Source organism: Vicugna pacos, chromosome 11 (genome assembly GCF_048564905.1).
Source record: "Vicugna pacos chromosome 11, VicPac4, whole genome shotgun sequence".
Lineage (NCBI taxonomy): Eukaryota > Metazoa > Chordata > Mammalia > Artiodactyla > Camelidae > Vicugna > Vicugna pacos.
Genome location: NC_132997.1, coordinates 74,411,930 through 74,659,752, shown reverse-complemented (window position 1 = coordinate 74,659,752; position 247,823 = coordinate 74,411,930). Strand labels below are relative to the sequence as shown.

General features: G+C 47.1%; 12 protein-coding genes and 2 long non-coding RNA genes across 36 annotated transcripts; 5 read left to right on the top strand and 9 right to left on the bottom strand.

Moving 5' to 3' along the window:
• Window positions 1-10,835: 10,835 nt before the first annotated feature.
• On the top strand, window positions 10,836-18,518 carry AVPI1 (arginine vasopressin induced 1). The gene is made up of 3 exons (XM_006210552.4): window positions 10,836-11,134; window positions 16,697-16,993; window positions 17,921-18,518. The coding sequence occupies exons 2-3, from the start codon at window positions 16,707-16,709 to the stop codon at window positions 18,078-18,080; spliced, it is 447 nt and encodes a 148-aa protein (XP_006210614.1). The 5' UTR covers window positions 10,836-11,134; window positions 16,697-16,706; the 3' UTR covers window positions 18,081-18,518.
• Window positions 18,519-19,483: 965 nt separating this feature from the next.
• Window positions 19,484-45,179, bottom strand: PI4K2A (phosphatidylinositol 4-kinase type 2 alpha). The gene is made up of 9 exons (XM_072971714.1): window positions 44,662-45,179; window positions 37,824-38,024; window positions 33,337-33,468; window positions 32,831-32,984; window positions 29,170-29,231; window positions 27,602-27,701; window positions 26,748-26,881; window positions 26,177-26,236; window positions 19,484-21,889 (listed from the first exon to the last, which is right to left on the bottom strand). Exons 1-9 carry the CDS (start codon window positions 45,094-45,096, stop codon window positions 21,728-21,730), a joined length of 1,440 nt encoding a protein of 479 aa, XP_072827815.1. The 5' UTR covers window positions 45,097-45,179; the 3' UTR covers window positions 19,484-21,727.
• A 3,866-nt stretch (window positions 45,180-49,045) lies between these two features.
• Window positions 49,046-51,609, bottom strand: LOC140699379 (uncharacterized). Its single transcript, XR_012077530.1, has 2 exons — window positions 51,357-51,609; window positions 49,046-49,331 (listed from the first exon to the last, which is right to left on the bottom strand). It is a non-coding gene; the product is annotated as an uncharacterized lncRNA (long non-coding RNA).
• Window positions 51,610-51,653: 44 nt separating this feature from the next.
• On the top strand, window positions 51,654-62,810 carry MORN4 (MORN repeat containing 4). 6 transcript variants are annotated; one of them, XM_072971720.1, is made up of 6 exons: window positions 51,694-51,844; window positions 58,910-59,002; window positions 60,597-60,711; window positions 61,153-61,262; window positions 61,517-61,697; window positions 61,997-62,810. In XM_072971720.1, exons 2-5 carry the CDS (start codon window positions 58,936-58,938, stop codon window positions 61,663-61,665), a joined length of 441 nt encoding a protein of 146 aa, XP_072827821.1. In that variant the 5' UTR covers window positions 51,694-51,844; window positions 58,910-58,935; the 3' UTR covers window positions 61,666-61,697; window positions 61,997-62,810. The 6 variants fall into 6 exon arrangements, with proteins under 6 accessions (XP_031538632.2, XP_072827820.1, XP_072827819.1 ...); XM_072971721.1 differs by lacking the exon at window positions 51,694-51,844 and adding an exon at window positions 51,880-52,064; XM_072971722.1 differs by lacking the exon at window positions 51,694-51,844 and adding an exon at window positions 52,071-52,165.
• A 1,233-nt stretch (window positions 62,811-64,043) lies between these two features.
• Window positions 64,044-85,337, bottom strand: HOGA1 (4-hydroxy-2-oxoglutarate aldolase 1). Of its 7 annotated transcripts, XR_012077529.1 has the most exons (8): window positions 84,746-85,337; window positions 74,371-74,499; window positions 74,048-74,175; window positions 73,445-73,579; window positions 72,956-73,052; window positions 71,147-71,280; window positions 65,531-65,729; window positions 64,846-64,973 (listed from the first exon to the last, which is right to left on the bottom strand). XR_012077529.1 is itself a non-coding variant. In XM_072971715.1 (7 exons), the coding sequence occupies exons 1-7, from the start codon at window positions 84,954-84,956 to the stop codon at window positions 64,824-64,826; spliced, it is 1,011 nt and encodes a 336-aa protein (XP_072827816.1). In that variant the 5' UTR covers window positions 84,957-85,337; the 3' UTR covers window positions 64,044-64,823. The 7 variants fall into 7 exon arrangements, 6 of the variants coding, with proteins under 6 accessions (XP_072827816.1, XP_006210615.1, XP_072827817.1 ...); XM_072971715.1 differs by lacking the exon at window positions 65,531-65,729 and having other exon boundaries at window positions 64,044-65,000; XM_006210553.3 differs by lacking the exon at window positions 65,531-65,729 and having other exon boundaries at window positions 64,044-64,973.
• Window positions 80,170-81,463, bottom strand: C11H10orf62 (chromosome 11 C10orf62 homolog). The gene has a single exon (XM_072971713.1). The coding sequence runs from the start codon at window positions 81,264-81,266 to the stop codon at window positions 80,499-80,501; it is 768 nt and encodes a 255-aa protein (XP_072827814.1). The 5' UTR covers window positions 81,267-81,463; the 3' UTR covers window positions 80,170-80,498.
• A 384-nt stretch (window positions 85,338-85,721) lies between the features above and the next one.
• ANKRD2 (ankyrin repeat domain 2) lies at window positions 85,722-95,825 on the bottom strand. The gene is made up of 9 exons (XM_006210556.4): window positions 95,466-95,825; window positions 91,836-91,937; window positions 90,321-90,479; window positions 90,103-90,210; window positions 88,508-88,606; window positions 88,032-88,130; window positions 87,078-87,176; window positions 86,881-86,979; window positions 85,722-86,024 (listed from the first exon to the last, which is right to left on the bottom strand). Exons 1-9 carry the CDS (start codon window positions 95,538-95,540, stop codon window positions 85,875-85,877), a joined length of 990 nt encoding a protein of 329 aa, XP_006210618.3. The 5' UTR covers window positions 95,541-95,825; the 3' UTR covers window positions 85,722-85,874.
• A 1,296-nt stretch (window positions 95,826-97,121) lies between these two features.
• Window positions 97,122-145,463, bottom strand: UBTD1 (ubiquitin domain containing 1). Of its 2 annotated transcripts, none has more exons than XM_006210558.4 (3): window positions 144,918-145,463; window positions 99,627-99,854; window positions 97,122-98,227 (listed from the first exon to the last, which is right to left on the bottom strand). In XM_006210558.4, the coding sequence occupies exons 1-3, from the start codon at window positions 144,985-144,987 to the stop codon at window positions 97,842-97,844; spliced, it is 684 nt and encodes a 227-aa protein (XP_006210620.1). In that variant the 5' UTR covers window positions 144,988-145,463; the 3' UTR covers window positions 97,122-97,841. The 2 variants fall into 2 exon arrangements, with proteins under 2 accessions (XP_006210620.1, XP_072827852.1); XM_072971751.1 differs by lacking the exon at window positions 144,918-145,463 and adding an exon at window positions 123,464-123,487.
• Window positions 145,464-145,814: 351 nt separating this feature from the next.
• On the top strand, window positions 145,815-176,178 carry MMS19 (MMS19 homolog, cytosolic iron-sulfur assembly component). 5 transcript variants are annotated; one of them, XM_072971748.1, is made up of 32 exons: window positions 145,902-145,966; window positions 158,012-158,060; window positions 159,619-159,774; window positions 159,964-160,064; window positions 160,924-161,009; window positions 161,400-161,474; window positions 161,869-161,938; window positions 162,323-162,451; window positions 162,531-162,592; window positions 166,232-166,318; window positions 166,767-166,841; window positions 167,247-167,324; window positions 167,827-167,965; window positions 168,218-168,372; window positions 168,630-168,708; window positions 168,987-169,112; window positions 169,309-169,390; window positions 169,698-169,798; window positions 169,903-170,052; window positions 171,165-171,320; window positions 172,167-172,266; window positions 172,753-172,855; window positions 172,997-173,065; window positions 173,293-173,419; window positions 173,849-173,949; window positions 174,097-174,153; window positions 174,298-174,484; window positions 174,791-174,873; window positions 174,995-175,159; window positions 175,244-175,303; window positions 175,597-175,697; window positions 175,777-176,178. In XM_072971748.1, the coding sequence occupies exons 3-32, from the start codon at window positions 159,704-159,706 to the stop codon at window positions 175,802-175,804; spliced, it is 3,003 nt and encodes a 1,000-aa protein (XP_072827849.1). In that variant the 5' UTR covers window positions 145,902-145,966; window positions 158,012-158,060; window positions 159,619-159,703; the 3' UTR covers window positions 175,805-176,178. The 5 variants fall into 5 exon arrangements, with proteins under 5 accessions (XP_072827848.1, XP_072827847.1, XP_072827849.1 ...); XM_072971747.1 differs by lacking the exon at window positions 159,619-159,774 and having other exon boundaries at window positions 145,815-145,966; window positions 169,701-169,798; XM_072971746.1 differs by lacking the exon at window positions 159,619-159,774 and having other exon boundaries at window positions 145,815-145,966.
• Window positions 176,179-176,397: 219 nt separating this feature from the next.
• Window positions 176,398-185,417, bottom strand: ZDHHC16 (zDHHC palmitoyltransferase 16). 7 transcript variants are annotated; one of them, XM_072971711.1, is made up of 13 exons: window positions 185,200-185,417; window positions 184,805-184,842; window positions 183,317-183,401; window positions 181,718-181,965; window positions 181,344-181,538; window positions 181,130-181,218; window positions 180,701-180,729; window positions 179,940-180,073; window positions 179,755-179,802; window positions 178,833-178,918; window positions 178,053-178,197; window positions 177,801-177,871; window positions 176,398-176,985 (listed from the first exon to the last, which is right to left on the bottom strand). In XM_072971711.1, the coding sequence occupies exons 4-13, from the start codon at window positions 181,958-181,960 to the stop codon at window positions 176,871-176,873; spliced, it is 1,155 nt and encodes a 384-aa protein (XP_072827812.1). In that variant the 5' UTR covers window positions 181,961-181,965; window positions 183,317-183,401; window positions 184,805-184,842; window positions 185,200-185,417; the 3' UTR covers window positions 176,398-176,870. The 7 variants fall into 7 exon arrangements, with proteins under 7 accessions (XP_072827812.1, XP_072827813.1, XP_015100161.1 ...); XM_072971712.1 differs by lacking the exon at window positions 183,317-183,401; XM_015244675.3 differs by lacking the exon at window positions 184,805-184,842.
• Window positions 185,418-185,488: 71 nt separating this feature from the next.
• EXOSC1 (exosome component 1) lies at window positions 185,489-193,514 on the top strand. Its single transcript, XM_006210563.4, has 8 exons — window positions 185,489-185,605; window positions 185,712-185,827; window positions 187,682-187,756; window positions 188,863-188,951; window positions 189,734-189,767; window positions 190,267-190,317; window positions 190,450-190,534; window positions 190,882-193,514. Exons 1-8 carry the CDS (start codon window positions 185,518-185,520, stop codon window positions 190,986-190,988), a joined length of 645 nt encoding a protein of 214 aa, XP_006210625.2. The 5' UTR covers window positions 185,489-185,517; the 3' UTR covers window positions 190,989-193,514.
• A 1,690-nt stretch (window positions 193,515-195,204) lies between these two features.
• Window positions 195,205-201,827, bottom strand: PGAM1 (phosphoglycerate mutase 1). Its single transcript, XM_006210564.4, has 4 exons — window positions 201,548-201,827; window positions 197,822-198,096; window positions 197,065-197,245; window positions 195,205-196,292 (listed from the first exon to the last, which is right to left on the bottom strand). The coding sequence occupies exons 1-4, from the start codon at window positions 201,684-201,686 to the stop codon at window positions 196,123-196,125; spliced, it is 765 nt and encodes a 254-aa protein (XP_006210626.1). The 5' UTR covers window positions 201,687-201,827; the 3' UTR covers window positions 195,205-196,122.
• Window positions 201,828-215,084: 13,257 nt separating this feature from the next.
• LOC140699826 (uncharacterized) lies at window positions 215,085-216,041 on the bottom strand. Its single transcript, XR_012078072.1, has 2 exons — window positions 215,898-216,041; window positions 215,085-215,255 (listed from the first exon to the last, which is right to left on the bottom strand). It is a non-coding gene; the product is annotated as an uncharacterized lncRNA (long non-coding RNA).
• A 66-nt stretch (window positions 216,042-216,107) lies between these two features.
• On the top strand, window positions 216,108-239,974 carry RRP12 (ribosomal RNA processing 12 homolog). The gene is made up of 34 exons (XM_072971710.1): window positions 216,108-216,348; window positions 216,920-217,152; window positions 218,925-219,008; window positions 220,129-220,205; window positions 220,700-220,805; window positions 220,983-221,099; window positions 221,326-221,464; window positions 221,569-221,696; window positions 222,766-222,864; window positions 223,501-223,592; window positions 224,238-224,349; window positions 224,563-224,660; window positions 225,889-226,003; window positions 227,044-227,186; window positions 227,367-227,488; window positions 227,800-227,864; window positions 227,954-228,116; window positions 228,550-228,704; window positions 228,962-229,029; window positions 229,589-229,682; window positions 229,960-230,118; window positions 230,253-230,333; window positions 230,541-230,646; window positions 230,872-230,979; window positions 231,357-231,514; window positions 232,468-232,559; window positions 232,715-232,879; window positions 232,998-233,167; window positions 233,378-233,506; window positions 236,078-236,127; window positions 237,277-237,349; window positions 238,721-238,788; window positions 239,067-239,149; window positions 239,462-239,974. The coding sequence occupies exons 1-34, from the start codon at window positions 216,210-216,212 to the stop codon at window positions 239,562-239,564; spliced, it is 3,894 nt and encodes a 1,297-aa protein (XP_072827811.1). The 5' UTR covers window positions 216,108-216,209; the 3' UTR covers window positions 239,565-239,974.
• The last annotated feature ends 7,849 nt before the right edge of the window (window positions 239,975-247,823 follow it).

Below are 247,823 nucleotides of genomic sequence, written 5' to 3'. Positions count from 1 at the left end.
ACACCAGGCACTATCATGTACACTGTACGTTTATTGTTCTATCTAATCCTTATACCAACTCTTTAAAACAACTGGAATTAACTCTGATTCACTTATGGGGAAAGCCAGGCTTAGAGAGTTGAGGAAGTGGACCATGTTCACAGAGCTGACGGGTGATAGTTTAAACAGGAGCCTGGGTATGGCTGACTCCAGGTCCACATTCAAAGTGCTTTTATGTAACTTCTCATAGTTTATTCTCAGCCACACTCACAGGGACCCAGAGAGGTTACATGACTTGTCCAAAGAAACACAGCCACTAAGTGTCAGTGTGGGGACACAAACTTAGGTCTTCTGATACTGATTTTAGGGGGCTTTTCCCTCAGCATCACTTAGCAACCTCTGGAGGGACACCCTCGATTTCTTCAGGGTGCCAGTCCTGAGTGGGGAATGGGTAGCTGGGCACTGAATCTGGGTGCTGGACTGATAACAGGGAACTATGCTACACAAACTGTCTCTGTAAGTGGGGGATCTAAGCCAACAAACAGAGACAAAAAAGGGAAACCTTTCCTCTTCTAAAAAAGGCAACCGGAGAGTTGAGGGTGAGGCGCCACCTGGTGGACACAGCCTTCAGCCTCACAAGGCAAATAAATCCTACTCCTTACAAGGAAGTGCCCTGCCCTGGCTTTGGGGAGATATTTTTAGCCTCTGGAATCTTGGAGACATTCCAAGGGGCAGTCAGTCCATCAGACTCTGCAAAAGCATAACCATGCACAAATATCTTGATACCTCCAAATCAACGGATGTGGTCTAAGCACCTGCTGGATGCAGTCTGAGTGAAATGCAGGAATGAAGAGGACCAACTCCTGCCCTCAAAGGGTTTGCACTCTGCTGGCAGGGAAGGGACAGCTGTGGACACAAAAGAGAGGCATAGATGAGAATTACAAGGGAAATACAAAAGGGAAGGGAGAGTATGTGTGATGGGAGGGCAGGGGAAAGCTTCAAAAACAAAGTGTCTTTTGAAGATGGATAGAATTTTGACAAGCAGAGGTGGGGCATAGGTGTCTTGGACAAGGCAGAGGGAACAATGTGAGCAAAAGCAGGGCTAAGTCATTTAGGGAACAGTAGTGGCACTTTGACACTGAGCCCCAGTGCAATGACTTGCAGTATGCCCCGAGGGAGAGGCAACCTGTAACAAGGAGGAATGTGTAGCCCACCCTGAGATCCCATGATCAGCTCCTATTGTTCAACTCAGATTCTGTTCTGCTGTCTGTCTCCGAGTTACTGTAAACAGACTACATATACGGATTCAACTCACATGGTTTAACACTATTATGTTTCAAGCCCTGAGCTGGCACTTGACACAAATCAGCTAGCAGCAGAAGCAAAATTCAGAGTGAGAAAGCAGATGGGTGCAGGGACCTGGAGAATCCTGCCTTGAATCTTGTAGTTAAATTACTAGATAAACGTTTCCTGAACACCTACTGTCTACCTGGCATTGTGCTACAAGGAAGAACGTGCCTGAGCTGGAGGAGGCCTTAAAGATCATTTGCTCCAGGCTTCTCGTTTTATGGAAGGGGGTAAACAGGCCCAGAGAGAGTAAGTGACTTGCCTTAGGTCACACAGCTGGTGGAGCTAAGTTTAGAGCTTATGTCTCCTGACTCACAATCCAGTCCATGTTCACTCTGTGACACCATTGGGATGGCACCCAGACAGGAAGTTCCCTGCAGCTACAGGACAGGGGGCTCTGCAGGAGCTCTGTGAGCCAGGCCAGGACACACACTCTCATCTGTGGACCAAGTGCCTTATGCCTCCAGGCCTGTTCCCAATGTGGCTCCCACCAGACTGTGGGAACACAGGCTACTGGGGTGGTGGGTGGGGCCCTCTCTGGATGGAGCTAGGTAGGACTCTGGGGGGCTCTTGAATTTGTTAATCCAGCTCCCAAGGAATTCTTGGGCCTCTGCTGGAGACATGAGGCAACCAGGACTCTGGGTACCTTTGGGCAGAGGCAGAGGCGAGGGGCCACGGGCAGGGCCTGGGTAAGTAGTGAAGGTGTTTGACTCTGGCAAAGCTCAGCCCTCCTCTCCAGGGGAAGCTGGCCAGGACCACACCTGAGCCACAGATACCCCGTGAGGCCAATCTTTATGTGAAGCCACCCAGGACACTGCCTGGCAAGGCTCAGTAACTGTGGGTGGCCAAGGTAGGTGGCCCTGAAACCACATTGTCAAGGGGCTGCCTCCTGCTGGGACCTGGGATGGGGAGGTGCAGATCTCAGTGGTCCATGGTCCTGGGGGAAGGAGGGACCTCACCCGTGAGGATGGACACCCGAGCCAGGGTGGATTGAGTCAGTCCCACCAGCCTGCCCATCAGCCTTGGATAAAAGTGGAAGTGGCCCAAGAGTAAAAGTGACGTCTGCAGAGCACTGCCTGTGAGCCAGGCACCTCCCTGGTGCTTTCTACACTTGTCTTGTTTACTTCCCATGACAGCCCTGTGAGGTTGGGGCTGTCAGACCACCTCGGCTTGAAAATGAAGAAACTGAGGTACAGGGACGTTATGTGACTTCTCCAATATCACATAGCTAGTGGACAATGGAATTCAGATATTTGATTTCCAAATCCAGGCTTTTAATTACTGCGTATCTCTGGAACTTGGGAGGAGGTGGCAAGACATCAGAAGGCTGCCCCTGGGTGGCAGCAAAGAGAATGGTCTCAATTTGGTGGAGATGGTCAGAGGGTAGGGGGCCAGGCAAGGGGCCTCGAGAGTGAGTGTGGTTGTCACAGGTCCCCAGTTCTGCTTGGGGAGCCTGACTGTGTATGTGATTCCCATTTCTCACCCTGCTATGCAAGGAGGCCCCAGGAAAGGGCCCCAGTGTCTCCACTTCACCCACAGCTGGAGCTTTAAAACAAGAGGAGTGGCCGCCAAGGGCTGGGCTGGAGTCGGCCCTGGGTACCGTCAGATGATTCTCTGTGCTGAGTGTTTAACCTGCATCACCTCCTCAGCCCCGGCCACCTTGTGGGACAGGTTGTTCATTATCACCACTTGACAGTTGAGGAAAATGAGGTTCAGACTCATTAAGCTAGGAACTAAATTTAGATTTCCAGACCATTAGAAATTCTATAGCTGCCTTAAATTCCCTGAATCTACTTTAGCCATGAACTTTTCCCCAGTCTTACAAATGACTCTTTACAAGACGTGACCCACTGAAACCACACAGCAAAAAAAAAAATGTGATACATTCACCCCAATGCCCATAGCAGGACTATTTACAATAGCCAAGACATGGAAACAACCTAAATGTCCATCAACAAATGACTGGATAAAGAAGCTGTGGTATATATATGTGTGTGTGTGTGAATGTATACACAATAGGATACTACTCAGCCATAAAAATAAATGAAACTATGCCATTTGCAGCAACACTGATGGACCTAGAGATTATACTGAGGTAAATCAGAGAAAGACAAATATCATATGATATCATTTATATGTGGTATCTTAAAAAAATGACACAAATGAACTCATTTACAAAACAGAAACAGACTCACAAACATAGAAAATAAACTTATGGTTACCAAAGGGGAATGGGTGGGGAAGATAAACTAGGAGTTTGGGATTAGCAGATACAAACTACTAAATATAAAATAGATAAACAACAAGGTCCTACTGTATAGCACAGGGAACTATATTCAATAGCTTATAATAACCTATAATGAAAAAGAATATATATATATGTATAACTGAATCACTAGGCTGTACACCAGAAATTAACACAACATTGCAAATCAACTATACTTCAGTTTGAAAAAGGCAAATGTAGTCTCCCTTCCTCTACCATTTGGGTCTCCAACCTCCCATTATCACTGGACCTCTTAAGGTTGTGGTGAATCATGGAGATTTTTCCCAATTCTGGTTCTTTCTTTGCTGTTCAAAAATGTCCCCTAACCTAGACAGGAAGGGTAGGACACTGCTGCCATGGCCCAAAGAGAGCAAAGTTCACAAGTCACTAGAAATCTAAGAAGACCTGGCCCCGACCCATCAGGAAAGATGCCAAATTAGCCAACATTCGGGACCAAGAGAAGCAACAAGTCTTTAGCGGAGTTGAAATGCTTTGGGAGGCCTGCCTCTCCCAAGGCTGTCTTCTCTTACAACAGCGCTGTAACTAAGCAAGTAGGGTTTGAGACTAACTGCTGGGGTCTGAGCCTATCTGTTGGGGTCTGAATTCTAGTTCTGCTCTATGGTGGTTTTTTAAAAAATGGCTGCAGCAGGGATGGTATAGCTCAGCAGTAGAGTGACTGCTTGGCATTCATGAGGTCCTAGGTTCAATCCCCAGTACCTCCATTAAATTAATTAATTAATTTAAATAAATAAATAAGCAAGCCTAATTACTTCCCCCCACCAAAACAAACAAACAAAAATGGCTGCAAATTCTGTGAATTCTCCCTCAAGAAGAGAATCCCCTTCCCTTGAATCTGGGCAGGCTTGTGAGTTGACTGTAACTAATGGAAAGGCAGAAATGACACTGGGTCTTCTAAGTTACGTCAACAGAGACAGTGCAGCTTCTGCCTTGTTCACCAGAACGCACACTGAGTTCTGAGCTACCTGAGCTATCAGGAGAGAAGTCTGACTGCTCTGAGGCCACCACACTCCAGGTCACACTGAGAAACCACTGAGGAACTCCAATCAGCAGTCTTAGCCTTCAGGTCTTCCCAGTCTGGGCACCAGACATATGAGAAATGAGCTTCCAAATAATTCCAACCCAAGCCTCCGCATTCAGTACTTCCAGTCAAAGTCCTGACACTATGGAACAGAGATGAGCCACTCCCACTAGGCTCTGAATTTCTGTGTCTTAATCATGCTTTTTATTTTCTGTATTGTTTTGTGTCTATGCTGTTTTGATATTCTGGGACCTTGCAGATCCAGGGAGTGGCTGCCTCTTCCAGGTTAGCCAATTTCTAGAGATAGCAAGCATCTTGCCTATGAGTACTTTTTTGACATGCAAGCCAACCAATCCTGGGCCTGTCCTCAAACCACCTCCTCTATTTTGGTTCTTACACTTGGGGAGGCAATATTTCTCGACCCTAAACATCCCACGGTCAGGTATCAAACCACTAGAGACACTCCCCATGCCTCAGAGCCTGCTGGAATTATTCAAACTAGCCAATTCTAAACCTGTCTAACCTGTTTGCTTTGCCCCTCCCATTCCTTCTCACAAAAGCTACAAAAAAAAAAAAAAAAAAAAGAACACATGCCCATGCTTTTCTCTTGCTTCTTCTGACTCCTGACCCTGGTGCTTCCCCGTGCTGCCGTGCACATGGCCTGCCCTCTCCTCTCAGAAACTGTAACAAATGATCTTTTCAGTGGCAGGCATTTTCTGATCTGCTGGCCTTGCTATTCTTGAATAAAACCAGGATCCTGAATGCATTATAAAACATCCTACCCACAGAATCCGGAAGCATATTCAAATGGTTGTTTTATGCCACTAAATTTTAGGGTGGTTTATTATGCAGCAATTGTAACTGGAACATGCATGACGTCCTGCAAGTTTCTTAACCTCGGCCTCCTCATTGGTATAATGCGATTAATAGCAATGGCACAATCTCAGAGGGCTGTTGTAGGATTCAAGGAGATATAAAGTGCTTAGAGCTCAACAGGTATTAGCTTTATTACCAAAGTTATTTTCTAAAAGAGCTTGGGACTGCTCTCTAATGGTCAATGTATCACTGGATTGCAAGTCAAAAACCTCTCTCACTTGTGGCTCTCCATCTTTTCACCATCCTAGCAGTCTTGCCATTCTCCACAGTACCAGTCAGACTTCAACCAGAAGGCAGAAACCACTCGGCCAGTCGGACAGGGAAACTTCAACATAAGGAATTGTTTAGTATAATGGGGCTGGAGTGCTGAGGGATAAAGAGAACTCTAAAGAACACAGGAAAAGAAGACACCAATACCCCTGGGGCTGAGATAGACACCCAGGGAAGCAGTCTCTCCCTCTTCCTCCCACCAGGGCCGAGGTTCAGATGTCATTAAAGAGGACATGGCTGTGGTTCACTGATGGTGAGGAATTCACTGAGGTGCTGTGCTGATAGAACTTGCTGGAAATTTGCCATCTAGGGTATTGGGGCACATCGTTCACAGGGATCTATTGCACTTCAAAACTCATTGCAAAGCCACTTAACGGGGGGAGGGACAAAGGAAGCAGCTAGCCACTGTGGTATGGGTTGCAGGCGCTGAAGAAGCCACTCAGGCTGCAGGAGCTCATGTGGCAGGACCTGCTGGAGAAGCCACATGTGCTGCACGAGGGCGTTCTGGAGGAGCTTGGCAAGCTGAAGGGGCCGCGTGTGAGGAGCACGCCAGAACTCTTGGTCGTGCGGTGCCTTGCCAGCTCCCTCTACTGGCAAAGCTGAGCACAGTGCCAGCTGGAAAAGAAATACTTAAGGGCCTCGGCCACGTTCTCACAGATAACTGGCACAATCCACCCCTTTAGAGGCTCCACTTCCATACGCTACCTTCTATATATATCTGGACTTCCATACAGCGAAATAACTGCATATTTCCACCAAATGAGATACGGCTATCTTTCTTACAAATGAAGTTCTCACCTCTCTTCAAAATGAGAAGATACACAGTCCCAACAGTCTCTATTAAATGCTTCTCAGATTTTGTTGTCCAAAAAAATACTGTTACTGAATGACTAAACTGTAACATTAACTTCCAACAACTTCCATATAAATTTACATATAAAATGAAAATGGGAAAAGGAGGGGGGAGTTGGTATGCACAAAAACACCATATATACATTACAAAGTGAAAACATGCAGAACTACTGCCGTCTTTGTTTTTGAAACTAGCCACCAGGCTGTTTCAGCAGCCATCAGTGACTTTCTAACTGTGTTGTTCCTTCTACATCTATTAGCCGGCACTCTACTATAAGGAAGAGCTTTCTCTTTTCCTTATTACTTACTAATTCATTTACTGATATTACTATGACCTTACATATTCTCATTTTACTCATTGGGGTACAATCTGTTACTGTCCGACTTTATTTTGATGCTCTACATTTGGCTAATTGGAGCCCTTATCAACTGACTCCTGATCCTTTTGACATATCTCCATCATTCTTTAAGTAATTCCTTACTTTTCAGCACAAGAGGTTCTAGGATCATCTTGAACTTCTTCAACCCCAGTGGTGGAATTAATCATTTCTCCAAGGAGCCATGGTTCTTTTTGTGAAGAATGGTATGGAGAAATCAATAACTGGTGCTAAATGTGCTTATTCCTCTTGGAGTGTCATTACTTCTAGGCCCTCACAACAGACAAACCTGGGGAATGTATATGCTTGTGTGTGTTTGAGTGTATACGTGCACACGTACACATACAAATATAATCATGCACATATAGCTATATTTAGTTCTATATCTACTTATCTATATATTAAAAGCCATGAGTTCATAGTTGCTAGGGACTGAATTGTGTCCCCCCAAATTCATATGTTGAAGCTCTAACCTCCCATGTGACTGTATTTGGAGTAAAGAAGCAATTAAGGTTAAATAAGTGTCCAGAAGAGTGGAGCCCTGATCTGATAAGATTAGTGTCCTTATATGAAGAGATACCAGAGCCCTGTCTCTCCCTCCCTGTCAGGTGAGGACATAGTGAGCAGGTGGCCGTCTCCAAGCCAGGAAGTGAGCCCTCACCAGAAACCAAATTGGCTGGCACCTTGATCTTGAACTCCCAGCCTCAAGAACTGTGAGAAAATAAATTTCTATTGTTAAGCCACCCAGTCTGTGGAATTTTGTTATGGCAGTCCAAGCAGACAAATGCAGTACTGACCTTGAATTCTAATCTACATGAATGGCATATTTCTTTTTAAATATTGCTCTAATGTATCATTTGCCAGTAGGACTTTGATGTTTGGGGCCTGTTCAGGTTGTAAGTTCAGCAAAGAGGGCTATAGTAAGTTACCTTGTGTAACATCCTAGGCAGAAGGGCAGTTTTTAAAAAGTTTAGAATGACCAGGTCATTTATCAAGAACAATGGAGTTGACTCCTGCCTGAGCCACACTTTTGCTTGTCAGCTGAGAGTGGAAGTTCTCTCTGCTCTTCCCAGAACAGAATATTCAGCAACAACAAACCCATAGGAATAAGTCTCAACCCCACTGGGGGGCCATTTGTGGCTGTCCAGCTACTTGAACAACTCCTGCAGGACAGAGAGGGGCGGAACCGAATGCTGGCTTAGCGTCTGTAGCAAGCTTTACATTATGTGCTGTGCTTACAGTACCTACTTCATCCTCAAGGCAACACTCAGAGGTGGGTTTGGTTATTCCCATTTTATAGGTGAGAAAACAGAGAAGCAGAGAGTTTAAGTCATTTGCCTAAGGTGGAATAGCTAGAACCCCTTTCCTAGATTCTACTCCCCTAAAAACTAGCACCTTGCTGAGCAGTATGGGAGCCTAAGGCAAAAGGAAAAATGTACCCCCCCACCATATGCACTTATCAAAACATCCTTCCATATTTTGAACCAAATGAAAAAAGTGGATAAAACTCTACAATTGGAAAACATGACCGTATGTAAAGTCCTGTGTTGCCCAATCTGTTTGCATGCTATTGCCAACAATCATAAACCAACTGGTAGCAGACACAATGGTGACCTGCTTGGGAACCCAGGGCTGATTGGAAATGACTAATTTCCATTCCAATTGCAAAATGATGCAGGGTCATAAAGCAAACAACAGTCTGTCTTTATGTTAAACATTGATATTTTGTTCATGATTCTTTTACATTAATTTTGATTTTTTTAAAGTATTGCATTAAAATATTTATCTCAGTGAGTGAGTTTCTTAGTGCCCCCCCTTAAATATTGCACCAGAGGAGTGTTCCACTTGCCTCACCTCAATCTGATCCCTGGTTAAACCAAGCCTTGACCTGAATTACACCAGGCGTCCATTCTCCAGAGGGGGTCTTCTCTAAACAGGGCCCTGATCCTCCCAGACGCATTCTGTGGATCCTGGGCCCTCACTCCTGCATGGCCCACGCAACTATGGAAGTGCCCCATTTTCTCATCAGAAATACTGAATCGTAAAGCTGTAACAACAGAAATGGTTCCACTGCGTGGTAAGCACATGGTCACATGCCTGCAAAGATGTGTGGAGACACCAGATATTCTCCACCCAGCCTTAGTCACATCTGACCTAAAAGCCACAAGTTCCCACCCTGGTATGCTCATCTGAGCTCATGGCGTCAGAATTCCTAGGCTCTCCAAGCACTAATCTGCCAAGAGTTTGGCCTCCGTATTGCTGAGAATAGGGCAGAGAAAGTTCCTGGTTCAGAAGCTCAGCCTCCTGGTTTAGAAGTCTACACAGTGCCCTCCTTAGCCAAGCAGTTGGCTGAAAGGCTTTGCAGCAATACTTTCTATTGGAGATGAACATTGTTGACTAATTTGTTCTTTTCAATACTTCCACAGGGCTTCAGGAAAAGCAAAGAGAAACCACTGTTAAAACCCTTTAAACTACAGCAAAGCACTTGCCGATGTTTTTGTGTAGCACAGAGAGAGGAACCATGGGATAAAGAACAGCTCCCAAACATAGCCTCCACCTTGCAAAAAGGGAGCCACAAATCCCACTGTGCTGGCTCTTACTCTTTCTCCCTCGGAATTTTTACAGAAAGAGAACTTAACTAAAATGACTGCAAAGGTCAGCTTTGAAGTGAAAAAGAAGTCAGGGAGACCTAGCTGCCTTTGTGACCATTTTTGAACCAGTGCACAAACAACTCCTCATTTTCCAATGAAGTAAACAAGCAGTTATCAAGGACCTACTGGCACCCTGCATCCACTCCTGCCCCTCCAATCCAAGTTTCAAGCTGTAGCCAAAGTGAATTTCTAAAAACACAAATTTGTCATGAGGATGAGATGAGCTAATACTTGTAAAGCGCTGACTGGCATTACTGGCACATAGTAAGTGCTATTAAGTATCTATTAAATAAACACATATAATGCTACTCCCCTCAGAGGACCAAATAGAAACTTCTTCACTGCCTGCCTCTGCCTCCTTCTTCTCCACCTCTCTCTCCTTTGCTGGCCTTACTCCGGGCCTCCTTTCAAGTCCTCCTGAGTCAGGCTACCTCTGGGCGTAACATGTGCCGGTCTCTCTTCCTTAAGCAATCTTCCCAGACCCACTCCTCTTCATTTGACCAATTACAACTCCTCCTTCACATCTCAGCTGAAATGTTACTTCTACCTTCTAGGACTTCCCTCAGTGAGGTTCCTTCATTTTAACTCTTACTGCCAAAATGTTTATCACAATTGTTATCACAACTAAATGTTTAAAGTCTTTAAATGTCTGCCTCCTTTACTAAGCTGTAAATTTCCCCAGGGCGAGGCTTATTAAGGGTTCACTGCTGGTTAAGGAAATCAGACAGGTTGGGTCCCTAAAGGATCACTGCGAATAAATTAATGAAATCTTTTTAATAGTGTCTCATTTAGATGATTGGCTCACGGTTGCACAGCTGATTTAAGATTCGAACCCAGGACATTATGGCTTTGAAGCCTAAGGTCTGACCACAGCAGTGAATGTCCCTCCCTCTCCCTCAAAGCTAGAGCCATAAGACAAGTGGTCTGGGAGTTGAGTTTGACGAGCTGCAAGCCCATTTACAGAGGGCCACACGCTGCAAGGAACTCCGCACCGCGCGCAATGGCCTAAGGCCCAGGGGAGGGGGGCACCCGTCACGTGTACCCGGCAGGGCCAGCCGTCGCCGCACCCCGGGGCAGGAATGCGGCCCCGCCCGGCTCCGGAGCCAGCAAAACCGCGCTCTCCGTGGGGACTGACGTCAATGAAGGGGGCACCTCCGGGCGCGGCGCGAGGCCGGGCGAGAGCGGAGGGAAAAGGCCTGGGAGGACACGCCCCTCGCTGCTGCTCCGCCGCTGATTGGACCTGGGGTATCTTCGCACTCGGGTTTCGAGGCCAGCGGAGGGAAGGGGGTGGAGCCTGGACACGCCCCTCGCTCCTCTGCCACCGCTGATTGGTTCACGGAGTCTCCGCGTTCGATTTTGGAAGGCTCGCTCGGAGCTCCCACCAAGGCTCGGCTGAGGATTGGCTGTTCTGAGGCTGAGGAGCGCTTTCTCCAGGGAGCCGCTGCTGTGACCGAGGTGGCCCGCCTCGGACTGCCAGGTATGTAGGTCGGCAGCCGGGCTTGCACTGAGATGGGAGTGGGCGTGCGGATCGTCCGAACAGGGATGCGGCCGGGACCCCAACTCCCAGGTCTGCTTAGGGCCTGTGGTTGTGCGAAGCGGCCACGTCTGAGCCCCGGGGGCCGACTGGTGCTGGGCATGACGCTGTGTGACCTCAGCCAGGATACCCCCTCCCAGGCTCTCGTCCTGTTGATGAACGCCGCCCGGTCCTTGTGAGCATTGCCGCGGCAGGAAGCCCAGAGCGGCGCCCACCCTTTCGAAAGTCGTGGAAGAGGGTGGGGTGGGCACATCTTAGCTTACCCCATCCCGATTTGACGTCTATTGGCGCTGCCCTTCAGCGTGGTGAATAATCGCTCTAACTCCCCACGGGACCGTGGAGTGCCGAGGGCACAGAGGCTGGCTCGGGGGACGTGATTTTCGATCCCTGTGCCTTCCAAAACCCGCAGAAGCAGATAGCGGGCTCCAAGAGGTTTCAGAGCCTCCTGGGTTCTTCCTCCCCGTGAAGACCTCGTCAGCCATCTGGCAGAAACAAAAATAGCAGTGGTTGAGAGCGCGGGCACCGAGCTCAGACTAGGTTCATACCCGAGCCTCATCACCGATGACCTGTGTGACTTTGGGAACTTAACCTTTCTGAGCTCAGCTTTCTCATCTGTAGAATGGGTGTGATAATAACAGTGCCTCCTCATAGGGGGTTGTGAGGGTTACTGATATAACCCCTGAGAAACTGCTGTTCAGCCCTTGACAGGGAGCAAGCTGCCTCAATGGCAGCTATGATCTAAAAGTCCACAGATGAATTCATCTCCCTTACCCTCTTCTCCCAAGAGTGAAGGCCCCTTTAGAAGGAGTTTCATGAGGTGGTGAGGGTGCAAATGGCAGTGGTTCTATAGTCCGCGGTGGTTAAACAACCTCTCCTTTGTGTCATTCATTCGTGATGTAATGTACCCAGATAGATGCTTTTCATACTTATCTCCCTGTCCTGGTAGGGATTATTTGTTCTCACCCTTTTGATGATGAGCAAACTGAGGCAGGGGAAAACCGAGGCTTGCCAGGGTCACCCAGTTATCAGTGGCACAGCCAGAATTCATGGTTCTGGAACTCTTGAAGGAGTGGTTCCCAGATCTAGTAGGAGTTTACTTCCAGATCATATCTGACAATTGATTTGGGAGAAAGGCCCATTTCCTTTCTGTACTTCCTGGGACACAGATTTGGAGGTCAACGTGTGTGTACCATTCTCTCTGGGGTGCCTGGCTGAGCTAGGCCCTGCGGGTGGGGCGGCACACACGGCCATTTGGACTGGGCCTCTCACTGGAAGGAGCCACTGATTTTGGCTACTGTCCAGTGGTATGTCTGTGCAGGGAAGCAGGCCAAGGCCACAAGTGTTGACTTGGGCCTTGGGCCAGAGCCTCCAGCTTTTTTTTTCTAAGAGGCCCTTGGCCTCCGATTCTTACTATCACCAGAGTTATCTGAAGGGGGTGAGTTGAGTGAGGGCGCAGTTGCTACCAAGGTCACATGAGTGTGTTGTGCCTGTCATAGTTTCCTGCACCTCCCTGAGACCACAGTGAGAGCAGCTGTCTGAACTGAGCTTCATACATTAAAAAGAATGCTCAGTTGAGCACCATATTTATATACTGTAAATTCAGTGAATGGTGAGTCACATCTTAAATATATTTCTTTGTTAGAGCTCTACGTTTATTGCCTGTTTCAAAACAAGTTAAACAGAATTATTTTCAACATTTGATATTTACTTTGGGAGTTCATTTTTATGCTAGTTAGGGTTAAACTGAAGTGTTTTGCAATTAGTCTTTACTCATTTGCTCACAGACCCATGCTTATCTTTTATGTCAGCTCTGAAATGAAAGATCCATTTATAATCTTTTAATAGTCCCGTGGTTTCATTTTCCAGTTTCAGAAAGTGCCATTGTTCAAGTATACGCTGACTTCCCTGGCCTCAGGGCTTGTCCAGGAAATTAGTAGGAAAGTAACCCATTGAACAAAACAGGAAAATTTTCTGATAATAAAATTGTTCTGATGCAGTTTCCTCAAAGTTTACCATCTAATCCTGCATGAAATGCACTGATTTTTATTCCCAGACTCACTTCGCTGTCTGAATTCCAGGCTAGGAGGCAGAACCAAGAGTGAGAGGCCTCGAAATCTGGAGGTGCCAAGCTACCCCCACCCTTGAGGTTCATGGAGGGTATGGTTGAGGCTGGAGGCTCAGACTCCCCCAGGTGGTTCCTTAATGATACATTTGTAACTCACTGTAACTCTGTAACTTGGCCAATGGAGGCTGGAGGCAGGAGGCAGGGCCTTGCAACCCTGGCAGAGGTGGCTGGGACCATCTGGGAAGTCAGGCTCTGAGCCATTTCCTCCCTCAGACAGCTGCTGCTACTTGATCCCATTTGCATTCTCTCTGAAGGGAAGGTGAGATTGCCTGAGTCTAAGAGAAGGAATATCACCTCTTCTCCCACCACCCAGATCCGCCTAGAAGTCTGCTCCAGGCTGGGCCGTGGTCAGCCCAGGTCACTAGAGTGTTTTAGAGAAGTGAGTTCTCTGTCTTCTATTAGACCTTAACCCCACAGCCCACGGCAGCAAAACAACGTCTGGCCTTCAGGAAAGGCTGAGGAGGGCAGAAAAGGGTCGCTACTGGTTGAGGAGTTCCCTGGCGTCTAATTAGCCAGACCTGTCCACACTTGCTCCTAGGCTCTGGCAGACAACCAAAACCCTCTCTGCTTCAGTATGGACCTATTCTCATCACGGAATCATTGACTCTCAACACCGGCACACGCCCTCCGAGACCAAAAGCATCAGCCTGTTCTTTCACATGTAAGAGGGAAACAGGCCCACAGAGGCCATACGAAGCGCCCGGGGCCTCTCAGACAGTGAGTGGCAGAACTAGGGCTCGAACCTAGTCCTCTGACTCATAAGCCGGTGCTCCATGCGCTGGGCTGGGTTGCAGTTCCAGGTTTCTTTTGTGGAAGCTGGGCATCTTCCTCTTCAGAGTGCTGCGGGTTCACAGCTTCGAGACTGGGGAGTTTGTAAACAGCTCTGATGCTAGCAAAGAGATTAAAATAAACTCCACAACCCCATTCCTGCCTGGCTGGTGGGACATCCATTGTTCTTCCTCTTCTACTGGCGAGTTTCCTCCTTTGTGAATTAGGTAAGAATAGTGAAACAGTCCTCACAGAAATGATGGAAAGAGACGTGTTTTGAGCTGCGTGGCTGTGAGAGCAACTCGGTGGTTTAAAAGCTCGGGTTGCAGTCACTTAGACCAGGTTCTGGCCTGGCTGAGCCATGGGTACCCATAATCTTAGTTTCTCTTTGCTCCTCTGTGAACTGGGATGAGGATAACAGTTCTTGATTCCTAAGAACTGCTTTGAGGATGAAATAATACCTTGTATATCACTGATACAGAATAAATACCCCACAGTTAGCTTTTATCTCTCTTTATCCACCTGGGGTTTTTGGTGGCTGTTGTGTTCTGGTCACAGTATATTTATATCATCTGGTTCTGGGGGTTTATTTACCACACATATTAGGTTTTAACTGGAGTCACATAATTGTGCCTAAAGAGAGGCAGATTTTAAAATTCTGATTTTCTAGATAAAAAGCACAATTTTTACGAAGTAAATTTATCTGAAAGTCTTCTGCAGATTTATTTTAGGTGTTAAATGTTTTGAAAAGAGCGGGGAGTTCTTATGATAGAAGGCCTAGAAACTGGGACAGGGTGAATGTGGAAGTTGCTGGAAGAAGGAGGGTGACTATTGAGGTGAGGTGGGAAGGCAGGGTGAAGACTGAGAGTCAAATCTGAGAAGTCTGAATGGGAGGGAGAGATGGCTCAAACTCTCAAGACCACAAAAGGCAGGTGAGAGTAAAAGTTACTTCTGCAGGCGGGCTGAAGATAGTAGACTGGTAATGCTTTTATTTATGTTATTCTGTTCTTTTGCATATTTTACAATGAGCATGCAGAGTTTTTATTTAAATATATTTTCACTTTAATTTCCCCCTTTGTTAAGTCAGTTGCTAGTTGACAGATACCTCTGTAGCTAGCTGTGGGATGAGGTCTGACTTAGCAACCAGGCCTTCCCAGGTGAGGCCCAGAGCTGCAAAGGGTGGGGGAAGCCCCGGCAGGTCCTCAGCTGGCTCAGGCCAGACTGCTTGGAGGAAAAGGAGGGTCCACATCACACCCCTGACCCAAGTACAAAAGTCAAGCAGGCCAAGAAGAGAGTTATTTGCATTTATTTAGCTCTCATTGGGTACCTGATACAACCCATTTAATCCTTACAACAATCCTGAGAAGTGGTTATTAGCCCCATTTTATAGTTAAGTAAACAGACTCAGAGAAGTTGAGTAGATTGCCTAAGGTCACAGCTAGGAAGGTGACAGAGCTGGGATTCAAAGCCAGTTCTTTGTAATGCCAAAGTCCTTGGTCTTCCTGGTCTCCAGTCTGTTTTCTACTCCCATAGCTTTTACAGAGCCTCTCATTCCTTTATCATTCAAAGTAAACTCCCTGGAACTCAGGGAAATTATTCAATTTTCATCTCTTGGATTGGGGGGGGCAGGGGAAGCATTGACGTGAGCCTAACTTTTATGGAAGTTTACCATAGATTTCAGCCTCCACCCTTATAGGATATTCTAATCCTATAGTCTCTTCTTGTACCCCTGTCGTCCTCTCTGTGGTCCTTTGGACTGTAGTTAGATCTGATCGGTCTATTTCACACTGTGTTTGCTAAATTATATGGACTTGGTTCATCCCCCAGGTCTTGAAAATAAGAAATGGGATGACTCCTTAATGTTACAGATGGAAAAGCAGAATAGTAGAGTAGCTTGCATGTTCTTAATGCTTTATATGCCTTCACTCACAGGAAGTCTGTCTACAAAGTAGGTAATAGTATGGCTGATAAGTTTATGCAGGAAGCAGCTGAAAGTGGTAGAGGCGGCCAGAAGCCAGGAGCCCAAGTCCCCAGCCCCTCCCTTAAATCTGTCCCAGAGCTTGGGCCTCAGCATCAGAGTATTCTGGATTCTGTTCCTCAGTTTCCTCATCTGAGAAATGGGGAGATTAAAGGTACCTACTCACAGGGTTGCTGTGCTCACATTTCAACGCTGTCATGTGGATACAGCTCTGACAGCGGAACCAGAGACACAAGTGCTGCTGCGTTATCATTAGGACCTGGGGTCTGCATGGACTTGAGACCAGGACAGACCTGGGTTCTACTTCTGGCTCTGCACCGACACACAGCTTTGTGCCTGCGAGAAAGTCATTTCACATCTGAGTCTCACTTCATCTGTAGAGTGGGGATGAGCACTTCTCACCTTCTGTGATTCTTAAGTAAGTCTGTACGTGTGTCAGACACATAAAGCACTTTATAGTAAAGTTTGACTATCATTATTAATGGTATTTCCCCAAGGTGCCCAGGGAAATTAGAGCGATTTTAAGTCAAAGCTTACTCCACTTTAGCTCCTGGAGAATAGAAACACCAGGAGCCCTTGACTAGTCAGGGAGAGGCCTGCAGAGCTGCTGACGTGCCCCATGCTTCTTCCTCAGAGCACCCAGAATGGGCACCCCTGCCTCTGTGGTGAGCGAGCCGCCCCCTTGGCAGGCCCCGACTGAGACCCGGGGCCGCAAGCAGGCCTCGGCCAACATCTTCCAGGACGCTGAGCTGCTGCAGATCCAGGGCCTATTTCAGCGCAGTGGGGACCAGCTGGCTGAGGAGCGCGCGCAGATCGTCTGGGAGTGTGCTGGGGACCACCACGTGGCCGAGGCCTTGAAGAGGCTGCGCAGGAAGCGGCCCCCACGGCCGAAGCCCCTGAGCCACTCGCTACACCACTGCAGCCGGCTCAGGTAGGCTCCCGGGGCTGGAGGGCTGAGGGGAGGGGAGCACTAACGGGCCGCTCCACTACTTCCCTGCGGCGGACTTGGAGCCACTAACCTGGCCTCACTGTGAAGTACCTACCATTTGTGTTGTTGTAAGGTCTGCACGGCACCTACCCCATGGCTGCTGTTACTCCTGGAGTCATCTGTGACCCTGTGAACTCCCATGGGAAAGGGGTGCCTGGGTCCTATCAGTGCCACCTCATTTCACAGTGATTCTCCACCAGGTGGGAGGAACTACTGTTTGGAAGGAAAAAAAATCCTGTTTACCTGTTGAACAGGTAACATTCAGAAGTAAGCCTGGTGAAAATCTTGGCTGTGGGATTACTGAGAATACAGCATAGGAGGATATTGTGGAGTCCACAGCTCAGGAACAGCAAGCCCCAAGAGATGGAGTTGAACCACGTGGCCTAACCAACCATTGCAGGTTACACTCTGCGCTTCATTCCAATGGCTGCCTTCTCTGGGGCCCACAGTCAGCATGTTAGGTCTTAACAGGCCTTCTGAGATCATTAGGTCTGGGGCAGCAAATCAGTTTCATTGCTCATATTGGTTCTAACTGATGAGTAATCCCTATTGAAATCCTCTTAAGAAAGGATACTTGCCTTCTGGTCTCGTATTATGACTGACTAATGACGTCTGCCATGATTATAGGATGAGGAAGCTGGGGAAATGTTGAGTGTCATACCCCTGATCTAGTTCAACTTTCTTTACAGAAGAGCAGTCTGAAAGCTTTGCTTCATCATGCGGCTCTCGGGGGGCAGAGATGAGACTGGAGCCCTGGTCTCACTTGGCCCTGAACAGTGTGCTTTAATAGTTCATCATGACCAAAATCTCTTCAGTCCCCATTCTGTCCTTCCTATTGATGTTGGCTTAACACACACTTGTTCCCTGCAGAATCCCAGAGTCCCACGCTCCACCAGCCGACCCACAGAGCAGTGCCACGGAGATGGCTTCCGGCGATCAGTATCTGAACTCTAGGAGGGCAAGTGCCAGGATCCGCCGGAACTGGAGGAAGCCGAGTCCCACAAGCTACCTCCATCAGATCAGACACTGATCTAGGGAAGGGGCTGGGAATGGCTGTGTCTTCCCCAGGATTCATAGGGACTTTGGCCAAAGGGCCTGGGGAGAAGAAGGAAGAGAGAGGTGAAGCCTCACATAAGTAAATGAAATCCTGATGCCATTGGCCTGCTCGAGTCAGAACAGGACCGGAGGCTTCCACTGAGCTGTTATATGGGACCCACTCCTCACCAGGTCGAGAAAGTGACTGTCCCTGCCTCAGCCCTTCCCAACTTAACACTATACTGGGCTGCATGACATACCCCTGGGAGTCAAGTGACAGGTACGCAGACTCAGCATCTCACCACTCCTGCTACTATCCTCCTGCTACTACTGTAACCCGTGGTCCAGCAGCCTGTCCCACAGTCCTGCCCCTTCAGACCAGCACAAGGAAAACGTGGTTTAAGTGGCAAAATAAAAACATCTGCATCAAGAACTATGTGAGTCTGTCACAGAAGGGGAAGATGCCAAAGTGGACCTCAGGAGCCAGGGCTGAGGCGCTGGGCTCATTGTTCCCAGGAAGGGGAAAATCAGGCTGGCCTCCTTTCCCACAGGCTTCCAATTGGGAGGCGAGATGGAAGCCCCTCTGTAGACAGTCCTGATCCCAGGAAAGGAGGGGGTCCTTGGCCCTTAGGCAGCTCTAGAAGGGGGAGGCATTACAGTGGGTCCCTGGGCTGGATGAGTCTGCAGTCAGTGTAGTGGCACTGGCTCCTCGGCCGGCTTCTTCCCTGCGGACCAGCCGTCCTGCGGTGGCTCAACTGCTGCACCAATCACTCTTGAGCCTCTTTGTATTACTGGTTTCCTGTAGCCTGAAAACCCTAGGTGAGGATTTTAAACCATTCAGGCCTTGGTTCAAAAGGAGCCTACTATGTACGTGCCTGTTAGCATTCAGCTCCCCTCCCCACCCATTCTGCTTGTTTATCCATCACTTAAAGGAGCCAGGGTTCAAAGCACTCAAAGTGGGCAGAGATGAACACACAGAGCAGCACTGCCCTCTTGTGGCCAAGAAGAGAAGTCCGCTCATTCCTCATCCCGAACCCTTGGGGCTAGACGATTTTGGAATTCAGAATTTTTTCAGCATTTAGAAAGTCAGTGCAAGTACTGTATAATCCCCATTGGGGGAACATCTCATAACAAGACACCAGTATTTCTGCAGTAAATATTCACAGTAAGAGGCATACATGATGATTACAAATAGCTTTGCATCAGTGTAGGTTCAGGTCAGGGTATTGGTGTCAGATGATTTATGACTATTTTGGGAAATGAGGACATGTACCTTCCTCTACTAGAGGAAAAGAGACTCAGGAGCCATATCTCAGCAATACCATGGCAACACAGGGTTCTTTGTCCTTAAAACTGCATTCTACCTTGTCTTCCTTCCACCAAAGAAAACTAGACAAGAAAGGTCGGAGTTGGATTTGTTATTCGTAATCTGCATGATTTAAATACATTACATACAGTTTCTACAGTGCATTAGAACAATACAGAGGCAGCAGCACTGTCGCAGCCCAACCTCTACTCCCTGACAAGGGGACAGGACCTGTGGCTGGCAGAGGGCTGGGCCGTTTCACGAGTGCCACCCAGAAGCCTGCCTTGGCACTCTGGGCCCTGGCTCTCCTAAAGTCCACATTCAAGGCAACCTGAGTACAGGCTTCAAGGAGAATGGAAGTGGGCCAGGAAAGGATGCCCTGCACTCTTTCGCCTGCCAGGACTGGGACCCGCTCCGTCTTATGTTGGACCCAATGTCCTTCTCATCCTAGAGCTGGTCTGGATGAGGGCAACGTGCAGATCTGCTTGGTGGGGGAAGGAACCAGCTCTCTTGACACCAAGGCGGGGCACTTTACCACCATGTTTGTGTAAAGATGTCTGAGGAGAGCCAGACACACCTGTGTCCCCTCCAGCCTCTGGGAGCCCTGCTGTTCCCATGTTCCCACAAATGTGCCCCCAAGGCCAGAGTCCGGGCCAGCTCAGTGGGATTGTCAGGGCTGGGGCTGGTTGGGGTGTTGTGCCTTCGTCCACAGGGCATGCATGTCCAGCTCCCAGACTCTTCCTGTCAGCTGGGTGGAAGCCCAGGATCAGCTGGCTCCTGGGGGCTGGACTGGAAGGGGACCAGCCTGGCCCCACTGACGAGGGCTGCACATCTCTGCCTCCTGAACGGCGGGAGCGGGGCAAGCAGAGGGCACACAGCCACAGTCCTCGCTCCCTTTCTTTGGTTGTTTATCAAACCTTCAAGATAGTTTCTTTCCAAGACTGATTGGCCTATCGCAGGGTGCCAGAAACGCAACGTCCAGTAGCACAGGGCTGCCCCTGAGCCACAGGTGGCACCCTCTTCACTACCCCCAAGGCCATTCTTTGCTTTGGTGTGGAAAGGGCTGGAACAGCTGGCAAGGGGGACAGCTGAGGCAAAGGAGACATGGAAGCAAGGAGACGCACATTGGGCTGGGCAGGCACTAGGGGACAGTGTGAAGACCTCTCCTTTGGGCCCCACCTTTCTCAAGAAGCCATGGAAAAACTGGCCTGGAACAAGAAGTCAGAAAGCAAATGGAAGCTGCCAGTTAGGAGGCAGAATACAAGTCCTGTTACCTCTACCAGGCAGCAGTGGTGGCATAAAAAGAAGGTCCAAGGACCTAAAATCCTGTCCTCTTATGAGCTGAGACCCATCCCAGAATCTTCACCAAGAGCCACTCCAGAACCCAGAACCAAACCTCTAAGTCGAAAGAGTTGAGAAAAAAATACCTGAAACAAAAGGAACAAATAAGAGGACTGGGATAGGTTATCACCTTTGGCTCGGGCTAAGGACTCAGGAAGCAAGGCTGGGATAAGTTCACCCATAGACCATCACAGCTTCCAGCACACACTTAGGCATGGATCACTTTTGCATGCTGGGAGTCAGCTTCCTCCCTCCTGCCTTTGCCTGAGTGATAAGCAAGCTACAGGCCTGGACTACAGAGGATGGGTCCCTAGCGGGGCAGGGGGCAGAGATGATCTACATGATCATTGTAAAACTACTGGGAGTCCCAGAGCAAAAGCATCCCCACCATGAGAATCGTGTTCAGAGTCAGCCTATTGCACTGATGGGAGGGGAAGGGGAAGAAGACTTGGCAAGAACCCAAAGGAAAGCATGGCTTCTATCTGTCCCAGCACTTTTGAGGCACCAGCTGCCTTGGTCCACAGGAGTAAGGAACTGTGAGGCACCAGGATGTCTGGGTCCGTGTGAATTTAGGCCTGGATCAGAGGTTTCAAACATAAGAGAATCTGGGATTCTGCCTGGGTTTTGCTACTAGTATTTAAATTTGTATTTTTTTTTCTGATGCAGAATATAATGAGGAATTGTAACAAAGTGGAGTGTCAGGGAGGGAAGGGAGTTTCCCAGCCTGCCCCAAGGGGGATGTTCCTTCCCAGGCATCTGGATCCCTTGCATGGAGCGCCAGTCCTCCCCAGCACTCAGAAGAGCCCAACAACACACGCTGTCCCTCTGATTGTGCTTCTCCCTGTGCTTGGGAAAGCTCTGAGGGGGATGGCGAGCAGAAAGGAGGGCTCTTGAGGGCACTGCTCTCCACCGGCTTCTGTGGCTTTTCCTGCAACGCTCCCCAGGCTTCCTCCCAGCCCAAGTCTCAGACAATATGCCTTTGTCCACCTCTGGGTCTACCACCACGAAAAGAAGGGCTTCCGACTCTGAAAGCTCTGTGTGTAGGACTCGCTAGAAGACCGCTGGTGAGAACGGGCCGTCTCGACGATCACGGGTGGCATCTGAACGAGATGCAGGGGACTCTTGTTGTCCTTCAGGGCCTGTGTCAGATTTAGGATCTGCAGTGGGAAAAATGAGATCAGTGAGAGAAAGGCCTGGGCATTCTGGTCTGCCTCTGAAGAGAGACCTACAGATAGAGTGCTCCTATAAATCAATACAAAAATAAACAATGGGCTAACGGAAAAGTGTACAAATAAGCTATTTACAAAGGTAGGAAAGTAAGTGGGCAATATACAGAAAATGGAAACCTCTCTCTTCATTTAAAACATACAAATGAAAACAAATACCTCCTCTTTTTTTGCCCTCCTAGTTAGTAAAGATACAGAGAAAATGATGACTCAGAGCCGGGGAGAGCTCTGAGGCATGGCTGTGGGCTGGATGTTGGGACAGGTTTTCCGGCAGGCAAGTGGACCATAAAGGTTTAAAAGTGAACAGGCCCTCTGACTCAGCAACTCCATTTTTAAGAACTAAGGAAACAATCATTGATGTGCACAAAATACTTAGTTTCAATGAATAACAGTGCAGTATCATGAAAACGATATAAATGTCCAGGAGAGTATGAAATCAGTTAATAATTTAAGGGATTAGAAACAAACAATTAAAAATATATTCTGTTGGCACGGAAAGCTGATCACAGTGTCTTAGATCAAAAAGAAAGAAGATAAGGAACCACAATTATAATGTGACCCTATATTTTCTAAATTCTATTTTCTTATCTACTTACCTACAGAGAAAAAAAGCCTGCAAGTTGGCAGTGATCATCTCTGAGTCAAGGAATTATAGATGATTTTTATTTGTTTATTATTGTTTATCCTTATTTTTTGATTTTCCCACAAAAACCATGTGTTAAAAAAAAAAGCCATTTCAACAAGATCTTGTGGTAGCTCATGGTGAAAAAGAATGTGAAAATGAATATATGTATATTTATGTATGACTGAAAAATTGTGCTCTACACTGGAAACTGACACACATTGTAAACTGACTATAACTCAATAAAATAAATTTTTTTTAAAAAGTCAAAAGTCAGCTTTCTGGATCATGTGCAAGAAAATGAAACCATTAAATTCTGGCAATGTTGAATTTTTTAATTAAAAAAGCATTAAATTCTCTTATATTGTAAAAAAAAAAAAAAGCCATTTCAGTTGAATTCTACCTCTGATGCTGTGTTTCATCATCTTTTTTAAATAAAATTTTTACTTTGGAATAATTTTATATTTACAGAAAAATTGCAAAGATAGTACAGACCGTTCCTATATACTATTTACCCAATTTCTTCTAATTTTATCATCTTATATACATGGTATATTTACCAAAAATAGGAAATCAACATTGGAACATTAGGATTAACCAAACTCTAGACTTAATGTGGATTTCATGAGCTTTTCCAGTACTGTTCTTTTTCTGTTCCAGGATACCACAGTGCATTCAGATCCTTACAAACTTTTGTCTGTATTTTACAGATACTTCAGATACGTGTCCAGAGGGACACATTTTCTTCCCCTTATCAAAATGAGAATCACCACCATTTATTTTCTCTGTAGGACAGTACAAAAGCTGAAGTTTTCCTACGACAGCCCCCTTCAAACCGTGGGATGTTGAAGATTTTCATGCCAGGCCAGAGACACATGGGAGGGTAAGCTGGGTGGCACCCCACAAATCACACAGACACACAGCCCTCAAGCCACAAATACCTTTGGCTACAAATGCTGCCCCCAGAGAGGCACAGATTCACCTGGAACAGAGGTCAGAAGGCAGAAGTGGATCCTACCAAAAATTAATTTCTTTTTTACTTACTTGTTTTGGTATTTGGCAGCATCCTACACAGCTTCAAAGAGCCTTGAGTGCAAGATCAGGGCAGAGGACTAAAAGGAAGTTCAAATGGATTTAGGGTGGACTGTGCAGGAGACCACCCAACTTAAGAGACGGGATCTTACACCTGCTCTGGCTGGGTGCCCCTGTGCTTCCTTTGGCTCTTCAGGTTAGAAGCCACCTCTCAAGCATGCTTAAGTCTTTGGGGTAAGATGTCAAACTGTCTCCAACTCACTTTCAAAAGATTTGGCCAAAAACAAAGAAAGAAAAATCTATCTAGGGAGAGAGAGAAATTATATAGATACATTAAAGAGATAAATTATATAGATATATAGAGATAGATACTATTCAGACTGATACTATATAGAGATATGAGATAAAGCAAATGTGGCCAACTAAATGTAATAATTGGTGAGTCTAGGAGAAGACCCCATTCTTTCAACTTTGCTAAGGTTTGAAAATTTTCAAATTAAGAAGTTGAAAATTTTATAGCTAAATGTTAATATACATACATAATGCTAAAAAATAAATACTGTCTTCAAAAGTGTTATCTAAACAGACTCAGACATAGATAATAAACTTATGGTTACCGGGGTAAAGGGAGTAAAAAGGGATAAATTGGGAGTTTGAAATTTGCACCTCTTGGGTAGTGATGGAAATGTCAGCTATCTTGAGTGTGGTGGTGGTTCCATAGGTGTATACATTTATCAAAGTTCATCAAAGTGTACATCTGAAATACGTGCAGTTTACTGTACAGTAATTATACCACAATAGAGGTATAAAAAATGTTATCTAAAGCAGCTTTCCCTCAGACCCTGCAATCTTTATCTAACTCCTGGTTAGAAGCCCTTATGGTGAATAATAACTTCTATCACACAACTGCATCTCTCTGGAGGTTCTTCATTCTTCCCTTTGGCTCCAGGCCATCGTACAGCCCCCTGTGTACTTACGGCTCAGGTAGGTAGAAGGCTGTGACTTCCTTCCACTTACATGCTAGCAGGAGGAGCTGATGCTCATGGAACCTTATGGTTTCAGAGGCAGGCACTCTAGGTTGTAAGATGTCACAGGCCCTCAAAGGACATTAAGCACACAAGATGGAAAGAAAGCTAAAACTGCACTCACTCAACCACACACCCCACCCCACCCTGCTTTCTGCCACTCTTAAATGATAACCCTAACTAAATATAATGAGAGGAGGGTTGCTATGATGTTGGCAAGTGACTGGAGCTGGGAAGGAATTAGAGAAGACAGTACAGTGGGGACAGAGGCACAGACTACAGAGACTTGAGAAGAAGTTTGTTCCTTTATGCTGAGTTCCAGAATACCAGAGTACATCAGGAGGCTTTTAAAAGGTTTCTAAAAATTCAGCCAGTTAACTGGGTCTTTACATTATTTGGAAAATGTAAGAAGACCACATAACTGGTATTCAGGCAGCTATAATAAGCACAGCTCTTAAAACCTCTCTCTGTCCCACTTCCAGGGAAAATGAGTGCAGTAAACTCAAGAGCTGCTGTCACCAGAAGCCTTTCACGAAGTGCTATAAAGGTAAACGCATAATTATGACTAAGAAAACCTCCTTGTCCTTTAAAGATGTGAGAAGCTGTATAAAAATCATAATCAGAACAGCTAACCCATATTGAGTACTTCAGTACATCAGCACCACTCCAACTGCTTTCAATCATTTATCTCCTAATAACTCTGTAAGGTAGGTGCTCCTATTAATCCCACGTTACAGATGGAGAAACCAAAAGAAAGAGATTAACTCGTTTAACACCTCATAGCTAGTAAATGGCAGAACCAGGATTCAAACCAGGCACTCTGGCCAGTTTGTGCCCTAACTGCTAGGCCACCCAGTTCTCTTTAAGAAGACTTCAAAGTGATAAGCAGAATGTAAGTGTCCTAGTTTCTGGACAATTTTTCAAGCTATTCTTTACTATTCTTTGGAAGATCAACAATGCTACGGGGGTTTCCTTAGCTCTCTTTGAAGGTGAAGTGGAGAAAGAAGAAATAATATGGCTTATAACTGTAACAACAAAAATTATAATCATGGCCAACATCTGAGTGCTTACCATGTGCCAGGCATTGTTTTTACTAAACACTTGATATGAATTATCTCCTATAATCCTCTGGCCAAACCATGCAAAGTATGACTCCTGTCCCAGTTTATAAACAAGGAAGCGGAGGCTCTTGCCCAAGCCATGATGCTTGGAAGTAGTGATGCAGCAGTGTGATTCCAGAGCCTTAATCACCAAGACACACGGCCAGCCTTGGGCAACTTGAGGACAGGGACCACCGGGTAAACTTACCAATGAATTATCCAGCAAGTGGCACAGCACTAAGCACATAGTAAGTGCTTCACCAAGTACTGGATACCATGGAAGAGGTGGGAGATTTGGGTATTAAGGCAGAGTTACAAATATGTATGACATAGACTAAATTGGGTGTAAAATTCAAGCTTTGCACATTTACTCAACATGAGCATATAACCCTCTCAGAGAAATCCTAGGAATGATGCCAGCAGGATGTCCCAGGCTTACCTGTCCCCGCATGACAGCAATCTGCTTATGGAACTGGCCCCTATCGAAACCAGGATCTTTCTGCAAAAGAAGGGCAGAAGGAGATGGAACCTGCATGAATCCCTCAGAAGAACCCATTTTCTTCCCCCACTAAGAGACTTTCTCAAAAAGAAGACCTACATGAGGCTTAGGAGCCTTAGTGAAGTTAACTACCACTCCAGAAACTCCCTGTTTCACAGTTGGGGAACCAGAGGACAAGTAAGTATCTTGTCCTTAGTCTCACTGTTAACTCTAAAGAACTCCAGGCTCTCGTGCTGCACTGGAAAACGAGAGCTCTGCTGATGCGCTGCAGCCACATGACACAAGTGACACACAGGATGCATGCCAGTGTGATTCATCATAGTTGCAATTTTTTTCAAACCAATCCAAACTAGGTCTTGCTGTCCACAGTGGGGAATCTTGTTCTTCACGGGCTAACACAAGCCAGAGGGGATGTTTCCACTCTCTCTTGGCTTGTATCAGGTCCAATTAGAAAAACCATTGGAATTCTTTCTTCTATATGGTTATAGGGCCTGAGGTTCCCAGGGCTAACCTTGAAGAGTTCATACAGGTCCTCCTCCAAATCCTTCACGAAGTTAGGGTCCGATATCTTTGGAAGAATCAGATCTTTGATCTCTTGAGAGAATGGGACTTTTGCCTGGGGCAACCAAGCCCAGTAAAAAGGATCTGAAAAGAGAAAAAGTCAAAAGCAAAGCTGCTGTTGAAAAAGTCCCTACCGTCTATGTCCTCCACCTATCAGATCACTGGCAAAGGCAGGACACCCCTCTTAGCTGAGACACGAAGAGAAGAAAAGTTATAAGGACTGTTAACCCTGGGATTCAAACCCAGGTCTGCCTAATCCCACAGCCTGTGCCCTTTCTCAGACATTATATGACTTTCCAAGACACAAGCCTGTCTAGAAGCAATTAGTTGCCACTGAAACATTGAGATGTTCCTTCTGACAAGACACACTAGTACTGCAAAGGGGCTAGTGACCCCCTTCTTGTATCTCTCCCTTTCCAAGTTTCTCATTTACAGCGGGGCAGGGGTTGGTTTCCAGGCTGCTGACAAGGAAGACAGAACACTGACAGCAGCTTATATTTAGAAACACAAATAGAATAAATTATGATAAGATAGTCCTCAGAAAAAAATAAGAAAAATGCAAAGCAGAGATGTGAAAACTCAACTCTATGCTTCTAGTGGGAATAATGCAAGGTAAAAGTTATACGAAAAGCACAGCAGGAGTAGCTGCCACGTGCCAGCCACTGTGCTCAAGTGCAGAAGCTGCATTATTTCATAAAGTCTTGGAACAATCCTGTGATAGAGGCATTATTATCTTCACTGCACAGATAAGAAAACTGAGACTGAGCAAGAAAAGAGCCAGACCACAGTGGTCTTGAGACTTACATGCCCTCCAGGAGTCAGGATGCTTCAGGGGGAAAGCCAGCCCATTGTCTATGGCAGCCACCTTGATAACAGGCTCCTTCACCACTACCCAGTCTGTGTCCTGAAGAGGAAGGAAAGATTAAATACTTACAGAGTCCCTTTAAAGTAGTAAGAAAGCATCCCACCTCAGCCTCCTCAGGCACCAATCCCTACTCAACTTCTGACCTAATTTCCATATTGTTACTTAGACTTGATACATTTATGGCACCTCTGATTTGGCTTATTTTAGGTTCTCAGAGTCCCTTTCTCATCTGAGAAAAGGTATACTTCCCCAAGAGTTGCCACAGTCCTTGGTAAGATGGGACGTTGACAATAACAAAAGATAACTAGAAGCCATTCCTCCTAGGGAAAGGCAGTGAGAATACTGAGTATAGAAAGAAGAAAAATCAACTTTCAGTCAATCAAGGTCCTTTTGTGTGGACCTTGACTCAGATGCCACTTCACTGGTGGTTACCACATTTTCCAGTAAGATAACAGAATCATGGAAGATAAGAGTTGGCTGCTCTTGCTCAAGACAGTCTGTTCCACTGCTTCAGTGACACATTAAAAAGAAAAGGACAAGAGCTAGATGCACAGAGAGTGGAGACATTCCCATGACTGTCTACTTGGCTACCTGCTTCAGGTTAACCAGTGTCATCACAGGAACAGGGAATGTGGGTCCAGGATACCTGCATCAGAATCCTCTGTGATACCTTATTAAAAGTGGGAAGTCAGTTTTACCACAGACCTAATGGAAGAATGGCTTGTAGAATCTGTACTACTTTTAATAAGCTCTTTGGGTGACGCTGATGGACAGAATTTGAAGCCCACTCTTAGGAAAGGAAGTAAGGACACTATCAGGATGTGTTAACGAACCTTATTGTGGTAAATATTTTGCAATACACACATGTATCAAATCATCACATTGTACATCTTGCACAATGTTATATATCAATTATATCACAATAAAGCTGCAAGGAAAAAAAAACTGCAAGGAATAAAAGCCAACCTCACTCTCCTGCTCCAGGTAGCCTTCCTGCTAATTTTTTAAAATAATGCAGACTGAACAGGGATAGGGAAGTGCGGTGGAGTATAAAAGCAATGAGAGAGTAAAGTTGCACAATGTAGCTTTTTCTAAACTGATGTTCTGTGGAATTGCAGTCTCTTATGAGAAAAGCATTCCACAGTCAAAGGTTTAGAAATCACAGGACCAAACAAAATCACACTGGTTTATTTATTGCACTATTTCTCAGACCTTTATTATGCTACTGTGTAATGTGACTCTCCAAAAAAGGCACAAAGTATGTAATATGATCCAAACTTACTTGAAATTTTCTTCATTCTATCCCTATTAACATCATTCAGTAGGATATTCCTTAAAAAACAGATTGAGGAAATCTCTACCAAATATTAACCTATCAATTTTAAAGACATGTGCTATCCTGATTCTTCTGAACTTATGTGACACAGACATCAGACCATTATGCACTTCCATATTCTGCATATATTCCATCTCATCCTCTTCTTCAAGATATAGATCAGCCTCTTACCCGAGAGCTAGAACTATCCATTGGACAATCATATTTAATCAGCCAGTTGTCATTGCCTCGATCTGTGAACAGAAATATGAAGTTAGCAGAAAACACTGGGGTGACTTTCACTTTCAGTAATGATAAACTAGATATTTTGGACAGTTGGACCAATCATTCTACTAAAAACAGCTATAAAAAGTGAATAAAATATTTTTAAATCTTGAAGGCAGTAGAGATTGTATAAGACCCTTAAGAGATAACATGACAGCATCTGGGAGAGAAAGGAAATCCAGAGGGAGAGTCCAGCATTTGTGGCTTCTTTTCTCTTATAGCACTTGCTGATTTGGCAAGAGGTGGCTACAGGGCTGAGAGACAGAACTGTGGAGCTAGGGAAACAAAATTATAGTCTGGTGACTGATAAGGGGGAGGAAACTCTGGTAAATCATCGATGCTTTGAGTTGAAACCTGAAGGGCTACATGCTGGAAGTAAGCAGTTTCCTCTCAATGCCTGAAATTAAAGTGATCCTGGATTGCCAGTGACCCTAGGCTGCTTGCCAAAAGCAAACATCTTCTTCCAGACAGGATTTATACCAGCATCTTAGGCCTCCAAATATTTCTACAATCTCTGATATACAGTATCTGATAATCAAAAATAACAAGGTATACAAAGAGACAAGATGACACAAATAAAAACAAAGAAGACAGAAAATTAAAACAAATCTACAGGGACACCAAACAATGAAGATACAGGCTCCAAAATGTTCGAGATAAAATCCTTAATATGTTTAAGAAGATAAAAGGCAAGATTAAGAGTATCAGCAGAAAATAGCAATCTATAAAAGAGAACCAAATAGAAATTCAGGAACTGAAAAAGACAGTTACCAAAATTAAGAACTCACAGATAAGCTTAATAGATTGTGCTAAAGAAAGAAGCAGTGATATGAAAGACAGACCACAGGAAATTAGCCAGAATGAAGTACCTAAGAAAAAAAGATATATACATGAATGTATATCTAACATGTAACTGGAGTCCCAGAAGGAACAGAGAAAATAATGGGCAGAAGTAATATTGAAAGAGATAATAGTTGAGAATTTTCCAAAAGTGAAAAGATATCAAACTATAGATTCAAGGAATCCTGCAAACACAAAGAAAAATACACCTAGGTATATCACAGTAAAAGTATTTAAAACTTCTCCACAGAAACCATGGGAGCAAGAAGACAATGAAATGTTTTTAAGAAAATAATAGCCAATCCCAAATTCTATACCCAGTAAAAATATCCTTCAAGAATGAAGGTGAAATAAAGACATTTCAGACAAACAAAATCAGAAATTCATCACCAGCAGACTAGTACCTCAAAATAATAAACGTATATATAAAAAACCCACAGCAAACATCATACTCAATGGTAAAGTTCTTTCTCTAGGATCTAGAACAAAGCAAGAATGCCCACGTTCACCATTTCTATTCAACACAGTACCGGAAGACCAGAGCAATTATGCAAGGAAAATAAATAAAAGGCATCCAAATTAGAAAGGAAAAGGTAAAATTATCTCTGTTCACAGATGATATGATCCTGTATGTAGAAAACCCTAAAGATTACACACACACACACACACAAACTATTGGAACTAATAAACTCAGCAAAAGTACCAGGATAACAAGTCAACCACAAAAATCAGTTACACTTCTATAATAACAATGAACAATCCAAAAAGGAAATTAAGAAACAATTCCACTTACATAGCATCAAAAAGAATAAAATACTCAGGAATTAATTTACTAAGGAGGTAAAAGACTTGTATAATGAACACTACAAAACATCGCTGAAAGAAATTAAAGAAGACATAAATAAATGGAAAGACACCCCATGTTCATAGAATGGAAGACTTAATATTGTTAAGCTGTCAATACCGCTCAAAGCAAAGCAATCTAGAGATTTAATGCAATTCTATCAAAATTCCAATGATGTTTTTTGCAGAAATAGAAAAACCCATCCTAAAATTCAGATGGAATCTCAAGGGATCCCAAATAACCAAAACAATCCAGGAAAAGAACAAACCTGGAGGACTCACATTTCCTCCAAAACTTTCAAACTTACTGCAAAACTATACTTACTCAAAAACCTACTACAAAACTATAATAATCAAAACAGTGTGGTACTGGCATAAAGACAGACCAATGGAATACAATAGAGAGTCTAGAAATAAATCTTCATATATGTGATCAAACAATTTTCAACAAGGGTGGGAAGCCCATTCAATAGGGAAGAGGCAGCCTTTTCAACAAATTGTGCTGGGAACTGGATATCTACATACCAAAGAATGAAGTTGGACTCTTACCTAACACCACATACAAAATTTTTAATTCAAAATAGATCCATGACCTAAATCTAAAACCTAAAACTACAAAATTCATAGAAGAAAACAGGGCAAAAGCTTCATGACATTAGATCTGGCAATCATTTCTTAGCTATCACATGAAAGGTATAGATAACAAAAGAATAAAAAAGACTTCATGAAAAATCTTAAATTGCATCAAAAGACACCATAAAAAATAACTATCAACAGAATAAAAAGGAAACCCACAGAATGGGAGGAAATATTTACAAGTCATATATCTGATATGGGATTAATTTTCAGAATATATAAATAACTCCTACAACTCAACAAAAATAAAACAAACAATCTGATTCAAAGATGGACAAAGGACATAAGCAGACATTTCTCCAAAGATATACAAATAGCAAAAAAGCACATGAAAAGATGTTCAACATTACTAATCATTAGGGAAATGCAAATCAAAGGTACAATGAGATACTACTTCACACCTATCAGGATTGCGACTATCAAAAAAAAAAAAAAAAAAAAAAAAAAAAAACCCAGAAAATAGCAAGTGATGGTGAAGATGTGGAAAAACTGAAACTCTTATGCACTGTTGATGGGAATGTAAAAATTGTGCAGCTGCTGTGGAAAACAGTATGGTGGTTCATCAAAAAATTCTAAACATAGAATTATCATATGATACAGAAATTCCACTTCTGAGTGTATACTCAGAAGAATTGAGAGAGGATCTCAAAGATATCTGTACACCCATGTTCGTAAGAAAATTATTCACAATAGCTAAAATGTGGAAACAACCCAAGTGTCTGTTGAGAGATGAATGAATGAGTGAAATGTGGTATATAACACAATGGACTATTTATTCAGTGTTAAAAAGGAAAGAAATTCTGACATATGCTACAATATGAATGAACTTTGAGGACATGAGGCCAAGTGAATAAGCCAGTCACAGATGGCAAATACTATGTAAGTCCACTTGTATGAGGTACCAAAAGAAAACTCTCCCGTGACAGGCTGGGCTACCATGAATGACTAGGAATCAAGGATAAGAGCACTCTTCACGTTGCTTTGGAAAAGCCAAAGCATCTTCTGTCTGGGACGAGGAAAGAGGCAAAGATAAAACTTAAATACTAGCCACAGGCCTCACCACCTCTGACAACTACACATAATATGCCTGGACAAAGCTTGTCTTGGGTAAGTATTTCAAGACACTCCCCAAATGTGTATTATCCTTCTGTCTTAGAAAAAACTCATCCTGATAGGGCACTCTGATACTAAGCTCTGCAAGCCTCACCACAGTCGGGCATAGGGCACAGGACCACCTACAGCTGCTCACCAGTGTTGCGGATGATGTAATCCAGCACCACCAACCGCTCAAACTGTAGCAGCAGTTGCCGGTTAGTGTTCTCAGGGAGAGGTTCGGCTTCAAAACGCCGTAACCAATAGTCTGCATCTTTGTAGCCTTCAACAAAGAGCTGGAATGAACCAACCTGCAACCAAAAAAGAGGAATAAAGGTACTTCCCTATAGCCTAAGTCCAAAGATCCCTCCTGGTAAGCCAGGTGCCCACTAAGGCCCTGTGAAGTTTGTATCAGAAAAGAGTAGATTACCCATCCAAACTCAAGAAGCCCAGCTAAATGGTCCAGAGGAGTAAAGTGAGAAAGTTAAGTCTCTATTCTCTGCAGAACTATTCCCCAAACCTTGACAGAAATGAGTAAGACAGGAGCCTCGGGGCAGAGCTACTCAAGTGTCCACAAGTCTGTAGACACCTTGCTTCACCACCTGGATGGACATGCCACTATAAATCATCACCTTTGATAAGCCACAGAGGGGCAATCTATACCTTTGGCGGAAGCCCAATGCGGTTAAACCGCTGCCCAACTTTTGGCACTTTCTCCAGCGCAAGCCGCTTGCCCCTGGACTTGACTCGGTCAATGGCACTATAGTTGAAGGTCTCACTGGCCAGGTATACTACCTATAGTGGAAGGAGAAAAGATACCTAGGTTAGAGTCAAGTTTAAGGACCTATATACCACTATAGTGGAGAATAGCTAGATGCTCACCAGTGCTGTTCCTCTTCCAGGGGACACAGAAAGAATGCATTTCTCAGCCTTCCTAGCAGCTAGGTCAGAGTGTATGACTAGTTCGGGCCAATGGAATGTTGACAAAGTGACATATATACATTACTTTCAGGCCCCTAAAATCTCCCATGATCTTTGGTTCACATTCCTCAATCTATACAGCTGGAAATGAAGGGCTCTAGAATGGCCAAACCACCAGATCATGAAAAGATCCTAGATTGCTTCTCACTACATGGAGTGGCTTGGGATCTAGAAGAGCTGCCTAACTGGCATGGATCTTTTTTTTTTTTTAATTTAAGTATAATTACTTGAATGTGTTAATTTCTGGTGTATAGCATAATGTTTCAGTCATACATACACATACTCATATTTGTTTTCATATTCTTTTTCATTATATGTTACTATAAGATATTGAATATAGTTCTCTGTGTTATACCGAAGAAATCTGTTTTTTCTCTATTTTATACACAGCAGTTAGTATTTGCAAATCTCAAACTCCCAATTTATCCCTTCCCACCTCCTTTCCCCTCGGTAACCATAAGTTTGTTTACTATGTCTGTGAGTCTGTTTCTGTTTTGTAGATAAATTTATTAGTGTCTTCTTTTTTCTTTTCTGGCATGGGTCTTGATATGAGCAAGAAATAAACTCCTACTGTGTAAAACCACTGCAACTCAGGGGTTGTTATAGCAGCTAACATGAATTACCCCGACTCCTACAGCCACCTCCTGGGTTAGCAGAAGATGGCCCAATGCCTATTTTCTCTATAGATAAAAGCAAATTGCAATTTACTCTATGCCCTTTTATTACCTGCTGAATTTTGTACTATGTGCAATTATTTACCTTTAAAAATTAAACAAACATTAAAATTGGTTTTAATTTCTAGTGAATTGCTATATATATGCATATTTAGACTATATCTGGGATATTACACAAGAAACTAGTAATAGCAGCTACCTCTGAGGAGGGGAACCAAGTGGCTGGAAGACAGTGGTGGGAGAGAGGCTGAATTACTCTTCTCTGTTTACTCTATTGTGCCTTCTAATTTTTGTACCAGATGCATGTATTACCTATTCAAAAATAATTTTTTAATGGGCCACCAATATTACACTTGATTGTCAAACTACAGTGGTATCACTGTAGTCCATAATCCATACATACGTCCATTATCACACATCACATTGTCTCATGATTACCCATTTGTATATCTAACTTGTCTCTCAAAGCTAATGAAATGTAGGGTGGATGAGAACATCTTATTCACATTAGCATCCCTAGTACCTACCACAATGCCTGGCACATGCTCATTTATTAAATGAATGAATGAATGAATTACAAGCTTCTTTCAGAGAGGGCAACAAGTGAGTGTTAGCATATAAAGACCTAAAATCAAATTTATAAGAAAATTCTTTCTTTTCCTAAGCCTTGTAAAATTCATTACAAATAACTAATTACTTTTCCCATAAACCTTAGAGGTAGTGCAAAATAATTCCCTTCCTCCCATCCATCCATTCATCCACTTTTAACAGAGTACCTAAAATAGATAAGCAAAGTACTATAGGTTAGTACCCTGTGTCTTACAAATCAGGAAACACAGGCACAGGAATAAAGGGGGGGAAAAAGGCTTTCCTAAGAGTACCTTGACAGCTTCCATGATGAAAACCCTGGCTCTTAGGCCAAAAAACACCCTTTCCCCCCATCAGATATATTTTTTATCAATTTTTGTAACAAACCACTTTTCCTCTATGACTAATGAAACTACCACAATCTGAAACCTCACAGGAACACAGAGATAGTGATCAAGTGAGAATTAGAGCCTTACTATTTGATTCTCCACTGTAACGTAAGCCTCGTTTCCATAGTGACAGATGTTCTGATCAACTGGATAGAATCCTGTCACAGGGTGGGAAGGCAGGGAGAGGAAAGGCTTCCTCTTACTATTCTCCAGCATCTGTGTGTTAGGCTTGCAAAGTTCTGTCTCATCTCAGTCTCATGGAAGACAACTATTTTTATTGTTACTGGCTTTTTGATGCAAAACATCCTTAGGCCTCATTAAGGCTCTCTAAAAGGGAAAGAGGAAGACCAGAGATGGGGAAGAAAGGGATTGTGGGGAGTGACCTTAATGATTAGAATAGTCATAAAAACACCACAGGCTAAGATGCATGGAGTGTTTACCCTGTGCCAGGCGCTGGGCTACAAGTTCAACAGGTATTATCTTGTGTAATCTTAATAGCCACCCTATAAAGTAGGAACTCTTTATATCCCTACTTTTATAGTGAGGAAACTGAATGGATAGGGGGTGTGGAGGTATCTTAAGTGACGTGTTCAAGGGTCACCCAATAAAGAGCTGCAGGGCTAGAATTCGGACTCAAGCCCTCTGATTCTTAGGCACTGTACTCAAGAAGCAGAGGCAGAGCAGACAGACACTGGGCCAGGGGGTCTGCTTTTTACCTAGTAAAGAAAGGAAAGTACAGAGTGATGAGAAAGTAGTACTTAAAAGCACTTCTAGAGTCTAGGAGGGGCCTAGCAGGAGGATTTTAGGTTAAGCAGGAGATCTAAGGAGCATTAATTATCATATAAGATGTTCAGTGTGCTGTTCAACTATATGTACACAGAGAGGACTAAAGCATAAAGGGAAGGAAAGAGCTGCACAAGGTCAGGCAATGAATTAGATGTCAGATAGGAGCTACAAGCCCGGAACTACAATCAAACATTCTCTCCATAGACCTGAATGAAGCTGGGGGATCTCTGTTACTGTACTTTCATGGTTTGGTATTTATTCACTGATTCAGCTGATACTTAAGGAAAGCTTAACTATAAAATTTTGCTAGGTGCTGAGAATGCTGGAAGGAAATTTCAAGAAGTGGTCCCTGACTTCTATAACCTTACAAACTAGTTGGCTTATTGTTTGGAGTCTGGTGGCAAAGGAGCAGACACAGTTAAACATCCCCAACAATCACATTTTCTTCTAAAGGATGCTGGGAAAACAGAAAAAAACAGATCTGAAGGGAAGCTCCTGTCTACTGATCAGGCTCTTTCCCAAAGTCTGCTATCTAACCTGCAAAGAAAACCTCAAGCAGGGGTTCTTAACTTTTTTTTTTAATAGAGGTACTGGGAATTGAACCCAAGACCTCATGTGTGCCAAACACGTACTCTACCGCTGAGCTGTACCCTCTTTCCCCTTAATCTAGTTCCTGTAGGTCAATGGATGTACTTCAACTGGTCTATGAACCATCCCCCTGGAACTATATGCAAAACAATAAATGCAAATATGTGTATTTTTTGTGGGAACAAGATTCACAGCTTTCATCAGATTCTCAAAGAGGATTAAGACTCAGATACAAAGATGCCCCTGCAGCTTTAGGGCATCCGATCAGAGTTCCACGTTAAGTTGTTACCAAATCTCAGGGAGACACATATTAAATGGGTGGTGATATCCTTAAATTAATGTTAAAGAAATCTGACCAGCAGATTTCTTTCCCTCAGAACCCTTGGAAAATTTCATGGAACACCCTGTAATACAAGGGTTCTTAATCTGGTGTCAGTAAACTTTCTGAAATTGTATGCAGTCAATTCTGTGTTTAAGCATATTTTTGCAAGGGGCGGGCAGGGGTGGGATGGGGTATGGTTCAGAACCTTCATTAGAACCTCAGTTAAGTCCAAATACGTACAAATCCATTCTAAGTGTGGATTTGCTTGGATCCAAGAACCCGATTTTGTTATATCCAGACAAGTACCAGAATTCCATAGCATAAAGATGGGTGAGGAGAATTCCATGTCAGTTCTCTATAGGGGTTCAGGCCAGACCTTTACTCTAACGCTCAGCCCACTCCAGAGTCCTCCTTGCCAGACCTTGCATAAGTATTTGGCTAACATCGCCTAGTCCATTCTAGACTGTATCTAAACCCTGGAATAGCTCAGCAATCTAAGAGAGTGAGCTACAAAAGTAACTAGGTTTCTAACTAGCTTGGGATTACCTTGGATCCAAAGAGCCAGGGAGCCCATACATGTGCACCAGAAGGTCAGTGAACGTCCTGAAATTGTATGCAAAAATTTTATGTGTATCCTTCTCAGGATCAAAGCATGAACGTAAATCTACAACCCGCACACCAAAAAATAAAAAGGCTGAGAACCACAGACTCAGGACACAAATAGCCCTCACTGGACCTAACAGTCCCAATAATGTGAAGCAGGGCTTTAGGCCCAGGAAAACTCTGGCCAGGCAGTAAGGTTCCTGGAGATAGGTCACTGACCTTTGTACGGGGTACAATGTTGAGTTCCAGTTTTTGGTCCACCAGGCTGGCCCCTGCCTCTGAGAGATAGCCTTGGTTGAGGACAAGACAGTCACGGCCAAAGCAGCAGGGACAGCACAGCTTCTGTAGCCACTTGGTCCACTTAGGATTAAGGTGCCCATATGGCTCTTCATTCTTGGGTTTGAAAACAGCAATGATCTTCTACAGAGACAAAAGAAAAAGAGGATATTAAAGGCAAGTTGATTAAAGTAGCCCACAGACCAGGTCAGCTAGGAATCTAGAAAGAAGTAAGAGGGCATAGGCAAACAGTCTACATACAGTTAGACACTGGCTTCTCTCCAGCTTGTAAGGGGAAGACACAGCTTGTGTGTGCAGCTGAGAGACCCACTCCCAGAAGGGCTGTGGCCAAAGAAGGTGCCAAGTCTGGTATATATGGTACAACAGATTTTAACACCACCAAACCCCAACTTCCAAGGTACACGCATACACACTGTTGCTCTGCATCAATTAAGTAAAGACTCAACTGAAAGGAAATCAGTAAGGTATTATGGAATGAGGTTAAGAAAATTCTTTCATCAATGGTTGATTTTATCTATCAGCCTAACTATCTCAACCCCTGGGTGTTAACAAAACTTTAAAATAAAAACTTTAGGAATGACCAACTATAAAAGCAACAGAAGAGAAAAATCACAGGAGGAAAAAGGATCTGCTACCTGGTTAGAAACAGGTTCTTTTAAATAATTCTGATAGGCAAGAAATCAGGACAAGAGAGGCCACAAAGATTAAGATCCATCTTCTCTAGCAGACAGGAACTTAATCCTCAAAAGTCCATGGACATATGGGATGCTGCTGCAACCTAGAAACTATGGCTTTCCCTCCCGAAGTTTTCTTCCCCAGGCCAGTCAGCCCTCTGAGGTTGTTTTACATTTATCTCATTCCCTCCAGCCCCCAAACGGGTGCTTTCAAAGGAAGAAAAGTAGATATGCTATCCAAGTGATTCATCTTTCTATCATATGACTCTCCCTCCCCTCACCCCACAGCCAACTCAAGCTAGTCTGGGTCATAAGACACTTTCCTGTGAGTGCCACTTCCTGAATGGCTGGTCACAGCAGAAAACATACATCCATCTGTCTGCATTAAGTAAATACTCATATTAGGAATTGGCTAGGCACATATCTCCAACAAACACTGGTTAACCTTGAAGCCAGTTCCTTCAAGAAGTCTTGCAAGGATTTGAGAGGGCAAGAGAAATACAGAACTCTCCTCCTCCAAAATTATCAATTTATTCTTAAAGACAAACTTACTTATTCACCAGAAAAAGTCAAATGCATATATTCATATTATAAGTGTTCATAACTACATTTTTATCCAAAGTGGCCAGCCACAGGCCTATTTTAGCCACCTTCCTCTCTGTCTCTGTACCCCTGGAACCCTGCTCTCAGTCACACAGCAGCATAGCAAGTGGCTCACCACACAGAGAATGACTGATGACTACTCTCTGGAACCTGGGCAGTGAAACCACAGGACAACTTGAAGCCTGTCCCAAAACCCACCAGTCAGTTCAACTGAGGCATAATGTGGAGTTCAGCAAGCTGGTCCCCAGTGAAAGGGAAACCAAGACATTGCTACTATTAGCAGGGCTGAAAAATACCAGGGCTGAAGCTTAAATACTTCTGCTTAAAGAAAGCAGAACTTACAGGCCAAAGATTGCAGGTAAGCAATCATTTACAGACTGACTGACCTCTCCAACTTCTCAATTTCCTTCCATCATAAGGAGAATTAGAAAGCATTTCATCAACTCCAAAAGCATACATGGTTCTCTCAGTATTACAAGGGTTTAATGAAATAATAACACCTGGAATGGACAAATGGGGGAATGGTAGAGTGGGAAGGATGGAGGAACAGAAGGACACTCAGACAGAGGTGGGGAGACAAGTGACTTTCAGGACTAAGTGTCACCTCAGCTCAATTCAATTCTGCTAACATTTGCTCCGTACCTAGTTTGTGCAAGACAGTGCGTCAGCACTCTGTGGGTTTCCTAGATAGACACATAAAACAGACTCTGGCCTAATTTCCAAAGCTAATGTTAACTTCATATACTGAATACTCAGGAATACTGTCCTAATTCATAGAAAACAAACTCTAAAACCACTCAAATTAGAAAGACACCTACCATTATTTGGTTGAGAAAGAAAATGGCTACTGTCAATTTTTCTCACCATCCTCTCTCTTCTTAAATTTACTTTTCAATCTCTTTATTACATTTAGGAGAAAGCTTCAGTTTGATATCAATATTTTAAAAACACCTTCCCTGAACACTCACTTACTAAATCCAAAGGGGTTGAGGTGAGTAGCAGCAATCCATGAAGGCAGGGATAAAAACAGCTCTGCACAAGGAAGTAAGAGGCCACTCACTGGCTGGTGCCAGACCCACAACCAATTACTGGAACCCAAAGGGTTTCCTATACCCACTCAGCAGCCTCAAGTAGGAGGGTACTATGTTATATTAAAAATTAAGACAGTTCAAGCACATCACTGTGAAATATCCAAAAACAATGCTTCATAAAACATTTCTCTGAAAGTTTGGTAAACACGAAGTGTATGGGTCTCAAACTTTTTGGTTTCAGGATCCCTTTAAACTCTTAAAAATCATTAAAGATCCTAAAACATTTGTTTACGTGGGTAAAATCTATGTTTGCTGTATTAGAAATTAAAGCTAAGATGTTAAAACTATTTATTAACTCACCTAATAATAAAAATAAACCTATTACATGTTAACATAAGTGACATGCTTTTTATAAAAAATAACTATATTTTCAAAAACAACATTTAGTGGGAAGACTGGCATTGTTTTACATTTTTACAAATCTCTAATGTCTGTCAATAAAAAACAACTATATTCTCACATCTTCTTAATATCCAATCTGTTTCGATATCATACATTATGCACCCTCTGGAAATCTCCACTGTACACTCATAAGGAAATGAGAGTGAAAAAGGCAAGTCTGTATTCCGTATTAGAATTTGGATAGCATTCTTTGACTTAGCTATTTAGGTAGAAAGTCCTTGTTTACAAAAGGGAAGGATGGACTATTCCAAATATATGAGACTCTGAAAGATGATGGGATCCAAATAGAATGTAGTAGAAAATATTTAGATTGTATTTATTTTCCTGTCCACTGCCATCAACCCAATCTGCCTCATCCATCACAACTTGTGGCCTGGGACAGCTCCCTATACCAGATGGTAGACGATGCTGAAAAATCTCAAGAACTACATCTATGTATGGTATACAAACTTGACTGTCTCTTAATACTCTAGTAAAAACAAGAATTCTGTTTGAGATCTTTATTCTTTATTTGGCTATCAGTGTGTTTCTCAACCAAGGATAAGGATACCAAAATTTTTTGGAGGGCACAGGTAGTTGGAAGAAGCACAACCAATATTATAACATAATTTTATATTTGAAAAATGGAAAATAATACTCTGCCGTTTTCATGACACACTCTTTGTGAATAAAGTATTTTTTTTAAAGCCTGAAAATTACTGATGCAAGGCAAGTTCCTAGAACACGTGAGCAGTATCTGTAGAATTATGAAGCAAATACCAACTGGCATTATCTAATGAATTACTATTCTCAGTATGAAAGCATCTTCTCAAAATCATACCTTTGCCTTATTCAATACCATGTATCCAAGAAAGCCTAACTAGAGGTCAGTGGGCATGTAACTTAAAAAAGAAACAAACTAAGCACTCTGAACTCCCACTAAGCACCAGAAACTATGCCAGGGGCTTTCAAGTGTGATGTCTCATTTAATGCTCGTAATAAATTAGCAAATCACGTGCTGTTCTATGATTTGGCAATGTAAACATCCAGTATTACTGGCCTCACCAAACAGAAAATGCTCAAAAAATATGTTAGTAGGTAATTGGGCATAAGACCTGAAGGACAAGGGTATAGGTGAGGAGGGTAATATGAACACTCTCTACCAAGACTCCTGATCTAGCATTTTCCATCTTACTGTTCCAGGTCCCAACTTGTTTGTCCTGAGGAAGAAACCATCCTAAATTGAGAAATGGAATCAGGGCTGTTACCTTCAAGAACCTTTCAGACCGTCCAGCTCCAAAAGTAGCTGTGACAGAAAGTGCTGGTCCCCCCAATTCCTGTTCCATCTTCCTGCCTGGACACAGGTCTCTGATTTTTAGCCAGGCAAAGTGAAGACTATAGTTCACAGCCTCTACTGTAGCTAAGTAATGGACAGTAGGATGTAAGGAGAAGAGTCTGGTGCAACTTCTAGGAAATGTCTTACAGGACGAGGGCATCCTCTCCCTCTCCTTCTTCCAGCTGGCTGAAAGGCAGATAAGGTGTCTGCAATTGGAGTAGCCATCTTGGATCATGAAGTGGAAGTCACAGGTTAGGGATGGCAGACCAGCTGGATGGAAGGATGCATATTGTGCATAATGCAAGCCTGATAAGGTTAAATGGCATGCCAGATCTGAGTAGCCTGCGGACTTCTTTTATGAGAGTTAAATGTACTTTTATTCAAGTCATTATTATTTTAAATTTTTTGTCACACATAGCCAAATTTAGTCCTAACCAATATGGTAGGTGAAAAGAAAAACAAGAGATGCAGATGACTAAGTCTGAGGCAGCAGTACATAATGGTTAGGAGCATGAACTCTGGATCCAGTCTGCTTGGCTCTGAATCCTGCCTCCCACTTACTAGCTGTGAGATCCTGGGCAAATTAGTTATACTGTGTGTCTGAGTGTCATCATCTGTGGGGATACTAATAATAGGACCTACCTCCAAAGGTGTTATGAGGATTGAGTGAATTATTTTTTGTAAAGCACTTTAAATAGTACCTGGCATACAATAAATGCTATCTAAGTATTTATTAAATAAAATAAATAAACATATTTGGAGCAGGGCTAAAGATGACAAAACCAACCACAGTGAGTCTGTGGTCCAGTATAACCCACCACGGCATTTAGGAAGTGATCCTCTGCTCTGAATCATATTTTCCTCAGTGGGAACAGGATGGTTACATTAATAAGTTTTGTCAGGTCATATGTGTTTTGATTTCCCCTCTAAGAAAGAATAGTGGCCAGAAAATTTAAGAGACTGAGATCCTGGAAACCACCAAGAAGCATATCCATAGCCTGTCATTCCCTGTGGCCTATGTACTAGATGGTAGTACTTTACCTGCCAGGTAGAACTGAGAGATCATATTACTCCCACCTGTGAGAGCATCAGATCACTTCTCAGCTGACCTGACACACTTTCAATGCAGCTGCAACAGTGTCATGAAAGAAAAATATAAACCTTCCTTCTGCTTCTATCAAAGATAATCTTAGCCCCTTCTTACATCAGCCAACAAGCTAAAAAAAAAAAAAAGGAAAAAAACAACACTCGTATCTTAGATGTCATTCCAGTTCCCAAATTAAAAAGATGAAAACATCTCAGTAACATTTAAATTTCACCCCCTCCCCATTTTCTTTTCTTCTAGAAGTGATGGTTCCCCTTTGAGCTTTCAATTTAACTCACCGCTCCCTTATTTGACAGACTTGGAAAGACTTACTATCCGCAAAGTTTTTCCCCATCTCAGTTTATGTTAACTGAGCTAATGGCAGAATTGACCTCTGGCTCTTGATGATAATTCAGGGACAACATCTGATAAAATAACTGAATCCTTCAATGAATCTAACCAAAAGCTACAAGTCACAGTTCATCCTAGCCACTCAGCACGCACACCTATCAAAAGAGCACACCACCCATCTGAAGAGTACACACAGGAGAGATGTAGGGAAAATCTGAGGGACCTTTGACATCTATCATTTTAGTAAGTACAGCAGTAATACATTTCCCCAATAAACCATTGTGGTCCATCTGAGAACTTTAACGAAATTTTCCACTCATTTATAGTCCAAAGATTAGTATCCAAATTTCTTAAATTCTTCTGTGATTATCGAAAGAATAAAGGTCAGTTTTCAGCTGCCCCGGTCACTCCAAGCCCCATCCCATCCCATCCCCATCCCCCCTTATACACATGCAGGAGACAAAATAAAGGTTAGCCAAACACTCTGCCTTAGCTAAAAAAACAAACTGCTGATAGTCCTGGGTGAGAAACGAAAGTAAAAAGTAGCTGACAGTCCTATGTTTCTCAGGCTCTACATTCTAAACTGAGGAACCATTTTTAAAAAACTGAACGATTTCCCAGAAGTGAGCAATAACCAGGACAGGTGAAACTGTTGAGTCCACCCACTCTATCACCAACATCTGCCAATAAGAGGTCTGGGACGGTGGCAAGAAACATCCCACAACACAGAAGGCTGGAAATGAACTCTCAGAGACCCTGATGGGTCACTCGTCCTTCTCAATGAACAATGACAACACTGGTTCGGTCCAAAAAGAGAGAACAGGCTCAAAGATGTAAGTCAGTGGCGTAATAGCAGTCTCTGTAGTTTAAAGCTAAGGAACCGACTAGAAAGCAGCATCTCCCCGTGCATCTCTGTCCAGGGGCCGATTGCCCCATCGCACCGCTGGGCCCCTCGCCTGTATCTGGTCAATTTCCTCTTTTCATTTTCCGCTCACTTCTCCCCTACCAAATAAGTTCTGATTTATTTCTTCAATCCGCAGAGCTTCTCCATCTCCAGTCCTCAGAGGCATTCCAAAATCCTGCCGGGGGGGCCGCACTGTGAAGTTTCTCCCTTTTGCAGCCTTTCAACCCCCCTCTTCCCCCTACAGCCTTCTCCCTCTGGCAGTGCGAAGCCTTAAACTCCCTGGGACAAGCCCACCCTCCCTGAAGCCGGCGGCCGCAGTCCCCACCCCGCTCTCACCCCCTGAGGGTCCTTGACGAAGTAGCTTCCGCTGGAGCCCTGATAGATGCGCTCGGGGAAGATGCAGCGCTCGATGGCCAGCTCGGCCTGCCGCACCACCGCCTCGAACTCGGGGTCCTCCGGGAACTCGTTCCGCTCGCGGTGGGCCTGCGCGGCGTGAGCTGCCGCCGCGGCCTGGGCGGCCAGGGCTTGGGCCTGCGCCGCCACGGTTTGGGTTTGACACTGGGCCGCCGCGCCCCGGGCCCGATCCAGCAGTGGCTGCCGCTCCCGGTCGTGGCCTGGCGAGCCCGGCGGAGAGAGGGCCGGGCCGGCCGCCGCCGCCACTCGGACCGCGCCCCCTGGCACCTGCGGAAAGTGAGCGCCCGAGCCAGACGGGAAGGTGTAGTCCGGAGGTTGGGCCCGCTCGGGCGACACGAGTGGGCTCGTCTCGTCCATCCCTCAGGCCGCCGGCTCCGGGACCCCGTGAGCTCCACACTGCTGAGCTCCCGGCTGGGACCAATCCGCGACACCCCCAACCCACGTCTGGCCAACCAGGTCGTGGCGCCTCTTTGGCCCCGCCCCCACCTTCCCTGTTTACTTGGCGACGAGTAGGCACGACCCCTCGCGCGCAAACGGTAGCCAATGAGAACCAGCGCCTACGCAATTGCGCCCTTCGCATTTTTCGCTCGTCACCTTTTGTGAAGACTGCGCATGCTCCAGGGGCAAGCCCTGGGTCAGACACGCCTTCTAGTCTTACCAGCCCAGCCCCGCCCTTAGCTTCCGATTGCTGACCGGTGTTTTGGAGCTTTCAGTAAAGCAGCCGACCTCATCTGTCACTCATTTTTTGGAACTAGCTGTGAGACTGGGGAAATCTAATCTTTGTATCTGCGTTCATTCCATCATACACTCATTCATTAATATTTACTGAGCACCTACTATATGCTGGAGAGACAGAAGTGAAGCAAAGACACAAAAAATTCCTGCTCTACCAAATGAAAAGTTTTTTAAAAAAAGTTCCAGCCCTCATGCAGCTTACAGAGTGCCTGGCCTAATGTTCAATGCTTATTTCTTAATTGAAGAAAGATATGGTCCCATTAGACTAAAAAATTCCAAGAGGTAGGGGGGAGGGTATAGCTCAGTGGTAGAGCATGTGCTTAGCATGCACAGGATCCTGGGTTCAATCCCCAGTACCTCCATTAAACTAAATAAATAAACCTAATTACCCCCCACCTCCGAAAAAATTCCTGGAGGTAATAGTCCATGATTACTTTATTAATCACTGTAAAACCTCAGTGTCTAGACACAGGTGATCAGTACATAAGAGAAGGAAGATATAGTCCCTGCCCACAAGTTGAAGACACACAGCTATCTGAGGCAGTAGTGTTGCAGCAAAGTGTGTTACAGCTCAGTGTTATAGCTCAGTTGTGACAGCAACCTGGATCTGGGTGAGACCAAGCAGCACCCTGAGGGTTGGAGAACTCAGGTTTATTATGCCAGCAGGCCCAGAGGAGTTAACATTCCAAGCTCTGGACCCCATCAGTAGGTTTACACAGACTTTTATAGGGTACCAGTCTAGACTTTGCAACATTTTGTAACAACATTGCAAATAAGGTGTAACAAAGGTGACTAATCAGGAACAAGCTTTGTAGAAATGGACCAATCAAGAATGAGAGAAATGGACCAATCAGGAGTGAGGGAAATGGACCAATCAGGAGTGAGTGCAGGGAACCAATAGATTCTTAAGGATAAGTTCCGCTTTCTTAGAAGTAAGCCATTTCAGAGTCGAAAAAGCGAGCTAATGGTGCAAGGCCAGGAAACTGAATGGTGCTGGCAGGAGGGTAGTGGCTCTGCCATCTTTTTCATGGGGCTTCCCACCTCAGTAGGAGGAAAAAGAGCCAATAATGACAGCTGGAAACTCCGTAATAGGAGTTCAGTGATTTGGAGGTAGGCTGGAGAGTCAGCAAAGGCCTTAAACAGCGTGTACTATGAGCTAAGTCTTAAAGGAAGAATGTAGTTTGAATTCTGGGGGAAAAAAGAGTTGTCCACAAAAAATTAATCAATAGTCAATCTGAGAAAGACATGGAAAGTTTTATTCAAGCCAACCTGAGGATTATAACCCAGGAGACAGTCTCTCAGAGTGCTGAGAACTGTTCTGAAGAGGTGCAGGGAGGCCAGTATATATGTGATTTTGACAAATGGGTATTATAATCGGCACACATCTTGGTAGAAGGTTACTGCTATTTGAGAGGATCAGATGTCTTAGTTAATGGTTTTAGTGCTTTTCTAAGTATGGGAAGATGTGAGAAACTGGGTTCATAAAATTTTCTCCTGAAAATATCTATCTGAAAGTCAGTTATATCAGTTTTCCCAGAAAACAAAGTACCTCATCTTGATCTCTACCCTGAATTCCTTTCAGGGTGTACTGTAGGTCAAGGACTACAGTGGCTAATGACTTCATTCTTATAGAATGGGATGGTGGGCAACACTCTTTGGTTTAAAATCCCCTCCCTTTTGGGCTTAACTTCAACCAAGGTTTGGGAGGCATTTTGTGACCAATTTGTCCCATGGTGCTAGGAATGCTCGCTCTCAGGTCAGGTGAGGAATTCATTGATAGGCCACTCAATGTGCTATGACTGGACTAGGCCCTGTTAACAGCAGCCAAATGCCTCTGGACCACCTGTCTTATTAGTCTGTTATGGTCCAGGAAATGGTTCCCTCTCATTGCTTCTTCCCATATCTAGAGTTACACTATTACAATCATTGATCATATAGGATTATATATTTGGTCGTTTCAAGTTGCCTAATCATAATTTTATTGGAGGCTCAGTCACACATTTGAAAATGCAAGAAACAGTAATCTTGTAAAATAGGCAGCATACAAGCAATACAGCTAGCAACATTAATAAAGTCGTAAGTATTTAAGCTAAGATCTTGTATTAGTTGTGGCCCAGTATCTCCCCAAGTCATCTGATCAGTCTGTTCTGCACTAATTGAAATCTTTGAGAGAAATGATATATTGGAATTGAGATGGGATAGAAGGGGGCAGGGCACAGCCATTCAAGGAATGACACAGCGATTAGCACCAAGGGGGCAAAAAATTCAACACCCTGTAGGCACTGAGGCCTAAGATGGTGGGAGATCTGACTTCCAGTAGACTTTGAGCTTCATTATACCCTCTTTGTAATATATTAATGTGGTAAACGGCACTCCCACAGGTGCCATGACGGTCCTGAGGCTAACCATAAAAGGTCAAAAAGTGAGCAGTGGCCCAATTCCTGAGAATCCCAGCCCCTTCCCCAAAGTAGTTGGAATAACCCTCCCACTTGGTAGCATATGAAGCTATCAAGCCCATAAAAAGTAGCAACACTGAGCTTTGTGGCCTCTCGCTCCCTTGCCTTCCGAGAGACAGTCTATGGAGTGTATCTACTTTAACCTGAGCACCAATTCCCATACCTCATGGCCTTTTTCTTGTCTTCTGAAACAGCCCAAACTTTGTCTATGGAGTATGTATCTCTCTGAATAAATGTACTTTTACTCAACTGTGGCTTGCTCTTAAATTCTTCCCTACGCCAAGCCAAGGACCCACACTTGGAGGGGCACATCCAAGGGACTCAACTGAGACCTCGAACACGGCCAACCTCTGATCCTACATTTTTTCCCCCTGTATCAGAATTGTACATAAAGCTCACCAAAGATATCTGCACATACAAGGTGAGTGGTGGGTCATCATGATTCCTTACAGGATTGAGAAAGGAATGTTACCTTCTAAGGAGTTTTATGGCAAGTGCCATAAGAAGAAAAATTGATCTTTGTGGCTGAGCAGGTATTTCTGCCATTGGGGAGGTCTGGTTAACACATAATGCAGGTACACAGTGCATACTAGACAGGAAGAAGAGGCCCAAACGGACAGAGAAAAATTTTAAGTTTAAATTTTTCTTATCTTACCTTAAAATGTGAATTTTTATTTCATCAGAGGGAAAAGAAGGAGTCAGAGACATCTGAATTTAAACACTGGCTCCACATTTATGATTCTGTATGTTACTGAATTCTCTAAACCTTAGTTTCCTTCTCCATAAAATGGGAATAATCATCCTTTCCTCAATTGGTTACATAAGAATCAAGAAAATGTATATAAAGCACTTAACATAGTGCTTAGTACATAAAAACACTCAACAAATAGTAGCTTTTTATCACTGCTAGGGTGATTATTGATGTTTTTGATTTTATGTCTAAAGTAACAAAGTTGAGGCATGGTTTTTCACAAAAGATGACCAGACACATAGTAACCAGTATTTCGAAATCATTCTTTCTTGAATCAAATTATTGCCTCAGCTAACCATAAGTACTGAATTAAAAGAATTATTGTTAATTGTATGCATGGTGCTAAAAATAAAATTCAACTGGATAAATTTTAAAGATCTTACTGGTTTTATTCAATGATTCTTGAATTGGGCAGTAGCCCATCCAGCAGATAGAAAGGAGCTTTGAGAAGCTGTATGAAATGAAAGATTTTTATAGGCAGAAGGGAGCAGGCCAAAGAAGTTATAGCAAAACGCGGACTGGTTGTGGCAAGGTTCACCTTCCTTTAGGGGCCAGGATGCAGGAGTCTCTCAGGAAGATTACTTCACTAGTGCTGACCAGGTAATTCCTGATTGCCTGGTTTACGATTCCATGCCGAGGAGAGGCTGAAACTGTAATTAAGGCATTAAGTTTGCGTTTGCTGACATGGGGCCTAGAATAAATGATTCCATTTGGAGAGCCCATTGTCTTGTTTTTAACAATGGGAATGTCTTAAACTTATTTTTTTTTTGCCAAATAAACCATTCTAGGCAAAAATCCATACAGATGGTTCAATTTACTCTTTTAGTTACAAGACATGTATTTCCCTAACCAGATACCAAATAATTTAGTAATACTTGCCTCTCACATCCCAGGGGCCATAGCCACAGAGATGATCTCTTAGTATTATTCACCTTATTTAGCCCCTAAGCTTCAAATTAATAGTCAAGGAAAGCTCCAAGATTCAGAGTTCTCCCTTGAATTCTGAGTTTTCTCTATGGAAAATCCTCAGAAGTTATTTCTGTATCTACCTCTTAGAATTTGATTTTCCTTTTACTGAAAAGAGTGTCAATACATTCCTTATTACCTTTGAAGAGCTAGCATTTACCAAATGCTAAACATGAAGCGGGCATTGTTTTTTAAGTGCATTACATGGATTAAGCCATATAACTGGCATTACAGCCCCTGTGATGTTGGAAACTGACTAAGTAACTTGCCTGTGGTCATGCAGCTGGTAAGTGGCAGAGCTGGATCCTAATCCTGGCAGACTAGCTCCATTCTTTAAATATTATATTGCTTCTTATTAAATATTTCTATGAAATGTATCTCATATTTACCCCCTTTTCTTTCCAACCTCACTGATGCCTCATTAGTTTTGAGACTCAGAATGTCTTAGCTACATTATTACTATAGCTTCTAGGTTTTTTTCTCTGCTTCCAGTCTCTCTCTGATCATCTCTGGGTATCACTGCCAGATTAATTTTCTTAAAACACTGGTTTTATTGTGTTACCATTCTGATCAAGAAACTACATTTTTGTTGTGGTAAAATATACATAATATTATCATTTTAACCATTCTTAAATGTACAATTCGGTGACATTAAAGACATTCACAATGTTGAGTAACATCATCACTATCTATAACCAAACTTTTCCTCATGCCAACAAAGACTCTGTACTCGTTAAATAGTAAGTCCCTCTTCCCCTGGCTCTTGGTAACCTCTCTTCTACTTTCTGTGTTCACAAATTGCAGATTCAAGAAACCACATTTTGCAAACCATATCTTCTTATTTTTCAGGTCTTTCCATAATTTAACCACAATCTATTTAATCTTATTTCTTCACGTTTTCTAATACACATTCTCCGATCTAAAATATGTTTTCTTGACATTTCATTCTCTCAATTACTGTGATTGTATCTATAGTTAACACCACACAGTTCAGTGTGTTTAACCAGTGAGTTGGAGCTGTACTGAATTTTATAGGTTGGCTAGTCCAATCTCATTTTACAGGCTTAACAACTTGCTTGAAGCCACACACAATTGGCGGCAGAGATGGGATTTGAACACAGAATCTAGGTCTTCTAAAACTGCAGTTTACTGAGCACTTACAATGTTAGACACAGTATTGAGCATTTTACATTGTATTTGCATACAAGCCCTGAGGAGCCTTTATCATTATTATTATTATCATCCTATTCTACAGATTAGGAAATCCCAATTCAATTTGCTTACTCTCTTCATGCGCTTGCCTTCCCTTAACAGTTAAATATAGCCTTGGATTTTTCCATTTGCATGAATCTTTTCTTCTCTACATCCAGGCAAGTAAATCCTGTGAGAGTAGTGATCGTATCTTTTCTAGCCTGGCAGGACCCAGCATCATGATGTATTCATATTGTTTGATAAATAAACATATGGATAAACCGGTTGGTGCGCATAGTATTTGGGAGGATTTACTCCAATCTTGGCACTGTATTTTTAAATACAAAGGATACGAGTAATGAGAACGACAGCACAAATACCTATAACGCGTACAGAAGTGCCCTGACATTACAGTGCTGCCACAGGGCTGATACTCATCAAACTGCAGTTGCCCCGTTCTACGCTTTACAATTTAGAAAGCTGCACCTCAAAAATCGGTTTGGGGTTCTGTCCTTTACCTCCGCGATGGTGCCACTGACAACTGTGGAGCTCCGAGCGGGATTGGAGCCAGTTGAGTTGGCGGTCACTGTCGCGTCTGACGCAGGTCTGATTTTGTTTGGTTTGGGGTTGACAATTCGGCTCGGCTGCCTCTAGGTAGGCGAGACTTCAGTTCTAAGGGTGGTCAAAGTAGGACGGTGGGTCAGCCCCACCCCTCTTTGGGGTATGTGGCCAGGGGTTCCCGAGACCCTCCGCCCCGCACAAAGATGGCGCAGAGCCCGGGCAGGGCCAATGGGGAGTGGCGTTGCTCCCGGTTGCCTAGGTAACAGCCAATGGGCTGCGGGAATTGTGCCCCGTGTGGCTGCCAGGGATGGCGGCGTCAAGTGGGGCTGGCGCTGGAGGTGGTGGCGGAGAGGCCAGTGGTAGGGGCGAGCCCAGCGGAGCGGAGGTCCGGGACGCTGGAGCCCGGCGCGTGGGCGAGACGGTCATCCCGGAAGGCCAAGCCCAGGTTGGCTGGCAGCGCGGTTGAGAGGGGACAGGGAGAGTGTGGTCGGGGAGGAAGGGACTGAGGAGTCCAGCCGGAGATGATAGAGGCTGGGGAGTACGGCTCCCTCCCAGACGCGCTGACCTGAAAACAGATGCCCCGGGGGTCCCAAACTCGGGCCTCCCATCTCCACCGCGGGGGCCGAGGCCCGAGAAAGCCCACGGCGTTCGGGATAACGAGTCAGGTGGGTGGGGGCTGTTCGCGAGGGGATGACAGACCTGTGTGTGCAGAAGTCCCCGCCCGCCCGGGAGAGCAGACCTGGGATGGAGGGGAGGAGCGGTGCTGGTAAGGCAAGAACGGGGTGGGGAGAAGGATTGGGAAGGTCGACCACGAAGTGTTGCCTTGTTGCGGTGTAGGGCTTTGTTTGTTCTGGGCCCGCCTCTGTCACACTCTGGTGGAGAGACGTCCCACACACACATCGAGGCTTGGGGAATAGGATGTTTTCAATCAGTTGATGGTGGCATCCCTGCAGTCTAGCATTTCTAAACTTACTAGGTACCAGCGGGGATCACTCTGCCGTATTAGAACCCGGCCCAGGGATTTTACTTTCCCGTGAAATACAGTATTATCCTGGCAGTCCCCATCCCCCAAGGCGTCTGGATTTTTTTGTTTGTTTTGTTTTGACCTTTTTTCTGGTCTCAAGCTTTTCTTCCCACTTTCTTCAATCTACGTGTCCACAGTCTTCCTAAATAAGACCTTTATCTAGTAGCAATATATTTGTTCACTTTTGAGTGGAAGGAAGAATTATAGTAAAAGAGACTTACAGACTTACAACAAAGAGTTATTTTCAACTCATTTAAGATACTTAAAAAAGAACATTTGCCTTTTTGTTCTAGGTTCCTTATAAGCCTAATCTTTGTTCATCAAAGCCTTCATTCTCTGCTCATTAGGATTCTAAAAGCCCAAGAACTGCTTTCTTTGTAATGGAAAGAATTTTAACAAGCCTGTCATATGGGAGGGTGGCTTTAGGGGGACAATGCGAAGGTATATGTGGTCAGTTAAGGTGGATGCCTGCAAACAATATTCTTAAACTGAAAACCTATTCTCCTTTATGTTAGGTTGTTTTTAAACCTCTGAATTTGGATACAGGTGAATGCATAAGTATTTTTTAACCAGTTTGATTTCTGAAAGTACAAAAGATAGACAAATGGAACTGAAACAGAAGTTCTCACTCCTGTCTTTGAGTTCTATTTGGACATGTCTGGGGCAAGAGAAAACAAAGATAGGAGGGGTATAGTCTGTTGTTTAGACTAATAGTGTGTTGGTTTACAGGGACAAAATAGTCGTTTTCTCTTAGATAAATGTTTGGCTTGATCCTTTGTAAGCCATCTATCAGGAGAGCAGAAAGGTTATCTGTTTAGAAGCATGAATCTTCTTGGCTTTGTAACTAGGTTCCATATGTATATCTGAGACCTAAACTCCTAGGCTACTTATTCTCTTAAAAATATTTTTTTTGAATAGCTGACACAAATACTGATTTGCATCCCTTATTAAAGTATTGAGTTTTTTGGTCTTCATGAGCGCTGGCTATACTTTATTAAACTGGATTTGTCTCAGTGATTACTGGTGAAGTTCCTTTTTGAGTTAGTTGCTATGAGCTATTAGCGTGGTTTATTACAGAAGTCGTAAGGGAAAACCCTGACACTGTCCAAAGTAGTGATAATATCAATTATTTGGACACATGTAGGAGTGTCTAGTCAAATGTGCTCAACCATGGCCTGAGATCCCTGGCGTCTACATATGTTCTCTTTAATGAGCACTTCTAGTTGTGTTCTTGGGAATGGACATCATTTTGACAAGCAGCTGTTGAATTTTACTGTATCTCCCTAGATCAGAAAGGAATGGGAATTTGTAGTATATACTTCTGAAAACAAATGAGAGAGGATGGTGACACAGTTAGGCTGCGAGATGATGTTCCAGTTACAATTGCTATGTAACCAAACTTAGCTGCTTAAAACAGCCATATGATGCTCACAGATTCTGTGAGTCAGAAATTTGGGGGAGGCATCATGGGGATGATCTCTCTCTGCTCCATGATACTTCATCTTGGATGTGGGCTCAGTGAGTAGGGGCTGGAGTCATTCTGAAGGCTTCTTCACTCACTCCTGGTGCCTGGGCTAGGATGATTCAGAGATGAGGACTGCCAGCTAGGGGTACCAACAAATGTGACTTTTTATGTGGCTTTGCCTCTTCTGAGCATGGTAGACTCAGAATAGTCAGACTTCTTATGTTGTGGTTCAGGTCTCCAAGCTCAAGTTTACCAGTGAGCAAGATGGTATAACCTCAGAACACACCATGGCTTCCACTCACATTCTGTTGGTTGCAGCAATCACAAGCCTGCCCAGATTCAAAAGAAAGGAGTTAGACTCCACTTTTTAATGGGGCTGTGGCAAGGTCAAATTGTAGAAGAATGTGTAAGACAGGAAATATGATTGCAAACATCTTTGGAAAATACAGTCCACCACACTTGGTAATAAGATGACCTTTCAAGTTTCATTGGCTTCTTTGAAATATTTAGGATATGTTGCCCAAGAGTTAACAGCATACCAAAAGAATGGCTTGGTTTACAATTGGAGGGGTTGGCTAGTACTTGGTCCACAGATAATCCTCAAATTGGAGAAACACTCTTCCCTTTCTTTCAAGTTTCTTCTACTGGTGGGATGCCACTATTTGGAAGTTTCAGGAAGCCTTGAGAAAAAGTCAGTATACAAGAGGCTGCCCCCCTGAGCCCCTGAGTAGTCAGTCTGACTCCTCAAATTGCACTGCAGTAACTCCTTCCAGAGCGTTGAGTGAAGACAAGTTAGCTGCTGCTGAACATTTAAAGGAAATGTCCTTATCTTCCTGGAGAAATAATGATTTTGTGTTTATGTACCAGAACAATTGCTGTAAGATTTAGTAGGAGATGCGATAGTTCAGATTCTGCCTTGTTTTGAAGTAATGAAATAGTTCAGATTTGTACCACGAGCCGACTGTTAGTACTCTGATGTAATTGGGAAGAGCTGATGGTGGCCTCTAGCCTCAAAATGCCTATCTGGACCGGAAAGAGTTTTCCTCTGCAGTTTCGATGGAAAACTGCTTCTCTTCCTCTCATTAATGTTGTATTTGCAATGGAATCATATTAACCTGTACCCCAGGCATACTCTGATGCTGGGCTGATGATAAGAGGCTTGTGAGGCTGAAATTGGATGCTGACATTGTGGAACATTGATGGGACAGAGATGGCACGCCAGGTACTACCATCACTTCTTTGAGAAAATAGCCCCCCAGGGTTTTGAGGGGTTTGAGGGGCTTTAAGACGAGAAAATGATCCATGTCTTGGGATGTCTTCTACAATGTGGAGGATCCTGGACATCAAGTTCCTAAGTAACTGGAAAAGTGAGAAAATCCCTGGCAAACCATGGGAGTGACTCCAAACATCACCAAAATAGCTTCCACAAAGCTGGCCTTCATTATGGAGGTAGGAACAAACGTTCCTCCATATTTGGGTGAGAGCACAGGGATTCTCAGAACTCATGTGTCCTCATGGCTTCATAATTCACTTGACCTCATAGCTGGGAAGAAACTAGAGCTTTGAGACAGGACCAAGGCCTAGGAGATGTTACTGAGCCCTGCTCTGTTCAGGGCAGGTTGTCTTCACATTAGATCATTTCTGAGCTTGTAGCAACTGTGTCAAAATCATTATGACATAGGCCAAAATCAAAATACCCCATAAGGTGCTGATAAAGAACAGGTGAGTGGCTGTAATTTACTTTTCCTCTACTTAATATTTACTTCATTAGTCAAAATTGTTGAATTTTTTTCCAAAATGTTGTCTGAATTTGTAAGGAAATACAAAAGACCCTGAATAGCCAAAGCATTCTTGAGAAAGAACAACAAACCTGGAGGTATCATTCTCTGATTTTAAACTGTACTACAAAGCTACAGTAATCAAAACAGTGTGGTATTCGCACAAAAACAGACACGTAGATCAATGGAATAGAATAGAGAACCCAGAAATGAACCCACAGTTATGCGGGCAATTAATCTACCACAAAAGTGGTATTTAATGGTGGAAAAGACAGCCTCTTCAATAAATAGTTTTGGGAAAACTGGACTACTTTCTCACACCATATAAAAAAAGAAAAAAAACCCTCAAATTGGATTAAATATTTAAATATAAGTCATGACACCATAAAACTCCAAGAAGAAAACGTAGTCAGTATGCTCTTTGAGAGTGGTCTTAGCAATAGTTTTTTGGATATGTTTCCTCAGGCAAAGGAAACAAAAGCAAAAATAAACAAATGGGACTTCATCAAACTGAAAAGCTTTTGCACAGTGAAGGAAGCTCTCAACAAATTGAAAAGGCCACCTACTAAATGGGAGATGATATTTCCAAACAATATATTTGATAAGGGGTTAATATCCAGTATATACAAAGAACTTGCAAAACTCAACGTCAAAAAAGCAAAGAACTTGATTAAAAAATGGGCAGAGGACCTGAATAGACATTTTTCCAAACAAGACATATGGATGGCCAACAGACACATGAAAAGATGCTGAACATCACTAATCACCAGGGAAATGCAGATCAATGCCACGAAAGAGATATCACTTCACACCTATCAGATAGCTATTACCAAAAAGACAACAAATAATACATACTGGTGAGGATGTAGAGTAAAGGAAACCCTTGTGCCCTGCTGGTGGGAATGTACATTGGTGCAGCCACTGTGGAAAACAGTATGGAGGTTCCCTAAAAAAAATTAAAAATAGAACTGTGATATGATCCAGCAATTTCACTCCTGGGTATTTATCTGAAGAAAATGAAAACACTAATTAGAAAAGATACACGCACCGCTATGTTCATTGCAGTATTGCTTACAGTAGCCAAAATATGGAAGCAATCTAAGTGCCCAACAATAGATAATTGATAAAGGAGGTGTGTGTGTGTGTGTGTGTGTGTGTGTGTGTGTGTGTGTGTGTGTGATTGGAATATTATTCAGCCATAAAAAATGAATTATTGACATTTGTGACAACATGGACAACAACCCTAGAGGTGTTGTGCTAAATGAAATGTCAAACAGAGAAAGACAAATGCCGTATGATTTCACTTATATGTAGAACCTAAAAAACAACAAATGAATAAACATAACAAAACAGAAATAGTCACTGATACAGAGAACAAACAAGTGGTTGCCAAAGGGAAGGGAGGGTGGAGGGATGAGAGAAATAAGTGAGGGCGATTAAGAGGTACAAACTTCCAGTTATCAAAAAATAAAAAAGAAAAGAAGAAGAAAGAAAGAGGAAGGAAGGAAGAAAGGAAGAGAAAGAAACATGGATTGCATTTAAAAAAATATGTCAGATGATTCTATTTGTCTCTGTTTATATTTAATGATGTTTTGGGTATCTTAACTCCCTTCTTAGAGGCTATCCTTGAATATGAACATTTTCTATCACTCATGAAGCCATACCTAGCCAGTCTCCAAATGTTACTGGCTTGTTTTTGTTTATCCTATGATATGTCTGTAATAGTCATTCCTGCTCCCATTACCCTGTCTCCCTAGTTCAGGCCTTATGATCTCATACCTGGATCTATCAGTTTGCTTTTGCTACGTAATAACACACCATCCCCCAAACATAGTGGCTAAAACAACCATTTCTTTAGTCCATGATTATGTGGGTCAGTAATCTGGGGCTGGGCTCAGAAAGGCAGCTCTTCTAGTCTTCTCTTCTAGTCTCACCCACACATCTGTGGTCAGCTGGGACAGCTGCTCCATGTGGCGTCCCACCATCCAGCAGACTAGCCTGGGCTCATTCACATGGAGGCAGAACAGTTCCAAGTGCAGCGAAAGGGCAAGCCCAACACACAAGTGCTTTCCAAACTTCTGCTGCAAAACCTTTGCTAATGTTCCATTAGCCAAAGCAAGTCAGGTAACCCATCCAGATCCAAGGGTGGGAGGGATAAATAAACTGCCTTCATGATGGAGGACCCGCCGTGTTGTGTTGCAAGGGCATGGATGGAGGGAGAATAATTTGTGCTCACTTTCATAACTGACTGAATTATATCATCTCCTGCCTTGCAGGCTTTTCTGGTTGAAGACTTTTGCTGTAACCCACCCTGCTTCCCGTTGCCACACTCATTTTCCTTAGACTCTGCTTTCATATTACATCCCTGTTCACAAACCCCCAGAGGTTTCCTCTTTTCTCCGCTTTCTCAGCTATCTGTCTAGCTTTCAAAGGTCTCCTTAAGCTAGCCTGACCCTGAAGCAGAGCACGTCATAAAGGGGAGAAAGAACTAGCCATAGTCAGTGGAGGCCTGGGCGTGAGTTCCACCATCATCCTCGCTCACCGACTAGCTTTTAACTTTGGGCTTCTGTTTCTCCATCCCTAAAATGATGGAGTTTGGATTACATCTGAGAGTTTCTTTTCAGGTTTAATATTTACGCCAAGTGTATGTATATGATTTTGTTTCCTCTTACTCCTTAAATAAACCTTCAGCTCTAGTAAGACCTGGTTCCTTATTTCTCACTGCACACCCCATGTCTCTGTTGCTCTTTGTGCGTTCATTCCCCATGTCTGAAACTGCCCTTTGCATCCGTCACTGCTGGTTTTAAATTCTGCCCATCCGTTGTCTTTGTTCGTCTCTGCCATCCAGTTTGCCACTTAATTATATTGTCTCGTATTGGCCAGTGTTTCAGTTGTCATTCTTACCAACTAGATTATAAACTCATCGAGGGGTAAGACTATATTTTCTACACTGACTCAGCACACAGTAAGTATTAAGCAAATATTTGTAGATTAAACCTAAATTTCCATCCCAGGTCACAGAAAATTGGAACTGGCTGAAAAGTTTTAAGACAAGTAGGAAGATAAGACTGCCTGGGCGGGGGTGGTGATGATGGTGGTTGGAGGAGAGGATATTTTTGTTCAATGTATTCAGGTAGTATATACTTCCCAGGCTGGTAGCCTTTAGAAGGTATCTACAAAGTTGTTTTACAAACCTTTCCTCCAGCCATCCTATGACACTGGTTCTCTGCTTATTTCCTGCAGTTTTCATCCTTCTGTAAGCTGTCACCATGACCCTGACAAAAGGTTCCTTCACCTACTCCAGCGGGGAGGAATATCGTGGCGAGTGGAAGGAGGGTGAGAGGACCCCGGGGGAGAGGGTTATCCACTGATAAATAATCCATTTAGCCGAAGGACAAATACATCAGGATATGTAAGTCAACCTGATGAATCTTTTTTTCTGACTCCAAGATTTAATTTAAATAGCGCCTTTCCTTCAATTTTAGGATTATAAAGAAAGGAACTAGAAAATGCTATTGTTACCCCAAGCTCCAGAAGTAAATTAAATCTTTCCACTTCTAAATTGAAAGTGTTTTAACACTCTTCTAACTTTTAGTGGTATTATTTGGGAACTGTTTTTATAAATGCTTAAGTACTCAGCAGAGCAAAATGAATTATTTTTAGTGCCCATAAATTAGAAAGTACAGATTCATTACAATGACTTGATTCCAATGAATCTTAAGAAGTTAAGGAAGAAATTAGGGCAGACACTCAAGAGCAGATGATATTCATTTCCTTGAATTTCCTGTGACAGCTCTTTACATTTGCAAGTATCTATTCATAGGAATGGCAGAATTCTTCAAAGCCCGAGACCAGGAAGCAGTTTAATGATGTTCAGTTTGGAAATAGTCTAGCCACTTAAAAGTCTCGTGGGTCCATTCCTAGCAAGCCAGGAACTGCCCCGAGGAGACTTGACTCTTTACAGTTGTGCCAACGACGAGCAGTTCATAATAGTTTCCGGACACACACCTTTCTTTTCATGGTAAATCTCTGCAAATGATAAATGCTTGAGCCTTGAGAGGAGGCATTGTGCACATGGCATATTACCTTGCCTTTGTACATCCCCAGCCTTTTCTCCTGCCTTCCAAATACTGGCTGCCCCTTTAATAAGACCTTTTAGAGGGGAGTCTTCTTGAGGCTCTGCTGGGCAGTCTATCCACCAGAAGTACTCCTTCGTACTCTGAAGAGCATCGCTGTTTCTCCAGCGTCTTGCTCTATTCTCTAATCAGTTCAGTGGGTGAGCAGAGTCCTGCTGATGGAGTGAAGCTCAAACCAGTGCTGCCAGTCAGGCTGTTAGGTTTGCCCAGCAGCTTCATGGTGTCGGAGGCTACTTTAATTTTTTTCCCAGAGTGGCAAGGTAGTTAAGTGTTGAGGGCTCCAAGTCAGGCTTCCTGCTGTGTTTGCTGTCTTGTTTTACCACTTAGTTGCTCTGTAATCTCGAGTAAGTTTTTAGCTTCTTGCCTTGGTTTGTGTACCTGTTAACGGGAATAATAATAGTGTTGTGCCTACCTTCTAAAGTGGTTGTGAGGATTCACCAAGACGATAAATACAAAGTGCCTGGAAGAGTGCCTGGCACATAGTGAAGGCACTGTAAATGTTAGCTGTTGGTTTTATTTAAAATTTTTTTTAGCTATTGTGATTTTTAAGTGCACTTTCAGAAATCTTTCATACTGGGACAGACTTGCTCCAAATCTGATGATTGTGACTTAAGAACAGAAGATCCTAGGAGCCAGGTTATTACCCTGGGTCATGGTCCTCTGCCCTGCCAATGTCACTGCTTCTCTTCTTCCCTTTGTGGGTGGGGTGATGTGGGGCAAGGGACGTTAAATGGTGAGAAGGGACCCTGAAGCTGCCCCAGCCCAACCTGACACCTGTCCTTCTCTTTGCTCAGGCCGCAGACATGGTTTTGGTCAACTAATGTTTGCAGATGGTGGCACCTACCTGGGCCATTTTGAGAACGGGCTCTTTAATGGCTTCGGGGTACTGACCTTCTCAGATGGCTCAAGGTGGGTACTGGGCCATTCTTTTCACAGCCTTACACTAGGGAAGAGAAGCTCTGATCTAAAAATGATAGTGATAAATAGCTGGTCAAACCTGAGCTTGTCCCAGGCCCTCTGAAAACAGGCAAGGAGGAAGCAAGTGTTTGTTCTTTTATTGGTTACTTTACAAATAGATCTAAATTTTGAAATGGCAAGGAGGTGAATGACCTCCCACCCCACCACTGTCCTCTGATGCTATTTCCTTGAGATTAGGGCCTCATATCATACACACTCTCTGACCCTTCTCTGCTGGTTGGGAGTAGGGTAGGAGGGGTTGGGCGAAACTCTGGAAGAGTGGAATCAGCTTTGCTTCTTGGTGTTAAGAAACCACATATTTGGCACTGGTGGCCTGAGTCATCCTGGACAGCTCACTACCCAGCTCAAGGCTGACATCTCATGTGTCTGCAGGTATGAGGGGGAGTTTGCCCAGGGCAAGTTCAACGGCGTGGGAGTCTTCATTCGACATGACAACATGACCTTTGAGGGGGAATTTAAAAATGGCAGAGTGGATGGTTTGGGTGAGTTGCAGCCAAGCAGGACGGGTGACTTAGGCAAGCATAAGTGGGTGGGAGGACACCTATGAAGCTTTAATCCCTCTGTGGACACCCAGAGAGCCCTAGTGACCAGGCACCGACACCGGGTCATTGGCCCCTCGGATAGAGCTCCCCCAAGGAAAGCTGCACGTTTTCTGTCCCTTGGCCTTGACGTAGCAGCTGATCTCAGAGCCACCCATGCCACTGTCACTCCCAGATTTTCTCTGTCCCCCTCAAAGGCCTGCTGACTTTCCCTGATGGTTCTCACGGAATACCCCGAAATGAAGGTCTGTTTGAGAACAACAAGCTTTTACGGCGCGAGAAGTGCTCCGTGGTGGTCCAGCGGGCCCAGAGCGCCTCCAAGTCCGCCAGGAGCCTCACCGCCTGACGGGGCACCACACACCAGCTGACAAGTACCAGGTAAAGCAAATGCCAGTTACCTGCTCAAGGTGAACGAGTGAACCCGATGTGAGAGGAGATGAGAGTGACCGTGGAGGAGAGCCCTGTGAGGGGCCCCAGCACCTACCAGGCAGGGCTTTGATCACAGGGAAGTTCTGAGGCTCCGGCCCCAGGCCCTGCAGCAGTGGGTACCCATCTGGCTTTCCCTCTTCCTGGCTGATACTCTCCGTCCCTAACGCTTTGGGTGCAGACCGGCTGCTGTCCTCAACTTCACTTCCTGCCAAGTGATGCAGAATCTTTCCTTCTGCCTCTTTTTGAAGCAGATGATCGCCGCCCCCAGTTTGGACCAGTGCTTTGTGCTGTCCTGGAGAAATAAGGAAAACAATAGGGGTGGCTTAAACAGAACAGCGGTCCTGTGGAAGTCAAGGCCAGAGTTTTTCTGTATGTTACCCCCTCCTTCACTGCTGGTTGGCATCGTGGCTCCAGGCCTTCCACTTTGTGTGAGACTGGTATTCTGCCTGCTTATTCCCCTGTGAAGGGTCCAGTGAGAGTGTTATTCCCCCCACCCCTTACCTGAGTTTCAACAGATGAATTAATTTGTGTCCCTCTCTCCTTCCTTAGACATGGGACAGGATACCTTTAGTCAAGAAAGAAACCGACGTAAACAGTCATCTTACAATTTGTACTTATTACTTACTCCAGAGCAAAGGGCAGATGCCTCTGGGCCACATCAGGGCCTGTCATGAACTGAATCCTTAGGGATGGCTTTGGCTGACACAGCTCCTTCCCAGTGTACCAGTGGGTCAGACCCACCTCAATCCCTTGGGGTTCGGGTAGCATCGGGCCCATCTTGGGATGGCAGTGAACTAAAAGGGCATTTGGTTCACTGTAACTCTTCCACTGTGAGCCTTGGTCATCAGGCTGGGGGATCAGATCTTAATTGATGGGATCCCTGCACAGTTCATCACAGAGGCCTCCAGTTACCCTGTAACCCAAACATGCCCCGCCCCACCCCTGGCGCTGCATCCTCACACTGCTTATGGTGGAACTTAGAGCCATGTGCCTCTATTTATTCTCTGAATTGTACTGTAGAGACAAGTGTTTATGAGGAATAAACAAGTCACCAGAACTGCCTATACTTAGTTTTCTTGACTTTCTTGCTTTGCATCCTTATGACTATTAACCCATTTGCCATTTCTAAAAGTTAATCACAACGGGGGAGGGTATAGCTCAGTGGTAGAGCGTGTGCTTAGCATGCACGAGGCTCTGGGTTCAATTCCCAGTACGTCTATCAAAAAAATTAAATAAACCTGATTACCTCCCCCACCTAAAGGTATAAATAAATAAAAGTTAATCACAGATGGGGGCATGAAACTGACACTGCGTGCTTTACTATGTAATATCATCTAATTCTCAAACCTCGGCAGGGTAGGAACACCTAAAAAAAAAAAAATCAGACAGGCTCATGTTGCCCAAACTAGTCAGTGGCAGAGCTGGGTGGGATTTGTAGCCCAGGCTTTCTGATCCCAAAGCCTTTTCCAGTGTACTTCTCTCACCTTGAGCATCAGGGTGCCCAAGTCTTGAGACCAGTTATTGTCACACCTGCTGGGTTACCTCACAAGTCTTTCTCTGCACATTTACCTGCCACACTAACCCTTTGCACACATGATCTTATAAGCCCTGAGAGGAAGGTACCATTATTATCTCTATATTACAGATGAGGCTCAGGGCAGTTAAATAGTTTTCCAGGATCCCATAGGCACTAAAGCACAGATCCAAGTACTTAAGCCTGGCCAGCTTAAGCTCTTCACCAGTACACTAGCCTCTCTAGCCCTAACTTTTTGCCCCACCCCTAAACCTGATTAGGTAGATCCTCCGGAAGCTACTCGGGAGAAGAGCCCAGGTATCAAGCCCCAAGCTTCAGTGCCATCGAGATGTCCAGGTTCTGCTGAAGACTGATACCTTTTATAGTCTCCTTGCCCCAAACAAGGATCTGTTTACCTTTCTTTTTAACCAGAGTAGTTTTTGAAGAATTCATGTCAGGTTTTCTTCCACTAGTCAGATATCACTGAATAAGATTAAACATTTTAGAGAAAGCAGCCTTTTAAATTAACATGCTAAGTGTTTCTAAATATCTCACTTGAAGCTTTTTGCCTCTTACCTCTCCTGTTTAAAACTTCAGTGAGCCTTCCCTCAGGGCGCCAATAATCTAATGCCTGTTGGCTTAGTATCATTATGGCCTCTCTCAGAGCCAGGGAAAAAGCAGACCTTGGGAGCTAAATTGCCTCTAGGAGGTTCTTGACATTTGGGCCGGAAACCTAAGATCTGCATAGTAGTGGAGTGTCAATCTGTACATAGTCACACTAGTTTAACTTATTAAACTTTATTGCAATAATAAATTGTTCTTAACAATAAAAGCAGAGTGTGTATAGGCAAGAGGATGGTCCTGTCTCAGGCCAAGTCCCCTTTCCTAATGTTTCAGACTAGGGTTGGCTAGACTAGTCTTCTAGAATGTAACATTTATCCACCAGGTGTCATTATTTACCTTTCTGGCAAGCCAGTGGGCTGTCTCCATGTACTAGACGGTTGGGATCAAGGCTAGAGACAAGAATATGAGATGAATCAAAATAGATTCAGGAAAGGGCACCATGGCTGGCCTTTCAAAGACCAGTGACACTTTTCTGATCAGGTTTCCTAACCTACCACTTCCCTAGAAGTCAGAACTTGGGTTCTTAAGAGAAGCCCTAGCTTCAGGCTGTCTCATGCGAGACGCAAGTTTGTACCCCCAAGTCTAAGTAGTCTTCCTTTTTGGTGAAACATGGCCTTTCTGTGCCTGATTGGCCCCCTGCCCTTCCCCTCCGGCTTCTGGTTCACATGTCTCAGGATAGGAAAGCACAGTAGGGAGATAAGACATTGCTCCTTCCCCGACGGAAGGTCTCCAGAGACCCAGAGTGCAGGATACAAATGCAAGAGTTCATGGGCTGTGAGAAAAGGAGCTGAGCATGCCTGGCAGTGTCTGCTGAGGGGCTCCCTGGAGGACTGCAGTAAGAAAAGGAGCCTTGAACCCTCGTCCCTCCATGTGCCTCTTCAGGCTGCCGGCTTAAGACAGGAGGCTGAGATGAGCACAGGCTGGACCGGTCCCGGCCCTCAGAGCCAGCCATTGCTGGTGAAATCCAAGCGCAGCGCCTCCTCCTGGCTGGGGCTCAGCTCCTCCAAGGGGGCGCGGCAGGGGCCTCCGTAGTACCCAAACCAGTCCATGGTTTTCTTCAGCCCCGGGATCCCAAAGCGCCGGGTCACCTGAGAAGCAGGGCCTGTTAGAACAGACTGGGGCATCCCCAGCACACACACATCTGAGACCTAGACGTGTGTCACTTTAGAAAGTTAGGGTTCCCACCCTTCTGCCCCGTTAAGTAACTCTACCAAATCTATGACACTTGGGGTACACTGGGAATCCAGACTGAGACCAGAAAGCAGGTCAGTGGTAGAGAACACAATACTAAAACCTAGGATGAAGGAAGAAAGGCACCTCCTTTGGTTTTGGGAGAGAAATCCACCCCACTGGGGAGGAGAGCGGCATTCAGTCCTCGAGCTGGGATTAGGAGAAGGCAGCGACACTATGGGCCTGGGCGCTGGAGCATCACTGGTCTGCAGCCTAGTTCCCTAGAACCTGGCCCAGGGCACACCGGGACTGAGAGGCCAGGCACAGCCCCTGCAGCAGGGCCCTCCCATCCCCCCACAGTCCTCCCTGACCCGAACTCCAAATACTCTCATGGGAGGAAAACAATGCATCATTGTCCAAAGAAGTTTCACTATGTAACCTTGTATCATCAACTGATCTGAGCAAGTTCACTTGCCTGAAAAATGAGGGGGCCAGACAGCATGATCTCAAAAGCCTTTTCTGTTGTAATGGGCGGCCCAAAACTACTGTCACAATTTCAAATCATGCATGGAGTTTTAAAGAAAATGAAGTCTCAAGTTCCTTTGCTTTTAGCATAGCAACTGGTTGTTTCATGCTGATCAGAAGTGTTAAATTCATCTTTGAGTACCTAAAAACTAGGAAAGTAATTATTACTTAATAAAATTTTATTCTGAGGGAAGGTAAAACCTTAGAAATACGGCCTTCATGAAGGGTAAAAATAATAAAAGAGGTTGTTTGGGTTAAAAAGGTTGGGAACCACTGATGAATGAATGACTAACTATTCACCACTAGAGGCCAGTAAGCTTCAGCCAGCCTCCTCCCAAGCCTGGCCCCAGCCTTGATATTCTGATAACCTGGGCATTTTACCCAAAACCTGAGTAGGGTGGGAAAGATGATGGAAACAAGAAGTACACAGAGAAAAAAACTTTCTCCCACCATGGGTGTCTGAAGGTCTCTGATTTGCCTCTCTTCAGACCCTGAGAAAGGGCTGAATGCTTTAGAGATAAAAACCATGGAAAGTCCTAAATATAGCCGGGGCAGGAGGCCGGCTGGGTGGGAGGGCAGGGGAAGCACATTGTGTTCGAGCAGGGCAGGGCAATAAGGTGACATCAAGCTGCTCTTGGGGTGGCTGAGCCTCCAGTCCAGGCAGCAGAAAGGTGTTCCAGGCATTCCTGAGCGTGCGCCCAGAGCTGGCACAGGATGGGGCGCAGAGTGAAGGGTCAAGCGGGATGGCATTCCGAGGGCTAGGATGGCCGCAAGCATCCTCTCTTCCCAAGGGGCAGCCCAAGCTGCTTCGTCTGTAAAATTAGGAGGAGGAGGTAACAACAGCACCCCGTGTCACAAGAATTGGGTGAGAAAATTACCACTATTAGACCAGACCCCAAGAGGCCTGGAAGCTCCTCCTCTTCCTGTCTTGGTGGTCTGCAGGTTCTGGGACCTTCTCCATCACAGGCAGATGGGAGTGGGAGAGGGACGTCTAGTACAACCTGGGCCCTGCTGTGCTCAGGCTCAGCTGAAAGGCCCTCATTTCTGCAGTTCTTAGACCCTATATGTAAAGCATCCTATCCCAGGAGAATCTTCACGTCCAGGGAGACTCCTGCTTGCCTCCTCAGCTGTCCTTTCTCTAAACCTGAGTTCATCTGTCCCTTTGAGTTAAAGATATAAGCTGTGAGGGAGATGCAGAGTCCCCCCACCTCTTTACCCGAACAAAACACTGCCTAGCTCTGGGACCGCCACCTCAGAGGCAAAACTTGAGGGGACGCCGAAAAACTCAGTCATTGAGGCAAATACTGAATGCAATATTAAAAAAAAAAATAAAAACCAGTGCAAAAAAATCCACGAAGAACAAAGTGTCAAAGTTTTAAATAAAGACAGGATCCCCAGAGCTGTGCCCTGCCCTACTGTAGCCTTAGGTAAACTAAACATGTGTGCCGCTATTTATGGGTTTTGCCTGTTTTGTAATGGTTAATTTTTTTCCTAGAAATAGATTTAGGAAAAAAATTATTTTAATGAGTTTGCTTCCATTCAAGCTAGGGAAATAAAAGTCTTATAAATTATGTTTTTGGTATAGATAAAATATTTTCAACCAAAAAACATGCTGTGAGTTTCAATATATCTAGTTTAAAATTTAAAAAAAATTTTCTTTCAACTACCTTAATGTTCTTCAAGGTGAGGAACTCACCATTTAGAAAACTGCTTAGAGCTTGTACTTCCAGAAGATGAAACAGGTGTACTTTTCCCTATCTTCCCAATAAGTAGAACTAAAAGACCCGGGACATTATATAAAAACAGATACAAGAGTCTGAAAGGCAAAGAGAATGTAGACCAGCTAGGACCTCTGGACCCAACGAGCACACACAATAAAATCCCCATAAAAGTCTGTTCTCTCCGGCCCAGGACCAGGAAGGGGACAGCTGAGCAAGATGGAGAACTTCTAGATTATAATTGCTCTACTTTAGCTAAACCCCACGGGAAAAAACTGTGGCCCGACCCCGACCCAGGCCAGCAAAGGCTGAATTTGGAGCCAGAACTTCTACCCCACACTCAGAGGTAAAGAGTGTCCCTCCGCATCCATGAGGGATGGTCTCAGAAAAAGCCTGGGAGAGTCAGGACTTTGACCACTGCCCACACTTAAGGAGGCCATCCCTGCCAGACACACTCCAGATGTCAGTGGAGGTCAGTAAGGAGGTACTCCTACCCCTTCCAACCAGGAGGTATCAGAGGAGGCCTAGTGCAGAGCTATTATTTTTTTTTAAACTCCCAAAAAAGAAATCTCCAGCCCCAGATGGTTTCACTGGAGAATTTTTTAAACGTTTGAAGAAGACTTAACACCAATTCTCACAGTCTCTTCAAGACTACGGAAGAGGAGGGAACATTTCCCAATCAATTAATGAAGCTATTTTTACCCTGATAACCAAAATCAAAGACAGGAAAAACAGGAAGGAAGGAAGGAAGGAACGCAGGAAGGAAAGAAGAGAGACTACATACCAACATCTCTCATGAATATAGATAGAAAAACCCATAACAAAATATTGGCAAATGAAATTCAGCATGTATAAGTAGGGTTTATTCCAGGGATACAAGTCTGGTTCAATATTCAAAAATTATTCATGTAACCCACCATATTAACAGGCTGAAGAGAAAAAAGAAATCACATGTTTGTATCAGTCAATGTAGAAAAAATATGACAAAAATTCAATATTCATTCATGATTTTAAAAAACTCTCTGAAAACTAGAATAGAGGGGGAACGTTCTCAATTTGATAAAGAGCATCTATAGAAAACTACAGCTAGCACTGTACTTAGTGGTGAAGAGGGGGATGCTTTTCCTTAAGATCAGAAACAAGGCAAGGATGTCCTCTCTCACCAACTCTTATTCAACATAGTGCAGAAAATTGTAGCCAGTGCAATAGGCAAGAAAGGAAATACAAGGCATACAGAGCAGAAAAGAAGAAATAAAATTCTCCCTATTTATAGATGATATGATTGTGTAGAAAATCCCAAGGAATCTAGAAAAAGAAACTCCCAGAACTAATAAGTGAGTTCAATGAAGTCATATAAGATAAACAAGAAAAACTTAGTTGTGCCTCTATACCTACTAGCAATGAACACACGAATAGCAAAATTAGAAATAAAATACCATTTATAATCACTCAAAAAATATGAGCCACTTAGGTGTAAATCTCTCAAAATTCATACAGAACTCGTTTGCCAAAAACTACAAAATGCTGATGAAAAATATCAAAGAAGATCTGTATAAATGGAGATATGCCATATTCAAGGATTTAAAGACAACATAGTAAAAATGTCAAATGTGCCCAGATTGGCATACAGGTTTCATTCCTGTCAAAATCCCAGAAAGAGTATTTGTAGATATAGGCAGTATTATTCTAAAAGTTACATGGAAAGACAAAGGAATTGGCCTAGTTAAAAGAGTTTTGGGGAAAAAAAAAAAGAACAAAGTGGGAGGAATCAGTCTACTTGATTTTAAGATTTATTACACATCTACCGTGATCAAGTCTGTGTGGTTTGCAGAGAGATAGATCAATGGGGAGAACAGAGAATCCAGAAATAGACCCACACAAATACATCCAACTGACTTTTGACAAAGGTGCAAAAGTAATTCAATAAAGGAAAGATCATCTTTTCAACAAATGGTGCTGGAGCAAGTGGATATCTATAAGCCAAAAGAAAAAAAAAAAAGAACCTCGATCTAAGTCTCACACATTTTACAAAAATTAACTCAAAATGGGTCACAGACTTGTAAAATATAAAACTTCTAGCAAAAAACTAGAAAAACTTCACAATCTAGCATTAGACCAAGAGCCCTCAGACTTGTATCAAAAGCAGAAACATAAAAGAAAATATTGATAAACTGAACCTCATCAAAATTTAAAACTTTTGCTCTGCAAAAGATCTATTAATAGAATGACAAGACAAGCTATGGACTGGGAGAAAATATTTGCAAAGCATGTATCTGATAAAGGACAAGTATCTAGAAGATACAATGAACTTCCAAAACTCAACAGTAAAAACCAATCCAATTAGGAAATGGGTAAGAGACATAAAGAGACACTTCATCTAAAAGGATGTACAGAGGGCAAATAAATACATGATAAGATGTTCAATAGCATTAGCCATCAGAAAAATGTAAATTAAAACCACAAGGAGATATCACAACATGCCTATCAGAATGGCCAAAATAAAAAATAGTCACAACACCAAGTGCTGGTGAGGATGCAGAGAAACTGGGTCACTGGTACATTTACACTGATGTAAATGTAAAAGCCCACTCTGGAAAACAGTTTGTTAGTTTCTTAAAACACTGAACATGCAATAATCCTACAACCCACCAACTGTGTATTCATCCAAAAAACATGAAAACTTGTGGTCATACAAAAACCTATTCATGAATGTTCATAGCAGCTAATAGCCAAAAACTGGAAACAACCAACTATCCCTCAACAGGTGACTGGGTAAACGAGCTGTTTATGGCCACACTGTGAACTACTACTCAGCAACAAAAAGGAGCAGACTATTGCTACATGTGCTTGCATGAATCTCCAGAAAATTATGCAGAGTGAAAGCCAATCTCAAAAGATTATAGACTATATGATTCCATTTATATAACGGTCTTGAACTGATAAAATTGTACAAATGGCAAACATATTTGTGGTTGCCAGGGGTTAAGGAGGCAATGGGCAGGAGGTGTCTCTCTGAAAGGGTAACATGAGGGATCCCTATGGTGATGGAAATATTCTCGATCTTGACTGTACCAATGTCAAAATCCTGGTTGTGACTTTGTGCTCTTAATTTCATAAAGTGCTGTCGTTGGGGGAATCAGGGTACATGGGATCTCCCTGTATTGTTTCTTCCAATTTCATGTAAATCTACACTTATCTCAAAATAAAAAGTTTAATTTGAAATATACATAAAAACATGTCTATAGGGACACACATTTTTCTCTTTGCCTCAGACTGCAGGATGGCTCTGCCCAGCACCGCCTGGCACTTGACAAGCATTCCATCTTGCCTCTTCTCCTTGACTTGCCCAACACAGAGTTGGGGTACGTGGTCTGACTGCAGGATAGATTATTTGAAGGGAAAATTGGGCTCTGAATACCTCCGGCTTTCCAATTCCTTTCTTACTCTCAACCATTCTGTTTTTCAGGATCTGGCCCTTTATAAAGCTGATGTAAAAGCCCATGGTTCCCTCTCTCTACACAGTGCATCTCTAAGTAAGATTCTAGGATACCTTATGTCACAATCACCCAGGATACCTGTCTCAATGCATATTCCTGGGCCTAAAGGGGTAGAATTTTAACCAGCTCCCTAAATGAATTCTAATGCACACTTAAGTTTGAAAACCAATGGGGCTCAACTTTGTCTGAAGTCAAGATTTTTCTGGGGAGGCACAAAGAGTTCCCACGCTGAGATGTTCTCTAAAAGGACTTTCTGAAAGGGAAGAGTGGGGACCCCTGTGCCAGCCTTGGCTCCTGCTCCAATGAGGACACAGGCCACTCCCACTTTGGGGCCATTGGCTGGGAGCTCACCGCAGTGTTTGGCTCAATGAGGCGATGCTGCAGCTTCTGGGCATCTTCCCATTGCCCTGTGAGGCAGAGCCGCTCCAGCTGGCACACCTGAGCCCCCAGGACGTTGGCCAGGGCGCACACGCCGCCCACAGCTCCTGCCCCAGAAGTGAGATGCAGAACATCAGCCAGAGCCTCTTCTCGCAGAGAATTCCAAACCCTGGTCCCCAGCACCTCTTTGTTCTGGGCAGACAAGCTCTGGATTCCTACGCCCCTGGTCAGCCATGTTAAAGACATGCTCTGTGAGTTCACAGAGTATAGGTTTCCAGAGAGAAGACTTCCAGCCTATTCAAGGTACAGTCTCACAGGCTGAGGGGCAGAGAGCAGAGCCTGAAGGCTAACTCAAGGACAGTTCCTTCCTTGCAACCCCTGTGCCCGGGGGTAGAGTCCTACCAGCCAGTTGACACCTCCACGCTCCTGCAATAACCCCCTGACTCATCAGTCCTGGAAGCGGGTGGAGTGGATGGGAAGATTTGCTCAACTGAAATTTTATTCCCCCCAGTGAATTCAGCCTGGGACAGCGGTGGCGGTGGGGGTGGGGGAGGGAAAGAGCTCCAGACCCGGTCAGGAGACTGGGCATTTCCTCCCATTGGCTGCATGAACTTGGACAAGCCATCGACCCTCTCTGGTCCTCTTTGTTCTCGTCTGGGCAATGAAGATGGGCTGGCTGTGATCTCGGAAGGTCCTGCCACTTCTGCCAGCCTGTGAGTGTGATTCCAAGGCTAGTTAGGAGTGATTCTAAGCAGAGTGGCCTCAAGACTGGAGAAAGAGTAGGCAATTTGGAACAAGCTTATTAATATAGCTGCCATTTATTGGAAACCTACTATCTGCCAAGCACTATGGCAGACGCAGGGCCAGTGCTCTCTAATCCTCACAACGCCTACCGCGGCCCGGAGAGGGCAGCCACCTTGCCAGTGGTGCGCAGTGAATCCGGCAGAGCTCAGATTCCAGCTCCGATCCCTGGCCTCCAGAGCCCGTGCTCTTTCCACCTACCGCAGTCTCAGGAATGAAGCATAAATGGGTCCTCTCTAATTCCCCTGTACTTTACAGACTGTGACATGGCAGAAGGGAGATATGCAGGACCTACACTACAAGCCAAAGTCTGCAGAGACCAGAGAAAATAGGAATCAGCATTGCCCCCTACGTCACTGGAAAAGTAACTCAAATCTACATTCACTGGGGCTTCAGCTGAAAGGAGCAGATGCTTCCCTCCCTCCCCCTCCGTGGCTCAAATCCAACCTGAATCCAAGGACTTTGACCCCAAGCAGACAAGACCAGTTGATCTAATGGTGACATTCCTAGGATCCTGGACCAGAACAGAATCGGATCAGGCAACTGAAGATCCCCGGGCCAACCCTGCAGGCCTGATGATTCATTCTGGCGTGGGCCCAGGGAGAGAGGAGAATGCATTCCCGGTCTAGTGGGAAGGACCCCAAGGCCTCTGCCTCAAAGAATGATCTACAAGGTGAGATTAGAGGAGCTAAATTTGTCAGCTAAGCAGGGAGCTTAGGACTTAGAGCAAGCTGCAGGCATCCCCTCTACAGGGCAGGGATTGCACTCAGCCAGCCTCCTGCACCTAACAAGGCCACTCAAAAGCACTGGCTATTCAGAAAAGCAAGTAGTGTGCCGGACCTCTCGAGGGTTCCCAGCAGGCAGGCTGGCGAAGGCCCTCTGTAGACCCAGCCCTGGTCCTCACAGTCTATCCCAGCAGATTCCAGCTGCCTAGGTATATCTTGATCACTCATCACAGTTTGAGAGCTGCGAGATGCCTACCCACGGCATAGCCGGCCAGCAGGAAGCCAGCTGATCCAGCCAACACCTGGAAGTCCTGCCTCCTGGTCTTGTGAACAATCAGCCCGATCCTGGTCACCTGTAACAGCAAAGCTGGTGTGAGAGTTAGGCCCACAGGCTCCACTGCCAGCCTGGATGGGGGCTGGGCTCGTGTGGGAGAACAAAAGCCCAGGTCCCAGAGAGATGCCCCAAAGTTCAGACTAACCCCAGAGAGCCCACACGACAGAGGGAACCCACACAAAGGCCCAGGACTGAAGTGGGTCCCAGAGCTGCCCTGAAGTTGGTGGCAAAAGAGAAAAGGAGGGGATGGGGGGATGGCTCAAGCAGTAGAGTGCACGTTAGCATGCACGAGGTCCTGGGTCCCCAGTACCTCCATTTAAATAAATAAATAGAAAGCCTAATTACCCACCCCCCAAAAAATTTTTTTAAAACAAGAGAAGGGTGCCTTGGCCGAGAGTCGCTGCCACTCACATCACCACCGCTGTCCTTGATGCCCACGATATTCGGGTGCTGGGAAAGCGTGACCACCGCGTCCACAGGCAGGTCCAGCCCTGTGTTGGCTGGGACACTGTACAGCACCACAGGAATTGGAGACAGGTCAGCAACCTGACGGGTGCAGAGAAGACAGGAGAAGGCAGCTGCCTCAGACCTGAGGCAATTCGGGCCTGGGTCTCTGCAGGGCTACCTGGACAGGCCCCCCTCCTGGACTAAAAGCCACCGTGCCATGCATCCTGATTGCAAGCACTAATCCTGGGTAGTACTGAGGATTATTCAGTATTTTGTGTTTTGTTCTTTATGTTAGTCCTCACAACCACCCCAGGAGGAAGATTCCAGCATTCCTCTCATTTGAGAAGGGAGGAGACAGTGACACAGCATGGTTAGGTCAGTCACCCACTGTCACACAGCTGGTACATGGTAGCATCTCTCCCCTTTCCCAAAGCTGCCATTCACGGGAAGTAGGCTCACCACTCCACTCCCAGCTCCTCTCACCTCCCCTCCCTGGGCAGAGTCTCTGCCTCACTCAGCCTTCCTTTGGCCCCAGGCCCCCAACTCATGCCCACCCCTCATGCCCACCTTGGTGTAGTGATGAATGAGGGCAGCACTGCTCATGCGGCCACTATAGTAGCAAGGGGTCACCACCATGGCAGCGTCAGCCCCGACCTGGGCCATGCTCACCGTCATCTCCACCGTGGCTTGAGTGGCTGCAGGAGGAAAGAGGGAGTCTTCCCTGAGGGGCTTGGAGGCTGAGGGCGGGAGGAAGAAGGGCTAGCCTATGACCCTGGGGCAAGAAAGGGGTGAAGAAGAGGCAGAATAAGTACTAGACTGGACCCCAGGGCCAAGGATCCTGCCATCCCCAAACCCAGCCACCGCCAGAGCCCTGGGCATTATGGCCTCACACTCGCAGCCGGAGCCAGCTAGCAGGAGCTTGTCCTTGGGCATGGCTTGGCGCACACGGCTCACTACCTCCAGGCGCTCACTGCTGGTTAGGAAGGGGAACTCGCCGTTGGAGCCCTGGACCACGAAGCCTGCAAGAGAGACCCCATCACAGCCAATGGCACCTTCCCATCCTCTGATGAAAAACCGGACCTTGGACTTCCACTCACCCAGGTTCCGACCTCCCCAGCACTACAGTCTTCCACACATGTCCTTCCCATCTTTGTCCTGAAGCAGGCAGAATGTTTTACCCAGTTGCAGGGACAGTGTTCACTATTTTTCTTTGTTTTAATGAGATGTTTTAGCCATACCAAAAAGAATAGATAATAATACAATCCACACCAGTGTACCCAGCACCCATGACAACCCTCCCCAGCTCACCTCCCTCTTCTTCGTCTCTGGCCTCTCTCCAGTGTTTAGTGTTCCCATTCATGTCTTTATACCCTTAAAACATAATCTGGACCTATAAACAAGATATAATATGGCTTTTGCCATTTAAAACTTTATAGAAGTGGAAACACACTTGCATAACCTTCTGCAGTTTATTGTTTTTGCTTAACATTGTGTTTTGAGCTTTGTCCATAGCAGTACAGGTAGCTCTGATTCATTCTTTTTCACTGCTGTGTAATATTCTCTTGTGAAGTTAGACCACAATTGACTTTTCATTCTCCCTTTTAGGACATTTAGAATATTTCCTATTTTTGCTATTACAAACAATGCTGAAACAAGAGTTTCTCTGAAGTTTAGATATATAGGTGTGTAATTGCTGAGCCAAATGCACAGGCATCTTCATGTGCCAAACTTTTAATTAGCCCATTCATACCCCCCTTAGCATATAAAAGAGACTGTTACTGCTTATCCACGCCAATACTGGGTATTGTCCAAACTAATTTTTTGCCAATTTTCTGGTCAAAAACTGACATTTCATTATTTTATTTTGTATTTTTATGTTTTATCCATCTTTTGAGAGGTTTCTAACATTATCAGTCAAAAGTGTCAGCCCTTTTATATTAATGAGCGACCAGCAGAATCGATTCTTTTCAGTGGAATCTGAAGGGAATGTTAAACCATTTTCCTCTCAGCTTTTTTCATTTAACTTTCTCTTTCCTCTTCTTCCTCCTCTCCATTCCATTCCAATTTTTTTCTTAAATACAGCATACAATACACGAAGATTATTAATAAATAAAAGACAGATTGGGAGAAAGAAAAGGCAAGAAAGCTGGGGGCAATATTAGTATTCAAAATCCCTACCATACAGTTGTGACAGATGGGCCAGAAATTTGACTTGGAGCTTCCTGATAGTCAAAGCTAAAAGGGAAATGTGATCATCTGACAGATATGTAGAAATCAAGACAAAGCAAGGCAGCTGCCTGGAGAAACACAGAGTTTCCTGGCACTAGGACCAAGAGAGATTGTTCCCGTGAGTCATCCTCAAGGGGACACAGTGTGATGGAGAATCAACTTTATACCACAACCCTCTCTCCATGCTGGTCACTACATCGTTAGAGGCCACTGAGTGGGTTGTCAGAAGAGCTCAACGGATATTTGGCATCGCCTCTCCCCCAGTTTTTTTGCCTTGGTAACATTGCTGGAAACATCTTGAGGCAAATAGCTTTTGGCTTCTGTTGGATTGCCTCCTCAGGGTCATTTCCTCCTCGTCAGGCTAGGAGCCCGTGGTAGCAGCCTCCTTCTGTCTCGCTACATAAGGCACCAGTGTTTTCCCAGTGGGTCACCCCATTCGCAGAGTTGCCAGCCCCAGACGGGGTTCCAGTCCAGCCACGACCGGACCAGCACCCTCTGGCTAAGGATTTAGAGATCAAACTTTTGCTACTGCCCTCTGCCCCACTGCCTGCCAGCCTCCTCGAAGCAGGGCAGGGCGGGTTCTTGCTTCAGACCTGTCTCCAGCCACAGCCACTCACTCCCAAGTCCCCTTTCATTCTGGTGGTCAGTTCCAGAAGCCTCCAGTCCCCAAGGGTGGACTTGGCCTAAACGGCGGGACAGCTGGGTCTTGGGCTCTGCGGGTGAATCAGGGACCTGTGCTCAAGACACCTAGTGGCCTTTTCTCATTTCATTTAAGGGATCATCTACCCAGGCCTGACTCCCAAGAAGGAAGAAGTGCCAGGCTGGGGAAGAGGAATGTGACAGAGTCAGGCAAGTGCTGGACTCAAGTCCCCTCTGGCTATTGGGCAAGTCACATTGCATCTCTAAGATCCCATTTCCTTTTCTGTGGGATGACAATAAAATCACTTCAATCCCACCTTATAGAGCTGCCTTTAAGGCTGAAATGAGAAAAGGCAGGAGAAAGAAAGCACTTTGAAGTCTGTGAACTGATACTGCCAAGAGCCCCCTCCTTCTCCTTGACTAGATGTCCCATTTCAGGCCCAATGTGCCGCCCCTGGTGTAGAGATGGGGCTGGAGGAGAGGAAAAGGCCAAACACGGGATGGGTCTGGAGTGAGGAAAGTGACTGGTGGGGCAGCAGGGAGGTGGGAGGCATGGACTCTGAAGTCAGAGGAGCTTGGGTTTAACTCCCAGGGTGGCCCCTCACCAGCTATGAGTTCTTGGGCAAGTGGTTTAACCAAACCTCAGCTTCCTCAACTGAAAAATGGGGGTGATATTAGTGCCCTTCTTAAAGACTTGTTGTGAAGTTTAAATGAGATACTATTTGTAAAGTGCTTAGACTAGAGCCTGGAACTCAGTAAGTGTTCTCTGCAGTCGTTATGGAGTCTGGAGGAAGTGCTCAAGCCTTAGATCAGGAGGGTGGCAGCTTTTGATTTGAGGAGGGGGAGGATGGCTGGTGTGGGAGGGCAGGCTGCACGCAAGAACCTCTCAGGCCCCCTCCAACTGTAAGAAGAAAGAGGTTCATTTTGGAAGTTTCTCTCCTTTCCCCCCATGGTGATTCTGGCTGCTCTGGGGAGCGAGTGGCCTGGTAGTGGGGGCAGGTGTTTGGGCAGGGGATGCACAAGCAACAGGATGACTTACTGTGGCCAAAAGGAATCACAGTCTCGTTTACGTAAGGAGCATCTCCAGTCACTGTTATGCCCCTTGGCCCGTCATCATTGCCACCTCCTCTGAAAAGTCTTCCTGGGATTAAGCCTTCATTGGACACCTCTCTTCTGAAATTCCATTACCTGTTCCTTGTCCTTCCCTGCTGCCTACTCAAAAATGCAGAGTTCCTCAGAACCCTTCAGTGTCCCCAGTCGCCACCTATGGGACTAGGCATAACTTCTCAAAATGACTTCTGTTATGAAATGAGGAAATTAGGCTGGACGGTCTCCTAAATCCTCCTTGGCTCAAGGCTTTGGAGTCAGTTTTGGGGCTTTTCCTCTTCCCTTTTGCCTATCTCTAAGTGTTCCCCTTCAGCCAGACTGTCAAGGTCCCCTAGACACACTGCCACCATCCTGCCTCTACCCCTTTCCTCCTGCTGTTCCCTCTGCCCAAAACACCTCCCTAGTTGCAGCCCCTCAAATGCTGCAGAGCCTCTCCTCAGGCCCCTCCCCCTGCGCTCCACCGTGTTTTGTTCCACCACTTGTCATACATTGTCTAGAAGCTTCAAGGTTGGGGATGGTGTCCCCCTCATTTTGGCCTCCGTGACACCTAGCACACTGCCTGTTGAGGTGTGTGTTGACAATTTGTTGTCAAAATTTTGGGAACTTTCTTGTATGATGTAATTCATAAACTCCCACTAGGAAGAAGTGAGCATTCTTGATGAAATGATTCAACTATTTCCTAATGAGCTTTAATGAAATTAAGCCTGGGAAACCAGCCACCCTCCCAGTGGACTCTCAGACAAAAGTCTACTGGCTGTTAACTCTTGTATCTAGTCTAACAACGATTTAGCCTTTCTCTTATCTTATAAAGATGTCCTTACGAAGTGTGTATACCTGAGTTGGCTGTTTAGAAGCTCTTTTCATACACATAGTTGTAATAAAACTTTGACACGCACTGATAACTAAATCGTCTGAAAACATTTTGACTTTAAATTTTGAAATACTTTTAAATTTACAGGAAAGTTGCAAAAATGCTACAGGGGATTTCCATATATCCATTTCTCAGCCACCCTAAATAATAGCATCTTACCTAACTGTAGCACAATGATCAGAACCAGAAAATTAACATTGGCACAATACTAACTACAGACTTTATTTGAATCTTGCCAGTTTGAAACTTTTTAAAAGATTCCAAAGTCATAATCTGAAATTTTATGTAATAAGTTTTTAATAAGGGATTCAAGGCTTTCCAGATAAATGCATGCATCTTACGCGTTTTAAATCGTAATTTCAGAAGCCAAACCTCACTGCTCTTGCTTTTTGTCTAATATGACAGCTTCCAACATTTTCCAGTATGATTGATCCCATTTTTTTCCAAATAAGATTTTTATTATGAAGCACTTTAAATATACACACATATATGGATCAGCATTTAGATAAAGTCACTTACTAGTAATGTCATAAATATTCAAATACTCCCAACTATGCTCCATAAAATCAATTGACAACATTTAGGATATTTATAGATTTATCCATCATTTACAATGATTCTTTATTTTTAATTCTTTAGGGGGGAGAGGTAATTAGGTTTATTTATTTAATTAATGTTATTATTTTTAAATGGAGTATTGGGGATTGAACCCAGGACATCATACATACTAAGCATGTGATCTACCACTTGAGCTATACCCTCCCCCCTATCCTTTACAGTGATTCTGGGCACCTTCTTCCTGGAGTTTGAGGCCCATAGTTTGGAAACCACTGGTAAATCCATAATAGGTAGGAAATTTCTATGTAAAGGAGACACTGGGGTTTAGACAGCGCCATATAACTGACTTCTCTCAAGTTTCGGGGGGATCCAGCTGCCCCCCTTTGACTGCCTAACTGGGGGCCACCTCTTGCTCCAGAAGTGGCTTCTTGGGACCCCGGAAAGGAGGCAGGGAGAGTCCCAGGCTTGCAGGAGGGCGCAGAGAGTGTCAGGACACGTGGGAAGAGGACAGGGATAAGTATTAGAGAGGTAGACCCATCTGGGGATGCTGGGCGTTGGCCTGGGGGGCAGCACAGGGCAAGGCTTAGGGGAATGGGGCTCTGATCCCAGCAACATCACTTACTATTTCATCTCAGGCAAAGTTCATCTCTGAGTTTCATCTGCAAAATTGAGATAACGTAATGCCTTCCACACGGGGCTGTGCCGTAACACAACACTGAGCATGGCATATACTAAAAACTCAAAAAAAAAAAAAAAGCAGGGGCAGTACTAATGCTACTATTTAGTAGTACTGCAGCCCCAGCCCCAGCCCCAGCCCCAGCAACAGCAACGGTAACATAAACCAGAAGAGAAGGTATCGCACACATTAGCTCTGAAGGTAGGTGGTGGGGAGGCACTAGCACAGATCCCAGTGGGCCTAAGGAAGCAGGCGGGGCAGTGAGAGAGAGCGCGATATGGGTCCACACGATCTGAGAAGCAGTACACAGGATGGGGGTGGCACCAAGAGGACAGTGGGCCTACATCCCACCCCTGCTCACTTCCTTGCTTCTGAAAGCCGATCTCTCCCTGCTCCTCCCAACCCCTGGCTGCTTCTTCCCTCCCTGGCAATAGCAAGTCTGTAGGGGCTGAGCCCGCTGGAGACAGCCCATGCCCAGGGCTGGAGACCTGGGCAGCCGATTTACCGAGTCTCGAATCAGCCCTCACGGAGAGGACTGTGGGAGGAGGAACCCTCTCCCCACAGGCCTGCCCAGACCTGGGGCTGGCCACAGAGCCCCCAGACTCAGAGTGAGGGAATGCAAGGCTTTATTGGCTCATTTCCAGGCATTTGGCATCAACATGGTGCTCTCAGCGGCTCCTGGGATCTGCCTTGTCTGTCTTCTCTCAGTGGGTCTTCAGGGGCCTGTGAGTCTGTCTCAGCTGTTTCAGTTCCTCCCAGCTCTTTCTCCATCAGCGGCCATCAGTGGTAGACTCCACTCAAAGTCGGAGGGGCCTGATAAAGAAGGGATTTGGGTGGCAGCATCTTACTCTGGGCCACATAGGTTGCCCCACCAGAGAGAAAACAAGCCGGAGATTGTGTGCCAGCCCTGCTGGGGTAAGGGGCATCTCCATCCACGGTTAGGTGGCTTTAAAGGGGTGATAGGTCTGATGGCTGCGGATGGGCAGGCTGTGGCACTGATGGCTCGGGTGGCTTGGATAGCCCTGGTGGCCATGGTGACAATGGCCATGGAAGGTGTGTGTGTGGTTGGAGCCAGCTACGGTGGTTTCCCGCTGGTTGAGGAAATTCCCTTTCAACTTTATCTCCACCTCCTCGAGAGCCTTCAGCTCCTCCTGGTTGATGTCCTTGGACTCCAGGTGGCCTGAGTTCTGGCAAGCCGTGGCCCGCTGCAACATGGAGTTAGCCAGCTGCTGCCCCTTGGTGTCAATCTCCTTGGTACAGGCAGCCACAGCGGCCCACGTGGCCTCATCGGTGGACGAGGATTTTCCAGACTCCTTGTGGGTCTCTTTGATCACTGAGGTTCCAGACATCCTCTGCTTGCTGGTGAAGGACTCCCGGTGAAGAGCCGTGCTCTCTTCTCCTTGCCTGGTGGTGAAGGTCTCCACGCGAATCGTGGTGCTGGCCTCTCCATTGCCACTGACAGGCTGGGGAGCGGCGGCACTGCTGCTTGCCGTGGCCGTGTTGCTGGACGTGGCTGTGTTGCTGCCTGTGAGGCTGCCGGCTGTTGTGGTGTTGCTGCCAGCGGCCAGCTTCTCTTCGGAGAGACGGCTAAAGTGCGATTTGATCCAGTTCTCGTTTTTCACCTTGTGGCATTCTGGTGACTCCTGCTCGTCTTCTGCAGACTCAGGAGCTGTCTTCCTTCTCTTCTTCCTCTGCATCCACAACATGAGGCCTCCACCTCCGAGTACGAGGGCAGTCCCCAGCACCACCCTGCATGATGGTTGCTGGATGAGTTCCAAGAAAGTCTCCAGGACCCCACACCAGGCAGGCAGAGCTAAGAGCACACTGGGAGTAGGGGAGCCCAGACGGTATGGTTCATGCTTGAAAGGACAGGCTCCCCAAGGGTGTCTGGCAGGCAGGCCCCCTGCTGCACCCTCCCTAGGATGCCCCTCCCACCTCAGCAATGAACCCCATTGTGAGGAAGGTGGTTGGGGGGTGGGGTGGGGAGAGGCCACAGCATCCCTTATGTCTAGCCTGACAAGCCTGGCCTGAGGCCTGGGACCTGTCTCCCACTGTAACAGCTGTCCCCAAGGTCAGTAGAAGGGCAGCTTCCCCAATTCTGCATTCTGCTTGTGACCTATTCTGAAACTCAGGCCGTCTTAGCTTCCAGTCTTTGGTGTCTCTCCCTCCCTCCTGGTGGCCCACAGTGGGCAGAGGCTGAAGGACCCCATTGGCTGGGTTGGCATCCATTCCTAGCCACCTGAGGCTAGTGTCTCCCTCCATGCAGGGCCTCCACTTGCTGCCAGCCCAGCACATTCCATCCCCACTTGCAGCTCTCAGGCCCATTATAGAGCAGGGTCCAGAAGTAAAAGGGGTCCAGGAAGGAGCTCATTCTGGAATAACATGAAGTCGCAACTGGGGGATGCAAGCAGTGGACTGAGAAGGCAAAATACACAGAAGAGGAGACTTCACCCAGTCCCAGATCCCTGGGGCCATTCCAGGATCGGGGCTGTTACCCTTGCCTTAGTGATGCACCTGTGAACCCAGAATTTGTGTCCTCTGCCCTGTCTCCCCTGTAAATGGGCATAGTTCAGGTTGTGAGCTGGTGGGCCAGCTGGCCAGGTGCTCCGTAGGTACAGACAACTGAGAGTCTGACCCTCAATCCAAGTTACAGCCAGAGCCTCTTCAGGTAGAAACAGGCCTGGGCCACTCCCAGAGGCATATAACACATCTTTTATCCCAATATAGGGTTATAAAAATTGTGATATTTTAAACAAAATATTTTATTTAACAAAGTAATGGCTTTAAAATACACAAAAATATTATAGCTTATCAGAAGAAACCATGATCTCTTCTATGTAATAAGGAAGTAAGACAGGAGCTTAAAGCTTTATGGGAAATATCATCTCCCTGGTCCTGCTGGAGTAGCTCTGGGGTCATCCACTAACCTCATTTGGAAATAACAGTTCAAAGTTCATCTTTGAGGTTGTTTGTGGGTGTGAGTTCAGGGCCAAATGGCCCTTCTACAAAAACCCCTCCCTCTGGTCTCTGGTTACAAGTTTTAGTTTAAAAGAATACTCTTTATTCAAATAATGAGTATAAATTAACTATGCTAAAAAACAAATAAAAAAGAAAAAGAGCTACCTGGTTTCAAGCAATACCTTCCAGAAGAATCTCTTAACTATTCACTGATTCATCAAGGGCAGGTTTCAGCCTCCTCTTTGAAGGACCTTTAAATAATTGCAGGAGGGCCTGGCGACATATGTTTCCTCCCCTGCCCCTGAGTGTTGGGCTGCAAAGAGGGGTGAGGATCAGGCGGGAGAGACTCAGATTCTAAAGCTAAAGTGGCTCACTGCTCCCTTCCCGGGCACTCTGGCTGCATCCTGGGAGCCGTGACGGGGCCCTATGGCTCGATATTCTCAGTGTCAGGGCCTCAGGTTTGAGCTCCTTGGGAGGACTGTGATGAATGCTTTGGCCCAGTTCCCATTCTGAAATGAGGAAACTGGATTAGAGAGGTTCAGTGATTTTTTTTCCAAGTTCACTGTAACTGGCAGAACCAGGACTCTTACCCAGGTCTTCTAACTCTGGACTCTGGGCTCTTCCCCATGGCACCCCTGCCCACTGTGTATGTGTGGGTAAGATATGAGGTGGGGGCCGGCGCCTTCACAGGTCGTATAGGAGACGGACCAGTGGCTGACCTACTGAAGCCACCGCAGCCTGTGCTCCCAGGTACCCCTGTCCCCACTGCAGGAGTGGGTGGTGGGAGGGAAGGAAGGATCCAGAGAGGAGCCTGGGGTACGGGCAGACACCAGATGTAAAGCCCAGTCTCCTCACCCCCTGCACTAGGGTGTCCTTGAACCAGGGAGGTGAAGAGTCTTCTCTCCTTTTGGAGATTCAAGGAGCTTCTCACTTTGCTTCAAGAGAACCAGGCATCAGCCCAAACCTTCAGGCTCCAGTGAGCTGAGCCCCAGCAGAAATGTGCTTAGGGTTTGTGTCACTGCTCAGTGTGGACATCCACAGGACATACACTGTCCCCTAGGGAAGGGTCACATCATCTCAGCACTGAGAATCGAATGGGGTCTCAGGCCAGCGGGTGCTGTCGCAGAGCAGCTCTGCCCACGATGACAATCGTACTGTCATACAATAATCATTGTCATTGGAATCCATACCTTCTGATTTATCTCACTCTTCAAAATTTATAGCACACTTGCACTTCCATCTCTCAGATTTTCCTCCCAATCATCCTATGATGTGGCTATTATTACTCCCACGATGGGGTAACTGAGGTTTAGAGATTATCTCATAGCTAAGTCAGTGACAGAGCTGTGATTTGAATCAGGAGTCCATGTTCTTCACTGCTCCACTGCACCGCCTCAGTTGGAACCACTCCATTCCCACGGTGGTGCCCACCAGACCCTATTTGTAGGAATGATCTTGTCTAGTGACCTAGCAGCCAGTGTGGTGGAGTGAAACTGAGCAGGGCTGCACACTCAGACTTGAGTTCAAATCCTGTCTCAGCCATTTATTAGCTGAGTGACCTTGGCAAGTGACAGCATCACTTGGAGCCCCAGTTCTTTTGAGAGCACTCGGGGAACTGTCAGTGCAGGGGATGGATGCAGGTGGACAGGACAGGATGAGTGGAATCTGCCCCTTCTCTCATCTTCATTTATTGTGCCTGTGGCTGTGTTGTAGGTTGGTCTCACAAATATGATCTAGTCCCTGACCTCAGAGAGGGGAGGCCCATGTGTAAAGGGGAAATGGGTCAGAGGGTCCAGAACAGAAATCAATTTGACCAAGGAAGGCTTTGCCCAGAAGAGAGTGTGTGAACAAGACTTTGAGGGAGATGAGCCCACTGACTGGGCTGCCACATGACACCACATCTACCCTCACATCTGTGCAGAATACCTGGTTGACAAAGGCTTTCATCCATTATCTAGTTTGACCCCCACAGTAATGCTGGGTTAAGACAAATTTTAGCAGTTTGCAGCTGGGAAAACGGAAGCAGGAGAGATTCAGTCCAAGATCCCAGCCCAGCAGTTAACTTCCCACCTGTCTCCTGTTCATCTCCCATAATAAGACCACTCCACAGTACCTGGCTATCCCAGAGCAGCTCAGTGGGGCCTTTGTACCCTCCTCTGGTATCTGGCTGAGGAGACCAGAGTCATTCACATCTCCCGGACTCCCACAGAGGATAGAACCCACTTACCTCGAAAGGGAAAGGTGCCCAGTTTGTGCAGATTCTCCTCCAGTTTCTCATAGTCTACCTCTGCGGTGGCAGTGAAGGGGGTGGTCACAGGGGGATAGATGCCTGCGATGTCCACTTTCTTCCCCTCCCCCGAGGCCCAGGCCCCTACAGTCCTAAACAAGCCCCTGCTCAGCCCCTGCCTCACAGAGGACCAGACTCTGGGGCCCAGCATCTCCACAGGAGGCTTGAGGCCCAGCTGGTCTCTGCCCCCACGGGATGCTGAGTTTGGACTCCTTCCTAACCCTGTTAATAATCAATGTGCCTAGTTAAAAATTTGCTGCCCCCTGACTTGTTGGCCCTGGGGCCGGCCTGGGCTGGGTGTTCCCAGGGTCAGAGGCTGGACCTAGAGTCCCCAAGGAGGTCTCCCCTCCCCCAGGGAGCAGCTGGAGAAATGCCACAACCCATGTCCCTCCGGCCAGATAGAGAGCTGGTTCTTAGGGTCCTGCCACTAAAGAATGTCTCCAGTGGGGCCTGGGCCGTCTTCCCACGATTCCCAGCCCCAAAGCCAGGAGCCCAGCTGGCTTCCGCTCGGCAGTTAGGAAGTTGGCAGAGCCGGAGCCGATTGGCTGCGCCGGCCCTGCCCTGTGGGAGGGGCTGCAGGCTGGGTGAGACGCTGCCTGTGATCAGCCGGCCCAACTGCGCCACTCCCCTGCCAAGTTCCTCCTGCCAAGGTTGCCACGTGACAGGCCTGTGCTGGCCATGCACAGCCCCACTGGATGGCTGTCGCTAGGAGGGGGCTCCAGAACGAGAGCCCTGCGAAGCTGATCCACGCTGGGTCTCGTGAAGAGGGGCGGCAGGGAAGAGGCGAGGAGAGCCCTGGGTGGGAGAAGCAGCAGGGCTGGTTCAGGGGTCAAAGGGCTCCACGTTCCCCACTTGCCTGAGCCCATACTGCTCCCATTTAACTATTTCAGATACAAATACAAACGGATATCACACATAGCAAAAAAGACTTTTTTATTGTGGTAGCTCATGGGTGCTCCCAGGGCGTATGCAGAGGAATGGTGTAGTCCTCAGCTCTGGGGGCCATTCTTATGACCCCCTGGCTGTACGCAGGGGACAGGTCAGGTGCCGGCTGGGCTGGGACAGGTGTTTACTGGGCTGGTTCAGGCTGGGGGGTCTCCCGTCCACTCTCAGCAGACCCCTCCAGCCCATTCTGCTCCGACCCCGGCTCAGGGTGCTCCAGAGCATGCCGGGTGTCAGCTTGCCACAGCTGCACCAGGTCCGTGGGGGTCTTTCCTGCCTGGGGAGCCAGAGGAGATCTGGTCACTGTTCAGAAGTCTGTACTGGAAGTTGCCCTTCTCTGGTGGTTCCTGACCAGGAGCAACTGGCAATGTCTGGAGACATTTTTGGTTATTACAATCTCCAGGGTAGGGGTAGGGGAGATGTACACTGGCATCTTGAATAGAGGCCAAGTATGCTGCTCAGACATCCTATAATGCGCAGGACAGTCCCCCCACAACAAAGAATTATCCAGTCCAAAACGTGCATAACACTGAGGCTGAGAAGCCCTCATTTACACCTTCCCCATATCTTCTTGACTTTCCCATTATCCCCTCAGCCTTTCCTGAGTCAGGGTCCCCCCCCCCTTACCCAATTCTCCTCCCTTTTGTGATTGCTCTGGGCCCCAAAGAAGAGCTTGGCCTGGATCCTAGGAGACAGGATCCTAAGAGAATGGAGGGCCATAGGAACCAACATGGGGTGCTAGGAACGATCGTGCTGGCCAAGTGCTTAGCTTCCTTCCAGCTCTGTCCCTCCACGATTTTGGCCTCCCTGAACCTGGACATAAGGACCCCCTGTGCCTGGACATAAGGACCCCCTGTGGACTATTTTGGGGCCTTTGAGAAGTCCTCTTACTGCCCCTCTTACTGGCTATTTTTTGGCACTTAGATTCTCTGGATGTCGGTAAGCATAGAGAATGTTGGGAAGATGGATGTATCCCAAATCCCCAGCGGCCCAGAGAAAACCTCTACTGTGAGAGTGCTCCAAGGGCAGGCTGGCTGAGTCTCGCTTATTTCTGTGTTTCCTTCGAGTGCCCAGCACAGGGCCTAGGAAAGTAGTGCACACTGTTTACTGAATCAGGGGAGGAATGAACTTACCAGGTTCTTGGACATCATGTCAGCCCCATGCAGGAGCAGTAGTTTGATGATTTTGTAGCGGTTGAGCCTCACGGCATCATGCAGGGCACTGTCCCCTTCCTAGAGACAGGGTGACACTCAGCATGGCCCATGTGGGAGCCTTCAGGCTGCCCACACCCCTATGGTGGGGCTGGGCAGGAGGGAACCCAGACACTCACTCTGTCTTTGGCATTGATGTCCAGACCCAGGGATAGAAAATGTTCCACGATCTCCACGTGTCCCGTCCGGACTGCCACGTGCAGGGGGGTGCTCAGCAGCTGGGTGGGGAGGAAGCAGGTACTGATGGCTGAAGGAAACTGGACTGTGGTGCCTCTGGGAAGGGGCTGTCTTAAATCCCCTAATCCTTCCCCCAAATCCTAGTGTCATGGTCTGCATTCTGGAGGGGCAGGAAATGCTATAACTTCCCCTTATACCTGATGATCTAACTCAGACATTGTATGCCACCTCCTCTGGGAAGCCTTCTATGTATGGTTCCCCTCTCACCCAGATGTGAGCAACTGCTCACTCCTCTGCCCTTTTTAAATATTTATAATAGATGCCATTTATTGAGAGATGACTATCTGATAGGCATGGCAAAAGTTTACAAAACATCAACCTTATGTTCAATAAGTAATTAATTTACATACTTTCCCCATCTAATCTATACAAGAACTCTGCAAGACATTTTATAGATGAGCAACAGAGGCTTGGAAGCTGTCACTTGTTCAAGGTTATATACAAAAGATTGAGTTAATAAAAAATGGTGGATGAATAAATAAGTGAGTAGATAAATAAATAAATGGATGAACAGATGGTTGAGTGGGTGGATAGGCAGATGGACAGAAGGATGATGAAGGACTGCGTGGCTGAACAAACCTCTCATCTTTTGAGTGGTCCCAAAGCCATCAAGATACTGGATCTCTTCTCCTCCCTCCTCCTCCTCTGATCTTCCTGCTCCCATTCCTGGATGGTGGTCTCCAAGGGTCTGCAGTTGATGGCAGGGAGCCATCCCTGGGCTCTGCAGCCACTCCAGAAGCCAGACTAGCTCACTACCCTCCTGCCTTCTTGGCTTTTCTGCCCTCTGCTTCTCCCACACCTTGCTACCCCACCATCTGTGAGCATGATTGCCTCACCTTATCCCTCACGTTGGTGTCTGCTCCTCGGCTTTGCAGGAGTTTCACCACTTCCAAGTGGCCCCCACGGCAGGCCCAATGCATGGCTGTGCAGTCCAGCTAGAAGGGAAGGCTAGGGCCTGATTTCAGAGCTTCAGGGAAGAAAGTGCCCTGGGGGAAAAGACCCCAGCCAAGAAGGCAGGAAGATATCCAGGGGAGGGGTCCAGGGAAGGGACAGGGCCACACCAGTGACTGGGCAATGGATGGGGTGGATCAGAAGAACCCTCAGGGCCCATCTAGTCTGAGCCACATTTACAGAGGAGGCTCCAGGAGGAGACAGGAGCTGCCCAAGCTCATACAACCCACTAGAGGTGGGGCCTGGCCCTCAAGGCAGCCTGTTTCTGTCCCAGGTTGGAGGTCTGCAGGGATAAGGAGTCTATTAGTGCTGGACCCAACCCACCTCCTGCCTCCCACCCAATACCTGCCCTCTTACTCACCCGATCCTGGAAGTCCACAGTGGCCCCATTCTCCAGAAGCTTCTCCAGGATCTCCATGTGGCCCTCCAGGGAAGCTCGGTGCAGTGCTGTCCGGCGAAACTATCCCCAGAGAGACTGTCAGGGCCTAACCTCTGGCTCCAGGCCTGAGCCCATCACCCACCCAAGCTGATTCCAGGCCTTATACCAGCTTGATGCTGACCCCTGGGCTGAGTCCCCATATTTTCCATGTTCTGCCAGCTCCTTCATGCTCTATCCAGACAAGCCTTGGAGCCTCCTCTGTGCTGGGGACTCAGACCTTCTCACTGCTCCCAAGCACATCAAGCCAGGCCTTTGCACAAGCTGTTGCCTGTGCCCAAATGTCCATTTTGGCTGTACTTCCTGTGAGTGCTTGATGAATTCCAGCAACTCCATCAAGATGCAGCTCAAGTGTCATTGTCTTCTTGAAACCTCTGGCCCAGAGCGGTCTCTAGAGCCCAGACAACCCTCCCTGTGACAGAGTGTTCAAGGGCAGGCCGAGTCTTACCTGACTATTTCCCCTGAGTGCCTAGCCCAGGACCAGGATGGCTAGATGCACCCTGATCACTGATTCGAGAAGGGAATGAACTTCCTTTTTTCCCAATGCAGTTGGCTTTCTGCTTTGGTCCCTTGAAACACTCAGGCCAGAGGGCATATCTTTCCATATTCTAATGATCTGATTATGCATGTCTCCCAGCTACTGTCAACCCTTTTTGTTTTCGTGCTCCCAGCACCTAGCACAGTGCTCAGAGGTGGGCGGTGCTTAGATAGACCAAGAACCTGGTATCTGAAGAGTGGAAAGAAAGAACATGTAGTCTAAAGCTACAATAATGCAGGCAGAAGACGGTGACCATTAATTTTGCTCAATCTCAGGATATGATCTCCAGAGAGCACCCAACAAAGTGTGAAAGTGGCAGTTTCAGGAAAAAAAGAAAGAAGCATGATGGGTGATGGAAATGTTGAAAATCATGGGGATGGTTGCACAACATTGTAAATGTAATGAATGCCACTGAATTGTACACTTAAAGTGGTTAAAATGTCACATTTCACGTTATATACATTTTTTCTTTTCATAATAAAATAAAAATAGTTTTTAAAGTGTGATGGTATACGATGTGACGCAAGAATATCATATCCTAGCATGTGCTTCATGGTTTTTTCATTCATTCAATCCATATTTATTGATTAGTGTTCTATTTGATCCCCATAACCTGCTCTGAGGGAAGGAGGCAGCTTTACAAACTGAGGCCTAGAGAGATGACAGTCCTAGCCGCAGGTCACATAACTAGGGAGTGGTAGACGTGGGATTCGAGCCCAAATCTCCTGGTTTTGGACTCTTCATATTTGATTCCATCCTCTTTCTTCCCTAAAAGTCCAGGTAATATTTACTCTGGAGGTGGTTCAAGTTGGAAAGGATTTAGAAAAATTCCTGTGGGGCTAAGGGGGCATCCCAGTTCTGAGGGGTTCCCTCCCAAAGGCCACCCATGCCTGTTCTCAGACAGACCCAAAAGTGGGCGTGGCTGGGGTGGGAGCTCTGAAAGGGAAGCCGGCACAGATGCAGGGCCCAGTGGGAACATCACCTGATCGCAGGTGTCAGGGGAGCCCCCGTCGGCCAGGAACTTCACAATGACCTTCATTTTCCCCTCCACGGCCGCTTTCAGGAATGTCTCCGCATCCACAGGGCCAGTCTGGAGGGCATGAATCCAGTCACGGAGTCGGGGGGCGCCCTGCCATGATCTGAGCCATCCCCCAATCCGAGGCTCCCTGCCCACACAGGTGTCCTCCCCAGGACCCTTACGATCTCCTCTGGCTCGGGAGGCGGCTCCTGGGAGGCGGCCAGGGCTTCCCGTTTCTTCTGCTTGCGTTTTTTCCGCAGCTGGATGAGGTTCTGGATCCCGCCCACATCGATGATCTCCCTCCGCAGGTCTAGGGAGGTCTTCCGCACACGCTCTTGGCCCTGTGTGGGGATAGCCCATCAGCCCCCACACTTGGGGCACAGTGTGTCGGGCTCGGGGACCTCTGAGCTAAGCTGGAGGTGGAGGTTAAGAGGGAGACCCTCTCAAGGGAGAAAGAATCCAGGTCTAGCTCAGCCACCTAGGACTAGGTGAAGTAGAAGAGATGGAGACACAGATGCCTCTGATCAGGGGGCAAGGGAGGCTTGCTGGAGCTGCCTGGAAGCCACCCAGCTTCAAGGCTCCACCTAGGGCGAGGAGTTGATGAGGAAATTAACCCAAACCTCCAGAACAGGGTCTGAATCCTCAGCTCTCCATGCAGTTCCGTGTGTGTGTGTGTGTGTGTGTGTGTTGGGGTGTGTATGTGTGGGCTGGTGGCTGAGTGGGTGGGGTCATAAAAGTAATACATGATTAATATTAAAAATAAAAAATAAAAGTAATATATAAGCATAAAAGCTCAGAAAAGAAAGCCCTTATCTCCCAGAGGTAATTTCTACCATAGCTCCAGACATGATCAGACATGTGTCCTATGCGGTCATCATCCACATAGTGGTCTGCGAACTCTGCTTTCCTCTTAGCACAGAGATCTCTTCTGTCAGCACACATAGCCTCCTCCAGCCCATTAACACCTGCATCATGCCCCACCGTGTAACTGCCCCATCACTGGAGCTTCCAAAATGAGTCCCCTGGGATCCTGTACAGGTGCAGATTTTGACTCAGCACATATACAGGAGGAAAACTTTCCCCCTTCCCTTCTAGGTTCGTTGGCTGGTCTAATAATTAAATTGATGTAAGGCAGATTAACAAGAGAAAAACAAATTTAATTTCATATGTATGGGAGTCCATAAAAATATGAGACTCAAAGAAGTAACCAAAGCAGGCAGCTTTTATATCTTCTAGATACGGAAACAATACATTTGTGAGGAATTGACAAGACAAAAGGGTTTGGGCTTGAGGTAGCTAATTAATGAAGAAGTAACAAGACTGTTTACACAGCCTTCTTGGCCCTACAATTCCCTGTATCTGGCGATAAGGAAGGCTTTCACCCTCCTAAAGGGCATCTTTACATGAGAGATTTATTTCCGGCTTTCAGGGGAACAAAGGAGGGTCAGGGTATCCCTCTTGCACTGGCTGTTTCTCAAGTAACTTTAGTTTTAGATAATCAACATGCCAAAGCAGTATATTTGGGCATGGCACATTCTGCTCCCCATCACAGGTCTGGGGTGGGGCCAAGATCTTGCATTGCTAACATCTTCCAGGGGGTGCTGAGCTGCTGGTTCGGGGGTCACACTTGGAGGAGCAAGGCCATAACTGCCTGGCCTGTCCCTTGAGCACAGATACTGGGTTCTCTCAGCACTTACCTTAACCTTTTGTAAGGCCGGACTCTGGGCTCCGTGGTTCTTCTCATCCTCCAACACCAGCATGTCCATGGGCAACTTCTGATGGGTGGCTCCTCGGAGTTTCTGGCGAGCCAAGGAGAGGACGTTTTCTGGGACCTGCCTGCAGCGCGTGGGGAGGCAGAGATCCTCCCCACCCCCCGGCCTCGCCACCAACTAATTCAAGGACATCCCCCAAGGACGTCCTCCTGTGGGACCTCACAGCCCTTATCAGCCCCACTCCTGACTGGTCCAGGAGGGCCCCAGGCCAGAGCCAGGCTTTCCACCTCAGCCTCAGCCCCAACCCCAGTTCAAACACCTGCTTGCTGACTGCCTCGGGTCCACAGCAAAACAGAATTAAACGCTACTGGAGTGAGTTTTCCTGAAATTAAATAGATTCACTTTTATCAAGCACTGAAGGGTGGTTTTGGGGTTTTTTTTTTTGGCATTTAAAATTCACTTTGATGAAATACTTGTTATAAGAGATGATAATTTTTTTTAATGGGCTTACTTGACAACACAAAACTTTGGCAACTCAGTTACCAACTTCTTTCCCTCAGATTTTACCGGTCCATGACGTCCTACAGCACGGACACTGCTGCTCTTGGGGAACCCAAGGGATGGAACTGTATCTCCCCAGCTCTCAGCTTGAGGGGAACTCTAAGTGCTAACCTTATTCTCGTTGTGATAATGCAGGGGAACTCCATCCAAGTCTCCCCATTTGCAGCTCCGACTTGCCTGGACTACTTGCTCATGGCCACCTCCTCTCTTCTAAAAGAAACCACTCATTGTGACATGCTTGCGCCCCTACCTCTGAAGTCCTGGTTGCCAGGAACGTTCGCGCAGACTGGAGGGTGCTGAATCCAGAGAGCAGCTGGGGAGGAACGGCCTCCCTTACAGAGCTCTCAGCTGCCTTTCATACTCCCCACTGGGCTCCAGTGTTATACTCCTCAAGGGTGATTTGAGGGCTAATTTCCCAGGTCTTTATGTCAAATGTTCTGTTGTCCACTGGCATCTCCCTTCTATGTCAGGCTTACACGGTTTGAGGTCTCCCCAGGGCTGGCCTTGCCTGAAACACTGCATCTTCCTTCAGGGACAAGGGATGACCTAGGGCTTCAGTTCCTACTGCATGTGGGACCCTGGCTGGGTTCCTGGAGCATCTAGAGGGTAAATTTGGTCTTAATCATCTTGGAATCCCCAGCACCTGCAACAGGATCTAGCACAAAGTAGGTGTTCAGCAAATGTTTGGAGAATAAATGAGTGAATAAATCCATGGATCATGGCAGGTGAGCTCAGCATCTCTGCCCATCTCCGAGTCCTCAGTGATGACCTAACCCAGTAAGACCCCTATAACAGAACCCCAGCCCCTGGGCTGGTCTCCAAGGCCCTCCTTCTCCACTCACCCAAAGAAGGTGGTGCAGGCTGGATAGAAGCTCTCTTCTGAGAACTCTGCTGGGCCAGGGGTTGGTGGGAATAACTGAGGACGCTAACGCCTGCTCATGCCTCACCCAGACTCCATAGCCCCTTGCTTCAGATTTGTCTTTGTGGGCTGGCATACAGGAGGCGCTCAATAAATGCTTACTGAATTGGGCATTTGTCGGTGAAACACAACACAACAAAACCTTACTCCAAAGGGACAGACTGGGAGTTTGAAATTTGTAGATACTGACAGGTATATGTAGAATAAATAAGTTTATACTGTATAGCACAGGGAAATATATACAAGATCTTGTGGTGGCTCACTGTGAAAAAGAGTGTGAAAATGAATATATGTATATTCATGTATGACTGAAAAATTATGCTGTACATCAGAAATTGACACAACATTGTAAACTGACCATAACCCAATAAAATTAAAAAAAAGAAAGAAAAACAACCTTACTCCATAGATGGTCACATAGATGAGATGAGAGAATGCCTGTATGGTGTGTAGCACAGTGCCCGGCACGTAGGAGGCACTGGTGGCAATCCTGGCTCTCTGGGGACCCAGGGTCCTGACAGGCCTGCTGCTATATTTGTTGGACGAATGAATGGATGAGGACTGTTTCGTGTCCCCTTGCTGAAGGTCTCTGTGTCCAGTGGCAGCACTCCAGACATGGCAAGGCAGCATGACTCACCTGCCTGGCACTGGTGCCCATGCCCTTGGGGGAGTGAGAAGTGGCATTCCTGGAGAGCCAGGGATGCCCCAGCCAGGACTCAGCAGGCTCAGTGCAAGATCTTCCCCGGCAAACCTGCCCCTCCCTAGTCCTCATCTCTTCTTCCACTGGACTCCTGATCCTTCCCCCTTCCTCCCCCCCATTCAGTCACTCTTTTTTGAATGCAGTCTACCTCTTCACTGCTTTATTGCCTCCCTCCCATTCCTGTTAGGGCCAGTCTTTCCCCCCGCAAGACCTTAGGACTGTCAGAGCTGCCTTCCTAAAACGGGTCAAATAGCACCACTGTGCCTCACTCAACAACAGGCAGTGGCTCCCCACTGCCCAGAGAATAAATACCTTTCACATGGCCCTCTCTCTCACTGCCAGACTTTCTCCTAACAGTCATGCCTCCACTCACCCCAACTCTGGTGCCTGTCATTTCCTTAGTATGGAATACCCTCCCCTTCCTGATCTCCACTTGCCATCCTCGAAGGCCCGGCTCAAATGCCCTCCTGTCCACAGAGAAGTCCTCGAGGGCCCACGGTCGGCATGGCTCACCCACCCTTTGTGCTCCTTCACTTTTGAGTTTCCCCTCTATTTCACACTTTCTCCACTCTGCCTTGTTTCTTTTCTTTTCTTTTTTTTTTTTTGAGGGCAAAGGTAATTAGGTTTATTCATATACCTATTTTTAGAGGAGGTACCGGAGATTGAACACAGAACCTCATGCATGCTAAACATGTGCTCTACCACTTGAGCTATACATTTTTTTTCTTCACTCTGCCTTGTTTCTTAGTTGACCGTGCACCTGACAAATGTTGGCTAAGATGAATGCAAGGTTGGTAAACAGGAGGCAAGGGCTGACCTTACTGAGCCTTTCATTCCTCCCAGCATCAGGCATTCGGCAGAGTAGACTCTAGGTCAGGTATTCATTTCAATAAAATGAAGAGTAGGACCTGCTCCCACTCTCCTCCCTCCACAGAGAAAGAATGACAGCCTGGAGCCCCATGATCCCAGGCCTCCCCAGGGGTGGCCGGTAGTTCTGGAAAACCCATGCTTCCTTTCCCAGCATTCCTTCCTTGCTCTGTTCCCAGTCTTTATCCTTCTTCAGGGACAAAACTCTGGAATTTCTCCTGTCCCAGCTTCCTGCTCAGCAGCTGGGGGAATCTCAGAGCCCCACACTCCAAGGCAGCATCCCAACCGTCCTCCTCTGTGCAACTCAGCCCATCTTCTCAAGGCCCAGGGGGGTGGACAGGGTCTCAGGGAACCCAGCTTGGCTCACTCACTCCATTGTCTCTTAGATCTTGAGGCTGAAGCCTCTGCCTCCCACTGCCAGTACCTGGGGCTGGAATAAAGCCAGCTGGGCCCTTGTGGGCACCTGTTCTCCTTCTCGCCACAGGTACTGCAGCCAGGTTCTTTCTTTCCTTGATCACAGAGCTGGAGCTCCTCAGAACTCCCTTGAACCCCCACGCCCTGGCCCTACCTCATTTTCCTCCTCCTGCGCCAGCCGCTCCTCGATGAGCGCCGTGGCCCTCTGCACCGCCTCGGAGCCCGCCATGGTGCTGTCCGCAGCCCGCCTCCGTGGGCCCCGGGGCCCTGGGGGCTTTATATGCCAGGGCACCCACCCCCGCCCTGCTGGGCGCCTTTGCCATGAGCTCACCGGCCTAATTCTCCACCTGCCTCCCCCACCTGTCACCTTCACCCCAGGCAGCCCCAGGGAGCAGGGGAAGGCAGGGACAGTTGCCCCCCAACCCCTGGTCTATTGGAGACGGTGGGCCCAGGGCCCCGAGAGCAGGGACTACAGGAAGCAGCCTGCCCAGCCTGTGTGTCCTGAGTGCTTAGGCCCTGCTGGGCCTCGGCCAGGGCAGCTGGGCTGCACAAAGGACCCACTGGCTGCTGTTAGTCCTGCGGCAGTGCCACCTGCTGGACGCTGGGAAACCATGCCCAGCCAGTACCAGTGAGAGGATCTAAAGGCCAAATGCGGGCACCCAAGATAGGCCTGCACCCACAAGCTGTCCTGTGAACAGGCCCCGCTTGCTCTGGGGAGGGGCAGACTGCCTCATCCGGACCAGAGTGCCAGGCAGTATACCGGGGTGAGGCAGCTGTCTCCCTCTGCCTGCGGCTGGCGCAGGCCTTTGCCTCTCTGGGATCCCACGGCTCCCCCCTAGTGAAGCATCACTGCACTTGGCTGCAAGTCCATTGATCCCTGACAAACCTCACCCATCTGTCTGTCTCAGGGGCCTCTCTGGGATTTACAGGGTGTGGCTTCAAGAGGAACCTCAGGAAGCCACTGGTAGGGCCAGAATGCAGTGCCAAGCCCAGCTGATGGGGACACCAGCTCTGACTGATCACCCTTTCCTCCTTGGTTTCCCCGTCAGGCCACCCTGACCAGTGGTCATGCTCACTGAGAAAGAAAAACACTCCCAGCTGGAGAAAAAGCAGACTTGTATGGCTCAGTTCCACACCTGGAACTGTGGGAGCGAGTCCTGGGTCACCATGACCTGGGTTTAATCTGCCACTGAACCAGACGCCACAGCTCTGTGGTTCCCTGACACTCACATAGTCCGCCCTTAGCTAAACGACCTTATCTAAGATCCCCCTTTTCCGCTTACATGTGCATTTTCCCCAGGGAAGCACGGGACCTGGCTCCTTCCCTCTGGGTCCCTTGCTGGCAAGCCGACACAGACTCATAATCTAACTTCATCAGACACCAAGGCTGCAGCATCTCTGCACGCACTTCAGTCCTTCGCGCCTGGCTCAGTGAGCCAGAAGCCAGCAACCCGGTGCTGCAGGGGCAGACCAGCAGGTAACTAAGGCCGCCTTCCTGAGACACGGCCTTTGCTTTCAAAGCGTGGTCACATCTGTTATCCCATTTAACCCTGCCAGCAACTGAGGGGGGAGGCAGGGCACGCAGCATCATCACTTTAAAGACAAGCCAAGTGGGTTCAGAGGTTAAGTGGCTTTTCCTGTGGACCCACAAGAACACAGGCCCCAACACTAGCAGTTCCAGGCTCATTCTATCATATTCTCTGTGGTGCCTGGAGCAGCTGGGGAGGCTGTGCAGCCGCCTGCTCCCACACTAGAACTGGGGCTCCACAGAACTGCAGAACCCAAAAGTCAAAGCCAGACAAGAGAGGAGGAAGGAGCAAAAGGCTTTATTGATAAATATGCAGATATGTCTGTACACAGGGACCTGCTGTGGGGCCATGACCAGGCTGCAGACCCCCCACCGCAAGGGTTACAGCCAGGAGATGGCCCTACGCAGACCCCTGCCACAACAGCCCAGCCATCCGGCCACCGGCTCATTTCTGCCAATTGTTCTGGGGGCTGGGAGAGGCAGAGGCCGGCCTCAGGCTCCCCGCCCCTGGGGCTCCCATGTGGTCCCCTCCCCTCCAGGGGACTGGCACTGTGCCCAGGACAGAGTCACGGTAGGGGCAGGGGAGGGAGACAGCAGCTGCTTCAGACCCTGAGCAGAAAACCGGAGTGAGTACAGCCGCCAGCACCAGATGACAGATCTGGGCTCCAGGAGCCTCCAGGTTGGCCCTCATGGCTCGAACCTGCCACGGGAGAGAGGCAGGGTGGAGGGCCGTGATTTGCCTTTTCTCTGATAAGGCTGGCAAGGCCTGCGTGTGGCAGCACACTGCTTCCTGGGTGCTGGGCACTGGTGGCCCATAGTGTCCCTGGGAAGCAAGGTCCCCTCAGGGCTCGCCCAGCAGCCGTACACGGGGAGGCACTCCCAAAGAAAAGAACAGCTCTTGAAGGCAGCGGCAGGGTTGGGGGGCCTAGTGCTCCAGCTGGGAGGCCTCTCAGCCCTGCAGACACCCTCCTTGGCCTCTCTGCCCAGGGATCCATGGGCTTCTCAGTCCTGGGGTGGCGGGGGCTGGTTGATGATGACCTGGATGACAAAATCTTTCTGGATCTTGGTTTCCTGGAGCCGCGTGCGGTCTGTGAGCAGCTTTCCGGAGAAGAACCATCGCTGCCAGGATGGCTCGATGCCCTCCTGGGTGTGCAGCTGCCTCTTGAGCTGCCCCACCGTATCGGGCAGGCTGGCGCTGAGCCTCACGTCCTTGCCCGTGGAGAGGCGCACCTTTAGCGGGAACTCTCGGCGTACACTGGGGGTGGGCTCAGGGGGCTCCAGGCTCTCCTCCTCCGTGTGCTCCAGCAGCAGGTTCACGGGTGGTGACAGACAGTAGATGGGCAGCTGGTAGCGATTGCCCAGCTCATCATAGCATTCACAGAGGGTGCCTGTGGGAAAGGCAGGGCAGTCAAGTCTGCTTCAGGACCCACTGGTACAGATTAAATTGTGTGTACGTACCCCTCTAATTCATGTATTGAAGCCCTAACTCCCCAGTGTCACTGTATTTGGAGATAGGGGCCTATAATGGGAATAATTAAGGTTAAATAAGGTCATATGGGTGGGGCCCTGATCTGGTAGGATTAGTGTTCTTATAAGAAGAGACATCAACTAACTACTATATATAAAATAGATGTTTCTACTGTACCGCACAGGGGACTATATTCAATATCTTATAGTAACCTATAATGAAAATGAATATGAAGAGGAATAAATGTATGTATACGTATGACTGAAATATTATGCTGTATACCAGAAACTGACACAACATTGTAAACTGACCGTACTTCAATTTAAAAAGAATACTAAGAGACACCAGAGAACTCTCTCTCTTCCTCCACGATGTGAGGACACAGTGAGCAGGTGGAAGCCAGGAAGAGAGCTCTCACCAAAAACCAAATCAGCTGCCATCTTGATCTTGGGACAGCTGGAGGGAGCTCAAGGTGGAGTCAGGAAGACTTGGGCTGGCATTCTGGCTCCACCAGGTATTGGCTCCTTCAACCCTAGCAAATTACTTAACTTTTCATTTGTTCATTCACTAACTCCTTCTTCAGCATATGTGCTGGGTGCTGGGGTTGTAAGGATGAATGAAATAGCACAAGCTCTGCTCTCCATGGCTTGTACCCAGTGGGCCTCAATCTTCTTGTACAATGCATTGCATTAATAACATATTTACTGTATCTCGAGCACCTGCCAAGTGCTGGGACTGGACTAAACAATGTTACATGTACCCTGCTGAATCCTACCAGCCATCCTATGAGGTAGGTATCCCTCCTTAAGTTGCTGAGGCTTCAAATTTGCACAGCTCAGGGTCACACAGTTAGGAAAGGGACAGTTAAAACCCAAGTCTCTGACTATAGAGTTTACATTGTTACCCTCTGCTTTATATGGCCCCAGAGGCTGTTATGAACTTAAATGAGATAATGCAGTAGAAGCTTCTAGCTCAGTGCCCAGCACATAATACTCAACAGAAGGCTGGTACCCGAGATGTGCTGGGATTCCAAAGGGCCCCGAGCAACCTTTAGCTTGCTCCTGTCAGGTCTGATGATATCTTCTCATGCCCTCATCATTAGTCAAGCAGGGACTGTGGCTTGTTTTTCTTGGGGTCCCACTCCTGATCCATGCTCATAAGGGTTGCTTGAATGGACAAGTTACTAGCCACACCTGCCATCTACCAGCCTGGCTTGCTATTCCTGACATGGGGCTGGCCACTGGCTCTCCTCTACCCTGAATGGTGCTGATAGCCCCCTCATTCCAGAGGGCCAAGCCCCCTGCTCTCTGCCTGCTCACCATGAGGCAGGGTGATGCTGGCTCCATCTAGGATGGCCTGAGCCAGCTCGTGGTCGTTGGCCTCGGCCGCGTAGGCGGCAGCCTTGAGGGCGTCCCAGATCTCCTTGCGGCCCTCGAAGGCGGGTGCCGTGTCCCAGAACTCATCCCGCTTGCTCCGCAGCTGCCCGTCCGTCATCGGGTAGTCGCTCTTCCACTTCAGCCGCTCCTTCTTCAGGGGCTCATTGCGTCCTGAGCAGGGCAGAAGGGAGAGGCTTGGCATCTGGAAGCCAGGGCTGCTGTTGGCCCTCTCCCAGCCCCACCTCCCTGGCCCCCCACTGTAGGGGCTCCTGAGCATTCAGGTCTCCGGGCTCTTTCCTGGAGTCAGGAGGAGTCTGGAAACCCACACACCCAACCTGGGGCCATAAACCGCTTTTGTCAGCAAAGCATATACTGCCTTTGTTGTAGCTGCTGCTGCTGTTTAAATCTTAATTTTACTCTTTCTTTGGTTATAAAGTAAGACGTGCTCAGTATGTTAAAAATCTGGAATGCAGTTGTGTCAGAATAATAATAACTGCCACTATTTAGGGAGCCAGCTTGTGCCAGATCACAGGTGAGGCACTTCAGATTCCCAAAACAACCCAACAGATGGGGAAACTAAGACCCAACCAGCTTGTCATTTGTCTAACGCCACACAGGTACCAATTTAATGCCAGGCTTTCTGACTTGGAAGGCCACGCTCTGACCACTGTCTGTACTGTGCTGCCACTGGGTAATGCTTACTCAAGAATTCCACCATTCAGAAGTAACCAACCACTGCTGACACAGACATACTTCCTTTCAGCCTTCTTTCCCCCATTTTTCTCAATAAAGTTGGAAAATACTATTAAATTTATTTTAAAAATATTCCTTGTTATAAAAGGGATTTGAAATGTTTTCATGCCAATATACAATTTTCGCATTTACATTACTATCAATTTATATTCCCATCACTAAAAATTATAAACATTTTTAATGTCTTGTTATTAAGGTTCTGCCATACAATTACAAATAATTTTTTAAAACCAACAAATCCCTGCATCATTTTAAAACAATTCTGTTAAATGTCATGATTCTTGTTACCCAGCCCCAAGTGACCTCCAAGACAACTCCAGACCACAGTCAAGACTGAGGGCAAAAGTATCCTCTCAAAGGCTTTAGGGAGCTCCGTCATCTGAAAGCTGAAGGCAGAATGAGCCATAGGCGTGAGGTCTAAAGCATCTGGCTTCCACTGTAACTCAGATTCTAGGTGAGATGTGGAACTGAAGCTGGGGGCTGTCCCCACAGGCTGGGGGAGGAGAGGGGGGCTCCTCAGGGGAAGAGGACAGTCACTGCCAACCAACCATGCGGAAGAAGCCCATGTAAGCACGTTATTTTATTTATATACATCATCCCATTTCATCCTTCCAATGGCCTTAGGTGGTAAGTGTTACTGTTATTTCACCGATGATGGGACAGGCAGAGAGATTAAATGACTTGTCAAGGTCACACAGTAAGTGACAGAGTGAGTGTTCCACCTCAGGTCAGAATGAATCCACAAACAGCCCTCCTGTGGGTTTGCTGCTACCTGTGCAGGCAGAAAACTCTCAAGCCAGACATTTCATCTGAAGTGTTCCTGGGTTAGCAGAGGGAAATGCAAATCCTCTTTGTGGGAAAACAACTTCAAACCAGGCCTTAAAGAATCCCCGAGATAAGGTTCCAAGAAAAATAAATAATAAGGTCATAGTCTTTTTCTTTTTTTTAATCACAACATACAAAGAAGGCAATATGAGCCCAAGCCAGCAAAAACAACAGGCAGAAGAATCAGACTCATAAAGACTTCAGACATGGGATTTATCAGACACAGATTATGAAATACCTAGTTTAAGAAATAAAAGAGCCTTAAAAATATGAACAGGGTATTGGGAAAACCCCCCACATAACTGTCGTCAGAAGTATTCCGTGTGAGCAACAGAGGAGAAATGCTTGAGGTTTTTCTTTATAAGGACCACTGATACATGGTGTTGGGACTACAGGTTCTCCATATAGAAAAACATGACACAGGATCCCCACCTCATGCCAGCCACAAAAATCAAAGCCAGATGGATCAAAGACTTAGCTGTGAAAGATAGAAAGGATGCACTGGAGAAACAGAAGATGACAGTTTTGTCCATGTGATTTTGTTGGAGGTCTGGCCTGGAGGAGTTTCCGCCTGGATCAAGGAAGTAGCTCTGCTTCATGATTTCCGACCCCTTTTCTCTCTGGTCCTTTAGCACTTAGGACTCCCTACCAAGAGCTCTGATCTATCAGGATTCACAGACCTTATGCAGTGACACCCTTGGGACCTCTGGGGTGTGGCACATCTGTCCCTCCACTCAATGACCCAGACGTCAGGGCTCTTTAACTTCTTGAGCTGATTTCTATAGTCTTCCCATCTCCTTCCTCTTTGCCAGATGTCACCTCTCACTGGTCTCCATCTAACTGCTGCTCCAATGGGGAGAGGTCAGGTCCAGCTAATGGGCCACTCCTAATCTGCTGAGGGTTGAGAAAGCTTGTCACACTGTCAAAAATGAGAGCCTCTGGTTCTTAGAAAGAGGTTTCCTAAAGAAGAAAGAGACTAGGCTTTGGGACATCTTTTGTTCCTGCTCAGATGTGCCATCCCCCTTAAATGGTCAGGTTTTGGTTTTGTCCCTGACAATTGAGGTTGCTGGACTAGTGAGCTCAGGATACCTGCAGTGTAATGATGTATGCATGCATCTCATTCACTTTAATATAAACACAGTCCCATGGTGCCACTTTTCAAAGTTGTTACCTCAGGAGGCCCTGCGTACCAGAGGGATGCTTTGCTTGAATATCTTGCCCTCAGAGTCCTCTCCTGACCACACAGAGAACAGCATGCTTTCCTGTCTATGTGGTTGGAGATGTACTTCTCACCCCAGGATGGACACAATGCCAGTGAACCTCTACAATATTAACTGCATCTGCAGTCACCCAAGACACAAGGGGCTTAAGGGTTCCTCACCCTTGTGTCAGGCTCAAAATACTAGATACTATTAGAATGGGGGGGGGTGGGAAGAGGAAGGGTTGATGTAAGAAAAGAACAGCCAGAGCCCAGCCTTCTCAGCTGTCACTGCACCTCTTCGCCAGCAGGGGGCAGCCGCAGCACCTCTGGGCCAGAGGCTGGCTCCCTTCACAGCGAGTCAAATGGCACAAATGTACCGAGCAAAGTTCCTCAGGCCCAAGGCGAGCAGGTATAAAAGACATGACAAAATGTCTGGATCCCTACACACTGATGCTTACAATTTTAGGCACAGATAACAGACAAGACAGAAAAGGAAGCTTTTACTTCAAACATAAAAGCAAACTGATGATGGGTATTTTAAATTTCACTTACTTAAAAAATGATGTGTATAGTTAGCTGAGTCAAAAAACACTGGGCAGTGGATAGGGTGTGAATGCCCTCATATGCTACACAAATTGGTACATATTTGCTGGAGGGCATTTGCTATGACATCAAAAATCTTTAAAGTGTGCATTCCTTTTGGCTCAGCTATTTGGTTTCTAAGAAAGTGTTCTAAGAAAACAATTGTAAGTACATGGCGAAGGTTCACCTACAAAGCTGTTTAATTTAGCTTGGTTTTCTAGAAACAAACTAAACACAGACCACCAGGAGAAAGGCTGAATAACCTCTGCACATCTGTGGCGGCCATCCTGAGATGGGGCAGAAGGTGGGTGAGCAACATGGGGAAATGACCACGACACAGTGACAAAGAGGTTAGAGAACAGCAAGTGCCCTGTGCTCCAGCTTTTATTTCTAAAAACGTATCTAAAATTATATACTTTAAAAAGACTGGAAGGATTTACACCAAAATGTTAACAGTGGTCATACCTGATTGGCAGTTACCAATAATTTTTTTTTTGCTTATATTTTCCAAGTTTTCTACAATAAGCATTTATTGCTTTAGTAATAAGAATAATACAATGAAAGTTGTTAACAAGGAGAAAGGGTACGTAAAGCTCTGGGGAGTAGCCATGGAAAAGGAGGGAGAGTTTGGGGGGCCCAGGGGGCGAGGTTTGGGGGCAGCAGTGAACTGCCAAGCCCAAGGCCCACAGCCTCTAGGATTTCAGCTGCTGGCAGCTCTGGGTGACTCTGCCCAGGGCAGGGCAGGCGCTGCTGGTTCCAGCAGCAGGAGCACCTGGAGGCCTCTACCTATGTCTCCACCTGTCCTAGTTAAGCTCCAGGTCAAAGACAGAGTAACAGGAATGGTCCTTATCCCTGATGAAGTTGACAAAAGAGAGATTTTAAAAACAATAAAAGATCAAGGTACACACCTGTATGGGGAGGTACAAAACACCCATGAAAATCATGGGTTTTTGTGATTGTGGTGGACAGAGAACAGCAAAACAGCAAAAGGTACTTGCAACTGAGCAGAGAATGTGTGTTTCTGAGTACAGAGACAAAAGCTGGGGTCTTTCTTTAACAAAATTTTGGGGGTGGGTAATTAGGTTTATTTGTTTGTTTATTCATTTATTTTAGTGGCATTACCAGGGATTGAACCCAGGGCCTTGTGCACGCTAAGCATGCACTCTACCACTGAGCTCTACCCTCCCCTCAAAGCTAGGGTCTTGAAGGGTTGCCTGAAACACCACTCGCATCAGGACCTTCTGAGGTGCTGGTTAAAAAGGCAGCTTCCCAGGGCCCACCTCAGACCCAGCGAGCCAGAGCTGTAAGGGATGGGCTGGGGTACGTACTCCATTCTAACTGAAGAGCCCTACTTGTGAACACAGCAAAACAGAAGTGGAAATGGCAGCTCATCCACACCTTGACATCAGCTAGTTCAACAGATCGCCTCCAAAGTTGCTGCTGAGAGCAGATTCGGAGGGTAAAGAGGGAAGAGAGTGAGAGGGCATGTTGTCTGGGTTGGGGGAGGATAATGATGGTGGACGCTGTGGTTTGGCCTTGATAATGAATGGTATCTGGCGATACCACCCCCAAGGGAGGGTACTGAAAGAAGAGTGGGAGAGAGAACACTAAAGGTCCTTTCCAATTTGCATAGAGCTGGTGTGCTTCTATGAGCATGTGTGTGCTTGTGCGTGTATGTACTCCCACTACCCGCTTCACACTGCTTAATTCAGAATAACTACACAAGAGGGGCTTCTCAAGAACCCATGGAAGGACAACAGGCCTGGCCGCTTCCCTCTGACTATCCCTGGCCCAGTGAAGGTTCTCAGCAAGAGTCTGCTGAGTTGAAAACAGAACTGACAAATGCAGTGAACGGGGTGGGAGTGTGGCAGAGCAACCACAGCCGACAGCAGCAGCAGGCAGGGAGGGGGAAGCAGAAGTGTCTGTCCTGAGCGAAAAGTCTGGCGGTCCCCTCACTTCTTGATCTCAGACCTCCAGAGATCCTTATTGTAGGTTCAGGGACTGGTACATCTGAGCCACTGGGATGTGACACCAAATCGGAGACCAGCCAAGGGAATCAGAGATTTCCCAGGACAGTCAGTCCACCCAAGCCAGGAGACGGCCCTATTTACACCTGCCACAATCCCCACGCTCTATTTCCACACTCGGTTACCAAGATCCATCCCCAGGCCCCTGCTCCAGGGATGGGGCCAGCAGTGCTTTCCCCAGAAGTACTGATTATGTGACAGGTCTGGGCTTGCTCTGGCTGGTGTGAGAGATGAGGCTCCAGGCAGAAGAAAGGACAAGGGCCTCCCCAACCCAACAGCCAGGTTGCAATGGCCCTCTGGCCAGAAGGCCAACTCCAATTTCTCCTCCCTTCCCCTTCCACCCTAGCAGTCACGGCTGGGCTGCAGGGGGGCTGGAGAGATGTGGTCAGAGTATGGCACCTGGCAGAGGGGATAAGAGGTCCGAAAGAACAGCAGGCCCAGAAAAGGATCAGCCCAGCCCAGGAGGGTGCAGACAGGGGAAGCGGAGCCCAGGTAATCCCTTCAGGAAGCGTGGTATTTATAGTTAGATTTAGCCCAGGATGACCCTCCAAGCCTGGGTAACCTTCGAAAGGAAAGTGCTGGCCCAGCTCTGCTCAGCTGGGGCCTCCCCATGTGGCCTCTTTATAGCCTGGGCCCATCTTTCCCATTCATTCCCGTGGGCCCAGCTCCAGGGTTCAGGGAGGGAAACGGGTGGAGCCAGTTGCTAAGTGATAGCCCATGCTTCCTAAACTGTATCCCTTCCTTGGGAAGGTTGGGTTCCAAGGGAGGGTTGAAGGACTGGAGGCTCCTCTGAGAGCCCTGAATGAGGCTCTGTGATGGCGCCCAGCCTGAGGCAACTGCAGGTCCCTGCAATGGTCCAGTTCGTCCCCCTGAGGCTGGGACCACCTCCAGTTCGTCACTAGGATCCCAGGAACAGGCCTGGGTCTGGCATGCAGCAGGTCTCAATAACTATTTGCCCAAAAGGCAGTGAATGAAAGTGAACAGGCAGTGTAGGAATAGTGGGAGGAGCTGGAGAGGGCAGAGGCCAGGTCAGAGATGGGGAAGCAGTGGGGGGCAGACAGAGCTGCCTGGAAGACTTCCCCGTAAGGAAGAGATGAGGAAGAAAGAGGGTGGCAGAGGTGGCAGTCCAGAAGGGGCAAAACCAGTCCCGGAGGTGGACAGCGAGGAAACCTGCTTTGGGATGAGGGGCTGGATGTCAGAAACCATGCCCAGGGAGGGCCTGGAACCTTTGTGGCAACAGGGGAGATGAAAGTGCAGCCAAGAAAAATAAACCTACCCAGAGGGCCCCAGCTTGGGGGGCTGCGGGTGTGGACAAGGGGGCACACAGCACCGCAGAGACAGTGCGAGCTTTCACTGCACTTGCGCACACAAGTGTGTGGTGTGCTCAGGGGAGCAGGGCCTTTATCTACTCTCTGCTCTGTGCCCCCAGCCCAGGGCCCCCCGGGTCAAGCGCTCAGGCAGGGTGAAAGGTGGCGTCCCAGGCTGGGCTCTGACCAACTCTTCTCCTGACCTGTCCTGAGCTGACCTCCCCTAGCCGTCCTCCTGTCCCATTTCCTGATGCAAAACTAGCCGGTATGATCTCTACAAACAGAACCCCCAAAGCCCCAGGGTCTACTCTGAGATCTTGCCTGCCATACAACTAATAGCTCCTTTTCTGGGGCTGGCTGGGAAAGCATGATGTGCTTCACAAGCAGAGTTAAAATCTCAGGTGTATGGGAAATGACAGCAATCCCCCTTGTTTTTAAGTTCATATGAAATTTAAAAAAACAAAGAACAAAAAGCCCAGCCTGTTCCTATCTATTCCCAAGTTCATCACGTGCTCATGTTTATTCTCAGGTGCATCAAAGTCCTGCCCTGAATGTGAACAGTTTCAGGGCTACAAGCTCTAGTGGGAACCAAGGTTACAGATAATTAATGAATTAAGAGACACATTAGCATAGCATCCCTCTCCAATCGGGGGACTCAGTTGCACATGGGCCTCAGAGATGGATGGGGTGTGGGGTGGGGGTGCTTTGGCTACTGACCACCTGTGTGAGCGCAGAGGCCCTCGCCGTTCTAAGCCTTAGTGTTTCCATCTGTAAAGAGGGTTGTAACTCCCACCTCATGGGATTGCTGTAAGGATTACAGAGACCACTCTGCCCAGTGCTTAAAAAGCAGTAGCTACTGTCATCAGTCATCAAGCCAAGTCAATAATGTTCATTATCGTTACGCAATTAACAGAATGGAAGGTTACTACTTCTTTTTCTCTATAAAGTTGCCGTGATTTTGAAAACTTTGAAAATTCCTGCTGTAGTGAACTCTTGGTCTCTACCTCACAGGCAGGAGGATGCAGGGGTTAAATGAGGTCAAGCTTGACAGGGATAAAGAACAGGCTTGATGGATGCCCACTTCCCTGAGCGGCTGCACAGCGTAAGGTCAGCACTTTTCCTGGGGCAGAAGAGGGAGGATGGTGGCTAATAAATAAAACAGGAACCCCCCCCCAGAGGTTGCTGGAAAGGTCTCTAGTATCTGGCCAGCTCCCTTTGCTACCTCAGGACTCCAGGGAAGAGAGACATGTCATTTCTGCCACTGCTTTCCACAGCCCTACAGTCAAGGAGGGTCCCCGCAGGAGGATCCAGACCAGCTCCAGCTTGGCAGCCAGGTGCGTGGAAACCAAACGGAACAGCCTGACTTCTGACACCCGAGATTCTGTCCCCCTGGGTGTCAAGTGCCACCCGCGCTTCACTCAAGACACGCGCCACTCCATCAGGGCAGGTCCCCCAGAGCATGGCAGAATCCTGAAGCCAGGAGAGACCTTAGTGTCATTTAGTCTAGCCCCTTCATTTTACAGGTGGGGAAACCGAGGCTCTGAGAGGTGAGGTGACCTGTCCCAAACCCCACAGCTCTTGGCTGTGCGTGTGTGTGTCAGGGATGGGGGGAATAAACTCCATCAAACCACTCAGTATGCCAGTGAAAGCAGAAGTACGGCTAGAATATTAAAATGCCGGGAGTCTGACAGAGATGATGAACACTACAACAGGACAAGCAGCAAGTAGGACGCGCTTCAGGAGCAAGAGTGGAGGAGTAAGAGTCGGCCTGACCTCTCCTGTCCCTACTAGGAAAGAATGGAATCTAACAGCTGGGCGCTCCCAGGACGCCAGGGCCTGACGGTGTATTCAGGTCTCCTGTGGGCTTGACAGAAACACAGACTCAGGCCCCGGCCCGAGACTCTTCATTCCGCAGGGCTAGTTTGGGGCTCAGGGATGAACACCAACCTCCCACCTGTACGACTCTCCTGCCCGGGGCAATTCAGTCTCTGTGGGCACTTCTGGAGATACTCCCTACACCACAAGGAATCCTCTTCCATTGCTGGATGGATCAAGGGGTTAGAAAGTTAACAGTCTCACAGTCACCCTTCACTGAGCACTAACTATGTAGCAGGCAGGACAGACAAACACAGAGGCTGAAGGTCCAGATTTTGGAGTCAGACAGACCTGGGTTTGAACATCGGATCCATCATAAATTAGCTAAGTGACCTTGGGTGAACATCTTAGGTCTTCTAGTCTCCTCTTCTGGGAAGCAGAGAATCAGTAACAGCTCACTTCTTTGGGAGGTTGGGAGAAATGAAAGTACATACACATATACTACATTAACCAATAGGATCAAGAAGAGTATATATAAAAAATCAACTCACCTAATACCCCACACTGGAGACCTCTGTTCCCTCCTACTGTTTCTCCAGGTTCTTTACCATCCTGTCCACCCTCCTCTCAACTAACCACCTCACCTAACAGCCCACGTGAGGTCTGCCCAGAACCAAGCCCCCTGGGCTCTGGCTTCCTCTGTCTGAGCAGTGGCCCCTCGACCTGCATAGCAAACACCACAAAATATTTGCCCAGCACTGCTAGGGCTGCAGCTAGAAAAGACCCCATGACCCTTCTCCTGGCTCGTGGCTGTATGCCCTCTTGGGCCTGGAGTTCATTTACAGCCCACACCCTATCTTTCTTTCAGGTCTGTCTTAAGCGGGTAAACTTGAAGTTGGAGGGCTTGGGTGCATTTGCATCGTGGCCCATGCTGGGTGACCAGGAGCACAGCCCTTCACTCTCCAAGCATACCTGCCCAATTTGATGCCAGTCTTCTCTGAGCCTCAGAGATGCTGAAACGCTCCAGTGAGTTTCTGTGTGAAGTGCCTTGGTCAAGTGCAAGGTGCACAAAGATGCCTGACATCCCTGAGATCTGGAACCCCATTTTTAAGGCTCACCCACTTCCTCACGTGGCACAGCTCAGGACCCACAACATTCAGAGAGTGGATCGACAGAGAACTCCTCACTGGAGCACGTTAGTTCTCCAGAGCCATGCTCCGGCCCTGCAGGCAGCTAGCTGCGCCTGACTCATTCTTTCCCCTTCCTCCTCTACAGCCCGTGAATCACTGGCCCTGTCAGGCCAGCATCCTCCCTGGTTTCCTTCCCAAGCCTTGTCTGGTCTTGACCTCCATCCATCAGGATGCAGGAAGCCCTCTTCCCACTGAGGCCCACACGCACCTCTCTCCTGATCCTGTGGGATATGAATGTCCCACACCAGCCCTGAGGCACATGCTGCCTTGCCTGTGTGCTCCCTGAACATTGTGCTGTCCCTGCAACTTGACTGTCAACTCCTGGAGGGCAGGCTCTCGAGAGGCAATATGGTGTGTCATACCAAAAACACTGTTGCCTGGGACCCAGCCCTAGGGATTCTGATTTAATGGCCCAAACACCAGAGGGCTTTAAAGGCTCTCCAGGTGATACTAATGTGTGGCCAGGCTGAGAAGCACTGATCTGGAACTAGACTGGCCAGCCTGGCTAGCCGCTACAACTGTTTAATTAGGCCTCTGAGAGGGCCTGGCAGTGGGGCGCACAGGGAGAATCCCAGGCCTGCCCGTGGCTGACCATCTGGACAGTCCTCTCAAGGCTCTCAGCCAGACCGGTCACGAGGCAAAGAGTGGATAGCTCAGGGGACCCTGGGCCTTGGGAAACCTGGCTGCACTGTCCAGAGGATAAGGGGCTAAGCCCCCTCTTTGCAGAAAGGAGTAGGTAAGTCAAGATGAAGGGCCAAGAGCAGAGCCTTTGGAGGCAGACAGCCTGGGACTAACTTCCTTACTCTCCTTACTGACAAGGAGGGCCTTTCCTTCCCCGCTCAACTCTACTCAGCCCGAGACCTGATCGCTCATGCCTGTGTGGCTGGCACCCACACCATCTTCTGTAGGGACACAGGCCGAGCCAGAGACTTTTGGGTAGAAAATGTGCAGATCCAAGGCATCAGGGGACAGTGGGAGAGCAGAGGGAGGGAGGTCCTATTTCCTAAGCAAGCCCCCCACCCCCTCCCCAGCTGCTCTGGGCAAGAAGAAGGGAAAAACCTGACTCATCAGTGCCGTGTGACTCATAGGCCGACAAAACTTACTTGCCAGACTGGCAGGGAGGAGAGGCTGCTGCTCCCACCACAACCGGGGGCCGTGGGCAGGTAAAGCCCATCCCTCCATTCCTGCCCACCACCAGCTGCCAGGCCTGAGTGGCTGGCCTGGCAGGAGTGCCTTGCTCAGCTTGGCTCCCTGACAGCCACACCCTCCCGCGGCTGGTTCAGTAACTTACTAGCCAGGGGCGGGGCTGGGAAGGGGAGAAAACGCAGAAGGTCTGGAATACTGGTGGCTTAGGGATCAGGGAGAACCTAGGTCTGACTCCCATCTCCAACCTCTCACAGGTGTGACCCAAGGCAGCTGAGCCATTGGACCTCAGTTTCCACATCCATAAAATGGGAGCAATGATATCCACCTGAAAGGACTAGTGTAAGGATTAAACAAGATACTGTAAATATCATGTGAGGCACAAAGTAGGGACTCAAAAATGGTAGTGATTATTATTAGTCATATAAGCACTAGACTTAGGATTATAAAGAGATTTTCTAAAACATCATTTCACTTAACCCTTACAACAACTCTGTATGGCAAGTATTATTACTCCCATTCTACAGATGAGGACACTGAGGTTCAGGGACTCTGGGGCAGTGGCAGGAGTCCAGTGATCTTCTCACTCCCAGCCCAGTGCTTGTCCCAGACCCTGTCTTACATGCCGTCTTCCCAGGGCAGCGAGAAGAACCCCCTGGGTGGGACTGGGAGGGGGACGGGAGAAGAGGTGACCTCCTCTCCTCTCTGACGAACACAGCTGACAGGCCCAGAACCAGCACTGCATCCAGCCCAGGAGGGAAGGCCTAGCTGGTGGCACCACTGACCAGTCCTGAGTGCATATGGCATTGCTGCCAGTCCTGCCCTGCCTCCCACTCAGCCTGGCTTGACTCTGACCCACGTGGTGCCTCCGGAAATTCACTCACTGATGCCCATGTGCATGTTGGCCTCCATGCTGGGCTGTGAGCTCTTTAAGGCAGCACCTGGTCTTGTTAGTGCTGGCATCCGAATGCCCAGCCCCTAGCCCGGAGCCGGCTAAGCAGCTCAGTTGAGCTGCTAAAAGCCTCAGATTCCAGGCCTGAGATGGAACCCTGGCTCTGCCACTTACTTGCATGACTTGGGCATATTCTTTAACCTTTGAGAATCTCAGTTTCCTCATCTTGGAATAACAACAGTCGCTATGTAACAGGGTTACAATGAGACCCACAGTAAACACCAGGACGTTAACTATCGTGGTGAACATGGTTAAGTTCTTACACGTCAGATACTGTTCTAAGCCTTTGATATGTATTAAATCTCCTAATCCAAAGGTCACACAGCTAGGTGGTGGGCTGGCTCTGAAACCCCCATAACATAACACTCCTCTGAGTGTCAGGTTCTTGGTAGGTTGTGAGCGCTCCTTTCGTGGGAGATAGTCTCAGAGATGGTCAGACAGCAGTTCCAAGATGAATCAATGAATGAAGCTCTCTGGGTCTAATTTCATTTCCATCCGCAAGCATTCATTACTGAGTACTGGTCTGCGCACAGCCCAGCTGAGTTATTTGATGTTTCTGTGACATATAAAGTAAAAAAAGAAAAACACATTTTCTCAAAAGCAAGACCTCCTCACCTCTCTACGGGAGGGTAACAGGATCCAGACTGCTGGAGTGAAAGGCAGTGAACCCAACCCAGGAAGTTCCCCACGCCCCTCATCCTCCTTCAGAGAAGGTTCCAGATGGAAGGAGCCAGCCCCTCAGGAGGAGAGTGAACGGAAATGGCCAAAGGTGTGGGCTGTGCCTGGCCCTCCAGGGTGCCGCGGGAGGTGGCTGTGTGGAAGGGCCCCTGGGCACCCAGGCACCTCGTGCAGAACTGTTTGTTTTGGCAACGCCTGAGGAGGGGGTGGATGGGGAGGGCGGGGAGCTCACAGGGGCTGAGCAGCCTCCAGGAGTCCTGGCATCTGTCAGTATGGAGGGCAGTGGGAGGCAGGGCCCTCAGTCCTCCCACACTGCACCCCCGCCCTCCAGCCAGGCCGCAAGGGCAGGCCCCCAAACTAAACAAGGAGAGGTCTCCTCAGCCAGCTCCAGGGGAGCTCTTTTCTAAGCAGCAAAACCCTTGTTTCAGAGAAAAGAGTGAATGGTTTTCAGAGAAGCCCACTGACCATGTGAGGCAAGTAAAGTGGATCTGATGCGGGGGTTGGAGGTGGGGGAAGACAGACACAACATACTGCCTGGCCACCCCTCCTCACACCCCCTGACACCTCCCTGACAGCCCCCAGAAGCCCCAGGCTCCCGAGGCACAAATGAACTTCAGCTCCCACCCACACTGCCCACTGGCCTTTCAGGGACAGGCCCTTCGCCCCCAGGGCATCTCCCAACTCAGCTACGGAAGGACCTCCTGGTTCATTCAGAACCTGTGACTTGGGGCAGGGCATCTCCCTGCAGGCCCTCGGCTGAGCCCCCATCTGTAAAACGAGGAGGTTGGACTAACAGATCCAGAGCCCCCTCTGGCTCTAAGACTCAACTCAAATCCACCCATGGAAAGACCTGTGTGGGGCCTGTGAGGGGCACAAAGACAGTTAAAGCAAGATCTTTGCCCTTCAAAAACTCACAGCCCCTGCTCCAAACCGCCAGGCAAAGCACATGTGCGGTCATGCACGCACGCACGCACACAAGAGCTACGAGTCTGTGCACAAAAATGCTGCAAGACTGGCAGGAGAGAGACTCTCACACACCCAGGGGACCCGCACTGAAGTGGAAATGGCTTGGTCTCTCACACAGCCATCTACCAGCACAAGGCACTGAGCAACCCAGAAGAGCATGACACGTCCCCATCCAGCTGAGCTAGCGTCGTCTGGGCCGGGGTTGAATCACACAAATGATGCACCGTGATCCTTTTTGGTTTTGTGACACATTATATTCATGCTCACTATTTTGAAAATACTTGAATGTGTAATTCAGGAAACATTTGTAATGCGTTACTCTGTGGCACACTTTAAAAAAATAAACAAATGCATAATAAATAAATGATTATATGTGCAAACTTTGTTCAAAGAAACCCTCCCACATACACACACACGAGTAGGCAAACTGCCTCGTGCCAGGGCAAAGGTATGTGGAAAGTATATTGGGAGCCCACGCCCTGATCAAGCTGGCCTTGTTTATGCATCTGCCAAGGGGGAGGGCAGGAGCTGGGCTAGATCATCTCCACTGCGGCCACTTCCAGCTCTGACCCTGTGTGACAAGGACTCCGGAAATCAGCAGGCTCCAGCTGGCTGGCAGGGCAGGCTGGGGGCAGGCCTCGCCCTCATCCTCACATTTCAGACTCCCCATCTCTCTTCCCCAAATACAGTGACCCACTTTGGCCTCTGCTGCTGCTAAAAGAAGAGGCAGCTTCCAAGCTCTGTGCCTCAGTTTCCCTCTGGGGTAACAGTGGCGACGGAGGGGGTGAAGCATAGCTGATGGAGGATGCAGGTGCAAGAAGACTAGTCACACGCAGAGCCTCCAGGCTGTCTGGAGGTCCTCAGCCCGGGCCCCTGTTCTCTCTCTCTCTCTCTCTCTGTCTCTTACCCTGATGCTGATGGCCTTGGCCTGGGAGCAGCCCTGCTGGCCCACACCCAGGTTCACAGGCCCCTGCCACCCTATGCCCAAAGTAACCCAATTCTTCTTGGTCAAATGACACTTGGAGGTGGGGCTAGGGAGCCCCAAGGCGGGAGAGGGTGATGATTACTGGCTCCCAGGGTGCTGAGGCCCAGACAAAAGGGTCATGGCCCAGATTCATCTCAGCATAATTCCTGAACACCCACTGTGTTCAAGATCCTACCAGGCAATTAAGGGGCCTGAGAATGTGAGGATGACATTTTAATTACCTTAAGGTTTAAACAGTACCTCCTCAGAGAGGCCTCCCCTGCCGACCTAACTAAGGTGGGCTCCCCCATTCCTCACCCAGCTCCTTTCCTCTTAAGTAGTGTCCATCTCAATTCTGTTCTGGTTAGTCCACTCATTTTTCTGTCTGTCTCCCCATCAGAATGCCAGCTGCTCATAGGCAGGGCCATGGGCTCTCCTGCACAGGGGCACCTGGCACCTTATACAGAGTAGGTCCTCAGTAGTAGTTGAATGAATGAATGAATGAATGAATGAATGAATGAATGACTATAACACCAGACAAGCCAGAAGTGGCATAATGGCATAAAAGAGATGCAGAAGGCAGTGAGGAAGCAGAGAAAGGAGTGAGCACATCCATGAGGCTCCATGGAGGAGGTATAACATTATGAACCTGGCCTTGAAGTGGGTGAGGGAGGAGGCATTCCTGCTGGAAAGTACAGCAGCAGCACAAACCTGGAGTCAGGCTGGGACAGTGCGCGCAGGGCAGCAAGACAGCCTGAGGGCTGATGAGACCCCCTGGGCCCTGATGGGCGCCCTCTCCCCTGGCCCACTGGCCCACTGCTCAACATTGGTGTCACTCTGCGCTGACAAGGTCAGGACCATAGAAATACCTGAACACAAGTCTGCAGTGTGGTGAGCAGGGGTTACTTCCAATCAGGCCATGGCTGTGGCACTCATGGGACTGCCCCGCTTTCATCTTTTCTAGTGTCCACCCCGGCTGGCTGGCTCTGGTTCTACAGCTGTGCCACCACTGGGCCACTGAGAGGCAACTGCCAACCTTGTCATGACAAAGACCTTTTATTCCTGTCCGGCTCCCATCATTTAGACCATGATTTTTTTAATGGAAATGCTAAGACATATCCGTCCATTAAAGCTTCTGCTCAGTATACGGAAACTAGTAGTTCACAGAGCCGACAGAACACCAGCCCAGAAAAGATGTTTTGGTCAATTTTGGAAGGTTATGATGTCTCCGTGACTCAGTTTCTGCAGGCCAGGAAATGGGGCAGGAACAGAGGAAGTAAGTGACATGGCCAGAGAGAGGAAGATGGGTGGGAAACCCCACAGATCCTGAATCTCCAGATCCAAGTAGGATTTCCCTGCTGCCCACACAGTCCTCCTCTAGGGAAGACGAGGTTGGGGCTCAAGGTGGGAGGGGAGGTTGGCAGCTGAAATTCAGGCTTTCACCATAGAGCTTTAGATCCTGACTTGGTGCAAATTGGTGAGGGGAGGGGTTGGGGACAGCAAGGAGGACTGTGAGCTTGACACCGTTTCTGTTCTGGGCAGAGGTCTAGGGCTGGAGTAACTGCCGGGGGTCAGATGATGGCCCCTGGAGCCTGTGTGCTTCCCAAGAAAACAGGCAGCTCCAAATGAGCCCAAGTTTATAAAGACAGTGTTAGCATCTTCGAGCAAAAAAATCGGGGATACACACCAGTCTTTCCACTGGAGAGTTGTGGTGATGAGCCTTTAACATTCCAGGATATATATTTGTATGTGCACTGACTTTTAAAAAAAAATAAAGTCTCGTGTGTGTTTTAAGCTTTTGTTTAAGTGTGGTTTGGTAGAAAACTTTATGAACCTTACGGGGAAAGGCAATAAAAGGTCCTCGTAACAAGGCGGAAACAGCTCAGCTAGGACTTCGGGTGTCTTCTGCCCACAAGGCACCTCTAAGGAAAGACTCTTTCTAGCTGTCCCGGATCTGACAAAGTTCCCGTTTAAGTCACTCTGTGGGAGCCGCACAGCAAATACAGGCAGGGCTGGGCCTTACCCATCTCAGGAGCTCCAGGGCTCAGCCCAGTGCCCGACACACAATAGGTGCTAAATAAAGGCTTAGAGAAGGAACCAGGGACAGGATCACATGGTGGGGTGGTGAGAGCGCAGGTCTCCTAGGAAGAGGTGAGGGTGAGAGAGGGAAAGGGGACAACAGAAAGAACCTGCAGAAAACAGCTGACTGGGTGGAGTCACCCTTAGGCCTTTGTCTTGGGGGAAGGCAGCCAGCTGGGTGGCCAGGAAAGGTCACAGCTGGCCCTGCCTGCAGGATTTCCCGGAGTAGAAGGCCACAGGGCCTAGCCTGTCTCAGGCAGCTGGGCCATGGCCCACATCGCCTGCTCTCCCTGAGACCAGTCTGATGAGGAGGACTTCAGATCTGTGTCAAGCAAAAGCTGAGTCAGACTTTGGGGGAGGGGGCTGCCAGGGGGCAGGGCAGACAGGTCAGGCCTCATTCTCTCAGGGGTGCTCCACCAGCTCCAGGCCAGACAGGGGCAGCCTCCTCATCCTCCCGCCCCCGCACCCCAACCCTCACCCAGGGCAGAGGAGAAAGGCGGGCTCCCAGGGTGCTGAAACGGAGAAAGCAAGGCCCTGGGAAGGCTCCCTGGCAGACAGGATGCAGCTGGTAGCTGTGTGCTAGGAGACCACCTGTTTTGCCCCGAGTCTCCTCCCTGCCAGGGATCCATGCAGAGAGGCTCTGGCAGTAGGGAGGAGGCGGAGGACGAGGCAGCAGCAGCAAACCTAGGGCAGCAGGAGGTATCTGTTTTCAGCACAGCCACCAAAGGGACAGGGAAGGAGCCCTGTGGGCTCAGCTCCCAGCTGCTGGAAAAGGCATCCTCTCAGTTTCAACTCACTTGGGGTCAAGAACTGCTGAGGCTGGCAGCCCTGTGTGGGGGACTGGACGCTATTCACTTGCTGGTGAGCATCCTGTCGCCGTGGTGACCCAGGGAAGCACCAGGAAGGAGCCAGCCACAAGGCCAGGAGCAGAGCCCTCCCTGCTATAGCCCTGGCCTTGACCCTCCCAGCTAGGAAAGCAAGAAAGGTGGAATCACTCCTCCACCTTCCCTGGACCCATGTGGACCGCAAAGATGCATGAGACTTCATCCTGCCCTCAGGAGGGCACAAGACATGCCCAGAAACAAGAATACAAAATCAGAAAGTGATGAAGGCCGTAAGAGGCATGAACAAGGAGCTTTAAAGGGCTTTAAAGGAAAGAAGGAGCTTGCCCTGATGGGGAACACAGGGGAAAAGACTCTAAAGGGCTTCTGGGAGGAAGATGGCATTAAACAACAAGCAAGCACACATCCCCCCACCCCCACCCCGTGGAAACGCCAGCTGCATGGTTAGCTCCAGAACCAAGAGGTCAGAAACCGAGAGCTACTTGGTTCAGGCTGCTCCCTCCAGCTGTCTGCTTTCTCCGACCCAGTCCGTCCCTTCTTACCTGCTCTCCAACTGCCCACCTTTCTAACCCTCAGTGTCCCACTTGGCTGCCCAGGCCTGCCTCATATCTGTCAGGCGGCTCTCTGCCCAGCCCCCAGTATCACAATGTCCCTACTAGCCTTGGCCCCCAGGTCTGTGGCTTCACCCTCATCCCATCTCAGCTCAGCTTTTCTGTTCTGGACCCATTTGGATACTACCTTGTGGTGGGAAATTCTTACCAAATCCCAGCACATACCTCACCTGGAGACCTGGAGTGACAAGGTAGCCTGCTTCAGGCCTAGGAATTATCTATGGCAGTTTCCAAGGTCCCTGGTCCCTGAGCAGTTTCTCGGAGCACCAGGATGCTGGTGCTCAGAAAGGGCCAACAGGTCAGGTTCTAGACCCAGTGCCAGAATCAGTCTTGGGAGCCAGCAGAAGGCTGCAGCCCAGGACTTACCCCAGGGCCCCTGGTGCTGAGCACAATCAGGACTGCCTTGTCCAACTGCTCTTCTTTCATGTGTTATGTTCTTTAAAAGGTAACACATGCTAAATAGAGAAAAAGTACACAATAAAAAGAAGAAAAAAATTAAAGTCACCCAAATCCTATCACCCAACAATAACACGTTGAGGGATTTGTCTTTCTGTTCTTTTCAATGCGCACATGTACTGCTGGGATCACACAGTACACAGAATCCAAATTCCCAACATTAGTATGTCCTCGATCCTGTTTTTATTTTAAGCTGCTGGACCAGTGGTTTGCAGCCCTTGCTGCTCATCCGATTCACCTGTGGAAGCTCTGTACAAATGCTGATGCCCCGGTTTCACCCCAGAGACCAACTCAGGAAACAAAGGAAATCCAGGATAAATATAACACTTCCAAAAAATCCTGTAGTTTTTGGTTCACATAGAATCATTCAATAAATATTTATTGGGCACTTACTACATGCTTAGCATCGCACAGGATGTATTTATTTCTTCATAACAAAAAACTTACATCATTCTTCATTCATTCACTCATTCAAGAAAATTGAGCTTCTCCTAAGTGCCAGACCCCATACTGGGGAACAGAGACACAAAGTCAGTAAGATAGGCTCTCGAGGTCAGAGCTGGTAAGGGTGACAGAGCATGTAAGGAGATAACAGAAACCAAAGTACAACTGTAAGGATCGCGATCATGTAGGATCTTGGGAACACAAATGGGGGGTGGGTCTCACTTGGTCTGCAGAAAGTCCTGAAGTCTGCTCTGAGTCTAGGGATGAGCAGGGGTTAGCCAGGCAAAGGAAAACAGGGGAGCAAGGTCCCGGAGGTGAGCAGGCTGGGAGAAACACAGGCAGTGCTGCTGGAGTGCAGCATGCAAGGCAGGAGGCATCCAGAAACCAAGCCAAAGCAGAGGTGGGGGCAGGGTGTGGAGGGCAAGGCCAGTGAAACAGGGGGGACATTACCCCCAAGAGATGCAAGCAAGAAACCTGAAGAGGTGCCACGGAAGGACATGCATATTTTTGATCGCTCCCTCTGGAATCTGTGCATAGGGTGGTTTGAGGGGCCTGCACTGGCAGCAGGAAGACCAGTTAGAGGCTGCTGCATTAACTTCAGCAGAGAAAATAAGGGCCTGGAGTCCAATTGTATCGAGTGTCTATTGTTTGGCAGGCAGAGTTTTAGTGGGATGGAGTTGAGGGATGGATTTGAGAGGTTGTTGAGTCACACATTTAGATAATTTCTAATCTTTCACACTGGGATGAAAATCTTCATACATAAAGCTTTGCACACACTTTGGTTTATTTTCCCATGATGGTGTCCTCATTGTAAAACTTCTAGATCAAACGTAGGGACATCTTTAAGGTTCTTGACTTCTTTTGCCAAATTGCTTTTCAGAAAGACTGTACCCAGTTTCACTTTCACCAGTGAAATACACAAGAGGGCTTGTGAGACCCTCTTCAGCTCCCAAAACAAAGGCAGAGGTCAGCTCACATCTTTCCCACTGCTAGGAATGAAGGCTCACCAGAGACTGAATCTCTGCTCGGCCCCAAACAAAATGACTGTGCCCAGGGAAAGGTTTCCAGGCTGCACAAACAGGGCACCGGGCTGAAGGGCATGTGGCTATGGAGCTGGGGCAGGACAGGAAGGGGGCACTCTCTCCCTGCTCCAACCCATCTTCCTGCTGCCAGGAACCTTCTTCTCTACAGTGATTGTGTCACTTTCCTGCTCAAAGACTTTCTGTAGCTCCCCACTGCCTACAAAATAAAAGCCAAACTCTTCAGCATGGAAAATAAGGTTTTTCAAGAATATGATCTTCAACACACATTTCTATTTGCTCATTTATTCATTTAACAAGTTTCTGAGTACCTGCCATTTGCCAGGTACTGTACAAAACAAAATCCTTGCTCTCATGGGGCTTATACTCTAGAGGGAGAGACAAACGATGTACAGGTCAATATAGATGTGCCAAGTATTTATGTCTTCTGCTCAAAATGAAGCAGAAATATAAAGGCATGAGAGGGGGCACCACTGCAGGGAGGGAAGCCAGGGAAGGCAGGTGCAGAGGCCAGAATGGAACGAGGAGTGAGCCACGCAGACATCTGGACTCCCTCCCACTACACTCAGGCCACACCCGAGCCAGCAGCCCTGCACGGGCTTCTACTAGTCTGCATGCCTTCACTATTGGTCTCTGCTGAAGATCCCCTCCTCCACCTGTTGAAACCGAACCCTTCTGTGCCCAGCTCGAATGTCTCCTCTTCTGTGAAGCCCTCCTCATTGCCCAAGCCAGCCCTGCTCCCAGCACTTCACTTCCACCTCCTGGTCCACATGACTGCAAGTACACGGAGGCCACACACGGTCTTTCAGCTCTGTATCTGTAGTGCCTCATGCACAAGAACAAAAGAATGTCTGTGTTGGCACTTATGGACTGTCTGGCCTCCAAACATGCCCTCTCCAGACTACACTGAGTTGCTAAAAGGCGGAACTGCCTTACTCAGTTCTGGTTCACCCAGTTTGTGCAGCTTTGAGTCTGACACACAGAGATTTGCCAAGGAAGGAGGCATGTGTGCAAGTTATCAAAGAGAGCAGGCACATTACAGGCTGGGAAAAATTCTTACTAGCGCATGCAAATGAAAATACTCTCCATCTTTTGTGGTGAGACTGGCAGTTGTCTACCCAAATCCATTCTCCCCTCCTTCATGGCAAGTGGCAGCCCCAGTGGACTACATTTCCCAGCCTCCCTTGCAGACAGGGTGGCCATGTGATTACATTCTTGCCAATGGAATGTGAGCTGTAGGGACCTGAGCCATAAAGGACCAGGGCCTAAGGACAGCAGGCTTGCCTCCTACACCTCCTCTTGTCCCTTCCCTTGGTTGGAATCCAACCTGCAACCATGGGGACAATGATGTCCTGTGATGGAGCAGCACCTCCAAAGGAAATGGATCCCAGAATGACCACAAGCAGCAGAGGCGCCCCTCTAACCTGGTCTGTTCACGTCAGGGACATAAAGGCCACTACATGAGACAGAAAAATCAATTTCTCATTCTTTGAGCCATTGTATCATTAGGCCCCTTCCATACAGCAGGATAGCTCTAGGTGAATAAATGCACCGGCCTTCACAGGGTGAGCTGAGCACCAGTGGGATGTACATCTTCATCATCGTCAAATACCTTTCTCAGAGCCTGTGGGGGAAGGGTGAGTCCTGACCCCTAGCTAACCCACTAAGTTCTAGGAGTCAGGAGAGGAGAAGAAGTGAAGGGGGTGTACAAGTCAGGGCAAATGCTCCATGAGGAACTCATAATGAGGCACAAGCAGGGGTGAGAGTGGGAAAAGGCAGCATGCGAGCCAATGTAGGGGACCAGAAAGACGAATCTGGTCCCGAAAGGTATGAAAGTCTGACTCCCACTGGTGAGAAAGGGTTAAGGGATGCAAAGCCAAATGCACATCAACATTTATTCTAGCCCCTCGATGGGTCCCCTCACATTCAGCCTGCTGGCTGTCATGGGGCAGAGGTTGGGAAGAACAAGAGAAATGGGGAAGGGGTTGGCCCAGGGGATGGTGGGCATCATCTCGCTGACACCACCTCCCACAGAGGCACCAGGAAGCTGGTCTTTGTCAGCCTCAGGAGCCCGCTGAGATCAGCAGTCCTGCTGTAACTCTGGGTCTGCTACACCCAGCACCACCGCCCCTTCGTTCCACTTCTGGACACTCTCACTGTGAGCTTGGGAGCCCCCTCCGAGGACAGAAGACAGCCGCTGCTTTCTCCACCCTACAGGGGCCTCAGTCATCTGCAGAACCATCCCAGGTGCACCCTGCCTGACAGCTTTGTCTCTATAACAATCATCACATGTTCACGTTCATGCCAGGCACTGGGCTCAGGGCTAGTAGGAAACAGTGAAGGCAGAGGCCCTGCAGAAAGGAAGCACAGACCAGCGGAAGGTGCCTGGGCTCCGAAGTCAAGCAGACGAGGATTTATACTCTGACCCCACCCATTAACTGGACTGGTGACCCTAAGCAAGCTTGAGTTCATGAATCTGTAAAACAGAGATAATGGTGCCACCTCACAGGCCCGCTGGAAGGAGCAACTCACTACGGCACGGGGAAGATACTCCACAAATGACTGATTTCCTTCTATTGCCCCTAAACGTCTTCCTTGTTGCCTTGCCACAATCTATCAAATTCTGACCACTGGACCTGTCCTTCAGGATTAAGGCTCTGTCATGAAATGTCCTTGTGGAATAAGATGTCACCTGCAAGAGGCAATTAAGCGTTCTGGGCAGGCCAGCAGCCAGCCATCCAGACTGTCTTGAGGTTCGATGTTAAAGCTCCCAGGTAGACAGAAGTTGCTCTGAAGTGGCAGGTATGGCTGCAGAGCCCTGAAGGAGAAGATGTTATAGAAATATGATGTGTCAAGGACATTAAATCTCAAGATCAGGGAACTCCAGGTGGACAGAAGAGAAGATGCTGAAGAGCTGAAGACAGAACAGCTCAGATGTGCCTCATAAGAAGAGAAAACAAAGAAAAGCAGAAAAAGAAAGAAGCAGAGAGGTGCAAGACCTCTAAAGGAGAAACAGGAGAGAGTTACCTGGGTGGCCCCAGCCTCCCATGGCAGTGGCCCTTCTCAGAGGCACTCAGCCATCATACCCTGGCCACACTCCAGGTCCCTCCTCCCAGCTGCTATATCCTGTTCTTGGTACCATGTGGTTCCTACGTGTCCATTACCACCCTCACCCCACCAGCCAGGTACATTCTAAAGAAAGAGGAAGCCAAAAGCTTTGACCTTGCTGTCTGGAAAGGGCTTTTGGAATCTTGCCCATAAAATATGCTGGAGGTCAGGAAGGAGGCAGAATGCACCTGAGCAGCAGAGGACAACACTGAGCACCTCGGGGGCTGTGTTTCGGGGCCTGGCCACACATGTGAGATGACTGGGGTAAGGCCCACGTCCTCTGACCCTCACCAAACTGTAAGACAGGTCATTGATGCTCACCCCAGACTCGAATCCCAGAAGCAGTAACAGGAAAACTTTACCAAATAAAAGCAGATCTACTTGTGCAGAGCCAGTAGTTGGGAAACACAAAGGAGACCTGCCTAGGCTCACCCAAGCTCCTTGAGCACAGACCCCCTTACAAGGCCACGGTGAGGGGCAACAAGGCAGCATACAGGAACATGCTCTGCAGAGGACCAGGTCAACAAGAGGAAAGAGTTCCTTAATTAGAACCATCCAAGGTTTGCCTTGTTGAAGGAAAGCCCAGCTGACTGCCTGGCAGGGGTGCTGAGTGGAGCAACTCCACGCTTGACAGGTAGCTGGAAAAGCTGAGGGCTTTTCCAACTCTAATTCCTGGTCATAATGTGGCAGAGTTGAGAACATAATCTCCTCCAGGTCTTGCAACATTCCAATCAGTTGTCCCCTGCTCCCACAACCTCCTGCAGTTTACAAAAGGGCTCCCACCGATACCAACTCACTTGATGTGTGGCAGGAGCTCTAGAGCCACACCACACCGCTCGGCATCATGGAGTCAGCAGCACTGTCACCTGAAGTCCGTAAGGCAAAGCGAAAGTCAAAGGACAATCAATGCATCTGTGCAAACATCTGTAGCCCTAAGGAGCCCAGAATAGGTGTGCCCACTCTAATCAACCCTCCCCTGAAGCCCAGGGTGGAAGTGCCAGCTTCCATGCCAGGGTCCAGAGACCTGGCCAGGTGGCTGTGGGGCTCATTCCAGAGGGGGCTGGGCTCACACTGCTGCCCAGCTCCTATTGGAGGAAACCTGGACCCTGCCCTGTAGCTGGGGCTTCAGGGAGAACAGGGAACAGAACACAGAGCCCAGTCTGGGATGACCCAGGAAGTCTGGGTACTGCTGCTTGTGTTGGCTGAGGGTAGCCCTCACAGCTCAGTTCAGAAAAAGCTCCTACCAGGCTAGGGCAGGAGAGCTTCAACTTTTGCTGAACCAGATCCCATCGAAACCAGAGATCCTGGGAGGTCTTCCTGCAGTGGAAGCTGGGCTCTCAGAATGCAGCACATTCTAATTTCAGACTGTCCTCCTTTAGGAAGAGAAATCACCCTATGGGGAGCAGAAAACTACCTTCCTGGAACTTTTACCCACAAGTGCCAGCTCTAGCTTCTGAAACTACATGACAAAATGTCTAGGCAGCTCTGTGTGGTGGTTAACATCTCTCAGCAATTATGAGTCTGGGAGTCAGAGAGACCCAGTCCAAATCCCAGGCAGACGATCTTGGGTGGGCCATTTAATCTAAGCCCCAGTTCCCTTCTTCATCAAATGTAGATAATAATATCCTCCTCTTTGGATTATTGCGAGGATTAGCTGGTATACGTGAAGCCACTAGCATAGTGCCTGGCACATAGGAAGGCCTCAGCAAATGGTAGTAATATCATGATAACAGTTCTGTGAGGATTTAATGACCACCTTCCTGATCTCCCTGTGCATTTGTGCTTTCTTGCTAAGCAGTCCCAGTTCCTCAAGACATGATTTCAAGTTCCTCAAACAACCCTTAGTTGTTCTACCACTAGGCAGCTGTGGCACAGTGGCAGACCTTGGGCAAAGGGACAGAAGACCTGGACTCAAATTTGGACAGCCTTCCTGGAGTGATGGTGAATCTCCAAGTGAATCTGTAAATCATCCTGAGTCCCTACAGTGAGCCAGGAGTCATGCTAAGCACTTGCAGATTAATCGTCAACAAGATAGGATCCCTCCCTTCTGAGAGCTTAGGGTTTAGTCTACTCTATAAATTAATGGTCCACGTGCATTCACATCCCTAGGACTGAACTCAAATGCCACTTCCTTAAGCATGCCCTGCTACTTTCCCCAAGGTGAGCAGAGCTCTCCACCCAGCAGTCTCTCCCTTTACTAGCTATCATTCGCCTGAGTCCATCATCCCTACCTGTGGAATAAAAGATTGTGTGTCCCAGGTAAACAAAAAAAAAAAGTTAAAGGTTCACGGTATTCCAAATTCAAAGATTAGCACAGAACTTGGCATAAAGCAGGCACCTGTCTTGGGGCAGCCAAATGGAAGCTGGCAGGCCCTGGGCCTTATTCTCTGTCCTGGCTTCCCCAGAACCCCCTCTTAAGGGCCTTTCTCTCTTCCTAGGACACTGTGGAAGGGTCATCTTCTGTGGGAAGAAGGTCAGAGCAGACACCCACCAACAACTACAGCCCCATGGAAGCCAGACTCCAAGTGCTTGGTGGACAGGCTAGAAGCTCTAGCCAGTGCCCCTGACATGGCCTCTCTCTCCTTTCTCCTTCAAAGGGAAAGTATCTCCTTACCAGAGGAGAAAAGCTGAGGTGCGACTTGCTTCTTCCTACTGCTTCCTTTCCTTCTTGGAAGGTGTCAAGTTCTTTGCTGCCCAAGGGCTTTCACTGATGCAGTTCCTTCTACCCAGCCCAGGTAACTACCCCCTCCACCTGGTCTTGGGTTGTGCCCTGCACATGAGCACCAGGACCAGGGGCCAGCAGAGGCTGAAACCCACCCAGCTCATGTTCACTTATCAGCAGTGGGCCCCAGCAGGGCTGCCTCTGCCCAGAGCAGGCATCTTTTTCTAATTCACCTAAAGGTGTCTCATGGGCCAGCAAGTAGCCCTGGCCAGGGGTGGGGCCACAGGAGACAAACATGACTACCTCAGTCTCAGCCTTCAGGTGTCAGCTTAGGTATCTTTCTCAGGGAAGTATTTTTGATCCTCTACCCCAAAATAATTCATTCCCCCTATGCTATAATTCTCTCCCTTTTGTAGTATACATTTTGATTATTTGGGCATAATATGTCTCCCTACTACTCTGTGGGTTCCATAAGGGCAGGACAATACCTGTTTTGTTCAGCTGCACACCCAGGACCAGGCATGGGGCCAGGCATCTGCACACTCAATGTCCGCCTGAGCTTTATGGGGGTCTGTGCTTCAGATTAGCCTTGAACGCTCCAGGACCAAGTCTCTACACTAGATAACACTTTCATCTGGCATACAGCGAAGCCACCAGGTAGGCCACCCGGAGCTCCAAGAAGGTTTGGTCCAACAGAGACAAGGCAGGCAGGATGGCCCCATAGAGTGTGTGCCATCCTCGGGCACCTCCAGTAAACACCTGTAGGGCTGCTGGACACAGAACAGCAGGATGCTACAGTCTCCTGTTGGGAGACCGCATTTCCCAGCCTTCTAAAGCACATACCCCTTTTGATAAAAGACAGACTTCACAAGCACACCCCTGCCCAAAACTGTGCCATGTCCCACTTGAGAATTACTATAACATCAGGCAAGATTTTTGCCAAACTCTACCTTCGATAGTTTACATTTTAAAGACAACATATTTTTCCAAACCTAAGATGTGATTATGATACTGAATATGCTTTTCAAACTTCCTATATGCCCCAATCCCCAGAGATTTTGATTCAATCTCTTTTCCATTGACAATCACCACTCATAGACAAGAATAGAACACACAGGGCCTACCGCAAAGAGTAGAAATGTTCTAAGTCAATACAGAATGCGCAGAAGAGGCACCCTTTGGGGCATATTTCTAGCACGCTCAGAATAGAATGGCAACATGATCTCGGTGGAAAGAGTATCGGATGGAAGTCAAGAGATTAGGCTATTATTTCTAGCTCTGAAGCTCCCTTGTCAGGATAATATCAAATTAAGTTCTTAAGACTAGGAGGAATTTTCCCATCTGTAAAATGGGATACTGGCACAGGGAAGTCCACAGCAAAGAGAAATACTATGACCCCTACCATCCAAGGCTCTTTTCATTGTCTGGGGTATTTTACAGAGAAAAGAGAAACAAAGCATAGCTCTGAATATGACACCACAAGGGTTCCTTATCTAGGCTAGTTACTAGTTGCAACAGGCAACTGGGGGAAAGGTGACTTGAAGTTTAAGTTGGCTGAGGGGATGCCAGGCCCCGCGGCAACACTTCTTGTCCTGCAGGAGGCAGATGCATCGCCACAGTTAGGAGATGGGCATGGGAGTCATACCCACACGAGTTCTTGTCTCATTCTGCCACTTACTTGCAGGTAATATCACACAAATTACATAACCTCTCTGAGCCTTGGTTTCCCTCAACTGTGAGAGGCTGACAATACAACTTAATGTCTTCGGCTTATTATGGAGATTAAATGCAATAATGCATGTAAAACATTCAGCACAGCATCTGGAAAGTGATAAGTGAAAATGGAAAGTATAAGCATTAGCCTTATTATTTGTATTACTATTACTGCCTCCCAGCAGGAATGCAGGCAGCTGGAAGGGCAGCCCAGAGGCACCTGGCAACGCTCTCATTCTCATTTCCTATTTATTGTCACAAATGACATGACCTCTGTGGTCAAGGACAAGAACAGCTGGGTAGGCCAGCGAAATGCACAGCTGCTGTGTTTTAGGAAAAGTAATACTCCAAGGAGCCCGAGTTTGGAAACAAGCTGGCAGGAGAATACAAAGTCTTGGGTGGGGGGAGCAGAGGCTCTGCGGGAGGGAAACTGACCGGAAGCAGCCAAAGGGGCTGGAGCGGGGAGACAAAGCACCGGGGAGAGACCCAAATCAAAGACAGGTAGGCACAGGAAGCCGGCCTTCCCAGAGACAGGAAGCTGCAGGTGAGCCAGAAGGACTTCAGGAAGAGCAGGACGTGGGCAGCAGGGAAAGCCAAGCCACATCCTGAGGGAGGGGCGCTGCAGGGAACGAACCAGGCTGCTGGACGTGACTGGATGGAGCAAGGTAGGGACAGGATGGGAAGAAGGGCCACAGGCTCTCCCCTGGTGCCTATGAGTCCCCTCCTCAACTCCTCTGTTCCCCCGACTCTGCAGGTCCTAGGATCTTGTCAGTACTCCTGCCACCATCTACTGTCCCCATCTGGGTCCTCTTCCCTAGGCCAGAGGCAAAACAGGATGCAGGTTTCATCATTTCCCCTTTTCCTGGGAACTTTGAAACAAGTGCTCCATGGTTTTCTCTGTGGGGACCAGGCCAAGGAGGCCCACACAGGGGAGAAATTACCTTTCAGCTCCACTGTGAAATGTACACGGGTTAAGCCTGCTCACATCCTGCCCTTCCCCGGCTGCCTTTTCTCTTTCTCCTGGAGGAAGAGCTCAGCTGGAGTCCTACGCACTGGGCTCCACGCACACACACCACCCGTGGGGGAATGCTGGGAGTCGGTGGTGGGTGTGTGCCTGTGTGTGTGACTAATCTTAGACCTCATCGGTCATCCAGGTACCCCCAGGCTCAAGTTCCAGACAGGCGCCGTTCTCAACTTCACCCCAGGGAACACGGAGTCAGTAGCAATGTCATCGGGGAGTGGGGGCTGGCTGTGGGAAGGAAGGCTCCCTGACCCTGCAGAGGGTCACCGTGCAGGCCACCACACAAGCAGCCACAGTAACAAGGCTGCCTGCATCTGTACCAGCCTTTCCTGTGTACAAAGCATTGTCCTGTACATGACCTCTGACCTTCCCCACATCTCTAGGAGGGGACTGGGCAGATATTGTTCCCATTTTGAAGATGAGGAAGCTGAGCAAATTGGGCAGGATCACAGTTCCCGAGAAGCAGAGCCTGTGGGCCCCAGAACCATTCCCCAGAAGTCTCCTTTCGTTAGCCTGGGACTTAATGTGTTAACTATACTCAGTTCTCCAAACCTAAAACAAGCACTCCAGCAGCCCTGCTGCCCCGTAAGGCTAACAGTTTCTCTCTTTCAACAAGCTTCCCTTCCCCAAGTCCCCAGTGTTGCCAGGCCCTCTCCAATGTTCCCAACCTCTGCCTGCCACACCTCTGGCCCTCCTTCTGCTTTGGTCAACCTGTCACCCAATCCTGTGGATTCTTTCTTCAAAGGGGCTTCCACTCCCAACATGTCAGTGCAGAACTTTCGCCTCCTGCCTGAGCACTGTGGCCCCCTAGTTGGCCTCGCTGTCTTCCACCATGCCCCCATCCCTTCCCAAGCCATCCTTCTCATCCTTTGAGTCCAGAATACCCTCTCAAGTCCCCAGTGTCTCCCAGTGGCTCCCCATCACCTCCACACCCCTGGTCCACAGCTCAGCTTTCAAGGCACCTTTCAAGCCTTACCTCTTACTGCCCCGGCCCCTCCCTAAAACCTTGCTTCAGCTCAGGCTGGTCCCCCTTCCTGAACCCCTCCTCCTATATTCCATCACCAAGGCTCCTCTCCCCTGTGTTTTCAAGCATCCCCTGACTTCAGGAGATATGAGGAGATCGTTTCTTCACACCTGCTCTGCCCAGAGTTCTGAAAGGGGCAGCTCCGCATCCTATGTGGTCAGGCCTCCAACCTGCTGCCTGTACCTGGGTGGTCCCGTGACCCAGAGAAGCCAATCCACTGACTGCCAGAACTTGGCATTGGTGTGCTCAATGGAGCACACAGAATAAGCCAATGAGTAAGAGAAGGCCAGGTCTACAGAGAGAGAAGCCAGGAGCAGATGCTCAGATGCAAGCAGATAGGCCACCGGCCCCCAGAAGTCTCCATTCCTGACTGCTCTCCAGGCCCAGCTCCCATGAGGCCGGCTGCCTCGCTGTAACCAACAAGCCTTTTCTTCCTGAGCTAATGTGGAGGGGCCCCTGTTCTGTGTAGAACACTGCCGCCACCAACCTGGGGACACCGTTCCCTCCATCTGACAGCCCCAACTGGAGGAAATGTCCACTCGGCAACAAGTCGGCTCTGCCAAGTGTCACTTCTTTTCTTGTCTCCCTGTATGGCTCATAAGTGTTCCACATACACCTGTTGTCACCCTGGGACTGGAGCTCCTCATCAGGGGCTGGAGGAGCAGCCAGCTTTGGAGCTGTCAGTGTAGCTCACAGGTTCCCCTCTTCTGGAGCTGCACGCAGTCAGGAGTGGCCCCACAAGACATATGTTGTTGAATGTGACCCCATCTCCTGGCTGGAGCTCAGTGGACCCACCTGGGCCACCTGGACCTGCTCCCCTAGGAATGTGGACTCTGGACTGGGAGAGCTGAGTCCCTCTGAGTGTGGCTGGACCTGGAGCAGACTGTGTGTGCTGAGGAAGGAGGAAGCCCAAGGAGAAGCAGAGTTGAGGGAAAGAGGGAGAATCTAACAAGGAAGGTTCTTGCAATCCCTGCTGAAGGCCAGGCAGCAATCCTGCAGTGGGGTCCGGCGCACCACCTCAAACCCTGTAATTAATCACCTTTTGTGCTAAAGCTAGACTCAGCTGGTTTCTGCGACTCGAAATCAAGGGGTCCTAACAGAGCTGGAATCTCCCTTACACTTCTCCAGGAATATAAAGCAGGTGCTTGACAAACAAACTTGCTGAATGAAGGGAAACTGGCCCCAGATTCCAGCTTTCTAATTTCTGCCAAAGGCACCACCACACTCTACAAATACTCCACATATCAACTGTGTAACTCAGCCTCAGGCAACTTGAGTTAAATGCACTTTCCTTGCCTGAAGTGCATTATATCCTCATTTTCATCTCTTCTTTGGGACAAATCAGCACTTAGAGGAAAGGCAAGCGGGAGCAGGCGGGAGAAAAACAGCCTGTGGCAGTGCAGGCCAGCACGTCAAACTAGACCTGCAAACTATGCTCCCCTTGGCTGCCCCCTACCTCCAGCAACCTCTGCCCTGAGATTTCTGTCCCTGTTCTCCTCCACCCGCCACCCTGACAAGATCTACCCAAGATGACCATCAAAGTCTCTAAGATATCACAAAGTTTCCACCCCTACTGTTGCATCTTTACGCCAGAGGCCATCACCAGACTAGACCCACGAGTCCTAAGGTTAGAAGAAACCTCAGAGGGTCATCTTGCCTAGTGATTTTCAAACTGTGTGCTTGGTAGGACCCTGAGACTTCAATGGGACCTCTTGGGGCCCCAGTCTCCCCAGTGGCAATCCATACAGCACCCATTTGCTTGTACATATCAAGCTACCTTGTGAGCTTATACCTGAAAGGGTTCCAGTGCTTTAAACAATTGTACAAAACTCCTGTTCCTGACCTTTATCATTCAGATGAGGAGCCAGAGATTCATGGGCGGCAGGCCACTCAGATGCCAAGTGGCAGAGCTGGAAGAGAACTCTGGGCCTTGGACTCTCCCCGCTGCCCCTCTCCCTAGGTAATTCTTTAAAAGGCTCACTTGGGCCTGGGTGGGGCCAGAACCCGGGTCCTATGTGGGTGAGCACGGGCTGGGGAACTCAGAGACAGTGCTGAAGACACAACACAGTGTCCACCGGACGGGCACTGAGTCCCAGGTGACCCTGCCCGCATCAGCGGAAGGGCAATGCTAACCGGCCTGAACAATATGGAGCTGTCCTGATGCTAGTCCTCCGCTATATATAGTTTCTCCCCTGAAATGACCTCACGCAGCAGCAAAGCTTTGTGGTGTGGCAAAATCGGCTGCATGTCCCCAACTCCACGGGAGGAGAACTGTGCGGGAGAAACTGGATGGTAAATAGGAAAGAGAGGAATCTGTGAGGTGGGGGTGGTGTAGGGGGAGCAAGTTTTTGAGACAACTCAGGAGGAATTTTTTTCCCTTGACCCCCCGGGCAGCAGCAGTGAGGTGTAAACCTGAGACTCTTGTGCAGTGGGTAATGAAATCTGAGTCCCAAGTCTGGGCTGGAGGAGCCCCTGCTTCACCACAGGCTCCAGTTCTGCCTGCTCACAGAGGCTGGATGCCTCTTCCTGAACCACTGTGTTCACTGTACCCCAAGTGTAGGAAGCAGTAGAGGTTCCCTCCGAACTAAACTCCTCACTTACTGTTTGAGACCTTCCCTAACCTTGGTGTACACAGCCAATTTGATTCTACTGCCTAAAAAATAAAAAAGAAATTCATCAAATTGTACATCTGAAATATATGTAGTTTACTGTACAGAAATTATATCACAATAAAGTTGTTTAAAAATTTTTTAAAGAATTGGGGAAAAGTTTTTAAAAATAAATAAAAAATTAAAAAAATAAAGACTAGAAGAATAAACACCAAAGAATGGGGACTTTCTCTGGGTGGTGGGAGTATGAAGGAGATGCTCTTCTTTGGGCTTTCTGGTATTGTTCACATTTTTCACGTAAATACATACTACTTGGGCAATAAAGAAAATCGTTATTACTTGCCTCTCTCCAAACTGCGCCCCTTACTCAAATCACTAACCCTTCTATAAACTTTCCTCACTTACCAATACCTGCCCTATCCAGCCTCAACTCTTTTTAAAGTATCTACACATTGCCTTTGTCTCTACTTGTCCACACTGCATGGTTTACATTTGTCTACACACTATCTTGCTTGAAATTGTATCATACCTCTATTTGTCTTTGCTCCCTCCCCCAGATAGACTGTAAGCCAGCAGGGATGATGAGACATACATGTATAATGTGCATACACAGGAATGAGGCAGGATATACAGTCTGGGTTAGGTACCAGGCTCCACTTCTGACTGTGCAGGGCAGACCACAGACCAGTGGCCTGACTGCTCTGAACCAGTTCCTCCAGCTGAATTCCTTACTTATGCCAATTCTCTTCTAAAAGGTAAGAATGGATTCTGAGCAAGTCTGCCAACCCCAGAGATTTTAGGTCATTTCACCTCTAAAACTGAGACCCCAGGCCCTGCCTACAAAAGGGGTCCCCTATCAATCCATACCTGAACCAGCACTGGGTGGTGGGCCAGACACATGGAGAACAGGGCCCGTAAGCTGCAGTCTCACCTTGGACACTTCTCCTGGGCCAAGGCCCCTGGCATAGACACATGCCCAAGGAATGTTGCTGCCACAAGTAGCAGAGTGAGCATCTCTGCCCGGGGCTACAGGAAGAGTGCTTGATGGCCAATAATGAACCAGACAGCCAGGCCCTGGGTCTTCCATGGGACACACGTTAAAGCAGGATAAAGCTAGGCTCAGCTTCAGATAGGAGGGGTCAACAGCAGATAAAAGGGTTTAATGTAGCTTTCCTTCTGCCTGTGGACTCCAAAGGCTAGTCCATTCTGTTCCCCAGGGAGTGGGCCCAAATAACAGTGCACTCAGCACATGGATGCTTCAAAAAAAATAACTGGGGTCTTATAAAAAAGCCATAATAGCAGCAAGTTCCTAGTCAAATAAGACCTCCCTTCTCCTCGGCCATCAGCCTGGCACTGGGCCCTAACAGGAATATCACCCTGGGCCAGACACGGCTGAGTTCTGGGTTCTGTGAACCCTAATGTGACAGCCCAGAAGGAAGAAGGGGAAAGAGCAAACAGAGAAGTCAACCTGAGGTGTCAGCACTGCCGTACAGAGCACTGCCAGCTACCTAGGGACTGTCCCCTCAGTTCATGGCACTGTATGTCATGAGCCTGCCCACTGGGGTGTGCCTATGTGAAAATGGGTTTGGAAGAAAATAAAAAGAAGTCACAGAAGCTCAGTATTCAGCCCATCACACCATGAGCTCCTTAAGGAAAGGAACTGTTCATGCTACGTCCCGTGCTTAACACTGTGGCCAGGACAAGACACAGTGAATATTTAGAGGCAGTTTTCCACAGTGGTTAAGATACAAGCCCCCAGGATACAACTACTAGGATTCAAATAGCAGTTCCCCAACTTTCGTGGGTGAAGGTCTTAACCTCCCGGAGCCTAGGCTTCCTCATTTGTAAAATGAGGCAATTACGCCTACCTGACAGGCTGATGTGAAAACTGAAGGCAGTGATGTCAAACACGTAGTAGGGTGCCTAACACACGTGGTCATCACCACATAAACAGGACTAATCCAGGGACGATGATTCCTGGAGCTGCTGTGAGGGTTTGTGAAATGAAACGCCTGGGCCATGTGACAGTCTATTTTGGGGGAACAGAGCACATTGGCTAAGTGTGTGAGAAAAAAAATCAATGCCATGTGCAATATCCCATATTACAGAGGACAATGTGGTCTGTTTAGCAGACACTGCATGGGGGGGTGGGGAGAGGTGGAAGGAGGGAAAGCCCATGAAGGCTGTCACAAAGTGCACTTTCTGGCACATTCAGGATATGTAGTGCGAGAACCGGCAGAAGACTATTTGATAGTCACGGGTGGCAATGACGTCAGTAAACCAGCCATACCTGTTTAGAGCCCAGTGAGCCCTCAGCTGAAATTGACAGTGAGGCAGGTATTGCACGGAAGGAATGCAGGGCTGAGAATCAAGAACAGTGGTCTGGGATCCAGAAATCTTCCATTTCTCACTGTGTGACCTGCACACAATAGTTTCCATCATGGAGCCTCTCCCCTAAAACGAGGACAACCTCACTCTCAGTGCATCACCAGGAAGATCAGACGACATGTGTATGAAGTCTCTACTGCAGTGCCTGCCGCACTCAGTTGCTGCTCAATAAACTGCAGTATGTAATAACTATAAAACAACTGTTTTTCAATCTAGTTGTAGGGGGCTGTGTATCACGTGTGGAAAAGTGGCTCTGATGTGGATGTTTATCACCAGTTTCTTGGAAGTTCATGGAGGAGAGCCAGCGGACCCAAGTTGAAGATGGGCCCCAGCAAACGGAGGGCACTCCCAAGTCTTGCGCTACCAGGCAAGAGATGTTTGCATCGGCTGCAAGATAGCCCAGAAAAGTAGCCACTGGTCGTTGCCGGGAATCAGTAAGAGTGTAACGGGTGTCGCAAGAGAGCTGTAACAAGAGGTGAAGTTCACAAGTTTCTATGATTTCACATTTTAAAAATGAAACTAGATTCAAGGTTATCTCTGCAATAATATCACTCCTGTGCAACTTGCTTCCTAGTTGCTTTCCTGAATGAGTGAGTCACAATAAATAAACAGCCAGGGTACACAGCGGAAGCTAGGTCTTGTATATGAACTTCACTGGCCATGCATCTCAACTTGGGGGAAGAGGAAGGCTGGGGTCAGCTGCCTTAAATAGGATGCCAAGCATGGTGACAACAGTAAAAAAAAATAACAACTACCATTTACTGAATATTTTAAAATGTCTCAGGCATCATTCTAAGGACTTTATGTGCATTAACTCATTTAACCCTCATGATAACCCTATGGAGTAGGTACTGTTATCTTCATTTTACAGATGAGGAAAGTGAGGCCCCCAAATTCAAAACAAATTGCCCAAAGTTAAATAGCAAATGAGCTGGAGGAGCTAGGATAATAAAATGCAAATGAATACTACATTAATAAAATATTTGTCATAACTGTCAATTACCTGTTACCAAAAGAAAAACTCAATCTTATAAACATCCTCTTTGAAAGACCTCAGACTTTGCAAATCAAAAGAAATTCATGGTCAGCCCTTGCTATACATTCTGATTACACAGAAAGGGCCAGAGGGTAGCCAGAATCAGACTTCCCAGGTGGGTCTACGGGAGGCTATATGCTCCTCTCCACAACACTCTGGGCTGAACAAGAGTCAGTAGAATACAAGTCCCCAAAGTAAGACTCAACTTGGCTTTGATTACTGTCCTTAATGACCCACTACCATCATTCCCTAGGCATCTGCTATATGTGAGCGCTGCACTGATCACTTCACTCACTTTACCACATATAATCCCTGACTACCCTAAATGGTCAATTCCTGTCCCCATTTTACAGATGCAGAAACCAAGGCTCTGACCAGAGGCTTTCTCACCACGAGAAAGCAATGGGGACACTGCCTCCCATGGCTTCTGCCTCTCTGCCACTTATTTGTAAACAACCTTGGGCAGCTTAACATCCTGAGTCTCAGTATCCTCATCCATAAAATGGGAAAAATGATTCCTGCCCTGCCAACCTAACAGGATGATTGTGGGGATCAAATGATACATACTATTTGAGAAAGCACTTTGAAAACTGCATAATGCTGAGCATAGCAAGGGATCGTTAGTCTTATTAATTACAAAGAATGACACCTGATCCTGCAAGCACTTTGCTAATGTGACTCTGGTGCCTCTTTTCCCTTGGGAATTTGGGGATAATTCAAAGTCTGCAGAGCCAGGGCACTCTTCTCTAAGTCCCTGGCATCTGGGAATTAGGAAGTGAAGGTTCCTTCTGGGAGAAAAGGGAGAAAACAACGATATTTGCATCCTGCTCATGTTTCTCTTCAGGAACACTATCCTGACTGAGATTCTACTGCTTCCACCACACTCAGCCCTCAAAAAACAGTTAACACGAGCACCTGCTGTGTGCAGAGTACTAGGTCCAGGAAGACGGACTCCCATAACGCCTAGATGTAGAGGCTGTAGTCTAGGGGCTAGGGAGTGACAGGAGGAGGGGATAGTGGAGAGGCTACAGCCCTTGGAGCCTTGCAGGCTTCACAGGCACCGACCTCCCAGATTCTTTGCATAGAGGTAGGGGGCGGCAGCACAATGGAATGAGCACTGGAATTCGAGTCAGAGTACTTAATCTGAGTTCCAGCTCTGCCACATCACAGCCTCATGACCACCAGAAATCAATTTACATTCCTAACCATCAACTTTCCCCCTTGTAAACTGGGTAGAAATGTTCCCACAGGCAAAACGAGGGAAATCAAAGATGACTGAATGGTGAGGGTGAGCACAGTGCCTGAAGGTACTCAATAATAAACTCTTATTTACAAAACAAAAACCAGTGCTCTCTTCCTCCCATTCCTGCCAAGGTAAACTATACAGTGCTGGAAGTTCAGTCTTCAGATCCAGCCAAGCTGTTTACAAGCTGCATGGCCTTAGGGAGGAGACATTACCTTTCTTAAGGCTCAATTTCTTAGTAAAAAGGTGATAACAGTATCCACCCATAGGATAGTTGTGAGGATTAACCAAGATAACTGCAATGTGAGGCTCCTGGCTCCTGGTAGACACCCAGCAAAGGTGAGCTGTTGCTAACTGCATCTCTATGTGCCCTTAAACACAACAAAATTCCAAGTCCACCGTCTCGACTCTAAGATCCAGGCTGCCTGGTAAGTGTCTGGCTGCCTAGGTTTGGGCTCTGGTGCCAGCCTCCCAGAGGAGACAGGTACAAATGAGGAGCCATCCCCATCCCCCTACAACCCCAACCCCATACCCTGCAGAAAGGTGCTCCAGCCCTTTTCCTGACAGGTTCCCCTTTCCTAAGGCAATAACGGACACAAGTTGAGGGGCTGGTCAGAAATGTGGGGGCACACTGAGCTCGGTCCCCGTTCCTTGTGCACTCAGGAAGCAGGGAGATCTTGTCCCCGACAGCTTAGGAAGTAGCACATGGCCTGGAGCGGCAGACAAGCTCACCATGTTGTCATGTCACTCTAACACTCCCTGCCTTTTACCCATCCCTTGTGCTCCCATCTGAACCATAATCCTGCATCTCTTGCATGCAAAAGCGGGTGCTCAATATGAGTAAGAGAGCATTAACACTCTCTGGGAACCACGTGGATTATAATAACAGAGAACTGCTTTGCTAAACTGTAAGACACCCATCCGTCAAAACCAGCCATGGACCACATTGTTAGAAACCCAGAAGCAAGCCAGATTCTGACTGACCAGAAAAGATGTCACAGAATCTACCCTCCTGGACTTTCCTCTCTGGAGGGTCCCCTAGGCTTCACTCTGAGCCCATCTACTCTCTCTATTCTAACAATTTTAACCATCTCAGCCATGTGTTTCCCCAGGGAATTGGAGGGCCTGCTATTTGAACCCAACAGACAGGATCTCAAGGAGCGACCACTATGGTCAGATGATTCTGCACACCCATTGGGATGGCTATTACCAAAAAGACAGAAAATAACAAGTATTGGCGAGGATGTGGAGAAATTGGAACCCTTGTGCCCCGTTGATAGGAATGTAAAATGGTGCAGTTGCTGAGGAAAACAGTACAGCAGTTCCTCAAAAAATTAAACAGAATTAACATATGATCTAGCAAGTCCACTTCTGGACACATACACAAAAGAACTGAAAGCAGGGACTCAAACAGATATTTGTACACCCATGTTCATAGAAGCATTATTCACAATAGCCAAAGGTGGAAGCAACCCAAGTGTCCATCAACAGACTGAATAAGCAAAATGTGGTATAGACAAACAATGGAATTCTTCTTTAAAAAGGAAACTGACACATGTACAATATGGATGAACCTTGAAGCTATTATGCTAAATGAAATAAACCAATACAAAAGGACTAATATTGCATGATTCCACTTCTACATGGTACCCAGAGCAGTCAAATTCATAGAGACAGAAAGTAGAATGGTGGTTGCCAGGGGCTGAGGGAGGGAAGAATGCATGTTTCATGGGTACAGATTTTCAGTTGGGGACGATGAAAAAGTTGTGAAGATGGATGATGGTGATGGCTGCAAACAATGTGAATATACTTAATGCCATAGAACTGCACACTTAAAAGTTGTGAAAATGGCATATTTTATGTTATGTATATTTAACCACAATTTTTTTTAATGGTGGGGTGGGGAGAGAAGTGACGCTGACTACCAGGGAGAAGACAGAACAACAATTATAGGTGGAAACTTGAAGCCCAATAGCACAGCAGCCGGGAACCATACAGTCTGGGGCCCACTGCCCTACAGTCTCAGAAGCCCAGGGTTCTCACACTGTCATGAGCACAATAATTGATCAGGCAGGACGTGCTGCTCTCATTCGGAGCCCAGAACAGGGTTCAAGCGTGCCCCACCACCAATACCACTTGGGACCTCGAGGCAGGCCACTGTGTAACGGGCTCTCCCTCAGCGATTTACCTTCTGCTCACCACCAATTCATCCCCACCTTCCTTCAGAGATAAAGGCCTTTGAGAGAAAGAGGCTTTCGTGGTCCCCACCTCAACCAAGCAGGTGTTTTATACAGACAGGTACAAACTCAACACCCCCAAGTTGCAAAGAGGAGGTTATTCATGATCAGTGTACTTTGCTTGGAAGCATATCATCCATTTCAGAAAGATTCCCATCCAAAAATAGTTTTTAAACATTTCCTTTATAGTTTTGCTCTTTAGAAAAGAGTAAGCTTCAGTGATCTGGGGAAAATCACTGGCTATGGTTTTTGTGTGTAAAAATCCTAGAGCTTTGAATAATAGAAACTACATAAGTTCACAAAGTCTCTTTTCATCCAGGATCTCGCTTGATTCTTACAGTCCCTCTGGGAGGTGAGCAGGGTAGCAGTCATCCCATTGTACAAATAGGGAAACTGAGGCTCAAAGAGATTGAGAGGCTTGTCCAAAGTCTCTCAGAAGCACAAATCAGAAGGAGCAGAGAACTAAGGCCTCATTTCCCAACAATGCCAGATGATGCCCTAGGTTGGGACCTCACATTTAAGCAGAGCATACAGCCATGCAAGTAATTTTTAAAACAGTGTTGGTTTATTTTATGCCCATAACATCTCTCTGAAATAAACTGGAAATATCATATCCTCTCTTTTTTTTTGAGATGATCAACTGAGCAAAAAACAAATGACTTGACCAAGATCACCATTCAAAAAAGTGGCCAAGAGAGGGGAGGGTATAGCTTAGTGGTAGAGTGTGTGCTTAACATGCATGAGGTCCTGGGTTCAATCCCCAGTACTTCCATTAAAATAAATAAACAAACCTAATTTAACCTCTTCCCCGCAAAAAAAGAAAGTGGCAAAGAGACTAGACCCCGTATACACTTGCACATGATCACTTCCCTGTAACTTCTTGACCTTAGCACACTCGAAACTTAAAGGAGCCCAGGCAGTTTTTATATAGGTTGCACCATATTTCTGTGAACTTGGCAGGGAGTAGATATACCTTTTATTCTCTTTTTAATAGCTAGAAAAGAAAAAGAGGTTAAAGAAATCTTTAAGTTCCTTTTCAGCTCTAAAATTCTATGATTCTAAAAATTCCCCAGCAAGTCGATTTGATGCGTAGAGAGGCCTGGAATCCACATCACCCGCCTTCCTGCCTCACAGTCTATCAGACTACCCCATGCTCACCCCTTGAGTTAATGACCATGAATTCCATGTGTACCTGGAAGAAGGCCCACTCTTACATAGATGCACACATAAAATGACAAGAAGGTGCTACTGCTTGGTTGGGACCCTAATAAGGGGCATCACTCTGTCCTCCTGCTTCAGCCCCAGTATCTCCTAGCAAGAGGCTCCCAAACCACAGAGAATTACATCCCAGGTATTCGAGAACTTATCCAGGCTTGGGGCAAGACAGAAGCCAGTCCCAGGAACAGAACTCCACATTGAGGTTGCAATTAAATCCCTTCACTAGGATACGTGCCCTAACACCCACCTAAGACGAGAGAGAGATCAGGGCTGCTCATTCCTGCTCTTCTACAGACCTTACCAACTCTGTTCTACACACTAACTTCATCCAACAAATATTTATAAGGCATCTACTATACACCAGGCACTGCTCTAGGTGCCATGGAACAAATAAATCTCAGATTGCACGTAGTAGGGGAGATAGCCAATGTCAGACAGTGGTAAGTGCCCCGGAGAGAAATAAAATAGGGAAAAGTGGTAGATAATGCTGAGAGCAGGCAGTGGAGGGAAGGGGACCATTTTTAAAAGGATGGCCTGGAAAGGCTTGACTGAGAAGGAACTGAGGCGCCTTGGAGGAGGAGAGAGAGGGGCCCATTCCAGATACTGGGAGCAGGGTGGGTGTGGGTGGAACAAGGGATGAAGAACAAGAGATGGCTGAAGAAACGCAAGGTGGTGAAAATCCTATCCTGTCTTGTAGGCCAATACAAGGACTCTGAATGGGACAGGGAGTGAAGGCGTAACAAAATCTGACTTACAGTTTACAGCATCACTCTGGCTGCTGTGTGATGAAAATAGTCTGTCGGGAGACAAGGGAAGAAGCAGGAAGGTCAGTTAAAAGGCCGACAGAAACTTAGACCAGGATGAAAGTGGTGAAAATGGTGAGAGTCGGGTTCTGGATATATTTAAGGCAAAGTCAACAGGATCTATTGAATAAGTGGATGCAGGATGGAGAGAAAGGGAGGAGTAAGGGATGATGCTAAGAGTATTGGGGGCCTGAGCAACTGGAAGGATGAAATCACCATCAACTGAGATGGGAAAGACTTTAGGAAGACAGGAAATGGGGGTGGGGGTTCATTCTGTTTTAGACACGTTAAACTGAGAAGCTTTTAAGACATTAGATGTGTTGAGTAGGCAGCGGAATATAGAAAGCTGGAGTTGCAGAGAATGGGCTGAAATTATATATGTGGGCATCACCAGTATATATAACACATAATTGTATGTGTTATCATACAGGATTTTCATGTATGACCACACATAATTTGTATCTTTACTGTCTGCTCCCCCCTCAAACTGTAAGCTCCATGTGGCCAAGGACCATGTCTGTTCAAGCCAGCAAAGTGCCTGGCACTCAGTAAATACTTACTGAGCAAATGGAGAAGTTGCCCAATTACTCCCTCAAGAATAGCCATAGCAGCCCACACAACAAGAAATAGGCTCTCTTGCAACCACAGTGCCAAGCTCAGCCAGCCCAAAACGGGGCCCTGGATCTGTCCACCCCGAGCTTGAGATTCCAGAATGCAAGTGGATATGCCTGGCACATCACAGATATTTGGGTTTCAGCCCTGCCACATTCTCAAAGGGTGGAGCTAGGCAAGACACCTGCCTGTTCTACCACCTTTACTTCTCCCTGGGATGGCCAAGGGAGGGGCTGCCACACCCACTTCATGGGCAGAGATAGCAATCTATCCAGGGTATAGGCATGGGGTATGAAAAAAAAAAAGGACTGATAACCACCAAACTTGATAAGATGAGAGGACCACCTAATCCTTCTAGCAAATGCTCACTCCCTGAGCAGTGGGCATTGTGTCTCTGCTTCACCCATCAAGGACTAGGAAGACAGAACTAAGGCCAAAGGGTGAAATAACAAGGCATAATATTTCAGCTCATTAACTTTCTGGTTTTGAACAGCTGCCTTTGTGAAGATGATAAAAACAGCTCCAATCATCTGGTATAACCCCCTCCCTTTCTGAGATATTGAAAGTGTGACCCAGAGAGGGTTGACGACTTGCCCAGGGTCACCTAGCTACAGGCTCAGGACTATAGGCTGGGTTTTAGTTCTCTCTTGAGAGTTTCTTCCCACTACAGCAGGGGCGAAGGAAAGGTCAGAGCTACAGTAGGAACCAGGTGAGTTTTAGGCATTAGCATTATCATATAAAACTATGCCCTCGTCAAAGGGTAAACTGCAGATGTTACAGGAATGCCAGGTATATGCTGTGAAGTTAACAGGGTCCCTTATACCAAACTTGTCATCCTACCCAAGAACTCCTCCTTGGCTTTGGACTTTATGAATAAAGCTATTCATAGTGGGACCCACAGAAGTGAAATAATGATACACTAGTAGGTTAAAAAATTGCAGATATATAAAAAGGAAAAAAAATGTAGATACATACCTCAGTAAAATATTTATGTGAAAAATTTAGATGGTAGGAAAAGTTGGGTTAGCTTTCTAAAATCAACAGATACTAAGTTCTTCCTCTGTACAAGTCATTGTGCTAAGTGCCTAGCGTGTGTGTGCGTGTGCCTGTGTCTATGTGTATGACCATATGAGTGAGAGAGAGAGACACACACGTACAAGGCATTCAAGGCTTGCAATGTAGTTGCTGATATAAGACTGTAACATCAAAGAAATGACTAATAATATGGAGTAGATAATTGTTAAGTAAGTGGCATAATGCATTTGCAGTTCTCAGAAAGAGCAATCATGTCTACTGGGGGGGCGGGGAGATTTGTCAGGCAAGGTGCTTCTAGAAAGACAAGAGATTTGAGGTACATCATGAAGGGAAGAAAGGCTCTTGATAAAAAGGGGGAAATGGCATGAGGAAACACAGGTGGCCTTAATGTCAAGGAAGGGAAAGAAGTCATGCCTTAAAAGGAAGGATTGGACCTGAACAGCCTCAAAAGTTAAAGTTCTTGGCGGGGAGGATATAGCTCAAGTGGCAGAGCGCATGCTTAGCATGCATGAGGTCCTGGGTTCAATCCCCAGTACCTACATTAAAAAAAAATAAGTAGGCCTAGTTACCTTCCCCCTGCAAAAAGAAAAACAAAAGTTAAAGTTCTTGTAGAAGTGGGAGGCCCAGAAAGATTCCTGAACACAGGACTATAGGGTTCAGAGCGGATTAATTTAACATATGTCTTCTGGGGCACCACTGTGTACAGGCATTGGATGAATAACTGAAGATGAACTTGCCTTTAGTAGGGAACTAACTTCAGCCTGGGAGATGAGTTGGACTTGAGGTGACAAGGGGAAGGTCTGTAAGACCTGCTGAAGGAAGAACCAGCAGGTCCCAAAGATTGACTCCTTCAGGACATGGAGGCAAAGAATGTTAGCAGAGAGAGTTCTTCAAAGCATAAGTTTAGGCAGCTGAAAGAATGGAAGAGTAAAGGGAAGCTGGTTGAGAGGAAGAGATGCAGAGCTGGTTTTAGATGTGTTAAAACTGAGGTTAACTATATCAGTGTCCAGTGGGCACTTAGATACATGAGTCTGTTGGAGAGGGAATAGCTGAAGATACAGTATATGGATCTTTCCAATGGACAAAGACTCGTAGGGCTGAGTAAGATTTCTCTGGGAGGGAGCATGAGAAAAAAAAACGGAATGTCAAACTGAACCATAGGTGTGCCTACACCTAGGAGGTGATGGTGTGCAGGAGTGATCAGAGAAAAAACCAAGATAGTTTAATGGCAAGAAGGGAAAAGCTGGGGGGGGGTTTCAAGTGGGAGAGGGTTGTCAACAGTAAAAAATGCTACAAATCAATTACGTGGACTAAGCACATAAATAATAAATATTTGTTGAATAAATGAATGAAAGGAAGAAAGCCATTGGATTTGAGTCAACTTTTCTCAGTCAGAAGAATGGCCAGGGCTGCCTTCAGACAACAGGATTGCGATGTTAAATTTTATCCTATCCTCCCTATAAAAACATGTTGTTTCTTGTACAAGTCATCTTGTCCGCCACGCAGACATCCTTCCCTGCTTCCCCCACGTTTTCCCTCATCTTCCCTCCTAGTTTCCAAAACCCAAGCAACACACACCTTGGGTGTCAAAGGAGACAGGAAACTCCAACTAGAGTTCCTACTTCATTAACAACTCAGCCTATGGCTCCTCTTACATAAAAGGATATGTGGCAATTGAGTGGAATAGGAGACTGCGTTCTAGCCCCAGCTGTACTACTAACTAGCTGTGTGGCTGGGGAAAGTTGCTCAACCTCTCTGGATCTGGGCTTTTAATAGACAAGAAGAGGAAGATCTATCTGGACTCTAGACAAGCTTCGAAGGTCTCTTTCAGCTCTAAAGTCTACGATTTTATCATTTTCAGAAGGTCCTTGCAACACCCTCAGAGAAGGAAGTGAAGTGAGTACAAGACCCGGGGAAACGACCGCCAGACCTCTTACCCAGGCGAAGCGCCAGGATAGGAGGAGTGTACCCAGAAAGTGAGAAGGCGCTGCCGGCCCTCGCGGATCACCAGCGAGAAGACCCCATTCCCAAAGCTGGGAAGGATCCCAACAACGCGACTGCGATTCCCGCCTGCACCCACCTTTCCTAGACCCCCTGACGGCCAAGAGGCTCTAAAAAGCCCTGCGGGAAAAATAAAGATTTCTTTCCCAGAGTCCTGCGCTGCTTTTGCAAGTCGGATTCCGGCAGACACGATCTGCAGCCCGATAATGACACAGTCTTTGGAAGGAACGACTTTCTCGCCTCGCTCGCTGCGAGTTCTGGGGACGTCTGGCCGCCCGCGCCGTGCCCCGACGGGCGGGGGTCCGACCCCAGCCCCGCTGCCAGGCCAGCGGCGCCCCGGCCACGGGCCCTCCTCCCCTCCGCCGGCCCCGCTGCGGTCTGCAAAGATTTCCTGCCCCCGCCCCCACCCCACCCGGAGCTTCCCAGTTGGAGCGAGTTGGGCTCGCAGCCGGCTCAGCGCTCGCAGTTGCCCCAACTCGGCTTCCCCGGCCACCAGGACTAGGAAGGGTGTTCCTCTCTGGCTCGGAGCAGCCATCGGGGAAAGCCAGGCGTCAGGAGCCGTGGGAGGGCGCTCGGGAAGCCTAGCTCTCGGGCAAGAAGGGGGACAACTGGCGGGGAGCCGGTGACCTGCTCCCTTCCCTGTCGTTACCTGCTCGCTTGCGGGGGTGTCCTGGGGCGGTCGGTCTCTCCCGGCGCTGTCTCCCCACGCAGTTGCCCATGCTGGCTCCTCAGCCGGGCCCCATGCACCGGAGGCGGCGGGCTGGTCGGTTGCCCCGCGCTCCTGTCCCGGACGGCGGCGTCCCGGGTCAACGGCTCCTGCCGCCAGGCATCGGGCGCTCCCCGATCTCCCCCGGGGGTGCGCTCTACCCTGGCGCCGGCTTCGCCTCAAACTTTGCGGCGAGGGGAGAGAGGGAGGTGGCCGACTCCCCAGCACAGTCCCAGGTGGCCGGGCCAGGGGGGCCCGCGACGGTGCCCTGCCGGAGACCAGCTCCGCCGGAGGGGCGGAGAGAGGGGGCGGGCACCGCTGCAGCTACTCTTCGCTCGTTCGGGGTTCCAGCTGGGGCCAGCCCCCCGGAGCTTGTCACTCACCTGCCTAACCCCGCCCCAGCCCGGCCCCGCTCCCAGCCGCCGACTCGCGGTGCCCGCGCAGCCGCCGCCGCCCGCCCCAGGTGCGCATGTGACCGACGGCACCGCCCCCTCGGGCCGGGCCTGATTTTCTCATTGGTTTCCCCCAGGGTGCGTACCGCCCCTCAGCCCCACCCAGCCAGGTGCCCGCCCCACCGCCCGTCTCCCGGGGAGCTGGGCCGGGAGTTATTCGCCCTCAATGGCCCCCGGCTGCGTGCCCAGCAGCCGCCTTCCCTCCCAGAGCCACCGCCCCGACTCCAGGCCCCACCCCTTGGGGAGGAACCGTCCCATCCCTCCCATCCCTCCTTGGAACTGTCTGGCCTGGAGCCGGCAGGCACGTGATCCGGGGGGCGCCCCGCCCCCTCAGCATTAGCCAGGCGATTGGCTCAGGAGGCGCGTGCGCTGAGAGGCCCGTCCTGTGCCACCTCCCACTTCCCCTCCCAGGGTCTCTAGTTCCCATCATGGCTGCCGCCGCCGCTCTGGAGGCGGTGGCGCCTACGGGCGTCCTGTGGGGCCTCGTGCAAGACTTCGTCATGGGTCATCAGGAAGGCCCTGCTGACCAAGTAGCTGCAGGTACGGCAGACGGCGCCGCGTGGCTTCCGCTTGGGGGCCTTCAGGAGGGAGCGGCCTCAGCACAGGCGCCGGGCGGGAAGGGAATGAGGGACAGCAGTGACTTTGAAAGATGTGTCCTGGGCTGGTTGTGAGCACCGCGTGCTTAAGAGCCGTACCAAATTGCTAATCGCGTGCAGTCTTCCTTAAAGAGCTCTTACGCCCCTCATCTCGGTTTATAGCCACCCTGTGCGCCCGCCGAGGTTAGGAGAATCGTTACCATTTTACAGATGAGAAAACTGAGGCCCAGCGAAGGCAAGGAACCCGCAAATCAGGCAGCTGGGGGAACTGGGACTCGGACTCAGGCCCTCCAGTTCAGAATCAGGTGCTCACGACGCGAAAGCACGTTGTTTCTGGGAGGTTGACCTGACAAGAAACATCTTCAGCGGCATCAGAGCCAGTCGCGTGGCATGTTGGGAGTGGCCGGGCGGCCGGATTTCTGACTGGCTGTAATTGGAGGGAGGAGGAAAGAAACCAGCCTAGGGGGAGTTTGCGATGTTCTGCGTATCCTTTCCCTCCATTTCTTGTTAAAGTTCTTGATTAATCTGCTTCGTGACTTTTTTATGTTGTTTTGTTTTTAATCTTTTCCCCACAACTCCAGTTTACTGCTTTTGACGAGTTTAGGTATCTCTTAGTTCTGACAGCTTATCTAAGATTTGAATAAAACAAATTACAGATTACCTTGGAATTCTGAGCTCTCTCTTTTAGAAAAAACATCTAAAAAGTTATTGAATGTTAGGAGGCCTTCAGACCTTGTGTTTCAGTAATAGACTACAAAATCTCATCAGTACAGATGAGTTTTGTCTTTATTTTTAGAAATTTTACATGTTGTGAAGAAGTAAAGGATGCATTTCTCTTGAAAATTGAACATATTCACTTTTAGAATATGTGAGAAATGAATAAAGTGAATCTGCCAGAAATATAATACTTAGGTCCTTAGCAATATTCCACTTTCGTTCAGTCCTTCCACCATTATTGAACACATTATTCCTCAAACGCAAAGCAAATAGGAATATAAACACAAGTTAAACTAGATATGTGCCTGCCAGGAACTTACAGTGTGGTGGGAGAGACAACCATGCAAACAACAGTACACTACACCATGAAAAGGGCTGCAAGAAGTATGTGCAAGGTGATGTGGAAGTATCAAGGAGCAAATACCTGATGCAGCCATTCCACTAAGCTCAACTTCTTAACAGCTTTATGCAGTGTAGTGTTATCAGTGCTTACAATGAACAGCTACAGTTTTATTAATGTCATTTTCCCCAATATTATGAAAATTTTCGAACATACAGCAAAGTCTAAATGATTCCATGAGAAACACACCCACCACCTAAATTCTGCCATTAATATTTTAATATAATTTGCTTTATGGCAAATCTATCCATATTTAAATTGCAGATATCAGTACACTTCCCTCCAACTGCTTTGGTATTTATATCATTAACTAGTGTTTGTAGTTTATTTTGGTATTCAGTGACGTGTACATTCACTGATTTTAAAAAATGCATACACCTACCCCCTACCAAGATAAAGAACATTACTATAAAAAGTGTCATTTTTTAACTATTCTTTCATATTTATACATTATGAACACAATAATTTAGGGTTTTTCAAATTCAGAACACACTTAAATCAGCATGAGTAAGAACTGCCAAGTTCTTACAAATATTTTTGTAAAATTTATATTTTTTATGCCTAAAAAAAAGTGGCCTAAACTATTGTCTAGTTCAAATTTAACTCAGCTCAGCTAAAACCGCAACACTAGCCCTCTGGTAATTTAGCCCTCCTGACTAGGAAAGGAGGTTGGTAGTAACAGATAAGTAACAGAGCAGTAATAGCAGATAAGGTTGAAAAGGTTTGATGGGGTTGGATTATACATAATCTTCGATTCTAAGTAGAGGGATTTGAATGATTGTTGTAGGTAACTGGAGTCAATGTAGGGCCTTGAGCAAGGGAGTTCTATAGTGAAAGTGAGGTTGAGAAGGATTAAATTGGTGTTCTCAGTCTTAGATCAGCCTTAGTTAGGATTGTTGAAGGCTGACAGATTTTTGAAGCATCCCCAGAATAAGATATGCTCTCTAATCCTCCAGCCTAAATTAAGCTTTTTAGTGCTAAAGGGAGCAGCTTTCTAGTCATCCACTCACCACAGCGGCCTCTCCTACAAACTGTAAATGCAGAAGGGACAGCCTGTGATCACAAAGGCAGCTACCACCTTTGTTTTGCACCTGGGTTCCTAATGAAAGTGGGTGTCAGATGTAAAGGTGCAAATGATAAAAGAGAAATGACCTGGCAGCTTAAGGGTTAAAGACTTCTCAGCCAGGTTCAGGGGCTGCCACTCCCCTCCTGGACCCTTAGTTCCAGGCAGCCACCTTGATTTACTGTTCTCTGAGTGCTTTCCTTCCCAGATCCCTCCACTAGCTCCATCTAATTAAAGTTAGACATGGGATTAAAGGCCCAGCTGGAGTGCTCACTGCCTACCCCCAAGTGTCTCCTGATTGCTCCAGCCAGACATCACCTCACACTTCAGAATCTTTGTGGTACTTAATTCTCAGCCACTCATATACTTATTAGCAGACTTGTTTAGTACCTACTTCTGAACACATCTCCACATCCTACCCTCCTATTTCTATCACCAAAGTCTCCTGGACTTTAATTAGCATGAGTAGGTATTCAATGAAAAACTACGTAAGTGAATGGAATGAAAGATTTTTTTTAACATTTTTTATTGATTTATAATCATTTTACAATGTTGTGTCAAATTCCAGTGTTCAGCCCAATTTTTCAGTCATTCATGGACATATACACACTCATTGTCACGTTTTTTTCTCTGTGAGTTATCATAACATTTTGTGTATATTTCCCTGTGCTATACAGTGTAATCTTGTTTATCTATTCTACAATTTTGAAATCCCAGTCTATCTCTTCCCACCCTCCACCCCCTTGGTAACCACAAGTCTGTATTCTCTGTCTGTGAGTCTATTTCTGTCCTGTATTTATGCTTTGTTTTTGTTTGTTTGTTTGTTTTTGTTTTTGTTTTTTAGATTCCACATAAGAGCGATCTCATATGGTATTTTTCTTTCTCTTTCTGGCTTACTTCACTTAGAATGACATTCTCCAGGAGCATCCATGTTGCTGCAAATGGCATTATGTTGTCGGTTTTTATGGCTGAGTAGTATTCCATTGTATAAATATACCACATCTTCTTTATCCAGTCATCTGTTGATGGACATTTAGGCTGTTTCCATGTTTTGGCTATTGTAAATAGTGCTGCTATGAACATTGGGGTGCAGGTGTCATCCTGAAGTAGATTTCCTTCTGGATACAAGCCCAGGAGTGGGATTCCTGGGTCATATGGTAAGTCTATTCCTAGTCTTTTGAGGAATCTCCACACTGTTTTCCATAGTGGCTGAACCAAACTGCATTCCCACCAGCAGTGTAGAAGGGTTCCCCTTTCTCCACAGCCTCTCCAGCATTTGTCATTTGTGGATTTTTGAATGACAGCCATTCTGACTGGTATGAGGTGATACCTCATTGTAGTTTTGACTTGCATTTCTCTGATAATTAGTGATATTGAGCATTTTTTCATGTGCTTTTTGATCATTTGTATGTCTTCCTTGGAGAATTGCTTGTTTAGGTCTTCTGCCCATTTTTGGATTGGGTTGTTTATTTTTTTCTTATTGAGTCGTATGAGCTGCTTATATATTCTGGAGATCAAGCCTTTGTCGGTTTCACTTGCAAAAATTTTCTCCCATTCCATAGGTTTTCTTCTTGTTTTATTTCTGGTTTCCTTTGCTGTGCAGAAGCTTGTAAGTTTCATTAGGTCCCATTTGTTTATTCTTGCTTTTATTTCTTCTAGGAGAAAATTTTTGAAATGTATGTCAGATAATGTTTTGCCTATGTTTTCCTCTAGGAGGTTTATTGTATCTTGTCTTATGTTTAAGTCTTTAATCCATTTTGAGTTGATTTTTGTATATGGGTGTAAGGGTGTGTTCTAGCTTCATTGTTTTACATGCTGCTGTCCAGTTTTCCCAACACCATTTGCTGAAGAGACTGTCTTTATTCCATTGTATATTCTTGCCTCCTTTGTCGAAGATGAGTTGACCAAAAGTTTGTGGGTTCATTTCTGGGCTGGAATGAAAGATGTTGAAGGCAGAATCTGTGGAATTTGAGGCCTACCTAGTTATAGGACTTGGAAGAGATGGAGGGCTCTAAGAAGACCCCAAGCTTTTTTGAGCCTGAGAACGAGCAAAAGATAATGAAGTAGTATGTCCAAAAATTGGAAAGGGAGCTGATTTTGAAGAGCTGATTTTGAACACATTGAATTTACAGGTGATGGATATAAATTTTCTTCCTCTTAGTTATTTGAATTTGCCTTCATTTGTCTTCATTGTATTTTCCCATATTTGTAATTCCATGAGGACACCACTATTTTTAAAACCAGAAAATTGTTAAACAACAGTAAAATATAGTTCTGAGAATTATCTGTGGCATTTGCAGTAGAAAGGGCATTTTGAGAGCTTAATTGAAACTAAGTCCTGATTGGGATTTTTCTCTATCTTGCTCCTTCACATCCTACCCCCACCGCCCTTGGCTACTACTCCAGATTCTCAAGAGGCTGCAACTCCATCAGACAGAGGTCTGATTGTGCATTCTATGTCAGCGCTCATATAAATACTCCTTTGACTACTCCTCAGTGCCCACATGAACTGGTGCCCAGCTGAGGAAAGTGTGGGTAGTTAGGAGGTGCTAGTGGATCCATTTTTAGAGAGCAAATCTTGGACACATTGGAAAAACTTAGACCTACCTATATAGGGAAAGGAACTTACATTTATTTTTCCTTATGCTGGTGAGACTACCCTTAGGAAAATTAACTCTTAATTAGCTTCTTTCATCCCTGGCCCAAGTGCATAATTAACAATACTTCCTGATATTCAGGTATTTTTCATTTGGAAGAATTTGAGTGTTAAGAGAACTAACTAATCACTTAGAGTTAGTTGTATATGGCCCACACACCCAAGAATTTACTCCTTTCCTATATTACCTCAGTCTCTGTTTATATCACTATGGTAACACTGAACTTGTTGTTCTGCAATTGTTTTAAATGTCTTCCTGCCCCACCAGACTGGGCTCCTTAAAAACTCCCTGTCTATATTTCTCTCTCCAGTTCTAGATTTATAATAGATATTCAATAAATGTTGAATGAATAAATGAAAACAAACATACATGACAGTTTTTTAAAAGAATGTTTAAAGGAACATCTAAAAGGGATTGATTCTGTTTTGGGGACCAAGGAAAGCTTCACAAAAGAGATGATATTTGACCTGAGTTTTGAAGACTTGAAGTTCCTCAGACTGACAAGGGCAGGAAAGAGGCATTCCAAACCAAAGGAATATGTTTCTAGGCCTAAAGATATGAAAGAGCTTGACATGTTGAGATTTCATTTGACTGAATGATAGGAGTTATGATGAAAGGTGAGGCCAGAGGAGACTGAGGGCTTAATCATGAATGACATCAAGCCAAGAAGTCAGGTCGTAGGCAGTGAAGAGCAAATGGAGATTGGTGAGCAGGGAAGTAATTGTGCATTTTAGGCAGGTAATTCTAGATAGATTACGGATGGGTCAGAAGGCTACTTTTTTAATTGAGATAAAATTCACCAGTGTAACCATTTTAAATGTGCAAATAAGTGACTTTTAGTATAGTCAGAATATTCTGCAACTATCACTACTATCTAAAAATTCCAGACCAGGGGGAAGGTATAGCTCAAATGGTAGAGCACATGCTTAGCGTACATGAGGTCCTGGGTTCAATCCCTGGTACCTTCTTTAAAAAAAATTAATAAATAAATAGACCTAATTACCTCCCCACACACACAAAATTTTTTTTTTAAATTTAAGATAGATAGATAGATAGATATAAATTCCCAGAACATTTTCATCACTAAAAAGTGAAAGGATATTATGATGGCTGTCCCTATATAGTTTGGTTATAGGGATAAGATGGAAAAGATGAAAATTTCAAAAACATTTCTAAGATAGACTGAACAGAACTAGAATAAGATGTTAGATCTAGTCACCTTTGTGAAAACATCCTCAAAATACTGATTATAGTTTTTTTGCCACCTTACTTGCCATTTTCCTTACTCTTATTTACTACCGTGATAGCTTTATTACCTCTTCATTCTTTACTAATTCTGTGTGACTTTTTTACTTTTTTTTTTTTTTAATGTTTGTGTTGCACTAATTCAAGATGGAATCCTTGTGAAAGTATAAAGCCTAAAAAGCTCTGCCGTGAGAGCTCACCCATATACTGGGATTCAAGAAATCACACACAGATAGATGTTTCTTTGTAATTATAAAGCAGCCGGTTTTATAACGATGTATACTGAATGCTGAAAAATTCTTTTTCATTTTTAAAACTTGAAGCAACCTATAGGAATGAGATTGACTGGTAGGGAGCATAAAGGAATTTTTCTCTGGTAATGGAAATATTCTATATCTTGATTGGGGTGTTGGTTACTCTGGGTAATCTTTGTTAAAACTAGTCAAATTATGCATTTCACTGTATGTAAATTATACCTCAAATTTTTTTTTTAATGAAAAATTAGAGGTGACTGAGTGGGGCCTATTAGTCAGATCTTTGTCTTACAGCACTTGAGGTATTTCTAAGGTAGACTCTAGCCCAGCATCCACAGAGGACTTTGATGGTGTTGATGATGAAGAATGATTCAGTGCAGTGATATTCTTTGCTGGTAACAGTTACCATTCCCCTGTGGCTTCCTATGTACAACTGCTAACGCCCTTGTGGCCACTACCAAAATTAGTTTTTAGATGAATTTTTCAGGAGAGTTTCCTGGGCTCTAGCTAGGAGGTTCCAGAAAAGTACCCTTTTTCACCCTCCCAAATGGTGCAGTACTCTTAATGTTTGTAACCCAGAAATGGGCATCTCTCTTTTAAGTGTTGCCATTAGGGAATTGTGTGTAGAACCATCAGTGCCTTGGTTTGTCCTGTTGGTCTAGCTGCTGCCCCTTCCCCCACCCAGCAGCTTGCACATTTTCTCCCTTGGCTCTTTCTCAGGAGCAGGGGCAGCAGCAGCTGGGCCTTCCACATCCTGGCACGAGTAAGGCTAAGAGTGCCTGATGTCTAAATTGGTGCCAGTCACGAGCTATGAATCCCAACTAGAGTACTGCCTTCCTCAGTTGTATTGGACTTCTTACTCTAGTACCAGATTGAGCCTCTGCGCAGCTCCGTTCACAGCTATTGTTCAGAGATGACAGACTTAAGGGGAACTGGAAGTTTAGGAGTTTTCTCTAACCTCTTTTTCACTTTAGCCAAAGTCTGGTATTGGTGAGAGCTGACTAGTTAGGCCTTGCATTTAGAGGTAGGTGGGTTGGGAATCCAGAACAGGCTGCAGAAGTAATTCCCTGATTGCCATACTTTATTGAGCTAAAACTCCTCTATGTTAATCAGACACTTTGGAAGATTGCTCACCTTTTGCTCTGTTTCTCCCTTGAAAATTTATCCTGACATGCTTCTGTTGAATCTATGTGAATTACTGTTATGTTGTTAAAATTGCATTTTCGAAAATAAGTAGTATACTTACATGGTACAAAAGGTGCAGAAGGATCCACAGTGAGGTGTCTCCCTTCCATCCCAAGACGGCATGCAGACTGTGAGAAATGAATTTACTGTATTACTAGTGTATGACATATCCTCACTAAAGGGGAGGTGGGGGGAAACTGATCTAAGTGACTTTCGGAAAATAATATTTTGTCTGGAAACTATAAGGTTAAAGACAAAACTGTATGTAAACACTGTACTCTGCTTATTTGTTTCTCACAGAGGCTAACAATTCTGAAAGTAATTTATAGCTATATTAAAGTTGAAAAGAATAATAAATGGTAGATAATGGAAACTGGTTTTCTCACTATCAGAGAAACAAATTACAGATAAGCAAGGGGGAAGGTTAGAATGAACCTTGTGGTACTAGACTAGAGTTGGAGATGCTAAGATGATCATATGTTTTGTTTAATATATATGGATAGATATGGAAATAATGATAGATATGCATGCATACATGAGTTAGAATACGTTTATATATTTCCCAGCTCTCTTTGCTAAGGAGGGCCTAGAAGCAGTGACACCCTAATAGCAACCAGCACAGCTACACCCAGATCTTGGTTTTTAATACTGTTCTCCAATGAAAGGAACCAGGGCTTCTTGGAGAAAAGACTGATTCAGTGGTTGGGACAGGAAGATTACAAGATGAGCCTCTAGTATTTCGTAGTGCCAGAAAGTAAGAAAGCGCTTACAAAAATAAAGAATAGAACATGTCAAAGGGACACTGGCACAAACCTAAAAAAGCTCCCAGTGGCCAAAGATAGAAAATTTGAGCAACAAAATAATCTGGTATTGAATTATAACCCAAGACATAAAATAAATGTACATGAGCTTATTGCTGATATAAAATTAACAATTGAATAAATGAAGGGAAGAGAAGAGATGAGTCTTTCTTAGAATAACTCCAAATAACATAGACAGATAAATACTCCTCCTTCTAGGAAATGGAGCTTGATCCCCTCTGTGCGTAGTATGGTCATTTTAACAATATACCAATCCTTCTCAGACTATTCCAAAAGATTGAAGAGGAGCTTCTATGAAGCTACCATTACCCTGATACCAAAACCAGGCAAAAACAATACCAAAAAAGAAAATTACAGGCCAATATCTTGGATGAATATAGATGGAAAAAATTACCAACAAAATATTAGCAAACCAAATCCACAACACATTAAAAAAAAGATCATATGATCATCTGAGCAAGTTTGATTCATCCCAAGGTCACAGGAATGGTTCAACATATGCAGATCCATCATTGTGTGATACACCATATCAACAAAAGAAAAGACAAAAACCATGTGATCATCTCAATAGATGCAGAAAAAGCATTTGAAAAAATTTAAAATCCATTTATGATAAGAACTCTTACCAAAGTGGGGATAAAGAGAACGTATATCAACATAATGGAAGTTATTTATGACAAACTCACAGCCAATGTAATACTCAGTGATAAAAGCTGAAAGCCTTCCCGCTAAAATCTGGAACAAGACAAGGATGCCCACTCTTGCCACTTCAATTCAACATAGTATTGGAAGTCCTAGCCACAGCAATTAGGCAAAAAAAAAAAAAAAAAAAGTAAGTGGTATCAAAATTAAAAGGGAAGAGGTAAAATTGTCATTATATGCAGATGACATGATACTATATATAGAAGACCCTTAAGACTCCACGCAAAAACTACTAGTACTGATAAACAAATTCAGCAAGGCAACAGGATACAAGATTAACACACAGAAATCTGTTGCATTTCTTTACACTAACAGTGGAATATCAGAAAGGAAAAGTAAAGAAACAATCCCTTTAAAAATTGGATCAAAAAAATAAAATAAAATACTTAGGAAGAAACCTGACCAAAGAGGTGAAAGACTTATATGCTGAGAACTATAAAACATTGATAAAGGAAATTAAAGATGATTTAAAGAAGTGGAAAAACATCCATGCTCTTGGATTGGAAGGATTAATATTGTTAAAATGGCCATACTACCCAAAGCAATCTACAGATTTAATGCAATCCTTATCAAATTACTGAGGCCATCATCCCCAGAACTAGAACAAATAATCCTAAAACTTATATGGAACCATGAAAGACTCAGAATTGCCAAAGCAATTTTGAGGAAATAAAACAAAGCAAGAGGCATAACCCTCCTAGACTTAAGACAATACTACAAAACTACAGTAATCAAAACAGCATGGTATTGGTGCAAAAACAGACATAGATGGAACAGAATAGAGAGTCCAGAAATAAACCCAAACACCTATGGTAAATTGATCTTCAACAAAGGAAGCAAGAATATACAATGGAGAAAAGAAGTGTCTTCAGCAAATGGACAGCTGCATGTAAATCAATGAAGTTAGAACACTCCCTCACACCAATCATAAAAATAAACTCAAAATGGTGTAAAGACTTAAAACATGAGACAGGACCATATTTCCTAAAAGAGAAAATAGGCAAAACATTCTCTGACATAAATTGTAGCAATGTTCTCCTAGGTCAGCCTAAAGTAAATAGATATAAAAGCAAAAATAAACAAATGGCATCTAATTAAACTTATAAGGTTTTGCACAGTAAAGGAAACTATAAACAAAATTAGAAGACAGCCTATGGACTGGGAGAAAATATGTGCAAACAATGCAACTGACAAGGGCTTAATTTCCAGTTTATACATACAGTTGATACATATCAGTAACAAAAAAAAAAACCCAATCAAAAAATGGGCAGATGACCTAAACAGACATTTCTCCAATGAAGACATACCAATAGGATATGACAATAAGTTCAATATCACTAATTATCAGAGAAATTCAAATCAAAACTACAATGAGGTATCACCTCACATTGGTCGGAATGGCCATCATTAAAAAGTCCACAAATGGTAAATGCTGGAGAGGGTGTGGAGAAAAGGGAACCCTTCTACACTGTTGGTAGGAATGTAATTTGGTGTAGCCACTATGAAAAACAGTATAGAGATTCCTTAAAAAACTGAAAATAGACTTACCATATGACCCAGTAATCCCACTCCTGAACATATATCTGGAAGAAATTATAATTTGACAAGATACATGGAACCCAGTGTTACTGCATATTTACAGTAGCCAAGACATGGAAGCAACCTAAGTATCCATCAGCAGATGATTGGATAAAGAAGTGATGGTTTATATACACAATGGAATACTACTCAGCCATAAAAAAGAATGAAATAATGCCATCTGAAGCAACATGGATAGACTAGAGATTATCATTCTAAGTGAAGTAAGCCAGAAAGAGAAAAATAAATACCATATGATATCACTTATATGTGCAATCTAAATGACACAGATGAACTTATTTACAAAACAGAAACAGATTAGAAAACAAACTTAAGGTTACCGGGGGAGAAGGAGTGATAAATTGGGAATTTGAGATTTGCAGATACTAACTACTGTATATGAAACAGATAAACAACAAGGTTCTACTGTATAGCACAGGAAACGATATTCAATATCTTGTAGTAACCTATAATGAAAAAATATATATATTCATGTATAAAACATGTGTGTATATAACTGAATCACCATGCTATACACCAGAGACTAATATGACATTGCAAATTGACTATACTTCAGTTAAAAATAAAAATAAATTTTTTTAATAAAGTAAAATACTTAGGAATAAACCTGACCAAGGAGGTGAAAGACTTATATGCTGAGAACTACACAACATTGATAAAGGAAATTGAAGATTATTCAAGGAAATGGAAAGATTATCCCACTGCTCTCGGATTGGAAGAATTAATATTGTTAAAATGGCTATACAATATTTGAATTATTGTGGCTTTAAAACAGTCTTCTACTATCTGGAAGGACTACCCTCCCTCCCTCATTACTCATTTTCAGAATTTGCCTTTTATTATGTATTCTTTTTTGCATATTAACTTTCTCACTGGTGCTTTAGAGTTTTCACCATTCAGGTATTCACATTTTTTGTTAAGTTTATATTTTTCTCTCTCTCTCTCTTTTTCTATTGTAAATAGGCTCTTTTTTCCTTTTTTTCTTTATCATTTTACAGACTATTGTATGTATATATGTGAAGGTTCTTAATTTTTTGTACCTAGCCACCCTAATAAATTACTTTATTTGTAATTTTTTTTCATTTATTTCTCTTGGATTTTCTAGATAAACAATCATGTTACCTACAAATGATATATTGACCTTTTTCCCCAATTTTTATACTTGAAGCTGTGTATTTGAAGTGTTACAGTAATGCCTCTCATGTACAAGGGGCTCTTGGCAAGCACAGTGGGCCCCATGGTGTGAATCCCAGGGTAGGCAGAAACACTGGTGATTAGAGCCACTGAACCCTGGGATAGAGTATTATTTTTGTTTTTTTCATATTTCTTTCTTTTGTTTCCTCTAGATGTGAAATCTGGAAGCTATACAGTATTACAAGTGGTGGAAGCCCTTGGGTAAGAGCCTCTGCTCTAGAATGCCCCTTTCCAGCCCTGCCAGTGCACTCTGAAAAAGTTATTTTGTCCTGAATTCCTCCAACTGTAGCCCAACACCTTTCTCCCCCTTCTATATCAGTGCTTCAGGCTAAGCCTGTTTCTCCTGAAAACAGATTCATGCCACCTGACTAAGGTACCTAAGGAAGTGTTGGGAATACAGTCCCTGAGCCACGTTAGCTCTGGGGTCAGCCCACAGGTTTAGGGTGAAATGGGTGGTTGAAAGCCATCAACTCTTACTTAATTAGAGCTGGGATTCCTTCTCTGCTTCTTCAGACCCACCCTCCCCCGTGGGATTCTAGTCAGCCCGCATCTGACTCAGACTGGCTGTGGGCCCAGGCTGGGGAGTTGCCTGGAGGCTGCCCTTGCACCAGATTCCCCACTATAGGAAAAGGCTTGGGAAAACAGTTGGAAGACCAGTGTTACAACCAAATATTCCAAGCTTGTAGTCTAATGGCCTAGTTTCCTCATACTTCATACTTAGTAGAACATTTAAATTGACAAGTCTTAGTAGCAAAGGTCATTGACTGTCATGGCCAGCATGTCTTCTAAAACAGAGAAAACTAGAAAATTGGGGAGGGATGGGGGAGTAGGTCACTATTAAGCATTTCTCCCACGTAAGAGACCATTTGGCCTTTCTGCTCATCTTGTTGTGGTCTTGGTCCATTTTTTGTAAAAAATAGCAGCTTTATTGAGATATAATTCACATATTAGAAAGTTCACCATTTTAAAGTGTGTATTCACAGATTTGTGCAACCCTTACCACAGTCTATTTTAGGACATTTTCATCTCTCCAAAAAGAAACCCCATGCCCGTTAGCAGTCACTCCCCATTCCTTCCTCTTCCTAGCTCTTGGCAACCACTAATTTACTTTGTCTCTGTGGATTTACTCATTCTGGAAATTTCATATAAATGGAATCATACAATAATATATAACCTTTGTAACTGGCTTCTTTCACTCAGCATAATGTTTTCAAAGTTCATCTGTGTTGTATCACATATCAGTACCTTATTTCTTGCTGAATGTTAATCTTTTATGTGGATAGGCCACATTTGTTTAACCGTTCATCAGTTGAGGGATATCTGGGTTGTTTCCACATTTTGACTATTCTGAATAATACTACTATGAGCATTCATGTGCCTTGGTCTATTTTTAAATGTACAGTTTTCTACTTCTGAGCAGGGACCTTTGTGTAAGTTCCTATCCTAGGGATCCTGTCAAGAGCAATCTTATTTTTGCCCTATTACCCCTAGCTACAGCTCTCCTTCAGAAGTCTTCTATCTCCTACATTTACTTAGATTCCTTCTAGTATGTTTAAATGTAATCTCTATGATTTATTTGGAAGATAAATCACCTCCTTGTTGCTTCAGCCTAGATCCCATATCAGTAATCCTAAGTAGTTAAAATCTTTATTCTAACCATCTTACTTTGTAAACTTCCAGTTATAATAAAGGGTTTTTTTTTTCTTCTAAGACCAGAGCGGTTGCTTTAACGGTGATAGATTTATTCTCCTCCTGTCAGCTCTTGAGCCTTGTTGGTAGCTGCTAAGCTCTGTTTTAGAGGAATGTGACAATCGTATCAGGGCTGGGGAGGAAGAGTAAGCCCCATGCCCAGTAAGTGCCTGGAGATGGACACTTCTGTTGGCTTTGGTGTCACATATGCCACTGATGATACCAGGTCAGTCTGGGAATTGGCTCTTTACGCTCTGGCCTTACTGTCATCTGTAATACTAAGTACCTCCAGAACATCTTCCTGGGCTGGCTTCCATGAAGGGGGGTGGGGGGTGCATGTGACTGACTGCAAAATATTTACTTCAAAAGTTTTAACTGGATAATGTCAGGCTCTCTCTATATTACTTCCTCCCAGGTCTTCTCTAGAGAATCCAGAACCCCGAACTCGGGCACGAGGAATCCAGCTTTTGTCACAGGTGCTACTTCAGTGTCACTCCTTGCTCCTGGAGAAGGAAGGTACTGGCATCACTAGTATGAGTGCTGAGCCAAGGCCTTTCTTGACTATTAAAGCCAACTTTACAGGGAGAGAGGGAGGACATAAGGTATCTGTGAACTCCTAATTCAGGGTCTTCATTCTTCTCCCTCCCTCTCTCTCTCCCTCCCTCCCTCCCTCTCTCCCTCTCTCTCTCTCTCTCTCTCTCTCTCTCTCTCTATATATATATATATATATATATATATATGAAAGATAAGAATTGCGACCCAGGACATGGATTTCAAGAAGTAGCCTTAGACAGTTTTTTTCAGCATATCTTCCCCTCTCTGTAAAATGTTTCATAGATGGGGTAGAAAAGTAATGAAATATCAAAGAGCTTTGAAGTCATGAGAAAAGCTAACCATTTATTTATCTTCAATAGCAGGGGTAGGCAAACTACAACATGTTTTTATTTTTTAAAAAAGTTTTATTCACATATAGCCATGCCCATTTATTTATCTATTGTTTATGCTGCTTTTGTGTCACAGAGGCCCAGTTGAGTAGTTGTGACATACTATGTTCTGCACGCCTGAAATAATTACTGTCTGGCCCTTTGAGAAAATTTGCCAACCCCAGTTCTGTAGAAAGGCAGTTCTGGGGTTGAGAATGGGTTTGAATGTGGACCCATGTGAGAATGGATAATAAAAGGTGTTCACCTATTTTCCTGACAGATCAAGGAAGCCACCCTCAAATGGGAGGGCTTTGGACATATTTCTTGGTGAAGGGGAAGATTTGTAGTGAAGCCCAAGCAGGAACAGCCCTTACAGACTTTGGGGAGGAACAAAGCTGGTGGGCCCTCCTCCAGCCTGTGTAAACTAATGGCTGAATTTCTGGTTTGTGCAGTGGTACATCTGATCCTCTTCTATGAGAACCGGCTGAAGGACCATCATCTTGTGATCCCATCTGTCCTACAAGGTTTGAGGGCACTTGTGAGTTCTCCTCTTTTGTATTACATACCATGTTTGCAGGAACCTTTTTCCAGTGAATTCTCTCCTTACCTTTAGCGGGCAAGATTTCAAGTGCTTCAAAGCAGACGCCCAGATTAGGACTACACTAGCATCAGCCAGCTCCACTTCTGTTTTTAGTCTAGGGAGTAAAAGTATCCTTTGGGGACTAGAATTCAGAGCCAAACTGGAAGGAGCCGCAGAGAGCTAATCAGCTTGAGAAAAGGGACCACATTTCTCCCTGTTAGCCCTTCTTCCTGACCTGGATGTTGTGATCACACTGTAGCTAATTAGCCCTGTTTGAGGCGTGTGTCTTGAAGGCTGTGTTAGAATTCCCAGAATTCCCTCCCTGCTCACACTTCTCTTCTCCCCCAGAGCCTGTGTGTGGCCTTGCCCCCAGGGCTGGCTGTCTCCGTGCTTAAAGCCATCTTCCAGGAGGTCCATGTACAGGTGAGTGATAACAGTCATAGTATTCTCCTCTGTATTCCAGCCCTTGACGTAACTAGAATTAGATGGCAAAAAAATATTGCCTTCTAAGTTCTGAACTTTCAGGTCTTTGACTGTGTTCATATGCTATCCCTTGCTACCGTAGAAGGAAGGGAGGCATGCCGTATGTCTGACCTGTGTCACCTTACACCGAAAGAAAGTAAGGCATACAGCAGACAGGTTTTGATTATTAGTCCACTGCTGGGCCAATATCCTTACTCTGCATCTCCTCTCAGGTTTATCTTACACTAGGATAAAGAGCACTGGCCACTTAGAGATTGTGAAGCAGGAAGTAGTTTTGTCAGCTGAGGTATTCTTTGGGCACATTCTTTACTTACTTCCTGTCTCTCCCACCAAGTCCCTGCCACAGGTGGACCGACACACAGTCTACAGTATCATCACCAACTTCATGCGAACCCGGGAAGAAGGTAAGAGGCAGGGCTCTCTGGGAAATCTGAACAGTGAGCACATCTTTTTCCCCCCGTTATTAGGACTCATTTTAGCCTGGGGGTAATACAGAAAAGCCAGGGCTCTCAGAGAATGATAAAGGGAAACTGGAGGTCCACACACTCCTCAGTAAAGTAAAGGAAGGGTAGAGTGTGAGCTGCTTTAAATTCCTACCTCTGTAACAGTTATATATTGTTGCGCATCTCCTCTTCACTGAGAACTCTCATGGAATAGGAAAACATAAAGGGTCTGCTCTGGGACGCAGGAAAGGGGAGGCAGTGATAGCAGAGGGAGAACACAGGCCAGAAGAAAGCCCCAGCTTTCTGTCTTGTGAGACAGCAGTGACCTTGTTCTCTCCTCCCCAGAGCTGAAGGGCCTAGGAGCTGACTTCACCTTTGGCTTCATCCAGGTGATGGATGGGGAAAAGGATCCCCGTAATCTTCTGGTGGCCTTCCGCATCGTCCATGACCTCATCTCCAGGGACTATAGCTTGGGTATGTAGCCGTGAATTAGCTGGTTAGGGCATGTCAGATGAGAGGTTTATAAGTCCTCATTGTTCCTCTGTTGCCCTAGGGCCCTTTGTGGAGGAGTTGTTTGAAGTGACATCCTGCTACTTCCCTATTGATTTTACCCCTGTAAGTAGTACCTTTCATTTATTCATTCAAATATTCGTTGACTGTCTGTTGTGTGCCAGGCCCAATTCTAGGCACTGTAAGGGCACAGCAATGAACTAAATAAACAATCCCTGCCTTCAAGAACTTACATTTTGGTAAACTGGGGAGTGGAGGAACATTTGCCATGGGAGGAAGGGTTCAATTCAGCAGGTATTTGGGGAGCTCTGTAACAGTATACTTAGTGCTTAGGGCTACAGGATTATAAAACATGATTCCTGCCCTTGAAAGTTGAAACATTTAAGTAACAGTAAGAGATTATGAACCAAAACAGGTGGTGTTATAGTTGTTCAAAGAAGACAGAGTTCAGTATGAGCTAGAGTAGGCAGGAACTGACTTCAGAGATAAGATAGGAGTTCATTTGGTTTCTGAGGGATGCATAGGATATGATCTTGGAGTTGGAGGGGGCATCTCAGGCAATAGAAACAAACTGACAAAACAAAGACACAGTTGAGCATAGTACGTACAAGAGGTGTTTGCTCTGACCCCCTTGGACCTTCCTCCCACTCTGCATCTTAATTTCTCTTCTATTTACAGATACTCAGGGTCTCATCACTGTATGGGTGTGCATGGGTATGTGTACTGCAGGCATTAGTGGTTTGGAAAAAATGAAAGGAGTTATATATCACAGCACACCAAACATCTGAGTATTGACTCTCACTGCCTTTAAAATTACACAGCCATTTTTGCAGTGGGGAATTTCTCACCAGCTTATTTTAGTTGACATCATGTTGCTTGGAACCACCTCTCTTCTAATACCATTTTCATCTCTTTTGTAATCAGTAACACTGTTTCTACTCAGAAGAACTTAAGCCTTTGAAATCGAGAACTTTTGGTTAGGCTGCTGGGTTTCTCTGTTTTTGCTCTCTTATTTTGTTTGTTTTGAAAAGATAATACATTCACATGATTCAAAATAAAAGAAGGTACAAAAACATGAAAAATCCACCTACCATCAAGTTTATTTCTCCATTGTTGACGAGTTTTATCAATTATGTCTGAGTCTTACAGAGCTTTTTCATCGATATATAATCAAATGCTCCCCCTCCCCTGCAAAGATGGTAGTATATTTTTCCCATACTCTGCCTTTTTCACTTAACAGTACATCTTGGAGAGTGTTCCATAATAGTATATAAATTAGCTCTTTATTCTTTATGACTGTGTAATTTTCCTTTGCATGGATACACCTAATTAATTTCACTTGTCCTCTATGGGATAAAAGTTAATCTTTTGCTAATCTTTTTTGTTGTAAGCCACTTACATCCCCTACCTGTACATGTGTCATTTCATACATATATGGGTATAACAGTAGGATAAATTCCTAAAAGTGGAATTGCTGGAACATATGCACTTATAATTTTGAAGTGGGGAAGAGTATGTCCTTTATTTTCTTGAAAGATAATACAATGAGCATGATTAACATGCTCTAAAGGATACGGAATTAAGTCTCTTTATACCCTTTTACTGCCAACATCCACTTTCCCTTTAATCACTGCTCCCAGCTGTTTATGTATTTCCTCAGAGATGTTCTAGGTAAAACAAGGTTATAGACAATGATAAAAGAATTTCTCTTGTTTGAGCAGACTTGTGTGTGTTCTTCTGCACTGCAGTCTATGGGAAGCAGAAAACTCTTGTCAATTAAAATATGGACAGCTGGCTTTTAGTGTAACAATTTATGTTAGAAATATTCTTTACGGTCTTACAAATCTGTTTTAGCCATACGCCATCATCATACTGGATCACGTCAGGATAAGTGATGGTTCCTATCCTATATGCTCACGCTAGAGCAAGGGTCAGCAAACTTCCTGTTAGAGCCAGGTAGTTACTGTTTTAGGCTTTGTGGGCCATGTGGGTCTCTGTGGAAATGCCTCACCTCAGCTGTTCTAGCATAAAAATGGCTATAGACACTGGAATGTGGTACAATGGCTATATTGCAATAAAACTTCATTCATGGACATGGAAATTTAAATTTCATATACTTTTCATGTGTCATAAGATATTATTCTTTTGGGTTTTTTTTCAACCACTTAAAAATGTAAAAACCATTCTTAACTTAGCCATACAGTCTCAACTGGTTGCTTCCTACTCCTAATGGAGAGGAGATACTGAATCTTTCTTTACCATCGTCTGGGGATTCCTTTATCCTGTCTCTTGGATTAAACCCCCTATTTCCTGTGTTTATTTATTCTTCATTTTATGGTTTACTCCCTCATTTCGGTGGTGTACATCCCTTATTAACTTCCTGAGTGCATTATTCTACAAGTGCCTCCCATTGGTGAACCCAGGCTATTGTGGGAGCCTGGGAAATGCAGTCAGCCCAGGAGTGGATCTGAGGACAGAAATGCCCTGGACCAGTGCATCTCCCAGTAACCCCTTCTGTTGATTTTTTTTTCATTTCTGCACTTATGCTTTGAATTTCCCAGGGCCTTTTGTTGTCATTTTTGATGATCTCTTAAATGTTTTGGGGTTTGTTTGTTTTTAAGTGGCATTCTGTCCTTATTTAATCCATGAATGAATTACTTTCTTACCTTTTTTGAAAACTCCCCACTTATGTGGCCTTTGCTTCCTCCCAATTGAAAAATTGGCCTTTTTCAATTTATTTTGGTCTCTGTTTCCAGGTTAGAGACTTTCTTCAGATTTCTGGTAATCCTTGGGATTCCATGCATATATTTCAACATGAAGATTATAAAGTTGAGTGGGATCTCTGAGCACATAGAATGGGCTGGTTAAACATGAGCTTCACTGTAGGATGGCTTACATGGACAGTTTGGGAACCCCCAATGTGTTCTTCCCCTTGGGCTAGTCAGGTTCTTTCAGAAAAAAGACCTTAGATCTCCCTAGAGGAGAAGTCTGGCTACAAGCAGATAGGGCTGGAAGGGGTTAGAAAATCTCAGCACTCAGCACTCAACTCCTAGTTGTGTGTGTGTGTGCGTGTGTGTATGTATCTTTGCTGTACACCTGAAACTAACATAATACTGTAAATCAACTATATTTCAATTTAAAAAATCTGGCTTCTTGATGCAGAAATCATCAATGCTTTTTATATTGCCAGAGTTACAGCTTTTTATAAGAGTGAAAAAACAGAAATGTCCATCAAGGGGGATTATTTAAATAAATTGTGTCTCAACCATGAAATACTATTTCAACAATGAAATAGTATCAGCCACTAAAGCTAATGTTTTGAAAGAATAATTTAATACCATGAAGACAATGTACCTAATATATTAAGTGAAAGAATAGATTGCAAACCATATATTCAAAACATCACATCTTTTTAAAGTATATATATTTTAAAGGGAAACAGTGTCTACCAATCACATAGTCATAATACTATATATACAAAGAAGAAAGTTGTACCAGAAAGCTAAGGATGCTTATCTTTGAGTGGTGAGATGATAGATCAAATAGAAACCATGTGATCAGTTAGAAAATAAATACCCAACAGACAAAAATTCCCAAGAATATGTAAGAGCAAGCTGTCTTACTTCTGGGGCCTCTTCTGCCAGATTGGGTATAAATCTTACCCTATTCTGCAGGGTACATTCCTTTGTCCAGGGATGGTCTGAAGAATTATATACAAGCCCATGCCCCTTCTTCCTTTTCCAGCCACCTAATGATCCCCATGGTATCCAGAGAGAAGATCTCATCCTGAGTCTTCGAGCTGTGCTGGCTTCTACACCCCGATTTGCTGAGGTGGGTCTAGCCAAAGTTAGAGATGCAGACTCAGCCCATAGAAGGTTCTGAAGAAAGAACAGTAAAAGCATGGAGAAAAGGAAGATCCAGTATACATTTTAGGGTGTGGCATCCTGAAAGTGTCTGCAGGCTTATGTGGCAAGTATCTTCAGACCTTCAAAGTAGAAAACTACCATTTCTTCATTTAAAATAGTAATCCAATCCCTATATGGTGCTATCTTTTGAAACTCTATAGCTTTGCCAGGTGTCCCATTTTTCAGGTCACTGGGAATCTGGCCACAGCTTGGCAGGAAGGTTGGTTTAGAGTGACAGCTCCTGATTCAAGTGTAGCTCCTTGATGTAGTACCACCTACCCCTGGGGAGTGGCGGCAGCGAGGACGTGGTTGGCCTTGGTGTGGTTGTGACACTACCCATATCTCAGGCTTCAGTTCTTCCTTCTCTCCTACAGTTCCTGCTGCCCCTGCTGATTGAGAAAGTGGACTCCGAGATTCTGAGTGCCAAGCTGGATTCTTTGCAGACTTTGGTGAGTGATTTTTCTCTTTCGAGGATCTGGCTGCCTTTAAACAGTTTAAGGATGCTAAAGGATTATGGATCTTGGAGAGCCAGGGAACAGTTCAGTGGGCTTCAAGAGAGGGATACGCAGGATCTCGGCCTCTATGTTGACCTAAAGCCCCGAGCTGCATTTTGTCGTGTCCTATAATAACTGAGTGGCAACCAAGGAAGGCTGACCAGGGCTCCCTCTTCATGCTTGTTTTTCAACTATCAGGACGAGCTTCTATTTTTCAGTGACCTAGGAAGGATGGTTATGAAATCCTGCTGGTTTTACTGCTGAGAACCAGGGTCCTTCGGGTGACATTATGCTGAAGTGCCAGCATGTTCTAGGAAGTCTGGGTGTGTTGATAGCTGTTACCTGTGCTTTCCTTGGCAGAATGCTTGCTGTGCTGTATATGGACAGAAAGAACTAAAGGACTTCCTCCCCAGCCTTTGGGCTTCTATCCGCAGAGAGGTGAGTGTTATTTAGATAAACTCACTACTGTTAACTTCTAGTTGTCAGGCATGAGGGGAAATAACACACCCTGTCCTTTTCCCTCTATTGCTGTGCCTGGTTATTCAGCAAGCACAAGAGGGCAGACTTCTAGTTGAATGACAAAGGTAGGGTCAGCTTGGTGATGGCACATGATCAACTTCACACAGTGCCCACCTCCTGTCCTTCCATGCTAAGGAGCATAGGTCATGCTGAGCAGAGGGGGAGAGGAGGAGACGTGGGATAAGGGGATCCCAACAACCACTGCTCAAGGTCAGCATTCAGTTTCTCAGAAAGTATGTGTATGGGTCCTAGTGGGACTAAGGACTTAGAATATACCAATTGAGAAGAAATTGAGGGGCTAATTTCCATTGCTGTGCCCTAAAGGTTCTCACACCCCCCCCAAAAGGAAATAGGGAGTAGGTGGGTGAGGTCGTACCTGGTGCAGGCTCACCTCAGTAGCCATGGGATCCCTCCCTGACAGGTGTTCCAGACGGCAAGTGAGCGGGTAGAGGCCGAGGGCCTGGCCGCCCTTAACTCCCTGACTGCGTGTTTGTCTCGCTCTGTGCTGAGGGCTGATGCTGAGGACCTCCTTGACTCCTTCCTTAGCAACATTCTACAGGGTAATGGGGCCATGGCAGCTAGAAAGGGGAGTGAGCACAACAGAGAGAAATTCCTTAAGGCCAATAACCTTTCATAAGTAGCCTCCCATGTTCAGTGATTTGGGTACTGGAGCCCTGCTTTGAATTGAAAGCAATTTGAATGGTAACTGCTAGCCAGCTGTCCCAGGGCTCAGCGTCCAACTTCTGTGGCCTGCAGGGGAACCAGGCAACATTCAGCCTACTCCCCAGGTCTGTGATGTGCCGCTTCTCTAGACTGCAGGCACCATCTGTGTGAACCGGATATGAAACTGGTGTGGCCTAGTGCCAAACTGTTGCAGGCGGCCGCAGGTGCGTCTGCCCGGGCCTGTGACCACATCACCAGCAATGTGCTGCCTCTACTGCTGGAACAGTTCCACAAGCACACTCAGGTAAGGAAGCAGAATCTTTTGAGGAAATGATGGGACCCCTCGCTAGGATCCCTTTCTCGCAGAGAAAGCTAAGCATTGAGCTTGGGCTCAGATAGCAGACCTTGTGTTTTGCTCCCATTAGCTGCTGCTAGCTCCCTTATTCACTCTTTTTCTGACACTCTTACCTACAAGGATAATTCTCCCCACTTCCACAGTCACAGGACTGAAATCCTTTAGAAAATATTCTTTGACTCTCGATATCCCTTAAAACATTACAGAGCAACCAGCGGCGGACAATCCTTGAAATGATCCTGGGTTTCTTGAAGCTGCAACAGAAATGGAGCTATGAAGACAGGGGTGAGACTACCTTCCAGCTGTGGTATCCTGGGGGCTGCTGAGCACTGTGGCCCTCTAAAAGATGGCAGGCAAAGAGTGCTACAGAGAAGTAGTCTAGAATAGTGGACCTGTTCTCAGGTTGTAGCACAAGAGAACACTTAACAGATGAGGCCTGTTTATTTTTTTCTAGTCTACTCCCTTGATACCTGATAGATTAAATTCTTTAAATATGCCCCAAGTTATCTTTGCATCACTGCTGACGAGGGCTTCCTTCTTACCTGGACTCTGTCTCTCCCTAGATGAAAGGCCTCTGAGTGGCTTCAAGGACCAGCTGTGCTCACTGGTGTTCATGGCCCTGACAAACCCCAGCACCCAGCTTCAGCTTGTTGGCATCCGTACACTCACAGTCTTGGGTGCCCAGCCAGGTATACTTAAGTGAAAGAGAAAAGAGGAGTATTGATCCCTTTCATGTAATTTTCTGTCTTAAGTGAAGAGCAGTCTTAATTCCCTGGTTCTCACTACAACTATGGATGATTTGGGATTTCTGTTAGGACTTTGAGAAGGGTTGTGGTGGTGGCTGAAGGGGAAAAAAGATGAATTTCACGTTTCCTTCTAACACAGATCTCCTGTCTCCTGGGGACTTGGAGCTGGCAGTGGGTCACCTATACAGACTGAGCTTCCTGGAGGAGGATTCCCTGAGTTGGTGAGAATCTAAAGCGGCAAGACAGAGCAGGCTGTTCCAGGGCTCTGTGCTTCTGACCCTTGGCTTTCCCTAGGGGAAGCAGGCTCTGTGCTTGGCTCTGGCTGCTAACCGGTTGGAGGTGTGGGGCTGCTCTCTTTTCTTGGGTGTTAATAGAAGCGCTGTCCAACTTAGTGGTGTAGGTACTTGAGTCCTACTCTTCAGCAAGGTGACCTAGGGAGCCCACTCTCCTGCATCTAACTAATGGCAGGCCTAGGCAAGAGAGCTGTGGGCCACGGCTCAGCTAATGCTCGTCTGTCCTGTCCCTCAGCAGGGTGGCAGCACTGGAAGCATCAGGAATCCTGGCCACTCTTTACCCTGTGGCCTTCAGCAGCCACTTAGTGCCCAAGCTTGCTGAGGAGCTGTGTATAGGTACATGTCTCTGGTCTTCTGTGGCCTGGCCCTTCCCAGGGAGGTTTGGGCACCTTCATGCTTGCCATCAAACAGTGAAACCTGGTCTTCTGGGTTGCTTTCAGAGGAGTCAGATTTGGCTAGAGGGGATGGGCCCACTAAATGCTCCCGGCATCTGCGCTGCCTGCAAGCCTTGTCAGCTATATCAACACATCCCAGCATTGTCAAGGAGACCCTGCCTCTTCTGCTGCAGCACCTCTGCCATATGAACAAAGGTAACTACCAGGAACAGTCATCAAGGAGCTGGGCTAAAGGGGGAACCGTAGTCAGGTTTGGAGTTGAAGCCTCTAAAGCAGTGGTTCCAGTGGTGGCTGTGAGAGTCACATGGGAACTTTAAAAAAAAAATTCTGAGTGCCTGGGCCTCACTCAGTCCAACGGAATCAGTCTCTCAGGAGGGATGGGACTTGGGTAACGTTTATTAAGAGTGCCCAGGGGAGTCCGTTGAAAAGCACCACTATAAGATTAGGCTACTCAAAATAGGGTCCATCAACCAGCAATGTGGGCATTATCTGGGAGCTTGTTAGAAATGCAGAATCTCGGGCCCCACTGATCAGAATCTGCATAGTAACGGTATCTCCAGGTAACTGGTACACACCCTGGAGTTTGAGAAGCACTGCTCCTCATAAGTGACATAAGTGACAGCACTGTGAACCTATGCATGCCCCCCACGGGCCCCCTCTGCACTGCCTGGCCCTCTGTGGTAGATCTAGTCGCCAGTGGATGATCCCGCAGTGATGTAGAGTAGAAAGAATACTGCACTCAGAGCGTGGCCTGGGTTTGATTCCTGACTTTGCCCTTACTATGACCCTGGAAAAACCACTGGAAATTCATTGAGCCTCCACATCCTTCTCTATAAAATTAGAGAAATGATACTTTAGGGTTGTTACGAAAACTAAATGCAAAAATGTACAGTTGACCCTTGAACAACACAAGTTTGAACTGTGCAGGTTCACTTACACACAGATTTTTTTCAATAGTAAAAACCACAGTCCTCCACAATCTGAGTTGAGTTTGCAGATGCAGAACTGCAGGTATGGAGAAACCATGTATTCAGAGGGCTGATTATAAGTTACACATGGATTTTCAACTGCACAGGACAGTTGGTGCCCCTCACCCCCACGTTGTTCAAGGATCAGCTGTATATGAATGCTTCTGTTGCAGAGCTGGCAGGGCAGGTCTTGGCTCTTGAATTAAGTGACTTGGCTCTTTATAAGACACTCTTTGTCTCTTCAGTCCCTTGTCTTTGAGTATTCTTCCCATGTTCTGTATCTGACAGACCTGGAAGTGCTTTTAAGAAAAACTTACAGAGAACACTTTCTCACCACAGGGAATACGGTTGCAGGAACCAGTGAAGTTATTGCTGTCTGTCAGAGCCTGCAGCAGGTGGCAGAGAAATGCCAGCGAGACCCCGAGAGCTGCTGGTATTTCCACCAGACAGCTATACCTTGCCTGCTTGCCTTGGCCGTGCAGGCTTCCATGCCAGGTAACTTCCTCCACCTCATCCCTCCCACCCCTGGGTTTGGCCTTCCACTAGTGTTGAACAGCACTGCCACCCTCAGGGTACCTCTGGTATTGCATTCTGTGCCAGCAGAGGCTTCCTTTCAATCTTTTGTCCACATAATGAGGTTTCACTCCAAGCACAGAGTGCCAAGCTGACCAATGGCAGGAACCCAAGTCTACCAGTGTTAGCAACACTCAAAAGGATGCACACATTTCCCCTCTTTAATTGCTGTGTAATTAGATTAGTTAGAATTGGGCTCTTAAGTCAAGCAGACCTGGTTGGGTTTCATCTTCAGCTCTACCACTTCCTGACTTAGGTGAAGATATTTAGCCTTTTTAAGCTTCTGTTTCCTCCCTTGTAAGGGAGAGATAAAGAGTAATATCTATATCACAGGGTAGTTGGTAAGGATTAAGTAAGATAATGCATAGTGCTTGGCAACAGAAATGTTTGTGTATGTGTATGTATATATGTATGGTAGCTGCTGTATGAAAGGACCCATGAGGATAAATCCATGTTACCTTTAAGTTTTTGAAAAGACCAAGGTAACTATTTCTGGGGTTAAGAATGTTCATATTAGTTAGCCTTATTTCCCCCTGTTGCCCCATCTAAGGTTCTCGAGAGCTCTCCGTAGCCCACGTTAGATGCTCCCACTTCTGGTGCCTTGCTGGTTCTCAGGGCTACAGCACTACTAGGGGACAGGTTAAAAACTGCTGCTGTTGAAGCCAGAGTCAAGGCTCAGAGTCATGGTGATGACAGGACCTACTCATCTGACCCAGTCATGGCCTGTGATTGTATGTGTCTGTATGTGTGTATGTTTTAATTTTGTAGAGAAGGAGCACTCAGTTCTGAAAAAAGTGCTGTTGGAGGATGAGGTCTTGGCCGCCATGGTGTCTGTCATTGGCACTGCCACCACCCACTTGAGCCCTGAGTGAGTATAATCATGGATGTGACTTGATCGTAGGGAGGATAGAATTCTTGCGAGGCAGCAGCAGGTAACTACCTTCTGAACTGTCCTGCTACCTAGATTTAAACATGGAAGCAGTTACTTGTTTTGTAAGTCTTGCTGGCAAAGTAAGAGGAAGGGGCTTTTTAGCACCATGGACTGTGGGGTGGGGGAGCCATGAACTAATGGTTCTCAGCTGCCGATGTACGTAAGAGTCACTTGTGGAGCACTTTTTATATATACACTGATTCTCACTAGACTAAGCTCTAGAATAGGGATTTGATCTGTCTGGTTCACTACTGTAGCATCAGGGCCTAGAACGGGAATGGTTCCTGGCATGTATGTGCTGAGTCAGTAGCTGTTGAAGGTGTGAGTGGTCATGTTCTGGCCCACCGACTCAGTGACTGCTGGGAACCCCAGGGCTACTGTGGAACCCCAGCTCCTTGGTGACACCTAGTGCTCTCCCCCCAGCTTAGCTGCCCAGAGTGTCGCCCACATTGTGCCCCTCTTCTTGGATGGCAACATCTCCTTCCTCCCTGAAAACAGCTTCCCTGGAAGATTCCAGCCATTCCAGGTGAGGATCTGCTGGATCAGATTGCAGAGAATCTTGGGACTTTTCTCTTTCAAATTTTTAGGGCTAACCCGGGACGGGTATCAGGGCAGACAAGCCTCTTGCTGGTGGAACTGGCTTGATAGGGCTCTTCTTCCTTTATAGGATGGCTCCTCAGGGCAGAGGCGGCTGGTTGCACTGCTTATGGCCTTTGTCTGCTCCCTGCCTCGAACTGTAAGTGACGGAAACATTTGGGGAGTTATCCTAGTTTAAGCCTGACAAGGGGAGGTGGTTCCTGGCTGACTTCTAGGCTGAAATCTGTCACAGGCCAAGCTGATTTTCTACTTTTCCGACTGGAGAATTTACTTCTTATCCCCCCGGCCCCTGCTGCCACTCTCTCCTGGGTATCTTTGGGAGTTCAAGTGTTCTCTGGGTCCATGACATGGCCAGGTTTTCTGTAGGTTGAAATCCCTCAGCTGAACCAACTCATGCGAGAACTTTTAGAGCTGAGCTGCTGCCACAGCTGCCCCTTCTCCTCCACCGCTGCTGCCAAGTGCTTTGCAGGCCTCCTCAACAAGCACCCTGCAGGTACTGGGATGAGGCTATGGGGCGGGAGCCTCCCTGAACTGACTACTGACGAAATCTTAAAGTTTGGTCCTCATTTGCTTTTTAAAAGGAGCTTGCTAATAATATAATTGGGCTTTCCCAGGGAGAGCCCTTTGGATAAGAGTCAAGACCAGAGTTGGGCAAAGCATTATAGGACATAAGATAAGGGGTTACAAGCAGAGTGCTCTATCTGGTTCAGTCATCCTGTTCCCTACAGGGAGCTATTAGGGGTAATTCTTTATTAGAAGTTGACTCTTTTCGAATGCCAGCCACCCTACACTATGAGAATACCAGGCTCTCACGCTGGTGTCCTAGAGTTGAGTGGGCATGTGCATTGAAATGATTTACACCCTTTGTTGTTAAAGGACACATATGTAGCCTTTGCATCAGCATTTCCTCCCTCCTTTTTAGGGCAACAGCTGGATGAATTCCTACAGCTGGCTGTGGACAAAGTGGAGGCTGGGCTGAGCTCTGGGCCCTGTCGTAGCCAGGCCTTTACACTGCTTCTCTGGGTAAGGAGTCAGAATGGATTTCCGTGAGAGAGCAGTTATGTCTACTTAAATAAAATTTCTCCATTTAACCCTGAGCCATAAGCATGCTTCTCAGGGTTCTAGGGTTTGGGGCCATGCCCTGACTGTTCTCCTTCTCTCTGATTACAGGTCACAAAGGCCCTAGTGCTCAGATACCATCCACTCAGTTCTTGCCTTACAGACCGGGTAAGTCCCTTCTGGAGACTGCAGAACCTAGGACCTAAACAGGAACTTCCCTGTCACTCTTCCTCCCAGAAATGGCTTCTGTCCTCTTCTTGGGTATTTAAAATCCCTCCTCCTGACATACCTCAAAGGCTCCTTTTTCTCCAGCTCATGGGCCTCCTGAGTGATCCAGAACTAGGCCCAGCAGCAGCCGATGGCTTCTCTCTGCTCATGTCTGACTGCACTGACGTGCTGACTCGTGCTGGCCACGCCGAAGTGCGGATCATGTTCCGCCAGCGGTTCTTCACGGATAACGTGCCCGCTTTGGTCCGGGGCTTCCATGCTGCTCCCCAAGGTGAGGAGAGTCTAAAGGAAAGGCTGTAAATATATAGACCTCTCCTTTGCTCAGGCCAGTCTCTAAAATAACCTCGGACTGGGGCTCCTTTAGAGCCATAGTGTGGTCTGTCTGAAATGCTGAACGTCCAGATTCTTGCCCTACTCTTTTCCTTTGATGGGCATATCTTATTCTGAGCTTGAGGGAATTTTTTTTTTTAAACTTTTTTGTAGGCTGATGTTCCAACTGCACCAGAAATTGGAGTTGAATTCTCAAGCTGTATGTCTGAACTCAGTTTTTCCCCTAAGCTGTACCATTTTTTTACAGATGTGAAGCCAAATTATCTGAAGGGTCTGTCTCATGTACTCAACAAGCTGCCAAAGCCTGTGCTCTTGCCAGAACTGCCCACGGTAAGCCCTGCAGTCAGAGCCTCTAAGCAGGGACCCAGCCATTGTCCCCCACCTGGGGCTAGAGAGGGGGAGAAGCAGGCTCATCACAGATGCGGTCATCCCGCCTTCCTGTGCCCCTTAGCTGCTCTCCTTGCTGCTGGAAGCCCTGTCCTGCCCCGACTCTGTGGTACAGCTCTCCACCCTCAGCTGCCTTCAGCCTCTTCTGCTGGAAGCACCCCAGGTCATGAGTCTTCACATCGACACCCTCGTCACCAAGTTCCTGAACCTCAGCTCCAGCCCTTCCATGGTGTGTTGAGCCTCAACAACTCTTTGGCACGTACGTCTCCCATTCACGGGTCTCCCGTCACCAGTGATTACGATTGTGTTGCAGGCTGTCCGGATCGCTGCACTGCAGTGTATGCACGCTCTGACCCGCCTGCCCACCCCTGTGGTGAGTACCTCAGATGTCCCTCTCTGGCCTGGAAGCATCTTAGAAAAGCCAGAGGTACCTTTTTGCCTTAGTCAAGCAGGACTAGCCACCCTGCTGTGTGACCGAGGTATGAACTGCAGGGTACAGATAGGCAAGGACTTGCCTGCCTGCCCTGTAATAGAATGGCCAGCCTCCTGCGTACCCTCCTCTGGAATCACTAAAGAAGAATAGGAAGAGCATTGTAGAGTCAAAGCAGCAGCTTTTTCAGTTATCTTGGTTGGACGAGGCTCAGATTAGCTCCTCTAACTCCACAGCTGCTGCCGTATAAACCGCAGGTGATCCGGGCCTTAGCCAGACCTCTGGATGACAAGAAGAGACTGGTGCGTAAGGAAGCAGTATCAGCCAGGGGAGAATGGTGAGTTTGAGGTCACAGGGAGAGATGGGATTGAAACAAGGCTCACCACTAATGCTGTCAACACTGTTTTTGCCTGCAGGTTTCTGCTGGGGAGCCCAGGCAGCTGAACGAGGGTTCATCCTGGCCTAGACTGTTCTAACAGACATCTAACCTGAAATTACTAACTATTGAGCCATCTTGCCCAAGGCAGGGAGGCCACTGGCCTCTGATTGCCTTTCCCAGAGACACAGAACAAATGTTGGGCCTCTGTCGCATGGCTGTACAAGAAACATAGGAACCCTGATTTCTAAAGGATTTGTGAAGTAACTGAGTATGAGACCGTTTGTGTTTGAAGAATGATCTTGGTCTTGGAGCTCTTCCATTTATATGTCAGAGAAAGGGGGATATGCTGCTGGGAGTGAATGCAGATGAGTGTGGCCCTGAGGACCAGGGATGGTGGGTGTGTGTGTACCTACTGGAGAATAAAGATTTCTTTTGCTAATGGGGCTGTCAGTTATCTGCCTCTCCCCACTTACGCCTCAGCAGTGTCACTGCATAAGCTAGAGGAACAGTAATGATAGGAATCAGCTAGAAATTCTTCAGGGCATCCAGCCCTCCAAGTGGAGCCCAGCTGGCATGACCAGGACACCTACTCGCCAGGCCCTGACCCTGAATCTCCTTTTCCCTGACCCACAGGAAAGGCAAAGAATGAAAAGCTGCGTATCTTTAAAAATCAAATACCTTTATTTTTGCTCCCTTCAGCAGCACATGAGAAGTGGCAGTGACCTCAGCAGTAGGCCTGGTATCTTTGCCCTGTTGAGAAGCCAGGATCTTAGCTCTACCATTCAGGTGTTTTCTCAGACAGCAAATGGAAGAGGTGGTGGCCAACCTCGGTGCTGTAACCTGGAGGAGGTTGGGGTCAGCACCCGGCAAGGTTGCTAGCTGCCTAATCTCCAGTCTGGGGCTGGAACTTCTGTTTGCCTGAGTAAAGGGACATCAGTCCTAGGATTTTTCCACGTTGTGCCTTGCTTCTGCAATGGCCAGGATACTGGTCCTTGAATTGTCCCTGCATAATACCCTGTGGCAGGCCCACTGGCTCTTTTTGCTCGAGGGTTTCCAGAAGCTATCCTTGGAGGCCCTTGAGGCAACGCAGGAAGCAGGGTGATGCTCGAGTTATGGCTGACACTATCCAGCTCACACTGCCATCACAGAGGCTGAGTGAGCAGTCACCCAGGGAGGGGGTTCCCAGCTCATTCCGTTCCCATGGGGCAGGTGACTGGAAGGTAACAGCACCCGAGTAAGCCAGTGCCTACGAGAGAAGACAGAGATACTTCTGAGACCCAAGAGTTCCTGGTCTTCCTTCCTGATCTTCATTTCCTCAGCAAGGATACATCAGGGTAGTCTGAAGCTACCTTGGCATTCATCACAAAAGTAACTTTGTCCAATAAATGTACCTGCTGATGCCTTGAAGACCTTTAGAGGTTTTGAGCTAAACTTTGAAGGGGCCACTGCAAGCACAATGACAGGCAGGAATCTAACGAGGGTGAGAAAGGGAGAAGGGCAGGTACTTGCGGCCACCTACTTATTCCTGCCTCATTTATTGCAATTTGAAAAATGGTTTACCTTTGTGTCTTGGGCTGAGGGAGCTAGCCTCATTTATTGTCTTAGGATCTCTATCACAAATAGATTAACTTCAATCTCACAAATTATTGACTTGAAGGCCAGACACTGCCATACAAATGAGAGGTGACTGGTAGCCAACATACCCTAACTAAAGGTCCCTTCAGAATAGCTTTCTCAGGACACTCTCATAGTCATCTTTAATTCTCATCTGCTACTTAAACGAGTTTTGGCCTTGAGCCCCTTTGACTCAAATGAGCAACGATCTCTATTCCTAGAGCCTAGATGTGCACTGTCCAATATAGTAGCCACTAGCCACACGTGCCTATTTAAATTACTGAAAAGAAAATAAAATTAAAAATTAAATTCACTGATACATGAGCCACGATTCCAGTGCTCAAAAGCCACATGTCACCAGTGAGTGGCTAATGTCTTAGCATAGGTACAGAACATCCTCCTCATCACAGTTCACTGGACAGTGCTGGTCTAGATGTTTTACTTTACCTTCCTGTGTCCACACCCAGGAATACCTTCCAGTTGTCCAAGCAGCCGTAGTTGTAATGGTTCCTAAAAACCTAGAGCCAAGAAAAACGTGTTTCTACAAACCCTTTTACTTAAACCAGTTTGAGCCTAAACTAACAAGATAAGGTCTGGCCTTGATGCCTGCCTGAGTTGGCCCTGACCATGGCCTCTGTTTACAGGACGGCAAGTTCAGCTACCCACCCGCCCCTCCACCCCAAGCCCGGCCATACTCACTCTGCCCTTGGCCTGTAGCCGACGTCGCTCCTTCTTGTTGATATGCCTCTCAATACTAGTCTCACCTCGACTGATGAGAACAGCATGCCATACAGTTAGGGCACCCAGGGCAAGTGCCACGGAACTGAGGAAAGAGGGGCAAAGACTGTTGGGTAGCATAGAGGGGGTTAGAGGCCGTAGTAGGTCTGAAATAGAGCTGAGCAATAGTGATTAGCTAGGGACCTCTGCCTAAGTCTTCCTTATCTCCCAGCCTATGCACGCAAGATGAACTTTTACTTCACTGCATCTATAAACAGCATCCATGAAAAAGCATCAACAGGGGCTAAGAATAAACTATGTGGAAAGGAAGACAGGGAAACAGTAATAAAAACATTACTTATTTCCTAAAATACCCACGCTTGGGAGACAGGAGAGGGTGATAATAGCACCAGGGGTTAGGATGAGATGGCACAACACTCAGATTCCAGCTCTATGTTCTTAGCTGTGTATCATGGAACAAATCACCTCACTGCTCACATCTGCAATTTTCCTCAGCTATGAAAGGCACCTACCCTTTAAATGGGAGTTTAATTTCCCTTAGCACTTAACACTCAGTGCCAATATCCTTAGTGTTCCCTGCCTCAAAATGCTGAGGAAAATTAAGCACTACTCTTTGCAACCTAAACCAGACTAAGAACAGCAGCAGTTCACACAGGGATGGGTTCCTGCCTGTGTGTGGGCACCTAAAAAGGTTTTTCTGAAGCTGCCCCACACAAACTATCAAAAATGGGAGTTCGGTACCTGCACAGGAACCAGAGGTAGACAAGACTCTTGTGAGTCACTCTTTCTCGGAAGGAGAAGGTGGGTGGTGGGGTCTGGTGGTAAGTCTAGAAAAAGAAACAAAGTCTGGCTCATTTGCTCCGCTGGTCTCCAGCAGAGCCCAGCACTTTCAGGCAGGGAAGTGATCCAAGCCCAGGATGAGAAAACGGGGGGTTAAGCCACAGAGGAGTCAGGGCAGCAGCCAGAAGGGTGGACCAAGCCCAGAGGCATCATCATGTGGACAAACACTGGGCAGAGCAGGTCTGGACAGGATGGTAAAGCACAGGAGGGGCCAACCCTGAGCCTTTAGCTCTGACGACACAAACGGGGCTCCAGGGGAAGCCACTCCACATCCCAGCTAGAATTCTCCACTGTGTGGCTGCAATCCCCAAGAGAGGGGACCAGACCCACATCCAGAATGGAATGACTGGAGAGAGAGAACTGTGAGCTCCACTAAGGACCAAAAGGGCAGTACAGGTAAAATCACAAGCCCAAGATCTGCTCAGAATAAGGAACTCTAAAAGGCCCGGGGAGAAGGGACAATCCTGATGCGGATACAGACAGACCAGGAGCAAAGGATGATTAGACTGGCCCAGCCTGACCCTTGTCCCCTGGAACCCCATTACACAAACTAACATAGACTCCTTGCTGCTCAGGCCATCACCAAGGCAGAGCCCTTGCTCAGCCCAAAGAAGGTGATAATGGGATAGAGAGCCAAAAACTGCCACAAACCAGGGACTCCCAGCTTGCTCGCAGGTCATTTAGTTGGCCCACGGCAGACAGCCCCCCAGAACACCCCGATCCAGTCTCTACAACTCAGCCGCAGGTGGGCCCCTCAGTTGCCTCAGCAGCTCTGTAACCCCTGGCCTGAGCAGCAGGAGGCAATGGGGTGGGGACGGCCCACCTGGTTGGCAACCTCCTGTAGTTTGTTCTTGTCGAGCTGTTTCATTTTCTAAGAGGATGGAAAACAGTGCTGGTTATACTCTTAGGCCTCTGGGATGGGGGGTGCTACCAGCCCCACTTCTTCAGGACAGATTCCACACCCCAAAGCTCTCTGCTGAGCTGCCCTGCTTCTAACTATGGGCTCACCTCGATGGCAGCGTAAGCATCCCGGAAAAGGTCCCAACTTCCATAGCTGCAGTAGACACAGCCCAGAGTCATGAAAAAGCAGAAAGAGAAGAAGTACCGATGGTTATAGTGGCCCACACAGTTGTTTAGCCAGGCTGGCAGGGGAAGGATTAAGGACAAGACCAAACACAACTTCAGGGGGTGTCTTAGGCTCCTCTGGTTCATCCTTGGTTCATGATGACATCATCCAAGCCGAGGGCTTCTGGGCACCGAAAGCTATTTTCCAAAGGCAGGAAAATATGGGACTTCCCTGAGGTTGAGGTGAAAGTGTTAAAGCTTTTCAGAGCCCTCACAAATCCCACTAGGAAATCATAAAACTGAAATCCTTCAGGAAAATGAATCTGCCAACACCTCAGCCTAGCTGGGGTTACCCAGACATCCATGTGGGACAGCAGAAGGGGACCAATGGTTGTAACTGGACACCCACTGGACAACCACTGAACCAAACATCTCTTTCCATCCAATAGATGTTAGCATGACAGTCCACAAAAGAGAGAACTGTTCGAATAGATGCCTAACTCCAAGATCCATCCCAGAGAGTCTGCAAGCCTCCTCCTTTTCCCAGAAGATGGTCAGCCCCACAACCGCTCTTCCACTAACTTCTCATGAGCCCAGTGCTCTCTGTAGGGTGATGCTAGAAGCCTTGGGTTTGCAGCCTGTAAACCTCAGCGCTCTGGAGCTAAAGAAGGAGGCCTCAGGCAGAAAAGACAATAAAAGGATACGGCAGTGATGATCCATCTTCAGCACACACCTGTGAGGGAGGGACACAGGCTCTGTTACGGTGGCCAAGGTTCTTGAGATGTCAGTGCCAATCCTTCTCTACAAGGACCAGCATCCTGCTGAGGTGGAAAGGGCACAGACTTTGAGGACAGCCAGGCCTTGCTTCAAACCTAGCTTCACTGGCTACGTGACACTGGACAAAGTAACTCAAGGTCTCCCGCCCACCCTGGCCCATCTCTCTGAACCTCACTGTCCACAAGTGGCGATAATGACTAACCTGCAGGACCATCCTGAGGTCAGGTGTCACTGTACAGAGGGCACACTGGCTGGCACATGACAGGTGCCTCATAAATGTCTTGTCCAGCCCCATGTCTAGGTTCTGCCCTAGGGCTACAGCAAAAGGGCCGCAGCTGGGCTTCCCAGAGACCCACCTATTGCAGATGCTGCAGTGGTGTGTTCGGGCTGGCTTGGGGTTAATGCACTTCTTACAGATGGAGACTGTTGTGATATCAGTCCTGCCCTGCGCAGAGGGAGAAAAGCACCATGACAGCTGTGGCAGCACTAGTTTTGTACCCCAAAATACCAAGGCACTCTCCCTCCCAACCCCCGGGACCGGCTCCCACATGCCCCTGTGGGGGGACCCACCTGGGGTGGGTATCCAGGTGGAGTGGTGATAGCCTGGTAGTAATGGAAGACGATGAGGATCAGATTCCAGTGACTGTAGAAGAAATGCCAGCAGAGTCGTGGCACTGAGTATGTTTGGAGGATGAGGGGCAGGACACACAGGTAGGCGATGGCTACGATGGAGCTGGTCAGCACGATCACCAGCACCACGAACACCTGCCAACACCAGTGAGGTCAGGTAGACGCATGAGAGAGCTCACCGACACCCAGAGTAGACTCAGGAATTTCCCTGGGGTAGGAGGCAGGTGTGGATCCAAACCCAGTGTAGGTTCTTCAGACAGATGTCCCTCTGCTACCCCAAAATATCCCCTTTCTTGCCCCTGGGCATCACTCACCACCCCACACCAGCGGATCACGTTGTCCACCAGCCAGTAGATAGGCTCAAAGGCAGCGTCGACAGCGGTGTCACTGCCCCCAAAGGAGTTGTAGAGCAGGGAGCGCAGGCAGACCTTGCCATAGCGCCAGCGCTGTACCAGGCCCCGGAGCAGAGGTGGGCAGCGGCGCCTGTAGCCCAGGAGCAGAAGGAGGCGCAGGCAGAGGCGGGCAGGACCCAGCAGCAGGCTCCGCTGGCCCCGCATGGCTCCTAGGAGAGGACACCACCGTGAAGGGCCAGCCTGGGTCCTGTTCCTCCCTCCCCCACCAGTGGGGAGACCCCAAGCATCAGCTTAGAGGTAAGACTGAAAACTGAGCCTCAGCTGAGCCAATCACCAGCTGCAGGAAGTAGGGAGGCAGCTCCAAGCCAAAGCAGGGTCTCTGGAATTGCTGTGTAGACAGATCATTGGGTGGAACTCGATTAACATGCACAAAGCCATCAATGTGCCTTTGTGGGCCTGGCCACTGTAGCAGAGGTTTCTCGGGGTCTCTTGTCTGCCCTGGCCCATCGATCGGCCTACTTCCTAACAACTGTCTTCACCAGGAACGGCCAGTAGAGAGTGAGTTCACAGCATGTGGACCCTGCACCTAGATCTTCCCTGGTGCTATATGAGTCTTAGTCAAAGATATTAATCCTCCCTACTTCTTCCGGACTGTTGTTACAGGCCACCAGACCCAACCTGGCAGCATGAGAGTCCTTGTCTCCTATCACGACAGCTCAGCTACCCCTTGCATGACGTAAGATGCTTTGTCTCCAACTTCAGTCTCAGCCCCACTCCAAGGTTACTGAAGCCAAGACAACTTCTGGTGTTCAGAGCAGAACACCACCACAGGCAGGATACAAGCAGTGGAAGGGGGCTGGTGGCTCCTGAAGACCACAGGGCCTGCCCTCTCAGTGATGAGTCTTCCTGCACTGTTCTAGCTGGACACTCAAGAGCTTTTTCTGCAGCTGCTGTCCTTGGCCCCAAGCTTCACAATCAGTTTTCCCAGCTCTTCAGCTCTTTGCACGGCTCCTCTGCAAACGCCTTCATCTCCTCTAGATGGTTTTTACCTCATCCAACAGCCATGGGAGGTCAGCTGCCCAGGCAATGCCCAGAACAGAAGACAGATTCCCACGATGATAGTCTCATCAATTCTCCAGATAAAAGGCCTTACCATCAAAGAAATGGTCTGGTTTTCCCCTATGGCTACCTTGTCCTCAGCAAATCCACTGACTTATTTAACAGGCAGCTCAAACCCAGCAGAAACTGGAGGAGGCTGCTCCACTATAGGGATGGTTTCATTTCAGTAACTGGAGCAAGGTATTCTCCTTGCACCCTGGATCATCATCACAAGATGTCTTTCAAAGAAAACTTAATTACCTCCTTCCACAAGCCCTGTAACGACCTAAGGCAAAAAAGAAATCCAGTAGACAAGGACAGCAAAGAGAAGACAGACACTTCAGTAGGGACCTGCTCCCTGCATCAGGATAAAGAAACTGGCCATTCCCATCACCTCTGAGGGGCTAAGAGAATTAAGGGGCAATGTAGAAAAGAGAAAAAGGAAAAGTTCAAACTTCCTACCTCCTTTGAGTTGGACTCCTATTGTGTAGAATCATGATTTGGCTTGAAGCATGAATTTTCAAATCGTTTACAGCCACAATCAAATCTAAGAGTGGGACAAAAAATTTTACCCCATAGCAAATCCAGGTGACTTAGATCATCCACGCCATTGTTCATGCCCTTACTATGGCTAATGGATAGTTTCCTATTTGCTAAAATACTTTTTACAGCAGTAGGTTGCAAATAAGATGCATTCCTCATCTGTAATAAACATGAATTACATGCTATCTCTCCTGTCCACAAAAAAAAGGTCCTTCTCAAATTCTCCATTTTCAGATTGTTCTCAACCACTTCCAGAATTACTGAGCTCTACAGGAAATGCCTGCCTTAACGACTAGACTTACCAACTCTCACCTGCCCCATAACTTGACTACTTAGGGCTCAATTCTGCACTTAAATAGTTCTGTGACCTTGGGCAAACCACCAAACCCTGCTGGGACTCAATTTCCTTTTGTTTCCATTCAGTGAGAGGTTAGTACTAAATACTAAGGTCCTTTCAGCTCTACCCCTTTATGATTCTATATATACACTTGGTAACATATAAATGGAATGTTTATAAAGTGCTTAGCACAATACTTGGATCATGGAAGTATTCAATAAATAATTGTTGAATGAGTGGCCTGGAGGGATGCCAAAATGGAAAGCCTGGTCAGATGTCTCTTTCTCCTACAACTAACAGCAAAGACACTCCTGCCAATGTGATAACACTTAATAAGCGTCTGCTGCTACATTCTTCATTATCAATAAAGAGAAATGAAAACCATTTTCAGAATCATAGCACTTAAGAGCTAGAAGTTCCTTTAGAAAACTAGTCGAACCAGAAATCAACCCAAACATGTAAACTGAAAGCTTGTAGATGCAGAGCTACAAATCAGATGTGTGTAAAGTCTGAAGCCCAGCCCCCCTCCCCTTATTTTAGCTAGTGGAGTTTGTGGGTTTATGCAGATGCCACAACTGAACAAATGAAGTTTTCATCTCAGGAAACTGAGGTAAAGCAGAACTCAAAATATGGTGTGTGGTGAGGGCAAGGGGTGCTGATCAAAGTGAACAGGGTGGGAAATAGAGTAACGCACAGCTTCACTGTTACCCCCCAGCACAAGCCCTGAGCATTCTTGATCCCTCAGTAGGAGCCACAGGCCATAGCAACATCTGCCACCGGATCAGAGGGGATCTGGCCACAGCATTCCCCTCTTCCCAAGGCTCTAGTCACCATCTCCTTCCCAAGGGGAAACCAGATATGGGGGATAAGAGGGGGGCAGGGGGAGTGGAGGGGAGTACAAACACAGATTCCAAAAGCCACCAGGCGGCAGAGGAAACTGAGATGAAAGTCGACAAATCTCATTTGGACAAAGATGCTGCTCTCAGGATGTTTGCTGTCTCAAGCAGCAGACGTCAATCATCAGTAAGAGCAGCATTTTATTCATGTGCAGACTTCCCTTCCGCACTAACAGGCTCCGCTTGACAGGATCCGACCGCAAGATGTGAAACTGCAATTATAAAAACCGGGAAAAGGTTTTATTTCTCAATGAGGTTGGCATGGTCAAAGTATGATGGACTGGAAATAAAATAACTTGGCTACCGGTTTGGTCTCTACCCTGAACTACCTTAAAGATATTGCACAAGTCAAATCCTATCTCTGGAGCTGAGTTTCCAAATCTGTGAAATGGGTGTGTTGCATTGGTTGCTCTCTTTCCAGTTCCGCGCCTTAAGAGTGCGCTCCGCCCGGTTCTGAGGGCACGCCTGTGCAGAGCAGGAACTCGGGCTCACGACATGGCCCCGGAACAGGGCCGGACCCTAGAAAAAGGGATAGGATTGGGCAGCGAAGGCCGCGGCTTCGCTCTTACCTGCCACCGGCCGACTCCTCAATCAGCTAAATCGAATCCCACAGCCTCCGCCGCCGCTCACTGCCACCCCTGCCCGGCCCGGCTCAATCCAACCAACCATGGCCCGCCGCCCACAGCTCCAGCCTGCAGACCGGGACCTGCCGCCAGCCCACCCTGGTCCACAGGCGCAAGCGCAAGCGCAGGGGTTCCGGAGCCCTGTTCCCGTACTCGTCCCGGGGCAACCTGGGAAATGGAGTTTCTCTCCCAGGGGGGAGGTCCCAGAGATCACGTGATAGATCACACCAATTGTCGTGTTTCTTACTGCGGAACTGCACCTGGATGTTGGCCAATGAGAAGTCGGCTTCGTTTTCCTCCGGGTTTGGGACAGAGGCAGTCATGGCGCCGCCCGTGAGGTACTGCGTCCCCGGTAAGTTAGTTGTGCCCAGAGCAACTCCTGGGCGGGGGCAGAGGCAGGAAGGCTGGACAGCCAACAGCTTCTGCGGACCCGTGGTTGATGCAACGTTTTTCCGCAGGCGAACGTCTATGTAACTTGGAGGAGGGCAGCCCAGGCAGCGGCACCTACACCCGGCACGGCTACATCTTTTCGTCGCTTGCTGGCTGCATGACGAAGAGCAGCGAGAACGGCGCGGTAAGGGGTCGGCTTCCCCTCTCCTCCGTCTCTGCCTTTCTCTTAGGCTATCTTTGATTTCACGGTCCTCAGGCAGGGGCCCTGCGGGCACGTCTTTAGTGCCTTGTTCAGTAGAAGGATTTGGTCTTTAAGTTTCTAACAGCTGTGGTCCTCGATGCTGGACACTTAGCCATCACAGTCCAGTTGTGTTGGTCTGGCTTGGCTATGTTGCTGGGGAAGCAAGCTGGAGGAAGTGTGGAGGCGAGCTCAGCCCTGCAGTGAGCTGAATCCTGTACGAATGTCGACGACCTCTCCGGCTTCATCTCCCTCCGCCACCCCTGCTTCACTCTGCTATCTAGTCATACTGGCTTCTTTCAGTGTCGCCAGTGCGCCACAGCGACTTTGTACACACGCCATTTCTTTCTTAGCCTATTTAATTCCTGCCTACCCTTCAGGCAGCCTCATTAGTATCACTTTCTCAGAAAAAAAGACACTACTAGTCGAAAAAGGGAGTTTTTGTTGGTTTTTTTTGTTGAACTCTCACAAAGAGCTATATTCCTCCCTTTCTAAGCACTTAACTCACCGTATAATTTAACACTGTTATACATTCCCCATTAGAGTCTTCCCTTACTAAACTCCATGAAAGCAGGCCTCACCGCCGTAAAGCTCCCCGCCTAGCACAAGCTAAACGCTCAATAGATGTTTGTTGAATGCCCGAGTGGTGATATTCTCCCTAGTTCCAGAGGCTGATCTATGACTAGCTCAGGATCAGATAAGCAGTTTTTGAAGGAGCAGCTTAAAGACAAGGAGCGTAGCAGAAAGAGGATTCAGAGTTAGAACACTTCAGTATTGACTAAAACTTGATTCTGCTTTAGGTGAGAAACTTAAACTCTCTGGTTTCAGGTTCTTTCTCATCTGTAAAATAAGAGACTTTTTAATCTATTCTGGGAATTTCCTTCGGATTTGAAAGTTTGTTCATTTCATAGGTAGACACTTAGCTATCTGTTGAGCATTTTCATGTGCCAGGCACAGTGCTGACCTTTTGAGATATGGTAATGAGCCAAATTCACAAGGTCTCTGCTATCAAGGGGCCAAACACATACTGTAAGCAAGTAAATGCTCAAATGAATGTATGCTTACAAATGTGATGACTACTTTGAAAGAATATTACAGGGTTCCATTAGAACATGGAATAGGCAAATCCACCCTATTCAAAAGTGACGTTTAAGCTGAATCTAAAGCATAGATAAGAGTTGGGTGGGTAAGCAGATAGAACGAATTGAGCAGAGTACCTGAGATAGGAAGAAATTTAGTGAGTTGGTGACACTGAAAAAAGGCTAGGAGACCTGAAGCTTAGCGAACAAGGGAGAGATTAATAAAAATGAGGCTCAGAAATATCATTCCTACACCAATAGCCAATACTGTGCTCAAAGAGGAAATTCTACAAGTAATCCCTTAAAGTAGAAGTGAACAAGTATGGCCACTACTGTAGAACATTTTATTTGGAAATTCTAGCCTGTACAGTAAAGTGACAAAAAGAAAGGTACAACTTTGGAGGAAGAAGAGTCAAATTATCCATGATTACAGACAATATGGTTGTATATTGAGAAATTCTAAGAAAATCACAAAACAATTTAGAACTCATCTGAAATGGTTAGGTTATGCCTTCTAGCAGCATTCTTCCTGTGACCCCTTGGCCATCCTGTGTCCTAGAATTTCTAAGGCTTTCTGCTCTGGGCTACAAATGAATATGTAGTCCACCTGCCTTTGTGACCTCAACTGTGGACCAACACATTCCTGTATTTACTCTAAAGCCGCAGATACCTTTACCCGAGGCTTAGCCAGGATACTCATGTTTTATTGCTCTCTCTGTAGCTTCCTGTCATATCTGTGATGAGAGAAACAGAGTCCCAGTTACTGCCAGATGTGGGATCTATTGTAACCTGTAAGGTAAGTTGATTGTAACCTCCTTGCTTAGGATACCTACCAATGGTGAAATCATGATCATTGCAGAACTGCACTGTCCAATATGGTAACCAGTAGCCACATATGGCGATTTAAATTTAAATAAAATTACACAAAATTTAAAATTTATTTCCTCAGTTCCGCTAGCTACATATCATGTGCTCACTAGCTATATAGGTAATTGGTGGCTGCCATACTGGTCAACATGTAATATTTATCATCACAGAAAGTTTTACTGGACTGTATTGATCTAGAGATTTCTAGGATAATTAACAATGTGGTCAAGTTCAGGCTTGCATAGTTCTTTCACAGAGCTAGTTCCTCAGCATGTAGTTTTACTTTTGTTTGGGAAACGAACACCAAAGGGTGATAAGGAGGCTTATTTTTGAACATCTGAAGCAAAACCTTTTTCTGCAGAGAAAAAATTTTATAAAGTCTTTGAGAAGTACAGATTAATACTGTACTGATCAGTAACTATAATACATCAGTACTCTCTGCTCATCTCCACACTCTGCCAGTTAAACTAACTTAGTTTCTCTCTATAAATTGCTCTAAAAGAAAATCTACTTATGCTTATTTATTATTTTGTTATTTTGAAAATAACTGGAGAGGCGGTGATCTAAATATTATGCAGCAGCTGAAATGGAGTCTTAAATTCCATTCACGCTACATGGCTCTTAGTAAGATCTGTTGAAGGTCTAGCTAGATTTGCTGTACTTCCTTGTGTTTTAATGTTAGACTTGAATTTTTTTCAAAATCTGTACCTTATCATTTATTTTTCTAATGGAGGCAGTGGGGATTGAACCCAGGACCTTGTGCATGTTAAGCGTGGGCTCTACCACTGAACTATTTTCCTCCCCCACCATATTATTTTACTCAATTCCCACACTAACTCTATTAGGTGGCCAGAGTGACTCTTATTCCACTTTGTGTATATCAGTTGTGCAGGGATAAGTAGGAGTTAACCTGTGTTAAATTCTGTACTTAGTATGGTAGCTTGGACTAAAATCATGGTAGTTCCTAGTGTATTCCTGCCTCCTTGAGCTGACAACCACTAATATTCTAATGTTGCTCTTTTCTGTATTCCACAGGTCTCTAGCATTAATTCACGCTTTGCCAAAGTACACATCCTTTATGTGGGGTCCACACCACTTAAGAACTCTTTTCGAGGAACTATCCGGTACGAAGGATTTTTGTCTTTATATTTGCCTCAGCACCTGGAATGAGACTAGGATAGAATAGGAGACTGGAATTTTTAGAACAATTACAATCCCTATTCCTGCCTATTTCTCTCCTCTGTGTGGTTTGATTCTCCCAGGTAGTATCCAAAGAAAATGTTATAATATGTTAGTTAGGACAAAAGGAAATATTAATGAGATAGGGCTTTAAATAAAACAAAAAGAATTGATCTAAGCTGGAGATTAGCACTGTGGGGATGATTCCTATCAAACAAAGTAGAAGGCACATTAGGAAGTATCTTTCTTTCTTGAATTTAATATAGAGTAAACCCAAGAATTGTAAGACAATGAAAAGGTTGGTGGGTGAAATGGTATATTCTTTTTCCTATGGATTCTTTGAGAGGGGACAGACAATTCTTGTGAGCTAGATAATTTAACATCTGAGGCTCTTTCCACCCTCAGGATTCTGTGTGGTTCTGTGGTACTTCTGTTCAAGCTCTCCTAAGGCAGCCAAGTTCCTTATCCTTTCCTACCAAATTTGATCTACTCTTCTCTAGTGAGAGGTATTGATATTGCTGCTCTGTGTGATCCAAGAATGGGCAAAGTGGTTTTTTTTCCTTCTGTTGAGGACTAGGGATACTTCTCTGCTCTACTTCTCTGGGTGGCAGCTGGGTGCCAGTTACAACTGGTTCTCTCTGTTCTTTTGGCTCTTTGCCTGCAAGGAGTCTGCAGGATAATGCTTTCTCACAGATAATTAATTTTCTGTTAATTCTCTTTTTTACAGCAAGGAAGATGTCCGAGCTACTGAAAAAGACAAGGTTGTTGGTTGATTGTTTTTTCTCATGGCTTTAGGAATTTCATTCCTTGTAAATTATTTCAGTAAATTTCAAAGATCTGTGTATATGTGGAGTCCAAGGAATTCTAAGGTGTTTCCTACTAGAAAGTATGGAATTCACTTCACTGTCCCTTTGCTTTTCGTATGACTTTTGTTCAGTTTGTTGACCAGAGCCGGGGCTAGTTTATGCTTTGCCTTCGAAGCCAGGTATTTATTCCTTGCTGTTCCCTTAGGCTTACTTTAGACCCTTTTGGAGCAACTATAGTACCTTTTGTCCTAGTCAGATTCCTGATTAGGTTACTGAGTTCAAAATCCTTCATTTATATCATGATGCTACAGAAGCAGTAAAAGTTGTTGATTGACTTGAATAACACTGACTTCTAATCCTCTGGGAAGTAGAAGTAGACTGGCTCTACCAAAGGGGTTAATAGTTTCATGTAGACCTGATCTGGAGCTTTCACTTAACACTCCTTTCTTTACAGGTTGAAATTTATAAGAGTTTTCGCCCAGGAGACATCGTCTTGGCCAAAGTAGTATCCTTTATTCCCTGCAGACTTACAGTCCTTTGTAAAAAAGAAGAAATACAAGTAGAGAAACCACTCAGGTGGCTGTGGGAGGGAAGACTTAAATCCCGTTGTTTTCCTTTATGGATATTATGTCACTAGATCTCCCTAGGTGATGCACAGTCCAATTACCTGCTGACCACTGCCGAAAATGAGCTAGGAGTGGTGGTGGCCCACAGTGAATCGGGTGAGTTTGTCCATCCTTCTACGTGCTTATCTTTCCCTGGGAGCTAGGGCTTAGGGTTAGTCCATTGTTTTCCCTCATTTCTCTGTTTTTTTGTTTGTTTGTTTTTAATTATCTAGAAAGCATTGTGAGTATAGATACTTATTACTGAGGTTAAAATGATACTCCTTGTATAATCTAAGGAAAGGAGGTACTCACTCCGCAAATCAGTGGAATACAGGGTTTTTTCCTGTGTGAGAGAAGGTTCACTAGGCAGCATATTGACACTTCAGTTCATTCCCAGCTGAAAAGAGAAGAATCTCAAGCAAATATTTGAAGTCCAAGCTCCAACACCAGCTTTTCCCTTCCAGGTGTCCAGATGGTTCCTATCAGCTGGTGTGAGATGCAGTGCCCTAAGACCCACACTAAAGAATTCCGGAAAGTGGCCCGAGTACAGCCCGAATTCTTGCAGACCTAAGAAGCCATACTTTACCCCATGGAGGGTACGTGTGTGAAAGTGACATCAGGATGCTGTTGACCCCAGGACTTCAGGCTCCTGGGGTCAGCCAGCAGCCACCTCTAGAAAAACCTGCCAGCATACTCTGTAGATGGAACATTTTTCTTGTGAACATTTCAATGGATTTCATTCTCTTGAGTGATAAATTTCTCTTTTGGAGGCACCAGCAAACAAACTGTATGATGTTGGAAATAGCCTGTCCTTTCTGACAGCCTTATAAATATGTATTTTTTGCTGTGACAAAGAAAACATTTTTACGAAAAGGATTTTATGGTTTCTGTTATCTTGAGTAGGGAAAGGAATCTAAACAGTGTCATAACATTTAGAACAGGGTCTTGCCTGTCATTAACTGACATGTGTCACATGCTTTCTTGCTCTATACAATGCCTAATTGACAATCTTTTTTGTATTTTTTATGTTCTGCTTTTGCTTATTGAGTACTTACCTAGGTCAAGCACTTTATATATATTCCCTCATTTAGACAGATTATATTTTAGTGGAAATTAAGGGATACGTGTGATTCAGGTAGCATGTGACTAATTCTGGTAAACAAAGTATTTTTGTTTTTAATTTATTTTAATAATTACCAAATAGTTTTAAAAAGCCATCAGGGTTGCAGAAGGGTTGGCCCAATATGGTAGATACTCCAGGAAATGTTTGTTAAGCGTGAATTGAAAAGAGGGACAGAGCGCAGTTATGTAAAGTGACCAGGAAAGGGTTTGTGACATGAGGTAAAAGGAACTAAAGAACTAAAATAAATGAAGTGAAGATACTCAAAGCAGAGAGAGAAGCTTGAGCAAAGTGCAGAATCAGGAATGAATACATAAGTTTGAGGATAAGGAAAGAATGAGGGTTTAGCATGGAGAGGCTGCAGAGAGAGTGAAAGGAAAGATGAATGATGAGAAATCGCTTCTTGAGATGTTATCATGGAACCCGTATCTTCTATGTGTAGTGAGAATGGTGGAGGTAAGCTGTTTGTATCCTCCAGTTGCCAGCCTTGAGCCAGGTTATAGGTTGTTTTGTTTTTTGAATTGAAAATATTATTGGCATAGTTGTAAGTCCACATGCAGTTTTAAGAAATAATACAGAGGGGGAGGGTATAAGCTTAGTGGTAGAGTACATGCCTAGCATGGACAGAGGCCTGGATTCAATCTCCAGTACCTCTATTAAAATAAACAAACAAACAGACCTAATTACCTCCCCCCATTAAAAAGAAAAACATAAAAAACAAAGCAAACAAAAAGAAATTATACAGAGAGATCCTCTGTGCACTTTTCCCAGTTTCTCACAATAGTGACATTTTGCAAAATTATAATATGCAAAATTATTATAATATAATAATCAGAATGTTGACACTCATACTTCAGCATCATTTCTTTAGGTCTGTTTCCTCATCTGGAATAGTATGATCTCATAGGATTATTGTGAGAAGGAAATACATACAAGTGTTCAGTACATGCCAATGCTATTGTTATATGTTACTATTATATATCTGATTGCCTTCACCAGGATTTATGATAGATACTTCGATGTAGTTGGTATAATCAGTCTCCTATTGTTAGATATTTTAAAACTTTATAGATTCTTCTTTTTACAAACAGTGCTGCAGAAAACACCCCTGTACCATGTATCTTTGTGCGTGCCTATGATTCTTTTGCAAGGGATTCCTAGCAGTGGAGGGCTGAGTCAAAGAATATGCACGTTTAAAATTTTGGTTAGATTCTCCCTTACTGCCTTGCAGGAAGATGCTACCAATTTCCTCTCAACAGCAATGTTAACCATTTTACTTATATTATCTCTGAACTTCACAGTGACCCTGGAAAGTGACAGTTATGTCCACATTTTACAGAGAAGTAAACTAAAGCTTAGAAAAATTAACCTGCGCTAAGGCACACAGACATCAGGAGGCAAAGCAGTATTCAAACCCAGGTCTGTTTTACTCTAAAGCCCAGGTTCTTTCTTTTGTACGGTGGTGCCTCCTTTTTCCAAGTATTGAATAGAACCCTGGGCATGCAGTGGGAGGCTCTCCAAATTGACATTGGTTCATTAATTTTCAGTGCTTGTTGGACATCATTCATTCATTCAGTAAATGTATTTGAGCTAATGCTCTGCCTACCACTGTTCTAAGAACTAGGGAGTAAAGCAGTGAACATGATAGAACCCTTTCCTTAAGGAGCTTACATTCTAGTGGGGAAAAGGAAGACAATAAAAGTAAATGAATAAGGAAATTTATAATTTCAGTAATATAAAAAGTAATAAAAAAAAAAGGGGTCATATAGAAGAGCAGTTGAAACAACTGGGTAGTAACCTCTAAACTGCTGCAAACCAGGTTAGACTTTCTCACCCTTAACCATCTAATACTGTATTACAAAGTAGCTATGTGCCTGTCTTAGGACAGCATTCTGTTTTATCTTTGAGTGTCCAGTACCTGGCACTGTGACTAACATATAGCAAATGCTCAATAAAAAATTTTTGAGTGTACACATAGCTGACTGAACAGCTTTATGCCCAAACAGGGATATTTAGTGATGGTGATATTTGCCAATCTGAAATTGGTTCTAGAGACAGGAAATGTGGTTCTCAGCCTGGGTTAGGTGAACCTCAAAATTGCCTTTAATAAGCATCACTGGGGTGGCAGGGGGAGTGCAGGGGAGGAAGGAGCACAGGTGCCCTAACTCTGCTCACGAACCTCATGGGGTGAACCTCTGGGTGTTTAGGGTTCAGTTCCGCAGGTGATTCTGAAGTGCTACCCTAAGAAGCACTGTCTTGGAGGGATAGTAGTTGTTGGTTTCCTAGTGATAAAGGTAAATGAGGCTGGATCTCTGTTATTTTCCTGCCCATAAGGCAGTTCTGGCCAGGACTCTTAAGTTGCAAGGAATGGAGACTGCTGTAAACTCAAGTGGTATCCTAGTGATAAGGGTAAATGAGGCTGGATCTCTGTTATTTTCCTGCCCATAAGGCAGTTCTGGCCAGGACTCTTAAGTTGCAAGGTATGGAGACTGCTGTAAACTCAAGTGGTATCCGGACATAGGATAACATTAATCCAAGCTAATCCGGTCTGACTTGGGTGAAGAGCACTTGATCAAACAAAATTACCAACTTTTGGTCTAAGATTCAATACAGGCTAAGTAAACTAACATCCCATGAAGCTATTTGGAGACATATTACTAAAGGTCTTCCTAGGGTATAGATGAAATAAAAAACAAAACTTAAAAGCAAGATGCTAAGAAGTAATTAAATTTTAGAGTAAGGACTTTGGTTTAGTTGAAGTAACATTCGTCTGGGTTCCAGTACTTAGTGGTGTACCTTCTGACAAGTTTCTGTATCTTTTTTGGCTTGTTTCCTCTTCTGTAAACTGGGGGTACCAGCCCTTTCAGAAGTTGCCAAGATTAAAGATTATATATGTAATGTGCCTCACCCAATGGCTAGCACAGAGGCACTTCGTAAGAGCTTAATACATGGAAGGTGTTACTTGCTTCTACTAGAAGAGAAAGGCATTATGGGTGTTCTCACGTTCCAGTGATCTTTTCAAAGTCCTCAGAAGGTAAATGTGAGCAGTGCCCCTTCCCAATTATGTATATAATTAGTCGGTTCTCCCTGTTCACGGATGTGGAACCCATGAATATGGAGGGCCAACTGCACTATACCATTTTGTATAAGACACCTGAGCATCTGGATTTTTGGTATCCACAGGGGTCCTGGGACCAATCCCCTGCCTTGCAGATACTAAGGGATGACTGTATACTCTTCTGCATGTGTAATTTTTGAATGTGTTAATGAGTTGACTGACAGGGTTAAAACTTTAGGAGCCAAAAAGAAAGGTGTATCAAGTTTACAAGTTACTAAAAGGATTGGCTTTTTTAAGTCCAAGAAACAAATCTTTACCTTACTCTAAAAAGGGCATAATGGAGTTTTAGAATTTGATTTTCCAGGGTTCAGTAACCAACACCACTGAGCAAGAGCTACAGAGAGACAACAGGAATGGAGAATTCAGCTCTCCAGCCTGAGGTGGAAAACCCAATGAGACACACAGTATTTGGACCAGGCTGTATGAAGTTGTGACTGGTTGTCCTAAATCTCTTCATGTGTCATACAAGGACTTAGGTAATGAGAGGTTTCAAGCTGAATGTTCAAGCTGAATTCCTCAGACAAGACATACCACACATCACGCAGAAAATATTGCACATCACTCCTTTATTATACTGATCTGGAAAAAAGATTTAGTATACTCATGCTCAAGTGAGTTCTGGGCCCCAGTGGTGGGCCAAGCAACTGGAACATGATTCAGAAATCAGGCACAGTGGAGGACACACTTGGACATGAGCAAGAGGCATACCACTGCCAGAAAACAGTAAGGCAGGGGAGGGGTCCTAAAACACACAGGATGAACTCCTACACCTTAGAAGTCAAGGAGCTTACCCCACGATGGCATAAGGAATGACTTATTTTCTGATGACCACATGTGGGAATATTTCAACCGCTACTAGAAACCCCACAAGGGGTTTTTTAATTTATATATATATATATATATATAAAATTTTTTTTGTAAAAGTAAATGTAACACAAACATTTAGGATTGATCCCAATCGTCGAGTCAGGGAGGAAATGTTTGAATCACCACGCAGGTTATATTTCATCTTCCACTGGAATGACTAGAGCCCTCAGTCACCTGAATAGAACAGTGCCAGCTGGCTCCCGGGAACACAAACAGGCTCTCCTGCTTCTCCTTGGTGGTCATACCTTAGCATGGTTCCTCCCTATCCCCTACTCAAGCAGGTCCTTAGTAATAAACATAGCACTAGTAAAACCCCCAGTTACTACCTCTCAGCGCTCGTGGATAGTCTTCCCTCGGCTTGGACTGAGGACATGCCCCAGCGGTGCCATTCTGACTAGACTGTATAAAGGGAGTGGGTGCAAGAGACAAAATGGCTAAAACGAAATTGGGAGCCACCAGTCCCCATCTGCAACTACAACTTGAGATGCCTACAGATGTGGTCAGTGTGACATGTGCAGGGGAGAGGTGCAGAGGAATGGGATGGGCTGGTGGCGGGGTGAGGGATGGAGGGTCCTTGGGAAAGTAATCTGCTGCTCGCCCTCACTTCTTGGCTTTGCCCTGGGCAGCCACAGCCTCCATGGCTTTACGCACGGTCTCTTCATCCCCCAGGAACTGCATGGGCTTGATAGGCTTCAAGTTCTTGTCTAGTTCATAGACAATGGGAATGCCAGTTGGCAGGTTCAACTCCATGATAGCCTCTTCAGAGAGACCTGAAAATACACCCACCATGATCAGTCAAGCAAGATAAGAGTCCACAGACCCCCTCCCAGGCTTACTATTCACCCTCCAGGTGACAAAAGGCTTTGGTAGGAATTACAACAGAGACACCCTTTCTGATATTTGTGATAACAGTAATGATCTGTGTTTTAGAAGATCCATGACCCAGGGAATGCCCCCAATACTTATTTCTCAGCCACTGAAAAGCAAGAAAAAAGGATGAAAGGTGTGTAGCACAGATGTCTCTCCCAAAATGGGATGTGGAAGCCCCCAGTGAGGCAGGACTATACATGTCTCAGATATCCTCTGTAGTCCATCCAGCCTGCCAAAAGTCAGCACATCTGGGCTGCTAGGCCATCAGGTGAAATAATTTAAGATGCAAATTGAGTATAAAGTTGTACAGGGTTGTGACTAAGGAGGATTTTATCACCAGTTTCAACTGGCAATCCTAGTCTGGAGGTGGGCATCTCAAATTTTCATGTGCATCTGAATCACCTGAGTGATAGATGCAGCTTAAGTGGGATGTGAAGTTCTGCATGTGTAGCAAGCAACCATTAGGGTCTGGCCACCTGTGCTTCTGCAAATGATGCTTTGAGAAACAAGGACAGAGGGTGTATTTCCACCAGGAGTCAATCTGGACTGTCTCTAAGGCTATCAATATGTCCAGCCCTTTCCTGAAGGTCTCCTTCATACTAAATAAGTCCCAGATTGGTGGCAGTTCTGCTTTATCCTTCTTTGAGGGCCCCTCTGAAAAAATGTACATACCCTCCAGATGCTTGACAATGCCCCGAAGGCTGTTGCCATGGGCTGCAATCAGTACCCGTTTCCCCTCCTTGATCTGGGGAACAATTTCTTCATTCCAAAAGGGCAGAGCCCTGGCAATAGTGTCCTTCAGACTCTCACAGGAGGGTAGCTGATCTTCAGTGAGGTCTGCATATCTGCGATCCTAAACAACAAAAAATCCAAGCTCGCCAGTTATTAGCGGTTGCATCTGTTCTGCCTATTCCTCATCCCCTAAGGGATCAAAGTGATGGATGAAGGTCTCTCAGCAGGGCACTGAGAGCTTGAGAAAAGGGATAATTATTATCCTGCCCCTTCCTCCCCAATTACCCTCTACTGGGAAAACTGACAGTTCAAAAGAAACATAACTTAGAAAAGGAAAAAATAAAAAGGTAGACTACAAGGTTCTTCCCAATTCACTTTTATCTTGCAATTGGCTCGGGACAGCCCAATCGGCTATAGGTGGGTTTTATAAAATAGGGCAATAGACGTAAAAAAAGATAAAAATTCTTTTCTGATAAACCACATAAATATTAATTGTTTTTGACAAGTGAAAGTCATTCCTTGGAGAAGGGGGATTACAATTAACTATTTTATTGTAAATTAGAAACTCAGTGGGCAGACACTAGTAAAAGCTAACAGAGTGTCTAGTGTCTAGACAGACACTAACAAAGCTAAAAGTGAAGCCCAGATTCTGATCCCTCGGTCCTGTGGAGAGAGCAAAATCTCCGTGTGTCCATACCTTACTGATGTTGCTGTAGAAGGGATGGTCAGGCTCCATTGGAGGTGGCGGGACATCATAGGAGCGCCTCCAGATCTTTACCTGGGCCTCACCGTGCTTGGCAGCAGTTTCTGCTTTATTGAGGCCAGTCAGACCCCCGTAGTGGCGCTCATTAAGGCGCCAAGTCCTCACCACTGGCAGCCACATTTGGTCAATGGCATCCAGCACTGTCCAGAGCGTCCGAATTGCTCTCTTCTGCACTGAGGTGAAGCAGATATCAAACTCATAGGCAGCATCTGGAAATTACAAGTTCAAAGTGATGAGCTAATCAGGTCCACTCTGGAGCCAGAATTTTCTTACATACGAATCTCACATAGAGGCAGCCCAAATGAAAATTATTTGGCTAAATATTTTATTTTGTTTGCCCTAGCAGGAAAGAGTATTCTGCCTTCAGGGAAGATAAAATTTGTTGCTTTATGTTGCAGTTGACAACATACCTCCCAGCAGTTCCCCAATAATTCATCTAACCCAAGGCCCAAACATACTGTCAACCAGCTAAACTGCAACCCGGGCTGCTTATCCTAATCCCCAGAATGCTGTGCTTAAGCACATTTTAAGAACTTGTTTGCTTTAATTCTTTCCAGATGAGGATATGAAAAATGTGGTATCTCTTAATCTAATAGCTAATATTTATAGAGAGCTTACCATCTATCAGGCACTGAACCAAGTACTTTGTGTTCTATTTAGTCTTCATACCAATCTTATATGAGGTTATATCCTAAGAACCCGTCTTACCAGATGAGGAAAATAAAAACTGGAGGAGTTAAGCATATTACCTGAGGTCACAGCTATTACATGGGTGAGATTAAAACCCTGGCTATGTGACTATAATCCAACTCCTAACCACCACCTCTAGCTACCTCCATATTTTCCTAACCTCTAAGGATCCTGATGTTTGTATTTTAGTAACTGTCACTTCTGATTGATAATTACCAATATATTTCACTCCTCTCTAACCTCTGGTCTAGGGGAATGGGATTTTGAACTCTCAACAATCAGGTCACAGCAACAGCTCTTAGAGGATGCTGATAAAACCAGTCTGTTACATGAAATTATATTTTCCCTGAAGTATGGAAATCCCATCACAATCTCTTCACCCACAGTTCCTCTCTACTATAGCCAAAGTGCCAGTCTATTCCTGAGTACCCTGAGAAGATGTATCTACCTACATCAATGGTTAAGCCAAGTTTAAGAAAAGCCACTCACTGGAGAAAATGCTGTGCACTGTCTTATGGATTTATAAATGAAACTCTCCTCCATAAAGAGCAGTTTTGAGAAGAGGTATCAAGAGTTATGTTGGCCCAACCAGTAAGTTACAACTATTTATCCTATGTCCAGTTTTATGAACAATCATTCTCCCTCCCACTTTAATGGGGAGATGGCCCTTTCCTTATGAAGTGGACCAGGAAGACATGCCTGTTTTTTTTCCATGAGGTTACAAGGCCCTTTTTGAAATTCAGCACAAACTTTCCTGTGCATTGCTTCATATTGAGGTTGCCAACAGTAATTAATGAACTCTGAAGTGAATTTTCTTGCCAGCCATTCAATGGAGAATAAGGCCAGTAAGAACTACACTGATGGGGGAAGGGAGGATTAATCACCAGGAAACTCACCACCACCCACAAGGGAAAAGACATAGATCTCAACACTGAGCCTCAGGGCAAGTCCTAGTAGACTGGCTTACCATCTCTTCCCTAACCTTAAAGGGAGGAATGGCTCCCCAATAAAAAGCTGAGTCACTGGGAAGCAACTATCCACATTGCAAGCCTCATCCCATGCTGAAAAGCTATTGGTTGTTTCACTGCAGTTAATTTCCACTTGCAACGGAGTGCCACGCACTGGACACACAAATAGATCCCCAAGGAGAAAAGCAGTTCCCCTTACAACTCTTAACAGAGAACTCGAAAGCCTCTTCCTTTAACTTGGCCATCAAACAAAAGCATAGTATAGAACACTCCCATGGATGGCGATGGCTGGCGTTGTGTAGTGTGGACACCATCCTCCCCCAGGAGTAAGACTGCATGGGGAAGCTCAGTTCTTGCTAGCTTCCTCCTGGATTATTCAAGATTTTATAAACCCTACTATTACTTAAAGCTCTGGTGAAATTTAATTATTTAATTTCAGGTCCTTTATATTATTAGGTTATTCATAATGGTCTTCATTATTCAGAGTTTTCGCTTTTAGTCTTTCATTTTTAATTTTAATCATCTGTGATGCCTCTAAGAGATATTAAAATTTTAAATGAGATTTTAAATAACTAATGCTACTAATAGTTACTTAAAAACTGAAATCAGGTCTGTTATTTTAAGAAAGATTACAAGTTAAGGCATTTGATCAGTCTTAAGAGGATAGCTGCAATTTGCTTTGTCCTGGGCTAGTCATCAGCAAACCACCACAGACTCATACAGTTCTTCCTGCCAGAGAATAGGAGAGAAAATGGCCTCCTTTACCAGCACTTTCCCTATCCTGGCTTCTGAACAGCATGAGGTCACACCAGGCCATCCCAAAGCAGTCACACACATCCCCAGCAGGATTACATTTCCCAGACTTTCCAAAGTTTTGCTTCATTTCAGAAGGATCTACAGTGAAGGCAAGAAGCTAGACAGACAACAAATTGGGGCCAAATACCTGATTCACATCACCAGTCATCAATGACCCTTTTAAATGGCTGCTGCCTTGTCCAGAAGTTAGAAGGGAGCAGGGCAGGATCATGGAAGCACCTCTTTAGTCCAAAAATTCTTTGAATTGCTGGCACCAGGGAATGCTTCCATGTTAGCATTCCAAAATCACAGAGAGCTGTCTGTCACCGGGGGCGAGCCTGGTAGACAAGCTTATCTCACTGCCATTTCCACCTTTGCCCAGTGTCCTTGGCCAACAGCCTACCAGTTCCTCGCACCTATCTGTTACTTAACCCCGGAATTGAGGCCAGGGTGGTGGACTAGGAATAAGATGATGTGACTTTGGACAAGTCATCTTTCCAATCCTCACTTTTCCCAACTATGAAAGAGGCCCAGGGAGGGGTGGGAAGCAGAGGAATAAAATCTGTATGCTTTATGGGATTGTGAAAGGACTAACTCAAATCGTTCATTCATTGATTCATTCATTCATTCATTCACTCACTCAATTACATTTGCGGATGCATTTTGGACACAGGATTTGTGGAATGTTGCTAAACAGCATTCTACACAAGCACGAGGATGTCTTTGCATCTTGAACCCTGTGGTTTCCCACCCCTACCCTGGCAGCGTCACTCCCCCACAGAGGGGACAGCGTGTGGCCAGCCGCTTCACCGGGATCTGCAGCCGCCTTTTTAAAGACTTGGTTATAGCTCCTGGAAGACACTGGCCATCCAATTTAGTATCCTGTCCCCGAGTTACTAAATGCTCAGACTAGAAAAAGGAAGAATTTCGCAAGGCGTTGTCGTAGACAACTCAGCAAGTCGCGGGGCGACCGCCCGGTTCCTCTTCACCGCGCGGCCCCTCATACTCCACTGGGTGACCTTGAGCAAGTCGATCCCCCACCCTGGACTCATTTTCTTAACTGCAAAAAAAAAAAAACTGCTGGAGAGATGAAGCCCAAGTTCTCCGCCCTCTCCAGGAGGGTGCGAGGACAACTAGGGGACCCCGACCCAGCGATGCCCTCCCGGGCCTTCGCAGCCCCCATCCACCGCCCAGGCCCGCTCCGCACCTCGCAGCGCCTGCCCGCCGCGTTTCGCCTCTTCGTGCCCCGCCGGGCTCAGGTCCGCGTCGTACCAGCCGCTGAAGCGGTTCTCCAGGTTCCATGTGCTCTCGCCGTGCCGGATCAGCACCAGCTTATAGGCGGCCATGGCGGCGGCTCGGGGTGCGGTGTAGACTGGGGCTCACCGAGATTCCGGAGTCGCAGTCCTGCCCCCGGCCGCGCCTGCGCGCTCGCGCCCCACCGCCCAGCTCCCGCGCACTAGCTGGTCCAAATCTTTCCACTCGCTCTGGGCCGCCCTCCGCCTCCCGGGTAAGCGCATGCGCCCCGTGCCGGCGCTACGGCCGCCAGGGGGAGGGGGCTCGCTCGAGGTCGCCAGGGCGCATGCGGCCTCCGCCGCCGGCCCCGCGTCCGCTGCGGCGGTCACGGAGCGCACGTAAGCGCAGAAGGGCGGTAGGACTTTTCGCCGGCGCCGGGGCGTGCTTGCGGGGAGTGCTGTCGTATTGCCATTAGTCATAAGCCCTCCGTTGTAATAAAATGGCTTTTATCATTTGAATCGCGCCTAGCTCGGCCAGGCCACTTTCCCATCCGTACGCAGAGTTTGATTCAAACACCTGAGTTTAAATCTTCACTCTTCCATCTTATTCACTTTCTGTCTTTGGACGGGTCGCTTAACCTCACTCAGCCTCATGTGTAAGTGGACATAGTAAATACGTAGCTGGTGCCTATCTACCTGAAAGATGCTCAGTAATGGTTGTTGTTTCTATCTCATTTCCATGTACACTGCTCTATTTTACATGTGAAGAAACGCTCCGACTGCTGGTTCAAAAGCCATGTGCTTTATCTAACACGCGGCCGTTTGTCCCATCTCTTCTAATCTCGCAGCCTCTGGTCAGTGCCTCTTGGACACAACAGTGAAGCAAATTCTAGGACAGTCAAACACTCCAAAAAGAGGAGGGTCACTGCCTGTCCCTCTTCTACAGACCTAATCAGCAGTATAAGTATCTGCTTATCTGGCCCGCTCTCTGCTGCCCACCGTACCCTGGTTTATTTCAATCTAGCCACTTTGTTGAGCACTAAGTATGTCAGGCAGTGGGCTAGGGTCAAAGGTGAGTTGAATGTTTTCTGCTCTTCGCAGCAGATGGAGTGCAAATAAGACCCACATGTAAACAGCTGACAATGAAATTGTCCCATGTGCTGTATTTCGACAGATTGTAAAAAAGTTTTTAATATGCACTCACAAAGCACCTACTGTGTGCCAGGCAGTGTTAAATGCTTTACGAAGATTAACTCATTTAATTCTCATATCCTCGTAATGATCTTATGAGACCAGTACTATCACTTCCCTATTACTGATGAGTAAACTGAGGGATGGAGTTATTTTCCCAAGGTTACAGGAACCAGGATTCAAACCTAGGATGTCTGGCTCCCAAGTCCATGCATCTTTTACCTACTAATCTCTCTGGCCTCCACATTTTTGTTGTATTTTAGGCATTTTTGACTTTAAAGAGTGAGAAGGATTTGACAGGCAGAGAAAAGGCACTTTGGGAATGACATGAACCAAAACACACGAGCCTGGTTTGTAGATATACCATCTACCATTCGTGAAAGTTTACTGTTAGTGTGTCAAGTGTTTTAATGTGTTATCTCAGCCTTCCAGCAATTCATATAATGTAGATGCTATTATAGCTCCATTCCACAGATGAGGTAACTCAGACCCAGGGAAATAATTTGTGCAAAATCACAGCTCAGGGTGGAAGTGGAGGCAATCTATGGTCTAGTGTGCACTGTAACCACAGTGCTCCACTGCCTCCCTCCTTTGCAGCTGGGAAAAGCTGGAATTCAGTGACCAGAGAATTGACTGGGATGAGGTCCAGCAGTAAAAGTTGCACTTGGGGCTCACAGACTCCCAGGTCTGCAAAGTAGGAACTGTCCTCAAAGGCCTCCTCATTTCAGCTCCTGGCACAGCCCACATAGGGGTCCTTGGAAGACTCCCTCTTTGGAAGTTTTCCTTCTGGTCATTCCTTCTGCTTGGTTATCCTAACACTGATGCCCAGGCCCTCCCAGGGAGAGCTTTTCCAGTCTTAACCTTGACTTTTCAGACTTTTTTTCTGTCCCTCTGCCTGAGCCCTCATCCATGCTCCCAGTCATGGCTCCTCCCCTGCTCTCTGCTTCTGGCCAAGGTTTCTGTGCTCTTAGCCAATCTGCGTCTCACAATCCTGTAATGCGCAGGAAGTGCAGGTAGTAAGAAACCTAAGTGAAAATGTCTCTATTTCTAGTTACCTATAGGGCTTAAGATGGGTCACTTGACTTCTCAGCCTCAGTTTCCCCATCTGTAAACTGAAACAATAATCATATTCATACCTACCTAAAGCACTATTGTGAGGAATACACGAGAAGATGCATGGGAAGCATTTAGTGCTGTGCCTAGCGAACATAAATAATAATCATATGTTATTCACATATTCATAGTAAATATTATTAGCAATGTGATCAAGAAGGCAAAAAAGATTTATATGAGGCACCAATTCAGAGGTTGTGAATCTGGAGATCTGTGGACATATTTTCCTTCTAGGAGGATGCTTGGTAGGGGGTGGCATGCCCACTGGGATTGGAACTAAGCAGATAACTAGGATACTTTGGGCAGGAGGCCAAGGTCATCTGTGCCACCAGCCTTGGGAAAAAGCCCAGGAATCCTACTTTATTACCTTTACCAACCCCATCTGCCTCCAGAAGGAATCTCTCATCTCCTTGGAATTCTGAGGAACTCTGATTAACTCACTCACAGAATATCTACCCTGGGTCATCAGAGATTTTTTTATGTATGCATCAGATCCATTCAACTAGAAGCTCCTTGAGGATGGGCACCATGTCTCTATTTTATACACTCACACACAAGCACTAAGCATGATGCCTTTGCCCTTGGTCAACTCCCTGAGTGACCCTAAGTGTCAGAGCTGGGAGAGATGCTGATAATCCTCCACTGCAAGTCCCCACCTCCTGACACGTCCAGTTCACATGTAACGGATGAGGAAAGCGAGGTGAAACTTTCAAAAGAGCAGATGAGTAGGGGACCAGGTTCATCAGTGAGAAGTCAGAGGTAATCCACAGGGAAGGGCCCCAAAGTTGGGCTTGCTGTGTCAAGGAAAGGCAGGAGCCTGGAGAGATCTGGAAAAGGAGGGGGATGGGGAGGACTACGCGAGAATCCTGAAGGCTTTGCATCTGGAAGCCAGAATCCCAAGTGGAGATGGGGGAGGATTCATCAGCATCTATCAGAGCATCACAAATCTGGGAAGAAGCTTAGAGCCTATCAAACCAAGTTTTCTCAAATGACAGTGAAGGATAAGGATAAAGCAGTGTGTGTTGCCTTCTACTACTTTTTTTTTTTTAAATCTTAATTGTTATCTCTGCTGAACACAAGACACACAGACATTTGTCAAGGCTGATTCCTGGGCCCTTCTAAAGAAGTTGAGGGAGATAGGAGCTCATTCACACATCCTGAGAATGAAGCAGTGTGAGGTTCTGATCACAACGGAGGGCCTGCTTCAGAAGCATCCTGAGGGACCCACTGCACAGCTCCCAACCAAGTCACTGCCCTCCCTCCCAGGGAGCAGCTGTGGCCAAGTAAGTCCCACTTCCTGCATGGAGTGTGGGGTGGGGGTCTGTGCTCCAGAGCCCTCCTGACCGTCATTTCCTGGGCCAGGGACACTCATCAGTAATGAACCCCCATCTCTGGCCCCCAGCCAGCCTCTAACCCCTGATCCTGTGGGACAGACAGCCTCCATTCTAGCGCAGTATCCTTCAGGCCTCCCAGGACTCTTAACAATTTCAATCCACCAGCTTTTTGGTTAAGCTGTTACAAAAACCCAGATAAGGATAATCAGTGATCACAGCCCCACTACCCTCACTGTCCCTTAAAACAATAAAGGCCTCTCTCAGCCTTCCCTTCCCATTTATTTTTTCCGCAGAAGGACAACTCCCTTATCAAGTGCCAAACATTCGGTGAAGAACCCGATTTAGAATCACAATGGGGCGAATCACGTTTTCTGCTGGGTGGAAGGCGGGGCAGGGCGGCTGCCAGTCAACCCACAGGACTCCCAGTCAGGACACCTCATCCTTACTTGAACATCTTGCAGACTCATTGCCTGATGTTCAGATCTCCCCAGCTCAGCTGGTGTCTAAGGAGAGGATTTCTGCCTCAGAGAGTGAGACCAGATGATCATAGCTAATGCCTCAAGACTTTGAGAGTCTAAGAAAGGAAGCAGTGCCTCAAGGAGGGAGAAATGCATGCTCCAACCTACAGTCTGAGGGTAAATGGAGCTGGAGCTGGAGCTGGAGCTGTTGCTGCTGGAAAAGGAAGAGGAGAGACAATTCTGCTGTGCGTGTGAGGCTTCCTACAGCTTCTCAGACAAAACCCTTCCTTCTCTGACCTCAAAACCCAGCTTCAGACTTGAGTGTCCAGCCCAGCCATAGTACAAACCCTTCTCCCTGGATTATAGAACTCTTCCAGTCCCTAAAAAGAAACCACTAGGGGTGCGCCAGACCCCCTGCCTCTAGGCCCTGTGCGTGTTAACTGTGATGATAAAAATACTCAAAGCAGGGCAGTAAGCACACCTTCTGCTTTCCTTCACACCAAACTGTTTTCCTCATCTATATTTCTTTGGATTAAATTCTAAGTACAAAACAGGCATACATTTTGTCATTTGGGAATCATTTCTGCTTAGTTTAGACTGAGGATTAGTAGCAAATGACTGAGAGATTAGTAGTACGTTGGTCCAGGATCTCTGAGAAGCAGTTGCCAAGACAGGATTTGAAGGGCGTGTGTTAGGGGAAATGCCTGGGACAGGAAATGGGGGGCGGGGTGGGTGATCAAGGTTGACAGAGTAGGTGCAACTCAAGTGAAGGAAGGAGGGGAGGAAGGCTGGGTGGGTGGAAGCGTCTTAGACACAGTGCGTTTCTGAGGGACATTCGGCAGGACTGTCAAGAATCCTCAAGCCGATATCACCCCTCAGAGGAATCCCTGGTCTCCCAGGACCCAGCCTGCCTTTACATACAGTCATGGGTGAACAGCCCGTGGTTGGCGTAGCCTCTGTCTGAATGTTGTGAGGGATTTCAGAGTGACACTGCAGGTCCCTCAGTCTAGCAGCTGTAGTGAGATCTGAGAGCTTTATTCTCATGATCGCCACAAGGACATTCTATAAATGTCAGAAATGCTTTTTTTGATTTAAAAATTTTTTAAAATTTGTCGGAAATGTTTTTATGTCAGCACTTAGTGACCACTGACTGACTAAGGAAATGGCAATGGCAAGGTGACCAGGTTTCCAATATACCTGTTAAGGATTTTGCCAGGGGAGCTGGTGGCTGTTATATTTCTGTTGGCAGTGGAGGAACATACCTGACTCACCAAGGTGACAACAGGAGCCAGCCTAAGGCTCAGGGTTGTCCAGCCTAAGAAACGTGGATAAGGAAGAACCATCAGACACCCACACAAGTTCCCCACATGATTAAACATCAGTTACCATATATGACCCAGCAATTCCACACCTAGGTAGGTGTATACACAAGAGTGATGAAAACATGTCCACACAAAAACTCATACCCAAATATTTATAACAGCACTATTCACAATAGTCAAAAGAGGGAAACAACCCAAATGTCTATCAACTGTTGAATGGATAAACAAAACATGCTAAGTCCATACAGTGGGATATTACTCAGCCATGAAAAGGAATGAAGTACAGGTACATGCTACATAAATGAGCCTTGAAAACGTTATGCTACACGAAAGAAGCCAGACACAAAAGGTGATTTGTTGTAGGATTCCATTTACATGAAATATCCAGAATAATAGGTAAATCTATATAGACTTAAAGTAGATTAGTGGTTGCCTAGTGTGGGGGGTTTGGGGGTGACAAATAAGGGGTGTGGGGTTTCCCTGTAAGGTGATGAAATGCTCCAAAATTGGCTGTGGTGATGGTTGCACATATCTGTGAAGGTACTAAAACTCATTAAACTGCATACTTTAAATGGGTGAAATGGATGGTATATGAATTATATCTCAATGAAGCTGTTTTTGAAAAGCTTTTTTTAAAAATTTTTTTAATTTTTTGGTGGGGGAATCTAATTAGGTTTCTTTATTTATTTAATGGAGATACTGGGGGGATTGAACCCAGGACCTCATGCATGCTAAGCATGTACTCCACCACTTGAGCTATACCCTCCCTCTAAAAATAATTTTTAAAAACCCATGTGAGCCCAGCCTCCAAGAGCCACTGCTCCATGGCAGGGAGGTGGGTGCGTGTGGAGAGCTCTGGGGAGTCTGAAACGGCCACTGTGCTGCAGAAAAACAGGCTTCTTTAGCCCTGGTCCACAGCCGGCTCCAGGGACGATGCTGCGGGTGTGGTTGGGCAAGCACCCACTTCCTGCTGAGCCAACGAAGAGACACGAAGGCAGGAAGGGGAGGAGACTGGCTGTGAGGTTGGCATCAGGCAGCAGACTGTCTGCTGGTGCCTCACATCTCCTTCCCAGATAAGTGTGGAAAGGGAATGTTGCCCACCATCAAGTTGTTAGACACTGCAGCCCCCACCCTCCTTCACCAGGTGTGCCCTGGGGGGAATTCAGGATGGAGAAAAATAGGAAATATTCTGTGCTCTGGATACTGGCCTCAGATAGCTAAGATGCACATCTAAGGAATACTTTCAATGAGCCCAGAATCTTGCATCTTCCTATACATAGAAAAGCACTAAAATCATTAATTTGAGATGTCTGTTTTTTTGTGATTAGCAGTAACCTTTTGATGTTTGACTACATGTTTTGTTTGTTTGTTTGTTTGTTTGTTTTTGCCCCCAGCAGAAACTCCTATTTATTCTGACTCCTCCCTTACCTTTTCAGAGCATCTCCTCAGAGCTACCTGAGAAGCCATCTCCTGGGCTATGGTCTCAGTAAGGTTCCCCAGTGAAACCTAACTTGGTCCTGGGTCCTGTGTCGATTTGCTACATGACCCTAGGCCAGGACTTTTCCCTGTTATGGAACCAATTTCCCCAATCCCTGTATTGGGACCATGTCAGCCCCTGGACTTGGAGGAGGATGACAGAAACTGAACCTTATTGCCACTGCCTGGACAGGGCAGGTGCCTCATCCCAAACAGCCTCTAAGTCCCTCTGGAGATTTATCCCCTTGAGAAACGTGGTCCGTTGTTAAAGTAAAACACCCCTGGAGGGGGTGAATGGTTTGAGCTAGCTGTCACTTGAGGGGAAAAAAAGTTCTCAGACTCCAAAGACTGTCCTGTTGCCATAGCAATAAGTAACCACCCCCACAAAGGGTTTTAAACCATTTAATCAATGACAACTCATCGCTGTTTAACTGAACAGTGACAATTTGCAGGGTTGAAGGACCAATACCACGCCTCTGTAAACCAGCCAATCAGCAGCAGCCACACTCTGGTTCACCAGCCAATCCCTAAACTCTCCCTCCTCTGAGTGTGCCCATCCCTGACCTTCGCACCTCCCAGCACCACATAAGGGATCACTTTTCTGCTCTACTCAAAGAGGTTGACCCTACCGGCAGTGCTGTGTATTCCTGAAGTCAGAGAGTCAGTTTTTGTTTCAGATATTGCGAGGTGGTGTCTTCCATAGACACCCTCCATTCATATTCTAGAATAGTGCCTTCCTGGGAGTAATTTTTCCTCCCTTCTAGGGCTATTGCTAGTCTTTATGGTATTGTTGGTTATTTAGAAAAAAGCCAACCCTTCTTCCAGACAAGGTCCTAATGAGGACTGGATTTCAGATCCTCAGCTGGGAAACTGAGCAGTCCACAGTCTGCATAACTGCACACAGCAACCCTGCTCATCCCTCGTAACTGGTCAGCCAGTAAGTCTGCCCATTCCGCCTCCTAAATACATTTTCCCCATCTGTCCTCTTCTCTTTGCTCCCCTGGCCACAGCCTTAGTGTCAGACATCATTGTTTCTTTTTTTAACAGGGGTTTCTTTTTATTTATTTATTTATTTTGGGGAGGGTAATTAGGTTTATTTTTAATTTTATTTTTAAGTTTATTTTTAACAGAGGTACTGGGGATTGAACCCAGGACCTTGTGTGTGCTAAGCACACCCTCCATTGAGCTACACCCTCCCCCGAGACCTCATTGTTCTTGCCTGTACTTGTGCAGTAGTCTCTAACTGGCATCCTGCCTCTAGGGCAAACATGTTATGCTCCTCCTAGCCTTTGTGGCTTTGCAGCTGCTGTTCCCTTGGCCTTGCCTATACTTCCACCGTCACCTTCCTGGTCAACTCTAACTCACCCTGCCAGATTCAGCTCCAATGTTAGTGTAATGGGCTGAATGTTTATGTCCTCCCCAAATTCATATATTGAAATCCTCCCCCTCCATGTGATGGTATCAGGAGGTGTGGGACTTTGAGAGGTGATTAAGCCATGAGGGCTCTTGGGATTAGTACCGTTATAAATGAAACCCCACAGAGTTCTCTTGCCCCTTTTGCCAAGTGAGGACACGGCCAAGAAGACAGTCGTCTATGAAGCAGGAAGCTGCCCTCACCTGACACTGAATCCGTCTGCCTTGATCTTGGGCTTCTCAGCCTCCAAAACTGTGGAAAACACATTTCTGCTGTTATAAGCCACCTCATTTATGGTATTTTGTTATAGCAGCCCGAATAGACCAAGAGAGCCCCCTTACCTGAAAGTAGTCCCTGACTCTCCTCCTAAGCCTGACCGTAGCCTGCCAGGCTCCGGGCTCCCGTAGCTCCTGGGCGTACCTGGATGATGGCACTGATCACCACGGACTGGGTTTCTTTGCTGCAGTCTCAATCAGCCTGTGAGCGCTGGACGTGAGAATTAGGCTACTTTCACCTCTTTGTAACCAGGTGGTTGTGAAGAACCAGCCTTGAGAGAAAAGTAAGTTACAGTCCCATGCCAACTCCACCACTTAATGCTGTTGGGAACTTAAGCAAGTTACTAGACTTTTCCCAGATTTGGTCTCTCCACCTGTAAAATGTGGACAATAACGTGAAAGCAAAACCAAAATGGAGTTGGTATTACTAAGAGAGCTCTCGGAACTAGAGCCGAGAAGCCTCTGAGGAAGCATGACTTACGTGTATTTCAGCCCAGATGGAAATCTGACCTTCTGAGCACTTACTGTCTGAACGCAGACATCCAGAGCATCTGCCCAATGTTCCAGAAACTCAAGATACTTATTGGACCCTTACCCTGAAACATTTGTGACAGCCTATCTCTTAAAGACAAATGCCTCCTTTCTTATGTCGGAGCCCGGCCTCATGGCTTTGGTCTTTATAAGCCCCTGACTTTCTTCCCTGGAACTCTCTCTAGGTTTCACCCGAATTTGTGTTTCCAGAATTACAAGTTTTAAGACTCAAATAAACTGTTTTCTTATTTGTGGCCCTCTGTGTGTGTGTGTCGTTGTTGTTGTTTGGTTGACAGTAGTAACACCTGCTGCAGTGTGTGGTTGTGAGGACTCAGGGGGATCGTGTGTGTGAGGTGCTTCCAGATCCTCCTGTTAAAATCCAGACTCCTTAGCCAGGCCCTCAAAGTCCATCGGTTTCTGTTCTCAATCTACTGTGCCAGTTTTGCTTTCAAAAAGTCACCTCCTCATCAAAGATAGCCCTCTGACAGCCCCCGCCCCTTCCGGGGGCATCTCCTTGGACCCCCAAAGCTTTGCCTGAACATCTCTTGTGCCTCTAGCTGAGCTCTGGCTAATGTCATGTATTCATTTGGCAAATAATTTTATTGCATACCTACTATGTGCCAGACACTGTGGTGGGCTCTGAGGCACAAGAGTGGACCAGACATGGTCCCTGTCCTCAGGAGGTTCACAGTCAGTGGGGAGGCAGAGAAGCAAAATGCAATTCTATGAATTGAGAGTCAGTGAGCATTGAAGTTACTAGGGGCCCTGGAGAGCATTAGTTACAACATCTCTGATTTACAAATAAGAAGTCTGAAGGGTTTTGTGCTCATCTTAGCACCATTAACCTACAGTTTTCTTAAGGGCAGAGCGAGAGTCTTTAAGCATCTTTACTTACTTTCATATGCTTACTTAGTACAGTGCCTTGCACACGATAGGTGCTCAAGAAATAACTTTTGGGCATGTAACAGAGTTAAATTCATCAGAACCAGTCCTCCAAACATCCAGCTGAGACCCAGAGACCACTCATTGCCTACCTAATATCCAGTCTTCCCTTCTATCTTAGCAACAGAACTCCCATCTGGAGGGAGGGAGTGGGGCTGCAGTGTTTCCAACTAAAAGACTACATTCTTCAGTGGCTAAATTTGCCCAGATTACTACGTCCTGATCAATCAGATGTAAGTGGAACAAGCATAAAGGGAGCTGACTTGGCTGGGATGTGTGCCTTTTGGCTCTTCCTCCCTTCCATCTTACTGAGTCTGGGTCTTGGCCTGGATTGTGATGTGGTAGTTGAAATTCCTGCAGCCCATCTTTGGAGCATGAGGTGACTCTGAAGATAGAAGTCACACACTGTGGAGGTTGGAGCAGAACAGGAGGGAGCCCAGGACCCTAAAGACTCTGTGGAGCCACCATACCAGCCTGGACTACCCATCTACCTCCTTATTTCCTAAATGTGAAAGAATTAACCCTGTGTGTTTAAGCCACAGTAGCAAGGTCTCTGTTATAGAACTAAAGATGATTCCTTACTGATAAAGAGGTCTTGACAAGAATGAGGGGTTCATAATAGTGAGTGGGGAAAGATTTAATTTTATAGTAAGATTGAATTTGGGGGACTCGGGGTGTCAGGTGAGAGTGGCGGTCATGCTGTGTCTCCTTATCTGGACCTCCCTCATGCCAGCCGTGGACACCAACTGTCAGGTGGGAAAAAAAAGGCGGACTCTACTTTGGAGACAGTTCCCCTTTGAGCAAGAGCACATCTACTAGTCCTCTCTGCACCTGCAGAGAAACACACTCCCTTTTTTGTATACAAGGCCATTCGCTTATCCCCCCAAACTTACTATAGGAAGCAAGCTCTTCTTCCTAAAAGCTCTTCTTGGACAAATGGAATGTCACTGCCCCAGAAGCCAAGGACACCCAGCCTTCTGCAGCAGTGACATGCCAGACACAGTGCTAAGCATTTAGCACGCATAATCTCATTTCAGCCTCTAAACAGCAGCCCCATTTTCAGATGCAGAAACTGTAGCTTAGGAAGTTCAGCCACCTGCCCCCAGTCACGCCTAGGATGTGGCTCCAAACACAGGCTTGCCTAATCCCAAAGCCTGGGTGTGAACACAGCTCCAGCAGTTAGGAAAATGCTCCAGAGCAGCCACAACTCCACTGCCTGGGTCATGATGGGCTGCCCAGGGTGACAAAGCCCTTCTCCCTCCCCCAGAGCCTGAGCCCTAAGTCAAATGCCCAAACCATCACTTCCTCTTTATTTGGGGCAAGAGGCTAAGCCTCAACTTCTCTTTCCTCCTGCCCGATGTTATAAGAGATTACAGCCCCACTGACCAGAAAAAGGCCTTTCTGATTGCCCTGGGCTCAGCCCTTTGGATGCAGAAGCCCCATTCCCTCCACATGAGCCTCGCAGAGGGTTTTAAGAGCACTGCTACGGCAGGGGCTCCTGGGCTGAGTTGGATCTCCTGGCTTTTGGCCATTGCTTGACTGTGTGAGCTTAGAGGTGTCACTGAACTCCTTGGAACTCTCTGTGAAATGAGAACATGTGCTCTGTCCTCTTCACCTGGATAATTGGTGAGAAAGTGTTTTGGAACTCAAGGCGAGTTTTTGGAATAACAACGAGCTCACATTTACTGCCTTCTTACTACGGGCCAAGCAGTGTTAAGCACTTTTACATGTGTTATCTTATTTAGTTCTCATAAACCCAGTGGGTAGACATTCTTATCTCCATTTTATAGATGAGGAAAACTGAGGCTCAGTGAGTCAACTGCTCAAGGCTAAACAGCAAGTGGTAAAAAGTGAATTCTAACACTGAGGCTGTGACTACAGGACCCATTCTGTACGTGAATGGTCCTTATTAGCCATATATAAGTGGCTAATCATGGCGATGGCTAATGCCTCTGGGTGGAAGCTGTTCCTGGAATTCAGGGGCAAGGAGGTTAGTCCTACGCCAAAAAGGTGAAGCCTGAGGTGCAGGGTGGGAGAGAGTGTACTCGGGCCATCTGGATGTCTCTTCTTCCCTCTCCTGGCACCACATGCCTCTGGTGGAGGCTCCTCAGGATGGAGGGCCATCAGGTAGCCTGTGATCCTTCCAAGGTCATTCCAGACTGGTGGTTCATCCAGGGGCTGTATCCAGCTATGACGTAGACTCAATTTGGAGGCCTGTGGTGTCTGCTGTCTAGGAAAAGGATAAGATGGCTGCCACTACCCTGGGCCTTTTCCTTTCTACAGCTGATTTGCAAAATCCGAGCCTGCTCAGCTCTTGTGTCTGTTTCTTGCTGTTAGGGTTTTAGTTTAAACTAATTGTTTGCAGAGCCCCCTCTGGTGGCAAAAGTTTGCCATGGCACCCTTCATAAGGTACCACTAACATTTTTGGAGTTGTATGTATTTTGACACACACACACCTTTTGTACTGAATCCTCAGAGTAGCCCAGTGGGTTAAGTATAACTATCACCACTTTACAGACTATGAAATAGAGACTCAGGGAGGTTAAATCCTTGCTCAGTGTCATGCGGAAAGTAAGTCCACTCGAACCCAAAGCTTTCTCTGTGTTCTCTCAGTAACTGTCCTCATAACTAGACCTCTGATCATGAGCACCAGCTGCTTACAACAGTTTCCATACTCAGCTACCTCTTTCTCCTCAGGTCACCAGTTCCCTTTTCTCAGTCTTACTACCCAAGACTCAGCCTGCATCCCTGGAGTGGGGCCCGACCCGAGGGTGGTGACTCCTGAGACTGGAGGTGCGGGGCCCAGAGCCAGTGCTGAGCTGTCTTCTCTGCAGTGATGCTTTCTCACATTAACAGCCTTTATGGTCTCTCTGCTCAGTGTGCAAGGATGACTTTTTATTTTTAGTAAACCAATGAAGTGTAATATATACACAGAAAAGTGCATAAATTATAAATGCCCCACTCAATGAGTCATCACACAGTGAATACATCCACGTAAACTCCCTTCTGATAAAAAGTTAGAATATCACCACTCCCCTTGTGCCCACTCTTAGCTGTTACTACCATGAAAGCTGCTATCCTGACTCCTAATACTGTAGATTAGTTGTGCCTGGTTTTGAACTTCATCTATGTGTGGAATCATGCAATATGGACTTTTTTGTGTGTCTGGAGTCTTTCACTCAACTTAGATCACACGTGCTGTTGCAAGTGTCAGTAGTTCGCTTGTTCTCATTGCTGTACACAACTGAACACTATATACTATTCCATTATATCAATATACTGCAACTGACTTATCAGTTCCACCATTGATGGACATTTGGGTCACTTCCAGCTTTTGGCTATTATGAACATTATCATATATGGCTTTTATACATATAAGTATACATCTCTGTATACTTATATACATGTATATATTATACATATATATCAGTATAAAACCAGAGTGAATAGCTGGACTATGAAATATAATCAATATATTCAGTTTTAGTAGATCCTATCTCACAATTTTCCCAAGTGGTTGTACCAGTTGTTACTCCCACCAGTAGCATATGTGGCCAGTTGCTCCACATCCTCAACTTCTGGTTCATTTAGCAGATTGACTCATTGAAGCGTCTTACTCAGTGGGAGCTAAAAAAAAAAAAGTTTGTAAAATGACTATTTAAAGCCTAATTAGCCAAAAACCCCAGGATCAAGTCTTAGTCTGACAAAATTAGATTTACTGAAGTTTGGGAAAGAATTCTGGAGGAATTTTGGAATGCTGCTCTCCAAAAAAGGGAAGTGAGCATCTTTTGTAAAGTTTGGGCTCTGGCTAAAGAATTTCGGAGAGGGTCTCAGGGGAGTGGGAATCAGTTCTGGTTCTGAAGTGGAGTTAGGGGAAGAGGAGATTAACTAGAGGGGATGAAGCGCTGTCAGAAGGCAAGCGCAGGTTAACAAATGGGTATCCTCAGATATACATGAAAATAGCTAAGCAGGTTTAGAGCATCACTGGCTGCTTTTTTCTTTTCTTTTCTTTTCAGCCTAAACTGATTTTCACTCTTTAAGGTCCGGCCAGGTATTAACTCTTTCAAATGAATTTGTTTCTACGCTTAACTTTTGAAATTAGACTTTCAAAAATAATACAAATATACGTTTGTTTATTTTTTATTTATTTTTATTTTTTAGATAAAGGTACTGGACGTTGAACCTGGGACCCTGCGCATGCTAAGCATGCATCCTACCACTGAGCTATACCTACCCACCCCACAAATATACGTTTGTTTATTTTTTAACCTGCAAAGGAATTCCTGCTTTAGAAGGCTCACTCCTATGGGCAAGAACCGTAGCCCTGGAGCAGGAGTCGCAGCGACTCCCTAGCACTAGAACTCCCTCGCGAAAAACAGATCTCCTTTGAGCCCTTTCCGGAGCCCAGCCTGGAGAAACTGTGAAACCGGATGTTGACACCTTTACCATGGTAACGGACGCGAATACGGAAGTTACGCAAGAGGAAGAGGAAATCAAGGGGTTGCGGACCCACGTGGGTTCTGCGCGTGTTTCTAGGTCCCCAGAACTCCGTCCTTTAAACTCACTCCCGGCTTATTCGACATGGGGCGCTCGGGGAAGTTGCCGTCGGGGGTCTCGGCCAAATTGAAACGCTGGAAGAAAGGCCATAGCAGCGACAGCAACCCGGCCATCTGCCGCCACCGCCAGGCCGCCCGCAGCCGCTTCTTCAGCCGGCCCTCAGGTAGCAGAGTCGGGACTCAGGCGCAGCCGGAGGCCGGGTTCTGGGCGGGTCTGGGCCTCCACGGGTCTGGGCCTTTCTGGGGGCTCCGGAGCCCACGCATCGACCTTTCGTCTCTTAAAATGTCTCACCTGGAGCCTACTGTAAAGGTCCATCCTCCCCATTTGACAGATGCAGAAACTGAGTCCACTGGAGGGAAACGACTTGGCTAGGGTACCACGAGTGTCAGAGTCAGTACTCACGGCTGTGATGAAACCTGTTGGTTCTTTCCAAAGCGCCTTCACCTTCATCTCTTTCCCAAGCGCCTCGCTGCACCCCTCAGCCGACTCCCGCCGGCGCTTATGCCGTCGGGACTGGGAAGCAGAAACTTATTTATTTGGAGGGTTCCCTTACTGGGTTTTCTAAGTGCTAGGCGTACAGCATGCTGATGAGGCAGACTGCTTTCACAATTCAGCCTCTCGGATTGGGGGCCTGGACTCCGCCAATTTGTTTTCTAGGGGTGGTGCTTGTTCTCTTGACCAAAAGGAGTTTGGGGGAGAAGTGGGGACCTTACCCTTGTGTCCCCGGTTCTCAGGAAAGAGCGACCTGACGGTTGATGCAGTGAAGTTACACAATGAGCTGCAGTCAGGGTCCCTGCGCCTGGGCAAAAGCGAAGCCCCTGAGACGGCCATGGAATCAGAAGAGGTGGCGCCGGCTCTCACGGAGAAGTCCGCGGGCACTTTCCTGAGTGGCCTCTCCGACTGCAGTAACGTCACCTTCAGCAAAGTGCAGCGCTTCTGGGAGTCCAACTCGGCTGCCCATAAGGAGGTAAGGGTAGGCTCAGGACGGCCAAGCCTAGCGGTTGGGGTGGGCAGGCTGACCACTGGTGATGGCAGCTGGAATCTCTGGATGACCTACCCTTTGTGTCCTCTGCTTATTACCTGTCATGGGGCAGGTTCCACTTTCTGCGTTTTCTACCAGCATCTTCCCAGCTCAACCTTCCCTCGGTATTTTCCTGACATTTTCCAAATGTCCAAAATAGACAATTACCCAATGTCCAAAAATATTTTGCAAACATTTTTCTCTTCAACTGTACCTAACACAGGCCTTTTTATATAGAATATTTTCAGGAAACGTTTGTTGAGTAAATTAATACTGAGTAACAGTGGTTAGAATATGTTTTGTTTAATGAGAACTAAGTGTTATTTTTTCTTTTAGTTTGTATTTTAAAATTATACATATTTATATTTTTCATTGTTTAAATGAAAAGTGTCAAAGCTATAAATGATATCAAAATGAGATGAGTAGAATAAAATATGAAAATTGTTACCCCAACTTAACTCCTTTGTGGCAGTTACTATTCACAGGTCATTGTGAACTTTTCTAGACCAGCACTGTCCAACAGAAATGTAATGTGAGCCACAAATGTAATTTTTAATTTTCTAGTAGCCGTGTTTTTACAAAAAGTAAAAAAGATGCAGGTGAAATTGATCTTAATTCTATATCTTATTTAACTTAGTATACCCAAAATATTACCTTTTCAACTTACCAATATTTTTTAAAGTGAGGTGTTATGCATTGTTTTTCTCATACTGAGTTTCCAAAATCTAGTCTGACATCTCCATTTGGATGCTAAATCTTCATTGGCAATACTTGATTTGTGTTTAAGTTCATAAAACTTCCAGTTGCAAAAGTAGACTCATATACCCAAGTAGTTTGAAATCTCTGTTTTTTGATAGTGTGAGAAAGCATTTTTTAAATTTTTATTTATTTCTTTTTATTGAAGTATAGTTGATTTACAGTGTTGTGTTAGTTGCAGGTGTACAGCAAAGTGATTCAGATACATATATATGTATATATATATATTCTCTTTCAGATTCCTTTCCATTATAGGTTATTACAAGGTATTGAGTATAGTTCCCTGTGCTATACAGTAGGACCTTGTTGGTTATCTATTTTAGGTATGGTAATGTGTATATGTTAAAAGTATTTACTTTTAAATTTAATTAATTAAACTTTAAAAATTAAAAATACAGTTCCTCAGTCACACTAGCCACATCTCAAGGGCTCAGTAGCCTCTTGTCAAATTACTGTTCTAGACTTTTTGTGTATTTTTTTAACCCACATTTTGTTTAGGTTTACTGAAACAGGGTTGTATTTTATACATACTGTTCTATAACTTTTTTCCCCACTGAACAGTATTTCTGATTAAATCTATGTAGTTATTCGTCATTCTTTTCGATGGTTACATGGTATTTGAATCTGTCACTGTTACATAAGAGTCCATCATCAGTCCCCTGTTGACAGCTGTGTGATTGTTCCAGTTGGTTGCTGCAGAGAACACACTTGTGCATGAATGTTTGCATATTTGGGCAGGTGATTTAGAGGTAGAGCCCTAGAGGCAGGTTTGGGGCAGACGTGTGAGTCTTCCTGTTTGCTGGGCCCTGTGCTGTGTACCCTTGGCCCTGGATGCTGCTCATTTTGTCCGTCTCTGGCCTTTGTCGGGAGATGAATTTGTGAAGGAGCAAGAAAAAGAAGCCACCCTTGGGTAGGGTTTGGTGGAAAATAGATGTCATAGGTACCTTCTCTCTCGCATGCAGATCTGTGCTGTCCTGGCTGCTGTCACCGAGGTGATTCGCTCCCAGGGCGGGAAGGAGACAGAGACTGAATACTTTGCTGCCCTGGTGAGTGGTTGTGATTTTGGGGGTAGGTGTTCTGAGTAGCAGGTCATCCAGGCTGTAGGGAGAAGGCAGGGCCCCTGGCATGCGGGGAGAGAGAAGGACAACCTAGAACAGGGGAGAGCACTTTAGTCCTTCCTAAGTGGCTTAGTAAGGCTGGTGGGATGTGCTACATTGTTTTTGTAAAACAAAATCCATTCCTCTGTTTTGTATTTTCCCCTAACTGATGAAATTGAGTTAGGCCAAGGGAGTTCTCTAGTGAAGTTGTTTTCAAAGTGTAATCTTGTGTGTGTGGGGGCGGAATCCCCAAGGTCCCTTGGGGGTTGACTAGGTCAAAATTATTTCCATAATAAGGCTGGAACATCATTTACCTTTTTCAGTCCCACTCTGTCATGAGTGTACCATTGAGCTTTCCAGAAGTTACGTGATGTCTGATGACATTTTGAGAGCTCATGGAATATGCTTGCCTATTCTTGTGTTTTAAAAAATTCTGTTTTAATTTTTAATATTTAATTTTAAATATCAGTAGTTATAACTTACATAAACAAAACCTCTCTGGGGACTCCTCAGTAATTTTTAAGGGTGTAAAAGTCTAAGAACCACTGCTGTAGAACAGGGGCTGGCCAACTATGGCCCATGGGCATAATCTGACCGTGGCCTGTTTTTTCTACAGCCTGAGCGCTAAGGATGGTTTTTACACTTTTACAAGATAGTTAAAACACACAAAGAAGAATATGCAATAGAGACCATGTGTGGCCTGCAAAGCCTAAAATATTTCTTATCTGGCCCTTTACAGAAAAAGCTTTCTAACCTCTGCTCTAGAATAGTGAAGTAAATTAGATAGCAGTGTATAGATTTCACCCTGTGTCAGGCAGTGTTCTAAGTGTCTGACATATATTGATTCAGTTAAACCTCCCAACAACTCATTATCCCTATTTTACAAATGAGAAGACCGAGTCACAGAAAAGTTAAGTTGTTCACCCAGAGTCACAGTGGCAGCACGGGGATTTGAGGCTCTGATGCCGGGGTTCTTGGCATAACCATCCTGCTGGGCACACGGTGCCCCCAGTGCCCCATTTGCCCTGTGTGACACGCTTCCTACTCACACCCCATGGTCTGGCCTCAGATGACAACAATGGAAGCGGTGGAGTCCTCGGAGTCCCTGGCCGCTGTTGCTTACCTGCTGAACCTTGTCCTGAAGCGGTGAGTCCTGGCTTTTTGTGGGGGGAGGAAGGGAGTGCAGGTGGAAGGGAGGAAGAGGATCAGGGAATCATTAAAAAGAACACAAAGATCAGGTGGCATTATCAGCTCAGGCTCCAGGCTGGCTTGGCATGCTGTAGGACAGGGTGTGAGGGCTGGTGCCTGGGAAGGGGGCAGCCCTGGTGCCCTGAGTGGGGCAGGGCGGGTGGGGTGGAATGTTGTACTAGGATATGGGGACCTGCAGACGGGGAAGGTGGGGAGAGGATTGGGGGGGTTTACTAAGGGCCCATCTGGTGGGTAGTGGAGAAGGTGAAGGAGGCGGGGGGCTCAGGTGCCATGGAAACACACTGTACCGGGGTCAGGAAGGGTGGGCTCACTGAGTGCCGGCCAGCGCTGCCTCCCTCTGTCCGCACCTCCTCCAGACCAGGGCTGGGGCTGTGCCAGCTCCTCTTGAAGGCCCCTCTGGGCTTCTGACCTTCTCTGTTCTCTGCACACAGCGTGCCCAGCCCCGTGCTCATTAAGAAGTTCTCCGATGCCTCCAAAGCCTTCATGGATATCATGTCAGCCCAGGCCAACAGTGGCTCCACCTCAGCCCTCCGATGGGTCAGTGTTTGGGTCTCAGTTTCCCGTGTTGTTTCCCGCGCCCACCTGATTTGGCTAAAGCTTGGACACTCCCTGGGAGGGGTGTAGGCACTCTGTGAACCCTCAGAAATCCCCGTGGGATTTTCTAGAGAACCCAGCTGAAGTGGGTGGAGCTGAGAGACTGCCTCTCCTCCGCAGGTCCTCTCCTGCCTGGCCACCCTTCTGCGGAAGCAGGACCTGGAGGCTTGGAGCTACCCCGTGACCCTGCAGGTGTTCCACGGGCTGCTGAGCTTCACCGTGCACGCCAAGCCCAAGGTGAGAACCTGGGAGGGGGCAGCCACTCCAGTAAGTGGGCTGGGGCTGGCCTGCTGAGTGCTGCACTCTTGCCCCGAGGTTTTCTTCCTGCCTGAGGCCCTATCTGCTGGCTTCTCCTTGGCCTGCTAGGAGGTGTACAATCAATGATTGTTGCTGGTGGCTGTGAGAGCCACCCACCCTGCTGGTCAGATGCTGAGGCAGCCCTGTCCCCACCTCTTGCCCTCAGATCCGGAAGGCTGCCCAGCATGGAGTGTGCTCAGTCCTCAAGGGCAGTGAGTTCATGTTTGGTGAGAAGGCCCCAGCCCATCACCCTGCTGCCGTTTCCACTGCCAAGTTCTGCATCCAGGAGATCGAGAAGTCTGGAGGTGGGGAGGCATGATTGAGAGTCGGCCAGGGCAGAGGTCAGCGGGGGAGGGCAGGGCCTGTTGCAAAGGGTGGGCTGGAGTCCCAGCTCCCCTTTGTCTGCCAGGCTCCAAGGAGGCCACCACCACTCTGCACATGCTGACCCTGCTGAAGGACCTGCTTCCCTGCTTCCCAGAAGGCCTGGTGAAGAGCTGCAGTGAGACTCTCCTCAGGGTCATGACCTTGAGCCATGTGGTGAGCTTAGGCCTGAGAGCCAGCATGTGGGGCACGCCAAGGAGGAGGGAGGCATAGCTTCAGACCCTGGGCCCACCGTAGTGGTACTCAGGGAGTTCACTGTTCAGGCCAAAGACAGGGCTTGGGGCCCCCTGGCCCCAACCCTGCTCTTAGCTGCACCAAGGGACACTGTCCCATCCCCGGTGTTGGGCAGACTGGCCATCTTCAGTTGGCACATGAGGTCAAAGTGAGGATGGATCCATGGCAGGTCTGGTAAAGCCCTGGTCCTCTCCCTGCCTCAAGCTCTTTCCCAGCTGTGGTCACAGTTATTTCTCTCTCTCTCTCTCTCATTTTTTTTTTCACTTGCTAACATCAGTATGATGACTTTAAAGGTACATGAAAATGATCCCCTGCATTTCTGCTATCCTAGTCCAATTCTGTTAATCTTTCTTGGTTTGGTTTTTTGGGGTTTTTTTCGGGGGGTGTAGTTAGGTATTTATTTATTTATTTGTTTAACAAGTATGGAGGAATTGAACCCAGGAACTATATACCGCTGAGCTATATACCCTCCCCATAATCTTTCTATGTTTTCTTATAGTGTTTGTTCATGTATGTATTTTAAAGCATTTATTATATAAATAATATAATCATTGTTAAAAAGAAAAAAAACATTCTGAAGTATATAAAGTAGAAAATGGAAGTTTCTTTTTTCCTCCAAGTTTCATTTCCTTGGATAAACAGTGCAGACAACTTGCTGTGTATCCTTTCAGACGTTTCCTTTTTAGATAACAAACATACACATGAAAATACAGTTATAATTATAGTATGCAAACCATTTGTAGCCTTTTTTTAGCCCATTATGTTAAAAACATTTTGTCCACTGTCACTGTTTAAATCATTTGAAATTTTTTCAGTGACTGCCAAGACTTCATAAAGCAACAGTCCTCTGAATGTCCAGGTGTAGGGCACATGTTTGAGGGCTAGGGGGCCCAGGTCTGCCCCCAAACCCCCCGGCTGGAGTGGGAGGTTGAGAAGCTCAGGGCTACTATGGACATCGTGGTTCCCCACTAAGCCTCTGTGTCCTCTCCAGCTGGTGACAGCCTGTGCCATGCAGGCCTTTCACAGCCTGTTCCATGCCAAGCCTAGCCCGAGTACCCTGCCGGCAGAGCTCAACGCCCAGATCATCACGGTGAGGCGTGGTGACAGGGTTGGGGGCATGGCTGTGTGGGGGACAACCCTGTAACTTGCCTGCAGAGGGAGGTTGGATGGACTGGGTTGGGCTGCCCCAGTGCAGGAGGCAGGTAGACAGGCAGCCAGGACACTGGCCACCAAAGCTTTATCAGTGTCCACTGGAGCTGGGGGGCCCTGACCTTTGACTTCATGGTAGTTAATAAACCATTCAGCATGGTCTCATGGTATTAACAGGTACCTTGAACAAGGGATCTCAATGTTAGGGATCTCTAGGTAGATTTGGGGAAGAGGACAAAAAACCCCAGAATTGTTTGCAAAACGTATGCATGTGCTCATGTGCATGTTTCCGGAGAAGCGTTCTGGCTTTTGTCAGGTGCACAAAGGGTTGTGTGACCCAAGTTATTCCTGACTGCTCCTACAGACTTTTCTCCCATAGAAGCAGAAGTGGAAGGGCTTCATAGAGCAGGGAAAGGAAGGCCAAGGGGCCTATGAGTTCTGGGGTCCCGTGCACAGGCTCTGGGACAGGACAGTCACTGGGACGTGCTGTTGCTTAGGGACGGGACGAGGTCCTGCCCTTGAACTGCTGCTAAACACACTTGCTCAGTCACCTGCTTATTCCCTGTCCCTCCTCTAGGCCTTATATGACTACGTTCCCAGCGAGAATGACTTACAACCCGTGCTGGCCTGGCTGAAGGTCATGGAAAAAGCCCACATCAACCTGGTCAGGTAGGGATGGAGTGGAGGGCGGTCCCAGGGCCTCCAGCCCGGCTCCCTGCCCTGCAGTGCAGATGGGAGGGACATGAGCCAGTTCAGCCTCCTAGGGGTGGTGGCATCTCCACGTGTGTGTGCAGACCAGCTCTTGTGTTCATGAGGAGCAGGGCCGGGGAGCACAGCCTGTGTCAGAGCCAGCGCTTTTCCTGCCGGAGTGTTTGCCAACCAGCTGTGAGCAGCAAGGCGGGCTGAGAGCACCTGCCCTGGGGTGGGGCCCAGCTGCCATCCTGATTCTTGTCACCCCTCCCTCCCCCGGCTGTCCCCCTGTGCAGGTGGTTTCCTTCTCAGGATATCACCCACTTTCTGCGGCCCCACCCCACCCCCCACCTGGGTTAATGGACCTCCTGAGGGATTCTCAGTCCTGCAAACCCAGTTTCTGTTTTGTGTCTCTGTCCTAACACTCACTCTTACAGTAGCCACCAGATAATTCCTTTTTCCGAATAAGGCTGAAAAGAAAATGGTGTATCAGTTGATTTCATTTTGCCTAAAGCTGAGGTCTCCAAGGCCCCAGTGGCTCCACGTGCTGTGTGGGTCAGACCTGGGCCACCTGGGTCCCCGAAGCCCTGGGCCAGGTTCCACAGAAGCCTTTTGTCTTGGCAGGCTGCGTCGGGACCTGGGACTGGGCCACCTCCCTCGCTTTTTTGGAACTGCGACGACCTGCCTCCTCTCCCCCCACTTGCAGGTGGTGACAGCGGCCACCCAGTGCCTCCAGGTACCACAGCCCCTCAACCCCAGTTTTAAGAAGGGAGGCAAGAGAGCACAAGAGGGTCTCCCACTGCCCTGTCTCTCTTGCCCCAGGCTACCAGCTGCATCCTGGGAGGAGGCTCTCAGTATGGGAATGGGCTTCAGGAAGCAGTCACCTGGGAAGGCTGGGTGGCATTGGGGGGCTGCCTTGTGCCTAGACAGCTACAGCCTCTTTGTGCAGGAGATCCTGAAGGAGTGTGTTGCTCCCCACATGGCTGACATTGGCTCCGTGACCTCCTCAGCCTCAGGCCCTGCCCAGTACATCTCCAAGATGTTCAGGTGAGAACGTAGCCTCTATGTTAGGAGGGAATAAGGTGTACCTGTAGAAAGTTCTTCATGGTGTCAGGTACCCATCCTGTCACTCACTGTGGGCCTTGCATATGGTGCCGGAGCAACTGCCGTTGATTTGAGCACTGGCCACATTCCAGGTGCCATAGTGTCATGCTCAGGAGTGTGGACCTGGGGGCCTGTCATCTGGGGCAAGTTTCTCTATCTCCCAATACCTTAGGGTCCTCATCAGTCTAATGGAGGTGAGGATTGAATGAAGTTATATACATAAAGTTCTCAGAATAGTACCTGGTATGTAGTTAAGCACCCAAAAAATAGAAACTACTGGTAGTCCTTATGGTTCTAGGAAATGGGTACTGACCCCATTTTACAGATGGGAAGGCTGAGGTCACTCAACTAGTAAGTGGCAGCCTGACTGCAGAGACCACTGTCATGTGTATTAAGAGAAGCCATTCACAGACACAGCCACCAGCCGCCTTCGCCCTTCCAGCCACCAGTGAGGAGCCTCTGAGCACCAAGGAGCTAGGATCCTTGGTGCCTCCTCTGTGTCTCTGCTCTGCTCCAGGGGGTGGTGTTATGGGTACTGTTCCTGGTGATAACATAAGCCTGCTTACTGTGGATACCCCTGGAGTAGAGTTTCTGGAAACTGAGGAATAGAGCTGTCCACTCCCAGCTTACCTGTTTCCCACATTCCCCACACTGCCCCGTTGGCCATTCTTGCCCGAAGCCTCTGGGGCCAGACTTTGAGAGACAGACTGACCACGGTGTGCGCAGGCTGGAAGTAGCTAGTGGTCAAGACCTCCCTCCTACCCCAGCAGCTTCCTTCCCTCTGTCCCCTCTGTCCAGGCCACAGGTTCCTATTCTGTCTTCCCACATCTGATCACACTAAGAAAGTGTGGGACAGTGACAGCACGGGCTTTGGAGGCCCACTTTGGCCACTAGCAGAGTGACCCTGGCAGGTTATTTAATGTCTCTGGGTCTTAGTTTCCTCATCTGAAGATGGAACAAATAGCCTGCCTCACAGCTTTTCCTTTAAGTGTGAGGATTACATAAATTAAACTCTTAGCACAGGGGCACTTCATACGCATTAGTTCTCCCCCTTGGCCTTTCCTGGGGCTCCACCCTTACTGTGGTCTGTCATTCATGGTGCCAACCCTTGACTTCCTGGTTGGGGCCAGGTTACCGTGACCATGGCCCTGACTGCCCGCTCCCTTGGCAGGGCGGTGGAGGAGGGCCTGACGTACAAATTCCACGCGGCTTGGAGCTCTGTGTTGCAGCTGCTGTGTGTCTTCTTTGAGGCATGTGGGAGGCAGGCGCACCCTGTGATGAGGAAGGTGAGTCAGGAAGCGGCTGGGCCAGGGCAGGAGGTGGCACTGGGGCTGTTAGACCGTGGGCTCCTGGAAGGGTGCGTGTCTCTGTTACCTCTGCACTCCCTCCCCTCCCACCCCCCCGGTGCCCACAGCACGTGCCCAGTACTGTGTTCCCAGGAAGGTGACTGGGCCAATGTGGGAGGAACAAGAAGAGGGACAGAAGCACCCCCTACCCCTATCCCCACCCCCAGTGCCTGCTCACTGGTCTGGGCTGGAGTTGATGGTTTTGAATCTCTTAGGGAACCAGTGTGATTCTCCCTCACCCCTATTTCATTTTTCTTTGAACTTTCTGTAACAAATGAGCATAGTTTTTTAAGCAGCCTGAAGTCCTAGGGAGGATCCTACAGCCCAGAGTAAACCTTTGAAGGATCAGGGATCTCGCAGAGGTCCTCCCCAGCTCCAGGGGGACAGCAGTGGTGGGGTGCCCGAGGACGGGTGGAGCAGCTCCCGGCCTTGTGGGATCTTCCTCATTGTCTCCCCTGCTGCTGGTTAGAAGAAGGGAGCCACCCCTGGGAGGTCAGGGGCTTCCTTGAGAGGCCTGGCCTGGGCCCTAGTAGATTTGGTTGGCAAACTTGGCTCCTACGAGAGGTCCCTGAGGAGTGAGGCAGTGGGGTCCTGGGGGGCTGTGTTGAGCCAAAGCGGGCAGCTCTGTCTCGAGGGGCAGCCGCTCCGCAGTGCCTGCTAATTTGCCAGTTGTTGCATGTGGGTCTGCCTTTCTCAGATCTTCCCATTTTTCAAGGTAAACTGGAAATCTACATTTGTATGTCAAAAAAGTCCCTATTTTTACATGTTACTAACAAATACAGAATTTTTTTTTAATCCTGAAGCATTGAAAGTTTCAGACACATTGACGGTTAAATTTGGTTATTGCTTTGTAACCTATGACGGTGTAACCTGGGCCCACGCTCATGACCTCATCCTCTTGGAGACTTGGCCCAGGCTCAGCCGATGGTGCCTGCTCCACAAGCCCATCTTAATGTCAGTCCCTGGTCTCTTTGCTTCAGTGCCTCCAGTCCCTGTGTGACCTGCGCCTCTCCCCCCACTTCCCACACACGGCAGCTCTGGACCGCGCGGTGGGGGCAGCGGTGGCCAGCATGGGCCCTGAGGTGGTCTTAGAGGCTGTGCCTTTGGAAATCGATGGTTCTGAGTAAGTGCGACCCTGCGTGTGAGGTGTTCTCGAGTGACATCTCCATGTGCTGTCTGGGGTCAGTGGGAGAGGCCAGAGCAGGGCCCTGCTGCTCCTCAGCTCAGCGGGGGCCATGCTGTGGGGTGTGCTGCCCTCAGAATGTCACCTCTTCCTCATCGGGCCTCCCCTGCCTCCTCCCAGAGAGACTCTGGATTTTCCTCGGAGCTGGCTGCTGCCCGTCATCCGAGACCACGTCCAGGAAACGAGACTGGGTTTCTTCACTGCCTACTTCCTGCCGCTGGCTACCACCCTGAAGAGCAAAGGTACGGGCCCTCCGCAGTCCTGGAGCCTCGGCTGGAAGGGTCAGGAAGGGCTCTTCATCTGGCTTCCCGACTTTTGGACATTCAGCAGCCTCCCTGGGCCAAGCAAGTGCTTGAGTGTCGTCCTCAGTGAGGTCTGAGGCACAGTCAGGCACCCCGATTGGTGTTCATTTAATAACAAGTGTCATGTTTAATCTATGGAGGGGGTAATCACCCACATTCCTGTCCCATCTTTGGGCTTTTGGTTGGGTAAAAATGAGGCCTGTTAGCCAGGAAGGGGCCCAGGGTCATGCTATGTGTTTGTGTCACTCCAGCAATGGACCTGGCCCAGGCGGGCAGCACTGTGGAGTCCAAGATCTACGACACGCTCCAGTGGCAGGTCAGGGGTCAGTTGTGGGGACGTGGGTAGGACAGGCGGGGCACAGCTTGCTGGGCGTCACCCTCCTCTACCATCCCCTCCCTTCCCAGATCTGGACTCTCCTGCCTGGGTTCTGCACGAGGCCCACGGACGTGGCCACCTCCTTTAAAGGGCTGGCACGGACGTTGGGCACGGCCATCAGCGAGCGCCCAGACCTGAGGGTCACTGTGTGCCAGGCCCTGCGCACTCTCATCACCAAGGGCTGTGAGGCGGGTACGTGTGGGCTCTGGGGTCGGGTGGCGGAGGATGGCGGCAATGGTACGGGTCCCCTAACCCCCATCTCCTGGCCAGCTTTTTGCCTGAGCCACCGCTCCTCCCTTGCAAGGACCTGAGTGTCTGCTTGGGGACCCGAGAATGCTGAACACCGCCCCTTTTCTCTTTTAATTCTCAATGTGCCGACAGCTGCTGGAAGTCGTCCAGTCAGTATTGAAGGCTTTTTGTGGGTCTGGCACTCGGCTGGCCCCATAAACAGTGGTGGCATCTGGTTCTCTGTGCTCTGGCCTCAGCCTCTCCTGTCCCAGAGAAGCCCCAAACCCATAGTCCTGTCACTGGTCCCCCAAAAGGATGCCTCTGGGCTGCAGCCCCAGCAGCCTCTGAGGCAGGGTCATCCCCTGCTACTTTTGTGTAAACCTTGGCCTCTTACCAGAGGCTGACCATGCCGAAGTGAGCCGCTTTGCGAAGAACTTTCTGCCAATCCTGTTCAACCTGTATGGGCAGCCTGTTGCAGCCGGGGACACCCCAGCCCCTCGCCGGGCTGTGCTGGAAACCATCAGAACTTACCTCACCATTACTGAGTCTCAAGTGAGCTGGGGGAGGAAGCCTCTCGGGTGGGCAGGAGTTGGGTTGGGGTGTTAGAAAGGCCGAGACGTACCCACAAGGGCTTGTTTGGCTCTCTGCCACCTGAAGAACGGGACCAGAGACCAGCAGGGCGCTGGCTGGGCTCAAGGCCTCTGAAAGCGGGGAGAGGAATGGGCAGAGAGGTGCAGTCCTGTGGCTGCTGCTGCGGGCTATTTCTCTCTGCAACAAACTCCCTCCTTCTCATCCCTTTGGGCTGCCAGTTGGTGAATGGTTTCCTGGAAAAAGCCAGTGAGAAGGTGCTGGACCCTGCTAGCTCTGACTTCACCAGGTAAAGTGCCCCTACTTGAGCCAGGGCAGTCCAGGGAGCTGACGGGTGTGTTTAGCGGAAGCCCTGTGTTTCTCTCTGAAATGATTCAGGAAAGTCTTGAGACACTGAATGTCCCAGCTCTACCATGAGGCCTGACCGGCTCCTTCCTCCGGGAGAGGCTTCATAGTCTGCTAGGGAAGGGTGGGAACCCTGGAGACACATTGCCTAGGCTCATATCCCAGCTCTGCCACTTACAAGCTGTGACCCTAGACAAGTTACTTATCTACTCTGTCCTCGGTGCCCTCATCTTAAAATGGGCACGATGAGAATACCTGCGATGGGGTTGCCATGAGGATGGAAGGGGCTGACGTGTAAAGCACCGGGAGCGGTGCTGGTGCCTTGTGAGCGCTGAGTTAGGTACAAGCTGTGGTTACTGTTCGTGGGCTCCTTGGAGGCCCCTTGTCCTCCTGGCCCTGACTCCTCTCCCTTCCCCCGTGCCCAGTAGACAGGAGAACACTCTTAGTCCATGCCCCTTCCCTGCCCCCACTCAGCCCTTCCTTGGTCTCCTGCCCCTGAGCAGATTGTCTGTCCTGGATCTGATCGTGGCCCTGGCTCCCCACGCTGACGAAGCCGCCATCAGCAAGCTCTATGCTACCATCCGGCCCTACCTAGAGGTGAGCTCCGGGGGAGCAGAAGGGATCAGAGGGCTAGGCAGGCATCACCCCCGCAGTGTCCCCTGCCTGACACAGGGTTAGCCTCTCCTGTCTATATTCCCCCTGCCCTCCCATCCAATGTTATGAGCTCCAGAGGGCGGGGCCAGCTTCTCTGAGTCTCCTCCAGGACTGGTCACAGCTTATGTAGCTGCCCTCTGGATGTTACTGGACTGGGAAGGGGGGTGGACATGTAGGGGCCCCCCTCTCTCACCACCCCTTCCACCATGCGCCCTCCCAGAGCAAGGCCCATGGGGTACAGAAGAAGGCCTACCGCGTGCTGGAGGAGGTGTGCGCCAGCCCCCAGGGCCCTGGGGCCCGCTTCGTGCAGAGCCACCTGGATGACTTGAAGAAGACCCTGCTGGACTCTCTGCGGAGCACCTCCTCGCCTGCCAAGAGGGTGCGGACTCCTGGGGTTCCCCTCTGCCTGAGGGGGGACGGGCAATACCAGGAGAGGCCAGCCTGGAGATGCTTTGGGGTTTTCAGAGACAGAGGTGGCATTGAGGATCCTGACTGTTGTCCCCTCTTCTGCAGCCCCGTCTGAAGTGTCTCATCCACATCGTGAGGAAGCTCTCCGCTGAGCACGAGGACTTCATCAGTGCCCTGGTCCCAGAGGTGAGGCCTCCAGGAGGCGGACGTATATGTGATTTGGAGTTCCTTGGAATTCGGCTGTCAGGGCCAGGGGAGGGCAGTATGGAGGAGGGGATGGGCTCAATTCGCTTCCTGGGAGCATGGTACTCTTACCTGCCCCCTTCTGCCTCAGGACGTCAACCTCGGGGTGGCTGGCTCAGGGAGCCCACGTTCATGGGGCTGTCTGGGCAGGTGATCCTGTGTACCAAGGAGGTGTCGGTGGGCGCTCGGAAGAACGCTTTCACTCTTCTGGTGGAGATGGGCCACGCTTTCCTTCGGTTTGGCCCAAACCAGGAAGGTGAGGCTTGGGTGACACGGGGCTGGGTGGACGCTCTGCTCCCAGCCTGGGGGGAGGTACCCTTCAAGCCGCTGGTCAAAGAGAAAATGTAGGGGGAGCTGTCTGGCTCTGGCCCTGGACAGGCTGCTCCTCTCTGGCCGGAATTGCCCTCCCTGGTGGGCCCAGGATGCAGCATGCATAGTGGGCTCTGCCCGGGTTGACTTGGCCTGCTCCCTGCCCTCCCAGAGGCCCTGCAGCGCTACCTCGTCCTGATCTACCCTGGCCTCGTGGGCGCTGTGACCATGGTCAGCTGCAGCATCCTGGCCCTGACTCATCTCCTTTTCGAGTTTAAAGGTAAATGCTGTTTCCTTGAAGCCTTCAGGGCTTCCTCCACAGTGCCCCACTTCCCCCTGCCAGCTTGGTCGGAGGAGGTTAGGTCTCCTGCCCAGATTTTAGTCCTTATTCTGCCTCTTCCCAGCCATGTGAGACCTTGAACAAACTTAGGAACCTCTTGGGACCTAACTGTCATCTCTGAAACGGGGAGACAAACAGCACCTGCTCACAGGGTGGATGAAGGACTAGCCTCTAATCACTCACAGAGAGTGACTAGACCCGTGCCAGGCACACAGAAGTCCCTCAAATGTCAGCTCCCACTCTTGTGACCCGGCAGGGGTCTCAGTCTGGATTGGGGGTTCCAGGCGTCTCTGACAGGGGCCCTCTGGCCACCACAGGTCTCATGGGGACCAGCACAGTGGAGCAGCTGCTGGAGAATGTGTGTCTGCTCCTGGCCTCCCGCACCCGCGACGTGGTCAAATCGGCGCTGGGCTTCATCAAGGTGGCAGTGGTTGTCATGGACGTGGTACACCTGGCCAAGCATGTGCAGCTGGTGGTGAGCCCCCCTTTCCCCTCAGCAGGTGGCGGCATGGCCCCAGAGCTGCCAGCAGAGACCCAGTGAGCCTTGAGGCCAGCCAGCTTCAAACATTTTTTAGCTACATGCTATCTTGTGCAACAGAGGGTCATGCAGGGGCCCTGGAAGGGACTGGTGAGGGAAGACCCACCTGGAGCAAAGGGACACAGTACCCATGCTGCCTTGTCACCCACCATGGTCCCTCCACAGCAGCAAGGGCTCTGCAGAGGCCAGTGAGCAGGGCCACACTGCATTTTACAGATGGGGAAACTGAGCCCAGAGATTTCCCCAGGTCACAGTGCTGGTAAGAGCAGTCCTGGGAACAGAACTGTGACACTAGGCTCTCATTTGGCAGCGCCCCAAATCCCCCCTCTGGCATTTTGCTTTCCGGGTTTGAGAAGGCTTCCCTGAAATGGCCCTGCTGGGCTGCAGAAGGGCCTGAAAGCCCCTGGTGTTGGGTCCCCGGCTCCCTCATGCTGGGCATGAGGCATACAACAAGCTGGGACTGTCCTCCGAGCCTCCGTCAGCTGCACCGCTGCCTCATTTCCCACTTCCAGCTGGGTTGAGTCGCATCAGGCCTCCAGGTCCCTCTCCTTCTCATCTTTGCATCTGACCTTGGGTCAAGGTGAGAAGGGACAGTTTAGCCTGCCACCTCGCTGGGACCAGCGACGAGGAGGACAGCCTGAGAGGTGACCTGTCCTGGAGTGACTGGGGTTTATACAAGCCTTCAAAGGACTGAGGTGGCCTTGCATCGCAGCCCCACTGAGGGACACTGGAGGTATCCGCCAGCCACATGTTTCTCAGACCAAGCCATGGGAAGGCTGAGGACAGTGCAGCCATAGAGTAATGCAGGGTGAACCAAGGGAAACCTGCAGTGTTGGGGGCAGGCAGGGTGGGCGCGCATCCCCCTGAAGCCCCGGTGCTCTGCCCTGCAGATGAGAGCCATTGGGAAGCTTTCGGACGACATGCGGCGGCACTTCCGCATGAAGCTTCGGAACCTGTTCACCAAGTTCATCCGCAAGTTTGGGTCTGTGCACTGAGTGGGAGGGAGCAGGGGAAGAGTTGAGGGTTTTTAGGCCCATCAAGGCTGCTGTAGAGACGGGGCCGGGCCAGGGGTCTGGAAGGGCTCTGGCTGACATCCAGCTCTGGGTGACGCTCACCGGCCCGTCTCTGCCTTCTCAGGTTTGAGCTGGTGAAGAAGCTGCTGCCGGAGGAGTACCACAGAGTCCTGGTGAACATCCGGAAAGCAGAGGCCCGGGCCAAGAAACACCGGGCCCTGAGCCAGGCCGCCGTGGAGGAGGAGGAGGAAGAGGAGGTGGAGGAACCCGCCCAGGGCAAAGGGGACAGGTGAGACCCTGGTGGGGTCCTGGGGACCTTGTCTCTCCCAACACGAAGCCTGCCCAGGCTGTGCCAAGCTGCCCTGCCTCTCCTGGGGCACCCTGACCTGGGCCTTCTCTGTCCTTAGCATCGAGGAGATTTTGGCCGACTCAGAGGAAGAGGACGAGGAGGAGGAGAGGAGTCAGGGCAAGGAACAGCGGAGGCTGGCCCGCCAGAGGAGCCGGGCGTGGCTGAAGGAGGGTGGCGGGGATGAGCCCCTCAACTTCCTGGACCCCAAGGTGGCCCAGAGAGTCCTGGGTAAGCAAGAAGCAGCTGACCTGTGGGCGCAGAGGACAAGCTTACCTTGGGCCAGGTATAGGGGTGGGAGTGTGGAGGCCACGGGGCACCTTATCTTTCATGCATGCACACTGTTGTGCACCCATCTGGGGCACAGACCTGGGCTTGCTGGTTAAGATGAGGGCATTAGGACTGACCTTCCACCTCCTCACTGCCCAACTGCCCCACCAGCCACACAGCCTGGGCCCGGCCGGGGCAAAAAGAAGGACCATGGCTTCAAAGTGAGCGCCGATGGCCGCCTGATCATCCGGGAGGAGGAGGATGACAACGCCAAGATGGAGGAAGAGGAAGGCACTAAAGGTGGGGCCGCCTGCCCATTCCGGGGGTGCAGCTGCTTCTGGCTGCCCTTGTTTGCTCATTCATTCTTCACTCATTGGTTCATTTACTCATTCACTCAGTGATCGGTTTTTGGGGAAACATAGGTGAAAACAGATGTATTTAAGGTAACTTTCTCAAGCTTTTTGAGTTTCTCAAACTTTTTTGACCACATTAAGAAATGTTTCTATGTTGTAACCTAGCCGTTTATACAGAACTTCTGTAACTCAAACAAACCTTTCAAAAGGCAGTACTTCTTACCTAATGTGTGATATACTCTGTTGATCTCTATTCTGTTCTGTTTATTTCCTTGTCCTCCTCCTTTTTTAATTAAAAAAGGTTTTTTTGTTCAAAGTGTAGACGTGGCTGAGGCCTGGAAGCTCATTTAGAGGTAGAAAGACCCTCCCAATTCCTGATTGACTGTCTTCTGCTGTCCAGGGGCCATTCAGATGTAACATCTCCGGGTCCTATTGCATCTTTCCTGCTCCCTGTCTGCACATATCTCTGTATATATATCATGTTAGATCACAAAAGCCTAGGTCCTATAAAATTTATCCTCTTTTGTTTTAGTTCTCACTGCCACACTCACGACAGCCTCTTAAACCAGTGCTGTTACCGCTGCCCCCACACCTGACTTACCAGCTTTGTGACTGTGGACAATTATTTAACCTCTCTGTGCCTCAGTTTCCTCATTGGGGTATATGGTATAATACTAATACCTATGTCAGAGGGTGGTTGTGAAGACTGAAGTGGTAACCTGAACAGCACACATCCATGCTGGCTGTAGATATAATGACACTGTTTCCAGATCTGGCCTTGTCACTGCCCTCCTCACTCTTCTTGCTCCATCTTCTTGTGCGTGTATTTGTGACATTGAAAATGCCCCTCCCTCTCTTTCTGCCTTCCCAAACCCTCCGCACTCTAAGACGCAGCCCAAGTCCTTCTTTGTGGCCTCATGGCCCCTTGGCCTCAGCCTGTTCCCTTGGAACTCCCGGCAAGCCCAGGGACTGCCCAGGCTTCTCACTTAGTCATATGCTTCTTATGACATCTGGTTGTTGACTGACTTCACTTCAGTTTGTCTTCCTCCAACTGATCAGTTTAAACTTTCTTCTTTTTTTAAAAAATATACTGATAGCTTTTTAAAAAATAATGGTAAAATACACATAACATAAAATTTACTGTCTTAACACTGGTAAACTGTGTACTTAAAAATGGTTAAGTATATTCATATTGTTGCACAACCATCACCACCATCCATCTTCAGAACTCTTTTCATCTTGTGAAACTGAAACCCTGTACCCGTTAAACAAGTCCAGTCGAACTATCTCATGTAAATAGAATCATTCAGCAATTGTTCTTCTGTGACTGGCTTATTTCACTTAGCGTGATGTCCTCAGCTTCATCCATGTTGTAGTTTGTGTCAGAATTTCCTTCCTTTTTAAGGCTGGCCTTATTCTCTTGTATATCTGGACCACATTTTGTTTGTCCATCATCCATCAGTGGACATTTGGGTTGCTTCCAGTTTTTGATTATTGTGAATTATGCTGCTATGAACATAAACGTACAAATGTCTCTTCAAGATCCTGCTTTCAATTCTTTTGGGTACATACCCGGAAGTGGAGTTGCTGGAACGTATGGTAGTTCTGTGTTTAATTTTTTGAGGAACTGCCATACTGTTTTCTTCAGCGACTGCACCATTTTACATTCCCACCAGCAGGACACAAGGGTTTCAGTTTCTCCACATCTTTACCAACACTTGTTGTTTTCTGTTTTATTGATAGTAGCCATCCTAATGTGTGTGAAATGGTGTCGCATGATAGTTTTGATTTGCATTTCCCTAATAATTAGTGATGCTTAGCATCCTCTCATGTTTGTTGTCCATTTACCTTTTTGGAGAAATGTCTACTCAAGTCCTTTGCCCATTTGTGAATTGGGTTGTTTGCTTTTTGTTGAGTTGTAGGAGTTCTTTATATATTCTAGATGTTAATCGTTTGTCAGATGCGTGATTTGCAAATACTTTCTCTCATCCTGTAGGCTGTGTTTCCAAACTGTTGGTGCATCCTTTGACGCACAGAAGTTTAAAATTTTTAATGTGGTCCAGTTTACCTGTCTTTACTTTTGATGCCTGTGCTTTTTGCTGGTTCATACTTTATATCCTCACACAGTGTCCAGCACATATGGTGGGGTGGGGGTGGGGTTCTCAAGTTAGGGAATGGTGCAGTCCTCTCAGCAAAGTGGAGTGTAGAGGGGGCTGCAGGAGTGCCTAACTCCCCGAGAAACCTGGAGACTTTCTTAGAGTCTCAGAAAAAGCCGTATTTACCTTAGAAGTTAGGTCACCGCTTCCTTGAGGGTCTATTGTCCAAGGGGCCCAGGATGGAAAGGAGGAAGGGGCAGGGTTCAGGGGTCTGGTCTTCCACAGGACAGATTTTCTGGGGCTGGAGTTGGCAGCTCTCACAGTCTGATGAGCCAGGAGGAGGCAGGATGAAGTTTGCATGGGCTTTGGGAAGAAGAGGGGCTCCCTGGGTGCTCACAGGCCTCTCTTCCTTTTGGCTTCAGGAGAGGATGAAGACATGGCTGACCTGATGGAGGACGTGGGCGGCAGGAGTGTGAGTAATTCCTGTTGCTGGAGGGCCGGGGCAGAACTGGTGCCAGGTGCCAGCTGAACCAAGAACCAGCTGAGCCATCAGTTCTGTGATGCAGCCCGAGTCATGTTTCCAGCTATTTTCTGTTTCTCCATGAGGAGCCCCCTCTACTGGGCCTCAGCCAACGGAACTGGTGTCCTCATTTCCCAGACACACCTGTGTGTGCTTCAGCCTTGTTCTCTTTACCTGGCACACCTGCCCATCTGCCTGGCCCCTAAGCCAGTGAACACAGAGTGGGACCTGAAGCCCCCAGCCTTGGGTCCCTCAGCTGCTTGAGCCCCTGGAATCTGTAGTTTGAAGAGGCTCCCTGCACCATGTGGGACCGACCAGTGCATGGCAGCTGGCCCTGGGAGCTCAGGTCTCGCAGCACAATGGCCCTCTGCTTTGCTTGGTTGTCAGTTTCTGGGCCCAAATCTCCTGGTGGGCTGGGCTCCTGCAGGCCCACCTCTCCTCCTCGGGGCACCCAGCATGGGGCCCGGCAGGTAGTAAGTGCTGAACTGCTTCCTATTGATTGTAATTGGATGAGGTGACCTGTCCCTTTGCCCCAGGCTCACAACCCCTGAGACAGTAGCATCATTGAGGGACTGCGATGACTGACTTGAGCAGGGATCTCCCCCATGCCTGAGAGCCCCTAGAGCACAGGAAGTGGGTCCTGCCCCTGTGTCCCCAGGACCTGGCACTAAGTCAAAGATCAGTGAGTTTGACGACTAGGGGAGGATGCATTGGAGTTCATGTGAGGCAAAGAACCAGTAAAGCTGTTCTCTCCAAAGAGGCCAAGGACCTCATTTCCCCTGTTAGGAAAGCTGGGCTAGGGTCAAGGTACCCAGATGCGTAGCTGTAACCCTGTGCGGGGAGTTCAGTGTGGAGAGGCCGAACGGCGGAGCTGCTGAGATGAGCTCTGCAGTGAGGACTGGGCTGGAGCCGTGCGTCTGCACTGTCTAGCTGTGTGACCTTGCCTGGTTACTTGCCTTCTCTCAGCCCTAGTGTAAGTTGGGGAATGAGTCCTTGGCAGAGGACCTTTACTAATGCAGGTTGTGACTGCTTTTCCTGTTATCATTAGCGAGGATGATGATCACGTTCCCTTGTTCATGAACTTTGCTTACCTCTTTATAGAAAAAGCACCAGAAACTCAAGCATCAGAAAGAGGCTGATGACGAGGAGCTGGAGATGCCCCCTCAGTACCAAGGTGAGGCATCCACACTTCTCCCTCGGAGCACAGCTCCCTGTCGCCTGCAGTAGGCAGGGTGTGTTGCAGGCAGGGCCATGAGGTTTTGCAGCCTGGTTGCACCCAGTTGGCATCAGCAAAGATCGTCTGATGTATCACCTAAGACTGGGCTGGGGGCCGAGAGGGCCTGGCGGTGAGGGAAGAGCCCAGGGGTCAGGAGATCTGTGCATGGAACCCCCAACCCTTCTGGGGAGCCCCTGAGCCCCATCTCTTCTCCACCCACCCAGGCTTCCGTGAGGGTGGCAGTTGGTAGGGTTAGTATTGGGCCTGCCCAGGGAGTTCCCCAGTACGTTTGTTTCTGGGCCGCCAGACTGTTTCTCTCCCCAGAGTAGCTGCAAGAGGTACCCAGGTTGCTGCCCAAAGCCGAGGAGGACTCTGTTGCCTCACTTCTGCCTCTCTCCCCCAGGGCCTCTGCCCCAGGCCCTTGCAGCAGAACCCTGGCTGTGCAGCTGGAGGTCCAGGGGCTCCTGTGGGAAGTCCCCGACCCAGTAGCGGATGTGCCCACAGAGCCCCACAGCATCCTGCCCCAGCTGAAGAGCCTCATGGCTCTTTCTCCTTCTGTGGCCCCACAGGCCAGGGCCCTGCGGAAGGAGTGGTAGCCAGCCGCGCAGCAGGAGGCCCCAGGCTCGGGAGCACTTGCCTAGCTGCTCTTAGCTGTGTGACCTTGGCCTGGTCACACTGTCTAAGCTTCTAGTTTCTCACCTGTAAAGGGGGTTCACCTGGGTCATCTCAGAGAGTCCTCCTTAGTCAGCACTGTAGGATTCCATGGATGACTGTGTGGAAGTCCAGGCTGTAGGTGACACTGACCTTGGAAGCACTTTGCTGTCTCTGAGCTACAGTTTTCACATCTGTAGGATGGGATTAAGAGCTGCCTTTCTATCTCAGTGTTGGTGTGAAACCTGGATGAGATGAAGCTTTAGTGCCTCATTTCACAGATGAGGTTAAGAGACTCCAGAAAGTTAAGAGACTTGCCTGAGGTTGGAGCTGGGAGTTGAACCCCAATCTGTGTGACCTCAAAGCCGATGTTCTTTTCTCCTGGGACAAACGGAGCAGGTTTAGCTTTGGAGAGTGTGGGGTATTTTGTTACTGGAGAATGTATATGTTCCCAGAGGTCACTGGTAGGTCTCTGAAGATTCAGGTCAGTGTGAGAAGCCCAGTGGTCTAATTGTCAAGTCACTGGAAGTCCCTTCTTCAGGAAGATCTTTGTCTTTGGTTGGTAGAGGACAGAGCCAGTCAGTCCTGACCATGATGCGTCTTCCTGGCAGCTCTCCTCCTTCGAGGGGAAGGTGCCCTGGTTTTGCCTGACCCGTGGCCTCTGTGTTCCCCTTCCAGCGGGAGGCTCTGGCATCCATCGCCCTGTGGCCAAGAAGGCTACCCCTGGGGCGGAATACAAGGCCAAGGTAAGAGCTGCGGGTCGGGGAAGGAATCTCCTAACAGAGTCTCTGGGGAAGTGCGGGTGTGCCCACCACTGCCCTGGAGAGGCACTGTCGTTGTGGAGCCAGTCTGAGGCCACACTGAGGTCCTGTTAACATGTGAAGTCCAGGCCTTTGTTGGATGGCCGTCCTGGGCTGCAGGAGCTCTTTGGCGCCACCTAAGGAGGATACTGGCCCATCAAGTCAGGGGCAGAGGTGGGAAGGGAGCCCCACACTCCTAGCTGACTGTTTCTATGGTTGAGCAGAAAGCAAAGGGTGACGTGAAGAAGAAAGGTCGGCTTGACCCCTATGCCTACATCCCCCTCAATAGAACCAAGCTTAACCGCAGGTACGGTGTGCGCGGGATCGGGGTTGGGGGGTGGAGTAGGGGCTGTGCTCATGACAGCCCCCTCCGCTCTATTGCTCGTCTCTTCCAGTTTTTTATTTGTACTTTTTCACGTGCCTCTTGAGTATTATCGACTTGAACTACTCTTTTGAACATCAGGGGCACGGTCTGCCCTGATGACATGCTGCCCACCACCTGGCACTGCCCCTTTTCCCCTCTCCTGCTGGTGCTGGGGGGAGCCATCTTTAGACGTTATGGGATAGGGGGCCACCTGTTCCCAGCGAGATGTGACCTTTCTGATCCTTGTTTCTGCAGGAAGAAGGTGAAGCTGCAGGGACAGTTCAAAGGCCTGGTGAGAGCGGCCCAGCGGGGCTCCCAGGTGGGACACAAACTCCGCAGAAAGGATCGTCGGCCCTGAACCCCAGGGCCCCCCGGCCACTCTGTGGCCCAGCCTGAGGCCCCTTTTCAGTTTCCAAGCTGCCTTGACACCAGCTCCAGATGCTCCAGTCTCTGATAGAGCCTGGACTCAGAATGACTTGTTGGAACCAGACTTGGTTCCCAGAGGTGCCCTGGATTTTGGAAGCTCCAAATGGGAGTCACCCTTTAGAGACGTCCCCGGGGCCTGGAGATGGGAATGTGACCTTGGTGCCTCTGAGTAGGCCAGTGAGGTGGCTGTGCTCTCTGCCCGGAGTGTTCGTGGGCAGCAGGATGGACTGTCTTCGTTTCTTCCAGCTGCTTGTAGCCACGTGGCACTCTTGGCCTGGCTTTGGTCTGGTGTGTGAGATTTGCTGTGACCAGATGTAAAATAAACATGCACCACATGTGTCATCCCTAGAAACACTGTGTTTTATCACATTATCCCCACGGGTACAGGAGCAGTGTCTGGTCATTGGCAACAGTGGCTTGACCCCTTCCTCTCCAGTCCCGGCATCCAGTCTGTGGCATAGCATGACAGCCCTAAGTCAGGCTTCAGATCTTGCCTGAGGACACCCACCTATGTCGGGACATCTTCCTGACTCCACTTCACAGCCCCAGTTAGAAGGTGACGTTTGGAGGATGAGGAAGGACAGCGAATGCTCTGGGGCTGGTCTCTGGAACTGTGATTGAGCACCAGGGACTCCGACTAGAAAGGGGAGGCAGCCAGAGGAGTGCTCTTAGAGCTGCAGCACTGGGTGCCCCAGGTTGCTCCTGGGCACAAGTTTCTCCCAGCATCTTTGTTCACTGATGCAACAGAGTGTTCACTGAACCCCTCTGTGTGCCAAGCCTGTATGTGGCTTGATCGCCCACCTCCCTGATCCACACTTTTTCCCAGACAAGTGGATTGAGTTGAAGTACAAAGAGCAATGTGATTCCTACTGTCCAGCCTGTTATTGGTCTGGAGCAGCGAACGGAGTGGTGCAGACCTCTTGTTGCTCCTAGGATCCTAGGATCCCTTGTTCCATCAGCCCAGGATGGAACCTCTTGTGTGTGCTTTCCCAGCAGGGATCAAGGAGCAGAGAACTGCAGGGCTCGTCTCCACACCCAAGTATGAGGAACTGTGCTTGTCCCCTGGCATTTGATCGATATGATAGTTTTCCTTATCTCAAAGTCTCCTTGTTTGAAATGAGGTCACACATGCACGCACGCGCACGCACGCACACACATGCTCCTTAATAGTTTACATCCTAGTTTAATGCCCTTGCCTCTGATAATGCTCCCAGGAGGCCCTGCACACTGTTCCACTTGTCCTGTAAGGGGACTCAAGTCTTAACTTGATCCATTGCCCCCAAATTAGGGCATTTCCTCCGCTGATTTTGAGCAAGCTTAGAGGAACCACACTCAACCCAGAGGTGGTGCTGTTGACATGCCTTGTTCACAGAAAGTCTGCAAAATGAGAGCAAGCAAGAAAGATGGTCAAGAGGTGGCTATTAGAGATTTTCAAAGGAAGTCTAACCATGACTTCCATCATCATACTTCTGGACACAAGTTGGGTCAAATTAAGCCAGCCCAGCACCTTTCCTGTTTCCTTTCTCAGGAAATGTAACCACATGCAGTAGGAAGCTTCATGTAAAATAGGTATGGGGTAGGAGCCAACTGCCCAGGATTGATGTCTTAAAACAAAAGTTTGAAACAACTTGCTTATTATAGCCTATTTTCCAAGGGGCTTTTGTTTTTTTCAAAGGTGGAAGGGCGAGTGACCTAGAAAGGCTGGTGTTAGTGAGGTGTTGAATGAACTTCATATCCTTTTGGAAGTAGACTTCAAATGCTAATTACCATAGTGCAGAGGTAAGAATTAATCTGCTCCAGAAACTTCAGGTGCTTGAAACATCTGTTATGAAAGTCAGTACTGCTCTTGTTTCAACAGTGGGGGTGAAGGGGAATTGGGCATATTCATCAACGCAAGGCTCATTCATTTTCAGGGCAACTAGAATGGTGCAGGACCTCCACCAAGATTCAGATACACTACTTTAGTTTCGTTATGCTTTCGGCAATGTCAGAATCCCAGACTTCTTCAGGCTGTCTCTTCTGGGGTCCCTCCTCCAATGTTTCTTAGAAGTAGAGGACAGAACATACCCTCCCTGGCTGCACCAAAACAGCAACCCTTCTGTTGGACAAAGATTTGGTGTCATGATGGGGATTTGCCAAGGCAGTTGGCACATGTCCCCCGTCAGCGTGACGCTTCTGGACACAGGTGGGTCAGGTTAAACTAACCCTCCCCCTTCTCAGGAGATGTCACTTCTCGCGATGGTGGCAGCAGGCCTGGTGTTGCCTGGTGTTGACTGTCCCCACAGTTCATTCCCAGCATTGGCTGTCGTATTAGGTCTTTGGCTCATTTGCAAACCCTCCTCAGTCCACATGCTTGAGTCTGTATTTTCTCTGTCACTTGCAACAAGTGAGAAAATTACTTGAGGCGTTCAAGTAGTCTCTGTTTTCATTCCTCTTGGTTACATGCATTTCTTTAAAAGGTAACTTCGGAAATGAGAATGTATTCTGTACTTCACTTAAATGTAGTAAAGATTTACAGAACATTGGCAAAAACAGAAAAGTGGAAAACAGGCTACAATCCTTTCACCAAATTCTCACTGTTAACCCTAGTATATTTCACCCCTGTTTCCTTTTTCTTTACACAGGACTTTTTTGGATACAGAAATACAGTTTTAAATTACAAGTTTATATTCTAAATTTGTACTTGGCTGTCACAAAATTTTTACCCTGCCGATGTATAAACACTTTCATAAACATATTTTCAATGTCCTGGCTTAACCATCTGCCGGGTGGACGTAGCTCAATTGACTTACAAAGCATCCTTGAGTCCATGAGTATGTTGCTCCTTGATGTATGCAGAAGTCTAATGCCATCACTGGATGCTGGATCATGTGCAAAGCAATATTTAGAAAACGACATGATGACTGCTCTTTGTTCTATTTTTGATATACATTATTACCAATGGATAGATGACTGTACTCCAGAAAATAACCCTGATCTTGGGCAGTGTGAGCTTGCTCACCATTTCTTGAAATCACACTTACTGATGCTACTGCCATTAGAAATATTTACCAGGCTGTTAGAGGCTGGCCAAGTCATCCAGGGCTGCGAGGTCAGGGCTACAGTGCTGGAAAGTTTTCTGCCATTTGTGCTGTGGTCGGTAATCAGTAAATATTGATTGAGAAAGTGGGTGCGGTGTGGTGGCCTGCCACCACATACTCCAACTGCATGCTCACCCCCTGGTTGAGGTCTGGATAATCTGCTTTGCAAATCTAAAATCAGGGTTGATCAGGTTCAGAGAGTTAAAACAGACTCACGAGAGGCCTAGTCAAGACTGCCATTTATTAATTCATAATGAGAAACAGAACTGCCATAGGGCCTGCGACCTGGTGTTGCGGTCACTGCTCTGTACCTTCTCTCCCCTGCACAGGAAGTCAAACTCAGGGGCTTTTGTGATTACGAGACAGGGAGAAGGGAGTCATGTGAGTGACGTGTTAGTAATGTTGCTGTGGTAGGACAGCTCTCCGGGTGTATGGGACGTACCTGCCTGCAGGGTCCCTCTCTGTTCCGGTTAGTGCTACACAACAGGTGGATCCTTCCTCCCTGGTACCTTCTAGACTCTGGAGTCACTTACCTGCTGTCCAGAAGATTCTTTGAGATTTAATTTGTCTCCTGCTTTCTTCACATGCAGGCACACCTGAATTGAATTTCCAAGCTCAACTCTTTCACCAGGGAGATGTCCTGTGCCCTCTGGGGCCTTGTACAGATCACTTGTCCTATCCATCATGTGTGGGCTTGAAAGACTTCACTTCTAGAGCGTAGCTTGATTTCCAGATTCCAGGAGTATCACTCTGTAGACCCATAGGTACAATTACAGAGCTGATACAATTTTAGGTCAGAATTCCAGAGGATCTGAGGCACCAATGACAGGCAGATGGATTTGTGAACCATGCTACGAATAGCCCATAACAGTCCTTATGGCTCCTGTATGGATCTTGCAAGGTCTTGAACAATCTTGCTTTGAACCAGAACTGTTGCTCTGCCATAGATCTTGGACTTGAGGCCACGTTGCATAAAGTTCACTCACAGCTGTTATGATAACCTGGGACCAGCCCTCTGTTGTAAATATGCTCATAAAAATGACATGTTACCCAAGCAGATTTTACGCGGCCACGTGTATGCCTGTATTGACTGGCTCGTGTGATATTGCTTATCTAAACATGCCTTCCTTAATCATCCCAGCAGCGAGTTCAGCTCCTTCCGTGGAGGTGGAGTACACCTCCAAAACAAATAATAATCAGCTTGCAAGGCTGGCATCTTGCCAGAAGAAAACCCTTCCCTGCCCGCAGGAGGGGCATCAGCGGGATCACGTGGATCCCCTCCCTCAGGTCTTCACATGGTCACACCTGATCCACACCTGCGCAGGTACGGAGGCAATCACAGCCGATCGCCGTCACAATTCCCACTTCACAGCTGAGACCCCAAAGGCCATGTTAAGCAAGTGTCACAAGGGAGCACCCAGGTCTCCAGAGTTCAAGCCCACACTACCCACAACCTATGTAACTTAGCACCGGGAGGACATAGTGTCGCAAAGAAGCTTGGCTGTGAATTTCAGCATGCCACGTGCAGTTGGGACTTCAGGTTCTATTTATCATCTTGCGGGCTCTTCACCCCCAAAGCCCTGTGAGTCAGACTAAAACAAATTACAAAACAGGAATTACAAAGTACTTGGTGAGAGAAGGGTGGAGCTATAGCAGGACTGACTTTCTGAAGGACTATGAGGACTGGGTGGGGTGGGGTAGGGCAGGGCAGCGCTGTTTGCTAGGTATTCCTTCCTCTTTCCTCTTCCCCTTTCAAGGAGGGAGATGGATTTGGCCTGCAAATCTTTACTTTCTTCCTTTCCATCATTTTCTTCACACACCTGTATTATACATTTATTCTGAGCAAAGGACTTACTTCCAAAAACACATTTTGTGAGTCCTGAGAGATACAGTAACACGCAAAACAGACAGAAACTTTGCCTTCATGAAGTTTGGTGGGGGGGACAGATAACATAAATTAAAAAATAAAGTACATGATCGGAATAGCCATGAAGTCTAAGTGCGGATGCCACGAAGGCATCTGAGGTGGGCGAGGGGGCCGTGGGGAGAAGGCCCATGATGTTTGTCTAAGACCTGAAGGGTGAACAGGCTCCAGGTTAGATTGTTTGCCTAAACAACCAAGGCTCCAAAATGTCTAGATCCCCGGGAACTGGGGGTAGCGATCTGGCTGGAAGGTAGGCTCACGCTGGGACCTGTCGTGAAGCTCTGCTGCAGACCAGGCTCCCTGTTTTCCTTAGATTGTGTGTTTGTGTGAATGTGTGTGTGTTTGTGGTCAGGGTTGGGGGCAGTGCTGCTGAAGCCACTTTCGCCCACTTTGGGGCTGTGCTCAGACTAGGCATAGCACGTGCAGAGGCTCTGGAGCCAGAAAGAATGTGGCCTCTTCAAAGACCTGATAGGAGGCCAGGGTTGCTGGACTGAGGGAGCAAGGTGGAGAGTCGGGCAGTCAAGACTGGAGAAGCTGCTGGTGGGGGTGTTTCACAGGGCCTCGGATTTGCCCAACTGAAATGGTGAGGGGGGAAGGGGAAGGATTTATACAGGGGCTGACCTGATCGGACTTGCTTTTTTTTTTTTTTTTAAGATAACTGGCTATTGGATGAGTCAGAGATTGGAACAGAGCAAGAGGAAATGAGCAGACCTGCTGGGAAGCCGCTGTTACAATCCAGACAGGAGGGGCAGTGCCTTAGGCTGGGATGGGGCTGGGGGTGTCAGTGGTGGAGATGGTGAGAAATGTCTGTAAGAGGGATGAAAACTGCAACCTGAGGTTCAGTGCTGTTCGTGGAGGGATCTTCAGCTTCAGTAGAGGGAATCTGGGCCCCTTGCTTACCTCATCATGAGGGCTGCACAGATTTCACCCATTCAGTCATTCAACCCATATATGTGTATATCATTGCCCCCTGTATGTCTGGCGCTGTCCTAGGCACTGGGGATACATCAAAGAACAAAACAAACAGAACTCCCAGCCTCCATGGGGGAATCAAACAAAATAAACATGGAATTTCAGTATGTTGGATAAGCAATAAGTGTTATAGAGAATTACAAAACAGAAAAAGGGACAGGGAGTATTTGATGGGAGGGCGGGGTGGTTTCAACTTTAAATTGGGCAATCAGAGAGGGCAGTTAAAGAACTGAAGAATGGAGCCTTTAGGGAGAGGGTAGAGCTCAGTGGTAGAGCACTTGCTTAGCATGTATGAGGTCCTGGGTTCAATCCCCAATACCTCCATTAAAAAAATAACCTAATTATCCTCCCCAAAACAAACAAACAAGAAGAATGGAACCTTTAGATAAGTCCTCTAGATGGAGGAAGCAGCACGTGCAAAGGCCCTGAGGCAGGCATGTGCTCAGGGTATTCAAAGAAAAGCATCTGGAGCTGAGAGATTGAGAGGGAGATGGGATCAGAATGTGAACTGGGGCCAGATGGCATAGGTCTTGTAGGCCACTGTAAGGACTCTGAGCTTTTCCACCCAATGGAAAGGGGAGCCATTGGAAGATTATGAACATAGGGGGTCACAAGATATAGAGTGGCCATCAACTCACTAAGATGGGAAAGATGGCCAATGAGGCATTTTAGGGGCAGGAAAATCAGGAGTTCAGTTTTAGACATGGCTACTAGACATCCAAATGAAGATGGAGCAGCTAAAGCAACTGGATAGATGAATCTGGAACTCAGAAGAGAGCGCCACGATAGATGTATACATTTGGGAGTTTGTGTGTGTATTTCAAGCAAATAAACTGGGATATCAACAAGTGGGGGAGTGTAGACAGAGAAGAGAACGTATCTAAGGCTGAGTATAGGACACTCCCAACATGAAGAACAGATAAGGAAGAACAGCCAATGAGGTAGAAAAAACAAACAAAATACCAAACTGGAGAACACGGTATCCAGAAAACAAAGAGAAGATAGCATTTCAAGGAAAAAGAAGTTATGAGCTACATCAAATCTGCTGAAAGTTCAAGTAAGATGAGGATTATTGGAGTTAGTAATATGAAGGTCATTGGTAAGGAGTTCTGTGGCAATTCAGTCCAAAATTCTCTGAGGTTCAACTAAAATAAATATATGCTATGTATAAAATAAATGAGCTACCAGGTCATATTGTACAAAACAGGGAATATAGTCAATATTTTATAATAACTTTAAATGGGGTATCATCTATAAAAATTTTGAATTATTAAAAAAAACCTGAATAGCCCTATAATTGTTATTAAAAATCGAATCCCCACACACACAAAAACTGTTCCAGATGGCTTCACCAGCAAATATTTAAGACTAAAACTACATCTATCTTGTACAAATTTCTTCATACAGTAGATAAAAGGGAATGTTCCAACCCATTTTATGAGGCTAGTATGACTCTGATACCAAAATCTCTCAAAGGGATCACAGTCATACCTTGGAGTTATTGCAGGTTTGGTTCCAGACCACTGCAATAAAGCGAACACTATCACAGTAAAGGGAGTCATGAATTTTTTGGTTTCCCAGTGCATATAAAAGTTACATTTATGCTATGTTGTAGTCTGAGTCTGCAGTATTATTGTGTCTTAAAAAATGCACATCCCTTAATTTAACAATACTTTATTGCTGAATAGAAAGAAAGAAAAAAAGTAGAATGAGACAGTTAAATCAAAACTTCTTAAAAGCAACAAAGAGCTAACAGCATAGTGAGGAATTAGCTAACCAAGCCACAGAAGTAGGTAGGACTCAGGGAGCCCAGCAAAAGGGAAACTTTCGTTTGGATGGATGGGTGGTGGTGCAGATTAGAAAGAGTCTGTTGTGAGGCTGAAATGCACTTTGGGGGGCCTTGTGAAGTTAAGGGGATAAAAGTTTGAGTTTGAGAATCACCAAGAGTAGAGACCCAAATAAATTGCACACACATCTTAAGCTGGGATCCTAAAGGACTCCACCCTAGTGGTAAAGGAAGATCTAAGGTGTGTCACCTACATTTGAAAACCATAATGTTGTCTGCGTGGCCCAGGGAATCTTGAGGCTAAAACTTGAAGTCAGTTGGTCTGGACTGCTACTGTCCCCAGGAATTTGGTAGAAACAAACAGAAATCCTATGTGGAGGATGACAACATCATCCTAGCTCCCAAGTTATTTCTACAAATAATTTTTCA

Excerpts from the sequence above, each read along its gene's own strand:
- AVPI1 (XM_006210552.4), top strand. The coding sequence starts at position 16,707 with ATGGGCACCCCTGCCTCTGTGGTGAGCGAGCCGCCCCCTTGGCAGGCC. Across the intron at positions 16,994-17,920 it reads CACCACTGCAGCCGGCTCAG|AATCCCAGAGTCCCACGCTC; the intron begins GTAGGCTCCCGG and ends TGTTCCCTGCAG.
- PI4K2A (XM_072971714.1), bottom strand. The coding sequence starts at position 45,096 with ATGGACGAGACGAGCCCACTCGTGTCGCCCGAGCGGGCCCAACCTCCG. Across the intron at positions 26,882-27,601 it reads TCCTGACTCCTGGAGGGCAT|ATCCTTTTTACTGGGCTTGG; the intron begins GTAAGTCTCAAG and ends TTCTCTTTTCAG. Across the intron at positions 21,890-26,176 it reads TTGCTGTCATGCGGGGACAG|ATCCTAAATCTGACACAGGC; the intron begins GTAAGCCTGGGA and ends TTCCCACTGCAG.
- MORN4 (XM_031682772.2), top strand. The coding sequence starts at position 51,669 with ATGGGCTGCGGGAATTGTGCCCCGTGTGGCTGCCAGGGATGGCGGCGT. Across the intron at positions 51,845-58,909 it reads TCCCGGAAGGCCAAGCCCAG|TTTTCATCCTTCTGTAAGCT; the intron begins GTTGGCTGGCAG and ends TATTTCCTGCAG. Across the intron at positions 59,003-61,152 it reads TCGTGGCGAGTGGAAGGAGG|GTATGAGGGGGAGTTTGCCC; the intron begins GTGAGAGGACCC and ends ATGTGTCTGCAG.
- C11H10orf62 (XM_072971713.1), bottom strand. The coding sequence starts at position 81,266 with ATGTTGTGGATGCAGAGGAAGAAGAGAAGGAAGACAGCTCCTGAGTCT.
- HOGA1 (XM_015244626.3), bottom strand. The coding sequence starts at position 84,956 with ATGCTGGGCCCCAGAGTCTGGTCCTCTGTGAGGCAGGGGCTGAGCAGG. Across the intron at positions 73,053-73,444 it reads TCAAGGACAGCGGTGGTGAT|GTGACCAGGATCGGGCTGAT; the intron begins GTGAGTGGCAGC and ends TTGCTGTTACAG. Across the intron at positions 71,281-72,955 it reads GCTGGCCGGCTATGCCGTGG|GAGCTGTGGGCGGCGTGTGC; the intron begins GTAGGCATCTCG and ends CTTCTGGGGCAG.
- ANKRD2 (XM_006210556.4), bottom strand. The coding sequence starts at position 95,540 with ATGGCGGGCTCCGAGGCGGTGCAGAGGGCCACGGCGCTCATCGAGGAG. Across the intron at positions 90,480-91,835 it reads CGGCCTTACAAAAGGTTAAG|GGCCAAGAGCGTGTGCGGAA; the intron begins GTAAGTGCTGAG and ends ATCCCCACACAG. Across the intron at positions 87,177-88,031 it reads ACACCAACGTGAGGGATAAG|CTGCTGAGCACCCCCCTGCA; the intron begins GTGAGGCAATCA and ends CTCCCCACCCAG.
- UBTD1 (XM_006210558.4), bottom strand. The coding sequence starts at position 144,987 with ATGGGCAACTGCGTGGGGAGACAGCGCCGGGAGAGACCGACCGCCCCA. Across the intron at positions 99,855-144,917 it reads ACACCCCCGCAAGCGAGCAG|GACGCAATGAGCCCCTGAAG; the intron begins GTAACGACAGGG and ends TGCCCTGCTCAG. Across the intron at positions 98,228-99,626 it reads CAGCATCACCCTGCCTCATG|GCACCCTCTGTGAATGCTAT; the intron begins GTGAGCAGGCAG and ends CCTTTCCCACAG.
- MMS19 (XM_072971746.1), top strand. The coding sequence starts at position 145,855 with ATGGCTGCCGCCGCCGCTCTGGAGGCGGTGGCGCCTACGGGCGTCCTG. Across the intron at positions 174,485-174,790 it reads CTTCCATGCTGCTCCCCAAG|ATGTGAAGCCAAATTATCTG; the intron begins GTGAGGAGAGTC and ends ATTTTTTTACAG. Across the intron at positions 175,698-175,776 it reads GTATCAGCCAGGGGAGAATG|GTTTCTGCTGGGGAGCCCAG; the intron begins GTGAGTTTGAGG and ends TTTTGCCTGCAG.
- ZDHHC16 (XM_072971711.1), bottom strand. The coding sequence starts at position 181,960 with ATGCGGGGCCAGCGGAGCCTGCTGCTGGGTCCTGCCCGCCTCTGCCTG. Across the intron at positions 180,730-181,129 it reads CACTGCAGCATCTGCAATAG|GTGTGTGCTGAAGATGGATC; the intron begins GTGGGTCTCTGG and ends CCTCCCTCACAG. Across the intron at positions 176,986-177,800 it reads CTGGGTGTGGACACAGGAAG|GCACTGGCTTACTCGGGTGC; the intron begins GTAAAGTAAAAC and ends CTTCTCTCGTAG.
- EXOSC1 (XM_006210563.4), top strand. The coding sequence starts at position 185,518 with ATGTTGGCCAATGAGAAGTCGGCTTCGTTTTCCTCCGGGTTTGGGACA. Across the intron at positions 185,828-187,681 it reads AGAGCAGCGAGAACGGCGCG|CTTCCTGTCATATCTGTGAT; the intron begins GTAAGGGGTCGG and ends CTCTCTCTGTAG. Across the intron at positions 187,757-188,862 it reads GATCTATTGTAACCTGTAAG|GTCTCTAGCATTAATTCACG; the intron begins GTAAGTTGATTG and ends TGTATTCCACAG.
- PGAM1 (XM_006210564.4), bottom strand. The coding sequence starts at position 201,686 with ATGGCCGCCTATAAGCTGGTGCTGATCCGGCACGGCGAGAGCACATGG. Across the intron at positions 198,097-201,547 it reads CGGCGGGCAGGCGCTGCGAG|ATGCTGCCTATGAGTTTGAT; the intron begins GTGCGGAGCGGG and ends TGTAATTTCCAG. Across the intron at positions 196,293-197,064 it reads CATTGTCAAGCATCTGGAGG|GTCTCTCTGAAGAGGCTATC; the intron begins GTATGTACATTT and ends GTGTATTTTCAG.
- RRP12 (XM_072971710.1), top strand. The coding sequence starts at position 216,210 with ATGGGGCGCTCGGGGAAGTTGCCGTCGGGGGTCTCGGCCAAATTGAAA. Across the intron at positions 229,030-229,588 it reads GCTAGCTCTGACTTCACCAG|ATTGTCTGTCCTGGATCTGA; the intron begins GTAAAGTGCCCC and ends GCCCCTGAGCAG. Across the intron at positions 230,119-230,252 it reads CCTCCTCGCCTGCCAAGAGG|CCCCGTCTGAAGTGTCTCAT; the intron begins GTGCGGACTCCT and ends CCTCTTCTGCAG.